The sequence below is a fragment of the Sorex araneus genome, chromosome 4 (assembly GCF_027595985.1).
Source record: "Sorex araneus isolate mSorAra2 chromosome 4, mSorAra2.pri, whole genome shotgun sequence".
Lineage (NCBI taxonomy): Eukaryota > Metazoa > Chordata > Mammalia > Eulipotyphla > Soricidae > Sorex > Sorex araneus.
The window spans coordinates 15,067,794-15,325,293 of record NC_073305.1 but is presented as its reverse complement, the minus strand read 5'-3'; the positions used below and the strand labels follow the sequence as shown (position 1 = coordinate 15,325,293).

The 257,500-nt window shown below is 47.4% G+C and overlaps 4 protein-coding genes across 8 annotated transcripts in view; 2 read left to right on the top strand and 2 right to left on the bottom strand.

Annotated features, from left to right (window-relative positions):
- The window catches only part of EAF1 (ELL associated factor 1), an 11,787-nt gene extending 6,772 nt beyond the window's left edge, over positions 1–5,015 (bottom strand). Inside the window, exons 1-3 of the mRNA XM_055135052.1 lie at positions 4,758–5,015; positions 2,212–2,306; positions 213–349 (exon numbers count right to left, since the gene is read on the bottom strand). Coding sequence (XP_054991027.1) covers positions 213–349; positions 2,212–2,306; positions 4,758–4,860 — 335 coding nt within the window. The 5' untranslated portion in view covers positions 4,861–5,015. The remainder of the gene's footprint in view (positions 1–212; positions 350–2,211; positions 2,307–4,757) is intronic.
- An 87-nt stretch (positions 5,016–5,102) lies between these two features.
- On the top strand, positions 5,103–22,232 carry METTL6 (methyltransferase 6, methylcytidine). 3 transcript variants are annotated; one of them, XM_055135606.1, is made up of 6 exons: positions 5,103–5,283; positions 7,345–7,704; positions 8,574–8,708; positions 13,613–13,780; positions 21,057–21,198; positions 21,879–22,232. In XM_055135606.1, the coding sequence occupies exons 2-6, from the start codon at positions 7,480–7,482 to the stop codon at positions 22,070–22,072; spliced, it is 864 nt and encodes a 287-aa protein (XP_054991581.1). In that variant the 5' UTR covers positions 5,103–5,283; positions 7,345–7,479; the 3' UTR covers positions 22,073–22,232. The 3 variants fall into 3 exon arrangements, with proteins under 3 accessions (XP_054991581.1, XP_004603991.2, XP_054991580.1); XM_004603934.2 differs by having other exon boundaries at positions 5,110–5,283; positions 7,351–7,704; positions 13,610–13,780; XM_055135605.1 differs by having other exon boundaries at positions 5,110–5,283; positions 13,610–13,780.
- A 54,824-nt stretch (positions 22,233–77,056) lies between these two features.
- Positions 77,057–152,012, top strand: SH3BP5 (SH3 domain binding protein 5). The gene is made up of 9 exons (XM_055134764.1): positions 77,057–77,350; positions 79,172–79,234; positions 111,758–111,886; positions 142,383–142,547; positions 147,332–147,462; positions 147,861–147,903; positions 148,407–148,623; positions 150,148–150,408; positions 150,620–152,012. Exons 1-9 carry the CDS (start codon positions 77,174–77,176, stop codon positions 150,826–150,828), a joined length of 1,395 nt encoding a protein of 464 aa, XP_054990739.1. The 5' UTR covers positions 77,057–77,173; the 3' UTR covers positions 150,829–152,012.
- A 751-nt stretch (positions 152,013–152,763) lies between these two features.
- CAPN7 (calpain 7) lies at positions 152,764–195,444 on the bottom strand. 3 transcript variants are annotated; one of them, XM_055134762.1, is made up of 21 exons: positions 195,313–195,444; positions 189,723–189,831; positions 186,922–187,079; positions 185,831–185,898; positions 183,801–184,001; positions 181,555–181,641; positions 177,008–177,134; positions 175,933–176,018; positions 173,936–174,029; positions 172,052–172,198; positions 170,004–170,110; positions 168,768–168,888; positions 166,096–166,240; positions 165,874–165,973; positions 165,479–165,614; positions 164,606–164,681; positions 157,981–158,126; positions 157,205–157,267; positions 156,644–156,774; positions 154,027–154,119; positions 152,764–153,940 (listed from the first exon to the last, which is right to left on the bottom strand). In XM_055134762.1, exons 2-21 carry the CDS (start codon positions 189,799–189,801, stop codon positions 153,796–153,798), a joined length of 2,310 nt encoding a protein of 769 aa, XP_054990737.1. In that variant the 5' UTR covers positions 189,802–189,831; positions 195,313–195,444; the 3' UTR covers positions 152,764–153,795. The 3 variants fall into 3 exon arrangements, with proteins under 3 accessions (XP_054990737.1, XP_054990736.1, XP_054990738.1); XM_055134761.1 differs by lacking the exon at positions 195,313–195,444 and adding an exon at positions 193,251–193,552; XM_055134763.1 differs by lacking the exons at positions 157,981–158,126; positions 165,479–165,614; positions 195,313–195,444 and adding an exon at positions 193,251–193,552.
- Between the last annotated feature and the right edge of the window lie 62,056 nt (positions 195,445–257,500).

Below are 257,500 nucleotides of genomic sequence, written 5' to 3'. Positions count from 1 at the left end.
GATGAACAAACTAGATGTATAAAACACATCTTTGCCCCAATAGCTTGTTCCGTATCATGATTTCTTTTCATACTTGCGGGAAACACAGGGATGTGTCTGGCAGGCTGGCAAAGACCGGGGGTGGACATCAGCATCCTCGGAGGCTCACAGGCAAACACAGAGCTGAGAACAGAGAACCCAGGCACACAGGCACTTCCCTCCGGCCCACGTACCGTGTTTTCTTGACCTGGATGCTGCTACTGAGTTTCTCCAGCACATACTCCCCGGTGTCGTGGTTGATGATAAGCACACAGTCTTTCTGATACGGCCTTTTGTTCCCCTTGAACACGGTCATTGGTGGCGTGGAGCCCTACACATGTCACATACACAAAATGATCACGTTAAAGTTAAGCACACGGGTAATGACTAGCTAAACCGACTCCACAGATGCCTTAAGAACGGAATGAATTAAATGCTACTTGACCCTCTGGTTTCCTGGGCTACAATAAAGCGGAAATAATATAGCAAGCATGCGTGATCTTGTAGTTATTTCTAAGTAATCCAAGAAGACAATATAATTAAAAAAAAATCACTGTTCATCTTTTTAGAAATACAGCAAATATTCTAAGTATTGGTGACATGTGGGTCACAGAGACAGCCCCGTGGGCTAGAGCGCATGCTTTGCATGCATGAGGCCCAGGTTCAATTCCTGACACGGCATGGTCCCCCAAACACTGCCCCGAGCAACTGCTAAGCCCTGAGTCAAGTGTGGCCCTTAACCGAAAAATGGTAACGTCAAGTGTGAACGAAGAAAAATGAATGAACCCGGCTTGTGTTACTCTGCACACAGCTTTCCGTGGGAGAGGCCCACAGGTGAGGTGGAATGGGAGGGTTCGGGCCGCCCCCTCAGGCCCAGTAACTGACAGCGCATCTCCAAGGCAGGTATCAGTGGGCAGCCCAGAATAAGCACACCAGGCCATGCCCCTGCTTAGCTTGAGATGGAAGAATAAAATCATTAAACCACACAGCTGGCCCTCCAGCCTTGCCAGCCCTGAGCTCAGTGCTCGCGGCAGGAGGCAGCTAGCCCTCCTTCCCACCCACTGGCTCTAGTTTATAGGCGTTTACAAGCTTCGCCTCGGCCAGGCGGCCCCTCCCTCTCTTCCAATTACTCAACCTTCAAATCTGCTCAAAGGTCACTTCCTTAGGGAAGCCTTCCCTGATTTTCTAAAACAAGGGCTGTGTTTTCTTAATGTTCCTTTAAAGTTTATGTTCCACAGTGGCAAGAAGTGCAACTATTTTGTTCCCGGCTGTATCCTCTGCCTGGCAACATGCACACTGGGGCCACCGTGTTCGCCAAATCCTCGCCAAATCCTCAGCGTACTCAGAATTCAAAACTGCTTCTTCCTTGACTCCACATTCAGAGAACAAAATTAAAGACTTGGAAGGGACCTCCGGGGCCATTTATCTAACCCCTTTATAGTATACTGGGGAAACTAAGGTCCAAAGGGAGATGATGTAAGCTGCCGAAGGCAATTAAAGAAATAGCAGTTTCGACCCAGACGAGTAAATTTTTCTGCGCGCGGATGTGCGGTTTGCCCTGGATCCGGTGCTGAGCAGACCGCCCGATCACCAGGTCCCTCGGACTCCACTCGGGATGTGCCAGGACAGGACTCAGGCAGACTAAGGCATGTTTTGTAGCCTAAGCGTAAGGGTGTCACAAAGTGTCTCTGCAAGGGTTTGCAACAGCTTCCCACGGGCCTCAGCCCACCCCAGCCCTCAGTGAGTCCAACACGCTGCAACTCTAGTTCCCAGGTGCAACTCTAAGGCCACCCACTGCTCGCCAGCCAGCGTCGCTCACTCCAGCCCGCCCGTCCAGGGTTCGGAAGGCAGTCAGGAACAGCAGCCAGGCGCAGCGGAGGCCTCCCCTCTTCCCAGTCAGGGGCCTGTGGGAACTCCTCAGAGTTCCTAACTCTTTCCCGCTGGAGTTCAGGCTCCAGGCGGCACCTTGTTTACTTGCAGGAGCAAGGAGTTGAGGGGAAATGGCACAGTGGCCTTTTCACCCAAGCACCCCCCCCAGTCTGAATTCCACCTTATCCCTGAAGCTTAAGTCAGCCCTTCAGAATGCAGAAAGATTTCAAGGACATCCACATGGTAACAACAGAGACTCCAAGGCTCCCTGCGACTTGACACTACTTTACCACTTTAAAAACAGCAACAAAGGAATAAACTTACAGGGATGTGTGGCAGCGTGATTGTTACTTCATCTCCCTTGCCCACCTGAAGCTCTCCTTCGCAGGACGTGTCAATAGAGGCTGGTTTGAAGTCATCTAAGGGAAGAGAAAAAAAGTATTTATGCACTTTGCCCTAAAGGTTTCCTGAACGTTGTCACTCTTAAGAACCAAACAAAAAGGTTGTGGGACTGGAGCATAGTACAGCAGCCAGGGCACCTGTCTTGCACGTGGCTGACCTGGGTTCGATCCTCAGCATTCCATACGGTCCCCCAGCACTGCTAGAAGTGATTTCTGAGCAGAGAGCCAGGAGCCACCCCTGAGCATTGCCGGATGTGGCCCCCAAACAAAACAAAAACATAGGTTGCATAGCCAATACATGGGAAATTTTAATAATAGTCACTGTCATCCCGTTGCTTATCGATTTGTTCGAGCGGGTACCAGTAACGTCTCTCATTGAGAGACTTATTGTTACTGTTTTTGGCATATCCAATACGCACGGGTGGCTTGCCAGGCTCTGACGCGTGGGCTCGATATTCTCGGTAGCTTGCCGGGCTCTCCGAGAGGAGCCGAGGAATCGAACTCGGGTCAGCCTCATGAAACGCGAACGCCCAACTGCTGTGTTATTGCTCCAGCCAAAAAAAAATTAAACGATGTCATTGAGGGCTGGGGATATTGCGTAGTGGGCAGAATACTTACTTCTCATCAATAAGGTCTTGTATTTGAACCTCGGCACAGAAACCCATGCAAAAGAATCCCAGAACAGTCTAATGAGCCCCTGGTCCTACTACCAGCCTCAATAATGGCTCCACCCAGGTTCAATCTTGTTTCAAATCTACCTCCACATACTTTCCCTCAGTCCCCAGCTGATACTTTTTATTTATTTATTTATTTATTTATTTATTTATTTATTTGGAGGAAGGTGCTACACTGGCAATTCTCAGGGCTTACTTCTGGCTGTGCACTCTGGGCTGTCTCCAAGAATTCAGGAGACTATATGTGGTGCCAGGGATGGAATCTAGGTCTGCCACATGCAAGGCAAGTGCTCTACCAGCTATATAATCCCTCTGGCCCCACCCAGCTGGATTATTTTAAAGGGGGCGGGGAAAGAAGAGAAGGATAGGGGCTCATCTTTATAGCCCATATTTTTTCTCAAATGACAGATGTAAACCAATGCCTTGATAGCCTAATGTTTTATAAGAGAGTTGTTATGGGGATCTTAAAGTTTGTAATAACGCCCACTGAAAAGAGGGTGATTGTAAAACCCCGGACGGAATAGGAAAGGCCAGGGTGGATCTCCCTTTGCACAGGAACTCTGCCTGCAATTTGAGGCACGCTGTGCTCCAGTTCCAGCGCGTTATAGCAGAGAGGGCCCCCTGAACCGGGCGTTCACTGCAGGAAGGTGGAGGCGTTATCTCTGCAAACGCAGCCCTGCTCCTATTCCCCACGGCGGCCCCGTCTCCCTGCACTTTATCACAAGCCTGCTGCTCCGGGGGGTGGGTGGGTGGGGGGCCCGGAGCGAAGGGTCTCCCTCCGGCGTGCACGTCGGGGGTGGGGTGGGGGGCACAGTCCCAGGCTCGGCCACACTCCCAGCACCCTCTCCCGCGTAATGGGTGGGGAGGGCGGAGGAATGGCACAGGGGCGCGGGCCGGGCGAGTGACCGCGCCGCCACGGCCCTTCATTACGGGACACGCCCTCCGCCACTGGCGTTGAGTCACACGGGCTCAGCCCCGCCGCCGGCGAAAACAAGTCTTCACCCGCGACCGGCGCGCCGGGAAACCAGGACGGGCGGGTGGATGCGGGGAGCGCGGCCGGCACGCGCACCCAGCCCCCGGGCCGCCCCCCGCGGCGACCCCCGAGTCTGTAATGATAATCGACCACGGAGCCGAGAGCCGGTCCCGTGGGCGCCACCCCCCACCCTGGGCATCCCCGCCGCCCGCGCCCCGGGGCGGCTCGTCCTAGGGTCGGGCTCGCTTCCCCGGGCCCCCCAACGGCACTTGAACTCGACTCTTGGCGTGACACGCGCAGCCCAAGCCGGGCAGGGGCCGGGACGGCGGCGGCGCAGCCAGCAGGAAAGAGGGGGAGTGTGTGTGTGCGTGGAGGGGGTTGGGGCGGGTGCAGGGGTCCGGCGAGGGGGGTCCCGGCCCCCCGGGGGCGGCGCTCAGACAGGAACGGGCTCGCGAGGGCGAGCAGAGGCGGCGGGCGCTGGGCGAACCAGAACCGTCTTCCACGGAGGAGGACAAGCCCCTACGGGCAGAAACGGGGCCGAAAGTGGGGGTGGGTTCGAGGGGGGGGCTGGGTGGGCAGGAGGGCTCAGCACTTTGGCAATGAACTGGGGGGCACGGGGCTGTGCAGGTGGGGCCGCAGGGAGGAAGGAGAGAAAAAAGTTCAGGAGTTTCCGAAGCAGCATCTGGGACCACGAGGCAGAGAGAGTGGGCAGGGACGGGGGTGAGCGGGGTGCAAACCGCGGGGTGGGGGAGTCGGGGTCCACAGAACGTTGAAGTCCTGGCGGGGCGGGGGCGGGGGTCCCGGGCGGGGGCGCGCACTCACAGCGAATGGTGTGGAAGGAGGTGCGCGGCCGCTTCTCGAAGCTCTCGCCGAGCCGCAGGCAGTGCTCCTCGCGGTCCAGCAGCGGGTTGGCCGTCCCGTTCATGGCCCCCGCGCGAAGGCGCCGGCGTCCCGGGGCACCAGGCTCCCGGAGGGCCCACCACCGCTTCGGAGCGCACGGGGGGCTGCCCAGCCGGCGCCCAAGCCGGGACCGGAAGCCAGTGCTCGCGGCCGCGGGGTGCAGGGAACCGCCGGGGGCGGGGGTGGGGGGGTGAAGGGGGAAGCCCGGTCGCGCGACTTCCGGCGTGGGGGCGGGGCTTCTCGGAGTGTGGCGGAAGTGTCTGGGGCGGTGCCACAAGCAAACCATTCGGCCTCTGAAGCCTCGCTTCCGGGTGCTCCGCGGCTGGCGCTTCCGGGCTCCGGTGTTCTGGCGGCGGCGGCGGCGGCGGACCTGGCGGACCCGGCCCAGTTCCGTTCCCACGGCATGGACCCGGCTGAGGGTTAAGTGCGGTCGGCCCTGCCCCGCAAGGTGAGGCCCGGAAGGAGCCCGCGACGATGAGCCCGGAGTGCGGCGGACTCGCTGAATGCACGCGGGTCTTAGAGACCCTGGGGCTCTCCGCCGCGCGTCACTGCCGCGCCCCTTGCTCAGTCCCTGGAAGGGGAACCCCCCTCCGGTTCGTGTGACCACGACCACCCTTCACGTGTGCTCTCGGAGACCGGCCACCCGCGCTGAGCATCATCTCCCCGGAAAACTCTCCAGCCCTTGGGGCCGGTGACCCCGCTGTTCGTGCATCCCCCACTTCCCAGCGGGGGCACCTGTGGTGGCGGTGGTTTTTATTTATTTAAAGTTCTGTTTTGGGGGCTGGAGTGATAGCACGGCGGGTAGGGCGTTTGCTTTGCACGCGGTCGACCGGGGTTCGATTCCCTGCATCCTTTATTATATGGTCCCCGAGCACCGCCAGGAGTAATTCCTGAGTGCATGAGCCACGAGTGACCCCTGTGAATCGCCCGGTGTGACCCCAAAAAGGAAAAAAAATAATAAAGTTATATTTTTTTATAAAGTTGTTCGGAGTAATTTATTACATTTGATATTCCAACAACCAATCCCACCACCATTACACCTTCCCACCACCATTATTTCTAATTTTCCCAACTACCACCCAAGCCTGCCCCAATAGCAGGCCTGAAATAATTTATTTTGTATGGCTTATTATTCACTAAAAATGATCAAAAAAGGTTTCTATAGAAGAAAGTGTGTGAAATATTGTATCTCATCCTGGAGCTATTAAGGCCTTGTGTACGAGATTACTAATACGTGGTTGCAAGGTTGAGCCTTGTGTGCTGATATTTTGTTAAGCGAGATTGGTTGCTTTCTACTTCACATCTTGTTCAATGTGATGTGCTACTCCTGGTACATCAGTGGTATAGAGTATGAGATTCAGGAATTCTAAACTTTCGAATGGGGTGTTAACAGCTGGAGTTATTTTTTAAATTTTTTTTTTAAATGTAGGAGTACTGCTGTTTATTCAGCCACTGATTAAGCTGACTGAAGTGGGCATGAACTCCACTGGAGTTAAATTTTTAACTGGATGGAGACTTTGGGGTCTGGAGGCATCTTTGTAGCCTGTTGATCTCTTCTGATATTAATTTTTGAGTCTCTGGATTATGGCTAGTTAATGAGCTTATATGTTGCCACAGGCAATTTGTGGGCATGAGTGCTAGGCTTCTGGAAGAACGGGCAGATGGGAGAGAGGGGGCTGCCCATTCCACTCCATGAGAACTTGGGAAATTTGGGTCACAAAACCCGAGTACCCGAGTGTTTCAACAGATTCATTGTCGTGGATGAGGCTCATCCTGAGCCTGTGGAGATCGGCATATGATCACAGTGGCGATTGGGTTCTGGAGGTTTCCAGGCTCTGTTTGGTCGGATGATGGGCTTACCTGTCCCTCCCTCCCCTCCAGGGTGCCTCAGATGAGATTTTCCTGAGCTCGGAGTCTGGAGGCGTCTGCAGCTTGTTGATCTCTTCCAAGATTTATTTGTGAGTCTCTGGATCATGGCTGGTTAATGGTGGTGATTTTTAAGTCAGGCCATTTGAAAAGGGGGACTGGGAGTGACCTAAGGACAGAGGGCGAGGGCCTTGGGCATTTGGGTGGTGATGAAGGTGCAGTGATTTTGTACATGAAAACCATACACGTTAACACTGTTATAACCACGTTACCGATGCTGCAACAAGAAATAAAAACAAGTCATATCACCCTTTTTACCCAGCACCGAAAATTAACACATTTCTGCAAAGTCTCCTGACCATTTCAGGGAGTGTCTTTTTTTTCTAAGCATATATTTATTGCAATGGTAGGTTTATGCCAGTTTGAGTCAGACTTTGGGGCCTGAAAGCCCTGCCCCCTTTTGTAAGCCCACCCAAAAGAGGCTCCTTTGGGTGGGCTTTGTGACTCTTTGTTAGTAGACAGGGTGAAGCCGCAGCCTCTCCAGTGCTGAATCGAGCTGTTTGGGGCAAGAACTCTTCTACCCAGGATCTTCTAGAACTGTCCTAGAATCTCTAACAGGAATCTCATTCTCTTCCCTGCAAAGCACCAGGTGCCGTATCAGCTACATGCCAACCCTGCCTAAGAACGATCTCCAGGAACACGCTGTCTGCTCTCAGATTGGGAATTCCTTAGTTATGCATCTTCAGTGGTGCTGAATGACTTACCGTCACGTTATAAGATGGTTTCTCTGCAAAGGAAAGAGCTGCAGGCACGGATTCTCAGCTCGGAAGAAGAGGAGAAACTGAAAAGAGACCAGACCGTCGTATCTGATTTTAAACAGCAAAAGTTGGAGAAAGAGGCGCAGAGGAACTGGGATCTTTTTTACAAGAGAAATAGTACTAATTTTTTCAAAGATAGACACTGGACCACCAGAGAGTTTGAGGAGCTAAGATCGTGTAGGGAGGTAAGCTCCTGATGCATCTCAATCGAGAGTCTCTACCTATAAACCGTGAAAAGAGGGGTGCTATCGTGAATTCCCAAGCAGAGTGTGGAGAGCTGAGGGAGCCCGTCAAAATGTATCTTAGATTTAAAAAAAAAAGTAATGTGGAGTTCATGCCTAATTCAATCAGTTTAATCAATGACTGAATAAACAGCAGTATTTATTAAAAATACCTACATTTAAAAAAAATGTATCTTAGAAATAAACTGGTTTTGGGGTGGAGAGATAATACAAAGATTAAGGCACTTTCCTTGCATGCTGCCAGTCCCCAAATCAGTTTGGTCCCTGGAGTCCCACCATGGGTGATTCCTGAGCACCACCAGGTGTGGTCCCAAAATTAGGGACAAAAAGTGGTTTCGGGTATTTTTAGTAGTTCCTTGATTGCATAATTTAGTGGGCATTTACTCTGTCTTTCAAGCTCATCTGTAAACTGTATTAACTTCATTCTGAGTGAATTCAGCGATAGAGTCTCATTTATAGTAACAGTGACGAGCACTTTCCCATGGCCCTATTCTAGAACGTGACATTAATTCTACCATTTAGTCATTCCAGTAACACTGTGAAGCAGACTTTGTCTGAACCCCATTTGCAGATGATACAAATGCAAGGCTGTTGAGGTGGTTTGCCCCAGAAAAGGATGAGGAGGGGGATTCTGCGAGCGTTTTGCTGCAGATCCAATTCTCTGCTCTCTTTTCTCCACATCCAGCATCCCGGTAGTGACTGATACATGAGCTATCGACATTAGCTTGTATATTGTAGCGTTCGTGTTCTGGACCTTTTCGTTTGGTTGATTTCTTCACATGTAAAGGTAGTATAATCTGGATTCTCTTCAGTTTGCAGATCAAAAGTTGATTATCCTCGAAGCCGGCTGTGGTGTTGGAAATTGTTTGTTCCCACTTTTGGAAGAAGATCCGAATATCTTTGCCTATGCCTGTGATTTTTCCCCAAGAGCAGTAGAATACGTCAAGGTTGGTACCCATCCCTGTATTCTGTTCTGCTTCAGTTGTTTTTGTATTTATTAGGCATGTTTTCGTCTGACCACCAAACCCATCTCACCTTTTCCTCTCCGTGAACTTCAGTAACGATGGTCACTTTGAGAGTAGTTTTCTTGCTACATACATAAGATATTTAGAAGCAGGTGGCCTGGAGTGATGGTATATACAGTAGGTAGGGTGCTTGCCTGGCACACTGGGGACCCCCGTTAGATTACCAGCACCCGATATGGTCCCCCAAGATCCACCAGGAGTAATTCTTGTTATTTCTTGAAATCATTTCTAAGATTTGCTTTCATAAATAGGGTTAATGTAATAAACACTGTACATGTGCTCTCCAGAATATGTGTATGCATTTCTCTATGATGAGCAATGGAAGAAGAATTCCTTGGTGAAAGAGCATGCACAGTTAAATTTTCTTTCTTTTGGGGCTGGAGCGATAGCACAGTGGGGAGGGTGTTTGCCTTGCATGCGGCCGACCCAGGTTTGATTCCCAGCATCCCATATGGTCCCCCAAGCACCGCCAGAAATGATTCCTGAGTGCAGAGCCAGGAGTCAGCCCTGAGCATTGCCAGGTGTGACCCAAAAAAAAAAGCAAAAAAAAAAAATTTTTTTTTCTTTTTTTTTTTTTTGGGGGGGGGGATTTTGGGTCACACCCGGCGATGTACAGGAGTTACTCCTGGCTCATGCACTCAGGAATTACTCCTGGCGGTGCTCGGGGGACCATATGGGATGCTGGGAATCAAACCCAGGTCGGCTGCGTGCAAGGCAAACACCCTACCTGCTGTGCTATTGCTCCAGCCCCACACAGTTAAATTTTCTTAATGCCATTTCTTTCAAAGAGAAAAGCCATTCCACATTTGGTATCGGGCACTTTAGTTTTCCCCCAGTCTGTGGACAAAAAAAAAAAAAAAAAAGGGAAAAAAAACCCTTGTATGTCTTATTTTTCTTATTTCTTTTATCCAGTAAGATTAAAGTCACTGTAATATGAAAATAAGCAATTTTTTTCCTAGTTAATAGACATCTGCAGAGAGAGAGAGAGAGAGAGAGCCTAGTGTGTGCCAGTCGTTCCAAGCTCTGGGGCTGAAGGGGGAAGAGAGTAGACAAGTCTCCATGCACGCAGACTGCATTGTGATAGGAACTGTCTATTCAGACTCCCTGCCCATTTCCCCTGTCATTTCTTTTGCTTTTAGCATATGGTCCAGGCATCCTGTTATATTTGTTTCAAACATTTCTTCCAGCTAACTAAACATTATTTTATGGTCTTTTATGACAGGGTTTAAGTTTGGCCAGGTTATTGATTTTTGCCATATTGTAGGTTTTGTCCCGTTTAACTGTTTTCTCTTTGCCTTTTCTGTTTGTGTACATCTTGTCGGTCACCAATTTCTCCCTAGTCAGTAAACATTTATCCCAGTGAGCCTCTTAAAAGCATTCTTCATTTTATTTTTTGGTCTTTGGGCCACACCCAGCTATGCTCTGGGCTTACTCCTGGCTCTGTGCTCAGGGATCACTCCTGGAGGGTTTGGGGGACCACATGGGGTGCCAAGAATTGAATCTGGGTGTGGCCGCATAGAAGGCAAACACCCTACCTGCTGTACTATTGCTCCGGCCCTACATTCTTCACTTGTTAATAATTTCTTTTTTTTTTTGGCATGTCCAGGTGAGTCTGTACTTTCTCTCTGTTGACATCACCTGTCTGACCTCACTTATCTACCCTGATTGCATATTGTTCTTTCAAATATCCTGACTTTTAGTCCCTGCCCAGGTACCACCTCTGAGTCTGGCCCCGATGATTGCTTTGTCTCTTCAGACTCCGCTTTTTCTTCGTGTATGCCTTGTGCTTTTCTGAGCATGGCTTTGTTATACAGGGCCCATGAGTACACGTTGTAGCAGATCACTGAGGCAATAAGCATAATAATCTGGCTGGGAGTTGGACATCTGTGTTGTCATGGTTACCTGTGAGCTTGGTCATCACTGTGTGCACCAGAAGCCTGGACTCCTCCAGTGACTGTATTTTTCCTCTCTCTGCTTGACTTTGGCTCTTCCCTTTGTGCTTTTGTATCGCCCTCCCAGTTGCAGTTCATTTCTATGGGAGGGGAATTGTCCTCTAAAATTCTGAATGTGGAGGCTGGAGTCATAGTATCGCGAGTAGGGATCTTGCCCTGCACCCCATGGACCTGTGTTCTATCCCCAGCATTCCTTACAGACGCCCAAGCACCGCCAGGAGTAATCCCTGAACCCAGAACACCACCGGGTACGGCCCCCAAACCAAAATAATAAAATAAAAATGTGAATTTTAAGTAGTTTTTTTTTGTTTGGTTTTTGATTGTGGGGTTTTGGGTTTTGTTTTGCCAGAGTGTCTGACTCACTATCAGACTCACTATTGGACTGTCACTATCGGACTATCACTCTGGCTCAGTTGTTTTTTTTTTTTAAATAGGGGTCATTCCTGGCGGTGCTCAGGCCCCCTGGTACTAGGGCCTGTCCATTGCTCGGGACCATCGGGACCTCGTAGTGTGCAGGCTGCTTTTTAGGTCTGCACAGTTGGGCCTGCGTCTCAGGGGTTAAGTCTGCACTGGTCTGTCTGCCGCTCCAGGAAGGGCATTTTCTCCCCCACTCTTTCCCCAGCTAGAGGAGGAGGGAAAAACGCTTCCTCCCGAGCTCTAAGGCCATTCTCCCTGAGGTTCTTAGATTCCCTGCAAGGGTGAGAACGGCCAGCGCCAGCCTGGGCATCGTCCTTCCTGAGAGCTCGGGGATTGCTGCCAGAAATGCCAGTGAAAGCATGAGGACAGCCCTCAGCCCTGGACCCCGGGCGCCTCCTGCACACAGCCGCGCCCACACAGCCTCTGAGGGCCCGCTGGCTTTCTGCTCTCTTCCCCCAGCCTCGGTCCCATTTCTCCCAGAATTTGAGATGGCTGTTCTTTGACTTCTGTTTGTTGCTGGGCTCACAAAAGAAGTCCTTCTATACCGTCAGTCCAATTTTTTTTTCCCTTGTTGTAAGGATGGGAACATCTTTCCATACCTTCTTTCCATCTAAACTGAACCCAGATGTCTTTTCATTATGCATTAGCTGCTTGTCTTGCATTACCTTGAATGAAGTGAGTGTTCCAGCACAGTATATTGAGAAATTCATTTTCCTTCCATTGTAATTGTTACTTTTTTTAAAAATCTACCTTTATTATCTTGGACTGGAGTGATAGCACAGTGGGTAGGGTGTTTGCCTTGCATGCAGCTGACCCAGGTTTGATTCCTCTGTCCCTCTCGGTGAGCCCAGCAAGCTACCGAGTATCCCACCCGCACAGCAGAGCTGGCAAGCTACCCGTGGCGTATTCGATATGTCAAAAACAGTAACAACAAGTCTCACAATGAAGACGTTACTGGTGCCCGCTCGAGCAAATTGATGAGCAACGGGATGACAGTGATACAGTGATACAGTGATACCTTTATTATCTCATCTGTATCACTTTTGTTCCATATAATTCTGGGATCTTTTATATGCCCGGGTCTCTTTGGGCTTCTGCTCTGTCTCAATGATCTGTTTGTCCTCATTCTTAAGTTGCATTGTTTTATTACTTCATTCTGTGATTTGTTTTTATGCCTAGTAGTAAAGCCCCTTCATTGGCTTTTACTGCGAAATGAATTAGATTCATCTTGTCAAATTTTAGAAATCTGTTGTGATTTGGTTGAGATTCCACTGGATTTGCAAGTGTAATCATGGGCAAATTTGACGTCTTTTCAATATTGTCTCTTCCCATCTATTAAACTTCCTATTTTCTTCACATCTTCATGTATATGAAAGAGCATTTTACTTATTTTTTTCCTCCATGACACTCTTATACTTGGTCGAGCCCCATCAACCAGAATGGACCCCATACCTTGGCTTCTGTAGCCTGCTGCATTGATGTGGGATACGCACTCCAGAACTCTGGTCATCCTAGTGAGGGCTGCTGGAAGATCTTCTCAGGGGAGTTAGGTCGGTAGTGGGAGAGTGAAAGGAGGATTGACTAAGCTAGGCTGGGTCTGGGTTATCCTTCCTCTGGAAACAAGTGCTTCTCTGACATGTTTAGTTTTGAATGTGTGAAGACCTTGTTCTCTCATCAGTTGAGAATGATTCGTGAAAGGCCAGAGCAATAGCTCGGTGAGCTGGGGCTCATGCTTTGCACCCGGTTAAGCTCCTGGCACCTCATGAACCTCCAAGTACCACCAGGAGGCAACCCCTGAGCTTGGAGCTGGGAGTAACCTCTGTATACCACCAGCGTGACCCAAGACACACACACACACACACACACACACACACACACACACACACACGACAACACAGTTAAAATGAAATGAAATAGACTTGCTCCTCCTGGCAGTATTGGAATATCCTCTGTATACACCAGCGTGGCCCAAGACACACACACACACACACACACACACACACACAACAACACAATTAAAATGAAATAGACTTGTTCCTCCTGGCAGTATTGGAATGTATACCACCAGTGTGGCCCAAGACACACACACACACACACATACACACACACACACACATACACACACACACATACACATACACACTCTCCTGGCAGTATTGGAATAACCTCTGTATACCACCAGTGTGGCCCAAGACACACACACACACACACACACACACACACACCCCGACAACACAGTTGAAATGAAATAGACTTGCCCCTCCTGGCAGTATTGGATATTACCTCCTTCAGCAAACGGTTCATCTCTCACTTTCCCAAGGAATGAAGTGTTGGTTCCTCTCTCTCTGCCGCAGAGCGTAGGTGGAAACTGCATCTCCCTGCGCTGCCGTGTTTTTCTCTCTGTATCAGTGCGGAAGCCAAGTTCAGAGTCTTCCGTGGTTTCCCCTTCTGTAGCAGAATCCGCTCTACAGCGCCGAAAGATGCAGGGCATTCCACTGTGACCTGACGAAAGACGACCTTCTGGAGCACGTGCCCCCGGACTCGGTGGATGTGGTCACGCTGATATTTGTGCTCTCGGCCGTGCACCCGGAGAAGATGCCCCTCGTCCTACAGAACATCCACAAGGTCAGTGACGGAGCCTGCGCGCGAGAGCAGAGCTTCCTGGTCTTGCCTCCCTCCCCCCCGGCCGCCTCACCGGGCTGCGTTGGTTCTCTGGCATCCGGTAACCATGTCAGTTCTGATTCGAGTGGTGGGTGCCACTGCACTTCAGAGCGTGGCCAGAGTGTCCGCTGTCACCGAGTCTGTGGGGCTGCAGTACACTCCGGGCTCAGGAGCTCTGCCGGGAGGGACGGTGGCCGCTGGCCAGGCCAGCTTCCCACATGGCCCAGAGCCTGTTCTGTTCCTTGTAACGTGCTGAGATGCTGGTTCCATGCTGCTAGGATTTGGGGAGGACTCACAGTGCTCCCCCCAGGGCCTCGGAGCAGTCAGTGCTCTCCCATACTCAGCCGCCACTGTTCTTCTTGTCCCCACCTCCACGATCATGTGAATGGGGAACCCAAATGGCTGGGACCCCCTACTCCCCACGCCCCCGGAAGGCTGCTGACAATCCTCAGGAAGTAAAGCTGCCCTTTACATGGCTCAAACATGCACCTTGTTGTCCGTCCCCGAGCCTCAGTTTCCTCATTTACATCATGGGTGTGTCTCAGAAGATCACTGTGGGGTCACTGCTCCGGTAGAAGCTCCTGTCACTGCAAACAATTGGTAAACTGCCTTGATTCATTAAAAAGATCAACTGAAGTAGGCTGAAGGCTTGGTAGAGAGGTCAAGTGCAGGCCTTTCAACCGGGGTTTGATCCCTGACACCGCTTATGGCCCTCCAGACAAAGTCAGGAGCGAGCGTTGTTTCCCACAGGCACCCCCCCCCCCCATCAACTAAATTAAGAAATGGTAAAGAATGGTACTTTGGGGGCTGGAGGAGAGGGGGGAACACTATGGTAATAATAAAAGAAAAAACAACTGGAGAGCACTCAGAAAAGAGCCTTTTATATCTTTACCCCGACTTGCACAGCTAATTAGTTTGTTATTTGCTGTGTTGGGTCTTTCCAAAGTACTTACCTTCGTTTTTATGGAAAATGAATATGTTTCCTGCTTGCTTTCATTTTGCTCGTTTCTATCCTTTCAGACTTATAGTCTTAAGGACAATGGACAAAAGCCAGGCTGGCGACCAATACAGCGCCCTATGGTAGCATGCTACCCACCAAGGGGCCATGGGGTGGAAGGTGGCTGAACTCAAAATCCTGTAGACCTCACCCCTTCAAGTCTGCTTTCCAGAGACAGAGGTCTGCCTCCAGTAGGTTGAAACCAGACACTAGGGGGAGAGCATGGGGGGGAGAGGGGCGAGTTTTGGTACAGTTAGAACTAACCTTAGCATTTAACCCTGGCTTTAATCATTCTAAAACTGAGGTCAGAATTTCAAGACAGTGGAACCTGTTGAGAATAATTATTCACACTGGAAACAGTATTTTTAGAAATTCAGAGTGTTGGGGCTGGAGCAGTAATATAGCAGATAGGGTGCTTTCCGTGAATGTGGCCAACCCAGGTTCAATCCCCTGCACTCCATATGGTCCCCTGAGCACCACCAGGAAGTGATCCCTGAGCTCAAGGCTAGGAGTAAGCTCTGAGCACAGCTGGCTGTGGCCCCCAAAACAAAACTCTGTAGCACTGCCATCCCATTGTTCATCAGTTTGCTCGAGCGAGCACCAGTAACGTCTCCATTGTGAGACTTGTTGTTACTGTTTTTGGCATATCGAATGCACCATGGGTCACTTGCCAGGCTCTGCCATGTGGGCAGGATACCCTTGGTAACTTGCCGTGCTCTTTGAGAGGGACAGAGGAATCGAGCCCGGGTTGGCTGTGTGCAAGGCAGACGCCCTACCCGCTGTGCTATAACACACATCATTTTTTTAAATTATTATTATTGAATCACCATGAAAAAAAGTTACAAAGCTTTCAGGTTCAAGTCTCAGTCACTCAATGATCAGACCCCTCATCCCTTCATCAGTGCACATGTTCCACCACCAAGAACCCAGTATACCTCCCCTCCCACCGCCCCCCCCCCCACGTGTGGCTAATGATCTTCACTTTATTTTCTCTATACTTTGAATACATTCAATATTTCAACAGAAAACTATTATTATTTAGAATTTTCCCCCAACAATCAAACCTGCTGAAAAGGTATCATTTGATAATTTTTTTTTCCATTGCTGAGAATGAAGAATATATGAGCTTTTGGATTTCTGATATTTTAGCCCAGTTCAGTTTCGTGTGCAGCTTCTCTGGATCTTGTCTGGGCGGAGAGCGTGCCGGTAACACCCCCATCCCAAGATCTCCTGCACGCCACATCACTGCAAACTTGTACCTATGGGTAGTGGGTTCTAGAAGATGGTGGTCACCGCCGCCACTCCAGCCGAAAGAAAAGGTCGAGAGAGAAAAACCTTTCCCCACCCAGAGCAGCAAGGGATTGTAGCTCAGTTCACAGTCTAGATGCATTTCTGTAAGAAGCCGCTGGGTACCAAAAGTGGTCAGTAGCCCTCCAGGATCATAGTCTTTAAGGAGCAGAGGAGCTGTTTCATGTGCGGCTGCTCCAGGTCTACACACAGCGTTTTTGTGTGGCCCCCCCAGAACAAAAACAATTCAGAGTATTGCCACACTGGTTTCAGCTTTCTGGTCATCGCTTCCCTTGCCCCGGGGATTTGGGCTGATGAGAACTTAGAGGAAGGCAGCTTGGGTAGAGAGGAAAGTGTGAGGTAAAGAGGTACAGGGCCTGACTTGACAGTCCGGATGAGGATGAAGGATTGTTCCAGAGAGGATTGTTGTTGAAAGGATGGGATGGCAGAGAGTCATCTGTGATGAGTGACTTGGCAGTGGGTGTTAAGGTGTTAGAAGTTTCCAAGGGCAAACTTAGAAACCGGCCTCACATGCTAGGGTAAAAGGCAGCTCAAACAGAGAAGGGAACACCAAGCAAAGGGGCCTGGGAGGACCCACTCAGGTTGGGAGCTGCCAAAAATAGACAATAGACCGAACACGATGGCCACTCAGTACCTCTGTTGCAAAGCACAACACCCAAAAGGAGAGAGAGAACAAAAAGGAATGCCCTGCCACAGAGGCAGGGTAGGGAGGGGAATGGGGTGGGGGTAGGTGGGAGGGATATTGGGATCATTGGTGGTGGAGAGTGGGCACTGGTGGAGGGATGGGTGCACGATCATTGTATGACGGAAACGCAAACACAAAAGTTTGTAAGTATGTAATAGTACCCCACAGTGACTAATAATAACAATAATAATAATAATAATAAAAACTTCCCAAGGAGGGAGTCATTTAGGTGGAGGGGAAGATCTTCAGAAGAGAGAAACTCAACTCTTGAAGAAGTCAATGTATTCGGAAGGATAAGCTCTCTGTGTCCAGTGACCTGCACCCAAACTGAGAATGGCACAGTGAGGGAAAGAGGAACTGTCAGGAAATGACCATGAAACTAAGAGGGAATGGCAGGAGAAGGAGAGTGGTGATATAACCTCTAGATCAGAGGTTCAGAGCTGGAGAATTTAGGGAGGAGCGACGAGAATGCAGGAAAGGGGAAGCAAAGAACCGGGAGCTCAGCTCCAATCGTGGTGATGCCGGGCAAGTAGAGGAAAGAGTTGAACCCTGAAGTTACAGGGGAAGTGCCTTAAGGTATCTTTGAGCACCAGTGGGTGACAGGGACACTCAGAAAAGGCTGTGGACACCAGGATTTCACTGATGGAGTATTTTGGACCTCCGGGCCTCCTGGGAACTTTGGAGATGGGGGTGCTCACTCTCGACACTCGAGTTAGACATTAGCCGCAGTCCTCTGAGCTAGCACAGAAAGACAAAAAAGAAAATAGAAGATTTTCTTTTTCTTTTGGAAGTAGAAGATTTAAGGGTGAGAAAAAAAGCTTGAAGTGGCTGGATTTAAAACTGGGACATCAAAATATCAATATAAATACAATGGGACTTCGAAAAGGAAATGTTTTAAACAGCACTAGTGGAATGTCATGGAGAATTTCCAAGTATATGTGTGCAGACTGGGGAGCAAGATCCCTGGGCTGGCTGGAGCTCAGGCTTTTATGCAGAGCCCCAGGCTTGCACCCTGGCACTTCAGAGACTCCTGAGCACTGCCCGGTGTGACCCAAAAGCCAGGTCCCGACTTCTGTGGACATTTGCTCTGTGACTGGTTTGACATTGCGGGTCACTGAGGAGAGGAGTGTTCAGAGGGGATGGGGACCACTCATCCCTGTGGAAGAGGAAGAGATCGTATTGGTGCTTCACGTCCTGCGCAGAAGTTGTTCAGTGGTGACTGACTTTTTTGGAAAGGCGAAAGTAGAATCTGTAGGAGAAAATCTCGGTAACTTCCGAGTGGGGAACATTTTCTCAAAGAAGACACTTCCTCAGAGTGTCCTAAGCATAATAGGACCAAGAGTTTCTCTTCTTCCAAAGACGATGTAAAGCATTTTTTAAAAAATGGAAGCAGAGGAAGAGGAAGCTTAGAGGAAACATAGAAGGTCATGGACACGTGGAGGGTCTCAGGCATGTGAACCCAGTGAGATATGGTAACTGTCAAAACCGTAAGTGTTAACACGGTTATACACATGTGATCTAACTACAGCAGTTTTAAAAAGTTTAAAGGTGAATTTGAAAAAAAGTAATTTAAAAGTCTTTACAGTTGAGGGGCTGGAGAGATAGTGCGGGTGTTAAGGTGCTTGCCTTGCATGTGGCTGACCCCAGTTCAGTCTCCGATACCACATACGGTCCCCTGAGTGCTGCCAGGAGTGATCCCTGAGCACAGAACCAGGAGTAAGCCCAGAGCACCTCCAGGCATGACCCCCCCCAAAAAAACCAAGAAATCTTCACACCTGACAAAATACCCAAGATATATAAAGAATTCTTCTGTGTCAATAAGAGAAATGAATGAAAAATAGACACAAATAGTCAACATATAGAATTGAACGCATAAAATGAACATATAACTTGTTTTTATTTTTAAAAAAACTCATTAATCTGAGAAATGTAAAGTAGAACTATAATGAGATAGCATTCGACTGAAAGATTAAGTCTGACATAGCCAGGTATTTATGAGAATATACCTGTTTTTCATTTAAATGGAAATTAGAATTGTCTGCTGTTCTCGTATATAAATAAATACATATCTAGCTAGAGAATGTCATACTAAAGACGTGAAAACTTGGTCTACCGTCCTCATCCATACGGGGCTCAGTCTGACCTTCGTTTTGAAACACATTCCCTATCAGCGATGCTTTTGAAAAAAAAATAGGGGTCACATTCCTAGGTGCTGGGAGAGGGTCCCACTCGCAGTGATGTCCAGTCTGGTTGGGTGGCCTGCAACTAGGGTGGCATTTGAGGGTCCATGCAGTGCCAGGAATTGGCCCACCCCTAACATCGCCCCATGCCTGAGCTGTCCCCTTTGAACACTGCAGTAGGATTACCTTGCCTCAGAGGGACTGGCTTGGTCATTTGGATCCTTCCTTTGTCAGGACACGACCAGAGCAGTGAGAACCATCAGGCGGCCCCGGCTGCCTCGCCCGAACCATCGCAGCCCTTAGCCGCGGTTGGTGTAATTACTCAAAGACCACAGAACGTTAGGCCGAAGGGCGGCCTTTGGGTTGAATGCCCTCACTATTTTTGGAACAGAACAGCAACATGAAGAAACCAGTTTACCCCCAGAAATCCTGGACATCAGGCCCCAGGACTGAAGCCCCATATCTGTAAAGTAAGACAGCTAATCCCCACCCCCCCCAGAGAGGAACATAGCCCGGGGAAGTGTCTGCTAGCTGCACCGTGCCCGGCCCAGCAGGCATGCTAGTGTCGCAATGGTTAGTTTACAGATGAGAGGGTGAACTTGTTTGCTCCACGGCTTAATGGAAGAAGCAGGATTGGAGTCTACGCACGGGCTGTCTGCTGGCCTGCAGTGGAAACTAAGCCTCACCCCCAGGAACTCAGGGTCTCAGATCCCCTGTTCCCCACTATTCCCACTTAAAACTCAGCGTTTCTGATCACGGTCAGAATGACTTTCTCCAAGAGACTCTTTGCCGACAGGAGTTACGAGGTCCCCGAAGTTTACCAAGTGGGAAACACACGTCAGACTGAAAAGTATTGGGAATTATCGTTCAGAGTCTGCTCAGGACAGGGAGGAGCTATGTCGGCCTACACGTAAAATATAGGCAACACGTAGCATGTGTCTTAAATTCTACTGATGGGATGATCAGAATAAGATTGAACAGACTTTGGTGGAACGCATGCATCCTTCGAGGGCCACTCCGACTCGGGAGAGTGGGGCGGGTTGAAAGCATTTCCACACGAAAGCAGGAAGATTTCTTTCACTGGTTTTGTTCTGCAGAATTGCTCATACAATTCCGCTTGGCACAGCGGGGTCGGTTAGCCCCTATCCTGCTGGTCTTGAGACATCTCTGTGACGCGTAGTTCTTTTTTTTCTTCTTCTTTTTGGGTCACGCCAGGCAATGCACAGGGGTTACTCCTGGCTCTGCACTCAGGAATCACCCCTGGCGGTGCTCAGGGGACCATATGGGATGCTGGGAATCGAACTCGGGTCGGCCTCGTGCAAGGCAAACGCGCTACCTGCTGTGCTATTGATCCAGCCCCAGTGATGGGTAGTTCTTAAAGGCTTTCTACATGGGGCTCCCCTGGGCCTCCCCCTGCCCCTTTTACCTCCACCACACGGTGCCCCTCCCCTGCCTCTCACGGAGTCCGGATTCCCTTGCATGGATGCCCTTGGCTTGGGTGGGTCCTGGCTTCCTCTCTGACTTTTGTGGGGTCCTGGGCACGTCCCTGACCACGTTTCTCCCCAACTCCCTGGGCAGAGGCGCTTTCCTCCCCTTAGTTTGGACAAGGCCCCGTCGCAAATGCTGGGTGAGCTGCAGAGTGCCAGGCCTGATGGCGGTATGTGTGCCAGCCGGCCACACTGCTCACGGCAGAGTGAGAACGGGAAGGAACTGCAGTCAGAATCAGTGTCCGGGCCACGAGGCCGGGGTTTTCACAGAGGCAGTTGGACCATAGGGTCCTGCGATCCCACAAGGGCCCGTGTTGGGAGACGCCATGTGGACACGGGGTCGGTCTTCCCTGCACGTGCGGGGTGGCACCCCTCCTCTGTTCCGGGTCTGTGCTCATGCAGGATTGCCTGCCGCCTTCCTTGAAAGCCTCAGGGACCAGCTGATGCCCCATGGGGGGCTGCCGGCGTGCCCCTCTCTGGCTCGCACATCCCAGTCTTCTCGTCGAAGATTGTACTGCATGCGACACTTCCTTTCTCTGGATTCCTAGGGTTACGTGGCAATCCGCTTGCTTCTGTCTCGTAGGTATTGAAACCAGGCAAAAGTGTGTTGTTCCGAGACTACGGGCTCAATGACCACGCCATGCTCAGGTTTAAAGCCGGCAGCAAGCTTGGAGAGAACTTCTACGTGCGCCAAGACGGAACCAGATCGTATTTTTTCACCACCGGTAAGGTGACGGCCTTCGAGTGTACCTTGACCTCCCAATAGCACCGAGAGCTAGTGGGTGGGGGCATCTGCTGCCCTTAGCTCCCTGTCCCACACCCCAGGCCCCGGACCTCGGACCCCAGGCCCACTTGCACGGCAGGGGATGACATCTGCTCCTTGGAGCCGAGGGAGCAAATTAGAAACTTCTGGGCTCGGGGCTGGAGTGATAGCACAGCGGATAGGGCGTTTGCCTTGCACGCAGCCGACCCAGGTTTGATTCCCAGCATCCCATATGGTCCCCTGAGCACCGCCAGGAGTAATTCCTGAGTGCAGAGCCAGGAGTAACTCCTGTGCATCTCCGGGTGTGACCCAATAGGCAAAAAAAAAAAAAAAAAGAAACTTCTGGGCTCAACCCAGAGTAAAGCAAATAAAATCCATGTGATGCCCTGAGGTGTCTCCCTGGTCCAAAAGGCCAGAAACCGTTTTCTGTGGAAGCAGCAGGGCTCGGGGGGTCTGAAGAGATTGCTCAGCGGGCTGGAGCATGACGTGCTTTGCAGCACCAGCCCGGGATTCCATCCCGTGGTCCTCTAAGCATCTCCAGGAACAGCCCCCGAGCACAGGACCGGGGAGTAGCTCCTGAGCGCCGCCAGGTGTGGCTCCAAACAAGCAGGTCCTGAGCGTGGCTGACCCTCTGTCTTGCAGAATTCCTGGCGCGGCTCTTCACGGATGCAGGTTATGAAGAAGTGGTGAACGAGTACGTGCTCCGGGAGACCGTGAATAAGAAGGAAGGCCTGTGCGTGCCCAGGGTTTTCCTACAGAGCAAGTTCCAGAAGACGCCGAAGACCCCCTCACCCCCAAGGCCCCCGACTCCCAAGTCTGACCTTTCGCAGGGCTGAGGTGGTGCCTTCCCTTGAGATGTTGAAAGTCACTCACGAGTTGACTATTTTTTTTATATTGTCGTTCTCAAAATGAATGTATATGATTTTTTTATAATTATTAAATATCAAGCAAACGCATCTGTCCCAGAAAGCCAAATAAAATTCTGAGGCCACAGAGGGAAGGAGGTTGAGTGGTGGGGCTCAGGGACGCGCCGTGAGGGTGTTGAGCTGTGAGGAATGTCTGGGTCCCCTGAGGCTGTGCCATTGCAGTTCCCAGAGGAGTTGCAAGGGCGGAGGTGGCAAGAGAATGCCCCCACCTCCCTCCCGCCATCTTTCTGGTCCGCTGTTCTGTATCTTTTCTGCCCTTCTGCAGGGTGGGTGGCGCCATGCTGCTGAGGTTGCACAGAATCTGTCCCGAGCAGGCCTGGACTTGGCTTGGCAGTGTTTTTGTGTTCTGTTTTTTTTTTTTTAATTAAAAAACCATATATATATATGTGTGTGTGTGTGTATATATATATATATTTTATATATATATATACATATATATATATATTGCTTTTCGGTCACACCCAGCAATGCACAGGGGTTGTTCCTGGCTCTGCACTCAGGAATTACCCCTGGCGGTGTTTGGGGGACCATATGGGATGCTGGGAATTGAACCCAGGTTGGCTGCATGCAAGGCAAACGCCCTACCCACTGTGCTATCGCTCCAGCCCCCAAAAAACATATTTTAATTGAATCACTGTGAGACTGTGAGATACGGTTACAAAATTGCTCATGATTAGGTGATTAGGTTTCCTTTACCAGTACACATTTCCCACCACCAAAGTTCCCAGTTTCCCTCCTGCCACTGCCTGACACCCCCGCCACTGCCTCTATGGTAGAATCCTCTCATTCTCTGTCTCTCTGTCTCTCTGTCTCTCTGTCTCTCTGTCTCTCTCTCTCCCCCACCCTGCCTTTTGAGCATACTGAATGGTTATCCAGAATATTCCTTATCTACTCTTAATCCTCAGATCTTGTCCAGTGTGATCATTCCCACTATTATTGTCATACTGGTGTCCTCTCTATCTTACCTTATCATTCCCACACACACTTGTGGTTAGTTCCAACCAGTGACCAGTCCTCCTAACCCCTCTTCTCCCTGGCCGTTGGTATTATTATTCTACTATATATGTGGCTGGAGCAATAGCACAGCGGTTGGGCGTTCGCCTTTCACGAGGCCGACCTGAGTTCGATTCCTCCACCCCTCTCAGAGAGCCCGGCAAGCTACCGAGAGTATGGAACCTGCATGGCAGAACCTGGCAAGCTACCCGTGCGTATTGGATATGCCAAAAACAGTAACAATAAGTTTCTCAATGAGAGACGTTACTGGTGCCCGCTCGAACAAATCGATGAGCCATGGGATGAGAGTGACAGTGACTATATATGTACGTATAATTTTAAAAATATATCACAAATGAATACAGTTGTTCTATCATCTGTCCCATTCCTTCTCATTTCACTCAGCATGATAACTCTCCGTGTCCATCCATTTATAGGAAGATTTTATTATTTTTCCTGACAGATTCGTAGTATTCCATTGTGTAGATGTGCCATAATTTCTTTACCCATTCTTCTGTTCTTGGACACTCAGGTATCCTGATTCTGTCTATGGTGAATAGGGCAACAGTAATAAGTCTTAAACCTAGAGTTGATGGAAGGGGGGGACGTTTGGATGTGGTACCACAAGGTGGCGCTAGATACCTAATGTTCCATCTCTCTGGACGCTCACCTTGGTCGAAGCATCCGCTTTTATTGTCTCGGGAGAGAAAGGAAAATGTTAGGCTTGTGTTTTGGAGTCTCCTTTAGGAACTAAGGGCTCACTTCACCCAGCATCCAGGTTTCTTTGCCAACTGAAGGCGATTTGCTTCCCACTAAATTTGAGTCACGTTTCGGGCAGTATATGCCAGTGCTGGTCTCGGAGCATCTGTGAGATCCCCAGACACGTTCTCTATATTCCGGACTCCGATCATGCCTTGTTTCCATGTGGGCAAATAACATGTTCTGTGGAACTCCCCTGGGCCAGGTGCTCCTGCGGATTCATTGTGTGGCTGCTTGTTTTCCATCGAAGCGGAGCAGGGCCTGTACACCAATCCTTGTCTGCTTCCTACACTCCAGTTTTGACAGCACCTGATGTCCTGTTTCACAGTTGTCAAGGAAGAGAAAATTGTGAGATAAAGCACGTATACCCGGCGTTTTTCAGGTCCATGATTGCTTTTAAAAAGCAACTATTTAATATAAACTTAAATAGGCTTTGCTACTAAGACCAAATGTTCCACTGAAAATAAAATGTCATTTGTTTCACCCTGTTTTTCCTTTCTGCCCAACTGGGTGACATTTCATGAGACAGTGTTTAATACTAGGTTACCCGTGGGCCGAGGTCCTGTGGGATTGTTGTGGCTGGAATACAATTCTGGGGCCCCAGTGGGCCCAGGGAGGTGGGAGTGGGGGGTACATGCTGAGAGGTACAGCCACAACCATAACCTCTGCTGACCCCGGTAAGATAGCTATGAAACCCAGCATCATACCCAGAACACAGGGGACGGAAAGAGGAAGGACGTGATGGAAAACCTGAGTGTGATAAGTGCCATCATCATCCCAGGAGGAACATCTCCACATTGTGTCGGTAGCAGCATCCTATGCTCTGGCTTGAGTTGTCACCATGGAGATGAAAACAAGACCCACAGCTCTTCTAGAATGTTCTACCAAGAACAGCTCGGTCCGCGCAAGGGACACCACGACTTATCAAATGAGACAATTCTCAGAGGCGAGACAAGGGCTAACTAAGCCATTTGCTCTGGAAATAATGACCCAGTCTAATCAGAGCCTCCCCGGGGACTAACTACAAAGTCTCCCACGCAGCACAGCAGCAGTACGGCAAACACAGCAGGGGCTCACCACGCTGCACAGGGGACTTCAACAAATGATGGAAGTTATCACGGAACTGAGCTTACAAGGGAGGGCTGGCAGGGAGGGGCCCTGGGGCACTGGCAGAGGGAATCGGACTCTGGTGATGGGTGTGGTGTTAAAATGATTTAGGCTTGAGAAGTATAATTAGCAGTACTGTAAATCCCCGGCACATCAAGAAAATTGGTTAAAGGACAAATTACAATAAAAGAGAAAAGATAGAAGAAAATGTTGAATTTGAGGCTTGGGAGGTGACGCAGTGATAGAGCATTGGCTTTGCACAGGTGAGGTTCCTGGCTCAGTCTCTGGTTACACACACACACACACACACTGACTTTCCTGAATGCAGACTATAATTGTACAATCTTTTCTGTCTTTCTCGACAAAATTTCTTTTTTTTCCTTTTTCTTTTTAGTGTTATGTGCTTAGGGAGATTTAACTCACCGTTCTTTCATTGAGTTTTACACTTCTGCTTTTCTATTTTTAAATATGAAGAAGACGTTCTTGTTCTTTCTATGTTTATTTTTAATCTTCGTCTCATTTCTTTTTTTGGTGGGGCAGGGTTGGGGCACACCCAGGGTGCTCAGGGCTTCCTCCTGGCTCTGTGCTTGGGGATCACTCCTGGTGGTGCTCGGCGGGACCATAAGTGGGTCAGCCGGACATAAGGCAGGTGCCTTGCCTGCTGTGCTACTTCTCCGGCCCCAACCAAAGTCTCATTTTATGCGGTGTCTTCTCTTTCTAAGGCAGGCTGTTTCACAGGAATAATATGTTCCCCCAAGAGGCAAATGTTTCTTTAGAAGGTGGCAGAAACAACAAACCTAAAACTTAGATATTTATAGTAATGGGTGGCCCTGCAAAACTCTTAATCTGAACTAACAAAACTTTTTCTTTAATATTTAATTTCTCATTATGGAGAAGAAAAATTTAATTCAAGTCGTTTTCTGGGAGTTATGATTTAGTTCTTAATTTTTCTCCTTAGTCTCCATGAGTCTGAGTTCTCTAGAGAAGAAAGTACTAATATACTTTTATGTTGTGGTGCTGGAGTCATAGTATAGCAGGCAAGGGACTTGCCTTGTATGTGGCTGATGTAGGTTTAATTCTTGGCAACATACATGGTCCCCCAAACTGAGAGGAGTGATTCCTGAGCTCAGAACCAGAAGTAAGCCCTGAGCACTGTTGAGTATGGCCCCCCAAAAAACCACCCCCAAAAATTACATATATATATACATATATATATACATATATATATACATATATATATATATATATATAGTGCTTCTGGCAGAGGCTGACTGTGCTGTGTTTCTCCATGGAAAGGGGGTAGCAAGTGGAGCAAGTGGAAAAAGTTTAAGCAGCCTGCCTGCACGGCAGAGCCTGGCAAGCTCCCCTTGGCATATTTGAGATGCCAAAAACAGTAACAACAAATCTCACAATGGAGACGTTACTGGTGCCCGCTCGTGCAAATTGATGAACAACGGGACCACAGTGCTACATGGTGCTATACATACACACACACACACACACATACATATATATATATATATATATATATATATATATATATATATATATAATACAGCAGTGTTAAGAGGGGTGAACAAGGAGAGGCTGATAAAACATATAGTACTTGAAGATATGTATTAGGAAGTTTAATCTGTTACATTTATTGATATTATTTATGTGGGCTGGAGCGATAGCACAGCGGGTAGGGTGTTTGCCTTGCACTGCGGCCGACCCGGGTTTGATTCCTCTGCCCTTCTCGAAGAGCCCGACAAGGTACCAAGAGTATCTCGCCTACATGGCAGAGCCTGGCAAGCTACCCGTGGCATATTCGAGATGTCCAAAACAGTAGCAAATCTCACAATGGAGACGTTACTGGTGCCTGCTCTAGCAAATCAATGAGCAACGGGATGACCGTGCTACAGTGATACCTATACATATGATATCAGTCCATTTACGATGATATGTATTTATATATTCTACAGACTCTCCTATTTACACATATTGCTAATTTCCATCTGGATTAATTTACTCCAAGGAATCAGCTTACATGGAAGCTGAGTAGTCAACAAGCTGAGGCCCAGGAGAGCCGATGGCAGCGTTCTGGTCAGAGCTGAAGGCCTGAGAAGCAGGAGGGCGTCTCTGGAAGCCTGTCTGGGTCAGAGTCTGAAGGCAGAAACTGGGGCGCACGTCACAGACCATCAAGCAGAGATTCTTTCTCACTCAGCCTTGTGAACCTTTTCAGGTGCCCACAAATCACAATTGGCTTTATTCAGAAACTGCAGCTCATTCAGAAACCCCCTCCCAGGCATGCCCCAGGAATGATGTTTAACCAGATACCTGAGGACTCTGGGATCCAGGCCAGTGGACCACGGCATCTCCCTGATACTCTCCTTGTTCCCTGTGTGTTATGAGGTCTCTGGCTGGTTTCCCAGGGACTGTCCTCAGTGAGGGGTCATCCTTGGTTTTCTATTCACATCTGACCCTGGGGAGATAAAAGAGGAGTTGAGGGCTGGAGCGATAGTACAGCGGGTAGGGTGTTTGCCTTGCACGCAGCCGACCCAGGTTCGATTCCCAGCATCCCATATGGTCCCCCGAGCACCGCCAGGAGTAATTCCTGAGTGCATGAGCCAGGAGTAACCCCTGCACATCACTGGGTGTGACTCAAAAAGAAAAAAAAAAGAGGAGTTGAGAGCTCTGAGCACAAGTTGTGCTGTCACTGGCCCTCTGGCAAAGCCATCTCTGTTGGCCACTGCATTGTATCAGCCGCTCTGGCCTGCTTTTAAGTCTCTCCGGAAGATGATCTTCTGTCCCCAGTCTGACGGATACCCTCCAAGCCCTTTGTGATTTGAGAGCCGGCCAACATTTGGCATGGAAATGTCCACTTTGTGTGCTGTGGAAGGTCTTTTTTTTAAAAAGAGTAGTTCTATTTCCCATGTAGTAGCCAGTCTTTAATTTTGGTTGATGTCTCTTAATCCAGCTGCTTGCTGTTTTCAGCCTCTGGTCTTATTCTGGGACTGGGAACATTTGTCATCATCAGAAGCTACATGAAAAGGAGAGAGAACAAAAGGGAATGCCCTGCCACAGAGGCAGGGTGGGGTGGTGGGGGATGGGGTGGAGGTGGTGAGAGGGATACTGAGGGCATTGGTGGAGGTAAATGGGCACTGGTGGAGGGATGGGTATGAGTGAAATGCAAACACCAAAATTCATAAGTTTGTAACTGTACATCACAGTGATTCTCTAATAAAAATATTTTTTAAAAAAAGAAGCTACATGAACTTTCAGAAGGGATATAGGGATATGAGTTCCCTTTGTGTCATTCAGTGCATCTATCTCTCAGTCCCATCTATACCCACACCTATAGAGACAGACAACTGGTATACCCAGTCCTGAGTCACAAATGACTTGGGAGTTCTCAGTGCAAAATGAGTTGCTTTTTTGGATTTCTATCCTTCTTAGCTTTAGATCCTGCTTCTCAAGTTTTCTATATCAATGGTTTGTCATCCTTCTGCTTTCACAGCTCCCAAATTCTATCATCTTTTTAAAGTTTGCCATCAGAAATCCCTTTGCGGTCATTTTAGTGACATTTCCAAAAGGAGCTACAGTAAATGTATGTGCTTTGTCTGCCAACTCTAAGTCATTTTGTTAGGATGAGAAAGGGAGCAAGTGACAGCTGATGGACAGACTTCCTAGGAATGACACTGACGTGTTTGACAAGTATAAACTGGCCAACTAGAGGCAACTCAAGGGAGAAAACTTGGCGGTATGAACTCAGAGTGACATAAAAGTTAGTTCCAAGTGTTTCCACAGGCATAGCCCAAGATGTTGCTGCATCAAAATTCCTGAGAGCTGCTTTAATCTATGTTCAAGAGTGGGTGCCAAGGACTTTAGAAATGGACATTCTCACGCCCTCGGCCCAGATAAGATCCGGAGCTGCTGCTCATGAAACAGACCCTCTGCTCCTAAAGACTATGATCCAAGAGGTCTCCTAATGCATTTTGGAACCCAGAGCGGCTGCTTGCAGAAATGCATCTAGCCCACCGCCGAGATGTGATCCCGGGGGCCGCACGCATGTGCGGCCTCTCCAAAGCTGCACAAGCGTGAATCCAGACCCAGCAAAACCTCTTTCGGCATGGGCAACTCCTCGCAGAATGTCTCCAGCCTGAGAACTAAGCCTCGGCCCCGTGCCCGCCCAGGAGGGGAAAGGTATTTCTCTCTCTCGCCTCTTTCTCTCAGGGGATGAAGGGCGCGGTGCCCGCCATATTAAGACGACCACAGATTGGGTTTTCAAGCCTGCAATTATCTAATATCTGGAAGAAATCTCCCTGGAATTCTTGTTAAAGTACAGAAATTCAAAATAATACCGCGGCCGCGCGACCTTATTTGTCTTCACAGTAGGTCTGAATCTAGTGGGGTACTCCTAACAACAATAGTGAGGTTTGTGTTGAAATATTGAATGTAACCAAAGTAAACAGAATGTAAAATGAAACTTATCAGTTACAAGGTAGGGTGTGGGGGGGCGGGATGGGAGGTGTACTGTGTGGGTTTTTTTTTTTTTTTGGTGGTGGTATATGGGCACTGGTGAAGGGATGGTTGTTTCAGCATTGTATAACTGAGACCTAAGCCCGAAAGCATTGTAATCTTCCACACGGTGATTTAATAAAATAAAATTTAAAAAAATTAAAAAAAAAAGAAAGAAATGCATCTAGACTGTGAGCTGTATTACGACTATGTGCCGCCCAAGGGAGGGATTTTCCCTCTCCACCCTGTTTTTCTGCACAGAAAATGGCGGCGGTGGCATCATCCACATGGCGAGAGCCACCCCCTAAGACTTCTACCCAGAGGTAAGAATTTTGCAATATTGTGGCTCATAGGCGATCATGGGAAGGGGGCGTTACTGGCACACCCTTGGCCCAGATAAGATCCGGAGCTGCTGCTCACGAAACAGACCCTCTGCTCCTAAAGACTATGATCCAAGGTCTTCTAACCCATTTTGGCACCCAGAGCGGCTTCTTAGAGAAATGCATCTAGACTGTGAACTGAACTAAAATATCAGAAAGCCAAAACCGCGCGGCCACAACAGCTGATACAGTCTTCATTCTCAGCAATGAAAAGAAATTATTAAATGATGACTTTTCAGCAGACCTGATTGTTGCAGGAAATTTCCAAAGAATAATAGTGAGTTCTCTATTGAAATATTGGATGTATTCGAAGTATAGAGAGAATAAAATGAAGATCATTAGCTACTTAGGGGGGGCTGTGTGGGAGGGGGGCATATTGGGGTTCTTGGTGGTGGAACATGTGCACTGGTGAAGGGATGGGAGTTCAATCATAAACCTGAAAGCTTTATATTTTTTTTCACGGTGATTCAATATAATAAAATTAAATTAAAAAAAAGAAATGGACATTCTCTTTTTCTCAGTTAACTTTGTTTTTAGGATTCTTGTCCAGGAAAAAAGATAGATGGATTTCTCCACAAAAATATTTATTGATGTTATTATTTATAATGCCAAACATTAGAAAGAATCCAAGCCAGATTAAGTAGTATTGAATCACAGCCAGAGCCCCCATACATGCTGGTGGTTGTGTAACACTATAACAGCAGAGACCATGGCCAGCACAACCTGAACTATTTACTCTCTTGTTCACTAAGTAAGTTTGCTCATTCCTGGTCTAAATCAGGCAGAGCTTCTTAAACTTTAACCATTCACAACCCCTTTTCTTTTTTTTCTTTATGTTTTATTATATATACACATATATGCATATATATATATATATATATACACATATAGCAATAGCACAGCGGGTAGGGTGTTTGCCTTGCATGCGGCCAACCCGCCAACCCGGATTCAATTCCTCCATCCTTCTCGGAGAGCCCGGCAAGCTACCGAGTATCCCGCTCGCACAGCAGAGCCTGACAAGCTACCCGTGGCGTATTTGATATGCCAAAAACAGTAACAACAAGTCTCACAATAGAGATGTTACTGGTACCCGCTCAAGCAAATCGATGAACAGTGGGAAGACAGTGCTACAGTGCTACATTCAATTATCATGAGATAAAGTAACAAAACTGTCGTGATTAAGTTCCAGTCATACAATGATCAAACACTCATCTCTCCACCAGTGGGCATTTTCCACCATCAATGTTCCCAGTACTCCTCCCACCACTCCCACCCTACCCCACCCCCTGCCTCTGTGGCAATTTCCTTCTTACTCTCTCTATACTTTGGGGCATTATGGTTTGCAATGCATATACTGAATGGCCATCATGTTTGATCCTTTATCTACTTTCAGCACACATCTCCCATACCGAGCGATACCTCCAACCATCATTGACTTAGTGATCCCTTCTCTATCCCAGCTGCCTTATCCCCAAGCTCATGAGGCAGTCTTCCAACTGTGGAACAATCTTCCTGGCCCTTGTCTCTACTGTGCTTGGGTGGTAGTCTCATATTATAATATTTTGTATTCCACAAATGAATGCCATCATTCTATGTCTGCCCCTCTTTTTCTGACTCATTTCACTTAGCATAATACTATCCATAACCATCCACTTATAAGCAAATTTCATGACTTCATCTCTCCTAACAGCTGCATAGTATTCCATTGTGTAGATATATCAAAGTTTCTTTAATCAATTGTCTGTTCTTGGGTACTTGGGTTTTTTCTAGGTTCTGGCTATTGTGAACAGTCCTGCAATGAACATAAAGGTGTAGATGTCATTTCTACTGTGCCTTTTTGCACCCCTGGGATATATTCCCAGAAGTGATATTGCTGGGTCATATGGAAGCTCAATTTCTAGCTTTTTGAGGAATGCCCATATTGTTTGGCATTCCCACCAACAATGAAAGAGAATTCCTTTTTCCCCATATCTGTGCCAGCACTGGTTGTTCTTGTTCTTTTTGCTGTAAGTCTCTGTGGTGTGAAATGATATCTCGTTGTTTTAATTTGCATCTCCCTGATGATTAGTGCTGTAGAGCATCTTTTCATGTGCCTTTTGACTATTTGAATTTCTATTTTTGAGGAAGTTTCTGTTCATTTCTTCTCCCCATATTTTGATGGGGTTGGAAGTTTTGTATATGTATATGTATATTTTGTATATGTGTATGTGTATGTAGCCCAGTGGTATCTGCTCACTCCAGGAACATGAAGAGCACCAAGCCATTCGTTCAGGGTCTTGATGCCATTGGGCTACACTAGCACGAGACAGGGAAGAATGGAGACATTACTGGTGGCCGCTCAAGCAAATCAATGAGCAATGGGATGACAAGTGATACAAGGGATACAAGTGATATGTATATGTATATGTCTTATATATACAAGACATCAAACTAATGTCTTGTATATCTTGGATATTAACCCATTATCTGATGGGTATTGGGTAAATAATTTTTCCCATTCAGCGGGCTCTCTGTATTCTGGTCACTGTTTCTTTTGAGGTTCAAGAGCTTCTTAATTTAATGTAGCCCCATTTGTTTATGTTTTGTTCCACTTGCTTGGTCAGTGGTGTTTCATCCTTAAAGATGTTTTTAGCTTCAATGTCATGGAGAGTTCTGCCTACATTTTCTTCCATGTACCTTATGGATTCACATCTGATATCGATGTCTTTAATCCATTTCGATCTTTTGTGCCTCGTGCTAGACAGAGGTCTGAGCTCCTTTTTTGCAAGTAGCTGTCCAGTTTTCCCAGTACCACTTGTTGAGAGTCTTTCCTTTCTCCACCTCACATTTCTTGTTCCTTTATCAAAGATTAAGTGATATTTGAGAGTTTGTGACAGAATATTCAACTCTGTTCCATTGGTCTGCAGGTCTGTTTCTATTCCAATATCACGATGTTTTAATTACTATTGCTTTGTAGTACAGTTTGAGTTGGGGAAGGCGATACCACCCATCTTTCCCCCCAAGGATTGCTTAGGTATTCGTGGGGGTCTATTGTTCCATATGAACTTCAGGACTGTTTTGTCTATTTCTTTAAAGAATGTCATGGGTATCCTTATAGGGACCGCATTGAATCTGTCTAATGCTTTGTGTGGAGGATTGCCATTTTGACAATGTTAATCCTCCCGATCCATGAGCAGGGACTGTGTCTCCATTTCCTAGTGTCCTCTTCTATTTCTTGAAGTAGTGTTTTGTAATTTTTTTTTTTTTTTTGCATAGCTCCTTCACCTCTTTAGTTAAGCTGATTCCGAAGCACTTGATTTTCTGAGGCATGATTTTGAGTGGGATTGTTTTTAAAATATCTCTTTCTTCTCTTTCATTATTTGTATATAGGAAAGCCATGGGCTTTTGGGTGTTGATTTCGTAGCCCGCCACTTTACTATACAAGCCTATTATTTCTAGGAGCTTTTTCATGGTCTTTAGGATTTTCTAAGTATAGTATTCATGTCATCTGCAAATAGTGATAGCTTGATCTCTTCCTTTCCTATCTGCGTGCACTTGATATCTTTTTCTTGCCTAACTGCTATGACAAGAACTTCCAGTACTATACTGAATAGAAGTGGCGAGAGTGGGCAATCTTGTTTTGCCCCCAATCTTAGAGGGAAGGCTTTTAACTTCTCCCCATTGAGAATAATACTTGCTGTGGGCTTGTGGTAGATGTCTTTGACTATGCTGAGGAACACTCCTTCAATTCTCATTTTGTTGACAGTTTTTATCAGGAACATGTCAAAAAGTTTTTATCACGGATCTTGCCAAATCTTTCTCTGCACCTATTGATATAATTATGTATATTTTTTAATCTTTTCTTTTATTGATATGCTATATTATGCCAATTGAATTGCGAGTGTTAAACCATCCTTGCATCGCTGAATGAATCCGACGTGGTCATGGTGTATGATCATTTTGTTGAGTCGTTAAATTCTGTTTGCTAGGATTTTGTTAAGGATCTTTTCATCTGTGTCCATCAGGAACATTGGCCTGTAATTCTCTTACTTTGCGGTATCTTTGTCTGCTTTCACAATCCCTTTTTGTCCAAGAAATGAGAAGTTTCTTTGTATACAACCTCAGGTAAACTGGTATATAAAATAGATATGCAAGTCAAATGTCAATGAATAATCACTAAAATTTTATTTTGAAACAAAAAATTTATTTTTTTTATGTTTGTTCAATTTGCGGCCACATCTGGCGATGCCCCCTGGTTACTCCCAGCTCTGCACTCAGGAATTGCACTCAGGTGGTGCTCAGGGGTCCATGTAGGATGCTAGGGATCAAACCTGTGTCAGACGCATGCAAATGTAAGCACCTACTTGCTGTATAATCTCTCCAGTTGCAAAAAAAAAAAATTGAAGCTATGTAACTTCATATGGGATAGCAACATATTTTTTTGTTAATTAAAATTTTAAAAGTTTCAAGTATCCCACTGCCAGTGTCTACATCCTATTACTTATAACCCCAGCTTTCTTCCACCACCCCCAGGCCCCAGCCTGTCTCCTTGACAAATACATTTTTTATGTTTAATTATTGTAATTTGGGTCTAATATTGCCAGAAGTGTTATATCTAGTAGTTTTTTTACATTAAATTTTTTTTCAAATTTAATTTTATCTTTATAAAGTAGTTCACAGTAATTGATTACATTTATGTCCGAACACATTCCACCACCATTACTCCTTCTACCATCATATTTTGAATGTTTCCATCCCGAAGTCCAACCCCTGCCCCAAAATAATTTATTTTGTATTGTTTGTTATGAATAAACCGCTGAAAGTGATTAAAAAATGTTTCCTTAGAAGAAGGGGTGTGAAGATTGTTGTATTCCATCCAGGGGCTATTAAGCCCTTCTATAAGAGAGTACTATCATTTTGTTAATGATTGAGCCTTGTGTGCTTTTATATATTTATATACACATATTTGTGTATAAATATATTTTCCCCTAAGATTGGTACCTTCTACCTTAAATCCCATCAAATGTGGTGCACTACTCCTGGAATATTAGTGGTGTGAGGTATGAGGAGTTTTGAGGCTGCACATGTAGCCACAAGGTCCAGGAGTAAATTCACTCATGAGTGAATGGGGAGGGGCCTCACCTGCCCCCCTCCAGGTTTCCCTGAATAAAACAGGTTGGCGTGGGATCCAGCGGCATGGCTATGGCGTCTCTAGCAGTTTTGATAGAGATGTTTTGTGTCAGGGCCAGGGAGGTAGTTCAGCAGGTAAGGTTCTTGCCTTGCACTCAGATGACCTAGAGGTGGTCCCGGCACCCCATAGGGTCCTCCTACCTCTGCCAGGAATCACTCTTGAGCACAGAGCCAGGAGTAAGCCCCTGAGCACTGTGGGTTGTGGTCCCAAAATCAAAATAACAATTGAGTAATTAAATAACTTGAGAAGCCAGATATCTTATCTCGACACCACATAAGAGTCCAAGGCCCCTGATGCTTGCCCTTATTTTACCTGCAGACCATCTCTTCTTGCTTCCCCTTCCAATTCTTTATCCTTTCCGGGCAAATTTATTTCTGTACTGTAGGGTCCGGGCTTGCCCACCTTTGATACCTCCCATTCCCTTGTCATATTATTTCATACACCACATATCAGTAGATTAGATTAGTAGGAACTAGGGCCTATATGCCCCAGATTAGTGAGAACAGCAAAACATGGTGTAAGAAGTGGAGGGGCTATAATGACAGGTAAGATATGATTATTACCATAATAAGACCCAAATATAAATTAAAATTTAATGTAAAATACTTTAATGTAAAAATGTTTCCTTTCCCCACTCCTACCACCATCCCCCACTCAGGCTTCTGGTAAAACCCCTGTACTTTCTATTTCTCTGAGTTTGGATTTTTTGAAAAAAGATATCTCATAGAAATGGAATGTGACTGTTTATCTTTTTGTGACTGCTTTCTTTCACTTAGCAAAATGTCCTCAAGGCTCATCCATGTTATGGCAAAAGACATAGTTTTCTTCCTTTTTTAGGCTGAGTAAAATTTCTTTTTATATATCTGACACAATTTGTTTATTTTTTCATCCACTGATGAATATTCGGGCCGCTTCTGCCTTGAGGCAATTGTGAATAGAACTGCTATGATGGTGAATAGACGAACGCCTCAGAGACTGTTTCCAGTCTTTTGGCTAAACACCCAGTTGGATTTCTGGATCAGATGATAGTTCTGCTTTCAAGATTTGAACGACTGCAATCATTTTCCATAGCAGTTGTATCATTTTACACTCCCACCAACTGGAACAAGGGCTCTAAGTTTTCTGTGTCCTCAGAGACTCTTACTATTTTGATGACAGACTCTTAATATTTTTGATGATAGCTCTCCTAATGGCAATGATATCCTAACTGATGTCTCGTTGTGGTTTTGACTTGCTTTTCTCTGATGATATTCTGGTTGGCCATTTATCTCTTTGTTGGAAAAATCTGTGTGTAAATCCTTGGCCCAGGGGCTGGAGCAATAGCACAGCGGGTAGGGCGTTTGCCTTGCACGCAGCCGACCCGGGTTAGATTCCCAGCATCCCATATGGTTCCCTGAGCACTGCCAGAGGTAATTCTTGAGTGCAGAGCCAGGAGTGACCATGACCCCTGTGCATTGCCAGGTGTGACCCAAAAGCAAAAAAAAAAAAAAAATCCTTGGCCCATTTTTAATTGGGTTACTTTGTTTTCAATTGTAGAAATTCTTCATATATTCTATTGCTGCCCTCTTCTCTGGAATCCTTTCTTGATTTTAGTGTGCTCTAGGAGTCTTGGCTACTTAGTGGGTCTCTAAAGTTCTCACGAGTGTATTCTAGTGTTTTGTTGTGGTTACCCCAGAGTCCCTGTGAGAGAAGGAGGTCTCTAGTTTGCCTCCAAGCCTGCTATCTTGCTGATGTCACTCTCCTAGGGAAAAGTTTTCTAGCATTTCACAAAAGTATTCATGTTGTAATGTTAAGGTTAAAAAAAAAAGATGACCCAAATACAAAATTATGCAGTCTGTGCTTAACTATGTAGAAATATTCATAGAAAATATACTGGTAGGAAATTTAGTACCAGACATCATTAATGCTTTTCTGTATCACTGTATCACTGTCATCCCGTTGTTTGTCGATTTACTCGAGCGGGCACCAGTAATGTCTCTATTCCCCCCAGCCCTGAGATTTTAGCAGCCTCTCCTTACTCATCTTTCCCAACAATTGGAGGTTCTTTCAGGGTCAGGGGAATGAGACCTATCATTACTGTTTTGGGCATATCGAATACACCACAGGGAGCTTGCCAGGCTCTGTACACTTGAAATATTTTGTAGTAGATATATAGGTAGACTTTTATAATGAGAAAGTAGAAGGTAATAAATAAAACAACCAGCTCAGGGGCAGATATGGTGGTCAGTTAGGAAAGAAGACTTCTGTATTTATGGGTCCAACAGCAGAGAAATGGTGCTTTGGGGGCATGCAAAATGAGCTAGATAAAAAGAACTGAGTGAAGTGTGGAAGTAAATAAGTAGCAGCCAAGCTAACCTCTTGAGTGCTGTCTGGAGAAATAAGAAATGGCCTTCCTGTGCATGGCTGAATCATCTGGGACACATTGGATGGTGGAAGGTTAGCCCAGTGCTTGCCTAAATAGAGCCCTTGGCAGCTGCTTGTTCCCACAATCTAAAATCACTGCATGCCCCCAGCTAGACTCCACTGTCTTGAGATGGACCTCACTGAGAAATTGACCTGCTGAAAATTCAAGTGTGCGGAACTTGTGACTGAAACTTCCAGATTTTCTCGGAGTCGGGATAGGCTACCTTCTCCACTTCCCTGTACTTCCCAAAGCCCCAGCAGTCACTTCCACACCTCAAAGATACCGCCTAGTTAAAAATCTACTATAGCTGTACCTTTCCGATAAAAATACTGAAATTGCTGCTTCCACCCAGAGATGAACCGGGAGCCGCGGCACGAGAAACAGACCCTCCGCGCCTATTGACTGTGATCCTGAGGTCTCCTAACCCATTTTGGCACCAGAGCGGATTCTTGCAGCCATCCATTTTGACTGTGAACTGAGCTAAAATATTAGAAACCCAAAACCGCGCGGCCGCCATAGCGGCCGCGCGGTCTTAAAGTCTTCACTCTTAGCAATCAAGAGAAATTATTAGATGACGCCTATTCAGCAGGCCTGATTGTTGGGGAAAATTTCCAATCAATAATAGTGAGTTCTGTATGGAAATATGGAATGTACTCAATATATAGAGAGAATAATGGGAATATCATTAGCTACTTGGATGGGGGGTGGGGTGGGAGGGAGGTGTATTGGGGTTCTTGGTGGTGGAACGGGTGCACTGGTGAAGGGATGGTGGTTTAATCAGTATTTGACTGTGACTTAAACCTGAAAGCTTTGTATTTTTTTCCTTTTTTTCACGGTGGTTCAATAAAATATTTCTTTAAAAAAAATACTGAAATTGCTGACATCCCAAATGCTACAACACTGATAAACCAGTAGTAGCATACCAAATGGAAGAAAGCAACCTATCTTGATTAACGAAACATAAACATAGAAGGCTTAATCTATAACAATGTCTTAACAATCCCTAATATAAGGACTTAATATCTCCATGATAAGATACAACAATTTATTGGTCCATGGTTGGAAGCTGCCTCAGGTGCTGGGAAAAAAATGGCAGCTGGGTTAGAGAAGGGAGCACTAGGACAGTGATAGGTAGAAATGCTCACTTTGGATAAGATCTGTGTATTGAAAGTAGACAAAAGAACAAACATATTTGTTTAGTACCTGTATTATAAACCGTAATGCTCAAAAGGAGAGAGAAATAGAGAAAGAAAAAGTGTCTGCCGTAGAGGCAGGCTGGGATGGGCATGGGGTGGGGGGGAGGGACGCTGGGGACACTGGTGGTGGGAAATGTTCACTGATGGAGGGATGGGTGTTGGAACATTATATCACTGAACCCAATTATGAATAGCTTTGTAATGGTATATCTCACGGTGATTCAAAAAATTAAAAATAAATAAATAATTTTAAAAATAAGGAATAAATGACCTTACAGTCAGCTCAGCCCTGAAGCATCCCTGTTAGATGAACACCATGCACAGAAAAACTTTCTCTCCTGTGAACTGCCCTATGCCAGTTAAACATGAGGATCAGCAAGAGGCAATGGAACCATAGGGAGAAAGAAAAGTAAACACCAGGGAGCCTCAGTCCTTCTTGTAATGACAGGCCCAAGTTACCCAACTTGAGGGAATTCCCATTAGTAGAATTCCAGTTGGCCAGCAAAGTCCTAGTTCTAGCTTCAAAGTTCTGCAAACAGGAAATCCTTTCGTGCCAGGAGAACCTGGACATGTTAGGCCATAAGACTGGCTACTCCATGTGCACACATACACACAATCCTACATCCATATTCCACATATTCCCCTCACACAACACCCTACATACAAATACCACACACCCATACCACGCATACTCACACACATACCCATATACACTCATAAATACAGCACTCAAAATTTCTCCCACAGGCACATATATATACCACACACACACACACACACACACACACATCACAGCTACTTACATAAAAACCATGTACTCCCCACATATACTCACACTCACCACACAGCCCCCCCCCCCACACAACATATGCTCACAGTCATATTACACAGCCACCTAACTTGCCTTTGTGAAGTCCCCGAGAGTGGGTTTGTTTGTTGTCTTTGGAGATTCATTTTCAATGGACAGTTTGGAAGGATTCCATTAATGAATGAATGAGTGATTTTATGTAAAAGAAAAAAGGTCCCATGCCGGGCACTGCAGATGGAGCACCGATTGGTGCTGAAGCTTGGTGTGTATGGTGCCTTCTAGCAGACAGTCCCTAGCCAGAGCATGGGACTCACTCACTCACACTCACTCACACACACATTTTCTATTTGGAAAGTGCAAGCCAAAGCCTGAAATTCCTGGTGCCTGGATGAACTGAGATGTGCTAGGTAGCTAGGGAGCTTGATAAACAGAGCTATGGCTCTGTGAAAAACAAATTTAGAGTAATTCTATTTCCCATGTAGTACCCAGTTCTTAATTTTGCTTGATGTCTCCTAATCTAGCTACTAGCTGTTTTCAGCCGCTGGTTCTCCTAGCAGGCACTATTGTGTGGAGCACAAACCTCTTAATTATCACTGGCCAGCCTGCCTGGGACCCCACTATGGGTGAGATCCTGTTCCATAGGTGTCTTTCACATCTGCAGTGCCAGAAAAAGAGAAAAACAAGTCCAGTTCATGGAACTATATATTTTTGCCGAGAGACTCTGCAATGTGTGATATCCAACAGCAACACTAGCTTAGGCATTGCTGGCACATGGGGATCAACAAGGGACAGGGAGAAAAAGCAACAAATGTCATTTAGAAAGGAAATTAGGCAGGCAAGGATGAGCCTTCTGGTTCCTGGAGCAAGAAGCCCAGTAGTGGACACAAACATGGAGATGCCCTTATGGCAGTTTCCTTTCTCAGGCTGTGAGGACAGTCACATATGCAGACAGTCACTGTGCCTCAGTACTATCTGCCCATTCTTTTTCACTCCTTCAGTGATAAGATGTGCCTGAGTATTTTTCATATATTTCCATTTGTAAAAACTTTGTAAAAACTCCAATGCAGCACCATTGGAAATGACGTGTAAAGAGAGGCTTCTAAAATCTCAGGGCTAGGACGAATGGAGATGTTACTGAGACCCCTTGAGAAATTCGACAATCAACAGGATGATGATGATGATGATGATGATGATGATGATGATGATGATGATGATGATGATGAAAAACTTTAAGATGATGATGATGATGATGATGATGATGATTTTGACTTTTGGGGTCTTATCTGGTGATGCTCAGAGATTACTCATGGAGTTGCTCGGGGGACCATATGGGACGCCAGGGATTGAACCTGTGTGCAAGGCAAATGCTCTATCAGCTGTACTATTGTTCCAGCCCTCATATATTTTCTACATCTCCTCTTCCCTTCTGTGTTTTCCATCTTTTTGTCTCATAGAACAACACCAGATAATCTCTTCAGTCCTATCTTCCACTTCTCTAACTTCTTCTTTAACTGCATTTATCTCTGTTGTTAAACTTACCCATTGAGACTGGTATGTGCATTAGTCGTTTGGTATTGCAGAAGTTCTAGTGAATTCTGGGAAGATGTTATCACTTACTAGTGTAGAACAGTTTCCTATACCTGAAAGCATTAGCCCATTCACCTTGTTGAATTATTTGAAGTTATTTATATTGAAGTGACTTTCTATCCTGTAGCCCCCTGGCATTGACCTTTGCTTCTGTGAGGTAGGCAGAGAACTAAACATCTCCAAACCCCTTTCAAAGCTCAAGGTTTGATATTCCCTAACCCAATTAGCCCTGTTTTAACAGAAAAAGAAATAAACCGAGAAAACACACAAACACACACACTCACTCACTCACACACACATTTTCTATTTGGAAAGTGCAAGCCAAAGCCTGAAATTCCTGGTGCCTGGATGAACTGAGATGTGCTAGGTAGCAGCAACAACTGTGTCATCCTGAGAGGGATAACAGCGAAGTCCTAGGAAAATATAGCCATTTAGGAGTTTGTCATAGTGAAGTAAAAACTCTCCCGGATAGGAAGCATAACACTGTCAACAGAGTTATGTTTTTTCTGATGAATCAAAGCTACTCATGATTCCTTTAAAGGCTTTTTGACTAGAAAGATGAGCATCATAATGTGATTAAAAATAAGAGAACACGTAATCCCTGGAAGGAAAGCTGTCTGCGAGCATATGCCAGGAGAGGGAGGCTAACAAAACTTATGTATGGGACTTACTTCCTTCCCGCTGCTGCGACTCCTCTCTGGGCTTTGGTTTCTCCAGCTGTGAAACAACCAGACTGCATTTGATCAGTGTTTTCTCCATTTTAACGTTCACACAGATCTCCTAAGGATCTCGTTACACTGCAGCTCTGAGTTCAGTAATTCCGGATGGATGCTGAGAGTCTAGGACGATCTCAGGCGATTGCAACACACCTGACCTGTGGCCCCAACACTGGGAATAGAAATTTACACGCAAATTTCAGGCTCTTCTCTGACATGAGTTCGGGCAAACAGGGAGCTTTGGAACCTGGATGGATGGTTCCAGCTCAAACCCCAGGTCCAGTCTCCTCTTGGCAGCTGTCCTGGGCATCTCTGTCTACTGTGCTTCCCACCAGTCTTGGGCTGGGTGCCCCTCATGGCCCTGCGCCTCATGCTTGGAACCCAATAAGACTTATCCTATAAATGTCGAGAGAAATTAAATTTCCACGGGAAGGAGATGCTAGATGCTTGAGTCTGTTTCTGATCTGAACTTGAAAGCCCAGGTTCTGCTTATTCTCACATTGCAAACATCCTCCTGACCTGTGTCTTCTAGCTCCCCACACCACAATCATCTCAGCTCATTCACTGTGACCTCAGCCAATACGAGTGCATTGAAGACAGGATCTTTACAAAGGGGACTAAGCCGGGGGGTAGCTCTGCAGTAGAATGTATGCCTTCCCTAAGTTTGATCCCTAACACAAAAATATATTTAAAAGTAAAGAGGCCATAAAAGGGCCCAGGGAGAGAGCTCACAGGGCTGCGGCACATGACTGGCATGTATGAGGCTCCACGTTCAACCTGGAAACATTTCTTGAGCACCATTGGGTGTTGCCCTGATGACGCCCCCAGCACCGTTGAAGATGCCCCCAAGAAACAAGAGAACAGTAGAGGCAATTCCAATGAGACAACAGGATATGGCTGGGGACTTACCCAACAGGCCTAGGGTGTGTAGAAGAAGAGGAAGAGCCAGCAGGGATGTTTAGCACACAAAGAAAGACTCTGTGAGGCTTCAGGAGGTGGTTGTCCAGAAGCCAGAGAGGTGCCTCAGGAGACAGAACATGGCCCACAGCCAACGGGGGTCTTGGCCTTGGCACATCCAGGAAGGTGAGAAAGTGAACACCTGTGTCTAACCGTTCTTGCCATGATACGCAGATGCTTGTAGTCACCTGCGCTCCCTCACCCTTCTCCTGTCCCATTCTGGTTTCTGTGCTCACAGAATGCTCCGCACCCAGCTATGTCCCCCAACACCGGACAGCCACCCCAACAACGGCAGCCAGGAGCAGAAGCTCCCCTGGGCCTGTTGGTTCTGATGGGAGGATTGGAACAGTGAAAATGGCTACAACGGCTGCCTTCTGGGCTTTGGATTCTTGGGGGATGGTGAGTATGAATAACCGCTGATCACTAGGCGTCTCCGTTATTTATAGGCTGCAAGAGGTTCATAGCAACCTCCGTCCTGGAGACCCAGCAGCGACCTCAGCATCTCTCTTCCAACAATAGCGACTCCAGCAGCTTCCCATATGAGCAACTTCCTCCCAGGAACTCTCCACCTTAGTTTCTTGCCAGCAGTTCTCTTCCGGGGACAGATCTCACAGTTGCTTCTTTCTCTCCCAGAACCACTAGGGCAGCAACTCACGGCTTAGGGTCACTACATTACATAGCCCTACCCTTTATCTGATTGGTTATGCCTAAATAGAGGGCGGGGCGGGGTAGTAAAAACCAATCAGTCTGAGTGGTTACATACAATGACCAATCAGATCAGCTCTGTAACAGCCAATCAGATTGGCCTTACAGCATCCACTCGGAAGGTATATATAGGTGCCTCTCCCTCATTCCCACACCAAGATTTGGGTAAAAGTCATACCCAATGGGATTAAGAAGCTCTTAGGCTGCTGATTGCCACTTTGCCTTGGAAGTGAAGACGACTTTCAGATCTGTGTTCTTGCCTCATGGATTTCTCTTGGTAGCTCCATCGGGAAAGTCTTGGTCTGATTCTACTTCCGGCCAGTTCACATTGTCCTCTCTTGCTCAGAAAGACAGCCTGAAAACAACAGTTTTGCAAGTGCCTTGCCTGCTGGGTTCTTTGTTAGGTAGGGGTTGGTAATGCCAGGCGCTTATGTGTGGATGGCTAGAAGGTACTGTTGCCCAAATGTTGGGATTTGGTTGTGGTAACTGGGCAAAAAACAAGTAGTTGGAAGGTGCTTCAGTGTTGGAGCACTAAACTTGTGTATGTGCAGCTCTGGGTTTGATCCTTGGCACCACAAAATAATAAATAAATAAACAACAGTGACAACAGTATTCAAGTCCTTGCTACTTAAAGCTGGTCCACAGAATAGTGGTATCAGCATTATTAGGAGCTTGTTTGAAATGCAGAATCTTTAAATCCACCCAACCAGAACTAATAAATGAGACTCTAGTTTCAATAAGCTCCCTGGGTGATTACAGAGATACATTCATGAGGCAGACTCACTGGACAAAGGCAGTGATCCTCGATTTTCGCTGAACATTGCAATGATCTGAAAAAATTGAACAATAAACACTGATACTTAAGATGATGAATGAATTGATCCGCTCTATGGGTTAAGCACCTGCATTTAAAAATATCCCACAGGGTGGAGAGTTAGTACAGCTAGGGAGGGGCATGTTTGCATGCAGCTAATCTTATTTTGATCCTCAGTACCACATATGGGTCTCTGAACACAGAACATGAGTAGACCCTGAGCACTGCCAAGTGTGCACCCATAATGCTCAGGGTTTACTCCTGGCAGTGCTTGGGGGACTGTATGTAGTAATGGGGATGGAAGTTGGTTAAGTTGTGTGCAAGGTAAGCACCTACGCCATACTAACTCTAAAATATGGAAAATTTTAAGGAATAACTCTGTCAAAGCCTGTACCCTTTTCAAGAACAAAATCAAAACATAGACCAATCTCCCAAGTGCCCGAGAACAGACAACTGGTTAAAGAAATTTTGATACATCTACACAATGGAATACTATGCAGCTGTTAGAAAAGATGAAGTCATGAAATTTGCTTATAAGTGGATGGACATGGAGAGTATCATGCTAAGTGAAATGATTCAGAAAGTGAGGGACAGTCATAGAACGACTGCACTTATTTGTGAAATATAAAATAACAAAATATGAGAGCAACACCCAAGGACAGTAAAGACAAGGGCCAGGAGCATCACTTTGCAGTTTGGAAGCCTGCCTCATGTGCTGGGGGAGAAGGCAGTTGGGATGGAGAAGGGACTGCTAATTCAATGACAGTTGGAGGGATCACTTGGGATGGGAGATGTGTGTTAAAAGTAGATTAAGGCCACAATATGTGATGGCCTCTCAGTATCTACATTGCAAACTATGATGCCTCAAAGTAGAGAGAGTTAGAAGGAAAGTGCCTACCACAGAGGCAGGGGATGGGATGGGGTGGGGTAGCAGGAGGAATACTGGAGACATTGGTGGTGGAAAATGCGCACTGGTGGAGGGATGGGTGTTTGATCGTTATATGACTGAAACTCAATCATGAAAGCTTTATAACTGTATCTCATTGTGATTCAATAGTAGGATAAAAAAACATAGACCAATTTCACTGTTAGTTAAAAATAAAACCCGTGGGAGCTGGAGCGATAGCGCAGCAGGTACAGTGTTTGCCTTGCACGAAGCCGACCCGGGTTCGATTCCCAGCTCCCATATGGTCTCCTGAGCACCGCCAGGAGTAAGCCCTGAGTATTGCCGGGTGTGACCCAAAAAGAAAAAAAAAGTGACATTTTCCCATAATGATCTTAAGAGCATTGTCTGCGTTTGAAAAAGGAAAAAAATAGTAATGATAAAGAGAAAAACAATGCAATGAGATGAAGCTAGTTTATTTCAGACACATTCGCAGTGGTGTGCTGCTGTTATAACCAGACCTCTGGGAAAGAATTGTTTTTTTTAGAGAAGACCTGACTTATAGCATTTGTCAATTGCCATGGTAAAAATACTCCCACCATGACTAATGTCAAGCGTAGTTAATTTTAAGGTAATTTTGCTTCTAGCAGTGAACGAGCTGATTTTAAGCTACCAACATGAAGTTATCAGCTTGGAAATTCCTAAAAAGCAAACAATTGGCTCACAGAGGCTGGTAGGAGCCAAGTGGCCCAGCCCCTCCCTAGAGGGTGATTTTAAATCACCCTGGAATCTGTTGCCTCAGTTATTCAACCCACATTATCCTATCACAAACATGTAGGGGATGTGATGCCTTCACAGGGCATGGCCGTCTCTAAGCTCCAGGCTGTCTCTTGCTCGGCCAGCTCTGGCCTGTCTGAAGCCTGACAGGGCCCTGCAGGCTTGGACGCGGACAGCTGCTCAGCTGCCCAGAGTTGCTGAGAGTTGCTGGGGCCACTCAGGGCTGGGTATAATCAGGTCCTTCTGCAGCAGTCACGGCCAAGTCCCTACCTCTCCACTTTCCAACAGGCAGAGCTGAGTCGGGACGTGGAGGTGCCTGGTCCTTAGCCTGTGGTGTCCTGCTCCAGGCAAGTCTGGCCTTTCCCAGCACTGAGCAGAAAATCAGGGGGGGGAGGGGGAGAGCAACCTAATGAGCTTGGAAAATGGGTGGATTTCCAGCCGGGGGCCCCATCCTTAGCTTGTCTCTACACTCCCACAGCTCTCCCACTCTGCCTTGCCTTGTCTAACTTGCTTGGCCTAATCATGCCAGTCCCTTCCGGAACTATCAAGTATCTTTTTGTTTAACTATGCAAAGTCAAACTTCCCATTTTCCAGGAACTGACAGTTTGGGGCAACCCCTAGCAGTGTTTGTAGCGGGGGGGGGGGGGGGGGGGCGGGGGGCAGGGATCGTCACTCTCTGTGGTGCTAGAGATCAAATAGGGGTCAACCACGTGCAAGGCAAGTACCTTAAACCCTGAACTATCTCTCTGGTCTCTCGGGAGTCAGTTTTTATTGCCACTGAATTATTCTGAGCAGCCCTATTATCCAGTGCAACCGCTCTTTTTAACCAAGAGGGCTGGCTGGCTGGTACAGAGATCCAAACAGGTTTCCCATCAGCTGTGATGAGAATTAGCAAGCAAATTCACTTTCCGGGATTTCTACAGGATTCTGGGGCCGTGGCATAAGTCAGTGGTAGCTTCCGGCTTTGCCAAATCTTCGGGGTAACCAGGGACCCTCAGGGAACAAGTGTGCAGTACAGCGGGGCCTCTTCCCAACTCTCACTCTTGCAGGAACAACGCCTCTCTCTTCTGGCGTCAAAGACGGGCCAGCCTCTGCTCTGTGAGCTGCTTTATTCTTAGTGGAAAGGGTCCTGTTAATCTAGTCATGGAACGAACAATTACTGAGCACCTATTAAAACTACTTTACGCGGGAGGGCTGGATGTACAGCGGCAATGTCAAGTGCTCTGTCCTGTAGAGGGAAACCCTGACATTCCACTGGGGGTGGGGGCAACGTAGGAATAGAAAGAGCCCTACAAACCAATGAATAAGGAGAATTTAGGGGGTGTAGACATGGAGAAAGCCAGTTATAGGGGGACAGCAAGGGGGAGTGGGAGCTACATGAGGTCGGAAAGTCAGGGAAGGGCCTTCTGGAAACAGGAAGTGCGGTGAGGAAGAGCCTTTGAAGAAAAGTTGGGGGTGGGGGCTATGCCCCCGGTCCAGGAGGCAGCCAGGGAGCACAGAGGCGGGTGGGGGATGACCCGGTGTGTCTGAGGAGCCAAACAGAGGCAGGTGTGGCTCGGGCAAGGGGGTGGAGGGATCGGAAAGGTCTGTGAGGCCTGAGAGACCCTGAAGTTCTGATTTCCAGGTCGGGCCAGGTCTTTGCAGTGTATGGAATGGCCTGGGAGGGGCCACTGGGGAAACGGGCCAGGCTGCTCCGGAGGCCAGAGCCAGTGACCTGAGCAAAAAGCATTCAGGGATGCAGAGCTGAGTCATCTGAAGTCGCTCCCCAAAGCCTGTCCCACAGGCAGAACCCATCACTGCAAAACCAGTAACACCGCAATTACCACCCAGAAACACACCCGCTGTGCTTCATGCTGGAGCAACAGTAATAACAGGGAAACTCCTCTGCCTGTCGTCCCTGCTCACCCCCCTCTTCCCCTGCACCCAATGACTAGTTCCTGCAAGGAACTGATTTGCTCAGCCCACCTGCTCTTGCAGTCTGGGAAGTTTGAGATCCTTACACTCTCTGCTCCCCTCTGTGTGGCCTCAAAAGCCAGCAGGCTGGACTTGCCCTACCCACATCATACTGCATACGAGGCAGAGAGATCTGATGACAGGAGACGTTTCACACGGGGCACATGATTTGATCGTTTTGACATTCCCTAATGACCCTATTCCTTTCACCATTGTGGAGGAAAGCACCCACTCATGCCTCTCTCAACACTTGAAGCCATTCCTTCACTCAACCGGTGACGGTTAAATCCTTACGAGATGCCACACGCCCCACTGGGTGGGAGTGGAGACACAGAGGCCCAAGGTTCAGCTTCCGGGTGGGAGTGGGTGGACGTGGTTATCTGCAGGTTTCATTAGACTTTTCAAAATGATCATTGTTGAATATTTACTCCCAGCCAGACTCTTTGAAAGGTGCGTTGACAGGTGTAAGATCCTTTGGTTCTTGCAAAGGATAAGCAGATATGACTGCTCTCAATTTGCCGATGAACACGATTTTAAATGTTTTGATCTTTAATTTTTTTTAATTAAAAGTTTTATTTTAGGCGACGTGGGATGAACAGATTGAGGCTGGGCGAGGCTGCAGTCTGTACACTGCTAGCTAGTTAGCGGCACTGCCAGCTGCCGGAATCAGCCCTACTCAGCTCAGAACGCTCCGTGCTCTTTCCCTTTTGGCTGCCGAGTTGAAGTTTATTAGTTTTTCTTTCTTTTTTTTGGATGGATCACACCCAGTGATGTTCAGGGCTTACTCCTGGCTCTGTGCTCAGGGTCAGTCCTGGCAAGGTTCAGGGAGTGATATAAGGTGCTGGGAACCCTGAGCCCATGGGTACAGGCCCTCCAGTTCAAAGAGGAGAATTTTCATGAAATGACCAGGAGGAAGTCCCATGTCAGGGATGATAAAGTGTCAGCAACAAAAGAACCATGAAAACAACAATAACTCACACGGAGGGACATCACGGAAAAACCCAGCAGTCTGTTTCTTCTCGGAATGACTCATCCCAGGGAGCAAGATTAGAAAATGGATAGACTGTGGAATAATAGCTCCACTAGGCAGGCCCACTAACGCCTGGGCATTAGAAGGGGGATTCTCCTGGGACTTCGGTGACTGTCCACCAAAGAATCTTCTCCTCTCTTGGGGTCCTGTATCTCAGACCTGAACCTGCGCGACTAGAGTTCAGGTAGTTACCCCAGTGAAGCCTACAATATGTCCAGTAGAAGAACTGCTTGCGCAGAGCTTTGTGGAAAGAGTTGGGGGCATGTGGTAAGATGCTTACGTTGCATATGGACCCAGGTTCAATCCCTGACACCCAGATGGTCCCCTGAGCCTACCAGGAGTGATCCCTGAAGCAGAGCCAGAAGTAAACCCTGAGTACCACCAGGTACAGTCCCAAAACACACACACAGGGAGACAGAGAGAGAGAGAGAGAGAGAGAGAGAGAGAGAGAGACAGAGACAGAGACAGAGACAGAGACAGAGAGACAGAGAGAGAGATACAGAGAGACACAGAGAGACACAGAGAAAGAGACACAGAGAGACAGAGAGACACAGAGAAAGAGACACAGAGAGACTGAGAGAGACACAGAGAGACAGAGAGAGACAGAGAGAGATAGAGAGAGAGAGGGAGAGAGAATTGGGGGCACGCAAAGGAGCTGTGATTCATCCTTTCTGGGAGAGAAGACAGTAAAGAAATGTCCCCAGAGTGGGAAGGTGTCCGCACAGGGCCCTCACTCCTTCTAGACAGGGACCCCCCTCCTTCCATCCCTCCCCCCTGTCCCCCAACACAGACTATGTGCCTGGGTCATGCAGAGAAAGAGGGACTTTATGGCGGCTGGAATATGGGGTCAAGGGGAGGTGAAGGTGTTCCCATGATGCAGGCCTTGGGCATGCTCGGCCTTGTTCTGGGAATAGTGAATGCTGAAAGCTTTGGAATCAGCGAGAAACAGTCCAAAGACTGTGTTATAGGGCTGGCGGGAGAGGGAATGGAGGTTAATGCACTTGCCTTGTATGCAGCTGCTGCTGTGACAGTGGTTCACAAACCAGCACCATCTCTAGTCCCCAAGCACCAGCAGGAGTGGCCTGAACTCACAGCCAGGCGTGAGGCAAAAACAAACTGTCTTGTAGCAAGTCAGTGATATGGGAAAAGAGAACTTAGAGTTCGGTTTTCTGGGACCAACCATTTTCTGTATCCTGAAATTGTCCAGCCGTTTGGGCTGCAGTGCCCGTCCTTGTCATAGTGTAATAGCAGAGATCTGACTCCCACAGGCTAAACACCCAACAGAGATTCCTGGTAGCATTTGTTTGTTTCTGTTTTGGGTCACGCCTGGCAGTGTTTCAGACCTTACTTCTGGCTCTGTGCTCAGGGATCACTTCCTGGTGGGGTTTGGATATCCGGCCATATGGACCGGATATGCAGTGCTGGGCAATGAACCCAGGTCAGTGGCACGCAAGGCAAGAGCCTTATCAGCTATACTATCTCTTTGGCCCCTCTGGTAGCATTTTGACGCATGCATTTCAGTACAATTGGCTTCTTTGGACATCCTAGGTGATTTCTTTCATTTCTGTCATGCATTTCAAACAGTGTCCTGGGAAAGACTTCCTGGGCATGAAATATTTCTGAGGGGCAGGGTAAAAAGGACATGGCTTAAGGCCTTCCAACCCCAGGATATCATGGAGACATCTACTCTCCTTTCTCTATCCACTTGAAAGAAGCCTTCCGCAAAACCCTCTCACCCACTGGCATCTGGGGCTGAGGATCTGACGCCAGACCTTCAGGGCAGGAGCCCTGAAGCTGCCTTTCCCAGCTGGAGGATGCTCCTAGCTATAGGCCACACCGTACAGTTTCCTCCTGTAAAATGATCCTCACTTCCTTGGGGCTACTGGGATAATGAAATCAGGGGATGTGCCTGAAGCCTTAGCTTGGTGCTCAAGCCTCCCTGACCCCGTGACTCCAGACCACGGTGGGACAACTGTACTCAAGTTTTGCATTCGGGAGGTCTGAGGATCTTGGGAACCACTCTTTGCTCCCACTCAGATGGATTGCACTTCTGTGGATGACTTTAGAATTGTTGTCCCCAAAGTGATATTAGAATCCCTAAAGGTCCAAGTCATGGATTTGCGAAGTGGAGAAAAGGGAATTTGCGAAGAGGATTTGAGAAAAGCCCCAAAGTGCATTGCAGAGCAGGTTACCCTAGAGGGAGGTTGGGCCCCTGCTCAGAGGTTGTGTGGGCCACATCTCCATGTCCTCCTGGGGCAAGGGGACAGTAAGGTTCCCATCCCATGGTCTTGGGGTCTTGGTCTGGAAGCAGGTCTTGTTTGTGCCCCTAATCCCCAAGCTGAGGATCCAGGAAAAGTTCTGGGACATGGCAGAACGGAAGCTGGGGAGACAGCTATGTGTACCGGAACTCACATCCCTAGCTGTAGGTAGGGGTATGGCCCAGACAAAGATGTCCCCTTCCAGTGGGGAAGGTAAATTGGACACACCTGTTCCCAAAGCACAAACGAGATGGAAAATAGATGGGATTTGTCCTTCATTGAGAACATAACTGAAAGAGGTTGGACCCCTCCCAGCTCCTTCCACCCTGCCCCTACTTGTTGAGTGGGCTATGATTTTCATGGGTGGTTCCTTTGGCAACTCATGTGATTTAGTCTTTCAGGCTGTACTTAGAACTTCCCACCACCCACTCTGAGTACACATGTTATTATGGGGAAACTTTTCAGGGATTCGAGGGGGTTATGAGATATTATTTTGGTACCTGCTTATTAGCAAAACACACACACATACGAAAAAATCTCCAAAGCATAAAAACCCAAACCCAGCAAAACTAAACAAAAAAGAATCACCTCAATACCCAAAGAAGTGAACGCACTGAGTTCTTGAAGTGCTTCTCTTCTGCTGTTGTTTCTTAATTAAACTTCACCACCACAACCAGCTGTGCAAAATCTGCTTGTCTGGGGGCTATTAGATTCATCTGGTTGGGTCTCAATGTAGGGTGAGCTGTAGGAGCTTGTACTTCATTGACTAAGTGAGAGACCAGCATGGTGTTCGGTTCCATAAAAACACTTACATCTGCTCAGTTTCAGGCTGGAGAACTCATCTATGGAATGTCATTCTTCTATCATGCTATCCTTCTAAAAGCATTACTCAGTGGAAGCCAGAAAGATAACTCAATAGACTGAACTCAAATTTTGCACACCGGAGACCCCTATATTATGTTCCATACCACTTGGTCCCACCCCCACCCACAGCACTGCTGAAGGCACAAAATCTCCCCGAAGTGGGAGTAGTCCCCCAGCACCACTGGGTGTGGCCCCTAACAAAGAGACAAACAAAAAGTCTGCAAGGTAAAGGGAAAGCAACGTAGAGCAATACACTAGATCTGCTCTATGGATCTGAATCTATATAAAGCTTGCACGTTTATGGAAAAGAGTTTAGAGCGAGAATGAGGAAATGAATCATGGTTTTCGAATATAATCAATTAAAAAACCCGAGGAGTAAGTACAGGAATTATGGCACTTGCCTTGCATGTAGCAGATCCAGTGTGATCCCTGATACCACATACAGATCCCTAAGCACAGCCAGGGACCACTCTTGAGCTCAGAGTTAGGAACAGACACTGAGTATTGCCAGATGTGGCCCAAGCTCTTGTCCCCTACAAATAAAACAAAAGAAAACAGAAAGAAAAGAGATCAACAGTACCTATAATCAAGTCCTATCTTGACCCCAAACCTTTAGTATTCTCTTCATTATCCTTGGCAGTTTTTCTGGGTCCAGATCAAGTTACCGAGAAATTTTCCCAAATTCCCTCCAATCCCTTTTTGCTTTGTAGGTAACAAAATTGGGACTGGCAAGAAACACTCTCTGGATATGGACATGGGCCTCAAAAACAGTAAGACGGGCCTTGGGAGCCAGACCAAGCAGGTCACGTGGTGTGTGGTCACATGGATGTCAATTTCTTCAAAAACACAAAATTCCAGCTTGCAAAAAGCAGATCAGTAATTTCCCAGTTGTTTTAGGGGAACAAGGGCAGAGTGTGAGTAAGAATTGGGGCACAGGCAACATTTTTTCTGATGAAGGAATAATCTTCAAACTGGATAATGGTGACTTTGCTGTATTCGGATAGAACTCATCGAACACCCACCTTAATGATATGCACAGCAGACAAGAGTGTCCCTCGAGAGCAGCACTGGGAACTGTGCCAGGCCCCACCGTTTGCAATCTGCAACATTGGAAAGCAGCTTCTGGTTCATGTGGGATAGAAATGCTCATCAAGACTGTAAGGGGTGGGGCTGGAGTGATAGCACAGCGGGTAGGACATTTGCCTTGCATGCAGCCGACCTGGGTTCAATTCCCAGCATCCCATATAGTCCCCCGAGCACTGCCAGGAGTAATTCCTGAGTGCAGAGCCAGGAGTAACCCTTGAGCATCGCTGGGTGTGATCCCAAAATAAAAAAAAAATACTGTAAGGGTGCAGCCCTCCACTGGAGAACCATCAGCAGCCTTGACAAATAAGCAACCCCCAAACACTCTAGGGGAAAAGTTGTCCTGCCTTTGACTTTTTTTGACTTGAAACATTAAGACTCACTCTCTGGCCTCTCTTCCAAAGGAGTCCCCAAGGTCCTTCCTGTACCAGGGAGAGCATTGCAGCTACCAAGAAGTGGCAGCTGTATGAACAGAATGTCATGCTTTCTGGTCGATGCATGAAAAATGCAAGGAGAAACAGGTGAGATTAAGTGTAATCATTTTAAGCTGGTATTACCAAAGTCTTGGGCTGGAGCGATAGCACAGTGGTTGGGCGTTTGCCTTGCACACGGCCAACCCGTGTTCGATTCCTCTGCCCCTCTTGGAGAGCCTGGCAAGCCCCTGAGAATATAGAGCCCGCACAGCAGAGCCTGGCAAGCTCCCCGTGCGTATTGGATATGCCAAAAACAGTAACAACAAGTCTCACAATGAGAAACGTTACTGGTGCTCAAACAAATCAATGAGCAACGGGATGACAGTGATATACAGTGATTACCAAAGTCTTATTATTTTGACCCAAAGGCAATATAAAAATGAATGAGATTTTTTTTAATCTTATGTCCTCAAACTGGGATTTATGTCTTAGAGTATCTCTCAGTGCAGATTGCATTGTTGGGCGCTCAAGAACCAAGGGTGGCTAAAGTCTTGGCTGGCATGGGTCAGAGTCTCCTGTTCAGTATCAGAAGGCTTAAAGAGAAATGCTAAGGAGAGAAAGTAAGTCTTCATGCAAATCATTCATTGCTATTTTTTTAAAGTGTTTTAAATTGTATTCGATAAAAAGACACATTATCTTTATCATTCTTGTTTTTTAAAAAATAGGGGTCACAACCGGCAAAGCCTTGGGGCTTTCCAGAGCAACATCCAGTGCCAAACCCAGCAGAGTTGGGGATCAACAGAGCTACACCCACAATCCAGTCTGGTGTTACACCCATGGCGCTTGGAAGGTCAAATTGGGTTGGGGGGACAAACGGCGTCAGGGATCAAACTCAGGACCAGGGTCAAAATCATGGTTAAGCATGTGTTCCTCCACTTGAGCTATTTCCCCAGTCTTGATTTTCTTTTTGTAAAATTAATTTTACACAGTGTCCTGGGACATTCTTTTTTATATGCTCCATGGGCTTCAGTTTTCAATCTTGGTTAAATCCTGATAGTCAGCACATGCCGCAGTATTTGAAATTAACGTTGCCAACCAGCCATGCTGAGACCAGAAATGATGAGGCCAGGATTTCGCTCAGATTAAAGGCTATGACCCTTATCAGGAAATTGAACGCGGTCCCCGCAAAGGAACAATTGTGATGCTCTGCAGTCAAAGGTCTATCTGGTTATCAAAGCTGCCTGGAGTCCTTTAGAAATACAGCTTTAGGCACACAGTGTAACTCTTTGTGGGGGTCTTTGAATGGTTGGATTTGATTGCGGATGGATAAAGTTGGTCCAGATTTGGCTAATATGACCATGTGAAGTCCTGTCACGATTCTCTATAGAGTCTTTTATGGGATATGATTTGCTACCCATTAGAGGGAAAACTAATTTGCTCTATAATATTTGCTGTCCAACCTGGACAATTGCACTTGAAGCTGACCTCCCAACTTTCTGGTGGCATTCAGATTATTCTACAGATGTCTGTAGCACCTGGAAAACATTTCCTCCAGAAACGCTATGACGGCATTGTCTCTGTAAGGAAGCTGGAAAATACAAGAAAAAAAAGCAGCCTCGTCAAATCAGGAAGGAAGGCAGGTGACTGGGTTCCCAATGATTGTGGGTTCCTCTTGGAAATCCCCTTACTAGTCATGGTGAGTGAGAGCTTGTTTTATTAATCCTTATTCTGGTTTAAAATCAAATCCGTGGGATGCAGGTGTCATATTGGTCCCTGCTGCCTTTTGTCCTAGTCTCTCCCTACCTCTCCTTTCCTTCCCAGAAAAAAAGGCCCATGGCTGGGGCGGTATTAGAGTCACTGATGTTGTTAGGGGCAGGTTAACTTGGGGAGCTCCTCACACAAATGCCAGGAAGGAAAAGAAACTTTGTCCTTTGACTGCACCCCCCCACACACCAGTGCCTGCCTTTGGCCTAGACCTCCTGAGATACACAGGCCCGTATTCTCCAGCTCTGGAGCTTCCCCTTGCCCTTCCCATGTCCTCAGGATCTGCAGTGAGCATTGTCTCTGTCTCCACCGGTGGCCTTTCTCTATTCATGTATGTCACATGCATGTCCCTGTATGAGGACATGGTAAGAAATTTGTCACCCCATCCATCCTCAAGAATTTGCTCCTCCCCAATGCCAGTGGCTCAGACCTCTGTCATCCTTCCCCTTCATTCCTGTGTTCAGAACGCTGTTTTTACTGTCCCTGTGTCATGGCTGGTTCCTGTGTGGCAAGGGAGCAACGCTTTATCTGAATGTTAATAATAATATTAATATTAATAATAATAACATAAAGAACAATTTCTGTCATGCTCCTGGGTGCAAATTTCACTCTCGGTTCTTCCCCTCAGGAAAGCCTCAGGTAGAGACTTGGGTATGAGTGGCCTTTTGAGGCAGGGAGGCCTTAGGAGGGAGGGAGTAGGACAAAAAGAGAATGAAGGATGTGGTCATCCACTGGTTACTGTGGTGAGCAACTGGGTTCATTCTGCATTCTGGATGGAGACCACTGAGAAATGGGCTCAAATATATGCCCCCCCAACAAAAAATTCCTTCTCAAGAGCTGGAGATGGGTGCCTTTCCCAACAATTTTTCATCCCCTTAGGGTTGAGGATTGGCCTGGGAGTGTACACACACACACACACACACACACACACACACACACACGCTTCAGATTGCTGGTCTAGAGGACAAATGGACTTTGGTCATTTTAAACCGAGTCTGTGATAGAAGATGGGAAGGACTTCAGGTGTGGGAGGTGGGCACTGAGTGGGCCTGGAGAATGACCACGCTGCCCACCGCCCACACCCTGAGTGGTGAGAGTGGGCCAGATCTGAAATAGCTAAAATGGCTACCTTCTGGTCTCTTGGGCACGCAGAGGGAGAGTAGTAAACACAGACTACCGAATTTCTTCAATGTTACAACTCTTTATGGACAGCTTGCAAGAGGTCTGCAGCAACCTCTGTTCAGGACAGGGGCCCCAGAAGCCCCCTTCCAGCATCAGCTCTCTTCCCATCACACATTCTCACAGTAGTTTCTTTCTCTTCTAGGACCACAAGGCCAGCAACTCTCGACCTGTGCTTTTAATACTTTAGGTCTCTTCACTCCTGTTGTCTCAATGGTTTTACCCAAAATAACTAATCAGTCTGATTGGTTATACTCAATGACCAACAGATCTCCTAGATAACAACCAATCAGATCAACTCTACAACGTCCCCCCCTCATGGTGCATATACGGAGGTGCCTGCCTTCCTCGTGTCCACTGTAATAGACGCGCCAGCAGCTGTTCAGATGTGGCAACTGAAAAGTCCTCCTCCTCATCATCATCTCCTTCAAAGTGTCTGTGGAACTATTTTCAGGACAGGATTCAGCTGCCAGTCACTCTTTCACATAACTCTTGGACACTCAGATATAGTCGTGGGACCTCAGTCAGGTGGGGCATGATGCAGGGACCCCCTTCACTAGAGTTCCTAACTCCTGTAGGTTCCCACGTGAGATGTTTCATGACAAAAGTCAGGTCCTCATTAGGTCATCTCTAGCCTAGTGGGCACGCTGGCCAGCAGCTTCTAGGAGGTAGACCTAAGGGCACATGGGGCATGGGAGAGAACTTGTCCCTTTGTGTGACTGAAACTATGGCAACACTCAGAGCCAACCTACACAAGGGTCCCAAATGGCGACTTCTACAGCAGAGCCCCTGGTGAGGGTTTCCCAGAGAGAGAGGCATGGAAACTGTACCCCTGAGGGTCAAACAAGTCTCTATGACCCGGAGAACTGTGGATGGGGTCAGAGAAAGGGGGGGAGGTGGCAAACCAGGGAGCCCTGAGGTGACACCGATGGGAGATACTGCATGTCACCAGATTTCCTCTGAACACATTCCCAAAGCATTAACATCATTCTTCAGACAGACAGGCAGGCTATCTGAGTTAACTTAGGGGGGCTGGGACCCTTCTTGCTAAGCCATGACAGGATAGTGACGCACTGGCTGTGGCTCAGGTTGTTATTCTGCAGGATGGCTACTACTTACTGTAAACAGAACACAGGCACAGACCTTTACTTAAGTGAATTTGTCTGGTACAGAACTGCTGAGTACATCCATGATCACCCACTGACAAATGAGGACACAGCGTCCCTCACAAAGGGGAAAGACTCAAGCCGGGTTACACTGTTCTATAAGGAGTGAAACTGGGATTCTGGGCAAAGGCAAATAAATGGCTACTGAATGATGACATGTGAACAATATGCTCACACATGCATGCACACACACACCTACACAACTTCTTATAGATCCTGGGCCCAGGCAGATATGAAATTCCTGTATGATCTTACACATACACATGCGTGCATACACACACACACACACACACACACACACACACACACACATACATAAGCGCGCTACATCTTATATCTCTACAGAGCTCAAGACTTGAGGGTCAGATCGTATCTTTTGAGTACCATCCGGGAATAGAATGAGGCACAAAATTATCTCCATGTCTTCCTTCCAGACAGTGATTAAGTATTTTTTAAAAGACAATAGGTTCTGTGTGCAGAATTATACTGTTTTTTTGTCCTAGATGTTTGTCACCAGAAAAGAAATGTTTTCCAGGGGATACAAAATAACAAAAGTGCTAGTTTGTATTCTCCATGATGTGCTGTGTCCTGATTACAGAAATCTTCTGCAGGCTGTTTGGCAACACAGTGAAAAGTTTGCATAAACATGTTTCCCTGGGGAAGCGGGGAAGGAAGGACTTGCGAGGCAGCGCCCAGCAGAAAGGAAACAGCAGACTGATGGGTTGCTGGTTTGCGGGTTTTCCCGGAGTGAGGTGAACCCTGTGAAACGTTTACACTTGTAGCCTAGAGCTGCGCTCCTGTGGGGTTTGATTTTTCCTTGAAGCCACAGGCGTGGGCTTCTCAGAAGGGATTCGTCATCCTCACCGACTAAAAGCTCTTGAGAATTAGAAGGGACATAAATGCCTTAGACCTGCTGCGAATACCTGTGGCTTTGACCCATTCATTAGCCGTCATCCACAAAGAGGTTTCATTATCTTTGCCTTATGCACTCAGCGCCATGGCTCTCCCTGACCCCTCCTGCCAGAGTCCAGCGTCCACTCTTCACTGAAGTTATGCTGGTCCCGGTGTCAGAGAATCGTCTCTTCTCTATTCACCTGTTTCTCCAGCAGCATCCAACTCTGGACCACTCGTTCCTGCTTGAAATAGGGTTTTCGGACTTTCATGAAATCAAGTTTCCCAGCTCCCTTCTGCCCTTGGCCACCCATCCTTTTACCGTCATCTCTTTTATGAACTTCTCTGTTTCGGATGGCCTATTCATTACTGCCCTTCCTCAGGCTCTCTCCACACCATTTTCCTACAGCAATTTCTTCCAGAGTCCCTGCTTTCGATATTCCATGCTGAGTTTTCTCAAATTTTCACCCTGAGCTCTAGACTCAGGTATTTAGCTATTTACATGACTATGCCTTATATTGATGCCTGAAAAACATTCCACATTTAATATGTGCACAGCGGAACACTTGAAGATCTTTTCTTCCAACTTGCTCCTCCCTACATCTTTCTCTTCACAGTTCATGGAACCACCGTCCATGCAGTTGCTCTGGCCAAAAGCTTAGAATTCATGCTCGATTCCTCTCCTTCTCTTATTTCCATGTCTAAGGGTTCTCCCAGAACTTCTTCTCCTCAACACATATGCCCAATAGATCTGCTCTAGGTCTTCTACCCTGACACCTGCTGACTGGATGTCATCTAACTGCCATAGCTTGCTCCTGGTCTCCTGGCCTTACTCTTTTTTTTTTTTTAAGTTTTTATTTTATTGAATCACCATGAAAAAAATTACAAAGCTTTTAGGCTTTAGTCTCAGTGATATACTGATTAAGCCCCCATCCCTTCACCAGTGCACATGTTCCACCACCAAGAACCCCAATATACCCCCCTCCCATCCACCCTCTACCTAAGTAGCTAATGATCTTCACTTTATTCTCTCTATACTTTGAATACATTCAATATTTCAATAGAGAACTCACTATTATTGTTTGGAATTTTCCCCCCAACAATCAGGCCTGCTGAAAAGGCATCATTTATTTATGGTTTTGTTTGCATTTTTATTATTATTAATGATGGTAAGCATTTTTCACATACTCATTGACATTTTCATGTCTCCTTTTTTTTTTTTTTTTTTTTTTTTTTTGCTTTTTGGGTCACACCCAGCGATGCTCAGGGGTTACTCCTGGCTCTGCACTCAGGAATTACTCCTGGCGGTGCTTGGGGGACCATATGGGATGCCGGGGATTGAACCTGGGTTGGCTGCATGCAAGGGGAACGCCCTATCCGCTGTGCTATCGCTCCGGCCCTTTCATGTCTCCTTTGAAGAAATGTTTGTTAGTGCTCTTTTTTTAAATTTTATTCTTTAATTAGTGAATCACCATGAGGGTACAGATACAGATTCACACATGTTAGAACTTGTTTTTCCCTCATACAATGTTCACAAACATATCCCACCACCAGTGCCCGTTCTCCATCACCAATAAACCCAGTATCCCTCCCCCCACCTTCCATCCACCCCCCACCCCACCCTGCCTCTGTGGCAGGGTACTCCCTTTTGATCTCTCTCTCTCCAATTGGGTGTTGTGGTTTGCAATAGGGGTGTTGAGTGGCCATTGTGTTCAGTCTCTAGTCTACTTTCAGCGCACATCTCCCTTCCCGGGTGGGACCGCCAACCACATTTTATTTGGTGTTCCCTTCTCTATCTGAGCAGCCTTGAAAAGGCATCATTTAATAATTTCTTTTCATTGCTGAGAGTGAAGACTCTGAGTTCGCGCAGCCGCGACAGCGGCCCTGGCCTTACTCTTATCCTCCTAGCATCCATTCCCATAGTGGATCTTTGAAATATGGATATCAACATTTGCTGTTGACTCTTTTACTTGTTTAAAACCCTCTAGGGGCTTCTCATCACTTAGCATAAAGCTCAAATCTCTCAGTAAGACTTCCAAACAATCCTGTGATTTAGCACAGTGAACAGTGAACTCTTCTGTAATAGGCCACAGAGTAGTAAATGTTTTAGACTTTGTGAGTCTTTAGATCTCCATGGCAATTACTCTACCTGTAAATGTAGCAAGACTGTAGCCCGTGGGTAGTATGATAAATTAATGTGATTGTGTTTCAGTAAAGGTTTATTTAAAAAATAGACAAGGAGTTGACTGGATTTGGCTTATACAACACAATTTTCTACCCTGGATCTAACCCCTTCCTGCCTTTCCACTCTCATAGCCTCTGGCCCTTACTATGACCCATGACATTTCAAGGCAGACAGCCTTTCACCAGTTTCTTACTAAACCCCTGTACATGAATGTCTCACCCTTTTAATATGTTTACCCGTGATTATTTTGGTCAGAATCTGGCAGAATGGATGTTTAGGACTTCTGAACAGAAACCTTAATTAGATTGGGCCGCTTTGCATTCTCTCTTAGAAGCCAGCCACCATAGTATGAGAAAGCACAGACCATGTGGCAGAGACTTGAATTTGAGCCCTGGTGACAAAGGAGTCCCCAGCCTGCTGTGTGGAAGGCTAGCCTCGTGAGGCAGCTTCTGAGCAGGTTCCAGGTCAACCGGGCCTCCTAATGGCTCCATCAACTGGGTTCCCAGGAGCAAAGAATTCTCTAGCTGGGTCCTGGTATGTCACAGAACCACTAGGAGAGAATGCTTACTTCCATATCACTTTTTTTTTGCTTTTTTGGGGTCACACCCAGCGATGCACAGGGTTACTCCTGGCTATGCACTCAGGAATTACCCCTGGTGGTGCTCAGGGGACCATATGGGATGCTGAGAGTCGAACCTGGGTCAGCTGTGTGCAAGGCAAATGCCCTACCCTCTGTGCTATCGCTCCAGCCCCACTTCCATATCGCTTTAAGCCATTCTCTCTCATGCTTAGCTTTGCAGCATCAGAGAATGGAAGCACTCTTCTCCAAACTCTCCTGTCTCATTCTCCCCTCAGCATCAGCCACTCTTTCCACTGGAGACATTCCACCCCAGTGTTGTGTGAATATTCATGCAACCAAAGGAGCTGAGACAAGGAACGGGGAAGAAATGTATGTCATGGAGGGTCCAGATTCTCTCTGACTCTGTGACAAAAGTAGAGAGCCCTGAAATCTCCTTTTATTACCATCCTACAGTTCACAGGGCTCAATACAGTGAGGTCATCAACAAAGGAGTTACAGGAAGATCGTGCAAAGTTCTTCTGCATACTGAAAACAAGCAAACCATGTAGGGTCTGCATACTGACAATCAACAGGCTGAGTACCAGAGATCCGCATACTGACAACAAACAGGTTAAGTAGAACCAGGGATCTGTGAAAAAAGGAAGACTGACAATTTCGGTATCATTTAGGAAATGATTTACTAAGGCAGCCAAAAGAAGATGTTCAGCCTCATCCAAACCAGTCAGGACACACGAGAAATCTCGCCCATTTTCATGGGTCCCTATGTTCCTGCCCTCATGTGGAGCACTTTACATGGGCTCATTCTGGTAACTCAGTCCAACCCTAGCACCCCAGCTCTACCCTTGGGTTGTGGCTTGGCTGGCTTGTAGCATCTCAGATGCTCTGATTGGTTGTTCAAGGAAAGCTATCCTTTGGCAACACCCCCCCTTTTTTCCTTATCTTTACATCTCTAGATGGTGCGGTAATGCTGGAAGATGGGTAGGAAGTGTTTATGATGTGTCACGTGGCCGGAAGAGCAGCCTAGAGCGTGGAGGCAGTTGTGTAGTGGAGGTCGGCCACTGAGGAATTTCTGCCCCATCTGCCTGTTGTCTGTCGTCTACAAGTTATTCACTTGAGTCATCCTGAATAGGATTGGCAGAACACTAGACGAAGGACAACCATGTGACCAAGCTGGGTTCCGAAAAGCATTCAGCACAATTGACCATATCCACACGGTGACCAAGCTCATTGAGGTTTTGCAAGAGCTCAAGATGCCGTTCTAACGTTCATCGATTTAAAGAAGGCCTTTGATTCTGTTGAGACTGAAGCCCTAGCCAAACAGGGTGTTCAAACTCAATACATCGGGATCCTCCTTGAGCTGTACTACGGATTCACCACCGGGATCTCACCATTCTACAAAGAAGTGATTATCAACGTAAAGAGAGGGGTTCGGCAGGGCGACACAATTTCACCGAAACTCTTCAGTGCCACCTTGAGAACATCATGTGATGACTGGAATGGGAAGGAATGGGAGTGAAGATTGACGGCCAGCAACTACACCACCTCTGCTTCGCTGATGATATCATTCTCATAATACCAAATATCAGCCAAGCGGCATGAATGTTGGCCAACTTCAACCGTGCGTGTGGGAAGGTTGGACTGCGGCTGAATCTCACGATGACAATGTTCATGAGAAACAAACTAGTTCCTGATGTTTCATTTGCCCTCAACGGAACGAACATCTCCAAATGCAGCAGTTATGTGTACCTAGGTCAAGAACTCAACATGACAAACAACCTGGCACCTGAACTGCGCAGGAGGAAGAGAGCAGTGTGGAGCAACTTTAAGAGCATCAAAGGCATGATTAAGAGGGTGAAGAAGCTCTGACTCTGGGCACATCTTTTTGATTCCACTATTCTTCCTGCACTAACATACGCCTCAGAGACCTGGGCCCTACGAAAACAGGATGAGAATGCTATTTGGGAATCCCAAAGAGCAATCGAAAGAGCTATGCTAGGAGTATCACATTTCACTCAAGTGAGAGAAGGAATCTGGAGTTCCGACCTCTATCGACGATCAAGAATCAGGGATGCTCTCTCATTTGCTAAGGTGTCGAAAATCAGAAGGGCCAGACACATAATGCGATTCAGAGACGACCTCTGGACCAGAGCTGTTACCAACTGGATTCCACAGGATGTCAAAAGACCGCATGGCCGCCCACATATGAGATGGTCAGACTTCTTCATCAAAACCCTGAACAAATGGTTTGAGGCTCTTTGTGTTTCTGGATGGAGCAGATGCTATTGGGCTACACTAGCATGCAACAGAGATGAATGGAGATGTTACTGGAGCCTGCTCGAGCAAATCGAAGATCAATAAGATGACAAGTGATACAAGTGACAAGTGATACATCTCTAGTTGGACCCCAGGATTGACTTATAATGGAGCAAAGCCATTTCAGAGCCAGTCTCAAGAATTGTTGATTTGGAGAGACTCTGGAGAAGGGTGTTGAGCAGGCTCAAACTCATCTTAGAGTTGCTGCTTCCCATATGTCCGCCCCAAGCTTCAGGTCTGTCTGGACATAGTCAACACAAAGAAGTGCAGGAAGGAGAGAGGGAATGAGGGCGAGGTAGATGCCTGACTCCAGTCATACTTAGAACTAGCATGGCCTTGGGTTTTTGATTTTTTGATTTTTTTAAATTGAATCACTGTGAGATCATTATATCACTGTCATCCCATTGTTCATCGATTTCCTCAAGTGGGCCCCAGTAATGTCTTCATTTGTCCCTGTTGCGTGTTAGAGTAGCCCAATGGCATCTGCTCGCTCCAGGAACATGAAGAGCTTGCTGTTGTTACTGTTTTTGGCATATTAAATACATCATGGGTAGTTTGTCAGGTTGTGCCGTGCAGGAAAAATAAATAAATATATAAAAATAAAGAGGTAGTGTGGCTGCAAATGTGGCCACGCACTCCAGGAAAAATTGTGTCACTCTCTTCCGGGAACTTTGTTTTATATTTCGTAGTCTCTGGATCTTGGCCGTTGATAAGATTACATGGTGCCAGGGAGGAGTTTGTGGGTTTGACTGCCAAACTACTAGAAAACTTGGGATCTGGGTGGAGGAGGCCCAGTCCTGATCTGAGCAGGCTTGGAGATCTCAGCCACAGGTCCTGCATACCTGGGGGTCCTCTATTGGTTCCTTCATGGGTGAGGCTTATCTGAGCATGTGGAGAGTGGCCTTGAGCATGGCTGCGGCTAGGTTCTGGAGGTTTTCAGCTGCCAGGGCTCTGCTTGGGCAGGGAGGGAAATTCAACTGACCCCTCTCTGAGGGGGCCCTGGTGAAGACAGCCTGGCACGGGAGCAGGAGATTCTGCAACACTCTTCTCCGGGAGCTTTGTTTTATATAGTCTCTGGTGAGATATGACAGTTACAGAGTTGTTTATGATTGGGTTATAGTTATACAATGTTCCATTGCAAACTGTGAGGCCTTGGATTTTTTTTAATAATAAATTTATTTATTTTTAATTAATGAATCACCATGAGGGTACAGTTATGGATTTATACACATCTGTGCTTATGCTTCCCCCATACAAAGTTCGGGAACCCATCCCTTCACCAGTGCCCATACTCCACCACCAGTAAACCCAGCATCCCTCCCATCCTCCCCAATCCCATCTCCCCCCACCCCACCCTGTCACTGTGGCAGGGCATTCCCTTCTGTTCTCTCCCTCTAATTAGCTGTTGTGGTTTGCAAGAGGCCTTGGATTTTTAAATGACACTGGCGAGTATGTCTCTGCTCCACTTTCACCGTTGTTTAAGTTGGTTTACATTTACATGTCATCAACATTATAATAGTCTCACTGGAGGCTAGTAATTACTAGGTTCCCTCTCCTCTATTCCTACCATGAGTTGTGTTGAATGATGTGAATAACAATTCATATGGCTATTCTCTTAGTTCAAAAATTCCTTAATATTAGTAATTCATATGACCCCCAGAACCAGGGGATGCTCTGCTTCAGTTGCAACAGCTCAACTTAAAAGTAAACAGATTTGGGGCTAGAGAGATTCCTGGTTCTGTGCTCAGGGATCATTTCTGGCAGTGCTTGGGAGACCATATGTGGTACCAGTGATGGAACCCAGGTGTACTGTGTGCAAGACAAGTACCCTCCCCTCTGTTCTCTCTCCAGTCCTTTACTGAACTCGTGTTTACTATAGCACCAGACTGAGAAACCCCAGAGGAAGATAATTTTCCTGGTATAGAGAAAAGTGAGATTATTGGGGTGAAGATATAAGAAAAAGTGAGATTATTGGGCCTGACAAGATAAGGTCCTTGCCTTCCCATGACTCTGGTTAAATCCCTGGCACCATCACCAGGGTTATACTCAGGGGTCACCTGTAGGTTTGGACTCAAGGGTCACTCTCAGCAGTGCTTAGGAGGTCAAATGATCAAATTGGTCAACCACATACAAGGCAAGTGCCTTAACTCTTATGCTATCTCTCCAGTTCAACAACTGATCACTTACGCTGTAGCTCTGCTAAGAGCTGGTTGTGGTACTCTTCCTTGGCTTCTGCTCTAAGGTCCAACTTCTTATAAATCTAGAGGTAACCCAGAGCTTTGTCTTGATCCATTTTCCTTTAGAGTCTCTTTCCTATTGATTCTTTGACTTTAAATTGCCCCGATATGCAGTGAGTGACCCTCCCATATCTACGGTTCACTAGACATCTCCACTTGAATATTTCATAGTCTTTCAGACTCAGGGGTCAAAGACACATATTTGGATTTCAAACCCATTCCCCAGGTCTTCCCTGCTTCTCTCTGTGAATGGCTGCACCATCCATCCATTTCTCCAGTCAAAATTTTGAGTCACTCTTTTTTTTTTTAAATATATCACCGTGAGATAGAGAATTACAAAATTGTCCATGATTGCATTTCCATTATACAATGTTCCAATACCCATCCCTCCACCAGTGTAATTTTCCAGCACCAGTGTCCCCAGTTTCCTTCCCACCCCTTCAAATCATCTCCCACCGCAGGCTGCCTCTACAGCAGACACCTCTCTACTCTCTCTACTCTCTCGCTCTCACTCGCTCTCTCTCATTTTAGGCATTATGGTTTGAAATACAGATGCTGAAAGGTTATCATCTATATCCTTTACCTACTTTCAACACTTAATTCTTGTTCGGAATGATCCTTTCCAACTAGTATTGTCATAATGGACCCTCTATCTCCCACACCGTTGACCAACCATTGACTAGTCCTTCTGGCCTGTAAGTTTTCAATTAATAATAATCGTGCCTTGGATAAACTTCATTGGCTATGATACTGCCACTGAACAAAGCTAGGCTCGTACTTTTTAAGTCATTCCTGATGCCTCTGTCTCCGCCCATCCCACATCTCTTGAAGTAACAAGTTTTCTGGGGCTTCCCTTTCAAACAATCCCCCGAATCCACTCTACCCCACACCCTCACTCACACTTAGCTCAGGTGGCCTCATGTCTCTCCGGGACCCATGTGTCAGCCTCCACCTGGTATTCCCACTCTCTCTCTCTAGCCATCCTGGTGACCCCACTCCACAGCATGACCACTGCCATCTTTGATGGTGTCTGTCCTCCAAGGAAAGCCTCACCTCATCTGACTTAGGCCCACCCATTCTCCTCACTCTCGGGCCACCTCACGATGGGGTGGGCTCCTGCGGCCCCTCTTCAGAGTCTCTTCTGTCTGGATCCTTCTTTCCTCCAGAGCACTGGGCTCTCTCTGACACCTCCTCATCATCTGTCATACCCATAGATACGCTTCCTCTGTCTTCCAGTCCCCTTCCCTCAGCCGTCTTCACTTGGTTACTGTGTTTATCCCCTCATCGTGACCATCGTTATCACACGCTGCCACTGTTCCATTTATTTTTAATCCCCCCCATCTTTTCTTAGACTATAACCCCTTGGTAAGGGCAGGGATTGTGTCTAACTTCTTCATGGCTGTATCTTCACTGAAAGAGGCGGTCGCAAAAGAGATGCTCGGTGAACCTGTTCATTTTTTCAAAAAGCAAAGAAAAAAACTAATTTTGGCAGTCTTAACTTTTATTCTGCAGGCTGAGTCCCCTCAATGGCCTCTCCCCATTTTTAATATTAAAGGTCAGTTTCCTTGATAAGTGAATTTATTTAAGTCACCTTTTCCTGTAGCGATTATCTCCGAACAATGAAGAGCTCCCGTGTGGCGCACTTCCTTCCTTGACTGGACAAATAAACACGAGGGCTAAGGAAGCCAGGGCAGGGCTGACATGATTTGTTCTTGGTGAAGCCCAGCTGGGTCACTGTGATCGATTATTTTCCTTCCCAGAGGCACAGAAATGCCCTTTCCTCTATGAAAGCCATTTAGAGTTGCATGTTAGGATCACTGGTCAGCAGAAATGGACCTTCTTCTTTTTCCTGGGACATTTTTAATATCTCTAGCATTCCAGAGCCATCTAATTTTTTAAATTTTTATTTTATTTTTATAAAGTTGTTCATGACAATTTATTACAATAAATATTCCAACTCCAATTCCACCACCATTATACCTTCCCACCACTACTCTATCATTTTTCCCAACCCACCAGCCAAGCCTGCCCCAGTAGCAGGCCCTAACTAATTTACTTTATATTGCTTGTGATGAATAATTCACTAAAAATGATAAAAAAAAAAAAAGACTTCCACGGCTGGAGCAATAGCACAGCGGGTAGGGCGCTTGCCTTGCTCGTGGCCGACCCAGGCTGACCCAGGTTTGATTCCTAGCATCCCATATGGTCCCCTGAGCACCGCCAGGGCTAATTCCTAAGTGCAGAGCCAGGAGTAACCCCTGTGCATCCCTGGGTGTGACCCAAAAAGCAAAAAAAAAAGAGTTCCTTAGAAGAAAGTGTGTGAAGATTATTGTATCTCACGCTGGAGCCATTAAGCTCCTGTATAAAAGATGACTAACATGTTATTACAGGTTGAGCCTTGTGTGTAAATATTTTGTTAATTGAGGTTGGTTGCTTTCTACTTTACGTCCCGTCCAGTGGGGTGTGCTACTTCTGGCATATCAGTGGTGTAGTTTGAGATGCAACCATGTGCTTCAGAACCAGCTTAAAGAACTAAAGGGCCTCCAAGGCCGCAGATAAACATACAAGGTCTCTTTCCTGGGTTGTCTCAGCACTCTGGTCTGTCATTCATCAAGGTCAAGAAAGCCGAGTTCAATTTAAATGACGACACAAAAGTTCTCGTGATGTGTGAGCAACCACAAGGCAAGACAATCTGACGGTAAGCAGAGATCACACAACCTCAGAACTAGCTGCTGCCTCCAGCTTCTCTGGATCCTTGAGTTTCCAGGGGCTGGAGTCCTGTTTTGAGTTCTGTTTTAGAGCCGGGGAGAAAGCTCAACAGGCCGAGTGCACACTTTGCCTGCCAGAATCCTGGATTTGATCCCCAGCGCTATATGCTAGGAGAGACCCCTGAGTCTGGGAGTAACCCCAAGCACTTCCCCCCCAAATGTAAGTAAACAAAGTTCTCTTTGGGGATCCGGATGTGGTTCAAGTGGTAGGGCCACATGCCTGGCAGATGCAAGACCCTGGCTCTATCTACATGTCTTCCCAAGCACAGGCCCCCAAACAGTAAAATTAAAATTTCATTCATCTCACGTCATGTTAAAAATTCCCCAGGGTAGGAATCCCACGGGTCAAGGAGGAGCAGAGGAAGGTAGAGGGGACCAGCTTCCCTTCCCGTTCTCACCTAGCTCCAGGGTGCAGCCTGCTGGCGTGAGAGGCTCACCCACAGAGGCCCAAGGTTGGCCTGAGAACTCGTGTCGTTCCTGAGGGATTGGCCGATCCTCACATGGCCTCCCAGTCTTCGCCCAGAAGAGGAGTCTGGGATTTCATGCTGCCTGGCCCACAGCCTCACGGCAGCCCCGTTTCAGAAGCCTGCGCCAGTCTGCTCATGTGTGATGCCCGTTCTGATCCAGGCAGGAGCTGGGAGCTGTAAGGCTCCAGGGCGCTGCTCTGAGCTTATGGGTGCGTCAAGAGGAGACATGCAGGGCCTGTGTCTTCCGTCATTGCTGCCAGAGCTCATGTGATACGTTTTGTTCTTTTCCTTCCCTTCCTTCCTTCCTTCCTTCCTTCCTTCCTTCCTTCCTTCCTTCCTTCCTTCCTTCCTTCCTTCCTTCCTTCCTTCCTTCCTTCCTTCCTTCCTTCTTTCCTTCCTTCCTTCCTTCCTTCCTTCCTTCCTTCCTTCCTTCCTTCCTTCCTTCTTTTCTCTCTCTCCCTCCCTCCTTCCCCCTTCCCTCCCTCCCTCCTTCCCCCTTCCCTCCCTCCCTCTCTCCCTCCCTCCCTTCCTTTCTTTCTTTCTTTCTTTCTTTCTTTCTTTCTTTCTTTCTTTCTTTCTTTCTTTCTTTCTTTCTTTCTTTCTTTCTTTCTTTCTTTCTTTCTTTCTTTCTTTCTTTCTTTCTTTCTTTCTCTCCTTTCTTTCTTTTCTCTTTCTTTCTTTCTTTCTTTCTTTCTTTCTTTCTTTCTTTCTTTCTTTCTTTCTTTCTTTCTTTCTTTCTTTCTTTCTTTCTTTCTTTCTTTCTTTCTCTCTCTCTTTCTCTCTCTCTTTCTTTCTTTCTCTCTCTCTCTTTCTTTCTCCCTCCCTCCCTCCCTCCCTCCCTCCCTCCCTCCCTCCCTCCCTCCCTCCCTCCCTTCCTTCCTTCCTTCCTTCCTTCCTTCCTTCCTTCCTTCCTTCCTTCCTTCCTTCCTTCCTTCCTTCCTTCCTTCCTTCCTTCCTTCCTTCCTTCCTTCCTTCCTCCCTCCCTGGATTTTTGGGTCACACCCAGCGATGCTCAGGGGTTACTTCTGGCTGTGCACTCAGTAATTACTCCTGACTGTTTTCAGGGCACCATAAGGGATTCTGGGGATAGAACCCGGAGTCGGCCGAATGCAAGGCACACACCCTACGTGCTGTACTATCCTGCTTCAGACCCTAGTTGTTTTTTTTTTAAGCCAGAAGATTCATTTCTATGTTGGAGGGCGGGGGTGGGGGTTAACAAGCAGATGCAAAGCATTTTGGGGGTGGTACTTTGGTGCCACATTCAGTAGGGCTTAGGATTTTCTCTTGGCTCTGTGCTCAGGGATCATACCTGGAAGTAATTGAAGTACTTATCAGTCTCAGACAAAGCGAAGCACCTTACCCCATACTATCTCTCTGGACCCATTTTTTAAAAATGACGTTGGTGGGCTTCTTAATGTAAATAATATTGATTTAACAGGAAGAGCTTCAGCTTGGCAATACTGACTTGTGTAGTTGCTGTGCTGGACTCCCATTTATGTGGGTACTTCCCCAAGTTGGAAGGCTTTGATTTTGCAACCAGGCTCTCTGGGCCCCTGAAACTGATACCTGGAATAGCATAGTTGCAGGCATGTAGAAGGTGCCCACATTTTATTAGATTAATACTGCCAAGCACTTTCAGCTTGTAAATTTCACTTTAAAAAACCTTAACCAGATATCACGTTAAACACTAAACTCTGGTATCCCCCACATTAATAAGGGCAGTCCTGATGGCCCGGCCATTGTGAGCCCAGGGTGACAAGTGTGTCATCTCCGGCACCCCACAACCAAATGTTTGCAACCCTAGATACAGCAACTATGATGATGAGGACAGTAAAACAACCAAGAGAAGGGGAGGGAAAAATGAAGAGAGTGAAGATCTCTTTGGTCTTCTGATGTGATGATATCTACTGGGGTGGGCGCTGTGGAGCAGTTAAATGAAGAAGTGAATTCATCTATAATGAAATAATAATTAATAAACTGATGGTATTCTCATAGCCATATAGTTTTAGGAAAAATAACTAGAGGTCCCAAAATGAAAAACAAAAGTTTCCGAAGCAAAATGAGAAGAAAACAGTCTCACGTTTTGGTGAATGTTTTTCGTGTAAGGCTGATTACTGATTCTCACTTCATCTCACTGATCTCCCTCATAGCATGTGGCTTCTGGAAAACTTGTAAGAGACTGAATGTGAAAAAGACAAATGTGGTTCTGATATTTGTATGAAGTTTTTTTTTCTCCTTTTTATCTCCTAGGAGACCTGCAAGTTCTCAGAGAGCTTCAGGGAGCTCCAGCTTGTTACCTAGGATGGAACATCCTCGACCTACATCCCAGCTACAACGAATGTGAAGATTAATTTGGCTTCCACTCGGCTTCTGTGGCTGGCCTTCTTAGGATGTGCAATCAGCAGAAAGATCAGATGACTGTATGTTGTTCCGTGCTCCCGCAAAACTTTGGAAACCTGTGACAGGGATGGGATAGCCACTTTTATGGCTAGGTCATGTAAGGTCAGAGTTGGGATGGGAGATGAAGGGGCTGGAGAAACAGTGCAGGGGATAAGGTACTTGTCTTGCATGTGGTTCAACCTGGCACCACATGGTTCCTGGAGCACTGCAGGGAAGGACCCTTCTTATCTCCCATCCCAACAAAGAGCCTAGAGTTTGTCCCCCAGAACTAGCAGGTGTGGCAACAAAACAAAACACAAAATAGGTGACTGAGGGGGGGCAGGGAGATAGCTCAAAGAGAGCAGGTTTTCAATGTAGGAGACCCAGGATGAGCTCTGGCACTGTGAGTATCTGGTCCTCTGAGCATTAATAGGGAAACCCTGGAGCAATGAGCTGGGAGTAGCCCCCAGGCCCCAGATGGTGCTTACCTTTTCCCATACTACTCCCCCAACCCTCATCCCCATCATGGGTGACTGTTCTCAGGGGACCTGACATATTGGAAGGGACTGGACTCATCTCGAAGAAGAGATTGAAGGGTGAGATTTTCTGCTGCTGGCCTTGATGCTGGAAGTGGCCAAGCGGATAGACTACCAGTGGCTAAGATTGGCCCCCTGACCAGCAGGCCAGGGAACAGGAAGCTCAGTCCACCAACCCCAGGGAAGAGAATGTAGCTAGTTACCTGATGAGCCTGGGACGCTGGGGAGGTTCTCAGAGCCTCAGGAAAGAACTGCAGACTGAATGCAGGGCCACGCCCTGATCTGAGACCCTGGGCAGAGAATCTGGTCACGCTGGGCTTGGGCGTCAGAGTTTCAGAGCTGGAAGATAGCGAGTGAGGGTTGCTTGTTTGTTTTTCTTTAGTTTTGGACCACACCCGGCAATGCTCAGGGCTTACTCCTAGCTTTAAAGAAATCAGTCTTGCTGTGCCTCGGGGGACTACATGGGATGTCAGGGAGGAAACCTGGTCAGCCGTGTGCAAAGACAAGCACCCCGCCTTCTATCCTATCTCTCTAGCCACCCATGGGTTGCTTGAAGTCATGACATTTGTGATAATTTGTTGCATTCCCGTAAGAAATAGATTCAATATACATTATTTTAAAATTCTGGGTCTCATTCTCCTGACCCTGAAAGAGCCTCTAATGCGGCACCATTGGGAAGGACGAGTAAAGAGAGGCTTCTAAAATCTCAGGGCTAGGACGAATGGAGAGTTACTGAGCCTGCTCGAGCAAGTCGATGATCAACGGAATGATAGTGATAGTGATAGTGATTTTAAAATTGTAAATATATAGCAATCATAAATACCCCCATATTATAAGACAAAAACATTACCAAAAGATTAAAATTTCCTTTTATGGTCCCCTCTTCCCATCATAGTCCATCTTATGTCTCTTCTTGCTCCCTTGCTCCCTTTTTGGCAAAAGTAGCCACTCTCTGTCAGGAATGGCTTCTTTCTTCGAGATATTTTTCAATGCCTTTGTGTACATAGCTATCCTGACATCACAGGGGTTTTTTTTTTTAATTTAATTTTATTTTTTTATTTTTTTTTTACAGTTACAGATTTATACATTTTTGTGCTCATGTTTCTCCCTTACAAAGTTTGATAACCCATCCCTTTTGTGCCCATTCTCCACCACCAGTAAACCCAACATCCCTCCCCTCCCTCCCCAGTCCCGTCTCCCCCCCCACCCCACACTGCCACTATGGCAGGGTATTCCCTTTTGTTCTCTCTCTCTGATTAGGTGTTGTGGTTTGCAATAAAGGTGTTGAGTGGCCATTGTGTTCAGTCTCTAGTCTATATTCGGCCTGCATCATCTTTCCCCCACATGACCTCCAACCACATTTTACTTGGTGTTCCCTTCTCTGAGTTGCCCAGAATGAGAGACCAGCCTCCAAGCCATGGAGACAGCCTCCTGGTACTTATTTCTACTATTCTTGGGTGTTAGTCTTATAGTCTATTATTCTATATTCCACAGATGAGTGCAATCTTTCTATGTCTGTCTCTTTCTGACTCATTTCACTTAGCATAATACTTTCCATGCTGATCCACTTATATGCAAACTTCATGACCTCATTCTTTCTAACAGCTGCATAGTATCCCATTGTATAGATGTACCAGAGTTTCTTCAACCAGTCATCTGTTCTAGGGCACTCGGGTTTCTTCCAGATTCTGGCTATTGTAAACAGTGCTGCGATGAACATATAAGTGCAGATGTCATTTCGATTATACTTTTTGGCTTTTCTGGGATATATTCCCAGGAGTGGTATTGCTGGGTCAAATGGGAGCTCAACCTCTAGTTTTTTGAGAATCGTCCATATTGTTTTCCAAAAGGGCTGAACTAGCCGGCATTCCCACCAGCAGTGTAGAAGGGTCCCTTTCTCCCCACATCCTCTCCAACAGTGGTTGCTTTTGTTCTTTTGGATGTGTGCGTGAGGTGGTATCTCATGGTTGTTTTGATCTGCATCTCTCTGATGATTGGTGATGTAGAGCACTTTTTCATGTGCCTTTTGGCCATTCGTATCTCTTCCTTGGTAAAGTTTCTGTTCATTTCTTCGCTCCATTTTTTGATGGGGTTGGAGGTTTTCTTCTTGTAGAGTTCAACCAGTGCTTTATATACCATTGATATCAACCCCTTATCTGATGGGTATTGTGTAAATATCCTTTCCCATTCTGTAGATAGTCTTTGTATTCTGGTCACTGTATCTTTTGTGGTGCAGAAGCTTTTTAGTTTAATGTAGTCCCATTTGTTGATCTCTGTTTTTACTAGATTGCTTAGTTCTGGATCACAGGGGTTTTGATAGGACCGGTTTTGATAGCTGATATATAATGTGTTTGTATACCAGGATATCACAGTGTGTGTGTGTGTGTGTGTTTGTGTGCAAGCACAAGCACACCAATAGAGGACAGAAGATAAGATATAGAGGAATGCTTAAGTTTATTTTTCTCAATTTCACTTTAGGAAAACACTTGAGATTTATCCTTTAACTGGTCCTGGTTTCTCTGACAATAAGAAAAAAGTCTGAATTGATATATGAGAGCATTTTCTTCATATCGCATGTATCCTTTTAACCACTCTTGCCCTTGGATCAAAGTTAATACAGCACAGTTCTTTTAAAAAAATGTGTTCTGCTTTTATTTTTTAAATTATGGTATCATAGTTTATAATAGTACTGAAGTCATTATAGTTGGCGGCACAGTACTACATCAATCTCTCATCAGTGTTTCCAGATCCCTCATAATGGAAAATGGTTTATTCCATGGACTCCCAGCCCCCACTCTATTGATCAGGTCTCACGATTTGTTTTTATTGCGATAGTTTAATGCCTGTGTGTGTGTGGGGGGGGTTAATTTTTGTACTCTGCATGTGAGGCAAATGATCTGCTATTTATCTTTTTCTTTCTGACTATTCTCTTAGTATTAGCATGACACAATTCAATTCCATACAAGTTGCAGCAAATTGTAAAGTTCCTTCTTTAACTCAGAGTCCAATAGTATTCCTTTGTGAATTTATACAAAAATTATTTGAGTACCAAAAATTTGGGTGTTTTCGTTGTTTCCAGATCTTGGATTTTGTAAATAATGGTGCATTTTAGAAACAATGTTTTGTGTTCTTGGGGCAGATTCTCAAGAATAGAATCGCAGGGTCATGTGGAAATTCTATTCACAATGTCTTGAGAAGTCTCTAAAGTGTTTCCCAGAGAGGCTGAACCATATAGCAAGTCCCATTAACAGTGAATAAGGGTTTTTCACCACATCCCTGCCCAAACTTACTCTGTCTGGTCTTTTCCTTGCACCATTTCCATTCGTGCAAGGTTCAATGACGTTCATAGATGAGATTCGTATGGAGCAGGCACACCCAGAGATGCTCAGGGGTTACTTTTGGCTCTACACTCGGGAACCACTTCTGTCTGGCTCGGGGAACCATGTGGGATGCCAGGGATCGAACCCACGTCAGTTGTGTGCAAGGCAAGGGCTCTACTCGCTGTACTATCTTTCCCCTTGCAGAGTCTTCCTATTCAGCACGGTGAGCACGAATTTCCCAGCTTTTAGAGTCAAGACTTTGGATCTGTTTCCAACCTCTGCCGTTTATTCGTAGATATGATAAACCTGCTCGGTTTCAGGCTCCATTCAAAGCCACAAGGGAAACCTGGGTGGCTCCTTGGACTCTAAGTGACCCTTAATGTCCCTGCTTTAAACAGAAAACAAAAGACCAGGATGCCTTTAGCAAGGCGCTGTGGAACAGCTTTCCAAGAGCTGCAGCTGCTGTCTTGATAGATTTGCTTGTTTTGTTATTTTGGGCCACAGCCAATGGTGCTGAGGGATCACTTCTGGCCGTCCTCAGGGGTTCACACAAAGTGCCAGGGATGGAACCCTGGCCAGCTGCATGCAAGGTAAGTGCCTTACCAGCGCCATGCTTTCTGACCGTTCACTTAGCCTGACATGATCCAATTCCCCGTTCTGCATTTTTACAGTGGAGGACGCATGTGTGGTCAGTGATGTCTTGCTGGCCTGCTTAACCAAGGCCTTCTGCCCTTGACCTGACATCACAGTGGCCCTGTGACCCTGACATTTCCCCTCCCACGCCTGCCCTTTCTTTCTGTGGCCTTTTGTGATATGGAGTGGACCTGGCCAGCTCTGGCTCCCTTCGTGTTGGGGAAAACCGCAACGGTTTATCCATCTTTAGGTTGCAGTATGGCCGTGTACAGGGGTGACGCCAGCCACCACCTCCCTGGAAAGGCGTGTCCACCCCCACACTGTCCTCCATGCCCCAATCCTCTCATCCTGGCCATTCAGGTAGGACCAAACCCCAGTGCGAAATTGGTGGTGTGTGTGTGTGTGTGTGTGTGTGTGTGTGTGTGTGTGTGTGTGTGTGTGTGTGTGTGTGGTGGAGAGTGTCTTCCAGGCAGGTGCTTTGCCCAGGCCAGAAATCCTCTCCTTGCACGCAGGGCCAGGCCCTGGCTCCCTTGGGGTTCTGCTGATTCTCTTTGAGCACGTTTCAATTCCCTTTTCTGGGGCGGGGTGGAGTGGGAGGGGGCGGGAGGGTGTAGGGAGTGGGGACATCTTCAAGTTGATTCAATTCTCCCAAGGCTCAACGTGGGAGACATGTGCCCGGAGCAGGGGATGGGGGTCTCGAGTCTTAAAAGTCACCCAGGGTCCTAGAGAGCCTGCGGGCTTTGGGATGAGGCCATCTCCCAGGAGTGCAAACACCCCCAAACTTTCCTGCCAGGCCCCCCTGCAAGGTGCCGGGGCAGAGGGATGCAGGCGGTGGGTGGTGGGTGGGTGGGATCAGGGGTGTCCCGGGTTGTGGAAGCGGGTGATTCCCGCTCGGTCTGAGCTGCCGAACTCCGAGGGGGGCCGAGAGCGCCCGCGCGGCCGGCGTGCGGGCTCGGAGGGGGGCGCGCGCGGAGGTTTTTGTGACGGCGCCCGGCGCGCGGTGGGGGGGTTGGATGGGGGGGGGCGCGGCCCGGCGGTCGGGGGCGGAGCGCGCGGCGGGTGCGCTGACGGCGGCGGCAGAGAGGGGGCGGCCGCGCCCATTCGCTGCGCTCCGCCTGGGCCGCACGCTCGGTGCCTGCCGGCTTCCCCGGGCGCCGCGGCCGCCGAGAGCCCCTGCCGACGCCCCCCGCGCCCCGCGCCCCGCGCCCCCGCGCCCCCGCGCCCGCGCCCTTCCGCATGGACGCGGCGCCGAAGCGGAGCCGCTCCGAGGAGCCGGCCGAGCTGCTGCCGTCGGCCCGGGACCTGGAGGAGGCGGAGGACGAGGAGGAGGAGGAGGAGGACGGGGAGGAGGAGGACGAGGAGGGGATGGAGCCCGGGCTGGAAGAGGAGGAAGAGGTCGACCCCCGGATCCAGGTGAGGGTGCTGGGGAGGGGGCGCCCGGTCGTTAAGCGGCTCCGCGCGGGCTGCCGCGGGGTGGGCGTCTACATCCCCCACAGGCCACCAGCAGTGCCTGCGGCCGAAGGGGGGGGGATCTGGGGGCCACGGAGGGGCCCCCCCGGCGGGAAGGGAGGCCCCCAAGCCCCCCCGGTTCCCCTTACCCAAGCCGGCAGCGGCTGCAGAGCCCGCGTGGATACGGCCTGATTGTACGGTGGGGGTCCCCCCGCGGGGCCCAGGCAGGAGCCGCGGGGTCGCGGCGTGCCTAGCGCTGTGGCGGTTGTGCAACAAAGAGAAACCGGGTAGGGGGGCGGGCGGGCGGGAGGCTGGGGGCGTCACGCGGGTCTGGGGTCCCCTGGACCAGACCGCCGGCCCCGGAGGAGGGGGCCCGGGCCGCCCGCTGGGGCGCCGGGTACCGCGGCGGGGGGCGTTGCCCGCGGCTGCGGCGTGGGTTGGCACCGCTGCCCCGGCCTGCTCAGCCCTCCCGCACCTGGCAGAGGTGCCGGCCCAGGGCCGTCCTCGCCTCCCCTTTATTGTGAAGAAACGGAAGGGTTGATTGTCATCCAGGCTCCCCCCATCCTTCGCTTGGCCTTTGCCTGGCGTTAAAAGACCCCGCTTTTTTTTTTTTTTTTCTGATTAGGAGGTCGGGTGAACGGGAATCGGGACCCCTGCTCCAGCCTAGGTGGCGAGGGGCCAGGGTTTATTATTATTATGATGATGATGATTTTCGGTGCCTCCATCTCTAAGGGACACGATTAAAAAACAATTTATAAGCCAAGATCTCCGAGTGACAGCTTCACCTCCTCACCCTTCTAAGCCCAAAGCAGAGAGCAGAGCTCTGGTTCCCAGGACCCCTCTGTAGCCTTTCCATAAATCACGGGCGGAGGGTGGGGGGAAGAAATGTTGCTTTTAAACACGACCCGCAATTCTAGAGCGCTAATCGGGTTTGCAGTGCACGGATCAATTAAAAACTCATTTAAGTCAGCGGTTGGAGTTGAAATGAATTGTTTTTGTCAGATTAGCAAGATAAGGATCAGGTGGGAAAACCTTTGCATTAGGGATGATTTCTATTAATTCAAATCATTGGATTGTGTTCTTGGATCAGAATTCTGTTAACAAGATCCTTTGTCTGCCGGGGAAAATGAGTTAACTTCACCTTGGGTGCTTTTCACAAAAAAACGCCAGTTTGTGAGTTTTTGTTTAAAGACTCTGAATTAAGGCTTTTTGTTTGTTTTAAAGAACAAAAACAAAACAGGCAGGCTGAATAATTGACAATCTGATCTTTTCAACTCCTTATAGAGAATATACAACCGATAAATTAATCCCAGCATTCTGTCTGCTCTTGATTTAAATGATTTTTCTGGGTTTTTACTTATAGCTTGGCCTCGCTTATTATCTTGTATTGTCTCTTCTGCAATGTTCTTGCCCAAGGCAGAGGCAAGGGGGTTTTGACTTGGCCCTCCAAAGCCACTTAAAACAGGTGGGTTTCCCTGCAGGCTCATACCTGGAGTAAATATTTGACATTCTAAGAAAAATTCCTGGAACCTTGCAACGTTTTCAAAAGGGATCCCATGAAGAAAAGAATTTCAGAAAATGCTGACACGGATTTGCTGTTCCAGCCAAGATCCAATTATTTATTTCCCTTGAGAATGAATACCTACCTGTCCCTCTTCTGATGATTTGTGCTAGAGTAATTTTTTTTCAGGTCATGGGCTGAGTCACGCTGGAAACAAAGGACCAATTTCTTATACCTTTTTTTTGTTTGTTTGTTTGTCTCTTCCTTGCTCTTTTCTTCCTTAGGGTGAACTGGAGAAGTTAAATCAGTCCACAGATGATATCAACAGACGGGAGACGGAACTTGAGGTAAGGAATGCTGGGTCCCAGTTCTTGGTGATGGGGTTACAGGCCTGCTGACTCAAGGCAGCTTTGACTCGGTCATAGGTTGTGTTATCTGGAGGGTGAGCGCCGACGTCTTCTCTTTGGAGTTAAGCAACAGCCGACTCTTGACAGGATGAAATATGCCACTGGGCCCAGCCTGTGGGAGAAACACATATGGATCCAATTTCACATGGCTTTCTTCATGGAAGCTCCGTGGGGCCAAGACCAAGGGTACCGTAGAACATTGGCCAAACCGGGTTCTGAAGAAAACGTGTCTTTCAACAAGCTGTGAGCACTGACAGGGGGAAAATGAGCCTTTACAGGGAAACTTGTACACGGGCTCACAGAGCCTCTTAAGTACTTCAGGTTGGTTTCTTCTATTTGCGCTTGGAAACACTGTGTGTTCTCTCAAATTCATTCCTCTTTTGCCTGTCCTTCTAATAACTTATCTCATTTTCACTTCTCTGCTCCCTTCTTTGTCTGCCGGAGTATAGAATATAATTATCTTAATGGTAACTAAAAGCTGTTTAGACTGGGCCAGGCTTTCCTGCTGGGAGAAACCTTGGAAGACTGGAACTTGATTTGAATTTCATGAGCATCCTCCAACCTGCCCGTAAACGGATTAGCATTCGTCACGGCTACTGATGAGTCTCGTGCCTTTTCAAGAAGGGGTTGGTTGTACCATCCATCAGCAAATTTGAGCACCACCTCCACCCCCAGCTTCCAGCATGTCAATATGTCCGAGAGCCTGTGAATCACTGTAGAGAGCTGAAGGGATGCCGGGAGGGAGCTGCTAGGAGGTCCTGTTCGTGGAGAAAGAGTGTGGGAGATCAGCTGAGCGGCAGCCAACACCTGGTCCCTAAGAGTGAGCGTTTGGGCGGCAGGAATGTAATTCACTAGGAATTCCCTGGCAACCTTGCCTTGCCTTTGCATTCCTTCCTTCCCTCCGTCCCTCTGTCCCTTCCTCCCTTCCCTTTACATTTTGGACAGCAGGATAGAGGAGCTGGAAACTCACCTGGCTTTCCATGTCACTTGACCCCTGAGAGGCTCTCCCTCCCTCCCTCCCTCCCTCCCTCCCTCCCTCCCTCCCTCCCTCCCTCCCTCCCTCCCTCCCTCCCTCCTTCCTTCCTTCCTTCCTTCCTTCCTTCCTTCCTTCCTTCCTTCCTTCCTTCCTTCCTTCCTTCCTTCCTTCCTTCCTTCCTTCCTTCCTTCCTGTGATTGAACCCAGGGCCTTACACCTGGCAAGGCAATTGCTCCATCCTGGCTCCTGTACACAGCCTTGCCTTCTGACCGCATGGCTAGGTCCTGGAAGTACTGACTCAAAATTGGGGGTTAAAAGCTTGTGGCACTGAGCTCAGCGGTGTGTGAAAGGCTATCCCGATCCTCCTATTCCAGTGGTAGTTGACTATGAGCACTGCTCTTGCCCTCCAGGTGAGGTAAAAATCTGCGTGTTTGTTGAGATTTTTTTTACATTAAGCACCAAGGTCAGAACAGTACTTTTCCTAGGAGTCTTTGAATTTACCAAGTGGTTTTTTTTTTAATATAAGCCTTAACACCTGCTATCCTGTTACAGTGGCAGGGAGAGAGAGAGACAGAGACAGAGACAGACAGAGACACAGAGAGACAGAGACAGTGAGAGAGATAGAGAGAGGAGTGTGTGTGTGTGTGTGTGTGTGTGTGTGTGTGGGAGAGAGAGGGAGAGAGTGAGAGAGAGAGAGAAAGAGAGAGGGATACTCAGGAGAAAGCACAGGTTTTGCCTGAGCGAGGTGGGGGAGCTGGAGGGGGAGCGAGGTGGGGAAGGCTGAAGTTGAGGTGCCGGTGACCCCCAGGATGGAAAAATTTTCCATAGAATTTAAAAAGATTGAGATCCCAGTTCTTCAGCCACAGTAGCCACACTTCAGAGCTCGCTACCATGATTAGAGAATACTTTCATCCTTGTGGAAAATCCGACCATGACCCCACGAACCAGGAAGGTGGGCAGAGGAGTTTGGGCACCTCGGGACTCAAGTGACATGGAGAGCCAAGTGAGTTTCCTGTGAGAGACCCAAGTGAGTCTCCCCTATCCTGCTGTCCAAAACGTAAATAAATATGTTTGAAAATAGTCATTTCGGAGGTAGGGGATTAATTGAGCAAATATTTGCTTCCCTGTGTGCCGTCAGGTTCTAGGTAATGAACAAGAGGGCCCTTCATCTTGGCCCTCGTAGAGTTTACCTTCAGAAGCCAGAATGTAGCCGTTCAACTCTTTTTAGCCTTAATTTCCAAATCTCTCCGAGAATACACTCAGGAATTTGTGTCGCAGGAAGCCACTGGACAGGTGTTTCCTGCCTTGCTGTGGTCCATGCCCGGTAGCATTGAGAAGAGGCAGTCAGAACTGGCTTGCATGTGAGGCTGACCTTTCCATGCAGCTCGAGCCACAGCGGGTGCATAGAAGTGCAGCAGGAACTCCATAGGTCACCGACGCTTGCCTGCTAGCCGTGACAAAATGTGAGAAGACGACAGCTGGGATTAATTATAGTCTATGGTATCCATCTTCCAGATATCTAAAACAACAGCATTTCAACATGGAGTCAGTGTTACAAATACAAACTCAACAGCTGTTTTTACATATGTTCTTGTACTGTAGCCCTGTAGCCCTGTCGTCCCATTGTTCATTGATTTGCTTGAGCAGGCACCGGTAACGTCTCCATGGTGAGACTTGCTGCTACTGTTTTTGGCATATCAGATACACCATGGGTAGCTTGCCAGGCTCTGCCGTGCGGGCAGGATACTCTTGGTAGCTTGCCGGGCTCTCCGAGAGGGATGGAGGAATTGAACCCGGGTCTGCTGCGTGCAAGGCAAACGCCTTACCCGTTATGCTATCACTCCAGTCAATGTTCTTGTATTAGATGTTAAAAAACTTGTGCCTTTTTTTCACCTCAGGTGTATATTTGCTTCTCGGGGCAGCCCAGCTCACCGCATAGGCCATTGCAGCTCTCTGAGCCTTGTCTCACTGTGGGGGCAGGAATCCGAGGGTGGGATGTGTGTGTGTCTGTGTGTGTGTCTGTGTGTGTGTGTCTGTGTCTGTGCCCATCCATGGTGGCCTTCAGTCAACACTGGCCACCATGACCTTGCGTCTGGGACTCTGGCGACCATCCCAGAGTGAGTTCAGAAGGCAGCAGAGGCTGGCCCCTAGGGAGTTCATGTTGGAGCAGAGGGTGAGGAGGGGGAAGATAATGACCAGTTGGAGCAGCTATATCACAGGAACCGTGTGACAGCCCCCTGAGAGCCCCCTGACAGGTAAGGGGCTGCGAGGGGCGAAAGCAGCAGATGGGGCGACAGTGGCACTGAGGAGCTGTGGGACAGGAAAGAGCCGTTTCAGCGGCTGTTAGCGATGGTGGTGTTTGAGGTAGCTGTTTCCTCTGCAGCTGTGGTGACTGCTGCAGGGGCAGTTGTTGGGTCAAACCCTGTTTTCCGGTTCCTCTCGCCCTGTATCCACTTCCCGTCAGCCTCTGGTCCTCCTGCCCTTGCCAGCGCCTCCATCCAGAGCCGTGTTTCGGGCATTTTTGTTCATGCACACCTTGAATACGCATTGTTGGTTCTGCACAGGGCCCTTGACATCTGCTCAGGTGAGTTTCTCTCCTGGCCTGTGGCATTAAGGGCCTCCGACGGCAGCGCAGTCCTCAGAAGGTCATTTCTTTTTTTTTTTTTCTTTTTGGGTCACACCCGGTGATGCACAGGGGTTACTCCTGGTTCTGCACTCAGAAATTACCCCTGGCGGTGCTCAGGGGACCATATGGGATGCTGGGAATCGAACCCGGGTCGGCTGCATGCAAGGCAAACGCCCTACCCGCTGTGCTATTGCTCCAGCCCCTCAGAAGACCATTTCTGCCCCCACCTCTCCCCCACACACCACCTCCAAGCTCCCCGCTTACACTTTTTTTAAAAATTGGGATTAGGAGTCAATTTATTATAGGAAATTCATTTAAACGCCTGACCTGCAGATTGCAAAACACTGGCCCTGAGTGGACGCATTCTCTATAGGAAACCGCTAGAGAGGACAGGTGTCCTTACTCTCTGTAGGTGGTCTACGGATGCATACATGTGTGTGTACTGTGTGTTCTCAGCTACATACGTATACGTGTGCATATTCTGTATTCTCAGCTACATATGTATACGTGTGTGTACTTAGTGCTCTCAGCTACATATGTATACATGCATGTGTACTATGTGTTCTAAGCTACGTATGTATACATGTGTGTACTGTGTGTTCTCGGCTCTGTATGTAGACGTGTGTACTGTGTGTTCTCAGCTACGTCTGTATACCTGTGTGTATACTGCATGTTCTCAGCCTCCAGTGGGTCCCTGCTCCACACCCCCAGGGCTCCGTGTTGACTCAGTACTGAAGATTGACAGGATGTCCGTCTGGGGCATCTCAGGGAGTAGGGTGTTGCGGGGTGCTTTTCCTTTCCAGGTGGGGAGCCCAGGCCTACTCGTGACGTGGTCTGAGGCTGGTTGAACTGTCTGCTGAGTGCACTTATTAGTGGCCCTTAAATCTCCCGTCGAAATGGACCCAGGCAGCCAGAGGCTGGGCTAGGCTCGGGCTTCACCTTTCGTTCCCTTCCTTGTCTGGCCTGTTGGAGTCGGAAGTTCCCAGAAGGCCCCTGGCTGCCGGCCACCAGCCGTGTCATCATTTGGCTCACTGCCACCTCCTGCCACCCATCCGTGCCTCTGGCCTGGGCTGACCGCGTCAGGTCCCCTGGCCCTCTTGATTTCCCTCCCAGCCTCCTCACTCGGCCCGAAGGGGGTCCCTGGAGACAGGTGAATTGCCCCGGACTCAATTTTCCTTAGTGCTGGTGCATTTTTTGAGCACCTACTGTGTGCTGAGGACAGTTTGAGGGGATAGAGAGAGTGGACAGGGAGCCCCCTAAGGCCTGTGTTAAGGAGAGGGAGGGAATGCAGTAAGCAATGAAAACACAAGTGGGGGAGTGGGGAGGTAATTTAGCTGGGACCTGAGTTCAAACCCTGGCCCCCTCGGTCCCCCAACCCAGCACAGGGAGGTGGGGGTAGCCGGGCTGTTCCCAGCACCTTACGGCTTCACATTAAACCCTAAGGCCCCTATTGGTGAGCACTACCAGCTTGGGACACAGCCTCTCTCACCCACCCCCCCCACACACACACATAGGGTCAGGGTGCTAGAGAGAAAAACAGCGCCAGCAGGGGGGTCTGGACAGTGTGGCTATGTGGGGATGGGGTCGGGGAGGGGAACTGTGTGACCTAGTGTGAAACCCTGAGAGCATGGCTGAAAACAGTGCCGCACGCATGAGAGGAAAGAACCTTCCAGATTCCAGACAGAGGGAGTAGCCAGCGTTAAGGTAGGAGCAGGGAGAGAACTAGCAGAGGGTGGCTGAGCGTGGGGAGACGGGGCGGGGGCCACTCGTGGCGGAACAGCCCCGCCCGGCGAGGTGAGTGGCAGGTGGGCTTTTCACACACACTCGGTGGGCGCCGTCGTTTCCTGAGTGTTGGCTGAAGCTGCACACGGCGCAGGGTTTCTGAGTATCACTGCAATCACGGTTTGCGGCGTTCCGTGCCAGTGAGTTTTATTTCACCTTGACGTGTGCTGCTCTCGTCGATTCCTGGCTCGTCTAGGGCGAGAACCGGTCAAGGGAAGCAGGAAGGACGAAGGGAACAGAGTCCTGTTACCCGCACAGCTTTTCTGGCTCCAGGCCGTCCGCAGCCGACTCGCCTTCCTCCTGTCCTTCCCCACGCAGGGCAAAAGCAGGGAACGGGGAATATTCCTGCCCGTTGCCTCCCTGCTTGGGGGGGCACGGGTGGCGGGGGGGGGAGGCTTCCCGAGCAGACTTGGAAGAAGCCCTTGATTCTGGACATCTGTGTTCCTTCTGCCTGCAGCGCGCCTCCCCCTGGAGTCTGCCGAATCCTCTCCCTGCCAGAAACCAGGGAACATTTCCCCTTGGGGGGGGGTGGGGGGTGGGGGAAAACTTTCGCACTAGGAAACTTGGGGGTGAGTTGAAAGCAGCCTGGCCAGCTCTCTTGAAGGCATTAGTGCCCCAAGTCAGGGAGAGGAAACGTCTTTACTGACAGGACAGACTTACCTTCTGGCACTTCTGCCTTCAAGGCCTATGTGGGAGCCTGTGTGGTGGTTGTGTGTCTCTTTGTGCTGTGTGTGAGCGTTCTAGGCCGTCAAAACTGCAGTTGTGTGTGTGTGTGTGTGTGTGTGTGTGTGGTTGGTTTGGGTTTCCTTTTGGCCCATAGCCGGCAGTGCTCAGGGCCTATCCGTGGCTCTGCGCTCTGGCATCACTCCCGATAGTGCATGCTGGGGTTCCAGCCAGGGTCAGTTGCCCGCAAGACAGGAGCCTTTGCCCTGTGCCCTTTCCGGCCTGTTGATTGTGTTTTGAAGAAAGTGCTCTGGAATGTTTGAAGTACCCTGCAGAGGGGTGGGGAAAGCCAGGAAAACTTGTTTCTGGAAGCTGGCACCCACTTCCCACCCTGGCCAGGAGAGGCCCTTAGCTCTCCGGTGCCTGGTAGGATCTGGTTCCAGTAGCCTTTGGGCTGGAGAGGATTCATGCGCCCACCCCCCTGTGTGGGTGCTCAGCAAAACCTCAGACTCAGTCCCTGCCTTCCTAGACTGGGGGCCTTCTGTCAGGGAGTCGGCTTTGGGGAGCCAGAGTGGGGGTGATGGGATGGGGGCAAGTCATTAGGGAGGGACAGCTCAGAGCCTGACAGTGGAGGGGGAGAGCCAGCCCACAGATGGCACCAGCGGCTGGGGCGGTGTTGCGGGGCAGTGTTGATCCCGAGCTTTGGCCGTGGCTGGTAGTGAAGTGAAGATTCTTGAGGTCTCAGTGGTTCTGGGGGACCTGGGCGAGAGCTACTTCTGCCCCCACAGCTCTGACCTAGAGTTAGACCATGAGAGTGGTTGGACTTCCGGGTTCCTGTCTCTACCCCTCCCCCCAAAACACATTCTCTCTCTCTCTCCTCTCTACCTCTTTCTCCCTTCCTCCACCCCCTCACAGTAACTTTTTTTTGGGGGGGGTCACACCTGGAGATGCTCAGGGGATACTCCTGGCTCTGCACTCAGGAATTACTCCTGGCAGTGCTCGGGAGACCATATGAAATGCTGGGAATTGAACCTGGGTCAGCCGCATGCAAGGCAAATGCCCTACCCACAATGCTATCACTCCAGCCCCATCACAGTAACTTTTTTTAAAAATTAAATCACTGTGATATACAGTTACAAAAGCTTTCATGATTGAGTTTCAGTCATACAATGATTGAACACCCATCCTCCACCAGTGTGCATTTTCCACCACCAGTGTCCCCAGTATCCCTCCCATCTCCCACCCACTCCCTCCCCATCCCACCTCCTGCCTCTGTGGCAGGCACCTTCCTTCTTACTCTCTCCCTCTATTTTTCAGTATCATGGTTTGCAATACAGATACTCTCACAGTAATTTTTGACCCAGCAATTACGTTTGTAAAATTTATCCTAGGAGAGCCAGAGAGAGAATGCAGGAGTTAAGCACTTACCCTGCATGCAACTTAACCAAAGTTTGAGTTCTGGCACTGGGGCACTACCAGAAGTGCTCCCTGAGCACAGAGCCAGGAGTGAGCCCTGAGCACTGCCAAAGGCATGGTCCAGACAACCAATTTTCTTTTAGCCGGGGCTGGGGCAGGGTGTACTTGGTGGTGCTCAGGGGTTCCTTCTGGCTCTGTGTCAGGGTTCACTTCCGGTGGCTCAGAGCACCCTATGGAATGCTGGGGATCAAACCTGGGTTGGCTACGTGCAAGGCAAGTGCCTTATCTGCTATACTATCTCTTGGGCCCCAAAGCCAAAAAAATATTTATCGTAAGGGACTAGTCAATACAGGGATACAGGTCAAATGATAATCATCTCAGCGTGGTTAAAATTGTTGATCTGAATGATTATTCATTGGACATTGGGTCAGTGAATGCAATGCCGAAGCAGAGACTGAGAGAATTTAGCCTTTAAGTTGCTGACAGTTTATTGCTGACATAACAAAGACGTGTAAATGTGCAGAGACAGGTTCCAAGCAGCATGTGTGGATACTATGAAAAACTGGTTTTATGTATTGAAAAAAAAAAAACCTGGAAAAGATGACTTACCAGATTTTAGACCTGGTGAGAACTCAACAATAGCTGTTGGCCTTTACATTTTCTAAAGTAATTTGCTTTGGAGTCATATTCCTTTATGGTCTGTCTATAGAGACGAAAAAAAAAAAGCGCCATCACAATTCCAACCCCAGGAGGGAGTAGACATCAGGGGACACGGGTTTGAATCGGAGGTTTGGGGCGTGGTGGCCAGTGGCCAAGCACTTGCAAGCAGTGCATGAGTTTGGTCTCTCCAGTTGCCTCTGTGTGCCGGGCCTGGTCTACGCAGAGCTGCCACCTGGGCACCCCCAGCCCTCAGCCAAGTGTGGGGTCTCCGGGGCCCCACGGCTCAGGGGTTGCAGTGCAACCAGTACCGGGGCCGGGTATGTGAGCCCCGGTGCACCCTGCACCCGTTAATGTGCAGGGAGCCACAGCTGGATAGTTTGACCTCTGGTGAGTCGTACAGCCAAGCGTGTGTGACCCTTGGTCATTGCGGCACAAAAGATAGTGCAGGGAAATGAAGACATCCCTGAGACGTGCTGGCTTTGAGGGGCCGCTGGCCCTTTGGAGCCTGATTCTTATGGTCTGTGATTTGGGGTTGGGATTCTGGCCCACAGCCCCAGGGGTCCGAGAGGACTGAAGAAGATGCTGCATGGGGGAGTACTTTGAGAGCTACTGGCCCCTTGCATGGGATGTGATGTGGGCGTGCTGGTATGGAGAAGGCTCTAGGAAGTGTCCTCTGGGGCCTGGATGTGCCTCTCTGCTCTCTTACCCCAGGCCCCAATTTTTTTTTTTTTTTGCCAAGACTGAGTGTGGACAAGGGGAGAGAGAGAGAGAGAGAGAGAGAGAGGGTGGGGGGTACTGTTGAGAGAGAGAGAGAGAGAGGTACTGTTGAGAGAGAGAGAGAGAGAGCTTGGTACTGTTGAGGGTTCCTGAGCCAACCCTTGCTTTGTTCTACCCCTGGCATATAATGGGTGCTGAAGGGCTCCAGTCTTGGGTCCGGAATGCAGGTCTGTACCCTCAGAACTGCTTCACTAGGTGATTTTTCTGTCTCTGCAAATGTCACGGAGGGTGTGTGCACATAGTCGGATGGTGTAGCCAGCACAAACGTGGGCTGTGGGGTATGGTCTGTGGGGAATATGAAGTCCTTTGAGGCCGGAAGACTCATTCAGCCACGAGACTGTGTTTGAATGGACAAGCAGCGACCAGTTGGGTGGTGGCCTTGGACAAATGAAAGTCCCCAGCGTCCCATTTCCGTCTCCCCGTGAGATGTACAGCCGTGCAGCGCTGTGGAGCGGCGAAGGCTGCCGTGCACAGGGCACTAGCGGGAAAGGCTGGGGATGATTCTGGAATGTTCCTTCCTGCTTTTGTGCCCGCTGAGCCTTCTCTCCCCACAACCTTAGGGACTAGGTATTCACATATCCCTAATTTCACAGGACAAAGGAGCTCAGGGTTGGGGGGAGGGGCTGTTCTGAAGTGGCCGCTCAGCTTTGGCTCCATTCATAGGAGGGCAGGAGCGCTCTCAGCGGGAGGGGGCTGCGTGTTCAAGGCCAAGGCCGCTGAGCCGCCCCTACTCTTTAGATTCTAGGAGCTGCTTGCCCCTCCCCCCTCCCCCTGCCTTCCAAGTGTCCCCTGTTAACGAGCGTCTTCACAGAGCAGTGTCATCAAAGCTGGCAGCGTTCTCAGTGTGGCACAGACGGGGCCTTGTTCAACATGCAGGATCTTAGGCCTCACCCAGGCTGGCTGAATCACAGCGTCGGGGAGATTGTCCCTCGCCCTACCTGTCTCCCCTCTCTAAGGTTAGGTACCGCTTTTCTGGGTCATTGTGGGGCTCCTCTGCGGGTCTGGCTCCCCCAGTAGAACTTGGCCCCGGGAAAGTCTTGTTTGTGTGTTTCTCTAGCGTGTGCTTGAGTCAGCAGGTTCTCAGGAGCCTGCCCTGGAATTGACTTTTCTTAGGCAGGACCTACCCTGGGGACAATTGTGACATAGGTGAGGCACTGCCTCCATTGTCCTGCCCCTTCCCAAGACTTCCTTCATGGTCACTCACTGTCATTGTCATTTGTTGCTTATTGATTTGCTCAAGCGGGCACCAGTAACGTCTCCATTGTGAGACTTGCTGTTACTGTTTTTGGCATATCTGAATACGCCATGGGGAGCTTGCCAGGCTCTGCCGTGCGGGCGAGATACTCTTGGTAGCTTGCCCAGCTCTCCGAGAGGGGCGAAGGAATCAAACCCAGGTCGGCCTCGTGCAAGGCGAAAGCCCTATCCGCTGCACTATCGCTCCAGCCCCAGACTTCCTTACTTGCTGAAAACTTTGCTCCTGAAGATGGAAGATCTTGCCTGCTTGGAGGCTTTTGTTTTCAGATGATCTTCCATGGCTGTGGGCTCAAGACCCTGATCTGTTTTGTGAGGAAAAATTAGGTGGTGAAACTAATAAAGTACTTGTGTATGTATCTGTGCTCGTGCATGTAAACACACACACACACACACACACACACACACACATATACATAGGGACACACAGTCTGTGGTTTGTGCATCAGAGAGAGAAAAGGTTGAAAACAGTCATCAAAGTGAGTCGTGGTCGGGTACACACTCTGATCTCCTTATTGCCAAGGACGGTGAACGCAGATGCAGAAAGGGAGAGTAAGACTGTAGGAAACACTTTCTAAATTAGCAACTTGACTGCAGCTGTAACATCCAAGTAGCATTTCATGTTTTGAGCTACTTTGTTTTGCCTCAGGGCCACACCCAGCTGGGGATGGAACCCAGGTCTGTGCTTGAGAGGCAGCTGTCCTGTCCCTCCAGCCCGCCAGCGTCTTAGGGTGTTTTTGGTGATAATCAGTTACAATGCCCATATTTGATCATTGTCATAGGTGAGGGATGGGGAGAATGAAGCACTGTTATAAGACAGTGTCTTTGTGTGTGTGTGTGTGTGTGTGTGTGTGTGTGTGTGTGGAGCAATATTACAGGGTAGTTGCCTTGAGTGCAACCAACCCAAGTTCAATCCCTGGCTCCCATGTGGTCCCCTTGAGCATCGCCAGGAGTAATTCCTGAGTGTAGAGCCAGGAGGAACCCCTGAGCATCACCAGGTTGGACCCAAAAAGAAAAAGTGTCTTTGAGTCAAATAAATGAATTTCTAAGGAAAGAATTTTAGGAACTGTGAGGAAGGCTGCCTGGGGGTGGGAAGGGGGGTGGGGAGTGTTCAGATCAGTAGATCCTGCCTTGTTGTAGGTCACCCCCAATGTTGGTGGGCTTGTGTGATGAATCACCCGATTGTGGCATGCTCCTTGTGTCACTCATGGAAGAAAGCAAAGAGCCATCAATTAATCTGAGGCTTATCAACATCAATAGCCACGAAATCCTCATGTAGAAAATTCTAAAAAAAAAACAACCCCAAAACAAAACCACCCAGTGATAATGACACTATTAACATTCCAAACACCAAGACTAGATGTTCAGGTTTAACTACTGTATTTATGTGAGTACTAACATCACTTCTAAAAGGATGAAGACTGTAGTGGGTACATGGAGTCTCTTTTGCTCTGTAGCCAACCCGGCTAGCATAGAAATAGCTCTACAACCTCTACAACGCAGAAGTGGATTCTGTTGCAGTAAACTCAGAGCTGTCATCATTTTTTTTATTTTTTACCCCCATGGAAAAAGCAACAAGATAAGACAACACTGAAACTTTTATGGGCCCTCCTCTGGAGCCCTTGCTGGCAGAGCGGGTGCCTGCTGTGGTAGTACAGCCGACTTGTCTCTGCTGACATGACCGCACCCCCCAAATGACCTAAGATAGCTGCCCTCTGATTCTGAGGTGTTCACGTTCCCGCAGTTCTAAAGAAGACAGGTGTGGGGCTTGCTGGGCCTGTTGCTGTCTCTTCGGCCCCCTGGGGACTGCAGCCTTTTAGTACTATTGAGCTGTTGTGTTTCCTTGTGTGTTTTGGCTGGATGAATTAAGCATCTATTGAATCTCATCCCTTGGCAGACATCCCAGTTATCTTTGCCCAGCCCTCCTCTTGGAGAGTTGCTTGATCGGCCTGTGGCATAGGCTAGATGTTGAGGCAGATAAACACATAGATGCTTTTAATAATATGGACGCTTTCACTTCTCTGCAGCATATTTAACCAGGGGTCTTACGGCCATTTGTGAAGCAGTTCTTAAGAGTTCAGAGTATCAGCTGCTTGCATTTCCTTAGAGGAAGATGGCAAGTTTGTTTGTTTGTTTGTGTGTTTTTAATTCTATACTTGCCAATTTACTTTGCTGGATAACCTAAGCAATAGCTATATATGCTTAGATAGAAAGACATTGCGTTGAACCACAACACCTAATCAGAGAGAGAGAACAAAAGGGAATTCCCTGCCATAGTGGCAGGGTGGGGTGGGGGGAGACGGGACTGGGGAGGGGGGGAGGGATGTTGGGTTTACTGGTGGTGGAGAATGGGCACTGGTAAAGGGATGGGTTATCGAACTTTGTATGGGGGAAACATGAGCACAAAGATGTATGGATCTGTAACTGTACCCTCATGATGACTCTAATTAAAAATAGACTAATAAAAAATTTTTTTTAAAAATAAAATAAAATAAATTTAACAAAAAAAAAAAGAAAGACATTGCGTTGGGGAGACAGTGAGAGGAAATAGAGCCACAACCAAGCCCTCTTGGTATAAACTCTGCTGCCTGGCATCAACGCAACCAAAGAACTATGAATGGATTTCGTTGTCTTCCCTGTCCTTCCGTTGCCAGAAAGGGAAAGTGAATCTTTTTCTATTTTGGTCACTGTGAAGTCATAGAATGTTGGCATCTCTCAGGTTTGGGCTTTTTTTTTCTTCCTCCCCCCGCAGAGGCAACACATTGGGGGTTGAGGGGCGGCATCATTTGGTCTTATCAGTTTGGTTACTATTTCTACCTAACAAGTCACCCTAGAATTGCATAGCTTTGAGCAACTGTGTTATTTTAGCCACAGTTTGTGGGTCAAGACTGTGGAGAGGGCCTAGTCAGACAGTTGTCACCTGAGGGCAGAAGGGAGAGTGTGTGTGTGTGTGTGTGTGTGTGTGTGTGTGTGTGTGTGTGTGTGTCGGGGGGTGTCTCGTGGTTGTAATCAGGAGGAACTGTGACATCTGAAGACTTGACTGAGTTGGTCATCTGAGGAGGGTCATGGACACTGGTTTCTGACTGGAAGCTCATCCCGAGATGCCAGCCAGACTGCTGGCCCCCAGCATGGTGGCCTCAGGCCCGCTGACCTCCTCTGGGGCCTGGTGCGCCCCACAGTGGGCACCCCAAGATAGCTGGTGGGACACTTGTGCCGGAGAAATTCCTGAGCATATTTTTATTGTATTCTTTGGTCCCAAGTAGTTCTGAGTCCCCCCAGCCCCCCTAATTCAAGAGTAGGTGAGAGACTCGAGAGAGGGGGGAGAGACAGACAGAGACACAGACACAGAGACACACAGAGAGACAGACAGACACAGAGAGACACAGAGAGAGAAAGAGAGACAGACAGAGACACAGAGACACACAGAGAGACATACAGACAGAGACATACAGAGAGAGAGAGAAAGAGAGAGGAGTGTGTGTTGTATAGGGGGTACAGGGAAGACAGAACCACAGAATTTTGTCTTTTTTTGTTTGTTTGTTTTTGGGGTCACACCCGACGATGCACAGGGGTTATTCCTGGCTCATGCACTCAGGAATCACTCCTGGCGGTGCTCGGGGGACCATATGGGATGCTGGGATTTGAACCTGGGTCGGCCGTGTGCAAGGCAAACGCCCTACCCGCTATGCTATTGCTCCAACCCCAGAACCACAGAATTTTGAACCACAGTTTTAGAACCACCATACTCTTCGTGGTGACATGTTTTGAGGCCTCAGAACTTGCATTTTCTTTATTTTGGTGATGATGGCGGGGGGGGGGTGACATCCGAAAGAGACGGGCTAGTTCTGGCCATAGTTGGCCACTGGGCCAGTGGGTCAGGGGGCCACCAGAGGCCCCATACCTGACAGTGCTGAGGGGCCCATGTGGTACTGGAGGTTGAATCTAGGGTCTTGCATGTGCTAAGCATGTGCTCTGACCCCTGAGCTGCCTGCCGTCTCCTGGCCCCGGCCGTGCTCATTCACTCCTGAAAGCAGCCACATTTCACGATGGCAAACCCACCAGCAGAGCAAGGACTTTGGCACGCTTGTGTGTTCCTTAACCCAGTAACTGTGAAAGCAGCTGGGAGTCTTCTGCGAGTCTGCTTGCCGCTCACTCCGTCCATTTCTCCAGCCTTTTGTCTGAGAGAAGGGAGACTGGGGTGGTAAAGCCTCTTTAGGAAAAATGAGTGACGCCTCCAGCCAAAAATATGATAGCTGGGCACGTGTTTTATTCACTCCAGGGAAAGGTTCTGCAGCTGCTAACGTGTTGCTTTCATTCCCTGCTACTGGGTTTGCTAGCAGTTTCCCCCGGGAGATAGAATCCTGGTATCGTCATTTGCATTTGCTAGAAACTAGATCTCCTCCCCAAGCTGGAACCTCACGAAACAATTCACACTATTATAATATGAAATGCTGGCTCAAAATGGCAGGAAGAAGGCTTGTGTTGGAGCCAAGAAACTCAAACTACCCAGCCTCTGATAGGATGGAGATGGGGGTTCAGGAGAGCTGGGTTTGAAGCTGCCTCTTAAACTCTGCAGTCTTGGCAAGGACTTTTTGAAAATTTCTCTAACTCTAAACACCGTGGTTTACAAAGTTGTTCATAATACAGTTTTCTCCGGCATTCAGTGTTCAACACCAATGCCATCACTCAGTGTGACCTTCCCTTCCTACTTCCCACCCCCAAGCCTGCCCTCTTAGCTGGCACAAAATCACTGTCACTGTATCGCTGTCATCCTGTTGGTCATCGATTTACTCGAGCAGGCACCAGTAATGTCTCCATTGTGAGACTTGTTGTTACTGTTTTTGGCATATCGAATATGCCATGGGTAGCTTGCCAGACTCCGCCGTGAGGGTGAGATAACTCTCTGTAACTTGCTGGGCTCTCCGAGAGGGGCAGAGGAATCGAACCCGGATCAGCTGCGTGCAAGGCAAATGCCCTACTTGCTGTGCTGTCGCTCCAGACCTGGCACAAAATAATTTATTTCATATTGCTTGTTCCAACAGAATAGTAAGTGAAATTACACACATAATTTATGAAAGTTCAGTAAAAGAGAATCTGTGAAAATTGTTATATCTCACAGCGGTGTTATCATAGTCATTGAGAATTTACTGAGCTGTTTGTTGCTAGTTGAATCTTCTGAGTTATTTCCCCTTACTGAGCTTAGTAGGCTTCTATGCTACTTTTCCATCTCATTTGCTGTACCCCTCGTGGGCTGTCAGCATTGTGGAATTTGGAAGTGTTGTGTGACGGCATATATAGTCACACGTTTTTGGGGCTCCAGGATGAGTAGAATTGAGATGAAGCCTGGCCCTCTACGGAAGAGGCCTCAGAGCTTTGGGGTTCCTGTGAGTTTTATCGGCTTGGCCTTGGCGTGAAGCTGAGCAGCCGGGCTGTGTACATGCAGGGATACAGGTGAGCCTGTTGGGGCTTCTGGCAGTACGGGTTGGGTTGGGGAGGTTGCCCGTCCCCGCTCCCAGTAGGCCCCAGAAATTTCAGCTGGAAGACCAGTGTACCTGGGAGTTTCGAAGCACTGTTGTTATTTTATAGCTTGCCCCTCTCTGCCTGTATTTTATTTTAAATTTCTTTTAACTTTTTGCTTTTTGGGTCACACCTGGCGATGCTTAGGGGTAACTCCTGGCTCATGCACTCAGGAATCACCCCTGGCAGTGCTCGGGGACCATATGGGATTCTGGGAATCGAACCCCAGTCGGCCTCGTGCAAGGCAAATGCCCTACCCGCTGTTCTGCCTGTATTTTTATCTCCTTCACTCTGAAACGAGAAGGGCTACACTTCACTTGCTGGGACTGTGAAGGATTGAATAAGGCCAGGTTTGTCAAATGACTGGAACAAATGACACTTCGCAAATCATATTCAATGGTTCCTTCTTTCCTACCCTTTGCTATTTATTGCGTAACCTACACAGACATCACCATCGGAAGCTTATGATGTGGTAAGTCGTGTGCACACTGCTTGGTCGTTGTTCCTAATGCAGATGAGATGGGGCGTGGGAAAGTTGAGTCTCCTTCCGTGTAGCGGGGCAAATGCTAGAGGAGCCATGGTTTGATAATAATGAGTCTGAGGCCCTCGCCGCTCAGTGTGACACAGGTGCTTGTGAGAGTGGAGATGCATGTTCCAGGGCCGGTGAGAGGGAAGAATGCAGGCGTAGCACTCGAGGAATCAGGTTTTCCCTCTTTGCCTGGACGTTCGCATCGTGGGGAGGGGAACCTGACGTTCTGAGGCTGTGCGTCCCTTCTCTGGGCACTGGCAGCATCTAAATCAGATGACAGGGTGATGTTTTCTAGCCCTGATGTTGTGTGGGCTTTTGATTTTTCTTTGCTCTCCTACGGAATGAGTCGCAAGTCACCCTCGAGTCTCGGTGATAGAAGTACCAAAACCCGTGGTCGGTCTGTGCCGCAGTAGATCTTAGGTTTTGTTTTTATCGAAGCAATGTTTGCCCATAGATGTTTTTATTTAAAAAAATATTTTTTTCATTAAAGAACCATGATTTACCAAGTTATTGATTATTGAGTTTTAGGCATATAATGTTCTAGAACAGATCCCACCAACCAGTGCCGACTTCCACCCACCAGTCTCACGCTCCCTCCTGCCCTGCCCAGCCTGCCATCTCGACAGGCACATTTTAAAGTGTGGTGGTTGTAGTTTGTTGTCTTTAGTGTTGTTGAGTCTGTGGTTTGTATCAGCGGCTCTACCACTCCCCGGCAATACCAGTATCATTGAGGCCCCTGACCACTGTCTCCCACTACTCCCCTTTCTCATTTTCTTCCTTCCCCCCTCGATTTCTTTCCTTTTCTGTCCTCCCTAACCCCTCCCCCCACCCCCCCCCCCCCCCCCCCCCGCCCAAGGGGTACCTAGACATTCCCCCTCTACTGCGTTTGCACGTGGTTTTGGAACGCTAGTAGAGCAGGTGAAGTGCTAGCCTTGCACGCAGCCAGCGTGGGTGCAACCTTCAGCGTCCCGTATGGTTCCCTGAGCCCCACCAGGCCCCACCAGGAGTGACCTCTTGGGTGCAGAGCCAGAAGTGAGCCCTGAGCATTGCTGTGTGTGCCACCCCCCCCTCCCCTGCCCCTCAACAACAAACAAACAAAAAGTTCCAGGTGCATTTCAAGAGAAGATGCAAGATCTCCTTTTCATTCCCTGCCACCCCAGTTCTACCCCGGGAAGCTGCTGCTTTTCTCGCTTCTCGGTTGCCTTCTGCTCAGTGCTCCCACGCCTCTAAAGCTAGAGCGGTGGGGTTTGATTCAGGTTGTTTTGTGCTCTCCGCCTTCCCCTCGCTGCCTGTCGAGGGAGGGCAGGATGGGAGAGGCAGCGGGAGCAGACGGCGCTTGCCTGCGCTCGCCTGGAATGCGGTGGGGGCGGAGAGGGCGGCTGGCTTCCTCCCGGGCTGTGCCTGGAACTCGGGAGCTTTCCAAGACGGGGCCGTGACCTTACCATGCTGTCCTGATGCTAGGACCCGAGTTAATTATAAAAAGAACCCGTGTTGCGTAACAGCCGGGGTGGTGGTTGAAACGCGACCCCTGATAAACACGCGTTATCAGTTATGTAATCCACCTCGCGGAGCATTTGTGAGTTTTTGACCTGTGCATGTTTATTTGGGGTAACAATAGGCTTAGGGCGTTGTATCCGTTTCTCCTGTCCAGCTTTTACACCTTGGCATCTGTGTACACGTCACCGAAGGCCTCGTTGCCACATGCATTGGCCACCGGCCCCCTCCCCCATCCCACTCACCTCAGCCTGCCCCCCCTCCCCCACTGGTAGCCTGCATTCTGTTGGCAGAATCCAGGGGCTCTTCGGGTGTGTTTGCTCTGTTTCTTTATTTTCCACATTCGAGGGAAATACTGATGTCACTTAGCATAATTCCCTCCAGGTCCATCCGTGTTGTTGCCAAAGGCAAGATTTTTGTCTTTTGAGAAAAAAAAAAATGGGTGTTGAAGCTGAGGAAAATATGTTCAGCCTCTTGGAGTAAATCTGGAAAGAGATCAGTTTGTAGTTGAACTGAGTTAAGTGCTGTGGTTTGGAGCCGTTCGGCTTCCTCTTGCATAAAGAACCCTATGGGCTTAAAAACACGTGTTCCTGACTATAAATGATAAAGCATTGGGTCCTGTGTTGGAGGTCTGTGTGTGTTTGTGTGTGTTTGTGTGTGTGTGTGTGTATGTGTGCTTGTGCGTGCTCGTGAGCATGTGTGAGATAACTTCAGCTCTTCCTCCAGGGCCTCTCACCTCTTGGACTGACCCCTGCCCAGAAGTGGACTTAATGGATATTTTTCCTCTTGTGAAACACACTTTGGACCTTGGGCTATTTAAATTTTATTTAGTTGGTCAAATTCCATTTGTGTCTCATGCTTAGGTGCTACTGAAAAAAAAAAAAAAAAGACTTTAAAGTGAATCTCTACTAGGTTGACAGACATTTTACCAAAGAACTGACTTAGTATTTTATTTTATTTTATTTTTTGGGGGTTTTGTTTTTGCTTTTTGGGTCATACCTGGTGATGCACAGGAATTACTCCTGGCTCTGCACTCAGGAATTACTCCTGGTGGTGCTCAGAGGACCATATGGGATGCCGGGGATTGAACCCAGGTTGGCCACGTGCAAGGCAAATGCCCTACCCACTGTGCTATTGCTCCAGCCCCCGACTCAATATTTAAAAAGAAACCTTAGAGCTCATGCCTCGAGTGTATGCCACCTTCATTACAGGTCCTATGCTTGGGGGGAAAAAATGTTTTTTTGTTTTGTTTTGTTTTCTGTTGGAATGGAGCGATAGCACAGTTGGTAAGGCGTTTGCCTTGCATGCGGCCAACCTGGGTTTGATTCCTCTGTTCCTCTCAGAGAGCCCAGCAAGCTACCAAGAGTATCCCACTCGCATAGTAGAGATTGACAAGCAGGGCCTGGCAAGCTACCCGTGTTGTATTCGATATGCCAAAAACAGTAACAACATGTTCACAATGGAGACGTTACTGGTGCCTGCTCAAGCAAATCGATGAAAAATGGGAAGACAGTGCTACAGTGCTACAGTGTTTCTGTTGCCCTTGGAATTGAAACCAGGCACCATGTTCCTTTCCCCCAAATCTATTTCTTTTGTTTGTTTCTGTTTGGGAGCCACACCCTGCGATGTTCAGGGGTTCCTTCTGGCTGTGCAATCAGGAATACTCCTGGTGGTGCTCAGGAGACTGTATGGGGTGCTGGGGATTGAAGCTTGGTTGGCCGCATGCAAGGCAGGTGCCTCACCCTCAGTACTGTCTCTCAGACAAAATCCCTGTCTTGTGATCTACACATGTGAAGGTTATGAATAAAGGCCATGAAGGGCAAAGACACTCGCAGGTTAGAGGAACTGAGAGCAAGGTGTCAACTAAAGTGTAAAGTGTGACTCCTGGGTCGGGAGAGTCGATACAGCTTGAAGGCAGTTTATCACCTGACGAATAACACCGCATCCACGTTAGTTTGATGATTCTCGTCACTGTTGTCTGGTTATATAAAAGAGCATCGTGTTTTGGGAATGCGTGCTGAAATGTGTCAAATGTATTTAGTTTGATGTTGTCTCTTGTGCATTTTACTCATTTCTCCACTGAAATTATTTTAAATTAAGTGTGAGTGTGTGAGTGTGTGTGTCCTCATGCCTCCCCCCCCACCCCCCGCCCCGCCGCCTGCCCCAAGGCACCTTGTTCTCATTCTTAGTCCTGCCAACTGTCTTAACTCTGTGTCCAGGTTGCGGTCCCCCCGTAGGCTGTGGGGTCTTGACATGGCCACATGGCCTGCTACAGTGGCCTGCCATTTCCTGGGATATGGGACTAGGGGTGCACCTGTTTGTTTGGCCTTTTTTTTGGACAAATCTGAATTGCAGTGCCTACTGTCTAAGAGAAGCATGGTTCGCTTACACCTAATAACGTTCCAAGACCTTTGTTCCCCTGGGAGAGTGAAACTGGCTGGTGGAAGCCATGTTGGCCACCGTCTTTGCTTACTGTGTCTGTTCCTTCTCAGTGGAGGGGACTTCTTGGCGCTTTAGATCGAGGATGGAAGAGGAAGGAGGAGATAAGAACTGGCTTTGTCACTGGAGCTGAGGAGCCACGTCAAGCCTGCCCTGAGTCTGGAGCTTGGGCCTGGCCCCAGCTGGGGTTCGACCCTAGGCTCTGCCCCGCAGCCACTTTAGAGAAAGAAAGGATTTTCCGAGAGGTTCTAGGAGTCTTTCCTGGAACCCAAGGGAGAGAAGTGTTGGAGCCTTGAGCATGTGGAGACCACACATCCATTTTGCCCTGACAGTCTGGATTGGTGCCTTTTGTCCCCGTATAATTACTAACAGCAACCCCAGTCATACGCCAAAAAAGCCTTGGCGGAGTTTCAGGAATCCCGACCATCTCCCCAAGCCCCCTCTGCGGCCTCTCCCATCCTCTCCTTGGCTTCTTTCTCACTATCTCTCTTCTCCCTCCTCTGGTCTCTGCAGCTTTCCTCCTCCCTGAGAAAAGAGGATCCTTTTTTCCTCCATTTCCCTTTAAAGATTTAATTAAATTTAAATGTTTAGTTTTTAAATTTAGTTTTTTTTTTTATTAAAGTACGTGCTGTGATTTACAAAGTTATTCATAGTTAGGTTTCAGGCACACAATGTTCCAAAACCAGTCGCATTACTAGTGCCAACTTCTGTCCAACTAATGACCCCAGGTTCCCCCCCACCCTCTTAGCGTGCCTCCTTGACAGGCATTTGGGTTGTTGTCCTTTTGATCTCCTGTTTTCAGTGTTGGCTCTGTGGCATATGTAGCTCCGTATCTATAGACCTCACACTTCTTTTTTTTTTCTTTTTGGGTCACACCTGGTGATGCACAGGGGTTACTCCTGGCTCTTCACTCAGGAATTACTACTGGGGACCATATGGGATGCTGGGATTCGAACCTGGGTCGGCCGCATGCAAGGCAAATGCCCTACCTGCTGTGCTATTGCTCCAGCCCCTAGATCTCACACTTCTAATACCTCCTGTCCACTTCTTCTTACTTTCCTCCTCAATTTATTTTCTTCTCTGTTCTTCTCATTTCTGTAATCTAGGATCAAGGATAACACAGGAATCTCCCCTTTTGATACCTTGTATTCCGTCATCCTACTACTCCGTATACCACAAATAAGTCAGATCATTGATACATGTCCTTCTTATGACTTTACTTCATAGGATATCCTCCAGTTCCATCCAAGTTGCAGTGAACTGCATGGTTTCATCATTTCCTTGCAGCTGCATAGTATTCCATCATGTCTTGGTACCACACCTCCATTATACACTCATTATCCACTTCATTATCCACTCAGCCTAGATTGATTCCATATCCTAGTTATTATGCAAAGCACTGTGGTGGATAATAATATTCATATGTCCTTTTGGATGAATGTCTTTGTGTCCTGGGGGTAGATAGAAATGTAATTGCTGGGTCATATGACAGCTGTGTTCTTACATTTCTGAGAATGTTTTCCAGACAATATTCCCACCAGCACTGGGTGTGAGTTCCTTTCTCACCACATCCCTACCAACACAAATTTTTCTGAGTTTTTTTTTTTTGTATGTGCCATTCTCACTGGTGTAAGATATCTCCTTGTCATCTTGATTTGGATTTCCCTGATAATAGGTGATGGATGAGCACTTTTTAAATTTATTTGTTGTCCATCAATCTGTCTTCCTTGGCAAAATGTTCATTTTCCTCTTCCCATTTTTTGATAGGGTTTTTGCATTAAAAAAAACTGAGTTCTTCATATATTTTAGATATTAACCCTTTATCTGATGGGTTCAGTACAAATATTTTGTCCCATTCAGTTGGATATCTTTCAGTATTTCTTTTGCCATGTAGAAACTTTCTGATTTGATATTGTGCCATTTGCTTATTTTTTGTTTCTGTTGCCTTTCCCGGTGACATCGTGTCATTGAAAACACCTTTGAGGTTCTCATCTTGGAATGCTCTGCCTATATTTTCCTCAGTGTATTTTCTGAATTTTGGTTACCAGTTTGGCAGCCATTAGCTGCCAATGGTTATTTCAATGATAAGTGTTTTGGGGAGGGGCTTTGGCTTACACCCCGTGGCGCTCAGTCTGCTTAGGGATCATTTCTGGAGCCACTTGGGGGGCCATATGCAGAGCCAGGGACCAAGCCTGGGTCAGACCTATGCAAGGCAGTGCCTTAACTCCTGGGCCATCTCTCCATCCCCCTCCAGTGAAAATTTTAATGAATTTCCTCCTCCTCCTCCTCCTCCTCCTCCTCCTGCTCCTCCTCCTCCTCCTCCTCCTCCTCCTCCTCCTGCTCCTCCTCCTCCTCCTCCTCCTCTTCCTCCTCCTCCTCCTTCTCTCCTCCTGCTTGTCCTGTTTCAAGTGTTAAGTTAGTCACTTTCGGCCAGTTGGTCTCTGTATGAATTGATACATTTTCACAATTGTAGGAAGTTCTGTCACTGTAGAAAGTTCTGTCACAGGACACTGAAGAGCACTTGCTCCCTTTTCATCTAGCACAAATTAAAGTGGTTTGTGTGTATGTGTTTTAGTAGTGACAAGTGCTCGTCAAGGGTAGGTTGGCTGGGTTGGAAAAATGATTTCTAGTATACTTGTAAATGTTTTAGGCCTTTCTTTCTTTCTTTCTTTCTTTCTTTCTTTCTTTCTTTCTTTCTTTCTTTCTTTCTTTCTTTCTTTCTTTCTTTCTTTCTTTCTTTTCTTTCTTTTTCTCTCTCCCTCCCTCCTTTCTTTCTTTCTCTTTCTTTCTTTCTTTCTTTCTTTCTTTCTTTCTTTCTTTCTTTCTTTCTTTCTTTTCTTTCTCTCTTTCTCTCTCTTTTCCTTCCTTCCTTCCTTCCTTCCTTCCTTCCTTTCTTTCTTTCTTTCTTTCTTTCTTTCTTTCTTTCTTTCTTTCTTTCTTTCTTTCTTTCTTTCTTTCTTTCTTTCTTTCTTTCTTTCTTTCTTTCTTTCTTCTTTCTTTTCTCCAGCAGTAAGCCATATTTAGGACTTACTCCTGGCTCTTCACTCAGGATCTCTCCTGGTCCTGAGGATCAAATCTCACTTGGCTGCTTGCAAGGCAAACACCCTACACACTCTGCTATCACTCTGGCCCCCAGTCAGAATGTCTCTGGTCGTACCTTTCATACTCTAGAATGTTCATGCTAAAAGGCACAGCACCATCCTAGTTCTAGTGAATAAAGAGATGTGCTGAACTGTGCTGTGAAGACAGAGTAGCTGGACAGTTCGGAAGGGCTAACCTTCCTTCTCAGGAGTAGTCACTGTGCCAATTCCTGAGAACACACAGTCTTGCTGTCAGAAGGGTCATCGAGGGGCGGGCCTGAGAGGTGGGGGTGTGACCTGTGTGAGCAGGGAGGCCTGAGGAAGCCTTTGACCTCAGATTTCTTTATGCCCTTGAAATCATCGAGGGCCAGAGAGGTGGAGTGTAGGCGGGCTGTAGCCATCAATATTGGCCTTGTTAGAAAAGGCAACTCGGAAGTTGAAAACACTTAAACACTTCATTAGAAATGAAAAGATGAGAAACCTGTTACACATGGCAGCATAATCTGTTTTAGGGGAAAAAATTGTTTTCCTCACCTCTCCACTCCCCTGTAAATTCAAGGCAAGAGAGTGCTGTTTTGCTTTGTACGACTCTCATGTCTGGCTTAATAGAACGGGGCTCTCACAGCTGCTTCTTCCTGCCTTCTCTTGTGAGGCCGCTATCAAGGAGTCTCTGAAAATGCCTCTGAACACTCATGGGAGAAGGAATGTGAAAAGGCAAATAGTTTGGAGCTGGCACACTTCCTGGAGAGGCCACTGGGACCCTCCCCACCCCGAGGCCTCTGGACCGCATCTTGAGAGCCCTTGATCAGTGAGACTCAGACTTGGAAGCCTGAGCCTATGCTGGAAGTGTGAGTCCTGTAGCATGACCTCAGCCAGAATGAGCACTTCCCTTCTCTTACCGAGAGTCCGGGATAAACATTGGTCCCTTGTGATCATTCTTTTGTTGTTGTTGTTGTTTTGTGTTTTGGGCCTCACTCAGTGTTGCTTAGGAGTTACTCCCGGCTCTGCACTCAGGAATGGCTCCAGGTGGTACTCCAGGGATAATATGGGATGCCAGGGATTGAACCCTGGCTGGCTGACCATGTGCAAGGCACACGCCCTCCTCACTGCATTATCACGCTGGCCCTATCCAGGTCATTCTTGTCAAGCTGATCTTACAGGGTTCTGAGAGCAGATCCTGTTACATGACAAAAGTCTGTATTTATGAATGACACCATGAAAGAATCCTGTAATGCTTGTTGTCATCTTTTCATTTGCAGGGAAGTTATTTTCAAAAACTGAGGTTCCATCTTGGACTGGAGTGGTAGCACAGCGGTTAGGGCATTTGCCTTGCACACGGCCGACCCGGGTTCAGTTCCTCCGCCCCTCTCGGAGAGCCCGGCAAGTTACTGAGAGTATCTTGCCCACACAGCAGAGCCTGGCAAGCTCCCCGTGGCATATTCAATATGCCAAAAACAGTACCAACAAGTCTTACAATGGAGATGTTACTGGTGCCCGCTCGAGCAAATCGATGAACAACAGGATGACAGTGCTACAGTGCTATAGATGTTCTGTCTTAATTTCACTTGTGCTTTTGGTGGATGCCATGGCTAGGGGGAAAGGCCATTTTTCTCTACTTACAGGCAAGAGCACAGAGGCATAAATTAGTGGGCCAATTGGCCTGAAAGGTGGCATAGTCTCTGCACACAACTTGGCAGGCCCTTTCCGAGGGTGCCTCTGGGTTTGCCTTACCTGGGGGTTTTCTGATTGGGCTGTATTTTTTTTAAAAAAAAAACCTTATTTAAACACCATGGTTTACAAAGTTGTTCATAATACAGTTGTTGCAGGTCTTGGATGCTTCAACACCGCCCTCACCGCCTGAGTGACCTTCCCTCCACCACTGTCCCTATTTTCTCAGTCACCACCCCAGCCCCCCTTAGCAGGCACACAATAATTTGTCTCCTATCACTTGATGCAGTCAGATGTCTAAAGAAATTATCGAACATATTTCAGTAAAAGAAAATGTGTGAAAATTATTGTATCCCACTGTGGGGTTATCAAGTCTATGGCCGAGGATTTACTAGGCTGTTTATTGCTCGTTGAGCCTCTTGTGTTAGTGGTTTTTTTTTTGCTTCTTGGGTTCAGTTGACGTCTACCTGACTTGCTCATCGACTGTGGTGCACTCCGACTGGAATTTCGGTACCGTGGAATCTGGCGGTGTCCCACAGATGCAGCTGTGCTACCTGGTCCAGACACTTGAGAGGCTGTAGAGCCCGGGATGACTCTGCAGAGATTTTTGGTGAAGTCGTGGAGTTGGGCCATTTGCCCAGTGACAGTAGCGAGGTGTGCGTGCAGCCGTCAGGGCTTGGCAGAGTGGGGGGGACGCGGCTTCCCCGTCCCCACCCAAGGGTGCTCCAGAACTTTCAACTGGCGGGGGGACTGGTGTGTCCGTGAGTCTCAGCAGCTTGGCCTGCATGTCCTTGGAGGGTTAGGTCGTGAATCTGCAGAGCAGGGCTGGTGGGTGGCAGTTGTGAGAGGTGGGCAAGGCTGCCAGACCTTCTGAAGTCGGGGGCGGGGGGACGGGAGGAGGCTGCCAGAGCCTACCGCAAGAAGACCCCAGAGTTGGAAGCCCAGCACTGGGGTCCCTGGGAGTTACAGGGTTTGGTGTCCCTGCAGGGATTCTCCGTGGAGTTAGGCCGGGGGCTGTCGGCGTGGCGGCAGCAGTGGCGTGTGGGCGTGGCTGCCGGGGCCCCGGCAGGGCAGGCACTGGGCTCGCCTCACTGCCCGAGGGCACCCCAGAGTTTTCATGGGGCTGTCTTCCTGACACACTGACACATTCCGGCCGGGCAACCGTGCCACCCTCAGCGCTTCTGTGCCTGCATGACTTGTCCCCCGTGTGAGTCATCTAATGGATGGGGCACTGTTTTCAGAGTTGAAGATCAGATCTGAAGCTTCTGTGGGCTGAGAGCCCTTTAGAACTCCTGCAAGTGCTGATCGAAACAGCTGCTAACAGCTGCGGCAGCGCGTGGCTTGTTGTTCTGCAGGGGAGAGAACTGCCAGCTCTCCTGGGGCGAGTGTGTACTTCTGAACACCTGATCACATGGTGTGTGTGTGTGTGTGTGTGTGTGTGTGTGTGTGTGTGTGTGTGTGTGTGTGTGTGTGTAGGGGGATGGAGTACATAAGGGAGCCAGACAAAAGAATCACGGTCATGTGGTCAAGTCTTTTCTCAAACTAGGAAATAAGGCAAGAAGCACCAGTTTGACAGATGGAAGCTGACTTCAGTGTTATACACAGACCGTCAGGAGGATCTGAAGAAGAGCTTTAAGTGGGTGATGCCGAGAGCTTTTGCATAGTCTCTGCTCTATGCAAACCCTTCTTTCTTGTCAGGGGCAGAAACTATACTTAATGCCAGTGCTTGCTGGAAGTGGACTCTGAAATGGACTCTTTAGCTTCCTGAATATAATTTCCTTAACACTTTAATTTAAAAAAAATTTTTTAAAAAGGGAGAATTCAGTTGCACAGGACAAGAATATAATCATAGCTAGGCAAGAAGCAAATTTTGAAGAACCATGGTGACCTGAGGGGAGGGAGCACTGTTCTGACTCTGGAGAAGTGTGGTAGATAAACTGTGGAGCATGCTAGGCCCAGAAGCTCAAGGTGTTGCAGGACTACCTCTCTTGCTCCCTGTCTCATTCTCTCTTTCCTTCTGTTCTCCATCCCTCTCAGCCAGACCTTTCCTTATGGTGCCATGGTGGCTGCCTCTGGTCTGCACTTTCATTCTGTCCTTTCAGCCATTTCAGTGGAGGAAGGTTTATTTTTCACAGATGTGAGGCTTTGACTTTGACCTGTAGCACTGCAAAAATAAACAGAGTTCCTCTTTCTAGTAGTTTCAGAATCAAGTTTTTGTTGGTTTACAATGGTCATTGAGATTACAAGGAACCGTATCTGATGGACCAGGCTTTGGGTTATGGGATCACTTCTCAGATCAGACTGAGAGCCAAGAAAATTTGGGGCAGCTCTTATGTCAGACACGGAGAAAAGATTTTGATTTCCCACACCCCAATATTTGTAGGAAATTATTCCTCTAGTGGCTGTGGTCCCTGGTGGAGGAGTGAAAAAGCTGGGCTCTCCTTCTCTCCTCAGAGAGAACACTGGCTTTGCTCTCTGCTTGCAGTTTGTTCGGGTGAATGGGCGTGATAAGCGTTGGCCAGGCACACATCATTGTCCCCGGAAACAGCCCACTTATAAAGATGCTGACGCCAGCTCAATTCTCTTAAATTTAATACCCCTTGATGGTCACAGGCCCTTGGTCACCAAATCTGTTTATCAGAATTGCTGGGCTAGCCTCTTCACTCTTTGGTAAATCCCAATTTGCAGCAGGTCCCACCTGCTTCAAAGCCCACTGAAATACTTTACCACAAGTGAAAAGTAGAAGAAAAAAAAAGTCCTGCCTTGCGTTGTCTCTTGTATCCCATCCTCACATCCCATAAATTTTCTATCTGTACATCACTTTAATATACCTTAGCTGATTAGCTATTTATTTTTGTGCTTCCAAATTGTATAAATGTTCACAAATACATTGTAAATTATGGAACTATTTGGACTGGAGCCATAGCACAGTGGGTAGGGCGTTTGCCTTGTGCCCGGCTGACCCGGGTTTGATTCCTCCGTCCCTCTCGGAGAGCCCGGCAAGCTACCGAGAGTATCCCACCCACACGGCAGAGCCTGGCAAGCTACCTGTGGCATATTCGATATGCCAAAAACAGTAACAACAAGTCTCACAATGGAGACGTTACTGGTGCTTGTTTGAGCAAATCGATGAACAACGGGACGACTAAGTGCTACAGTGATTTGAAAAGATAATATTTTGGTTTGGCAAATGCTCAGGGGTTGCTCCTGGCTCTGTGTTCAGGTTTCACTCCTGATGGTGCTCAGGGGACAGAATTGCAACACCAGGGATTAAACTGGAGTCAGCCATATGCAGAAAGCTGCCCGAACCCCCATACAACTTCTCCAGCCCCTGAATCAGTGGTTTGAATGTCACATGACTAACATACTACTGTGAGATTTAAAAAATGTTATAATTTATTAAAAAAAAACCCAACAACATGCCTTGATTATATTTTGGTTCAAAATAGGCATCTGGAACCACGACTGATTGATTTGGTTTCTGTTGCTCTGGGGACTTGTTTTGTTGTTGTGCTTTATTTTCGGGCCTCGGCAGTGCTTAGGGCTTACCCCTACCTCTATACTCAGGAACTGTTCCTGCTTGGGGGACCATATGGGACGCCGGGGATCACACCCAGGTCAGGCAATGCGACGCAAGCACCTCACCCGTTGTACCATCACTCTAGCCCGTCGAAATATAAATAGCTTTGTGTAACTGCTTTCTGGTTTTTGGGGGGCTGTGCCCAAGCAGTGCTCAAGAGGCCCTGGGGATCCCACCTGATGGTACTCTGAGCACTGTCCAATGCTCAGACCCAGTGGTGAGGCAGTGCTCCGACTCGGCGGTGCCAGGGGTCACCAGGCCACCCTGGCCACACTGGTGAGTCACACAGTGCTAAGGACCACACTTGAGTCTCTGTGCACGCTGGTCATCCTCCCCTGACCTCTGAACTGTCTTCTCTGCTTCCTGGCTTTCCAGCATCCCACCGAGAAGAAGCGTGGTGTGGTTAGTCTTCTTCCGCCCCCTCTCCCAACCTCACAATCCCTTTTTTTTCAGCAGAATTATGTTGTGGTGGGAGAACACGCATTTCTGCCGAAGGGGGCAGGGGGAGAGAGTTGAGATTTATCCTGGAAAAACTCCCCCGTGTGTCCCCCTTGGAGGGCCAAGTTCGAGTGTCTGTGCCCTCGCTCCCGCCCCCGCCCTCACGGCCATGGCACCCTGACTAGTTCTCAGCCTGAAAGGCCGGCCGGTTCCGGCCACTCTCTCTGGTGGCCTTTCTGTGTGTGTGTGTCTTCGCACTGGTCACACGCCATCGCCCTTCCTGCGGGAGTTGAGTCTCGCCTCTGCGTTTCCCGGCGCTGTGATCTCAGGTGGATGACCTGTTGGGCCTTTGTTTGTAAAACTCCGATGGCAGCCCTGGCACTGACTCAGCGTGCCTGTGGGTGGCCATGCCAGCTGCTGAATAGAGCGTTTCCAACGCGTGGCGCGGGCGGTTGGTCGCCAGTGTGCGCATCGTCCTTCCTCCCTGCTCTCTCTCCCTCAAGGCGGGGCCAGTGGGTTCTTGACACCGGTGCCCAGCACAGATCTGGTCATGCTGGAATCACCGGGGGCTGGTGGGAAAGAGGGAGAAGGAGAGGGGGAGGGGGAGGGGGAGGGCAAGGGGAAGGGGGAGAGGGGAGGGGAAATGATTTGGGTGTAGAGAAAAACCTAAAAAAGTTTTTTTTTTTTTTTGCATTTTGGGTCACACCTAGCGATGCACAGGGGTTACTCCTGGCTCATGCACTCAGGAATTACTCCTGGTGGTGCTCGGGGGACCCTATGGGATGCTGGGCACCGAACCCGGGTCGGCCATGTGCAAGGCAAACACCCTTCCCGCTGTGCTATCGCTCCCGCCTCCAAAGAGGATTTTCTTGAGAAACGAAAGCAACACATGAGCCAAAGGGACCAGTAAGCCTTGTTGGCCACTGGCTCGAGGCCCCGTTCTTGCTGTGGCCTCCGTGGGTCACATGTTGACCATCTGGCCCTCTGAGTCCTTTTTTTGTTTCTTTTCAGGGTGTGTGTGTGTGTGTGTGTGTGTGTGTGTGTGTGTTTATACCTGGCATTTCTCAGGGCTTACTCCTGACTCTGTGCTCAGGGACCACTCCTGGCGGGGCTGGGGGCCCATTATGGGGTGTCGGGGATCAAACCTCGGTGCAGGGCAAGTGCCCTACCCACTGTACTGTCTTTCTGGTTCCACCTTTCTGTGGTCTGGATGTGGGCAAAACCAGGGTTGCTCCACCACCAGGCCCATGACGTCAAGGAACTGGTCACGCATGTGAGTGCATGTACAAAACACCAGCTACACGGTGCTGTGGGTCCTCCATCTAGCATGTCAGTCCCCTCCACATGGGGAGTTTAGTTGCAGGATTTCGGGGTCTCTGTTAACCCCACCTCCCTGCTAGCACCCCGGGACCTGGTAGATGTTTCCTATTCTGCATTCTCCATCCTGCCTCCCCGTTGTGAAATGCAAAGTAATGATAGATCCTAGAAGTGACTCTTGGAGAGTTAGCTAGACGTGGGCTTACGAAAAAGAGCTTTAGCCAGGATCTGTTTGTTTTGTTTCATTCCTCTTTTCAATTCCCAGCTTCAGGCCACATGCCTCCCCCCTCCAGTCCCCCCACATTCACAGAAGTCACGTGGGAAGGAAGCTCAGAGGGGCTGTACTGGTCCCTGCAGGCCAGTGTGTATGTGGCACTTGCTCCAGAGGGCGAGCTCGGTCTTGTCACTCATCAGAAGCTGAAGCAGGTGACGGTGGCTTGGGCTCCTAGGCTAGAGAGCCGAGATGGTAGTGATTCGGGACTGGGGGAGGGGTTGGTGTCTGAATGGAGTCGCGTTCGGGATCAGGGAGACCCCAGTGGAAGGCAGAGACCCCGTCTTGTGGGCTACAATGCTAGCATTGTCTTTTGTTGTTTTGTTGAGGGGGGGGGCGCGCGCACACCTGGTGATGCTCAGGGGTTACTCCCGGCTCTGCACTCGGGAATCACTCCTGGCGGTGCTCCGGGGATCATATAAGGGGATTGACCTGGGCTGACCACATGCTAAGCAAGTGTCCTACTCACAGTTCTGTCCCTCCTGCCCCTGGAGGGCTGGCTGGCCTTGCCACCAAACCCAGCCAGTAGGCCGAAGGCCTGAGACGAGACCAGAGCCTCCTTCACCCCACCCAGGGCCGTCGGCTCCGTTTGGTGTTTAGACCTTCCTGTAGGCAGTCACCCTGAGGCAGGCCCTCTGGGTTTTCCCAGTGGGCGGGGGCGTTTGGTCTCAGGGGAAGCCCCGAGGCTGGGCGTGTGAGTTGTTCCTCCTTCTGAATTTATTTCCCCTTTCCGAGACAGGCCTCGTGACTGCCATGCACACGTACGCCTGCAGAGTTGACAGCGTACGTGCCAAGTGCTGGCAGGGACAGGAGAGGGGAGGGACGCCCGGCCGGCCCTCCGGTCTGACTTTCTAGGTCTGGGGTTTCGCTTCTTTGAAATTGTTTTCCCAAGGCCTCAAGGTGTCTGGTTTCTTACTTTCAGAATTTGGGCCACATCCAGTGGTGCTCAGGTCTTCCTTCTGAGCTCAGGGGTCACTGCTGGTGGGATGCTTAAGCTCCAACCCGGTCAGCCGCATGCAAGGCCAGCGCCAGGCGCTCTGCCCGCCCTACTGTGGCTTCAGCCCTGGGTGTGGTTTCTTGGTTTCACTCTGCCGGTTATGCTGGCCGCGCTCAAGTCGATTCCTTGTTCTTCCTCCCAAATTCTTAGCAAGACCCAAGATGCGAGTGGCTGTTCCCGGGTAGCTGTGTCCCTTCTGCGCATCTCTTGCAGACAGGCTGCACTTCCCTCCCGGCCGAGTGTGGCTCTGTCATTCCCCTCCCCCCAGCACCTGCCGCCAGACACCTCAGATGGCTTCAGATTCTTCGGGAACTGTTCTGGGAAGTCTCTTTACGGGCCCCTGCCTCGCTGGGCGGCTGCCCCATTGCTGGGCCCTGTGACCTCCAGATTCTTCATATATGACCTTGACTTTCAGGAATGGGCTCCCGGGGCCTGCCTTCCCCGCCAGAGGTGGGAACGAGATGCCGTAGGTCAGCCCAGGGTCCGTCACACTGAACTGAAGCTGTGGGTCGTGGGGGCTGGCGTGACCATGGTCCCCCAAGGCAGAGACTTTGAATGAGTAGCCACTGGCTGAAAACAGTGCTCGGGAGCCTCCAAGACTGTCCCTAGCAATGCGGGAAGGATCGGGTGGCGCTGGGCATTCATCCAGTGTCTGCTGTGTGCAAGGCACACACCTTAAGGCCTGTGCTAGCGCCTGCCTCTAGCCGCCTACAGCTTTAATGTATTTCCTTAAAGTCGGGTGTCTTAGAAATGTATTCCATGTCACACCAGCCAGTGGCAGGTGCCCCGTGGCCTTGTGTGGCTTACGACCACCACAGCAGATGGAGCAGTTAGGAGAACCCATGAGCATCACAGAAAGTTCCACTGGTGGGGCTGGCAGGCCGGGTGGAGGCCCTGCTGGGTGGCCCTGGGTGGCCGAGGTGGGCCGGGACCGGCTTCCCTTGGAGCCTGAGCGCTTGCTCCCTCTGTCCCCCCGCTGCAGGATGCACGGCAAAAGTTCCGCTCCGTGCTGGTGGAGGCCACGTTGAAGCTGGACGAACTGTTGAAGAGAATCGGCAAGGCCGTGGAGGACTCGAAGCCCTACTGGGAGGCACGGAGGGTGGCACGGCAGGTAAGTGTCCCCCCTGCCCCTCCCGGCACGGTCCCCTGCCTTGGCGACCCCCTCCCTCTGGGTTGGGGGCGTGTGTCTCACTCTGTGCTTAGCTGCGTGGGAAGTGGGCCTCGTGTCTCCCTGTCCCCACAGCCGCCTTCGTTTCTGTTCTGACCCTGCACAGAAGGGAGGGGGTGGCCTGTGCACGGGGCCACCCGGTGTCCTCCCCTGGCAGCTGGGCTGCTGCCGCCGCCTCCCCTGCTCACCACAGCCTGTCTGGCTCCTTCCTGTGCATCCTCTCAGCTGGGCTGGGAGCGTTTGGCCATTGGCTTCCCCTGCCACCTCCGCTCTGTGTCCTGGGAGCCCCCAGCGGCAGCCGAGGAATCGGGGGGCATCAGGCAAGGAGAACCTTGGCCTGGCTGGGGCAGGGTGGAGAGAAGGGCTCCACGTTCAGAGCCTGCCACCTCTGATGGCCTCCGATGGGATGCCGGGTGCCACTTCTGTCCCCTCCCCAGCAAGACCTCATGACCTGGAAGGACAAAAAAGCCCCCCCCCCCCAAGACTTCTGGTGCCTGCTGTGCGGGTTAGGGGCTCTCCGTGGGTGCGTCTGCAAAGCATCTGTGCCACCGCAGGCCCGTGTGTGCTGTTGGGTCAGGCTCTGTGAGTGGAGGGGACAGAGGAGAAGACGCATGTAAGCGACAGTATCTGCGTGTACGAGCGTGCAGCTGGGGAGCTGATGTGGGCTGAACCCCGGGGAACTGAGAAGTGGGGGCGCCCAGGGTTAGGGACTTGAGCCGACCCCCATCTGCTCGGTTTCTAGGCCTCTCTCCCTGTCTCCCAGCTGCCTGTGCTGCTTTGGCAGGTCCCCGGGATCCTGGCTATGCCACTGGGTTTCCCAGCCTGACCCCCGAACCGGGCTCTCGGGCCGCAGTGCACCAGGCTTCTATTCCTGGCAAGAACGGCAGCCTGGAGTCCTTCCCCCTTCCCTGGCCTGCGAGCCGGGCTGTCCAGCGGCACAGAACCAGTCCCTGTCTGCAGGGACCCCTTGGGGCCGCTCCTGTCCCTCCTCCCTCTGCACCCCACCGGGGCTTCTGGATTTCCAGGGAGAAGAAATCCTGTGCCCTCTTACCTCCCCTGCACATGGACTTATTTCGTTTGTTTTGTGCGAGGTGCGGGCCATACCCGCCGTTACTGTGTGTGGTCTGTGTTTGCTGCTTCTCCCAAGCGTGCCCCTCGCCGTCTGCCTTGTTACTGTTTACATCAGCGAAGCCCCCCTCAAGGACAGGGAATTGGGTCTGTTTGGTTCATCACCCTGCCCGCAATGCCAGGGGGTTCCAACGTGGAACAAAGGGATCAACAGAGCAGTGATCGGGTAATGAGGTTGGCACGCCGTCAGGGCACAGGTTTCCCCCAGGCCCTCCCTTGGCATTCCAAGCGTTCCCTCTCCATTGCTCCCGTCTCCCAGTTTCACCCCTGCCGTGTGGCTGGCTAAATGGAAGCACGGGATCACCACTGGCGGATCCAGCTTCTTTGGGGTGGGCGTCCATTCAAATCCAGTAAGTGGGGTGTGAACACCTATACAGTGGACTTCACACCACTCTGTCTTCTGCACCCCGAATCCTCTTTGAAGGGACTTGTGGGCAGGAGTGGTGGGCAGTATCACTGCTTCCTCTCCCCTCTCGGCCAGCGAGCAGGCTGGTCAGGAGGACAGTGATTATGACAATTACCGAGTCTCGTGGACGGCCACTGAGTCATCAGGACTAATCAGATAGACTCCGGTGTGAGGGATGACTCACTCCGAGCCGGCAGATCCCTTGCATGTTAGGAGAAGCGTATGTGCCTTGTGTCTGCAAGTGCGCCCCCTAAATCATGCTTTCTTGCAGGTGGGGCCGGAAGGAAGGTGGAGAAGGCTTGGAGCCAGCCCTGCCCCTGCACCCCAGGAGGCTTGGTGGGGCTGTAGCGGGGGAAGTGGAAGGAATGTGCACGGGGTGGTGCTGGGCCTGATCCCGAGCACGGTGGGCCCTCTGGGTGTGGGCCAGGGCCGGGCCTGTTTGTGCACTGGCCTCTCTGTCCTTCCTGAGGAAGGGGGCCGGGGCCGTGCCAGCTGCTGCCCGGCGGGGCTTCCTGTTTTCCAGCTCTGCTCTGCTCCCCTTCCTCTCGATGTTTACACGCCACGCAGAGCAGGGATGGTCGCTGCGTGACACCTTCCGAACATCATCGCCGAGGACATGTTTGTGGGCCACTGGTTCCTGGTCCATGGGACAGGGACAGGCAGGGGACGGGGACGGACGCAGGATGGGTTTCTCATTAGGCCTAGCTCAGATACGAGTAGATGAGATATAACAGGTATGATAGCAGAAGTCCTCACCAGATTAGGCTGGGGCTTCATTAAAAACATTTTGTCGGGGGCTGGAGCGAGAGCACAGTGGGGAGGGCATTTGCCTTGCACATGGCCGACCCGGGTTTGGTTCCCAGCATCCTATATGGTCCCTCAGCACAGCCAGGAGTAATTCCTGAGTGTGACCCAGGTTCGATTCCCAGCATCCCATATGGTCCCCTGAGCACTGCCAGGAGTAATTCCTGAGTGCAGAGCCAGGAGTAACCCCTGTACACCGCCAGGTATGACCCAAAAAAACAAAAACAACAACAACAAAACCCCCAAGCAAACATTTTGTCACTTAAAATGGAGAAAATAGACCAAAAAATTTTTAAAAGAAGAATGTGTATGTTCTGTAGTGTTCTATGTCTGTCTCTTGGCTTTTATTTACTAAAATTAAGATATAGTTCAGGTACATGCTTACAACAGTATTAGCATTTATGATTTTTTCTTGCTTTTTTTTCTTATGGTGTGTGTATGCTATGCTGTACAGTACTCCTGGCTGTACCCTCAGTCTTGGGGGACCCTGTGGGGCTCTGGGGATTAAATAAGGGTCAGCCACATGCAAGGCAAGCCCCCTGCCTGCTCTACTATTGCTGTGGCCCCAGCTTTTCTGATCTTTACATTTTGTCACTGGCAAAGTGCCCAAGGCCTTCCACTGATGCTCTAATGTTCTGGTCCACCGTATCCTCTCCTGATGCTCTCTGCCCCTGATTTGGTCATCCTGAGTCTTGTAATTCAAAGCCAAGGGTTATTGTCATTCAGAAGTACCTGTCACTGTCATCCCGTTGCTCATCAATTTGTTTGAACGGGCACCAGTAATGTCTCTCATTGTAAGACTTATGTACCTATTCCTTTATTATTTCTCTCTATAGCACAGGTGAGTAAAAACACCTGGTATTTGTCTTCTGACTTATTTCACACGATGCCTTCCAGTTCCACCCCAGTTTGCAGCAAACTGCGTGATTTCATGTTAGAGACATGGCTTCTCTACCTGTTCATCTGCGTGGATGTTTGGGTCATTTGTTTTCTGTTTCTGGGTATTGTACTGGGCATTGCAGTGGACACAAGTGTGCATCTTTTTGGGTGTCCTTGTGCTCTGGGGGTGGGTGCCACGAAGTGGGGTCCTGGGTCCAGTGGAAGCTCTATGTGGCTCTTGTGTTTTGAACTGAGAGTTGCATCCTGTGTGGTGACCTGATCACTCTCAGCCCATGTCCGTGCCTCCAGGGGCCAGACAGTGTAGCCAGATTCAGAGTGGGAGCCTCGCCCAGAGCGTAGCCTTCCACTGCGATGACAGGACTGTAAAGTCGTGGGACCAGGAGAAGTCGTAGCTGCCCATCAGAAATGAATGTGAAATGATGTTCCTGATGGTCAACTCATTTTTCCTTTGAATGAGTCACATCCAGTCCTGAAGTCTGCAAAACCCCATTCAAATTTTGTCACGAGTTGGTACAATGGAGCTTGCTTTTTAACTTTGTCTCTTGGCCAGGTTGGGGGTGGGGAACCGTCTCTGATTGATTCAGGCTTTCGTCCTCGAGTCATCTTATTCCGAGGCCCTCTTTGACACACCTGTTTGTCCACATGTGGCAGAGGAACTGACCGAGAACAGAGCTGTGTGACCCGCGTGTATGGGTGTGTGTATGTGGGTGTGGGGGGTATCTCTTGCTTTGCTCCCCGAGATCTGACCAGAAACTCCAGGTCTCTTGTTTTATCACAGCCAGTCCTAGCCCTTGTCATCATTTTCCTTTATAGCATATAAGGCACATATATGTGTGCCAGCCTAGATTCAATCCCTGGCATCACATAGGGTCCCCAGAGACCTGCCAGGAGTTATCCCTGAGCAGAGTGTCAGGAGTCTGCCCTGAGCACTGTCGGGTGTGACTCCAAAACTCTGTGTGTGTGTGTGTGTGTGTGTGTGTGTGTGTGTGTGTATCAAACGGCTGTATGAAACAGAAGGCCACTGTCTCCGCTAAAGTAGAGTGGGTGATTCTGCACGTTGAGCACAGACATGAGGTTTTGTCGCCCACCCCACTGCTGTGCGCACACTCGGGGCTGCCTCCCCGAGCCGCCTGTGTGCGAGGCTCCCCTGGGTATGGGCCTGGGGTAGGATTTCTTCTTTCCCAGCTAAGAACCATTCCACAGTTCGACCATGACATTCTCTCTGTCCCTCCCTCTCCTTCCATGGAGGCATGGGCAGCCCCCGTTTGTGTCTGTGACTGGGGTGGCTCAGAAGACTTGGCGGAGCTGACGGGCAGCCTGCGTGTGACGTGCTGAGGGGCTGACTAAGTCCTCTGAGCTGACTCTTCTGGGGGGATTGGGGTGTGGAAGCCTGTGTCCTTTTTTTTTTTTTTTTTTTTGCTTTTTGGGTCACACCCAGCGATGCACAGGGGTTATTCCTGGCTCTGCACTCAGGATTTATTCCTGGTGGTGCTTGGGGGACCATGTGGGATGCTGGGGATTGAACCTGGGTCAGCTGCATGCAAGGCAAATGCCCTATCCGCTATGCCCCAAGCCCGTGTCCTTTTGCTGTGATCATCCTGGAGGAAGCGGGGAGTGGGGGCAGCGAGGCGGGGAAGTGTTTGACTCAGCAGGGCAGGGGGACTTCGCTGGAGGACTGTAGCTGAGCTGGGCCAAGCTGCCTGACTTTTTCCCAGTCTATGCCTCAGTTTTCTTCACTTAGGAAATTATATTGCAATTATAGCACAGTGGTAGGGTGTTCGCCTTTCATGTAGCCAACCCGTGTTCAATTCCTCCGCCCCTCTCAGAGAGCCCGGCAAGCTACTGAGAGTATTGCACCTGCATGGCAGAGCCTGGCAAGCTGCCCGTGGATGTGCCAAAGACAGTAACAAATAAGTCTCACAATTGAGAGACGTTACTGGTGCCCGCTTGAGCAAATCGATGACAGTGACAGTGATCTTCAACTACCTGGAACCCAGAGGCTGCCAGCCCTCATTCAGCTCCTGACTCTGATCTCAGGCCTGGCTTGAGCTGCCGTATCTCCTGCATACACAGTTATTGGTGGCTGGCCAGTTCGGGATATGACTCTTATCTGTCAGGTATTTGGCTGGTTGTCAGCAGAGTGTCAGCGTGGCCGGGCCACAGATGTCTTGCCCACTGGGTTTGCGTGGGCTCCTTCACAGGGTGTGGGGATCCCAGGGACAGGAAAGGGAAAGTCCTTTTCAAGCCTGCGCTGGCATCCCAGTGTCAGTGAGCAAGTCACCTGGCCCCCTCTTTTTCTGCCACTCATTAGAGTGATTTAATTAGTGCTCCCCCCCTTTTTTTCCCCTGTCATACCCCATTGTGCTCAGGGGTTATTCCTGGCTCTGTGCTCAGGAATTGCTCCTGGCGGTGCTCAGGGGACCATATGGGATGTTGTAGATTAAACCCGAGTCAGCCACGTGCCAGGCAAGTGCCCTCCCTGATGTACTAGTACTGCGACCCATAATTGGTGCATGTTGGGGCTGGAGGGAAGGTAAGGCTGCATGCATTCACCTTGTTTGTGCCCGACCCAGCAACTGCTTATGGGAAAATTCCTGAGCACAGAATCAGGAGTAGACCCCGAGCACCCCTGGGTGGGGATCCATCCCTGCAAAGTAGTTTGGGTTGGAAGTTCAAATACAACAGAATGTAAATTATGCTAGATTTTTTTTCTTTAATCGAATATTATAACTTTGTCTGACAACTGAAAGGGCTGTCTTCAGTCCCCCTGCTGACGCCTGTGGGTAGAAGAACAGACCTCTGCGGGGTAGGAGGGTGTCTGTCAGGTGGAGACCGGGGGTCAGCAGGGTGAAGGCATACCGGGTTGCTTGTGAGGAGAGATGCCGTCAGAGAATCAAAGGCCAGGAGGAGGTTGGCCACTGGCGATGGCTGACCAGGTCACATGGCGACGGTCCTGGATGGGGAATTGTGGGTTCCAGGCGGTGAAGCAGAACAAGTGCTTGAAATAATCCCCCTGGATTCTGGTTTTATTTGTATTATCTTTGTTCTTTTGGGGGGCTGGCACACCCAGCCATGCTCAGGGGGCACTCCTAGCTCTGAACTCAGGAATCATTCCCAGTGGTGCTTGGCGGGGGGCGGGGGTGGTGGTGGCATATGGGATGTCAGGGATCGAACTCAGGTCAGCCACATGCAAGGGCGAATGCCTTAACCTACTGTACTGTTGCTCTGGCCCCAGTAATCCCCCTGAGTCCTTACGTTCGCTCTAGAGGAGCCGACGGTCTGTCTGTAGCACCATCTGACTGTGGCTCTTACTGTGGTGTTTGCGGAGGACGTTTGCTAAGTGGAGAATGAGGGCCCAGGCCAGAGTTCATCCAGGGCTAAATGCTCTAGGCTTGGCCTGGAATCTTCTTCCTTCTGGTTTATTTTCTTCTTTCATTCCACAGGTAAGTGCTGGCTCCTGACTAAGTGTCAGTCACTCCTCTTCCCTCTGCAGGACGGAACGGAGACCCCTCCCGGGCTCCCCGCTCTCCCCTTACAGCACTTTGGTGGGTGGGACGCCTTGGACAGACTGCTTCTGGTTACTTCCCAGGCTGCTCTTGGTTACTCACCAGGCTCAGGGCCTGTTGTTCCCCTCCCCTTGAGACGTGGTGGGGGACTCTGGGAGGGCCAAGGTGAGGCAGCAGATAGACACATAGAAGTGGGCCTTGGCGTGAGGCTTCTGTGCCCGCCGGCCTCCAGCCGCCCCGTCTGCGCACACCAGCCGGTGGCTTTCTGGCGTGGGTCGTTACAGCCCATTGTCGTTGTGTGCGACGTTTCTGCACTCATCCCTGCCCCCTTGAGGGAGGTCAAGGGGAGGTCCAGTGAGGTCCACGGGGGAGGTCCACTGAGCTCTGGTCCCCAGGGGAAATAGAGGGTCAGGTTCCTGAGAGCTGGGGCGGGGTGGGCACAGTTCCAGCTTCCAATCCACGAGTAACCTTGTTTCCTGTTTCTGTTGGTTTATTTGCTTTTCGGGCCACACCCACAGTGCTCAGGGGCTCCTCCTGACTCTGTGCCCAAGGGCTGCTCCCCGCAGTGCTCGGGGGACCCTGGAGTGCCAGGGAGCGAAGAAAGTCACTTTATTTAATATGTATTATTTTATTACAAACAGTGAATCCTACACACTACACAGTCTATATTGAACAAGGTGGGGCAAACGGTTCCCTGGTTTGGGGTGATGTGGTTCACATTTCTTTAAATTTCAAACTCACACTCAGACGTTCTTATGTTTTGGGTTCTCTTTTTTTGGGGGGATTATGGTGAAATTCGAAGCCAGGGCTTTAATGCTTTATGCTGAGCCACATTCCCAGCACTCCCCTGCCCCCCCCCCCCCGCCCCCATTTCTCCTAATCATGTTCTTTGTCATGCATCTGGCCCCAAACCCCTCAAATCCCAGTTTTCCCTTCTGCCCTTCTGCAGGGATACTTGTTGAGCATGGACCCTCACACGTGGCCTTGTGGGCTGACCCTTGGGCTTCCTGAATGGTCCGATGGGTGCCCGCTGTCTCTGTGGGAGGACGTCAGTGAGGAGGGGGAGCAGGCCAGGGAGTCGGGAGGTGACTGTGGAGAACTGAGAGGCGGCCCAAGACGGGCCGAAGTGGGGGCTTTGCTCTGTTTCACCTGGGTTGGTTTGGTTTGCGCCCCGCCCCCTCCTGCCCCTCAGCCGATCTGTGGGCTCTTGTCTCTGTGCTCAGGGATAGCCCCTGGCAGTGCTCGGGGACCCATTCTTTGGGATGCTGCAGAAGAGGGACTGGGTTTGTTGCATCAGCTCCGTGTACACAGGCTGTGCTGGGGGTGGGAGTTGGGGGTCTCTTCCACACATGCTCTTGCCTGGCCCTGCAGCGGGGGGCAGTGAAGAGCTCGGGCATGGCTTAGAGAAGCGGCTGGCCTGGGGGGCTCCTGGGGGAGGGGGTGCTGCTTGGCACACTCAGGCCTCCGCCTTTCCTTCCTGGGGCCCTTCGTCGCGGCTTCCCCTGACCCTGTCCTTGGGCCTCCTGGGACTTGGGTGAGGAGGTCGAGGTCAGTGACGTGTGTCCCCGGGCCCTGGGGTCAGGCCATTTGCTGGGAACAGCCGTCATCATCCGTGGGGCCCAGGGCCAGGGCACCTGTCTCCGAGCAGAGTTCCCGGGATTAACGGCCGAAATGGGGGTGGACTGTTAACCCTCCCATGCCCGGAGGCCGCTGCCTCTGTGCTGCAGCCCAGGGTGGAGGTTTTGGGGGCAGGACGGTGCCTTTGGGATTCATACCCTTGTGCTTGCGTCGGCCACCTTTGGTGCCCAGGAGCCTCTCCTGGCAGGACTCGGGGACCATGTACTAGGGAGTCATACCAGGGCTCCTTCCTGCAAAGCCCCCCCCCCCCCCGCCATCCTCCCCCCCCATCACCACTGCGCCATCTTCCCAGCCCTGCGGTTACATTTGGGAGCCGGCTCTTGGGTGGAGGTGGAAGGGCAGGAGGGGAAGAGAGCCAGCTGCAGTTCCTGCCGACTCGGGGGGTCCGGAGGCCTGTCAGAAGTCTCCGTCCCCTCGCTGGTGCCCGGCTCCCCCTGCCCCAATGCCTCTGCCATCCGCTGCCGTCACCAGCAGGGGGTGGCCCGCCTGGGCCTCGGGCTGGCTGAACCGTCAGTGGGAGCGGTTCCCCTCCGGCCTGGTCTGCAGGTAGCTTTGTCAGGGCCAGCTTCCTTGTCCCTTTGGCTGTCAGGACGGGTGACCAGGTCCCCGTGGCGCCTCTGGGCAGGTGGCCCCTGGCCCAGCGCTGACTCACGCGCTCTGTCTCTGTTGGGGGGTGAGAGGGCGCCTGAGGGTCCCGGCGTCTCACGAGCATCGCTCTGTTCTCTGTGGCTCCTTCAGCCCAGCCCCCGCGGGGGAACCTGACACACGGACACAGAATCTCCGTGCTCAGACACGGGCCAGCACCCGCTCGCCCTTCCCCGGGGTAGGCGAAGGACTCCGCTGAGGAACATCGGAGTGTTTGTCGCGGGAGCACGTTTGCATCGTCCCGTCGACACAGACAGCGGCCTGTCCATGCAGCCCACAGCGAGCTTAGTCCCTGACCCAGTGGTGACATCACTGTCCTCCCCGGCCCACTCTGCTTCTCTTTTCCCTCCTCACAGTGTGACTTCTGAGTGCCCCCCCACCCCCGCCTCTTCCTTTCTGAGCAAACCTGTCCTGGTGCAGAGGACTGAGCACAGACCTTGCATGTGGGAACCCCAGGGTCGATCCTGAGCACTGCCAGAGGAGCTCCTGAGCACCCCAGTCGTGTCCCCTGCCCCCCATCCCTCAGAAAAAAATAAACTGTAGGTCCCACGCTTAGATCTTGATGACTGGCGGTGATGTTCCACGGTTTGAGATCTGCTCGGCCGGGATCTTGGATCTACAGGGCCATGGAGGAAACAGAGTCCCCAGCAAGCGGGGAATCCTAGGAGTGCAGGTGGTTATATTTCCGGGGACTGGATGGCTTTATGTCATCTCCGCCCAAGTTCACTGTCACTGTCACTGTCATCCCATTGCTTATGGATTTGTTCGAGCGGGCACAGTAACGTCTCTCATTGAGAGACTTATTGTTACTGTTTTTGGCATATCCAATATGCCACGGGGAGCTTGCCAGGCTCTGCCGTGCGGGCACGATACTCTTGGTAGCTTGCCGGGCTCTCCGAGAGGGGCGGAGGAATCGAACACTGATTGGCTGCGTGAAAGGCGAATGCCCTACCGCTGTGCTATCGCTCCAGCCCAAGTTAGGGTTGGCAGATCGAATGCCGGACACCTGGGTACATTTGTGTTTTATTTTTACCCTGCAGTGTCCTGTGTGCTATTTGGGACATGCTGAATTAAAAAAGTATTTGTGCGCATTTGACCAGGAGCCCTGTGTTGGTATTCGCAGAGGTGGGAAGTTGTGGGATCACCATCAAAATCCTTCTGGACTCTCTGCTGCCTGGCCCAGGCCAGCAGGGGTGGAACCTGCATTGCACCTGTTTAAGGTCTGTGGGAGCTGCCTTTGGGGCTCGACCCATTTTAGCATTAGCCAGGTCGGGTCCGCAGGCGTAAATAAGCTTGGTGCTCCCGCTAAGCTCCCGATGCCTGCACCTGCTTCTTGGTCAGGTAGCATTCGCATGCAGTCGTCACGGGTCGGTCACTAATGGGGCTCCGTCTGGGAAGCATCTCATTAGGTGACCTTCTCCATGTCTGTGGCCCAGAGCTGACCGAGACGTGGCCAAGGCAGCTCGTGGCTGGTGGACATACGCATCCTGCAAGTTCTGTGTGTCCCCAGCTCCCATCTCGTTGGCTCCTTCTGCAGCCTCCCCACCCCGGGCTCTGGGCCCTGTTCCCACGAGGCCACGTATACCATGAGGTGTCTGAGCCCTTCAGTGTGTGCCTCAGGGTGTATTCAGGTCTCTGCCTCCTCTAGGGTGGTCACTCCGGAGTGCTCACCCAGCAGGAGTCGTGAGCCCAGCCGGGTGCAAGGAAACAGCTTCTGCCCCTCCGCCTTCCAAGCCACGCCTGGCCCAGGCCCACATGGGACAGTTCAGGGAGGGAGCCTTCAGCCACGCCGGGAGTCACCCACCGTGCACACGTGCCACTTGTGCCACACTGAAAGTGAAGGGCAGGTCAGAGGAACTTTCCGGTGCTTTGCTCAGCGTGCCTCAGCCGTGGGTGAATAGTAGAGTGGGTCAGGGGCCCCCGCGGCTAGCCTGGGCTCCATCCCCTGAGCACTGCCAGGAGCAGTTCCCTAGTCATATCCAGGAGCACAGTTGGGTGTGACACTCCCCTTGAGAACTTGGTGGAAGTCCTGGCTGTCCTCCGCTGGAAGCACCCTTGAGCCTGGGTGCCTGCCGGATAAACAACTCCGGACTTCCCCGTAAAGGTTGTTCATGCCCAGGGGCTGAATGTCCGAGAGCTAAGGTCACGGCTAGGTGAGAGAATCCTGCTCTGCATGTTTGTGAGGCCCGGGGTTGGATCAGAGCCCGAGGCCCAAAAGTAAACCAACACAGGGTTGTAACTAAGACTATGGGGAAAAAAAAGAAAAAGCAGGGGGCCCCCAGAGCGATAGTAACAGTGGGGAGGGCATTTGCCTTGCACGTGGCCAACCCAGGTTCGATCCCTGGCATCTCATACGGTCTCCTGAGCACTGCCAGGAGTAATTCCTGAGTGCAGAGCCAGGAGTAACCCCTGTGCATTGCTGGGTGTGACCCCAAAAGCCATAAATAAATAAATAAATAAATAAATAAATAAATAAATAAATCACTCTATCACTGTCATCCCATTGCTCATCGATTTGTTCGAGCGGGTACCAGTAACGTCTCCATTGTGAGACTTGTTACTGTTTTTGGCATATCGAGTACACCATGGGGAACTTTCTAGTCTCTGCCGTGCAGGTCGGATACTCTCAGTAGCTTGCTGGGCTCTCCGAGAGGAATGGGGGAATTGAACCCTGGCTGGCTGCGTGCAATAAACAAATAAATAAATAAATAAATAAATTCAGGGGTTGAATGATAGTGAGCGGATAGAGTTTAGTGTTTAAAAGAAAAGGAGCCCGAAGTGACACTTTGTCACTCACTGTCTGGTGCCAGTCTGAGTTCTTCTCTGCACCAACACATTTGAGTGTCCTCAGCAGCCCCACAAGGGAGCTTCTGATGTTATCTCCACGAAGGCAGCTGGAGAAACTGAGGCACAGAGAACTCAAAGCCAGGGTGCAGGGGCGCCTAGCTGGTTAATGACTGCCAGGATTTGGCGCCTGCCGTCAGAGCTCTTGTGTGGCATCCGCGCGGGTGACAGGGATCAGCGGAGCGAGCGGCGCCCCCTTTCTCCCTCCCGCCGACTAACACTGTCTTTGAGAGCTGGGAGGCACGCAGAGGCCCTCAGACTGCCTTTCCTGGGCGAGCCAGCTGGGAAGAAGGGGGTGACTGCTGTGCCCGCCTTGGCTCCCTCAGGCTGGCAGCTCTCCTCACACTGTCATGCATCTGATCCTGTCTTCCCCTCCCTCCCCCCCCCATACAGAGCCCTGGGGCCCTGGGGTGCCCCGAGGTGGCGTAGGGTCCCGGGATGCCCCAGGGCGTGTGGTTTTGGGGGTTCCTGCTCTGTTTGGGCCTGCCAGCTGCACCCACAGTGACATCTGTCCCTTGCATGGCACCTTCCTCTGCTTTTCCAGCCTCGGTGAGAAGCAGAGAGGGGGTGTGCTGGTTCCCGGAAGTATGTGGATTAAGCTTGCATTTTCCTCCTCAGTCCCCCTGACTTCTGGAGAGGTCCTCGGGTCGGGGAGGGGGGCAGAGAAGACCGAGCCGAGTCTGACTGCCCCGAGGCAGGGGCAAGCTGGAGGGGAGGAGGTTTGACATTTCAGTGACTCAGCCGCTCCTTTGGCTCCGTAGTAGCCGGCAGCACAGGTGCCAAGAGGCCAGGGAAGCCTGTGACCTGGAGAAAAGGGACAGGGGCAGCCGAGGTCCCCAGGCTGGGAATAGGCTAACAGCTCCCCGCCACTGGGACACCGCTGGCCTCCAGGAGGAGCACCAGCCATGTCAAGAGGACCCCAGCGACCGTGAGGTCCAAGAATCGTGCCCGTCTGTGTGTCTGTTTAATTTTTTTTTTTTCTTTTTGGGTCACACGCGGTGATGCTCAGGGGTTACTCCTGGCTCTGCAACTCAGGAATCACTCATAGCAGTGCTTGGGGGACCATATGGGATTCTGGGGATCGAACCCGAGTTGGCTGCGTGCAAGGCAGACGCCCTACCTGCTGTGCTATCGCTCCAACCCAGTTTATTTAATTTTTATGTGTGTTTTCTCTGCTTTGGCAGTTTGGGAAAATTGAACATGCAAGACAAGTGCTCTGCCATGAGCTCCACATCCACTCGTCCCCACATCTGTGTGTGTGTTGTGTAGAGCGGGCTCGCCCGGCTCTTGTTCACTTACCCGATCTTGGCCCCTGGTGGGCTGGGGAAGTCACAGTGGGAGGCTTGCTCCACCGCACATATCCAGAGAGGCTGAAGTTGCACCATGGAAGAGACTGTCCCCAAGCCCCACCGGGGCCTGATCACTGCTCCTTCTGCTTGCAGGAGGCGAGGTAGAGTGGGAGGAGAGTGATCTCCCAGGGAAGGGCATTCACGCACCATGATTTAGGGGATGCAATTAGGCCATTCTTCAGGGGAGTTTTCACATCACATAAATGGGCCTTTCCCAGGATTAATGTGCCCAGGGAGACGTTGATCTGATTGTGGGAACCACAGAAGGAGGAAAAGACTCACGAGGTCCATTAAAATGATGGACCGCTGGGGAGTTGGCGGCGGCTTATCACTCGTACCCAGTTTAATACTTTAATTAAATTAATATCTCTTCAGCATCTGTAGGGAATGGGCTGCTTTGAGAAATGCGATCTGGTGACTCCGTCCCTGTTCTGCGCAGGCTCCCAGCCCTCTCGGGGGCACGGTGGGGGGGGGGTTCTGAGTTGCTGTGAAGACAGGAAGATGTTCCCACAGGAGAGGGTCTAAACTGCAAAGCTTCTCCCTAGCCCTCCACTACCAAGTTGCTGAATGAATTTTTTTGTGTCCCTCTTTATTCTGTATGTTTGTGTTTTTGAGCGACCCCTGGCAGCCCTCCAGGCCTACCCCTGACTCTGCACCCAGGAATCACTCCCCACAGTGCCCAGGGAACATTACAGGGTAATGGGGCTGGGACCGGCCTTGGGCAAGGCAAGTGCTCTCCCCACGGGACTATCTCTCCAGCCCTCAGAGTCACTTTGATGTTCCTTGGAGTCACTTTGTTTCGAAAGGGCTGCGCTCTGTCGGTGGTGGCCCTTTGGGAGTGACCCAGTCACTGTGAGGTGGTGGTGGTGGGTCACGAGCACTGGGAGGAGACCGTCCAAAGGAGCAGCTTGGAAACTTCAGCTTGCAGGGAAGGAGCCTTTGACCCAAACTCATTTCCTCTGAGAATCTTCTAGTCTCTGGGGTACTGGAAATGTGAATGACTTTTGAACCCATTGATACTTTAAAAAAAAAATTTTTTTTTTGAGATGTAACTGACAGGGGTTGGAGCGATAGCACAGCAGCAATGCGTTTGCTTTGCACTCGGCCAACCTGGGTTTGATTGCTCCACCCCTCTCAGAGAGCCCAGCAAGCTACCGAGAGTATCTCGCCCGCAGGGCAGAGCCTGGTAAGCTCCCCGTGGCGTATTCGATATGCCAAAAACAGTAACAAGTCTCACAATGGAGACGTTACTGGTGCCTGCTGAACAAATCGATGAGCAATGGGATGACAGTGACAGTGACAGTGAACTGACTGAGACCATGTTAGTATCCCGTGTTCAGTGATCAGATGCCCTGTTTGTTTCTGCTGTCAAGAGACTTGTGTGCTCTTCTGGCTCACACCTCCCTACACAAGAGCCATACAGAGCGTTTTCCCCTTGTACAGAGATCTGTGGTCTGTGTGCTCACAGGGACGCTACTCTGCCATTTAACGTGATGACATCGTGTCTCCGGGGCCAAAGTGGATAGAAGTTGAGGTGATGGCGCAAAGGGAAGGGAGTGAGGGACAGTTATGAGGTGGTTTTGCGCAGCTGCGGAACGTAAGTCACTGAAGTCAGGAGTGGCAGTAACTGAAATGAACTCCCTGACTCTGTGGAAACTCTCGTGGGTACTGCAAGGGAAGGGGTGTCTCTTGGGTGGCAGGAGGGTGCTGGACTCTTGGTGGTGGGTGTGCTGAGGGTTTCACACACAGAGGTGTCCAGCTGCACCCCTGAAAATCACAGGATACTGTAAATGATGATGAGTCAGCAAGAAAGGGAGCAAGTTAAAACCATATACATATGTATATATATTTTTTCTTTTTGCTTTTTGGGTCACACCTGGCGATGCACAGGGGTCACTCCTGGCTCTGCACTCAGGAATTACTCCTGGCAGTGCTCAGGGGACCATATGGGATGCTGGGAATCGAACCCGGGTCGGCCGCGTGCAAGGCAAACGCCCTACCCACTGTACTATCGCTCCAGCCCAAAAACCATATTTTTCACATTAGGAGAATAGGAATTTCTCAGCACCTTCCACGGCTGTTCTGACGGTCACTAGACTCCCGGGGCTGAGCTCGCCTGCCAGGGTTGTGTTATTTTAGAGCTGGACCTTTGTCCCTGTATCCTCCTTCCGTGAGTAAACAGCCTCCAGATGGGCTGAGTCCGGCGTTGGTTTAGCTTTTCGGCCTGTGGCAGGTCCTGCTGAGCGGGCAGGTGGTGGGTCGGACGTGCCGGCCTGCCCAGAGATTTACCCTCCCGGCCGCGCGCTCAGTAATAGATGGCATTGGTCAATTCGGACTGTTTCTTATGCACCTAAGTGATGTCCAGAAGGAGTTGGGGGTCAGTCATTATTTGGGACGAGGGGGTGTGCAGGTGGCTTGGGGGTTGGCCAGCCCCAGACTGTTAGTTTTGCTGAGTCAGCGAAGCATGGCCCTGCCCTTCCTCAGCAATGGGGTCTCCAGGGGCTGGGGACGGGGCTGCTACCAATCCTGGGGAAGAGGCTCAGGGTGGAGTCTGGGCTCTGTGGAGAGGAAGTCCAGAGCACGCGTCCTGCCCGCCAGGGACTTTTGACGTGCTGCCAGCACTCACGGGCAGAAAGGCAGTGGGGCGGTACAAGAGGGTCTTGGAGTGGACCCTGTTGCGTCCCGGAGAAGGAAATCTTGACTGGAGTTCAGAGAGCGGGGGAAGATACTGGACTAGGACTGTTCAAAGAGGCTAAAGGGTGGCAGCTGTTTTTGTTTTTAATCCTATAACATGTTACAAGAATAAAGTCAATACAGTGAGTTCCCACATGTAGACAAGGAATTCACAGATGTTGGGCTCTTTGAGATGGGTCTTGAAGGATGAATAGGAGTTCCCTAGGTAGCAAGGAGGGAGTGCTGGCGGGGCAAAGAGTGTTGAAAGTCTGGGCGCGGCTGGGTCTCAGAGGTGGATGGGAAATGAGAGCCTGTGCTGGGGCCCCAAGGATTGTTCGGGGTGCGGGGGGCGGTGTTATGACCATGTGGAAGAGGCACAGCCAGAAGATTACCAGTGCATACCCTCAGTGCACTCATTTGAGAGTCAGCTCGAGCCACGTGGGGTCTAACTTGGCCGTGGGCGCTGTCAGAAAGCACCCAAGATGATCCAGGTAGGAACCACGGCTGCAGATGGGCACTGAACTGGTCTCCCTTGCATTCATGTTTTCCCCCTTGGCCCAGAGCTGGGCCTGGGAGAGGCCGGGCCGGGCTGGTCATGCCCTCTGCAGGGGGCACATTTGTTGGGCAGTGGGAGCTGTGTGGGTTCTCCTGTGGTGTGTCTCAGTCCTGGGAATAGGCCACCAGGGAAGCGGGGTGGCCCGGCACCTGGTGTATGGGGGTCCCTCCTGGGGGTCGCGGGCCCTGGGCTGACACTTCTCTCCCTCCCTGGGGCTTGGGACCGGTTCATTGATGCCATCTATTTGGGTGCAAGGCCACAGACACGGGCCCTCCCTCAGGGTGGTTGGTAGGAGTGGGGGTGAGGGGTGGAGGGGCAGGGGTGGCCCTGCTTTCCCAGGTGCAGACGGTGCGGTTGATCTTCTGTGGTGATAAAGCGCGTCTCCTCTCTACGTGGGCGTCTTTTTTTCTCTCCTGCTCTGCCAGGGACAGCGGGCTGAGGGCTTGCAGTCAGAGCGGAAGAGATGAGATTAGAGATGGGTGCTTCCTGCCAGCTGGCCACCAGTGGGCCTGGGTTGGCGGGGGTGGGGGGTGGCGGAACAGTGTCCAATCCTCACAGTAGGAACAAAATTACCAAAGTAATGTGTGCTTGTATCAACAGACAAGTTCAGGGACTGCCCAGTGACATCCATGTAAACCAGACGTCCTTGAACATATATGGCCTTCCACCCCTTTTCAAAAAGAGACTACCTAGTACCCCTGCCCCCCCAAAAAAAATCTCCCTTCTTTAGGATGCACCCGAGGCTTCTCCCACTCAGTGTGGATTCTCCCTGCGCCCCTCCTGGGACAGGGTTACCCCCTTCGGCAGAGATTGGAGTAGATGGTATTACGTTTGCACCGAAGTCTGCTGCTCTCCCCACCAGACGGTGGGCTCCTGTGTCCCAGCTCCCCCCTGGCAGTCCCAGTTTGGGTCTTAGTGGCTGAGAGTTTGCCTTTCTGGCACATCTGACTTAACGATCACGTACCACCGGTGGCTCACGCTTGGGTGTCCCAGCGGACTGACTGTACTAACAGAAATGGTCATTCTTCCCAAAATTTCATAGTTAAGCTTTTCTTCGTTGCTGTGTGACCCAGAGGGACACTGTCCATGCAGCGACCAGAGGTGCGAAGAATCAGGCACCGGTGTGAGCATGTTCATAGGCCGCGTGGGCACGCTGGTGGGAAGGACGGGCACCCTCTTCCTGTCGGCGAGGCTGGTCTCTTTGGGGTAACAGCCTGGCTCACTCTCCCCCTCATTCTTGCCTCTGCTTTAGGTCTGTGTATTGGGGGAGCATAACTTTCGCCTTTCTTGAGGTCAACCTTTGCCACACATTTTGGGTTTCCGAGCTTGAGAGCGAGTCAGCACTTTCTTGAGTTTTGTGATTATGAGATAGAAAAATAGCAGAAGTGACGGCCGGGGAGCCTCTCAGGCGCTGAAAGCCATTCCTGTATGACTTCCTGTTGTGGAATATTTCCAGCCTTGGGGGAAGGAGAGGGAAAGCTCAGTGAGCAAGGCCCCAAGGAAGCATGGCGATGCCGTGGCCATTTCCCACCAATCCGGTTTGTTCTTACAACTGTTCACAGATAACTTCTCTCAGAAGCATTGAACTTGCAAACTTGTTCTTTGTGTGTGTGTGTGTGGATGGCAGTGGAGGGGGGGTGGAGGGGAGGGCTCCCAATCAGTGCTCAGGAGGCCTGAGGGTCCCTCCTGGTGGTTCAGTGTGAGGGCCCGAGGACGTGGTGCTGCTTGACCCTACGGTGCTGGAGACTCCTGGGACCACCCCAGCAGTGGGGCCTTTGGTGTCTTTCCGGGCTAGACCCAGAGATGGTTGGGTCCTGCGTGGAGCTGGGGCTGGAGTTGGGGGTGTCTGCCTGCAGGGCATGCACCTTAGCCCCAGTCCTGCACCTCCGGCCCCCACCTGAGTTTGCACTGTAACGGGAAAGAGCTTTAGGAAGCTCACGCTTTCGCGCTCAGCAACACCATGAGTAGTAGTTCTCTCTTCTGTGTGTTTTGTCCTTAATCAGGAGTGCGCAGGGGGGTGTTCTTGGCTCAGTGTTTGGAGGTTGCTTCCAGCAGTCCTGGGGGCCACGTAGTGCCGGGAATCGAACCCAGGACTTCTTAGTTGGCACTCGGCCCATTGAACTGTCCGTGTGGCCTAGGAATAGTCCTCTCCGTGTCCTCGAGGATCTGGCCTCTTTCTCGTTTCCCCCAGTGATTTTGAAAATGTTTTGTTTGTTTGTTTGTTTGTTTGTTTGCTGTTTGAGGGCCATATCTGGTGGTGCTCAAGGCTGACTCCTGGCTCCGTGCTCAGGAATCACTCCAAGCAGGGCTCAGGGGACCATACGGGGTGCAGAGGATGGAGCTGGGGTAGGCTGCATGCAAGGCAAGTGTCCCGCCCACTATGCTGTCTTTCTGGCCCCCGATATCATGTGTTTCTTTTTTTTTTTTTTTTTGGGTCAGACCCGGCGATGCACAGGCCTTACTCCTGGCTCATGCACTCAGGAATTACTCCTGGCAGTGCTCGGGGGACCCTATGGGATGCTGGGAATAGAACCCATCTCGGCCGTATGAAAGGCAAATGCCCTCCCCGCTGTGCTATTGCTCCAGCCCCATCATGTGTTTCTGAGGGTTGCCATAAGGCACTGACCGGAAGCAGAGGCCGGGTCACGTTTTGCCCCGATGGTTGCTGCTGTCCGCCTTTCCCCGCATGCATCATTTCCAGTTAGAGGAAGACCGTGTGGGAGGCTCACGGCAGAGCGGCGCCTGGGGAAGCAAGCGCGTGCACTTCCTGTCGGAGGGGAGAACGTGAGCCCATTCAGCAGGATGGGAGAAGTGAAAGAGCTGGGGTGGGGTCCGCGTTGCACGGCCCCCAGGCCACCCCGCTTTTTCAGGAAGTGCCTCCGGCTGTGATCTTTGTACCTGTAGCTCCAGGCCCCCAGGCCTCGGCGTTCCAACTTGAGTCATTCTGTGGCCTGTTCAGGGCCTTGCGCGCAGACAATGGGACCCAGTTCCGGCCATTGTGGGTGTCAGGACTGTGTGCCCATTGTTCCCCATTCTCCGGGTGCTGCCTCACAGAAGCCTGCTTGTCCCGGACGGTCAATGGCAGCTCTGTGCCCAGCGAGGGAACGTTTCCTTTGTTGGCACGATAGTGTCTTGTGAGCCGGGCCCTGGTGGTTGCAGAGCTGCTTACAGGAGTCCTGGGTTCTAGTGGGTGCTCGGGGGGGTGACACCTTGCTACATAGGGGACAGATCCTGGAAATGTTACAGTTTCCATGTAGAAGGGGGCAGGTCTGGGGGGCTGTAGGAAGATAGCAAGGGGCACTAAGCTCCCCAACACTCAGGCTCAGGGCTTCTGGGTGCCCCGTTCCCAGGACTGACCTCCCTTCTGTGTCCTTCCACCTCTCTGCCCCCAGCCTGGCCTCTTCGTGGCAAACCCATGGTTGTATGCACTTGTTAGGGGGTTGGTGGTGACACATGGGTCCCTGTACCCTGTGCCCAGAGCAGCTATCCCCATGGTGTCAACCCCTGTTGGACCAAGTGACAGCCGGGCCACTGTGTCTCAGGGAGGGATCAGAGGCTCCACTGCCCCACATCTTCCTGACATGAAGATGCTGGAGCAAGCATGGCATTTGTTCCCTTGGTGGGCCAAAGGAGCCCAGGCTGCCAGGAGGTGACACTGGGCCAGTCAGGGAGGAAAGAATAGCCCTGCGGGGCGTGGGGAGGGCCACTGGGCAGAGATCCGCCATGTCAGCAGCCAGCGAAGGAATTGATTTATGTATTATTGAATCACCATGAGATACAAAGGTTTCATGTTTGAGTTTCAGTCATATAGTGATGGAACACCCTTCCCTCCACCAATGTACATTTTCCACCACCAATGTCCCCAGTAGCTCTCCCACTACCCCCACTCCATCCCACCCCCTGCCTCTCTGGCAGACAATTTCTCTCTTACTCTCTCTACTCATGGGCATTATGGTTTGCAATAGGTACTGATAGATACATCACTTTTGGTCCTTTATCTACTTTCAGCACACATCTCCCATCTCGAGTGATCCCTCCATCCATCATTGACTTAGTGATCCCTTCTCTATCCCAGCTGCCTTCTCTCCCAGCTCATAAGGCAGGCTTCCAACTGTGGGGCAATCTTTCTGGCCCTGTCTCAACTGTCCTTGGGTGTTAGTCTCATATTATGATATTTTATATTCCACAGATGAGAGCAGTCATTCTCTGTCCACCCCCCTCTTTTTGACTCATTTCACTTAGCATGATACTCTCCAAGATCATCCACTTATAAGAAAATTTTATGACTTCATCTTTCTTAACAGATGCATAGTATTCCATTGTGTAGATGTACCAAAGTTTCTTTAACCAGTCATCTGTTCTCGGCACTTGGGTTGTTTCCAGATTCTGGCTACTGTGAACAGTGCTGCAATGAACATAAAAGTGCAGATGTCATTTCTACTGTGCTTTTTTGCACCCTCAGGTTATATTCCCAGAAGTGGTATTACAGAGTCATATGGAAGCTCAATTTCTAGTTTTTTAAGCAATTCCCATATTATTTTCAAGAAAGAGTGGACTGGTTAGCATCCCTACCAACAAGAGTTCCTTTCTCCCTACATCTGCGCCAGCACTGGTTGTTCTTGTTCGTTTTGATGTGTGCCAGTCTCTGTGGTGTAAGATGATATCTCATTGTTGTTTTGATTTGCATCTCCCTGATGATTAGTGATATAGAGCATTTTTTCATGTGCCTTTTAGTCATATGTATTTCTTTTCTAAGGAAGCTTCTGTTCATGTCTTCTCCCCATTTTTTGATAGGGTTGGAGGTTTATTTTCCTTGTACAATTCTACTAGTGTCTTGTATATCCTGAATATTAAGCCCTTATCAGATGGGTATTGGGCAAATATTCTTTCCGATTCCGTGGGCTCTCTGTTTATTTTGGTCACTGTTTCTTTTGAGGTGCAGAGGCTTCTTAGTTTAATGTAGTCTGTTTTGTTTATGTTTGCTTCCACTTGCTTGCTCAGTGGTGTTTCATCTTTAAAGATGCTTTTAGCTTCAGTGTCATGGAGGCTTCTGTCTACCTTTTCCTCTATGTACCTTATGGATTCAGGTCTGATATTGAGGTCTTTAATCCACTTTGATTTGACTTTTGTGCCTGGCGTTAGACAGAGGTCTGAGTTCAGTTTTTGCAAGTAGCTGTCCAGTTTTCCTAGTAGCACTTGTTGAAAAGGCTTTCCTGGTTCCACTTCACATTTCTTGCTCCTTCATCAAAGACTAAGTGGTCATATATTTGAGAGTCTGTGACAGAATATTGGTCTGCGGGTCTGTTTCTTACCCAGTACCATGCTGTTTTAATTACTACTGCCTTGCAGTACAGTTTGAAGTTGGGGAAGGTGACGCCACCCATCTTCTTTTCCCAAGGATTGCTTTGGCTATTTGTGGGGGTTTATCATTCCGTATGAATTTCAGTAGTATTTTGTCTATTTCTTTGAAGAATGTCAGGGGTATCCTTCTAGGGACCATATTAAATCCTTATAACAACCAAGGAATTTAGAGGTGGGGTCTGTGGCACGTGGCATGGGTGGTGGGCACAGAGGGACAGCAGGCGTCCACTCAGAGAAGCTGTGTGGAATGTGGCTGGAATTGGGGTGCCCAGACTCCCCCAGAGCTGATCATATGGTTCTTAAATTTTTTTTTCCTTTTCATTTTGGGATTTGGGGGTTCTGCCTGCTGGTGCCCTGGGGCTGTTCCTGGCCCTGTTCTCTCCCGGCTGTACTGGGTCGGGGGGACCAGGTGGCGTCAGGGATCAAGTGAGGGTTAGGTGCAGCGAGGCCAGTGCCTTGACCCCTGCACGGTCTCTCCAGCCCTCAGTTTGTCATGAGAGTGCTTTCATTGTGTTTTCCTTTGCAGGTATGTGGTTGCTCTGAGCTGCCGCTGCCACGTCCTTTGAACCCAGAGACTGAGATTAGATACCCCTGGTCTAGGTTTTACGGGGTGTTGCGGGGTCACTTGGGTCTGGACCTGGGTTATACTGTAGTCCCTGTCCCAGCGCCACGCCCCCCCATCTGCCCCGACCTCAGCCCTGGCCTCAGCCTCCCGCCAGCCTGCGTGTGAGCAAGCGGAAGCCGTCGGGGGAGTGGTGTCGCGCCTCTGCCTGGGGCGGGTGCCTGTGCTGCAGTGGCAACAGGAAGGATCAGATTTGGGGGCTCCCAGGAAGTGCTACCAGGGAAGGTGCAGAGATGGGGGCCGGGGGGTGTGAAGGGGTCTGGCCTCAGGACCAGCCTGGCCATGCCGGTTTGGGCTGAGAGGTGCCAGGGATGAACGTGGGCCAGCAGCTCTGGGCAGGACTGAGGAAATGCTGCCAGGGGCACATGGTTCCCAGCAGGGCAGAGGGACAGGGGACCCTGAGTGGACCACGATGCCCTTGGTGCAGTGGGGTGCGTGTATCTGCACCCAGGGGGGTGCGCCCTGCCCCAGAGACATCCAAGGTGGATCTCTGCCTGAATGGGCATCTCCCCGGCCCCCTGGTCCCCACCCACCGGACTGTAAGACACCTCGCGTGGCCCCGTGCAGTGTGGAGGGTCCTGCCGGAGATGAGTCCCCCACCCCAATGGGTGGCTGGGCTTCCCCTTGTGTACAGGTCCCCGAGTCCCCTCTACTTCCTCTGCAGTTTTTTTTTTCTTTTTTCCTGTGTGGTTATTTACAGCCCCAAACCGGAAGGCCTCTGCCGGTCTGCCGAGTGCAGGTTAGAGATTAGCGCTGGCACCCAACACCTTCCATCTCCCTCCTTGACTCTGCATTCACAAGGAGGACATGGAGTTCCCTGAGCACTGTCAGGAATGACCCCTGAGCACAGCGCCGGGAGTAAGCTCTGAGCACAGCCAGGTGTGCCCCTAAAACAAGACAAACAAACAAATCAGTCTCCGGCTTCCAAATCATACAGTGAACTGGCTGGAGTGGAGGGAGAACAAGGCTGGGCGGGCTCTGGGAAGCCCAAGCCGGGAGAGGGAGAGATGCGGCTCTTCCAGCTTTCTCTCCTGCGGAAGAGGCAGCGGGCCGACTCCGCAGCGTCCTTCTCAGCTGCCCTGGCACTGCAGTCTCGTCTGCCATCACTGTTGATGCTGAGGTCCCTCAGCCCGCAGCTGGCCAAGGGGCACAGCACAGCACGGCTGACTGTGACATTTCCAGCACAACAGAAAGTTCCCCAGGACTTTGGCAGACCTGAGCCGGGGATCGAACCCGGGTCGGGTGCTTGCCAGACAAGCTCCTTACCCTCTACTTTCTCTCCAGTCTCTGGTTTTTAACTTTTTCTCTGACAAAACTCACCCTTTTCTTTTTGGTTTTGGGTCACACCTGGTGGCATTCAGTGGGGGTTACGCCTGGCTCAGGGGTCACTCTTGGTGCTGGTTGGGGGACCTTATGGGGTGCTAGGGATCAGACTGAGGCTGGTGCGTACAAGGTGAGCACTTTCATTCCTGGACTGTCCAGCTCTCTAAGTGGCTCATGTATTTTATTTTTGGTCATTATTTATAAAAGTTATATACTTAAAAAAAACTTTATTGAATCACTGTGAGATAGACCATTACAAAGCTGTTCATGATTGAATTTCAGTCATACAGTATTCCAACACCCATCCCTCCCCTAGTGTACATTTCCCAGCACCAGTGTCCCCAAGTTCCCTCCCATTGCCCCCCACCCCCGACCTCCTGCCTGCCTCTATGGCCGGAGCTTTTCTTCTTTTTCTCCTCTCGGTCTCTGTCTCTGTCTCTGTCTCTGTCTCTGTCTCTGTCTCTGTCTCTGTCTCTCTCTCTCTCTCTCTCTCTCTCTCTCTCTCTCTCTCACCTTTTGGGCATTGTGGTTTGTAGTATTGATATTAAAAGGTTATCAAGAATAACCCTTACCTACTTTTAACCCTCAGATCTTGTCCAGTGTGTCGGGGGCTGAGGGCAGGGAAGATACAGAAGAGACCGGTATGACAATAATAGCTGGAAATGGCTCATCTTTGACCTCAGTAGAGAGCAGAAACTTTGACGTTGGCTTTTTGAGTTCCTAGAATCCCTTGAACCCATGATGTTCTGAGGAGCTTTGGAGCCTGGCTGCTGACAGACACAGACACTTCTTCAGACTCTGCAGTTTTCTCGTAGATACACACCAGGGCTTCCTTATTTATAACTTGTTTTGTCTAATGCGCTGTACAGCTGAGCACCAACTGGTAATGACTGAAACCATACATTACGGGCTGAGTGAAAAAGGCATCCTGTATGTTTAATGTATTTTCAGAGCTGCAAAAAGAATCGATCATTGATCAGGTGTGTGTGGGGGGGAGGGGGTGAAGGAATTAAATTCAGTAGAAATAACCCCAGACTCCTTGGCACAAGAATGTAAGATTTGATCTGGATGAAGCAGGTCAGTGGATCAATCCGTTGATTTGAAAGAGTAGAGAGCTGATCTTAATGGGAATAATGTGACTCAAAATAATTTGACTAAAAACAATTAGGAGTCCTGGATATGAAAAAAATGATTCAGGAGCTAAATAGATTTCATGGAACTCCTCCTAGAGCATGCTTTCAAATGTGAATGTACCTACTCTGGGCTAATGCTGATTAAAATGTGTATATCCCATGGGGCTGGAAGGATAGTACAGCGGGGAGGGTGTTTGCCTTGCGCATGGTGGACCCAGGTTCCATCCCCAGCACCTCATATGGTCCCAGAGCACCATAAGTAATGATGGAGTAATTCCTGAGTGCAGAGCCAGGAGATATCCCAGAGCACCTCCAGGTGTCCCCCTGCTGCCCCCCGAATGTGTTTATCTCAGTACTCACCTGCCCACGCTCTAGTGGTCCTTGGACTGCACCACTAAAAGGGGCCGGAAGGATGGGGACATTTCCAGGATAGAAAGACTCCACTTCGCTCAAGTGCCGGCGCCTCACGTGACCCAGAACAGGCACAGGCAGCTTGGGCCTGAACAGAGCCAGGAGCGGGTGTGTCCAACCCGAATGTCCCTCCCCAACCCGAGGCCCACAGGGTGCTGAGCTGCTTTCCGAGCTTTTGGTCTTCCTCAGTGGTCAGAAAGGGCCAGACCTCCTGAGCTGGGGGGGCTCAGTTCTTGCCAGCCGCTTACACGACACTCGCCAGAAGAGGCCAGGGACAGTCGGGCGCCGGGTGTTTAAAACAGAAAAGTCAAGAGGAAGGAGCAGGACTGGCTGGACGCCGGTCATTGCTCAGTGCAGGGGAGAAGCCGGTCATTGCTCAGTGCGGGGCTGACCGTGCCCTGACCTCGTGGGTGGGCGAAGCCCAGGCCTCTGGCTGGGGCTCAGGGGTGCGTCCCTCGCTTTGGCTGCCCCTGCGTGGGGACCGAGACTATTGCCCTGCCTACTGGCACCTCTCCCTTCCTCTTCGAAGAAGGGGCCCTCGCCTCTTCCTTTTGCGCCCCCATGGCCAGGGTTTCCCTGCAGCCACCTCATCCGTGCAGTGTGGGGATGGAGCCAGCACCTTCCTGAGTGGACCCCAGGGAGTGTGTGTGAGGGCTGTCCAGGGTCTCCTGGTAGCAGGTGATGAGAAGGGAGGAGGGAAGCGACCGGGGTGCCAGCCTGCGCTCCTCTCTGGTCACACTCCGGGCGTGAGGGCAGCCCCGTGCCATGGGTGCTCTCTCTGACCAGGAGCAGCTCTGGCAGCCACGTGACCCCCACTCCATCCTGTTGGCACTTCTGGAGCAGAGCAGCCGTGCGAGGACCACCCAGCTGAGCAAGGGGCCACATAGCAGCCTCCCTGCATGGGCTCTACCCCAGCACCCGACTGTGCTCCACCGGCCTATCAGCCCTCACCCTTGCCAACATTCCTGAATGCACAGGCCGCCTTGGCAGGGCAGAAATAGCCCTGGGGGTCAGAGGCGCTGGGCCTCTGGTGCTGGCCAGCTGGCCACAAGACAGCCATGTGGCATCCAACTAGTTGCTCTGTTCCCCTGGGTCCTCCCTGGGAAGAGGCAGGAAGGACTTGCTCCCAGCGGTCAGTAAACTTCCTTGACCCCGAACTTTGACTATAACCACCGAAGATGCCCGGACGCTTTTTGTTTGTTTGTTTGTTTTTTGTTTTTTTTTTAAGAAATACTTTATTGAACCACCGTGAAAAAAAGAAAAAAAATACAAAGCTTTCAGGTTTAAGTCACAGTCAAATACTGATTAATCCACCATCCCTTCACCAGTGCACCCATTCCACCACCAAGAACCCCAATACACCCCCCTCCCACCCCACCCCCCATCTAAGTAGCTAATGATATTCCCATTATTTTCTATATATATTGAGTACATTCCATATTTCCATACAGAACTCACTATTATTGATTGGAAATTTTCCCCAACAATCAGGCCTGCTGAATAGGCATCATCTAATAATTTCTCTTCATTGCTAAGAGTGAAGACTTTAAGTCCGCGCGGCCGCTATTGCGGCCGCGCAGTTTTGGGTTTCTAATATTTTAGCTCAGTTCACAGGCCCGGACGCTTTTGTTCCTTCCTGCGGCCCATGATGGGCTGGACTGGAAGCCGGGTCAGAGGGTGGTGAGTGCAGCCCGGACAGCGGCGCGCCCGTCCCCTGCGACACTGGGGGACACGCAGGTGTTTCCGAGCGCTGAGCTGCGCAGCCGACCCTGCCCAGCGGCTGGAGGTCCCAGGAAGGCCGCTGGACACCCCTGAGTCATGGAAGCCCTTGAGCTTCGCTCTGGGCTGTCTCCTTCGGCCCCGAGCAAGCAGGCCAACCCCTCATGAACGGTTCTGCTCGGGTCCCCCTGTGCCAGCGCCTCACAGGGTCTGTGTGAAGGCTGGTCCAGGAGCGAGCCACCGCCTGCGGGTGGGGCCTGGTGCTGGGAAGTAATTCCTCATCCCTGATCCTGGCCTGACTGGAGCGAGAGCTTTGTGGGGTTTCACACGCGGGCGAGAACTCGAGCAACCGGGCTGGCTCTGGGATGACTCAGTTGGCTTCTGAAGTACCTTATGAAGAGGAGCTTTCAGAGACGCTCACAACGTTTAGTAGTAAAATGAGACGGTGGGGGTGCAGCCCACAGAGCTTTAACTGGGTGAGATTTTCAAAGGTGACGCGGCTTAGAATCAGAATCGGTCTATACTGGCCTGCTATTAGATTTTAAAAAATACAGTCGAGCTTTTGAAGAGGAAAAGATATTAGTTATTTAAGTTTATATTGTGCTATGTATAACTCTCACCCCGCCCCCACCCCAATTCTCAAATAATACTGGCTGAAACACTGTCATCCCGTTGCTCATCGATTTGTTTGAGTGGACACCAGTAACTTCTCTCATTGAGAGACTCATTGTTACTGTTTTTGGCATATCCAATATGCACGGGTAGCTTGCCAGGCTCTGCCTTGAGGGCTCTATACTCTTGGTAGCTTGCCGGGCTCTCCAAGAGGGGCGGAGGAATTGAACTTGGGTCGGCCGAGTGAAAGGTGAATGCCCAACTGTTCTGCTATCACTCCAGCCCAACAAGGCTTAATTTTTTTTCCTATAAAAAGTTGGGAGGTTGGTAGTTCAATGCAAGAACCTAACTTCCCATTTCTCCGTCCTTAGAACATTGCCTCCTGATCCAAAATGGTGCCTCACTATTATAGATGGAAAGACAAAGGAACTTGACTGTGAGTTTCACTCAGTACCTGTCTACAACCAGCTTGAGCTTAGTCTTTTTGAGTACTTGCCGTGGTGGAGGCTGGGAAGATGAGTCCTTAATGGGAACCATGTGTCTTCCAAGGCATAAGGGGTCTTCTTTCAGGAAAGAGGAAGGAAATGGACAACATGTAGAGCTGCCCAACACTTTCTTGAATAAGCAAATGGATGGATGATGGATGGATGGATGGATGAATGGATGGTGGATGGATGATGGATGGATGGATGGATAGATGGATGATGGATAGGTGGATGGATGATGGATGAATGATGGATGGATGGATAATGGATGGGTGGATGGATCTGGGATGCAAAGAGACCATCTGATTTCTGTGGACTCAGTTTAGATAGAATCCTCCTTTTAGTAGCATCTGTGATAATGCTCAAGGAAACATGTTTCTGAACCCAGGAGAGGAAGTTCAGTAACTTGGCCCAAGAACCTATTCTGAAAGTCCATGTCGGCTTCAGAAGGGCCCCACGAGATGACTGACTGAGGAAGGAAAGGTTGATGTGCCCAGCAGGCTGTCTGGGGAAAGGAATGTCCCCTTAAACATTGCCAAATGCTCACAGTTCGCATCCTGGGGGGTAACTGTTGCCGGCGAGTGTTGCTTGGAACTTCTGAGCAGTCTTGCTTGGGGGGCAGCTCTGAGGGGCCAGCTGTCCACTCTTTCCTTCAGCCCCTCTGGTTGGACGGAGGGTTCCTGGAGCGAGCTCTGTATTACCGTGGGGAGCCGTGTGGGCCTGTGGGCTCGGGATGGGAAGAGATAACAGCCCACGCTGTGTCTTCCTGTTCTCTCTCGGTGGCCCCTCTGTCCCCACCATGCTGCAGAGCCCAGGTGGGCCACATGCCACCCTGATCAGGCAGGTCCTTTGGCCACTCTAAAACTTTTCGTTTGAGGCCGGTTTGCTGAATTTTTTCCCTTAAAGCTTTGACCGTAGTTCTCGTGGAGTCTCCTACAGGGTGTGTTTCAAACGCTGCTTCCTCCCAGCCCTGTCAGCTCCAATTCTTCCCTCTTCCCCTCTCCTGACCTTTGTTGAGCCTCTTCCGAGAAGTCCTCCTGGATTCTTCTGCCGGTAGTGACTTTCCTCCTTCCCAGGACTCGGTGTCATGGGCAGCTGTTTCACGGAACCTCCCCCTCACTGTCCATTTCAGTTTTTTGATCTGGTGGCCAGTGCTCATCCAGTTGGGGTACAGTGAGTTCTTTGAATGAGGAGGGGGCTGGTGTCCCCAGGGGTCACAGAGCCGTTCTTGCCCTGGGGACGGGGGCTTCAGGTCCGAGTCTGCTCCCCAATCGATGCTGACCATCTTTACCAAGTGTCAGCACTCTGTGGTTGCCCAGGGGAAGTCCTTCCTCTCGGTCGTGTGAGTCTGGCTCGGGGTGGGGGGGTGGGGGGGTGGGTGTGTCCCCTTCCGCCTGAGGCCCCTGTGGGCTCCCTGCCGGGGATCCCCGGGAAGTACCTAACTGACCTGCGAGGGAGGAGCACTGGTCTTGGGGAAGGGAGGGAATTTGGTTAAGGGGCAGCGGCCACTCCGGAGGCCTCGTGGCTGTTGTGGACCACAGGAGGGGGTGGCCTGTCTGCTGTCCCACGACTGGGATACGGGCCCACTGGGTAACTGTGAGCTCTCTTGTCATCGTCATCACGGGGACAAAGTGAAAAACTGGTAAAGGTGATTTAAATAGGGTTCACCTTGGATAGTCCAAACACCCTTTCACCATGGATCAATGGCAAAGCCATGAATTATCAAGCTCGAAACGTTCTTTCTTCGTGCCAGGTCTTGACTATTTAGGGTGACTCATGCCCTGTCGGCATCGGCACCAACTCTGTTGCCCCGAAGCACGAGGGGCTGGTGACAGGGTCACAGCTCTGCCCTTCCTCGGGGCTGGTGTGGGCGAGGGGGAACTGGGCTGGGGGCTGTGGGGCTGTGGGGCCGTGAGCCGGATGGTGGGTGGGACTCGCTGATCCAGGAGTGGGGACCCTGTTCTGTGTCCCTCCATCTCTGCAGCCCATGGACAGCCTCGTGGGGGCTGTTTGCCCCCACTGGGTTCAGGTTCACACGCTGAGAACTGGGCCAGGGGTCTGGGCGGGAACAGCGCTGGGGACCACTTGGCCCCGTCCGTGAAGGGGATTTTCCCACCCCTGTGCCGAGAGGAGGCCGTCTGCCCACTCTGGGTGTGCATCTGGCCGCGGGGCTCCCCGAGGGGAGGTCGCCCATCTGCCTGTCAGCTGCCTGTTCGCATGCATCGGGGACCCGGGTGCCTCTTCCCGGAATGGGGTATCTGTGAGGGACCACCTGGGTGCCCCCTGCCTTCTCTGAGTCCTCACAAGGGCTCCTTCTCACCCAGGCTCAGCTGGAAGCGCAGAAAGCCACGCAGGACTTCCAGAGGGCCACCGAGGTGCTCCGGGCCGCCAAGGAGACCATCTCGCTGGCCGAGCAGCGGCTGCTGGAGGACGACAAGCGGCAGTTCGACTCGGCCTGGCAGGAGATGCTGAACCATGCCACCCAGAGAGTGAGCAGCGCCCCGGCCCCGGTGGTGGTGGGGTGATGGGGAGGGCGGGGCAGCGGGGGTCGGGCACGACTATCACGTCTGTGTGCCTGGGCGTGGGGGCATGGCTGTCACGTCTGTGTGCCTGGGTGCGGGGGTGCCCTTCATAACTGGCGAATGGGGACTTTGTGCTCCTGCCCACGCAGTGAGGCAGGTCTGGTGCTGGGGGTGGACTTGCCAGGGCGGGCGCGGTGCCCGGGCTCATCCCACTGAGTCCTGGGGGTGGGGGTGGGGGGTTCCCCGTGGTGATCATAGGTGCTGGGAGAGATGAGAATCTGGGGGCCAGGACTTCTGGGCTGGGCTGGGACTGGGGGAGCCAGCATGGGAGCAGGGCCGGGACCCTGTGGGGGTCCCTCTCTCCTGCTCCATTGTCATTGGGCTCTTGGCCAGTCCCTCCCTGTCCTGCGCTCTGGCCACTGCTGCCCAGAAACAGCAGCAGCGCTGGGCCAACCGCTGGTTCCACTGGACTCGGTGCTTCTAGCTGACGCCTGGGTTTTGTAGGAGGTGAATGGAATGTTCTGGAAGCCTCTCCTTCTTGCAGGCCTGGTGGGTCACCTGCAGTGGGAAGGGGCTCAACCAGGCTGGATTCGAAATGCCAGCATCCCTGCCAGCAGCCCCTCTCTCCCCAGCGTCCCCTTCCAGGGGCGCCTGGCTCCCCCAGCCCTGGCTTGGTCCTGCCTTGGCTTCTTCCTGCTCTGCGAGGCTTCTCGTCCCCTGCAGGGCTGGAAGAGCCCAGCCAGGAGGGTGGACAGCGACAAGCCCAGCAGCAGCTAGATAGTAAAGGAGCAGTAGGAACTCCCTCCAGGAACTCAGTAGACCTGCCAGTGTGGTCCCCAATGGGAATCCAGGTCAGAGGCTAAGAAAAACCCGGGAAGCACAGAACAGGTCTCTCTTCCTGTCCCTGCTGTTGTCCTTCCAGGTCACAAGCCCTATCGGGTGGTGACTGTAGGCCAAGGAGAGAGGGACGTCCTAGGATTCCTTTGCGGGACAATGTGGGAAGCCCTGTTCAGAGTCCTCTTGCGCGGCCTGGAGGGATGTGCAGGGCATAATGTGTGGGCCTTCCGCCCTTCTGGAAAGCTCCATTATGTGTATATATAACCACATCTGCATGGTCCATGCGTCTGTCATTGGACACATGGGTTGACTCCAGCTCTGAGCTGTTGTGCTAAGTGTGGCAACGAATAACGGTGTGCATTGTGTCCTTTTCAATATGTCCTTTCAATATGTCCTTTTCAATACATGTTTTTGTGTCCTGGGGGTAGACACCCGGAAGTGGAATTGCTGGGTTACGAGGCCGTGCAATTCTTAGTTTGCTGAGAAATCTCCAAACTGTTTTCCATAAAGATCGAACCAGGCAACGTTTCCACCTTCCTTCTCACCACATTCCTGCCAACATAGAGTTCCCAGCATTTTTTAAATATATTTTTGATATATTTTGAGAATGTCCCATTGTCGTCTTGATTTGGATTTCTCTGATAATAAGTGATGCTGAGCACTTTTCCAAGTGCCTGCTGGCCACCGCCTGCCTTCCTCTGAGAAGTGTCTGTTCATTTCCTCTCATTTTTTGATAGTGACGTCAGTGGGCCCCCATGGGTGGCTTACGTGAGGTGGAAAGGAGAGAGACTGTCACTTTCTCCTGATCCACCTCTGCCACCCTGGCCAGGAGTGACTGGGAAGGCCAGTATGCAGTGTGTGGGTGAGCCCCTGCACAGCGCGGGCCACAGCCCCGCCAGCTCTGCCAGGTGGCCAACAAACCACACCTTGACGTCTGCTTGGTCTTCTGGGCGTGGGAGTTAATCCCCAGCATCCAATCGCTGCGAGCTGTGGACTCAGGCTGGAGCGAAGAGTTGCTCTTTGCAGGAAAGGAAAGGCAGTGCTAGGCCTTACCCAGGCCTTCCAGACCTTTGTCCTTCCCACAGGAAAGAGTTTCTGGAGAAGACGAGCAGTGAAGTAAAAACAGATTTTATTTGGAGGTTTTGAAGAAGGAGGGAGAGAAGAGTGAGAGTAACACATTCAAGAGGGAATGCGAGCTTCTCCAAAGGCAGAGAGAGAGAGAGAGAGCCCCAGTCCGCATCTCAAAAGGGGAGGTGTGGGTGACCCGGGTGCTTGGACACCACATGTGCTCAGCCACGTGGGCACAAGGGGCACATGGACTTGGGCAGTATATGTGTGCACCTCCTTTGTTCAAGGTTGCTTTTATAGGTTTTGCCCAAGCTTCCCCACATGGGGCTTCTAGCTAGGTAAAGGTCCGTTGCTAGGGTGGTTGCCAAGGGGGTAATTGGGAGTGGTGAACCTGTTTGAAATTCCTTTCCTTGGCCTTTGTTCCTGCTGGAGCTTCTCTGGGAAGGGGTCCAACCTTCTCTGGTTTCTTGGAGCCAGGTCAAAGTCTTATGAGGCCTCAGTTCCTTTATCTTCAAGGTGGGCTTTTTGCAGCATTGGGACGGTTGGTTTTATTACTTCCTAGGAATTCCACTGCTATGGGCCTTTCCCATTTACCTGCCTACATCAATAGGGTTTTAGATTTATTTTGTTCATCTTTGTGAGTGTTTTATAGATCCTAGATATTACCCCTTTATCTGATGTATTGAGTGTGGATATTTTTTCTCATTTAATTGGCTGTCTTTTAGTTTTAGCCCATGCTTCTTTTGCCATGCTAGAAGCTCTTTAATTTGATGTAGTTTCATTTGCTTAATTTTTATTCTGTTGCCTTTGCCAACAGCATCGGATCCTTGAAAACCCCCTTGAGGTCCAAATCTTGGAGTGTTCTGCTTGTATTTTCCTCAGTGTGTTTTATAGATTCTGGTCTGATCTCAGGGTATTTGATTCACTTTGAATTGGCTTTCATATAAGGTGTGAAATAGGGATCCATCTTTAGTTTTATTTTCTTTTTTTTTGTGGGGGGTCACACCCGGCGATGCACAGGGGTTACTCCTGGCTTTGCACTCAGGAATTACTCCTGGCGGTGCTCAGGGGACCATATGGGATGCTGGGAATCAAGCCCAGGTCAGCCACATGCAAGGCAAATGCCCTACTCGCTGTGCTATCACTCAAGCCCCCCATCTTTAGTTTTTGCACGTGGTTAGCCAGTTTTTCATTTCTCGAAGAGGCTATCTTTACTCTCTTTCATATTGCCAGCTCATTCATCACAAATTAGCTGCCATCCATATGAGAATTTGTTCTTGGATCTTTGATTCTGACACATTAATCAGAGTTTATAATTACACTATGTTGTTTTGATCACTGTAGCTTTATAGTATAGCTTCTTGTTAGGTAATGAGATGCCTCCCAGTTTCCCAGTTTCTTGTTTTGCAGTATGACTTTGGCTGCTTTTATGGTTCCATAAAACTTGGTTATTGGTTATTCTAAGTCCTTGAAGAATATTACTTTAATTTGAATGGGGATTCCATTGAGACTATGTAGTAGTTTGGGTAAAATGGTCATTTTGACAATATTCTTCCAATCCATAAGCATGGAATGTTTTTTCATTCCATAAAGTTTTGGAAATGGTGTTTCCTACAGCTCACAAGATTTCAATAGTGCCAAGACAGTTGGAGCCATAGAAACCCACCGATTTTTAATGGTAATTTCAGGGTCTGTTGTAGTTTTCCCAGATTCTTAGTGCCTTCTTTGCCGTGAAGTGAATGAAACCATTGCCCCAGACTGACTTGCTGTTGCCTTGGTGGGGAAGATAGCACCGTGACCCCTCCCGTGCCCAGGTTAAGGACTTAGCACTCCCCATCCACCGCTCCACCTTTCTCCCCACCAGCCCATTTAGAACACTGCTGTTCGTCACGATGGGAGAGAAATTCTGAGCCATTCATGGGACCTGATCTGCGGTTTGTTTCCTTCCTCATTTCTCCTCTGGGAAACCTGGATCTCACACATCAGGGACAGAAGGAGGAAGGACAAGTGTGGCCCAGATTCCTGGGATGTGCCTGTGAGCTGCCTTGTTTGGGGTCATCAAGGGCTCTTGATTGTCAATTTTTTTCAGGAGGGGGGAGACTTTGGAGAGCCTGGACCACACGTGGCGGTGCTCAGGGGCTGGTGCTGGCCCTGTGCTCACGGTGACCCCTCATGGTGCTCTGGGGACCCTATGTAGTACTGAGGATATCGAGCCAGCCTTGACCAATGTGCAGGACAAACCCCTTAAGCCCTAAACTATCTCTCTCACAACTGCATCTTTTTTAAAAACTCATTTTTTATCCATCATCTTAATGAAAATGTTCCATCAGTGTTTCCCTCCAGAATGTGTGTCTCCAGCTTATTTCCCTTTATGGAGGCCTCTGGATCTGTTGTGAGTGCCTTGACTTGTTTCACTGTCAAGTGTGGCCCTTCTGAGTTCTGGATTGGGGAAAGGACAGACAGTAGAGACCCCCTGCTGTGGTGGGTCGGCCTGCCTGGTTTTGCTCATGCTCCCAAGCCGCCGTGCCTGCCCTCTCCTGCCCCTCCTCTGTGGCCCGTGGGAGCCTGAGCAGGAAGGGACAGCCACTGACTCGACGTGCCCCATCTTTCTGATGTTTGTTTCCCAGTGTTCTTTCCCGATCTTTGTCACCGCCCACTTGGCGATTTCTTCTTAGTTCACTCTTCCGGACTAAATGAACGGGGGGCAGGTCATGGCATTCACCAGGGAGGTTCATTCAGCCTTGGCTCACTACTGTCTCAAAGGATCTTTGTCCATGACATAAGTCACACTTTGGCACAGGGGCCGGTCCAGGCTGGGCCATGCTGACCTCTGCTGTTGCTTGAAGGTCATGGAGGCCGAGCAGACCAAGACACGGAGCGAGCTGGTACACAAGGAGACAGCGGCCAGATACAACGCGGCCATGGGCCGCATGCGGCAGCTGGAGAAGAAACTCAAGCGCGCCATCAACAAGTCCAAGTGAGTCTGGCCTCCTACTTCTCTACTGCTCTTTCCCGTCTTCTCCCTCTGAGTCCCAAGACCTAGGGAACCCCCAGAGGCAGGGGGTGGAGAGGAGAGCTGGGGCTGGGGTGCTCCAGCGGAACTGACCAGGGAGCAAATCACATGCATGGCAAGCGCCCTACCCACTGTACTCTCTTTCCGGCCCTGGTTTCCCGTCCTTGGACATGAGGGTCACTCGGGGCTCTGACTGCCCTCTTGAGTCCACCCAGCCCTGGAGTTGGACACGTTGGAGTCTCGTGTTGACTCAGTCGTAGAAAGGGGCCAGTCTGACTCCCTCCCTCCCACACCTGTGGACTTCACTGTAGCCACCGAGTTTCCCAGCTAGCTCTGACGCTTTTCCTTCCTCTCTCCTTCAGGCCTTATTTCGAACTCAAGGCAAAGTACTACGTGCAGCTGGAGGTATGTGTGTGTGGGTCCTGGGCTTTGTGGCTGGTGACACCAGAGCCCCACTTTTCAGTAGTAGGCTTCCAGGTCTTTTTTTGCAGGGGGTGGAGAGAAAGGGGTGGGTGGAAGAGGGAGGGAGAGAGGAGAGAGGAGAGACAGAGACAGAGAGAGGACAGGCTGCATGATGTCTATCCCATCTTGACCCAGGACCTGACCACAGAATTTTGTGGCTCTCGGACTATCAGGTTCTGTATCTCACGGGGAATAGTCTCCTCGGGGCACTTCTAGGATCTGCCGAGGCCACGCGCCCGGGAGCTCAGAAGTGCCACCTCTCAGGTTCCACCCCCGACCACCTGCGTTTCTCCAGCCCTCCCCCCGGGGGGAGAATCACAGTCCAGGGCCCCCTCACGTGCGGTGTGGCTTCCTGCCAGCTGAGCCCGGGGTCTGTGCCCTGGACGGGGGCAGGAAGGACGGTGGTGGCCCTCCCTGACCCGCCTCCCTGTCGTTCTCCCGGCCAGCAACTGAAGAAGAGTGTGGACGAGCTGCAGGCCAAGCTGGCCCTGGCGAAGGGCGAGTACAAGACGGCCCTCAAGAACCTGGAGATGATCTCCGACGAGATCCACGAGCGCCGGCGCTCCAGCGCCATGGGGCCCCGGGGCTGCGGCGTCGGCGCCGAGGGCAGCTTGGCCGTCGAGGGTCTGTCGGTGGGCAAGCCTGAGCCGGATGCTGTTTCTGGTGAGTCGGCGGCTGGCCGTGTGCCCACAGGGAGGTGGCAGAGCCGGTGGCATCTTCTCCCCCGCCACCACAGAAGGGCGTCCCTGGGACTGGCTGGGGGGCCGTGTCTCCTGGCTTCCTGCCTTTGGGGGCTGCGTGCCCCCTGAAGCCAGAGACCCAGGGTGAAAGGCTTCGGGCAAGTGATGCATTTTCACATTCCTGGTTCTGAGAAGTCCCGGGAGTAAAGTTAACTCTGGGTAGAGGGGCTTTGGAATTGGATCTGATTCTGATCCTGGCCTGACCATCCCGAGGGTCACGTGGTGCGGGCAAAGGGCTTGTGATCTCTCTTCCTTGCTTCCCGGGTGAGCTGGGACATGAGAGTATCATCTGCGGTAACTGGGCAGAGCGGTCCCGAGGACTCCGATCACCCGGCACCCAGCCAGTCCTCAGCAAATGGGGCCTGGCTGGGGTCTGACCCTGGACCATTTCCCCGCACATCCCACCCCGGGCAAAATGGCAGTACTCTCTCCTGCAACCCTCTGGCTGATCAGGAACACCCACTAGGGCCCAGAGGCCGCACAGGGGTGACTTGTCTGTTTTGCTTTTGCTTTTTGGACCACATCTGGCGATGCTCAGGGCACACTCCTGGCTCTGCACTCAGGATTACTCCTGGTGGTGGGAATTACTTTGGCAGTGCTCGGGGGAACATGTGGGATGCCGGTGATTGAACCTGGTTGGCTGAGAGCATGGCGACCACCCGGCCCACCGTGCCCTCTCCATCCCCAGGGGTTACTTGTCTTACAAACTGCTGGCCACGGGCTCAGTTGGCTGGGAGTTGCTGTTGGGGGAGGATTCCTGGATATCTAAGAAGCCCCCAAAGCCCTGAAGACAAGACAAACTCGCCCCTCTGGGTACTGTCTTCACACCCCTGCCCCTTCTTCCTTTTCTGTGAGATAGAGAAACTTTTATGGGTTCTTTCCCATGTGCTCGCCTTGGGAATTCAGTGTCAGTAGACAGGAGTTTGTTTCTGCCTGAGATAAAGGAAGCGGACATTGAGCCTCCCTGGTGCATCAGGCACTTTCGCTTGTGTCCCGCTAGCGAGAGGAACACGGGGCTTGGGTGGGCTCCACGCATGCCCCTCGGGGGATCATGTCACCTGGAAGCAAAGGGGTCCCAGTCGGCATTCCATGCAGTGTTCCAGAAGCTTCTGCTTTGGGAGAACAGTGCCCCATGGTCTGCCTTTGGGATGGTTCGGGGTCCATTTTTGGCCCTGCCTGTGGGGCCGTGCTGGAGAAAAGCGTCTGGGTTTGGCTCAGTCATCGGCCATGTCTGGGCAGTCTGGCGACATCGGCTCTGAGGCCAGGGCTGGGGAGCTGTGGCAGGGACAGGCACCTCAGGGGACTCAGTTGTGGCAGTCTGGCCCTGCTGGGGGTGGTCAGGCCCCAGGTGGCCCGGCCGCTCTCACTGCCAAAGGCGTCAGGTACACAGCTGCCGACGGGCCTGTCTGACGGGGCTTCTGTCTCTACCCCCTCCCCCACCCCGCAGTGGCCTCCGAGGCTTTCGAGGATGATGCCTGCAGCAACTTCTTGTCCGAAGACGACTCGGAAACCCAATCCGTGTCCAGCTTCAGCTCAGGACCCACGAGCCCCTCGGAGATACCAGAGCAGTTCCCCGCGGCGGTCAGGCCGGGCAGCCTGGACCTGCCCAGCCCCGTGTCCCTGTCCGAGTTCGGCCTGATGTTCCCCGTGCTGGGGCCCCGCAGCCAGTGCAGCGGGGCCTCCTCTCCCGAGTGCGAGGTCGAGCGAGGTATGTGCAGCGCCGGGTGCCAAGGGCCCCGGGAGGGTGGCGAGAGGGTCTCCGGCTGCTGCATCTCGTCCCTGCTCAGGAAGGGGTTTCCTGGGTGCTTGGCGGGGGTGGGGGTGGTTCCCCCTCCAAGGAGAAGCCAGGCCAGGGCCAGTTACAGGGGTGAGGCGGGGCCCGAGGGGAGCTAACTCCACTCATCTTTGCGTGTCCCTAGGAGACCGGGCAGAGGGGGCAGAGAATAAAAGGAGCGACAAAGCCAACAACAACCGTGGGCTCGGCAGCCACACGGACGGAGGCAAGAGCGAAGGCGGCGCGTCCCCGGAGGGCCAGGCCCTGGAGAAGCGGATGACGCAGCTGTCCCTGCAGTGCATCAAGGGAAGAGAGGCCATCGAGGCCGACAGAGACGCGGTGCAGATTGGCTGACCCCACGCCGAGGCCCGAGTGCGTACCGCCCGTTTATACGCCAGACTGTGTGGAGAACATTGTGCCAATAATCATTTTAACGTATGCCAAATCATAAGCGCTGACCTCTCTCGACTGCCCCCACGGCGTTGCGGTGACCTTGGAGGGCTGAGGAGTTATCTCCCGGGTACGCTGGTAGCTTTTCCCGAGCAGAGGTGCTGCAGGCAGACAGTGGCCGGGGCCACGCCCTGTGTGCCCCCCAGCCCTGCCACGAGGTATGGAAGCAATAACTAGGTCCGACGCCAAGAACCCGGGCCGGCAAAAGGGGCTGGGAAACTGAGGCAAACTGGAGCCAGCAGCTTGCTCCTCTTCCCCTTCTCCTGCCCACCCTCACCTCGTTTGGGAATCGGGAGGGGTGCGCCCCTTTCTGTACCACCCCGAGGGAGGGACTGAGATGAAATACTCTCGATGGTCCGAGTGGTTTCTAAAACGTGTATGCTGGGATACTCGTTAAAGGCATTTTCCTAGGTTTCCATGAAATGCACTTTGGGGGACGGGAACGATGAATGCCAGTGGGGGAAGCAGGGGTGGGGTGGGGTGGGGGACAAGGGCAGCAGACACTTAACCTGGAAGGGGATTTGTGGCGGTGGGAGAGAAGGTTCTGTAGCGTCGACCCTGTCCTGCTAGCCGAGGGGACTTCATCTAAGAAGTGCATGTGGAGAATGGTTGCTGTTGTTCTGTCTAGATTGACAAGGCGTTCATTTCTCTGTAGGTTGTCATTTTTTTTTTAAATAAAGGCTATTATTTAAGGGTTATGCCGCACTAGTATTTCTTAGAGAAAGTTGTACCTTAAAGCTAGGAGAGGGAGTAGGCATGTATTGGCAGAGGCTGCTAAACAGAGGCAATGGGTCTGTTATGCTAATAGTAGAGCTAAGGCTGCTTTTCTTTACTGTTTTTAATGTTACACCTACGTAGAGCTCAGTATTGTTCATTTTTTTTGGGGGGGTGGTGTTAGCATTTCTAAAAGGAAGAAAAGCAACCCCCATTTCAAGTTGTTGGTTAAATTCTGTATGTGGAAGTCATTTGGAAACTGTCATATTGTAGTGTAATGCTCCTTTTTTAACGACTGAGACATGTATTCTAATTACATGGTTATTTTGTACTTGTCTTAATACCTTGAGTGTAATAAAAATGGCTTAAGAAGATGTCTGACTTTTCTGTGATTTCAGACAAATCCTGACGTTACCAGAATCTCTCAGGCAGTCTTCTTGCGATCAGGAAGAACATGGAACCCAGTAGTCAGTCAGCTGTTGTCACTGTCACTAAAAATGTTGGATCCCAGTCATTTCAGACCCTGTTACCAAGGTTTGAATTCAAATTCCACTTTTGCTATTCCCGAAGCCAAAGAGTGAGTCTCAGAGAAATAAAGACAAGACTGTTTACCCATCAGCTGGAGAAGCTGTCTTCAACCTCTGCTGCACCTGGGAAGCTTAAAAATCCTTCCCATTGCCCGAGAATTTGAATTATTGGCGGGGGGGGGGGGGGGTAGTCTTGGGTACTGAACTTTAAAAAGCTCCCCGGATGTTCTAATGTGCCAAGAAGCACCCTTTCTATCTTGGTCCAACCAAAATGAATCTTCCCCTTACTCAAAACAGCTGCAGCACTTCCTGTGGCGCGGTCAGTATCCGGCGTGTGACTGCTCATAGACAGTCGTCAGAATTAAGCTTAGTTTCATCTTAAATAATTTGAGTTTTTTCATTGACCTCTTGTGCTTTTAGATTTTTTTCTGACAAGCTATAGGAAATTAGAACACTTAGCATTAATACACTCAAGTTGCAAGTACTAAATATGCACCTAAGTGAAATCTCAAATCTCACTGACAACCTATTACTATGCAAAAAAAAATTTTTTTTTTGTTGAATTGTAAATTTTCATGCAAATGAGTTATTTCCAATGGAACACAAAAGATGAAAGTCCTTTAATAGCCAGTTTCTCTTGGTTTCAATGATGAAGTTTCCATTAAAGTATAAACATTTTATTTCAATTAAAGGTAGTAGAAATTAAAAATACATTTAATAATTATAAAGTAGAGATGATGAAAAATTCCCACTTATTTTCTGATCTTTAAAGTCTGGAGCATCACGCTGCTCTGTTGGGTTCTGATGCACACTGGTTATAGCTCGACAATTTTTTCCGAATACAACCCCAATTACTATATATTTCTCATTCATATTTTTTTTAAACACAGAATTGTAGAACTATTAAAATGATGAAACCGTGGTGTCTTCGATGTTGCAGATTACTACTTTCACTAAGCCAATGAAGAAAAATTGCAATAATGAAGATATCTGAATTTTCTTTACATGGATGGGAGACAACTAATTTCAGCTCTCATTCTTGAGTACCTTCATACTAAATTAGTATTTCTTAAAGCTTTATTCTTTCAAAACACCTGGACAACAATAAACATTTAAAATCATAAGTAATGCAGGGTTAAGTGTAATGGTAAAATGATTCATTTGATAATTGGTTGCCCGAGATGTACAGAAGAATCATGATACAAGCAGGTTCAACAGACAACATGCTTTCTGCCCGACAGACAATCTACTTTGGACTATTGCACCAGCCTACAGCTTGCTGCAGACAGAGTCTGTGCTCTTCATTTTCCTAAGGGGGCCTCAGTCCCTCTCGCAGGTTCATCTAACTGTGTTGACTGAGTCCAGTCCTTTATCACCAACTTTTTTATACAGTGGGGCCCCTAAGTCCAAACCAGCTCCATATATACAAAGCCATGTGTCAGTGGCACTCCTGTGTGACTTAGAGTAATTCCAACGAAGTACAATTCTCACTAAACACCCTGATGTGAGCACCAGGCACCCACTGTCAGTTTTCAGAGCTCTAATTCTCTTGCTGCATTTAGTTTAGCCCTCATCTGAAGACCTGATGCTTGGTGAGCATAAAAATCCGGTCAGTGCTAACCTTTCTCCATCACTGAAGCTGCGTCATCTTGATGGGAATAATACTATTAAAGTCCAAGAAAAAAGGCCCTTCTTGTTTAGGCAAAAAAGTACTGGGAATGATATTGTAGATTCCAGCAGGTATAGTCTCTAATTCCAGGTAACAGAACCCACACCTGTATTCAGGGGAAAATGAGAACAAGGTTTACTGAAGATGCCACAGGAAAGGAGGAATGAGATGCAATGGAACCACCCACATTACCTGTAGTCGCCGCTGGATTTCCTCTGAAAGCCATGGGGCCCGGGGTCTCCCGCCACAGACACGGTGACAATCTCAAAGCCAACACTATATTGCCTACCAGGAGAAAACAACAACGAAAAACCAGGATCACTGCAGGCTCTTAGGGGCTTCGATAATGTGATTTAAAAATTAGACTTTGGTGCAAATGTGTTATTAGACCAAGTGCTATGCTTTGAAAGCTTCAGGAGGAGGAAGCGGCCCGGTCAGCACATGGGCGCTATTTTCACTCTCAATCATACAAAATGCCATTTACATCTATATATTTATTATTATTATTATTATTATTTTATTTTATCACCATGTGGAAAGTTACAAAGTTCTCAGGTTTATGTCTCAGTTATACCGTATTCAAACACCATCCATTCACCAGTGCCCATATTCCACCACCAAAATCCCCAGTATACCCTCCACCCCCGCCCCCCACCCCAACTGTATAACTGATGAATTTCACTTCATTGCCATGTATATTTTTAAACTGAAGCCATAGCTGTATTAAACTGACTTTAGAAGAGAAGACTATATTTAAATGGTAAAATACTGCCAGGGCATGAGGCAGAAAAAGTGGCACCTGACGGAGACAGTCCTGATGAAACTCTGGAGTCAAAAGTAATCAGCCGGGGGGGGGGGGGACCCATGCCACATCACTGAGGCAGGGGCTTGGCAGTGACAAGGCCACAGAAACATCACCAAGTTCTATCTCACATCAAATAAAACAAGAAAATATAAAGAATTTAATATTGGGGCTGAGATTTCTTGGTTACAACAAATAAACCGGAATTCACGTCTGTGGCAAAAAGCTGACGCGCAGGGAAAAACTGTCACGGAGGAGTGGAGTTCATCTCTGTCCTTCTTCATGCTTAAAATTGAGGACCCCTACGTGGGGGTGGGCAGAGAGTTCAGTGGTCAGAGCTGCGCACTCTGCGTGTGTGGGGACCTGCGTTGGAACCCTGAGCACGTGCTTCTCCCGGCTCCCACACCCTGGGTCTGGCAGTCCCCTGCGGCCTCGGGCTCTAGCTCTGAGCTGGCCAGCTGGTTGGCCCAGTTGTCTGCAGTGGCCAGCAGGCTCCCCGAGCACTGTGTGCAAGTTTCAAACAAACAAACCCAAAAAACAAAACACTTAAGTCAGAGGGATATGGGAAAAAGACACAAATAGGCCGGGAGGGGAAAATAATACACAGCCACTGTTTTTCCACTTCCAGTCTCCCGATAAGTTAACTACAAAGGCTCAGTTCCAGACACCTTGTTTTACCTGTTAAACTGGTAAAGATTTTACATGGTTTAACAATGTTCACTTAACAAAGTGAACAAATAGTTGCCTTTTCAATCAAGATTAAAAAAAAAAACAACCCTCTGAGCCCCCAGAATTCCTTTCTGATAACTCCCATCTCCCCAGAACTAAGCCTGGATAATCAAGTCTCTGTATGTCGTGCTTTGCAGCAAACTCATGGCCCACGTGAGCACCCTCATGCAATGCACAATAGCTTTGTCTGTTTTCAGTTCCCATACGTAGAGTCAAGCAGTACACAGTCTGCTCGGGGTCCTTTCTATTGCTTGGCACTGCTTGAAAGGCTTAGCATGCTGTAATTGATTTTTTAAAAAAAATATCATTGTTAATGCCACTAGGGAATATTTAGATAGCTCTTTGTGGCTCTTACACTAACCATTTGGGTTTTTTTTTTTTTACTTTTTGAAAACCAGGCATTTTTCTTACTCATATAGATCATTTGTAGATCTCTCTCTCTTTTTTTTTGTTTTTTGCTTTTTGGGTCACACCCGGTGATGCACAGGGGTTATTCCTGGCTCTGCACTCAGGAATTACTCCTGGTGGTGCTCAGGGGACCATATGGGATGCTGGGATCGAACCCAGGTTGGCCGCATGCAAGGCAAACGCCCTACCTGCTGTGCTATTGCTCCAGCCCCAATCTTTTTATGTGATCTTTGTGTCTTAAGCTCTCTTTCCCTACTTTGAGGTTATTTAATTACTTTACTTTATTAGGACTGGAGCAAGAGTGCAGCGGATAGGGTGTTTGCCTTGCACACGGCCGACCTGGGTTCGATTCTCGGTTCCTCTGTCCCTCTTGGAGAGTCTGCCAAGCTACCGAGAGTATCCCGCCTGCATGGCAGAGCCTGGCAAGCTACCTGTGGCATATCTGATATGCCAAAATCAGTAACAAGTCTCACAATGGAGACGTTACTGGTGCCCGCTAGAGCAAATTGATGAATAACAGAATGACAGTATTACAGTGTTACTTTATTGGTAATTCTCCCAGAATTGGTTTTTAGATTTGGTATAAGACGGGTATAATTACTTTTCAGAGACATGAACACAATGATTTCAGCACTATTTTAATGGAGAGACAATTCTAAGTCCTCTGTAATACCATCTTTTTTATACGTCAAGTGCCTATATATATATATATATATATAAAATACACAGGTCTATTTTATTCCTTTAAATTCAGTTTCACTACAATTTTTATTTTGGTCGCCTGGGTTTTCTAAGGCAGATCAAAGTCCTCTACCTCTGAGCATCTTTCCTGCCCCGAACAACGACTGAACGAAGTTACTTATCACAAACCTTGGTCCTCTTAGCTCGATCAATAATGGCCCGGTCTTTTCTACATGGAATTGGTAAATGGGATTATTTTTGTGGGTCTCTTGGAAATTTCCACATCCTCCAGCAGTATGACCACTCCACTTTCCATTAATCTAACAAAAGAGAAATGTTTTTATTAAAAAGACGTTCACATTCTTCAACTTTAAAACTAAAAACCCCTCTGCAACTTAAAATCAAGTCAAGCAATTGTCCCATCGCCCTCCTCCTCTCTCTGGTCTGTCACTGATAATTCAGGGACCCACAAGGTCAGACTGCTCTGCGACACGGAGCCCCCCATCTTCCAGTCTTTCCTTACACTATTCTCCCCCCCACAAGGCCCCCCCAGTCTCTTCCCCAGACTCACTGAACAATGCCCACTGAAGACCAATCATTCCAACTCAGATTGGAGGCTATTTGGCATTTTCTGTTAAGTGCCGGAATGTTTTCATTTTTCGCAAAGTTGTTAAAGGTGAAGAATAAAAGGATAAAGCTACAAGGGAATTCTCAGATGTCTGAGATGCCCAGAGTAATAAATTCTTTTACCTGTTTTGATAAGGTATACGGTGAAGGAATCTTAGAAAAAGTAAAGCTGCATGCCGAATATACCTAGGTTAAAAAACAATAATAATATATGGATAAAGCTCACTCTCAGACAAATACTGAAGTCATAGAAAAAAATAAACAGAAAACTAAAATCCTAGTTGGCATATTCAAGTCTTTCTGTAGGCAACATGGCAGCAAGGCAGGTTTACTGGACAAGATTTTAGTCCAGACTCCTGCTGACTGGGGCGCTCAGGAGAAACCAACACCCCTCCAGGTCTTGGTCTGCAGAGAAGCAGCTCCCCAATGGCCTTTTTCATTACTAAAAATCTATTGGAATTGAGCTTCTTTACTGATTGCTGGCAAACAAATGTATCCACAACAAACCCACAATGGTCTCCCAGCTATGGGAAAATAGCAGTTTCTTAGCCATTGGTTCCTTTCTACTAAATTCGATGTTATTTATTTTTTTTTAACTCAATGAAAGTACTAGGAGTTTTTATTTCTGGCTCTAATATTGAATTAATTACCTAGCCCTGAAGTAATATGGCATGTTAAAATATGAATCTGAAAACTGAACTGCAAATTCAAAATAAAACATTTTTCTACAGGAAGCACTGTAATCACTTAATGTAGTATTGTGATATATGGCTGAGTACACATATAAAAATATTCACAAGTCAAACTTCCAGACATAACTTTCTGCACATAAATCCACATAGAAGAGCACATTAAGTACTTTGTATTACTGACATCACTGTAGGTTGGGTTTTACTTACCCGGACTGTGTAGTGGATTGTGTTCTGTTTTTCATACTGAGAAACCACTAGTGTAAACGTGTGGGTCCCCGGTGTGGTCAGTTTTATCTTAGTCAAATAATGAGGGCTGTTAATGCGTATCCCATCAATATACGGAGCTGGGTCAGCTGCAAGCAAACAGGTTGACAGGATAGGAGACTTTTATGGCTGGCAGGAAAAGTGATTAAGACTCACAAATCTCAGAAGAGATCAACAAGCTACAGAGATGCCCCCAGGCCCCATGCCAGGCGTTATCTCATATCCGGGACACCCTGGAGGGGGTGGGTGAGTCCCCCCACCTGCCCCAACAGAATCTTGACAGCTGAAAATCTCCAGTACCCAATCGACACCATGCTCACTGCCAACCTCCACAGGCTCTGACAAGCCTCATCCATGAGTGAATCTGTTGGAAAACTCAGGTATGCGGGGTTTGTGACAAATTCCCAGGCGCTCAAGTTATTGGGGAAGATGATCTGTTTTTCCGGGACCCTGGCAGTCACGCCCACAAACTGCCTCTGGTGCCATATAAGCTCATTAAATGACCATGATCCAGAGACTAATAAATCTCAGAAGAGGGCAACAAGCTGCAGGGATGCCTCCAGACCCCAAAGTCACCACTGTAGCACTGTATCACTGTCATCCCATCACTCATCGATTTGCTCGAGCAGGCACCAGTAATGTCTCCATTGTGAGACTTGTTGTTACTGTTTTTGGCATATCGAATACTCCACGGGTAGCTTGCCAGGTTCTGCCGTATGGGCAGGATACTCTCGGTAGCTTGCCGGGCTCTCTGGGAGGGACTTAGTCACCATCCAGTTAAAAATTTAACTTCAGCTGTATAACCTTATTTAAAATTTTAGAATTCCTGGAATGACATCTCATACTTTATACCAACGATGTACCAGGATCCAACACATTGGATGGGATGTAGTGTAGAAGGCAACCAATCTCTATTTAAAAAATATCAGCACACAAGGCTTAACCTGTAACAACCTGTTAGTAATCTCTTACACAAGGGCTAAATGGCTCCAGGGTGAGATGCAACAATCTTCACACACTTTCTTCTAAGGAACTCTTTTCTGATCATTTCTAGCAAATTATCCAGAACAAGCAACACTAATTATTTAGGTCCTGCTATCGGGGCAGGCTTGGATGGTGGTTAGAAAAATTCAAAAATAGTGGTGGTAGAAAGGTGTTCCACCTGGTGGTGGAACTGGTGTTGGAATATTGAATGTAATAAATTATTGTGAACAACTTTATAAAAATAATTTTTTTTTAAAAAGTGCTTAAAGTGGATGGACATACCTTAATTTTATTTTATCTTTAAAATACAATGGTCCTAAAGAATTACCATTTTAATTCAGAACTTTGTAATGGCACAATTTAAATATTTAAAATGAAATATATTCAAATAGGCAGCAAAAGCAATCTTTTGAAATATACTCTCTGTCAATTCTGACTCTTTGCTGTATATTTTTTCCTAGTATAGGATTATTTTTTGATGGGTTTAGGGGGCACACACCCAGCCATGTTCAGGGGCTACTCCTGGCTCTACAATCAGGAACCATTCCTGGTGGTGCTGGGGGGACCATATGGGATCCCAGGGATCAAACCCAGGCCTTTATGTAGTGTACTATCGCTCTGGTCACTCTCTAGTATAGGATTTTATTTTATTTAAGTAAATTTTTATTAAAAAACATGAATTTATAAAGTTGTTCTTTATACAGTTGTTTCTAGCATTTCGTGTTCCAACACCACCAGTGTGACCTTCCCTCCCCTAATATCCCCCCCCTCCCATTTTCCCTCCCAATCCCAACCTGCCCCTTTGGGCACATAACAAATTTACATTATATTGCTTATTTCAACAAAACTTTAAGAAATGGCAAATAGAATGATCAGAAAATGAATCAGTAAGGGCCAATGAGTGATTACAATATGATTCCGACCTATGTAAATAAAATTAAAACCTATATAAAAGCCTATGTAAAAACACCTATTCTCATTTACATATATATGTTTCAAATCTAGAATCTAAAATATATTACATTGAATTTAATTTTATGCTTGCATCTTATTATGGTAATAATCATGTAATTCTGTGTTAATATAGTTTGGGGTTTACATGGAATATGTTAAGCCTACATATGTAAAATTTCCCCTTACACTTTATATAAACACTGGTTTACAAAGTTGTTCATGGTGATTTGCTACAGGCATTCAATATTCCAACACCAATCCCACACCATTAGCGCTTCCCTCCACCACTGTTAGTAAAGGATTTTAAAATCATGATTTAATCTTTATTTATTTATTTGTTTTGGAGCCACACCCCACAGGTGCTCAAATCTCACTCCTGGCTCTGTGCTCAGGAATCACTCTTGGTGGGGGTTAGGAGACCATGTGGGATGCCAGGGATCAAACCCGTGACAGTCACCTGCAAGGCAAGTGCCTTACCTGTTACTATAACTCTAACAAAAAAACTGCAAAGCTACAAGGCATACAAAAATATAGTCCCTATTCTCAGAATCACAATAACATCCGGGGGAGGGTCAGACCAGCTTTTTTATTAAACAAATTTCCTTTATCCATCACCCTTACATACATATATCCTCCCAAATAAATGAATGAATGGCATTTCTGTGAGCATGTATCCCTTTAAAAAATATAATCTTAGCTTCTACCTTAACATATTTCTAAGATTCAAGTTGTTCTATATAGATCTAGATTATTCCTTGTAAAGTTGCCTATGTAATGTTTTAATACATGAGTATGATGCATTATACTACCATTTAGCTATTCAATTTGGAAATTAGATTATTTCCCATAATTTGCAATTAAGACAATGCTAACATACTCTTCAACAGTCTTCACAATCATCACTGTCCATTTCTTTGGACAGTTTTCTTGCAACAAACTGACAACCGCTTCCCGTACAGTTTCTTTGGAACCACTCCTCATTGGCTTCGAAGCCCACCCTTCCACCCATCCAGGTGCTACAGTCTCTTCTCTAGCCAGATCTGACCTGGGCTCCACCACAGCAGTGGACACAGGGTCTGCCCCTTCCCTCAGGAACTATTTCCTTCCCTTTCTCCGCTTTCCCTGCTACTCTCTTCGGACTCTCCCCTGGCACGTTCCTGCTGCTCATCCTTCAGAGGCCAAAGTGCAAGGGGCAGGTGCAGGTAGTACCTCTCTTTACCTCCTACTCTGTAAACAGTCTATAACTAAACAGTTTGATGATGTCACCTTTCTACACCCCCAACTTCTTAACCTGTACCTTCCGTTTTAACCCTACTGCCGCCTCAAAAGTTCAACAGCTTACTTGGCACCTGCACAGACAGCTACTAGCTATCTCAAAGGCACCAAACCAAACATTTCTTTCCACTGTACTCCACATCTGCTCCCTCCAATGCCCCCACCCTCTCTGACCAGTTCCACCCCTTTCCTTCACTCCACATGCAGAACAACAACACAGCAATCAACCCAGTCACTCTTGTCTCCTGTACCAAGTATCCTACCCACACTCTAGCCTGTTCTCTTAACTCCATTCCTACCAATCAAACCACTACCATTTCTGGCCTAAATGCACCTAACTGGTTTCTCTGCTTCCATTTTTTTCTCTAATATTTTCTACAAAGAATGCTCTTTGAAAATAAAACTTCAGAGCTGGGGCTGGAGCGATAGCGCAGCGGGTAGGGCATTTGCCTTGCATGCAGCCAACCTGGGTTCGAATCCCAGCATCCCATATGGTCCCCTGAGCACCGCCAGGAGTAATTCCTGAGTGCAGAGCCAGGAGTAACCCCTGTGCATCGCCAGGTGTGACACAAAAAGCAAAAAAAAACACGAAACTTCAGAGCTGTAGAGATGGCGCAGTGGGTAGGGGGCTTGCTTGTCTGGCTTAATCCCTGGCACCCCATATGATCTCCTGAGCCTCTCCAGGAGCGATTTCTGAGTGCAGAGCGAGGAGTAAGCCCTGAGCACCACCAGGTGTGGCCCCCAAAGAAACCCAAAATATACCATGTCATTTTTCCAACTAAGATTTTCCAAAGCTGGGGGCCAGAGCCATCGTACAGTAGGGAGGGCGTTTGCCTTGTACGCGGCTAACCCGGATTCAATCCCCGGCATCCCATGTGGTCCCTCAAGCACCATCAGGAGTAATTCCTAAGTGCAGAGCCAGGAGTAACCCCTGAGCATTGCTGGGTGTGACCCAAAAAGAAAAAAAAATTATCCAAAGTTTTCCCATCACTTAGCACAAAATTCCACCTGCCTCTGGTGGCCGAGAACCCTTGTTTGGCCTGAGTCTGCTCCTGTGTCACCTCTTCCGATGCTCGCTGCTTCTCCCCTGGTCTCCTGGCTCCAGTTCTGTTCTTAAGAAACATCAAGCTTTTTCTCGTTTTCCAGGCTGGCTTGCCATCTGCTGTTCCCTTCTGACCTGTAAAGCTCCCTCATCCCTATTTCTCTGGGTGACAACTCTGTTCACCAGCGTGCCTCTTACTCTGCGGAGCATGGCAACAGGCACCAGAGCAGATAAGACCTGTCCCTGCAGAGCACCCAGTAGGGAGTGTCTGGATATATTTTACAGGGTATCCGGCAGAGAGTCTCTTGCCTGGCTGTCTTCCCTGGGGCCCCTCGGAGGGGATGGGCTCCAGCTTCCCTCCCCACCCCAAGCAGAGCTCCCGGTGGCCGAAGACCACCGGAACCTAGCTGCAGCCATGCTGGAGGCTCCTCTCTACACGTTCGGACAGGCCTCATGCATGAAGGTACCAGCAGAGGAACCCAGGTGTGTGTAATCCCATCAACGGTCAACATCCAGAGACTTAAAAGCAAGCTCTCAGAAGTGATATCTTTAGCCTGCTTCTCCCTTTGGGAGAAATTGGCAGTCTTCTGAGAGTTTCCTGCCCACATGGGACAGCCTTGCAAGCTTCCCATGGTGTATTTATATGCAAAATCCAGTAACAAGCTGGATCTCATTCCCGTGACCCTGAAGAGCCCCCAGTGCAACATCGTTGGGAGGGCCAAGTCCAGATGGACTTCTAAGATCTCAGGGAAAGGACGAAATGAGATGTTACTGGGCCCGCCTGAGAAATCGGTGTTTAACGGGCTATCGTGATCGTGATCTAGCCCTGAGTCTCACTCAAGCTCCCAAGAATTGTCACCTCCCCCTCAAGAATCATTCCTAACTGCAGCACCTAGTCCTAACTGGGATTAGGGCAAAGCAGAGCTGGAAGGGTGACAGGTCAATAATGCTAAACTTTATGTGATTGGACCATCCTCTTAAGCCGAGACCCTCTATAAAATAAATATGTGTGTACTTGGCAATAAAGTGAACGGCCAACAGCTGTCTCCCGGAGTGGTTTCTCTGAGAACCCGTCATCCTTCGCCCCATGTCTGCCTGGATCTGGTGCGCAACGTGTCTGGGCACGCTGGGGAAAAACTATTCCCCAACATTACTCCTTCTCAAAAACTGTCTCCATGGCCGCCCAAAGCAAGCAAAGCTTTCATGAACACGGAGCCTGACTTCTTTATACACACAGGTCACTAGTCTTTGTCTTATGACCTGCATCCCCAATGGGAACATAAGCTGAGTCACTGCCATCTGGTGATAGATTTTTTTTTTTTTTTGTCTTCCTTTTCCTTTCGCATCTGCAATCACTGTGGTTTCACATAGGATCTTAAACGCCTCAGGAGCTCCTTGCTCGGGGAACAAATCTCCAGCAGAAAAGGTCACCGCAGTGGAAATAACATAAGCTGGATATTAACCATATCCACTACATATAATAGGATAAAAGGAAGGTGTGGGCGGCGGACACGGAGGACAGAGATTCCTGGGAAGCAAGGTCAGCCCGGCAGAACCTGCAGGAGAACGCTGAGAAAGGAAAGGCGGGAGACAGCGGCTGAGAGGGAGGCACTGGCCACGCAGACGAAGACTTACAGGCTGTCGGAAAAGCTGGACTTTATCCAAGAATCCATGGAAAATCAGAGGTTTTTACTAGAGGAAAAGATATGCCCTAAAGTTTTACAAATAGGGGCCAAAGCAACAGTACCGTGGGTTGGGCATTTGCCTTGCACGCAGCGGGGTGGGGGTTCGATCGCTTTACCCTTATGCCCCCCCACCCAGTGCTGCCAAGAGTGATCCCTGAGTGCAGAGCCAGAAGTAACCTCTGAGCATTGTTGGGTGTGACCCAAAATAAAAAAGACCAAAATTTTAGAAATATCACTCGACAGCAATGTGCAAGAATACAGAAACCCCAAATTCCTGAGTCTCTAAACTAAAAACCAATCAAAACAGATAAAAGCACACAATTCGCTTCAGTATCTCCCTACCTTTTGGTTTCTGTTCAGTCTAGCCGTTCTTTCTATTTATTGACTACATAAAATTTGTCATTTTCAACTGAACCACATAAATAAAATGTACGTGTTTAAGCGTCTGTCCTTTGTAGGGCCAGAGAGGAGGGCAGTGGGTAAAGCACCGGCCTTGCACACGGCCAGCCTGAGTTCGGTCCCTGCAATAAAGTTTCCTGAGCACTGCCAGGAGCAAGCCCTGAGCACAGAGTCAAGCACTGCCAAAACATCAAAAAAGAGAAAAAAATAGTCTGTCTTTTAAACATACCTGGATAATAAACTTTTTTCCCATCGGTCTTATATACAACCATTGTGATAAATTCTCGATTATTTGCAAAATCATCCTAGAAGGAAAAAAAAATGCAATTATGAATAAGGGCTTAAACAGGCTCTTCTGTGAAATAAAGCTAATTCTGATTTGAAGAGAATTTTATAGCTACGCAGTCCTGTGAAACATTTTCCCCCCAATTAAACTCATCTCAACAGCGGAATACATCATAGGAAGTAACGCATTAAATGGCACTCAGAGGCTATTATGATTGTCACAGAATCTGGACCAACAGCTTAACATTTCTGAAACCTTTTCAGCATATTTTAATGAAAATATCCTTAGGCTCTAAAGAATATTTAACATCCAAACGCTCATGAGAAAGGGATGTGGCTCAGTGTGAGGTCCTGGGCTTGATTCTTGGCACTGAAAAAGATTAAATTTAGCGGGCCAGAGCAATACCACAGCGGGTAGGGCATTTGTCTTGCATGTGGTCGACCCAGGTTCAATCCCTAGCATCGCATATGGTCCCTCGAGCACTGTCAGGACTAATTCCTGAGTGCAGAGCCAAGAGTAACCCCTGTGCATCGCCGGGTTGACCCAAAAAGAAAAAAAAAAGATTAAATTTAACTTCATAAGCTTTCTCCTGTTTTTCTTGAGATGATTTTGAACAAGATGATCTTATAACATTCCAATTGTATGGTCACAAATTATAAATTTCCTTAAGGGAAAATATTCATTTAGTTAAGAAAACACTATTTTCAAGTAACATGTAAACAATCAGCTGACGGTCAAATTATGTATCTCATCCACATTGGTCTAATTATAGTTAAAGAATTTCTGAATGGAGTACCACGGAAGGGGTAACAGTACCTTGTCTGTAATGTGTCTACTAAGCAAAACCCAGACTGCAGCGCCCCCTTGTGGGCATTGCACCTCTAGTTTGTACTGGGGGTTGTTGGCCAGGCTATAGGCGTCTTTCACAGGTCCTTGCTTAGCGTCCCAAGTACTAAAAAATAAAGTCAACAGAGAAGAGAGCCGTTACATTTTCCATAAAACCAAAATAGAATACCATTAAATATGGGTTGTATTTTAAATGAAAATGCTCTCGATTTTTTTTTGTCATAACCAAGAGGTATACAAATAAACTTAACAACAGTCATCAGTGGGCATGAACAAAGGACTTGTTTTCCCAAATTAACTATTTCACTTTGCATGAGAAAAGCAGGGTCCACAATAAAGCATACCGTAGATGTGCAAGAAATTACCTGTGAATACAAGTTGATTCTTTAAAAAGACCTGGATTCCAACTCAAATAAATTACATCATAATACTGGCAGAGATCATCCCATGAAATCCAGAAAATCCCTAAAAATTACAGTTCTTTGTTAATATACAAAGGACCCTAATGATACATGAAAAACATAAGTTATTTCACATTGATAAAACATTAAAGATTCAGTGGCGATAAATTAGAAACAGAAATTTACCGTTGTCTATTTTCTGTGCTGTTCGAGGATCAAAGTTTAAATATTTTTGTAACTCTGGAGTCCAATTTTTTACATCATTCTCACTATACCTCCCTTTCCAACGTAAATGACTCCAAGGATTTTTCAACTGGATAAATCGCAGTCCCTAATTTAAAAGAAATAAAAGTTGAAAAGAGAGGCATCCGAGTTGTAAAACAGCTTTACCATTATTTTATTATTATTTTCTCTTATAAAGGGCTGCATCAAAACTCTTCTTTCCACATCAACTTGATTTCCAAATCAAATTACTATTCTTTACAGTGCTTTTCTCCAGGCTGGTCTAATATAACGATTTTAATTGGGGAGGGCAGAGGTTCAGGAGACGGCTTGGAGGGCTGGAGCTCATTATTTCCATGTGGGGAGACCTGGGTTTTACCCCCAGCACCAAATGGCCCCCCAAGCATGGCAGGGCACAGTTTGAGCATCACACTGGAAACAGCCTGGTGCGGCCCCAAAACAAAGAAAATAAAATAAACTGCTATGCTGCTCATGAAGAAGTCGTTAAGTAAGATCACCCCAAAGAGTTCATGGAAACAAGTGAAAGTAGGGTGAGTCCACAGCAAGCAATATTGTTCTGATCAGTTACTATCCTATAATTATGATGCGAACATGTCCTGTGAATAGATCCACACTTACTCCCCCTACAGTGCTCTAGACAGCCTTACTCTTTATAGAATAGCTGCCGTGAAGAATAATTTCATGGGAATAATGCTGGTTTTTTGTAGGCTATTATTTGAAGTTCTGATGTTACCGCCATTCTGTACATTGTATTATTGGGGGCTGGGGTGCTCAGGGCTTATTTCTGGTCCTGTGCTCAGGGATCACTTCTGACAGTGCTCAGGGGACCATATGAAATATGAGCAATCAAATGTGGGTTGTCTGCATGCAATGCAAGTGCTTTATCCAATGTACTATCTCTCTTGCCTTAGCAATTAAAAACATTTTTATTTCAAGTTTTGGTTCACACCACAGGTAATGGAGGTGGGGATGTGAGTTGGTGGAAAAGTGCAGACCTGAGATCCTAACCTGAGTATATGGCATCATAAAAATCATAAAATAAAATGGAGAGTTATATATTACCTCAACAAAAACAAAGCAAACACTGGTGCTTTGTCTCATAAGCATGCTTTTTGTCCAATTTCTCTTGAACAATCAGATCAGAGTATTATGCAAATATGCTGTATGAAGAATTTTTCCTCAAATTTAAGCTTGCTTTCCCATGATATTATTTAACTTCGTCATTACTTCACTTGTGCATTAATATTGGCCCCACAGGATGTTCTAACAACATATACATAGCATTGTCGTCCTGTTGCTCATCGATTTGCTCAAGCGGGCACCAGTAATGTCTCCACTGTGAGACCTGTTGTTACTGTTTTTGGCATATTGAATACGCCACGGGTAGCTTGCCAGGCTCTGCCGTGCGGACGGGATACTCTCAGTAGCTTGCGGACTCTCCAAGAGGTATGGAGGAATCGAACCTGGGTCGGCTGTGTGCAAGGCAAATGCCTTACCTGCTGTGCTATTGCTCCAGCCCAACATATACATAGACAAGTAATAAGTTATGTTTTGCTACTGATGTTTCTGGCAACTTAAATTTCTTTTCTTTTTTTTTTTTCTTTTTGGGTCACACCTGGCGATGCACAGGGGTTACTCCTGGCTCATGAACTCAGGAATCACTCCTGGCGGTGCTCAGGGGACCATATGGAATGCTGGGAATAAAACCCGGGTCAGCCACGTGCAAGGCAAACGCCCTACCCGCTGTGCTATCGCTCCAGCCCATGGCAACTTAAATTTCTAATAAAAACTATCAGCTTATTCGATTTCACACTTCTGCTTGATGTAATCACTTTTATTCTAGGAAAACAAATTCCCTATATGTATCACTGGGGGGTACACCAGTGGCTGATCTGGAAGCCTTTCACGTGCTATGCAGGTCCACATTGCCTTGACGGAACTCCATGGACCACACATTAAAATTCAGTCTAATTCCAGCTGGTCCCCGGCTGCTGCTGAATCTGACTGATCACCGCTTCCTTCTATAAACGAAAGCAGAAGCAAATGGTGCACACCGGGAAACTTCCCTGTGACTCGGGAGTGTAGGTAATATATCGTCAGCGAAAAGGAATTTCCCCCTTAATTCCTGGTCTTCTCAAATCATAGAACAAATACACTTTTCAGTGATAAATCACTAACCCCTGACCTGAGAAGTAATGACGCCGATGGTTCTGGTAACTGAGCACAGAGGAAGGGCACGCCCGAGATAGCTCTGGGGCTCCCTGGAAGAGCAGCACCTGCAGCTCCACTGTTTGTCGTGGGCAGCATCCTCTGCATTCCCACAGACATCTAGGCCAGGCCCCTCCCAGCCAGAGCAGCTCTGTACGTTCACCACAACCCAAGGCCTCATGCAAAAGAGATGAACAGCATTCCCCGCAACAGCTGTGGTATCACTCGTTATGTTTCCCATCCTTTCAGATTTTCTATCAGTAGAGGTCAATGTGCTTAATTTATCAGGTGGAATGACTTTTAAACTTCGCCTAGACCTCAAGTTGCCAGTGTTAAAGCATCCCCAACTGAACTTGGGGCTCTTGCAATGTTAGTATCAAATAAGAGAGGAAAGATGAAGGCGAGACCTTGAACTCTCGAATATCCAGCACAGCGTACGCGTGTGTGGGAACCAGACCCCACTTCTCTCCTTCCGCCTCAGTCATCATTCCGGTGGAGGCAGTGATGAGCACGTCCCCTTTGTGAAACCTGCAACAGCCCCAAGGACAAATTATCAAAGAAAAGCACTTTTGTCACCTCATGCCACGTCACCTCTCATCTAATGTGCTGACACAAAAACTGCCACAAAACTGCAATTTTTTTTCTAAAATGGGGTTCATTTCTATTTTCTACATGTCAGAAAAATCATATCACTTCTCACATCTCACTTCAGACAGTTTAATACTAATATAAATCTACAATGAAGGAAAACAAACATGACATTTTCAAATGGCTTATAAAGATAAGGTTGATGTGAAATGCCAAATGCACACCCCCTAAAGCAATGCTGATTTATAAAATTTCTGAATTTTCTAGCTTCACTACTGAATGTATATTACTGTATAGATAATTTTCCATTCCTACATGTGCCTTATCCATTTAAGACTTAAGCTACCTTCTTCTTTATGGCTGTCCTTGTCTCATCTTCCCTGAAATTGGTAAATACTCACGAAGTGCGAAACAACAGAAAATATTACAAACTGGAACATCCTGATTCAAACGTTTTAGAATCTTTACAAGCTGGATTAACTGCAGCCATCAGTAGGCATAACTGAGGGCTGATTCAGGGAGTAACTAACGTGAAATCCATTTTACAAATCCCGTTTCCTGGTGGTATATTTACATACCAGAAGACTACTCAGCTACAGAGAAGATGAAATACTGCCTTTTGCTACGACCTGTTTGGAACTGGAGTGGGTGACACTAACCGAAATCAATCTAAGGGAGGACAAACACCAGATGACTCGTTCAGGTGCTGTGTAGAAAGAAATGAAGAGAGGCAAACCATAAAAACACACCCTTGGACTTTGACCACAGACTTGAGGTTACCATGCTGGGGGGAGGGGGCTGGGCAGGGGGAAGATAAGAAGCAAGGGCTTTGGCACTCTGATGGTGATGGAGGGACAGTAACTTTGTACAGGAGCATAAACACTAACTGCAACCATGTGACCTCAACTCTAGTAAGTACTGAAGTAATATAAATAAAAACACAGGTTTCCTAATAACTGAAAAATGACAATTTTTACAATATCCACTGTGAAGAAAGCATGGAGTGTGAAAATGGTCCCTTACAAAAGGAGGAAGAGGAGGAGAAGGGCACTTGCCTCTGGTAGAGCATCCGGAAGGAGCTGTCCTTACTGAAGGTCTGGCTATCCGAGTGCATGGCTATCCTCTCTGGGATCCACCCAGTCAGGGCGTGAAGGTCGATGTTCTACAACAGAACCACACGTCAAGGTTGTCACGTTGTTCTCCAGCTCACAAATAAACCCCATGAGGAGTGAATACACCTTAGCGGCTTGATAAAATGATGGAGGCGGAGGGTTGCTGAGGGTCCCTCGAGCAGTGCTCCGGGGGTCCTGCGGTAACTCCTAGTATGACTTGATCAACTGGGCAGGTGGTTTAATGTGAGGGTTGAGGATATGGGACTGTGTGTTGGCCCTGCGGGGACCACAGGTGGAGCTCAGAGGGTTCCAGAACATGCAGAGCCTGTGAGCCTGACCACTGAGCCATCTTCTCAGCCTCTGATAGAATGATTTTGAAAGAATAAATCAGAAGATGATCCAGGTTCGATCCATGGCTTTCTACTAGAAATAAATCTTATGGATTTAAACATTAGCTAAAAATTTTCTGACTATCTGTGCTGTTTTTCTTGAATATAACAAGACCATTTTTTCCCTGATAAGTACGATGAAAACTGAAAAAGCCTAAATGAAAAAAAATGCTGAAATGCTGATGTAAAAATAATGACAAGCCATCATTAGTGAATTCTTATAATTTAGTTTCTTTTCTAGTACTTAACATATACATTCATTCTTTCTTTAAACTATGATGAATAAGTTAACAGAAAATGGATTAGAAGGCTAAACTAAAAATTTTTCAAGGATGGAGCAATGGAGCATGCAGACTTGGACGAAATTTTAATGTCTTGTTACATATGCCCGTGAGTTAACACTGTCTAGCATTATAAAAGCCAGAAGAGGAAAAGCTGCCTGGTTCTAAGGTTGGGAAACTAACCAGGGATGAATAAAGAATGGTTTTCATATACCACTTCATTTATTACAATTTTGAGAACTAGGTTTTAAAGTATAATACATAATATATATTATGTATATATTTAATATGTATATGCCATCTCGGGCTGGAGCAATAGCTCATCTGGTAGGGCATTTGCCTTGCATGCAGCTGACCCGGGTTCGATTCCTCCGCCCCTCTCAGAGAGCCCGGCAAGCTACCAAGAGTATCTTGCCTGCACAGCAGAGTCTGGCAAGCTACCTGTGTCATATTCAAAATGCCAAAAACAGTAACAAGTCTCACAATGGAGACGTTACTGGTGCCCGCTTGAGCAAATTGATGAGCAACGGGAAACAGTGATACAGTGACAGTGATACATGTCTTATAAGACATGCACAGACTAAAAATGATTAAATGTCTTTTCTAAGGCCATAGGCTGGTGAGTGTTAGAATTCAAAGATGTGCTGCTATTTAATTTCTGGTATAAGCCAGTATTTTACCCATTAAAACTAAAGAACTTTAGTAGAGAAGTCAGTTTTAAAATTGGGTTAAAGGTGGGGAAAACTAACATGGAAAAAATTCCTTGAACCTGAATTTATCCTTTTGGGTCACACCTGGTGATGCACAGGGGTTACTCCTGGCTTTACACTCAGGAATTACTCCTGGTGGTGCTCAGGGGACCATATGGGATGCTGGGAATCGAACCTGGGTCGGCCGCATGTAGGCAAATGCCCTACCCGCTGTGCTGAATTCAGCAAACTTGAATTTATCAAGAAAAAAAATGTATATAAAAAATGACAATAATATATGACACCTTTAATCTGAAGATTCTTCAGAAAGAGTAAATATTTACATGCAATGTACAGTAAACAATACTATGATTAACAGGATATTTAATTGACCTTGTATCCTAATCTCGTAGCAGATAAACATTTTAGGCTTTCCTAATATGAAAGCCTAAAATGAATACAATGCAAAACCCTTATAAAAGAAAATGTGTGCTCCCATAATAAAAGAACTGAAGGAAATATTTCAGGGTTGACCGTCTGCTTTCTTTTCCATGAAAAAATATCATTCAAGCTATTTCACACTTAAAACAATCACGTTAGACAGCCAAAGGCTGGATCACCGCGCTACTTACTGAATTGGATCCTGGGAAATCATACCCTCCCATCACTTTCATGTACGCTTTCTCGATGAGAGAAACCCACAGTTCGCTTTTGTTGTTAGAGTAAGAACAGAGCAATTCTCCCTTATGATCAACAGGCAACTGGTCATCAATGATCACCTGGAGAAAGAGAAGATCATTTCCAGAAGTGGCACAAAAGAGCGTAAGGCCCTTCCTATCAACAAGAGGCGCAGTGTAGAGAATCTGCCCTGAGTGTGTGCTGGAGTGTCCCATCCACACCGCCTCACACTCAGAGGGGGTCCCAGCGACCCACAGCAGAGTGGGGGAGGGAGCACACAGCACCCACGGGTGCGGATGACCCCTCCCCCCATGCATGCAGCCTCTGATACAACAGTGACAAAAATAAAGGGGAAAAATATTTTGTTCTGATAAAAAAACACAATATGCCTTTTCTGAAGGCAACAACAGCTTCATGTTTCTAAAATCTGACCAATTATAAAATGTAATAGGATGTCTCTTTTATAATCTATTCTCACTACCTTACTTCATCTAACTGATCAAAAGTGACTGGACTAATGTTAATGGACCTCCCAAGGAAATAAATCCTAGAAATATATATTATATCTAAGCCTTTAAACTTGCATTTCCTTAAGGAAGGACTCTGACCTATGTTCTATGGACGCTGCCTTGTTTGAATTCCCTAGCTTCATCTACTTAGAGGCCAGAGTCCTTAAAGAAATGAAAGCAGTGTGATGATATGTATAACATAACACACACATTTCAATTTTATGTGTATATTTCACAAAATAACACAACTCTAAAGTCTTTTTATAACTCAAGTTATGACATATGTAAGCTCTTGTAGACCAACAGACTTAGTCTGATATCCTATTAATAAAACAACTGAGAGCTATCATACTGAAATTTATTTTAGGCATTAGCAATCACTAGGTTCAACATTACATTTTTGGGACTTTTGTGTTTTAAGTGAAGAAAGATAGTTTTTATTTAACAAAACTTGCTTAGAAAGATCTGAGAGGAGAGAGAGAAAGAGGAAATACAGGTTCAAAAGAGAACACGGGCTTCTCCAGAGTGGAAAAAAGCAAAGAGGTGCAGAGATAAGCAAGTGTGATCCATACTCAGCCTGGACTTGAAGAGCAAGTCTGCATTCTATAAATGTTTTCAAAACCGTTTTAAGATAGATAATACTAGTTTTGATTTTGACTAACATGTCATTTTTACTAACATGTCATTGGCAGTAATATACACAATACCACAGATTCAAAATCAAATAAACTGATGTTTAAAATGTTTACACAAATAAAATTCCTTAAAAATTTCACTTCAGGGGCTGGAGTGGTAGCACAGCAGGTAGGGCATTTGCCTTGCATGCGGTCTACCCATGTTTGATTCCCAGCATCCCATATGGTCCCCGGAGCACCACCAGGAGTAATTGCTGAGTGCAGAGCCAGGAGTAACCCCTGTGCATTGCCAGGTGTGACCCAAAAAGAAAAAAAAAAAAAAGAATTCCACTCCAGCAAGAAGGAAAGTGCCTCCCATAGAGGGAGGCTGAGGTGGGGGACCGGGGGTGGGGGATGGTGGTGGGGAAGCAGGGGACACTGGTGGTGGGAAATGTACACTGGTGGAGGGATGGGTGCTGGATCACTGTATGACAGAAACCCAATTATGAACAACTTTGTAATGGTCTATCATGGATATCCAATTTAAAAAAATGTAAAAAAAAGTAATGTGGAGTTCATGCCCAATTCAATCAGCTTAATCAATGGCTGAATAGAGTACTCCTACATTAAGAAAAGAACAAAAGAATTCCACTCCAGATTCAAGGACAGGGAGGGAGAAAGAGAAAAGGCTGTGATGGGAAGAAGCAGTATTTACCTTTCTTGGGACACCATTGAGGTGAAGTTTTACCATATACTTTCCACAAGGATTGTACTCTGGCTCACCGTCCTTATTCTGAGGGTAAATTATGCTTTTGTAAGAAAAATAGATATTGAATTAACAACATTAATATTCAAAGATACACTACTACGTAAGCCAGAGAAGCATTTTATTTAGACAAGCTACTTCTTGCAATTTTATAAAAAATCAAATCTAAGTGCCCTGTAATAGACCTAGTGAAAGAACATACATCTACAGTAAAGAATGCAAGTTTGTGGTAGACCATGTGCCTCCCTTGCATGTGTGAGGCCCTGAGTTTGGTTCTCAACATGAAACACACACAGCACAACACAGACACGGCAAAACACACGCATGGCATAACACCCACACACACACGAGATTTATTCTAATCAAGGTATCATGGTGCTTATTTGATATAAATGAAAGTGTCTTACAAGAACAATCTCAGTTTTCTGAAAAGGTGCCGAATTTTTCATTATATACTGAAACACTCTATTACATGGATTTTTTTTTAAGTCAGTTAAAATGATCTTTTACAGGTCCCAAGGAGTAAAAAAAAGATACTGTTTTAACTACTGAGCACAATGAAAGTGAAGAACTGCAACTCTGACAGAAGCAAAAATAGCAAGATTCTAATAAAGCCATACACAGCTATTCACTAAGAACTTGCAAAACTATCAGTACCAATTTTCTTTCAATAATATATATTAGTTACTTAACAGTCTGTTTATCTAATAGCTTGAAATTAAGATCTGTAAGTATCTAATTCATCTCAGTACCCCTAGAACTTAACACAGGAAAGACATTCAGGAAATGTTTTATGAAAACTGGTAACGCTTAATTTGAATTATACACATTTTAAAAATTGAAACAGTATCTTAAGGTAACCTTTCAGTCTATTCTAAAGCAGTTCTTAGCAGAAACTTAATTCATATTTTCCAATGAGCATATTAAAAATTTTTAAAAAGGTAATACTAACTTTACTAGTATATACAAAACATTATTTTAACATAAAATGAGATATTTTCTAATTTATTTGTGATCAATTTTCAAAATCCAATGTCCTACTTTTAGTTTTTTGGATCATACACAGTATTGCTTAGGGACCACTCTGGCAACTTGCTCAAGGGTCGCCCCGGGTGGGACAGGCTGTGGCAGGGGGTGGGTGGAGGCGAAACACACATGAGGCACTGGGGCTGAAAGCGGGCCTCCTGCAGTGAAGCATGCACCTCAGCACTTGGGGCTCTCTCCAGCCCCCAAATTTCATACTTACCACACCCATTTCAATTCACACTAGTTTAAGTGTTCAATATCCATACATGTACCATGACATATAGTATATGACATCTTACTCTAACCAATTCACTTCAAAATACTTATTATACATATATCAACTACATGTGCACGTTCTTAAGAATATTTCAGAAAATCTTTTCATACTGACAGACACTGCCCCGGTGCTGTGTAATCCCATCAACGGCCAACATCCAGAGACTATAAAACCAAGGTTCCAGAAGCATCTTATAGCCTAGTTCTCCCTCTTGGAGAACCTGGCAAGCTACCGAGAGTTTCCTGCCCGCATGGGAGAGCCTGGCAAGCTCCCCGTGGTGTATTTGTATGCCAAAACTATTAACAATGATGGGTCTCATTCCCCTGACCCTGAAAGAGCCTCCAATGCGGCACCTTTGGGAAGGACGAGTAAAGAGAGGCTGCTAAAATCTCAGGGCTAGAACGAATGGAGATGTTACTGAGACCGCTCGAGAAAATTGATGATCAATGGGATAATGATGATGATGATGATGATGATGATGATGATGATGATGACTGACAAATCATCTACTTAGTACACAAGGGTGAGCATATACTGAGAGACAAACCAGCTTCCCTCTTTATACAGATATAGGCTAAATTCTTAATTTCTAGTCATTAAACAATTACATGAAAGGGCTATCAGGATAAATATAAAAATTTACCTGGTAATCAACTTCTTATTAAACCGTCTCTCATAAGCTGCGCTGATAGCCAGTGAGGCCACGAAGGAACAATCTGACACTATTGTCTGTTAATAAAATTTAGTAATATAGTCATTCACCCAGTCACGTAATTTCAACTTTACAATATTCAGGTATCGCAACCTAATACCTGACATTTTACACTAACGATCCTGACTGTTACTTATTATCTAGGAAAACAACAGAAATGCTACACTGCCAACTCACACATATTTTGTTTAAATCCTAAAAATAAATAAATAATTTCAATTAAATTGATAATTTAGCATTACAAAATGAATAGTGAGCTCCTTACATGGATAATAGAAACTCAATGCATCACATTTTAAGGAAAAAAAAAATCAAAGGCATTTTTAAAAAAAGTTTGTCTGATTTACTGTACATCAAGTACATCAATGTACATCAATTCTTGTATCACTGCATTCCAGGAGTCTTACTTTTACACTAAGTTGGAAGATACCTGTGCCTTCATTTAGTTTTCTCTTTTCAGGTTTTTGGGACACACACAGCTCAGGGGAGACTCCTGGCAGTGCTCAGGCGACCATTTGCAGAGACCATCTGCAGTGCCAGACAATGACCTGGAGTCGGACGCATGCAGGGGAAGCACCTTATTCACTTTTTTTAGTAGATTATAGGTAACCCTTTCATATCTGTATAGTATCATATTTCTCTGGCCCCCAATTTGCCTTTCAGTGTAAAACTAAAGTTTGAAATAAAGTCGCATTGTTGCTTTATCACATAAGTATTTCAAATAAGCCCAGAGGCTTTCACTTATATTTATGTTTATACCAGTTGCAAAGGTGAAATTCAAATCCTTCCTCACTCATCTGTAAGCACATATTGATAAACAGGGATCTATAGAGTCTGCAATCCTCATAATCTTTACTCATTCCTATATTATTTCAGTATGTCGAAGTCAAAGTGTGCAGAATATGTTATTTTTCAATTACACTTAAGCAACTGAACAAAAATTGTAAAAAGTAAAACTTACATTAAAATTATCTTTCATATAAAATTAGACAAAAAAAGTGTTTACCTGTTTTATGCTAAAACTGGACACAGTATAAATCATTGTAGGATTATTGCTGAGGTCCTCTGGCCGTACCCATTTGGAAAATGTAGTTTTTTGTTTAGGTGATAATGGTAGTTTGCCCCAGGTATCACTGAGATGATAACAGAAAAAAAAACCAGTCATTCTAAAATCTTAAAAGATGATTCAAAACCAAAATGAAAATTCCTAGAGAATTTTTTGATGATTCAGTATAGTACCATACATACAACTACATCATCCTAAAATAACTGGGCATATCTGGCTTTTTTTACACTTACCCATGGAAACAGTCATCCTATATATACCACACAGAAAATGAGAACAGAGGAGCAATCTAAATTTATTTTTACTTACTTTAAGAATATCATCTAAAAGCTTGATTTAGCACAGCTACATTCAAGAAATTCAGTTTCAGTGAAAGGAAGCCAGTAACAATTAAAATGGATTCATTCAATGGGGCTGGAGAGAGAGTAAGCAGGGAAGGCAGTTGCCTTGCACCGCATCTGATCTGGGTTCAATCCCCACTCCCCAGCAGAGCCGGGAGCAAGCTCCGAGTACTGTCGGGTGGGACCCCCAAACAAAACAAACAAACAAGAAAAAGACCAGGAGGTTTCAGACTCTTAGACAGTCTTCTGATAAATCCATACAAGGCAAATAGACAATTACTAGAGTATAATATATGTATATGTTATTAATTAGTATAATTACTGAGCAATAAACAGGTGTAGGCATCATGCGCAAGTATTTTATGTGTGCCATTCATTAAATCCTCAAAATACTATTAAAGCAAGTATTTTTGGAAAAGACTTAAAGTGATAAAACAACTTGCGGAGATCATTTTGGACGCTCATCTCACAGACTTCATAGAACCACTAAAACTCTACATATGCTTTAAACTCTAGGTCAGACTTGCTTAAACTTTTTTCATTTTGCAACCCCTTTATGCTGGAGAAATTTTTTTTAAAAATTTTATTGAATTACTGTGAGACAGTTACAAGCTTTCATGTTTGGGTTACAACCACACAATGATCAAACACCCATCCCTCCACCAGTGCACATTCCCCACCACCAATATCCCCAGTATACCCCCCTCTCCCACCCTCCCCCTGCTTCCATGGCAGATAATATTCCCCATACTCTCTCTCTACTTTTGGGCATTTTGGCTTGCAACACAGACACTGAGAGGTCATCATGTTTGGTCCATTATCTACTATCGGCACACATTTCCCATCCTGACTGGTTCCTCCTGCCATCATTTTCTTAATGACCCTTTTTCTATTTCATCTGCCTTCTCCCCTCCGTTCATGAAGCAGGCTTCCAGCTATGGGGCAATCCTCCTGGTCCTTGTATCTACTGTCCTTGGGTATCAGCCTCATGTGATGTTATTCTATACTCCACAAATGAGTGCAATCCTTCTATGTCTGTCCTTCTCTTTCTGACTCATTTCACTTAGCATGATATTCACACTGGAGAAATTTTATGCAATCTGGGTATATGAAATAACCATACATATCAAACATTTACTGATATTGTAAATCATGAACATGTCTTCTAATCTTAAAACAAATTTTCTGCCACTAGCACACTGAATTATACGATTGTGGTCACAGTTCAAGAAGGTAGACTACAGGTAACACTTTCATATCTGTATAGTATCTATGAGCTGACTCTAAACAGAAAGTGAACTAAGTGGATTAAGAACTTAAAGAACAGTCATCACAATTTGAAGGGGAAAAATGTGGCTAATTCAAAACTGTGATTAATATTATTAAACTGCCATATGAAACCATTAAAACCAAGATTTCTTAAAATCTTGAAAAGCAAACTTTCTTAACTTACCACTAAAGTTTCAGATTCAATATTATTTCCTAAAAACTGTAAAGACAACATAAAAATATAATATATGAGCTTATATATATATATATATTTTTTGGGGGGTCACACCCGGCGATGCACAGGGGTTACTCCTGGCTCTGCACTCAGGAATCACCCCTGGCGCTGCTCAGGGGACCATGGGATGCTGGGAATCGAACCCCGGGTCGGCCGTGTGCAAGGCAAATGCCCTACCCGCTGTGCTATCGCTCCAGCCCCTGAGCTTATATATTTTTTAAAGTAAAAAAGTGCCAGAATATAAAAATACCTAAAATTATTAGAGATAGTAGAGTGGAATAGGGTGCTTGCCTTGCATGCAGCTAACCTGGGTTCAATCCCCAACACTCCTTATGGTTCCATGAGTCCACCAGGCGTGAACCTTGAGCACAGAGTCAGGAGTAAGTTCTGAGCACCACCAGGGCTTGTGTATGATCTATGCATACATACAACAGTCTAAGGACCCATTTCCCAGAACACATCCCCATTATTAAGGGACAGGTGACTATGTATATTGATTGACTTTCATATAAATCTTTGACTGTGCTGACATCTTATGTATTTCTTAAATTTATTTATTTAGGTTTGGGGGCCATACCTGGAGATGCTCAGGGGACTATATGGGATGCGAGAGATTGAACCTAGGTCAGCCACATGCAAGGCAAGCACCCTAACCACTGTCCTGTCGCTCTGGCCCCTATAATAACATTTTAGAATTGGTTTCTTGAAGTGAAATCACTGGTCCAAGAGGTGTAAATCTTTAAAAAGTACCAGCAGCTACTGTAACACTGAGAAGTAGTCATAAATATTTTCTAATAATCCCCTCTTATTACAGAGTTTGTATAAAAAATAACAGCATAAGTAATTTGCTTTATTAACTAACTTATCAGAGAAATACTGAGATAGATGCTATTATTATCTTAAAATGAGAAAGATGTTAAAACCTGCCCAATGTCACACGGGATATGAAAATGAACAGGTTTGCTCCAGAATCAATGCCCTTAATTCAATGCCACAAAGTTTTTCACATACAAAACTAGTGTCACATGGCTGCTGAGGGGAAAAATTAGTTGACTTGTTTTGAGATGTCTAATTTTTGCTCACCCACAGGCAGAAAAAAATACTAGAAAATGAGAACGAAGCTCTTTGTTTTTACAGTCTTTTATGTAGTATTTAAATATAAAAACAAAAACTGTATGTGCTAGAAGCTGGTGATTTTTTTCTGACGGTAAATATAACACACTCATTGTAGAAATCTTTTTTTAAATTTTTTTTTTTTTAATGTATCACTGTGAGGCACAGTTACAGACTTAAAAACTTTCGTTATGTTTCAGTCATACAATGGCCGACTCATTATAGAAATTTTTTTTTTCCTTTTTGGGTCACACCCAGTGATGCTCAGAGATTACTCCTGGCTCTGCACTCAGGAATTACTCCTGGAGATGTGGTGGTGCTTGGGGGACCAGATGGGATGCTGGGGATCAAACCCAGTTCGGTCACGTGCAAGGCAAACACCCTACCCACTGTACTAACACTTTGGGCCCTCATTGTAGAAATCTTTGAAAAATAAAAATATTTAAAACTCCCAATGCTGCTAGAAATAACCAATACAAACATTTCATGTTACTTTTATATCATTTTTTCCTTACATATCTATAAAAATATGAAAAGAAAAAATCAAATGTTTATGCTATAAGCATAATTATATATATAGACACACACACATATGTTTGTTTTGGGGCCATACCCAGTTGTACTCAGGTTTGCTCCTGGCTCTGCACTCAGGGATCACTCATGCGAGGGTTGGGAGGCCATATGGGTGCCGAGGAATCCCAATGAGCCAGCTGTGTGCAAAGTGCCCTATCCACTGTACTATCTCTCTGGTGCTGTATAATTATATTTAAAAATTTTATTATGCTGCATACACTTTACCAAGGCTTATTTTACAAGTGGCAGAATATTTGAGTGATAATAAGGATATGCCCTTGCTCAGTCAGCCCCATACTGTTGGACATTTAGTTAAATCTAGTTATACCCATAACCTTTTGCTGTCACACAGGCTTTGATGGATGTGCTAATTAAATACGTATTTGACCATTTTTGTGGTAGCTGCTTGTTCTCTGGGGTCACACCTGGCAGAGCTCAGAGTACATGTGGTGCCTGGGATTGAACTGGTGATTTCATTAGTATGATAGAAGCTGGGAGGCTTGAACCAAACAAGAATTTTTGTCTCCTGACATAATCTGCCGCCATCGTGGACGTTGCTAACTCTTGATAACATTTTCTTGAATTGGATCTTCCTAGTAAGTGATACTGTCATTAGAATATGCTTTCCTATTCCTTTACTGACTTGCATTTCTATTGTGATTTAACAAATATTTCCTGAGCATTGACTTAATGCCAGACACTCTGCTAGGTATTAGGAGTATGCTGGGGAAAAGAGAGAAACATATGCCCACTGCAAGGCAAAATGCTTACAAAGGCATTCGTGGTGCACTGCCCAACCTCCTTCCCTCTGCCATACCCCTCTTCCCATCACTTTTCTAAACTACAAATTTTAGTTTAGTTCAATGCTATGAATTAAACTGAGCTTCAAAGTGTAGAAAATGCACTGAAAATTTAAAATGGTCTTTGAAGAAAAAGCTGCAACCATGCTTACTTACCAGAAAGGCATTGGATAGGCAAAACGTTCTCTCAGATCAATATTCATGAAGGGAACATATTCTATACCATTTATTTTTGAGGTTGTCCTATAAAACACAGGAAAATATTATGAAGTAAACATTCAAGTCTACTTGAATCAACAATCTTAAACTCCTTAAAACGTAAGTGGCAAGGAAAACTACTTTTGTTTGTTTTGTCTTTGGGGGCCACCCCTGGTGGTGCTCAGGGCTTACTCCTGGCGCTGTGCTCAGGCATCACTCCTGGGTGGGCTCAGAGGACTGCATGTCGTGCCAGGGATCAAAGCCTGACAGGCTGTGTGCAAGACAGATGTTCATCTGCTGCACTATGCTCTGACCCCAAGGTATACCCCTTTTATATAATTAAACTGACAATCACGTGGGCAATATCTTATACAACAGTTTCATAAGATGGCTGACTACCAGAAAAATTATTGAATTCGATTCCCTAAGAGTGACTCTTTAGGACAAACATCTGATCGCATCAAAGCAACTGTCCCAAGACAGGCTTACAATAGACAGACAGTGCTGCAGAGTGGCTTCACAATTCGCAGCTTAATAACAATACTCAGTGAGATGGACACAATCTGAGGGCTCATTAATAGAGCCAGGGAGGAAGCCAAGTGAGTACGCTTATCTGCATCCTGAAAGGATGAGAACTCTTCATTTATTTTTATAAGCTCTGAGGGAGCTGCAGTTCTGTAATTCAGAAAAGTAACGTTGCTTTGTTGTATTACAAATTTCAGAAGTGTGTAAAGGAAGAATATGGGTCTGGGTGACAAAGGAGCTGGAAAGTTACAATTTCTCAGCTCTAAAAGTAACTTATTTTGCAATGGATGAGCAACAGCAGAGCGAGTAGGGTGTTTGCCTTGCATGCAGCCGACCCAGGTTTGATTCCTCCGCCCCTCTCGGAGAGCCCGGCAAGCTACCGAGAGTATCCCGCCCGCACGGCAGAGTCTGGCAAGCTACCTGTGGCATAGTCAATATGCCAAAAACAGTAACAAGTCTCACAATGGAGACATTACTGGTGCCTGCTCGAGCAAATCGATAAATAACAGGATGACAGTGCTACAGTGCTACAGGCTCATAAGCAACTTTCCTAGGCAAAGAGAGCCCCTTTCGACAACTTCAAATGGTCAGCAGGAAAAGAGAAATGCTGTCAGGTAGTTGCTACATGGGGAAAAAAAGTCATTTCAGCTCAAGTTTAGTGAATTAAAAATGAGCAACTAGAGTCAGAGCTATAGTACAGTGGGTAAGGCACTTGCCTTGCATGCCGCCAACCTGTGTTTGATCCCTGAGCCTGCCAGGAGTGATCAAGAGGAAGTGCAGATACAGTGCAGGAGGAAACCCTAAGCACCACTGGGTGTGGCCCAAAAACAAACCAAAAAATGAGTAAGTACATACCTTCTTGCACAGCTCTAAGCAGGCTGGACTGCCTTTGGAGCCCAACTGAAAAGCAGTCACACTGGCTCCAAGTACAGTTAAGGACTTCCCTATCACTCTGCTCTGCATCTTTAGTATCCTGCCGTCCCTTCCACACACTGAGCTGACTTCCCAGCTGCCCAGGGCAGGGCTTGTCAAGGGCCAGAAGACGAAGCCTTAAGGTTTTGCAGGGAGGTCTTGGTCATATACCCTGTTTTGCTTTTTTCTTTCTCCTATCTCTTTAAAATGTGAAAACCAAACCATAAGGCTTCTTTTTGCTGGCCCCCTGGTCTAGACTACTGAAACAGTCTTCAAAGATTGTATTTCTCCCCCCCCCTTAGGGCTCTGGTTACAAAAGCTGCATTGATTATGAATGGCATATTGCCTTAGTACCCATTTTGAAGGCTAGGATTTTCAGTAAAACAATTACCTAGGAAAAATGCTCATAGTAGGGCTGAAGAGATAGTACAAGGCTTTAGGAGCTTGCCTGGAAACACCCTAGTCTGCCCCTCCCCCCAGTATCACAGAGTCCCGTGAACAACTCTGACCACAGAGTTCAAACTGCCCCTTCACACACTGCTGGGTGTGAAGCCCCCTCACCCCCCAAGAGAAATGCTCTTAATAAAATACATTAGAACAAACTTCAATTATTTCAATTTGTGAACATATGACGATGAATTATTATAGCATAATGACAGCACAAAACACAGTAACAAAAATCTGAATGGAACTCGGTAAACCTAATGCAAATACAACTACTTGTGTTATGAGAAGTGCTCCTTACACTGAATCATGAACTCACTTACCTGAGAACTTCTATTTCTTCTGCTGTGTATCTCTGTCCTTGTGAATCACATGACTGTGGGCTAATAAATGGCTGAGGTTTTTCAAGGAAGGGATTAGCTCCCAAGGGAAAATGTGTTCTCGTTGGAGGTGCCTTTGGCTTAGTATTTGTTGACTTGATTTTGCATATTGGCTTTGTTAAAGGCTCACTCAACGCTTCTGCTCTGAAATACAGAAGTTCAGGAAGTTTCTTTCATATTTAAGCTATCCAGAAAAAAAAACAAAACCTTACTTCACGAACCAGTGAAGCAATCCTAACATAAAACATGGGACAGAACATTCTTTAATACCAGGAAACATATCACTAGTTAATCTACTTCTATGGGTAAGTATTTTTTGCAAATGATGCTCTATTGGCAACATTAATTGAGCGTGTCAGATAGCACACGAGGTGGAGGGTGGGGATACAGAGAAGTATAAAACACAATCTCTACTCTTAAGGTGCTCATAGTTCCATAGGGAAAGACAACTGCACCCAAAGCAACAGGTGCTAGGAGAATGACATGCAGATGAATGCAAAGTAGGACACGTTAATGGAATGACTGGCAGACAGAGAGCTAGGGAGGGGGGTGTCTCTAAGCTGATCTTAGAGCTGCAGAGGTTCCCCTGGGGAGAGAGGAGGTACTCCATGTTAGGTACAGCAAGTGCAAATGTGTGGCATTATGAGCAGCAAAGTGAGGGAAGATGATTTCAAAAGGAAGGATGGAGTCCCTTTGAAAAGTGCACAGGACAGGGAAAGGAGATGGGACCAGAGGCAGGGGAAGGAGCATGGAAGGCCTCTGATGATAGGCAATGGAATTTGGACCCAGTTCTGTCAAAGAACAAGCTAAAACAGAAATTCTTAACCTCAGGTCCATAAGTGAGTTTGAGGAGTTTAGTGTTCTTGTGAACACTTAAGTTATATACAAAAAAGTTTTATGTACATTTTTCTAGAGAGTAGAGCCATAGTTTTGTGCAGACCCTCAAAAGAAGCCATGTCTGACCCACCCCTGTGTTCAGGATGGATTCAGAAAATACCTGGACAAGTTTTCCACTTTGGTAATCAAACAATTATGCCCTGACTTGTGAGAGATGTCAAAATGGAGAAGATAAATATACACCAAGTCCCCACTCTCTGTGCACTTCGAGAAACAAGCTAAAGCTTAGATGAGAGTAATAAAAAGGAGAGATAATGGTTTGCCTCAATAAAAATGGGCCAAGGGAAGTAAGGCTACCCAGCCAGAAACTCAAAAGGGTGCAGTTAATTCATACTATAACAATAAATGTAATTCCAATCTTTTTCTGACGTCTAATATTCTTCAAGAGGTGTATTTCTCTAAGGAGGTATAAATCCATTCATGCTTCAAACAAATACCAACTGAAGACACATACTATGCTAAATGTGTAGCTGTAATATTGAACAAAACAGTCAATATTTTTGCCCTCAGAGCTTACACTCAGAGGATGGGGTTGGCAGTGACAAAGACAATAATAAACCTGAGAAATTAAAGTTACATATACCTTAGAAAGTGCTAAGAGTTACAGGAAAGCACACCACAACAGTAAGAAGAAGAAAATAGGAAAGATTAAACCTTAAACAGGTTAGGCCTTACTGAAAAGCTGATACTGAGCAGAGCTGAGGGAGCTACACAATGTAACTGGGTTACACATATGGCTGTCAGCAAGCTCATACTCCATTTTTCTATTTTTTCATAGTAACTGAAAGTTTCCTGGGAAATTCTCTTTGGAAGACTAATCCTACATCCAGAAGGGAGGTCTACTTGAAACAATCATTTTTATTTAATGCAAAGCAAAAACTAAAGTATGTCTTGAACGGTTATTTCTTGTAGTTAAAAAAGGAAAGTTGTATGAGTACAACTGGACACAACTAGACATGTTTGGCATGATGGACCTAATACAAGCTCTGCCACATATTCAGATGAATCTGTTCAGTGAAGTAATGCAGTCAGTACACAATCACCCACAGAGGAGAACTTGAGTAAGCCACACTTACCTATCTAGTGCCTGTCGAGCCAGCTGTTTCAGTTTGTTCTGCAGGGTTTTATCCGCAGTTTCAGCAGACTTAAGAGAAAGAGAGACAGACATTCTGACGCATAAATATTTTTTAATTTGCTTGATCCATGACATTTCTAAGCAAAACAAATTTACAATGCATATTACACACCTTGGTACTATGAGAGAATAAAGAAGACGTTTTATTTTCATCCTTAAGGGTACCATTTACAACATTGTTAAAAAGTTTGTCACTGAGGCAAAACTTAAGGTCATTTAATGAGGACAAGTGGCAACTGGACCCAAACCATCCTGAAACTCATCGGCCCACCCACATAGGGCCCTGCAGGAAGCAGCAAAAGTTATTCACCATAAACATTTCATTTTACAAAATAACATAAAATCTCCTAAACCATAACCTTACTTTCCATTGTGTGAAGATGTTTTTATTAAAGTGGAAGTTTATTATAAATTAATGGATTTGTGATTAATTCTTAAATATGACAGAAACAGGATTCTTCCTATAAGCTAATTTTAGTTATGAGTATAAAAAGGAATTTTTTTGAAAAAAGAGTACCTGTTATTTAGAAAATAATTGCCTAATAACTCCGTATTGTCAAACTTTTAATAGGAAAAAACCTTTCATTAATTTTCGGCTCATCTTTTAACAAAGAGGAACTAAGTTAAATTTATGACAATATTTTTTATCTTTAAAGGATGAAGATAAAAATTATCCTCAGGGGGCAGGGAGATAGCTCAGTGGTCAGGGAAGCACGCAAAGAACGCTGAGTGTCACCGGGGTGGCCGTGGCAGCTGACCGTGCCCCAGGGCCTGGCCAGCTCTCTGCCCTCAAGCTGAGGACTGAACTTTCGGGCCCGACTGGCTCAGTTTTCCAGGCAGAGGCCCCAGGACCCCTGAGCACTTGCTGTGTGAAAATCACTTAATAAGGGAAAATATAACAGTAAATTTATTGAATAGCATTGCAACATTATAAATAACATTCTAAACATTGCTAGTACTTATAAATTTGTAAATAACAGATATAACACTAAATTACTGAGCTACCAGTTTCACTTGTTGCTATAAACATACAGTTTTCAGGCAGAGATCTACGGCTTCTGTATATAATTCTATTGCATCTTCCACATTCCCTTTTCCATCTTCATCAAATGCTTGTGTAACAAGAAAATGGGCACGTTCTAAATCCAACTGTTGTTTAGATTTCAAAGGATCAGTACTCTTTGGCTGAACTAAAAACAGGGGAAAAAAAGTGAGAGTATTGTAGATATACATGTACCCATTTTGACAGACATTTTAAAGTGAAATTCCATAATTCTTCATTTAAAAAGCTTAGCAATGTAAAAGAAAACAACTAGTTGCCTGCCTTTAATTTTAAGACCTAAGAAAACCTTATGAACAAGATTTTTATCAACAGGACTCTTCAGCTGAAAATAATAACTAAGGATACCTTAATTGTCTACAGATTTGACTCTCTGTTGAGCCAATAAGCCCAAAGCTTGCAAAACAATTAAGCCATGTTACATTTGAAAAGTTCTTTTTGAACTTCACTCCTTTTTCACTGACAATTCTTTATTCTTAAGAAATTAGGGCTGTGCAACACAAAAGTAGTTGGAGGCTTACACGCTACTCTCAGTGCTGGACAGGTCAGCTAGGCAAAACCTCAACAAGGAAACACTTGAAAGAAGAAATGGAAGACACAGGCCGAGCAGACATATATACAGGCCCTTCATCCCCAAAACTGAGTACGTATTTTTTTCCAGTGCACACAGGGAATTCTCCCAGCTTGACCACATGTTGGGTCACAGAGCAAATCTCCATGAAATTAAGAAGACAGAAGTTGTGTCAACTATCTCTCACAACATGAAACTTCACAACTGGAAATTAATCACAGAAAGAAATGGGTGCCGGGAGAGAAACTCCAACACTTGGAAATGAAACAAAATAAAGAATTTTGAGTCAAACAAAAAAAAAAAAACTAAGCCAAAACAAACGAAAGAAAGAAATCAGGGCTATTTCATTCTGTGCTTGACTATCACATTCATGAATTTCATATTTACAAACTTAAGAACTTCATTTACTTCGCTGGGAAAATGAAGTTTCTTTGAATTATATGGTATTCTAAATATATACAATGTTTTGCAGCCTTCAAAGATAACTTTATTTTAGAACACAGTTTCTGCAATAAGGCTCCTGATTACTAGGAAATTAAATTCAAGAACTTCATTTATTTAGCAGGGAAAATGAACTTCCTTTGAATTACATGGTATATTGAATACATGAATTACTAAAACTTTCTATGGAGTGAGGCTCTTAGTTCACCTCTAATACATGCAACTTCTAAGCACCACATTTAAGAGGATTTGTTAATAGTAAGAAATCACTATTAACAAAATAGTAATTTGTTAATTATTGGAGCAATAGCACAGCGGGTAGGGCATTTGCCTTGCACGTGGCTGACCCAGGTTCGATTCCCAGCATCCCATATGGTCCCCTGAGCACCGCCAGAGGTGATTCCTGAGTGCAGAGCCAAGAGTAACCCCTGTGCATTGCTGGGTATGATCCAAAAAGCAAAAAAAAAAAAAAAAAGGTAAGAAATTCAGTATTCTAATCAACTTTAGCCTAGCCTACATTTTAACTTTTAAGTATCTACTCTGACTAAGCAGAGAAAACTACAATAAGTAAAAATTCTTTTAAGTTGTTTGTGGCTTTGTTCTATTAGCCACAGATATAAAAAGTTAAAAGAGTCCTTCTTGGCAAGGGTTTTTGCACTGCTGGTGGGTGAGGAGTCCGCACTCTATATGCCTGAAGCTCTGTCATTAGCAGTATAAATCATGATGTCTGCAAAAACTTGGAAGGGAAAAAAGTCCTTAGTGAGAGAGATGCATTTCTGAAACAAAATATCAGCAGGCAATGATTTTCTTTTCTACCCATGCATACTGGAGACTTGGGCTGGACCTATTTACCTTTAACTAACAGAACTGTGACCATCGAACCTCCATGTACTTGTATTATAGCATCTGTCACATTGTTTACAGAAATAAATTCAAGCTGTTCCAGCTCGCTGCTTCCTTGTCAGCTTTCCAGTTCAGATATGGTTTTACAAAAGAGCTCAGACAAGGTTTTGAGGAGGGGAAGACAGTTACATTTAAGACCATGAAGCTGCTGCTAAAGCCTTTGTCTTTCTGTTTTTTTTTGGGGGGGGGGAGCCTCAACCAGGTGTGTTCGGGGCTTCTGGTTCTGAGCTCAGGGATAACCCACTGGCAGGGTTCCCGGGACCGTAAGGGGATGCGAAGGATATGGCACCTGATTCTGCATGTGGAAAACAAGCACCTTAAGCCTAAACCCTGGAAGTGTAGTTATTTAATCCCAGTGTCCAGAGGGGCACATGAGATACATGGCGGAGACTTTATGACTGGTCCGGTCCGACTCTCAGCCAAGCAAATGACATGCTCTTAATATGGCCTTAGCTAATGTACCACATCTGTGCCTCCCAGAAATCAGGAGTTGAACTCTGTTAATCTCTAGGGTTCCTTTGCAAAGGTCTATCACTTCCACTTTCTGAGTTTTTATTTAGGAATGAGGAGATACAATGTTGTTCATATGGATGTTTCAAGATACAATGTTGCCACACCACACCCACGGCCAGACTCTGAGCCTCTCTCCATCCATCCACCACTCTCTTCCGTCCCCACTCCCCTTCCCTTCATCCCCTTTGTGGACATTTCAAGAAAGTGCCTCCCAAAAGAGAAATGGACTTTCCTTCCCAAAAGAGAAAGTGAGGATCAATATCCAAAAGTTTAAAAAAGAAATACATGGGGGTCGATGACGGGAAAGGAAACAAAGGAATACAAGCTTAGTGGTTCTCTACTAACCTGCAGAATGTAAAGCTTGAACTCGTTCCAGATACTCATTTATTTTTTCTTGAATATGTTCTAGGCCTGATCCTGCCATTTCAGCATAAATTAAAGCTTGTGCAGCTTCCTAAAACAAACAAAACAACAAATTGAAAGGAATCTAAAAGATGAGTTACAATCTGAGTCTTCTTTGCTACTTCTAAACTAGTACTTTGTGAGTGATCAAAGTCCTTACAATATTAGTTTTTCCCCCTCATGAAATAGTTGTGATAAAATCTTCCAGCCTTTTCCTTGTTCTGCATACTCTCAAATTTCTCTTATGCTGAAAACTCAGAAATTTAAACAGTAAGAATTGATTATAAATATTTTTATTAGAACAGTTGTGATGCATGTTTTGTTTCTTTTTTTTCTTTGTGCAGTGGTTCAGACTTAAAAATTACTCAGCTTGTAAGGGTGAACCAAAACCCGAAAACATCAGTACAGAAAACAACCAATGCAGAATTAAAAAAAAATGGCAATAAATTATAAAGATGAAGATTAAATATCATGGCAGGGGCTGGAGCGATAGTACAGTGGGTAGGGCATTTGCCTCACACACAGCTGACCTGGGTTCAATCCCCAGCATCCCATATGGTCCCCCAAGCACCCCCAGGCGTAATTCCTGAGTGCGGAGCCAGGAGTAACCCCTGAGCATTGCTGGGTGTGACCCAAGAAGAAAAAAATCACATGGCAGAAAGGAAATATTTTCCCCCACGGAATACACTGTCCAAAAGTGTATCAAAAACAGAATTTCAGTGGTATGAAATAAGCTTATCTGAATTAAGAGAACTTTACTTTGTCATCCCACTCCTGGCTCTGGAAACAGCTAAGCTGTTAAGCTGTGGCTCGGATGCAGAGACTGCATTCTCCCCATCACCGTTATGGGAAGGACCAGAGATTTCTCTGAAGCAGCAGTGATACCTTCTCTACAGTAACGAATCACGCACTTCTTGGAGTGCTGTGCCTAACCCGTGTCTGGATGTAGGGAAGTCATCTATGGAGCATCACTTTCTGTTTGTTTGGGGTCCCCACTTTGCCTGGCGGTACCCAGCTCTTACTCCCAGCTCTGGGCCCAAGGATCACTCATGGTGGGTGTGGGGGACCGAATGGGGTGCCAGGATTGAAGCTGGGTCTGCTGCATGCAAGGCAAGGGCCTTACACACTGCACTCTCTCTTTCCCTGGTTTTTGAAGCATCACTTTTAAAATCCAGTCACTGAACCCAGATTTTTTCCACAGAATGCAACAAACTCAGTGAGAGTATAGTTTTCATCCAAATGGAAACTCTAAGGCTATGGGGGTGGAGAGATAATTTCTTCCGAATCTGTCAGTTGTCTTGGGGGAAGCAAACAAAATTTTACATGTGAACATAAATACTGTATTTTAGGGACTAGAGAGTACAGTCAGTTTAGGCACTTGTCTTGAATGAAGCTGGTCTGGATTCTATCCCTGGCACGGCAGGTGGTCCCCGGAGCATTAGAATGAAGTCAGTTCATTCTAACTTGAATGAACTGATACGGGTATGTGTATTTCACCCCTTCAATTACCTTGCATGTAAATATCAATCTTTAAATGACCTTGCTCAAACGAAATATAGCCAAACTTTAAAACGTTGACATTAATTTTACTTATTTTTCATATTTGAGTGTGAATGAAAAGGAATCTCTCTTGGAAAATGGCAGATGACACTAAATATGTTAAAATTTTTTATGTAAATAGTTCCTAAAAGCACACATACTGACATTCTCAAGGATTAAAAACTCTTTATAATGAAATGTTTTTAATCCTATGTCTGTGTATTAATATTACTATATTACCATATTATATCTTTAGAGCAAGTACTATAGCAAAGTAATATTACAACAGTATAGTAATTATTCTGTAGTTATTTCTTTTGCTTCAGTTATTTCTTTATTTTATGTGGCACCTATTTTACCATGTAAATAGCTGTCAGTTCCTTCACTAAACTATACACCTACAGAACTTCAGAGAAACATAAACCATGACATTTCCCCCCCATGAAATCACAAGGAATGTTTCTGAAATACACAAAATGTCTAAGTATAGGTTATAAAATTAAGGCAATATTGGCCCGAGAAAAGCAAGCCACACTGCTGACAACATATACTTTTCCCAAATAGAAATGATCGCCACTGTATGCATTATGGAAGTCGAACATTCTGTCTTCAAAGAAAAGTTGACAATATCATAGAGAGCTACCTCCACAAGAAGGCAGTGGGTCTAGGTAAGTTGGACAAGTGTGCCTCAAATTCTACGGACTGATGAGGAAATGCACATTCTGGGATTTAATACTTGTACTCCCAGTGAGTTAAGAGAGGACCATGTAAAATATCGGCTATTAGGACACTCACCACACAGCTTACATCGAAAACCCAGAACAGACCAAAAAGCCCAGCAGCGTTTGTGAATCAATTATAGTACAGCAACATAACAGAATACTAACCATCTATTATTCAGATGCCATTACAAAACATCGGTTTAATGCTTTCTTAGAAATACAAGTAATTTTTTCGCAACTATAAATGTAGGGCACATTTTGAAAATTGCACAAAGAATACCATCCGAGTTTGTCTTTAAATAGGGATGGTCCCCCCTCGGATAAACAAGGGCAAAGATAAACGTTAAATGAGACGTTTCAACCTTTTCCAATTTACTTTTTAACATTTCCTTGATTGAAAATTCCTTTAGGCGAAGCGTTTCTCAACGGGGGGGGGGGGGGGGGAGGGCACTGGGCCCTCAGGTTATTCCTGGAGGGAAGGGAAGGCGTAAATCGCATAAAGGAGATGTGTATGTGTGTGTTGGGGGAGAAGGGGGCGTTATGGCAGGATAGGGGTAGGGCAGGGGTCTCGGAGCGCTGGGACTCGGCACGGAAACCAGGTGGGAAAGGGGGCCCGCGGTGGGGAAAAACGTGGAGACACACTGTTTGGGGGCAGAATAGCTGGGACCACTGAATTAATCGAGCGTCAAGTGACGGCAATGGCTGGGTGCGACCACTCCAGCCACGGTCATCAGCAGTCCCCAGGGAGCAGGTGCCAGGCTGGGCTGTGGGCGCAGCGAGGCCGCCGCTGTCCAGCCGAGGGCCGGGCGCGGTGGGGGCGGGATGGCGCGACCTCGGGCCCCGACAGCTGGCGGGATGGGGCGACCCCGGGACCCGACAGCGGGAGGGATGGGACGACCCCGGGACCCCGGGGCAGCGGGCGGGATGGGGCGACCCGGGGGCAGCGGGCGGGATGGGGCGACCCCCGAGCAGCGGGCGGGATGGGGCGACCCGGGGGCAGCGGGCGGGATGGGGCGACCCCGGGGCAGCGGGCGGGATGGGGCGACCCCGGGGCAGCGGGCGGGATGGGGCGACCCCGGGGCAGCGGGCGGGATGGGGCGACCCCGGGACAGTGGGCGGGATGCGGCGGCTCCCGGAGGTGGGCCTCGCCTCGCCGCCCCGGGCCCGCCCCCGGGGCCCCTCCGACGGCGGCCGCGGCGCCGGGCCCCACCTTGTAGTAGAACACGGCCTCGGAGTAGCGCCCTGCGTGGTCGCGCTGCACCGCCAGCCGCGCGAACTGCACCGCGTCCCGCTCCAGCGCCGACGCGTCCATGGCGCCCGCGCTCCGCACCGGGGCCGGCGCCCGCTGCGCGCAGCCGGCAGCCGGACCGCGGGCTCCGGAGCGCCGCCGAGGGAGCCGCCAAGTCTCCGCCGGCCGACGGCAGCAGCAGGAGGAGGAGAGCGCGGCCTTCCGGGCTCCAGCCCGCCGCCACGCCGCGCCCCCTCGGCGAGGCGCCCACACGCCGCCGCCCCGCCCGCCCCGCGCGCTGTCAGCCCGGCCCCGCCCACCAGCCGCGCTGCGCAGGCGCGGACCGCCCCGGGGCGGTGCTCCGAGAGGGCGGGTCTGGGAGGGTTGCTCCGTGGGCGGTGGGCCTGGCGTCCACGTGATCTATCCGGCTCCCGCGATTGGACGGGCGGAGGCCGCTGTCGGAACCGAGCCCCGCCCCGCTGCCTGCGCGGTGACACCGCGGCGAAGCAGCGCCTGCGCATTACGGAGTCTTTGCCTCCCCTGGCCGTGCAGCCGAGAATCTGCTCCAACATCTTGTGGCTTGATTTTTAGAACGTTAATTAAGAACGTAAGGTCACAGGATCCCTTTTGAGATACTTTTCAATGGCCTTCATTTTCCAAAAGTCCGGCCATGGTCCTGAATATATTTTGTCCCCTAAGGATGGTGTGTTGATTGTCAGCGAGCAGGGACGTATGTCTTCACGCGCCCTTTAGGTTAATTTCTACAGTCGTAACGACTTGATTCGGTGATTATTGATCTGTTTTGTAGGTAATTAGTGTCTTTTTCTCTCCCTTTCAAAGACTAAATGCAACAATCATAAAAATACGCCGTGAGGGGGCTCTCCTGTGGACGAGACTCGGAATCCAGAGCTGGATCAGAGAAACAAGATCCAGAGCATAAACTACACGATTCTCTATCAGAAGCCCCGGGAGGGCGTGGGGGAGTAGGAGGAGGGTAGCGTGAACGGAGAGCAAGGGCGGCTACCAAGTGCACTTGCACTACATTCGCAGCCTCAGCTTTTCTTTTTCTTTCTTTCTTTCTTTTTCTTTCTTTCTTTCTTTCTTTCTTTCTTTCTTTCTTTCTTTCTTTCTTTCTTTCTTTCTTTCTTTCTTTCTTTCTTTCTTTCTTTCTTTCTTTCTTTCTTTCTTTCTTTCTTTCTTTCTTTCTTTCTTTCTTTCTTTCTTTCTTTCTTTCTTTCTTTCTTTCTTTTCCCGGCGATGTTCAGGGCTTAACCTCTGGCTCTGCACTCAGAAATCACACCGAGCGTGCCCCCCCCCCCCCCCGGGAATGCTGGGGATCGAACCCGGGTCTGCCGTGTGCAAATCAAACGCCTTACCCACGGTACTATCACTCAGCTCCAAGCCCCCCCCACTTTTCTTAATTGTACCTTTAGTAGATTATTTTGGAGGCAGGGTGGGGTCACACCCAGGGTGCACCTGGGCCCATTAAGTGGTGTTGGGGATCAACCTGGCCTGGGCCCTTAACCCCTGCACAATCTCCCTAGGTTTAATAGACTCTTATTAACCAGTTGACCCGAGGAAAGGAACTGTCATTTCTTCGTTTTTGAAAAACGCTGCTTATTTACCCGAAAGTTGCAAAGATGGTGCTTGTCCTTAGAGACTTCGTTCTTACACCCAAGCCTTAGGTGGCTTGTTTCTTTACTGGTTTTATCCCAGCACTGAGCGAAAGCTTCTACAGCAGGTGTTTCCAAAGAGCACTTCTGGGTGTTGGATGAACATACTCCGCTGTCAATGTGCAATGTGTCCTCTCCCGCAATCGAACCCTATCCCTCCCCTACGCCCCTCCAGATACTGCAGAACATGAGCTCAGGACTAAGCCCCACGGCGCTTGCTGTCTCACTTGAACACAAACTGAATCCCAAACTCCAATGCAAACACCCTTCCACTTCTGCCCAGCGCACTGCTGTCTCTCATATGTGTCCCCCCTCCCCCCTCCCCCCCCCAGGGCTCCCACCCATCACAGCGAATAGAATTTGTAGCTCACCTCCAGAGAAGTGCGACCGAGGATTTGCAGGTAGTTGTGATCATGCCATGAATGGGTTCGTTTATTCCCTAGGCATTTAAATGCTCGTTTGTAAACACGCAGTAAAAGTACCCTTACACCCCCTCCAGAGTCCCAGGCCCTGACGGTTAGAAATCGCCAATGTTCCCTGGTCTCCTTTTCCTCCCCTCCTTTGATATGGGAATCGTTCCCTATTCCACTCCGTGTTCCCTGGCTTCCCACTTGGGAAGGGCAGAAACAACTATTGGTTCGTGCTTCCTTGTCTGAGCTGCTCACGCTCACAGCAGGGACCAGCTTTCAAATCAGTGACAGATGGATGGGAGACAATGGGAATAGAAAGGGAACAGAAGTTTCTAGGGAAAAGGTACAGATTGAGCTTTGTTTTTTGAAAGATATCACTGGATCCATTTGGAATATCAGACCCAACCATATGAATCTTCCATCGAACAAGGATTTTATATCTGCTGCAATCTGCAACTTTCTACGAACCAGATTATTATAAATATAATCAAATTATATGTAATACAAGTCTGTATATTACAATTATATTAATGTAGTTTATTACATATGCTACAAGAAATATATTTCATGACTTTAATGGTATTGTAAATTATGATACCTCAGCAAAAGTACTGTAGCACTGTAGTACTGTCATCCCATTGTTCATCGATTTGCTCGAGCAGACACAGTAACGTCTCCATTGTGAGACTTGTTGTTACTGTTTTTGACATATTGAATATGCCACGGGTAGCTTGCCAGGCACTGCCGTGCAGGCAGGATACTTTCAGTAGCTTGCAGGGCTCTCTGAGAGGGACGGAGGAATCAAACCCAGTTGACCGTGTGCAAGGCTAATGCCCTACCTGCTGTGTTATTGCTCCAGTCCACCTCAGCAACAATTAATCAAAAAGGAATATATTTCAAAATATATGCACACATATTGCTCAGCTGCTATTAGCAGAATGTAGTGTATTTTGAGATTTTTAATGTTTTTTTGGGACGTATGAGTGATATATTCATGGAAGAGCCTGGCAAATTCCCTGTGGCGTGTTCGATATGCCAAATACAGTAACAATAGCAGGTCTCATTCCCCTGACCCTAATCATTGGGAAAGATGAGTAAGGAGAGGCTGCTAAAATCTCAGGGCTGGGACAAATAGAGACGTTACTGGTGCCCACTGGAGCAAATCAATGAACAATAGGATGACAGTGATACAGATATACAGTGATTTTTATTATCTAGCAATATAGAAAAATAATCATATTAATTATGCTACATAAAATTACATAGACATTGCCTGTTATATAATTTATCAAAATTCTAATAAAATGTATACATAAATTGAAGTAAGTATATAATTAGAAGATATCTGCTATATATATAAGTATATATATAATTAGCAGATATCTTCTAATTATATCTGCTAATTATAAAGATATCTGCTAATTATATATATACTTATATATATAGCAGATATCTTCTAATTATATATATATAATGTGAATATATATGTGAAATCAGAATATGTATGAATATATATATATCATTCCAAAGTTACACTATGTAACTGTCCAAAATTTTTAGATCTTAATTTTTACTTTTTGATTAATTTCTTAAGCATTTGGAAGAGGGTTAAGTTAGGGGCCATGTAGGCATTTCTGGCGATTCTCCGGCAACCCTGGCCAGGCAGACATTCAATGTGACAGTCCAAGGATGGGTGCAGTTCCTGCTATACAAGGCTGCGATTACCTGGCCTCTCCTAATGGTGCTAAGGGGCCTCCAAGCCCACATGTAGTGGGGCTCAGGGGACCACATGGTATGGGGATGAAACAATGGTGGCTGAGTACAAGGCATGCACCTCACCCTCTGTACTATGTTTCTGGCTTATTATTATTATTATTATATTTTTGAGCCACACCTGGCAGTACTCAGGGCTTACTCGTGGCTCTGTGCTCAGGGTTCACTCCTGGTGGGGTTTGGGGGACTGTATGTGGATTGAACCAGGGCATCTGTTCACAAGACAAGTGCCCTGTCTGCTGTGCCATATCTCAGGCCCCATCCTTAATATTTTTTTATCAGGACCCCCCTCAACTGATTTTCAAGGGCCCAGGGAATAGTTCATGCGATACTTAGTCCTTTAGAGAATTCCTGAAGGTTTGGTGTTTGGGCCAGAGATGCGCATGTGCATGCTGGTGCTGGGGGCTACTAAGGCCACACCTGGTAGTGTTCGTGGGTTCATGCCACGCCAAGGGCAGAACCCTATGCTTAATGCATGCCAGTCATGGGTACTATTGTTTGCGCTAGATTCCTAGTCCAGTGTATTTCCTAATTATGAAATACAACTTAACTGTGCACACATATCCTCATAGTCTCTATAAAATATCCATTTATCTCTATTGTATCACACAAGTTATTTAGACTTAATCTTGGAATATATTATTTTAGGAACCACTTAACTTCATAAGCCTAATAATTACTTAGTCACTTATGTGGTTCCTGAAATCAAAATCTGGTAATAAAAATTGAGAAAGGGCTTGTTAGACTGAGAACTGTCTTGCTGTTGATCGTTTGTAGTCATCATCTCACTGAGGGAAACAAAATTTAGAAAATCCAAAGAAAACACCCAAAAGGGTTCCTGTGACAATTTGTTCTGTTGACTATAAGCGTCACCTTCCCCACCAGACTTAGGGGAATTTATGAGAGCACATTGCCACCTGGTGCTTATGTGTGGCACTACACCGAATGCTTACTGGAGGTGTACTGACGTAGCTCGCCTGTTACTGTACTTTCAATTTACAGTTGGTCATTGTTAGGATTTAGAACACTCTCCGTAGATTGATTTTATGTCTTATAACATTTTTCACCCACTAATGAGTTCCAGTAGTTTTATTGTGGATTCTCTGGAACTTTTTCCTTAATGGAATGACGTCAGGTATGAATAGAGTTGTATTTCTTCTGTTCCATAGTGTATGTCTATTATTTCTTCCCTTTGCTTTATTCTTTCCCCTGCACGGGTGAGGGTCTCCAGGATAGTATTTATTAGGAATGGTGAGAATGGGCCCTTGACATAATGGGGAGGGGGAGAAAAATGGAGCTATCAGGTCCCTAAACCATACTTTGCTTAGGTGTTGACAGGTTTCTTTCTGAGTGAACTTAGACAGTTTGTACCTCTGGGGAATTATATTATCTAGGCCGGCACATTTTTGAACATAGAGTTGTCCTTTGTATTTCTTTGCTTGTAACTAATGTTTTCTCTCTTGGTTAGTCTTCAAGGAGCGAGAAGACTCAAATTACAGCCCTTAGGCCCTTTCCAGTCCAAATCAGGACCTGATTTAAATTTTTTTCTTTATAAACAAAACACAAAGAGAGTATATAATATGGTCCATAATAAGCTATGATATGTATGTGGTCAGGGAAGCCTAATATGTTATTTCTGACCATTTACAGAAAAAGTTTTGATCCGGGATCTATAGGTTTTTCTATTTCATGTGACCGATTTGATTTTAATAGCTTTCTGTTGTTTACCTACTTGTCTTGTCTTTGATTTCCACTATTATTTCCTTGACTTGGATTAAATGTTTATAATTTGATAGGGTTAAATCTTGAGACCTTTCACATTTTCTAATAAAAGCATTTGTTGCTTTATGTGCCCCAGATGCCCTCTCTTAAGCTGTATCTCAATGATTTTGAAGCAATGTTTCCATTTAGAATACTTTTGGGTTTCCCTTGTGATTTTCTTCTTGCCCCTGTATATTTGGAAGGGACACGAAGTTCTAGTTTACTTATTGCTAAGGTTTATTTTATGATCCAGGATAAGATCTTGGCACATTGCAGTCCCATATATACCTCTATCCCCCAATTGTCCTTCCTGCTATCTCCATCTCTATTCATTATTCTTCTCTTTTATTTGTTTCTCCATCTAAATCATCTATTCATTGCTAACCTCTCCATTGGTCACTCATTGTTATCAGTCATAACCATATGTTCATTGATTATCCTATTTCCACTTATTTGTCCTTCCCTCTATAGGTCATCCATCAATATTTTCATTCTTCTAACACATCAAGACACTATAGGTACATAAATAGTAACAACTCTGGGCCCAACATGCTGACTTGAGCACATCAGTTCTGATTGGCCAGGAAGGACCATGTCCTCACCTTGGAACATGTGGGCTCTATCTACACAAGCTTCACATGAGAATGTAGGGGTGGAGGAATATTAGCAAAGGAAAATGGTCAGAATATAGTGACCAAAAGTCACGGAATGGATACTTGTCATGCAAAACAAATGCATGTCTGAATAGGCAAGCAAGGAAGGGAACCCAGAGGTCGTTCCACTTCAAATCCTAAAAGATGAATTTGCTGACAAGGAGGACACATTAAAAGGCAAAGAAAATGACTGAAAATGACAGTGTCTGAGTCAGAAAACACAAGGATGAGGAGAAAAATGCATTCCAGCACATCAGTGTTTATTGAAATCCTGTTATATTACTATAGTGAACAGGCAGAAGTCACACTCTGGTGGTGGATATGGAAAACCACAGGTTAGCAAATAAGACATAGTCCCAGATTAAAATTGTGAATTGCTGGTCAAAAGACCTGTGTGCTGAGTCCTGACATCTTGAAACCCTTCCCTGGGACCCCTTTGCTGAGTGGAAGAGGGCAGGACTGTCATGACCGAGACAACATGGTGGTAAAAAATCGTCAAGACTTTGAACACCAACATATGCCTCCTGGACGTGCACATTACAAAGGCCTTGAACCATCCCAGGACTGGAAGTTTCCAGGTGACTGATAGGTTCCTACATCATGGAGGCTGCGGAGGCAGTGGATGTGTTCCAGTGTCCCCCACACCATATCCACATGTCAGAACAAGACCTTAGCCAACTAAGGTGCCGTCAGGCGCCATGACCAACAGAAGGACTGGACACAGGCTCCTGGGGCAAAGAACCTCTCTCAACACTGAAGCTTTAGAAAAGCTTCCAGACTTTGGCATTGAATGTCAAGGTGATAAGCTGATCCCCTACCATGGCAGCCCCGACAGGTGTCACAGACATCCTCAAGGGCCAGAGGTTTGTGGCCCTACAGTGGACACTGGGAGCCGGCGAGTGACTTTATAAAGAATGGTCACTGGGTCTCTGCTTTAGGTGGCACAGGATTTGGGGCATGTAAACTTCTTAAAACTACTCCTGTCGATCCTCCGAAAACATAGGTGACACGTGGCCCCAGGAAGAGAGCAACAACAGGGGGTAATCATGAGAACATGGGGAGCATGAGGAGGAGGAGGAAAAGAAACTCAAGCTTTGCAGGGAGCTGCTCCATGACAACAAGCAGCCCAGGCAACAGGGGTGATAAAAATGGGCTTCCAGTGGGGACAGCTCCAGTAGCCATGATCTGACAGGAGCTAGGATGGCATGCAGCCACATGCCTCATCTGAGCACCTGCCAAGGGGTGTGGGTGGGGTAGGCGCAAAGGTCTGAGTCATCACTATAAGGACCGTTCCTTCCCTAGACCTGGGCAGCTGCTGCCCTGGCCCGACAAGGCGTGTGTCCAGGGATCCGAGGGGGTTGCTCCTCCCCGAGTCTGCACAGTCGGGGTGGAGGCCAGCAGCGAAGGCTTTGCTTCTGCCTGTCTCCCACCCAGCCTGGAAGGGAGGCCGCTCACCCCAGATCAGCTCTCAGGGGGTTCCTGGGACTTCAAAGTTGACCCTCACCATCAGAAGCAGTGTTGTACCTTGGGAAAAATCCAACCATACCAAACCAACCTCTATACTCTTCAGTAAACTAGTGTAGCCCCAGGATCTCTGTCTTCCCACAGGCCAAGTGGGAAAGGAGAGGGACGGGATTGGGGACGGTCTCAAGGCTCCTCAGAAGACTTCTTTGTCTATTGCAGGACCCTGGATCCAGGGAACGGCCCCGGGACGTGCGTGAAGCACAGCTTCAGGCTCTGCACGGGACCCACCTTGGAGTCCCTGCATATCTTTGCTTCAGAAGCAACGGATCCAAACTTCTGGGTGGGCTGCCTGCTGCCTCCTGGACACGATACAAGGTCACCTGCCACAGGGGAGGCCCTCTGACAGCCCTCCAGCCCAGTGACACTTCAGACACCAGACTTTTTGCATAGACACGCTGCCACCCTCTCTTTCCTTTATTCCACATCCTTTAAGCTCAGGGGAAGTACCCGGGCCCCGGTGGGCCGCGTCCTCCAGAGTCTGCTACACAGGGTGAGGTGTTTTGAGGCGGTAGCCATGGACTCACTCAATGGGAAACGACTGAGGAGAATCTTCTCACGAATGCAAAATATGGGTGTTTTTTTTTGGGGGGGGGGAAGCCTGAGAGTCACATTACAACACACAGAGCAGATATGGGTGGGTGACGATCCCACAGCAGGCAGGGCTGAGGGGGGATGTTTAGGGCCAAGGGGTAGGGCGGAGGCATGGAGGCCGTCAAGCAGCCCTGTGGGGCGCCCTCGGAGTGGCTGGTTAGGCCCCATTCCTGACTCATCAGCAGAGGTTCCTCTATGTGGCAGCTCGGGGCTGCCCCCAGGAGAGTGAATGAGGGGCAGAGCTTTCCCTCATACACTCAGCAGTGTTGTAAGCTCACAAAAGAGAGGCAGGGGACTGGAGACAGCCCCCCTGTGTCCAAACTTCTCTTCTGCTCTGTTACCCCACATTCAACAGCCCCTATTCAGGGGGGGATGAATGATCAAGGAATGGTCATTGAGCTGTGAGGAATGATCAATCAGCTGTGAAGACCAAACACTCTGCCCAGGAGACTTTCTCCTCCTCCTCCTCCTCCTTTGTGACCTTTGTACCTCAACAGGCCAGGTCAGTGGCTACTTTCCCCATGGAGTAGCCAGGGGCTCCTGTGACTGCACAGGACGGGGAGTAAGGGGTGAGCTGACGTCTTCCAACTCGCCCCGGGACCTCAGAGGGCAGGGAGCACCCACCCCACCAGACACGCCCACGCCCGGGGCCTCCATCTGATCCTGGTTATGAAAAACAGTTGCTTGTATCTGATGGACAAACCTCTTGGGAAATGGGAACGCTGGGGAGGGACTCAAGTGACAAGACCGTGACTTGGTGGGTAGCTACTTGCGGTAGCTCCAAGCGCTGTCCACTTTTTTCGTCATAGACCCAGAGTGGAGTCCCAGCTCTCCAGGTAGACGCTAGGTGGCTGATGGCCTCCAAAAGCGACAAAACCATTTATAGCTTCCTTGTCATCTACGGAGCGCTTTTTTTTCTTTGCTTTCCTCTTTTCCCTGTAGGTTCAGGCTGTGATCCTGGAGTCCATTGGGTTTCATCTTCTTGGGTCGACAGAGCACCAAGGGAGGGAGCTGCCTGGGCAGCAGCTGGGCCGGAGCAGCCTGGGTTGCCTGTGTCCAACCACAGAGGAAGGAGGAGCTTGTCACACACTCTGTGCCAGGCCCTCACTGCAGGGGCCGCCGCCGCCTGGTTCTAACCAGGATTGCAGCTGCAGTGGCACTTTTGTGGCTGCCCTGGGTCATGGGGTTTCAGGACCCCCGTTATCTGACCTGCTTAGCTCTCCCTTTCATGGGGTGAGAGTCAAGCTCCCCCCTCATCCCATGTTGCCCCCTTCCCCGGCCCCCCTTCATGTACTTCCCTGCAATGAAACCCATGGACACAGGTGCTCCCGGCTGAGCTCGTACTGCTCGGGACACCGTCTCCTTCCTCCCTTCCACGTGGTGCCACCCAGTTCCCCGGCTCTGTGCCAGTCTTACCTGGGTTTGAGATCCACTGGGTTTGGGATCCACTGCACAGTGCTGCCCCTTTGCTAGTCAGACCTGCAGGTTCTGGCACAATCTCTCGGGACGTGGCTATTTCTTCTGGTGGTTGGGCAAGAGAGAACAGTTTGAAAATGGCAGGTGCCTGCTAAAAGGTAAAGCTTTAAAGCTTCATTTGACTGTCCAGCCAGATTTCAGGAGGAAGGGAAATCAGAAGTGTTGCAACAATGTTGCAATTTTACCGGACAGTCAGAGGCACTTTACTCCCAGAAGAAATATACATTTTTGGGGGAGGATCACAGGACTGCCTCCTGAGGTTTTGTGTTATGGCCTCCCCGAGAGCAGCCTGTTCAACCTCCTTTTATTTAACAATGTTGCAATTTTACCTGACAGTCAGAGGCACTTTACTCGCAGAAGAAATATACATTTTTGGGGGAGGATCACAGGACTGCCTCCGGAGGTTTTGTGGCCTACCCTAGAGCAGCCTGTTCAACCTCCTTTTATTTATTAAATTAACATACAAACCAATCATATTCAGCCACATAGGCGAATATGCAAATCGACCAACGGAAACAGTAACCGCCATTTAAAGTTACAGTAACCAAAACATAAACCGTTTACATCCAGGCCTAGCTAGGCCTGAGATTATGGGATGTTGTATACCAACACAGAAGGACCCGTCAGTTCCTGCAGGGGCTTGGGGGGAGCAGTCAGGCCAGGCAAGGGTGTCCCCAGGTGAGAGCAGAGCCACGATAAGAGCCCTGGGGCACCCCGGCAGCCTGCTGGGGAGTCAGACCCCAGGGAGCAGTTGAGATGGGCTCCATGGGGAATTTTGTTTTCTCTGGAATCTTTCGCTCTCACTTTTCCAGCAAAGTCTAGTCTACAATGTATTGAGTGAGAGAAGTCCTACTCCAGCAATTTCAAGTGGAAATGATGACTCGGGGTCCCCACAGCAGGAGTCTGAGGAGAGGCCTTCTGGAGCCCTACCCTGTCAGGCACCTAGAAGCTGGAACATGCACAGGATGCCTGGGCCCTGTCTCCTCCCCCACCCAACACTGCTGCTGAAATGCCTTGCTGGCCTCAGACCTGCCCATCTCACATCGATCCTGATCTTCAGCACCTTGCCCCCTAGTCAATCTCCTCTTGGCCATCTCCCTTCTGCTGTCTGGGACTTCTCCAACTCAGTGGAGTCCAAAGGGGCTTCAGTCCTGCCCCTCCCCATGAACTTGTCCCCTTCTCTTCTACTCTCCATGCACAGGGGAGTTGGTGTCTCTCCATGAGCTCACTCCTCTTAGGGAACTCATTGTAAGCTTGATCCTAGTCTCCAGCCTGGATCCTATCCTACCCCATCTGTTGCTTTCCCCCCTTGGCTCTTTTCTTCTGAATCTTGGTCTACAGACTGACTTTCTCCTCTTCTCACCAAGATGTGAGTCCAGCATCATTTAGGAACACTGAGATCACATAGTGGTTGTTGCTGAGTAGAAAAAACAGGAGGAGGAGTAGGGGGGAGGAGGAGGGGGTAAGAGGAGGCAGTGGAGGGGTAGAGGAGAAGGAGAGAAGGGAGGAGGAGGAAGAGGGAAGGAGGAGAGAGATGAAGAGTAAAAGGGAGAGGGAGAGGGAGAAGGAAAGGAAGGGGGAGAAAGACAGAGAGAGACAGAGACAGAGAGATGGTCAGAATACAGGTGACTATCGTAGCAAGAAGAGTGTAATGAGTTGTGGCAACTTCACACTGCCGTGCTCCAGATGCTGACTTGGCCGGGTTACTTTACCTGTCATCTGTGAGGAAGATCCATCAATTCATTTGTTCATTCATTCATTCATTCATTCATTCATTCAAAATCTAGTCCTGAAGAGTTCACTGGGAGCCATTTCATGAATCTTGCCTCCATTCTTCCTGTCAGAGTTCCAGGAATCCAGCTGGAACAAACAGTCAGAACTGTTTTGAGAGTGAGTGAGAAAATGGATCCCAAAGTGGCAAACCATCCAAACAGAAAAAGCAGGCTTTGGGGTTTCTATCCTTATGTTTAAGGGAAGAGAGTGTTGAAGTAGGAGTTAGAAATAACCAGGACCCTTAGTAGGGAAAGCCGAAAATGGATAACCCAAAAGATCTTACACACATTTGTGTTCATAAAAACAAAAATATTTAGTGAAGTAACACTCAGATTGAGAAGAGCATCAAAGAATTTCAGATATCTAAGCACGTGATAAGGGGTTAGAGTCAAGGATCTTAAAGAGGGAATCTAGAAGAATTTATGCCTCATGGAGGCTTGAGCACAAAAGGTTCAAGAGCAAGTTTTGGACAGAAAATCCCAACGATTATAAATACATTAACTTGATTTACTCTGCTCATTAAAATCACCCAAACTTGAGAAGATTCCCCCTCTAATCTTGCACGTTCCTCACCCCTGTACGAATTTCCACTGCATTGCTTGCCTGATATTGACAAAAAGAGTGAAACATTTTCTTTTATGAAGGAACGCTCATTGCTTAAGAGAACAGACATCTGTTCTGTTCTCTTGGGAAAGAGACTGTTTCCTGATCACTTCCCCAAAGAAAGGACTTCTGCCCTGTCTCTGCTCTCAGCTGGGGGAACTCTGGCCTGGTCTGGTTACTCCCCAAACACCATTTCCCATCAGAAAAGCAAATCTTTAAGAATTAAGGCATCTGACTTCCACCTCTAGGCAACGTTTGCAACTGCAAGTGCCCAGGAGCAGGAGCAAGACTCCTCCCCGCCTCCCCCCCCTCCCCAACGTCCGAGTTCAAATTTATAATCCTGGGCAAGGAGGACAATGGGATCTTTACTCCTTTGAGAGTAAAGATCTATTTTGGTAACAAATTTACATTCTGTTCACCGATTTCTGATCTCATTATAAAAAACTGTTGTGATTTCAATACCTTAACTGCCTTTAGGATGAATTCTTTATCATTACTACTATTACTAATTGTTTTCTTTGGGCTATGCAATCCAGCCTGTGTCAGCTGCGTGTGGAGGAGTGCCCTGCCTGATGTACTGTCTCTCTGTCCCTAAGATGAATTCTTTAGTGGCAGAAGCGGGAATGGAGATATCCCAAGGAGACAGGCTTCTCTCTCCCTTCTCCCAGCTATTAGCATCAGATAAGCTGTACCTGGGGGATAGCAGGGCTCAGGGTTAGTCTTCTCTGCTGACCTTCCAGCTTTGCCTATTTCTCTGTGTGCTGGTGCCCTTCTCAGGAGGGTTTTCTTTTAAACGGCCACCAACTGCCAGTGGTTGATGACCTCCCCCACCCGCGTCTCCCTTCCCCAGTACCCCAACGGTAATAGAACTTTCCTTCCTCCGAGAGAGCCAGCTGGAAGGCTCCACCATGGAATTTGATTGGTTACAGACCGATGGGAGGCTCCACCCCTGGAACTTGATTGGTTCAGACCCCAGCCCTGAGCCAATCAGAGTGCTGGGAGGTAAAGCATGCTGATGGACAAGGAGTAGGTCAGGTGACCTTTCTCCAAGGACAGGAGTGAGTTGTTTAGCCTGTTTCCAGTTGGGAATTCACTGAGTGATGCTAGGTGGTTAGGGTTGATTACCTAGCTACTGAAAGACACGGAAGTGTTTGAAACCTGGACTGTGATCCATACCCATCTCAACGCCAGTTTTTGACACCAAAACAATCTATTCCACCATTAAATGTCCACGGGACACTTGCTATGTACCTCTGGGAGCTTGTGGGACTGTGAATTACCCAGGTAGTGAACCTCACTCAGTAGCTTCCACAGAAATTGAGGTTTGTATGTGCAGAAATGTGAACAGCTCCTTATACCATTCTGGTACTTAGAATACAGGGGAATGAGACCTGGGAACTCCAGGACAGCTCTGAGCTAGCCTGAGCATCGGGCTCCTTGCATGGCGTGGCTATAGAGGTGTATCTCACACTTGTGTATCTAAATTCTCCCCCTTTGGTTGCTGAAGGTACTTGTGGATGCAGGAGGGGGGGAACCTAAGTCTCATGTGTCTCTAAGGTGGTTCCCTCACTTGAGCTACTGTTCTTGTTTGCTGCTGCTTTTTACAAACAGTCTTTGGGTAGGGTTGTTTGTGAACTCTTAGCTGCCACATTTTGGAAAGTCAAGTTTGGGAGTCTGAATAGAAGTACAGAGTATGACATGGAGGGGAGGTCCCATGGTGCCCATCTATTACTGTACCTCCAACTCCTTACCATTTCTTTTCCACCATCTTTTTTCTCTATCACAGCTGGAGTTGCTCATGCCTGCCTGGAATAATAGACACTGTGAGGTAGGGGAGGGAAAGTAGGGATCCCTCTGAAGCATACTCATTATGACATCTTTCCTCTTCTTCGATTTTCGTTTAGTATTTTTCCTCTCCTTGGGCTTTTGGGACATACTTTTCTGGTCATTTATCCATTCACGCAGCCCCTCTTTGCCACCATAGATCATCCTTTGTGGTTGCACTGCAGTCATGTGAATTTTAGTTATCCCCACCTTGTTCCTTGTGGACAGTTGTGGATATGACAGCACACTCACTGCTCTAGGAGAGACCGGTTCTTCATTTATTCATCTAATGTAGAATAAATACCTACTTCCCGCCTCCTGTAAGATATAAAGTATACTGATTTTCTGTTGGAACCCTCTGAAATACTTCAGAACACATCAGGTCCGATCCCTGTCCCCTCAGGCAATGTCTGTGTGAGAATCAGTCTTGTGGGAAGACCAGTTGGAGAGAACATGTTCCATGTAGTGGGGCAATCACTGCTCAGCTCTAGACTGTTGCTCCAAGGAGTTATAGACCTTGTATTTTTCAGGAGAAATGGGAATTTCAATGTTGGTGTGAAAATTGTTTCTTTGAAAACAATATTTAGTTATAAATATTTAAATCTTTTATGAAGAGTTTTTATTGAGACCCTGCAGTTTACAATGCTATTACTAGTAGTTTCTCCTGTACATAATTCTAACACCACACCTTAATTATAAGTATTTTTAAATCGTGAGAGCCAACTTTTCCCATAGCAGCCTATTTTCGGATACTTTCTGGTGAGATTGACTCCATGATAGAATTTCTTTCTCCCTTTCCATCTCTCTGGTGGGCACTTATGATCAATACGAGGTATATGCTTACCATAAAGGCATTTTTGTTTTTGTTTCTTGAGTTGTCCCATACAGGTCCTGGGTCCTTTTTTATTCGCTTGCAGATACTTGGTGGAGGAGATTCCTTGGCTGGCTCCCTCCAGAGCCTCTCCTTGTGTACCTCAACCGGAAGCATTTGGGACAATGGGAGCTCTCCAGCATGAGAACCAGCATGTTTAGTGTCCCCTGAACTGAGTAGGGCGACCACATCCAGTCACCCCTCACTACTCATAAAACAGGGTCAGAGACCATTCCTGTTCTGACCTATGGTCCTACTTGCCACCTCAGAGCATCTCTGTGGGAAGGCCACTCCCTTCCTGTCTGCACCATGTCCTGCAACACAGCTCCTAGAATCTCCCCCCGTGAAGCATGTTGGTTTTTTCCTGAGGTTCTGAGGTGGGTCTTCTCAGTCATTTTCTAGAGAGAATCTGATTGAGTCCAAATCATCCACTACCAGATGTGTCTCGCTCAAGGTCAAAGAGCAGGATTGTAGGTGGAAGGAACTCAGCTGCATCTAGGAAATTTCTTAGTTTAGGTTTATTTTAAGTTTCAGAAGATGGGGGGAAAGGGTGTCTAGTACACTCTTTGGGCTGTACCTTATTCTTTGAGAAGTATCTATGGTTTTTTTAGGGTCAACAAAAGGAATGAGCTTTGTTGTCCTCACAGCCATGTTGGTTAAGGCAGTTGGGCTCATGTGAGTTGCCATGACACTATCAAACCAGTTCAATGACTGAGACTCCTGGATCTGCACCTTTATACCAACCAACCCTCCTTACACCAATTTTAAAATTTCACCCATGATTCCTTGTCCTGGGCTACTCACTAGCAGTGAGCATTCTTAGTTACCAAGGCTGATCCATGGATAGCTCATAATGTTGACTATGGTCAAGAATTGTTGTTACTTTTTGAAATGTCATCTGCACTTCTATATTCATTGTAGCACTATTCCCAATAGCCAGAACCTGGAAACAATCAGAATGCCCAAGAACAGACAACTGGATAAAAAGACTATGGTACATCTACACAGTGAAATACTATGCTGCTGTTTGGAAAAATGAAGTCATGAAATTTGTTTATGGATATGGAAAGTTTCATGCTGTGAATTGAGTCAGAAGAAGACATAGAATAATTGCACTTATTTGTGGGATATAAAAATTGCAGTATGAGACTATTACTCATGGGCAATAGAAATGAAGGGCCAGGAGGACTGGCCCATGTTTGAAAGCTTGTCACAAGTGGGGGTAAGAGGAACAGGGCAACTAGGATAGAGAAGTTACCACTATGACAATGACAGTTGGAAATGATCACTCTGGACAAAAACTGAGAGCTGAACGTAGGTAAAGAGATATTCTTGACACCTTATATTACCTGTACCGCAAACCATAATGACTGAAAGGAAGCAGAGAGAGAGAGAGACAGAGAGATAGATAAAGAGACAGAGAGAGACAGAGAAAGAAACAGAGACAGAGAGAGAAGAGAAGAGAGAAAAAAAGTGTCTGCCATAGAGGCAGACTTGGTGTGGGAGGTGAAAGGAGGGAAATTAGGGACATTGGTGATGGGAAATGTCCACTGATAAAGGGATGGGTTTTGGAATATTGTATGACTGAAACCCAATTATGGACAACTTTGTAAATGTTTATCTCATGGTGATTTAATATTTTTTAAAAAAATAGGTGGAAACTTTTTATTTTATATTTTAAAAATTGTTACTGTTACTGTTACAATACAAGTGATACAAGTGATTTTTAAAATTAATTTTTTTTTAGGGCTAGAGCAAGAGCACAGCAGTAGGGCTTTTGCCTTGCATGTGGCTGACCTGGGTTTGATTCCTCTGTTCCTCTCAGAGAGACTGGCAAGCTACTGAGAGTATCCTGCCCGCACTGCAGAGCCTGGTAAGCTACCCGTGGCGTATTCGATATGCCAAAAGCAGTAAAAAGTCTCACAATGGAGACTTTACCGGTGCCCACTCGAGCAAATCGATGAACAGTGGGACGACAGTGCTACAGTGCTAAATTTTATTTTGTTAATACACTGTGATTTACAAAATTATTCATAATTTAATTTTAGACATACTATATTCAAGAACCAACCCCACCACCAGTGTCAATTTCCCTCCATCAGTGTCCCCAGGTTCCCTCTCATTCCACCTCACCTGCCTCCTTGAGTTTGGTTGTTGTGGTTTGGATCTCCTGCTCTCAGTGCTGCTGACGCTGTGGTTTGTGTGTACAGCTATACGCCTCCTCTACATCACTAATGTACAAACCTGAGGCCCTTTATCACTGTCCCCTATTACTTTTTGTCCACTTCTGCTTGCTACCCACCTCAATATCTTTCCCTCTCAGCCTTCTACTTCCTATGTCCTGGGGTTGAGGGTGATCAAATTAATCCCCCATTTAATACCTTGCCTTCCCTTGCCCTGGAGGTCTCAGAAATGATTCTCCCCACAAGACAGTCTTGCCAACTCTGGTTTGTACAGTAGCACCTCAGGTTCCAAATGTCTGCTTCGAGGCTGTTCTAATATGGCCCCTGAAGATTGTGGGAACCTCCTAATTGGGGGTGATAATTCTAGGGCCCTACTAACTGGGGCTGCCCCAGGTGGTAGCCTCTTTCTTCCCTTGTCATTGGCTGCTTAAACCAAAGTTCAGTCTTGCTTACACGGGCTTCACTGGCCTCAGAAATCCATGGAGGTCACTTTTCAGGTGGCAGCGCGCAGCCAAGTTGATGTAACTGAATGTGCAATCCTTGTAAGGCAGACAGAGGCCCTGCAGAAGGTACCGGAATATAGCCCGTGGCCTCGTGTTTTCTGGCATAGAACATCGTCTCTGTCAATCACCTCCAGCAGTTTTACTTATATGTGGGTGGTCAAGGTCTTCGCACTGTTCACTGGCTTCACTCTTATCTGGAGCCTGGAGGACATCAGCTTCTGCTTCTACATCGTTTGCATGGATACATCTGTCCCAGAGAGGATGGGAGGGGATAGCTTCACTGTCTAGCACGCCTGATCAAGGGTTCTCAGAATTTTTCTACTGGGTTCCCTGGAGAGCAGAGGTGGTCCCTGCTTCAAGGTGACCGGCCAAATACACTAACTACCAATGCTGACAGTGGTAACTAAGCTTCCTCTGTTCACAACAGCACTAACCATGCTCCCAGGACTACCTGCTGCTGATACTTCTTCACAATGCTCTACTATAGGAATAACTAGTGCCAGAAACAGTTATACAAGCTCCAGAATTAAGTTCATAAAATGAAAATCAACTAACAACTAATTAAGTTAAAAATAAAACATTGTGACTAGATAGGAAGTACAGTGGGTAGGGTGCTTGCCTTGCATTCAGCTGACCTGGGTTCAATCCCCGGCACCCCCTATGTTTTCCCCCAAGCACCACCAGGAATAATTTCTTGAGTGCAGAGTCAGGAGTTATCTGTGAGCATTGCTGGATGTGGCCCCAAACAAAAAAATTAAAAAATTAGAAACAGATAATTTAATAATAATATATTTAAGAAGATTAAGCAAAACAGAGAAATGCATAGAGAAACAGCAAAGAGAGATAAATGGAAAATTGAGAAAATAAAAATGAGAGTAGAGAATTAGATGGAGACAAATAAAAATCAATCAAAATAAAAATAGGATGTATTTTATAGAAGAATGTGTCTAGGTAGGTAGGTAGCAAAATAAAAGAAAAACACGGGCCCTAGATTACAGAAGCAAAAAATGTCAAGGAAAGAGAGAAATGGAAGGGGAAGCAAGAAGAGGAGGTGTGGAAATAAATAGGGGCGAGGGTCATACTGACCTTTCATGAGACAGAGCAGGTAGGAAACCCTCCCAGCAGGGACAAATTACAGTGGCATTTTTTCCCCCTTATTTGCTCTCACTTCTGGCTCCCTTTATGATCTCCATGGTGACCTAGAGGGCAGAGAAGCAGTGCTGGAACCCCAACTAGGGGTGGTCCCAGCAAGGGTCCCATCTGAATGGTCTGGGGTCTGGAGCTGGGAAGGGCAGGTCTCTGCAGTAAACTGATCCTCTGGTGAGTGAACGGTTTCCTGAGTTCCATGAGCTGCCCTGGGGAGTCTCCTCACCCCAGGCAGAGTCCTGGGACCCCCTGCTGTGTTGCCTGTGGGTGACAAGCTCGGGGGACAGCCTGGATGCTGTGCTGTGTGAAAGGGATGGGGGCCATCTGGGGGCTCTGCTGTCAGTGCTGTGAGGACGATGCCTGACTCACTAGTTGCATTGCACGACCCCCAGGCTGTACTGAGCATTGCTGGGTAGTGTGGGAACCCCCAGCCCTCTGCTTCAGTCACAAGGTTAGATCCCCTTTTCAGTGCGTGTGCAGTTGTTTCAGTGATAGAAAGCCAACATGGAAGGAGAGAGGATGAGAAAAGATTGGCCATGACTGACACTTATGACACTTATGGATGCTGGGTACACTTTCAGGGTATGGTGGGGGGCAGGGGTGACTCACTAACATGGCCCATCCTAGAATATGTTGAATTCACTACACAAGAGCCTGCAAACATACAACCCAAGAGCAGGTACACTGGAGAGGGGTATAACTGGATTTTGGCTGAGCAACGAGATGAACCAGGAGCATAACATCTGGCTTCTCTGAAGAGCCAGGGCATCCCGGGAATCCAGTGCAGCCAGGAGTGGGGCTTTGGGAACACCAATCAACCAATCAAAACCAGGCACAGAGGACCCTGTGCTCCCCTTCAGCAAAGGAGAAAAAAGAAACAGAGTGATTTGGGGGAGAGCTGGCCCCAAATTTCACAATGTTGGGTGATCCACTCTTTTCCTTAATGCTAGGATTTGTGCAGGTGTTGTAGGAGATGACTAATAGGCATGCCTAACACAGGTAATGTACAACCCCCACCCCTTCTGTTTGACTAAATGTCTCTGCCTCCTTCCCTCCCTTTCCTTCCTCCCATCATTGAGTCTTAATCTGCAGTGTGGCTCTCTGAAACCGGGGTCTGTAGGAAGGTTCTTTGGGAGGAAATCGTAGGTCTTGTTGCCGGACCATCTAGAGAGTTCTGGGGCTGTGTTCAAACCTCTCAGGCAAGTGAGGGCACAGGGAGTAGGCAACCGACTGCCAGCCAGGCGGGGAGGCCAGAAACTTGACTGGCTGACTCTTCTGAGCTGGGCTCCTGCTTCTGAACAGTGGAGGGGCAACTTGTAGTGTTGGAGGCATTCAGCTCGTGCCTATTTGTCATGGCAGGTGAGACCTTTTTGTGTCCTCCAGGCTCCGGTAAGGCCCCAATTCCTGCTCCTGTGGGCAGGCTTTCCCTGGTTGATGCCAGCCAGCGTGGGACTGGAAGAGCTGCTCTCAGGTTCCTGCTTAGGGCACACTTAGATCACAGAGGCTACGAAGGGGTGTCTACCACCAGATCATTTTCCTGAAACCACAGGGACAAAAAAGCAGGTACTCTGTGTTCATTTATTTATTGACGGAATAAACATTTCTGATACCCCAAACAGGTCTGGGATAGGAGGGATAGGGAGGGGATCCCACTCCTGGCTTCAAATTGAAGTCTTCCTCTTCTTGTAGCACAGGGCTAGAAGAGGGGCCGGAAACGGAAAACACCACTACAAACCCATTTGGAACAAAGTGGAGGATCAGGGAAGAGGACAGGAACTGACGTCCTCCACGAAATACCCAGTGACTGGCTACCAAGTGTACTAGTTCTTAACAGTTTTCTAACATGACACAAAGCAACGGGGTCACAGGTTTCCAAGGCGAGAGTGGTCGGTCACCTGACCTGCTTCTGACCAATCATCCCTTTCCACATGCCAGACCTTGTAATTGGCTGTGGGCTAGGACGGGGCCCAATCAGGTTCTTCAAGGAGGCGCTTAGCCGTTGGAGCCCCGTGGATGGAAATTCTCTTTCCGTTAAATCGCTGGGGTGGCGTGGTGCCCTGTGGCAGTTAGAGTTGATCTTCTTGCCTATCAGAGGACATGCTGGGACATAGTGAATCGTGTAAGTGAGGGGAAATTCAAGCTCTTCCGCAAGCGGGAACAAAGAAAAGAACCTCGAATAATAGGGACAATATCCATGGATTGCACCGGAAAAAATTCCCAGCATCCCCTAGCAGAAAGGAGGGACAGCCTGATGACCACCTCATCAGGGGCCGTCTGCACTGACACTGTCAGGAACTCCTTCCCTCCCACCGAAGGGGGCCTTAGCGACACCCATGAGAACGATCAATAGAAGCAAGGTAAAACCTCCAGACCCTGGGGACTTTTCTACCAAGTAAATAACAAGTGAAGTTCTCTAACTACCCACTCGAAATGGATGGTGTGACCGGCAACAAGTTGGACTTCACAATGCTTGTGAGGTCATAGGATATTTCCCAGTGCCTTCTGCAAAGAGCCACGGATGCGCAAGGAAGGACAGAGCACATTTAGGTAGATTACCTTTGTCTGGAGAGACTGCAAAGAGAATCTGACCCCCGTAGAGTCCTGAAGTTAGGGAAGCTCCTTGTCAGTAGTCAGGTGAAAGGAAATCTGTACTTGCGGTACAGCAGGTGATGGGGATTGAAGATTGGACACTTTCGATAGGAGCCCTGCTAATGTGTCCCCCTCCCGCCAAATCTTTAGGGGCCATAAGTGCAATGGCCTCACAGCAGATATTTGGAGTCTTGGATGCTATTGTATCATATGGTGATGATACAACTTTTGTTGTGAGGTTTTGGGGGATCTCGATAATTGCTGTTGGTACATTGTCGGTTTTTATCTCCTCTCATAACTGTTCTTTGGTATCAAATCACTATCACTGTATCACTGTCATCCCGTTGTTCACTGATTTGTTCTTTGGTGTCAAATAGCCACTAAAAAATGGCAAACCTTGAACCCAGAATCAGGGAACTATCCATGGTTGATAGTGTTCTACAGGCTGTCTAGGTAAGGAAGAATTCCTGAGCTACACTGAGTACTCTCAGGAGGACAGGAGCCCAAGAGTGATGACAAAAAATGTCCCACATGGGCTTCGTTGGAGCAGACCCGGGGATCTGTCACTGAGCATGCTTGATGGTGTCATAGTTGCCTACATGAGACTTAAGCGCCCTGATAGATATGCAGGTGAAGACGCACAGGCAGACCTTCCCTCTAGCTAACTCCTCAGCTGCATCCCTTCACTAAGGAGTTGGACACCCCCATGCATCTCCCAAGTCAGAAGGAGCCTGTTCTCTCACCCACTCTGTAAGGACCAACAGCCTGAGGCCTCAACCCTCCTACACACTATCAGCGAATCCACTTCAAAAGGATCATCAGAACTTAGCAAATGCCTCTCCCGTGAGGCGGGCTGGCAAGAGGAGTACTGGGTCTGTGGACATAGACAATGATGAAGAGTTACGGAGACCTGGGAGAGTTTAATTCCCACCAAAACTTTGCTGTAGGCCCCTGAAGTTGCTGTGGGCCCCTGCACCCCAAATGCAGCCCAATCAAAATGTCACTGAAGCTCCTAGTGGTTAAAAGAGTTAGAGCAGGAGTTGGACCAATGAGCCCAGTACAAGAATCCAGTGTACCAGATGCCTGGGAAGAATACTAGACCCAGGGACAAAGAGAGAATGTAAAGTGCATTGCATTCTCTTCACAGATTTACCTCAAGGGTTCCCTGCACCCCCACGGCCTCAGAAGCATCAGATCCGTAGTTCCTGTTGAGCTGAGAAGACGCTGCTCCCCTGGGAGACAAGGAAAGGACTACCTGCTGAGGGCCCCCGCACCCCCAGGGCAACATTCCAAGTTGGACCTTTCTGGACGTACTTCTTTGTTACCCAGCTGTTCCTTTCCTGCCACATCCTTTGAATCTCCAAGAGACTTGAAGCCCAGAGGAAGTATCCAGGCCCCTGGGGGCTGCCTCCTCCAGAGTCTGCTACACAGAATGAGGCAACTACGAGCAAAGGTGGTGGACTCACCCAGACTCCTTCAGCGGGAAATGACTGAGGAGAATCAGCTCATGAACCTTAGAATCAAATAAATGTGGGTTTGGGTGGGGGGGGGGCAGCTGAGAGAGGCACGTGCTGTACAGTTATGTAAATTTTGTACAGACATAATTGTGAGGATCCCACAGAAGGACTGAGGGTGAGGTTCAGACGCAGCAGAAGAGAAGTAGCATGGAGGCCCTCATCTAGTCCTGTGGGGAGTTTTGGAGTGTCTGAGTGAGTCTCCTCTTTGTCCCTAAGGGCCTGGTTATCTATGATGTGGGAGCTGGACCTTACCTGTTCCTCCTCATCCCCCATCACACCCGACTACCACCCACAGGTATCCTAGCTTGCTTTGACCCCAGGGAGGAAAAGAAGGAACTCCGCCATCCTCACAGAAGGAAGCTGTGGGGAGAGCTCACAGGGCAGAGACAGAACTGGGGGGGGGGGGCGGGGTGAGGGGCCTGGCTCAGTACCTCCACTTTGTTCTGTTACTCCAAATTCAACACCCCCCCTCCCCCCCGCTCCATTCAAAAGACTGAGGAGCAGTCAGCTCTGAAGACCAAGCACTCTGCTGAGGAGACTTTGTCCTCTTCATCCATGAACTTTGCACCTTGGCTTGTCAGGCCAATGGCTACTTCTCCCTCAGTAGCCAGAAGCTTTGGGGGTTGCGCATGCGGGGTATAGGGGTTGGGTTCCTCTGGTCCAGATGCTCAGTGGACCCTGAAGGGAGCTGTGTTAGAGCGCCATCCCCTGCCAGGTTCCTGCCTAGCTGTGGCGAAGCACCCACAACCCGGATGGCGTGTCATGAACTAGCAATACTGGGGAGAAACCATCAGATGGTCATGATTCAAGTTTTTCTAAGCCTTTTCACACATCACTGCAAATACATTGGTGGGGCACAGGGAGCAGAGTCCCCACCTGTTCTGTTCTTTGGGTGCAGGTGAGACTGAGCTCTCCCAGGAGGAAAAGGGGCAGTTATTGCCACTTACAGGTGATTTCCAGGCGAGAGATGCAGGCCCTTCTCTTTTGCTGCTTCTTTCCTATGGCAGGATCTGAAAGTGCAACTGCACCCGAGAATTCTTTGGGATGACAGAGCACCCAGGCAGGAAGGTGACTTCTCCTGGGTTATCTACTCCAACTCAAGGGACAAGAAGCTTATCACACTCTCTTCTGGGGCCTTAGAGACAGGGATGAAGCTGTTTCTATCCAGGACTGCAGTTGGAGTAGAATTTCCTTTTTTTTTTTTTTTTTAAGAATATGCTGTCACATAGACCTGGATTATTTTATTTTGGTGTGTGTGAAGGAGGGGGCTTTTAGTCACATCCGGTGAGGTTCAAGCTTACTCCTGAGTCTCCTTAATTCAGGGATCAGTCCTGATGGTGCTTGGGAGACCATCGATGGGGCCAGGGACCACATTCATGTTGGTCATCCTCAAGGCAAGTGCCCTGCTTTAATGTTATGGCTTTATTGCGGGAAGGAATAATCTGTGTGTTGCTCTGTGTTAGGCTGTTTGCAACTCTCTAGGTGTCTGATGTGCTCGGCGCTCTCTTCCGTGGAATGATGTCAAGCTTCCCGCCACCCTCAATTCCGCTATCCCAGGAACTTCTCTGGAAATGAAAGTCATGGAGAAAGATGCTCCCAGCAGAGCTCCTGCTGCTCAGAGCCTAGTCTTTTTTTTTTTTTTCCTTCTGAGCTTAGGTTATTCGAGTCCCCTCTCTGACAGTCTTTCCTGAGCTTAGGTTATTCCAGAGTCCCCTCTCTGACAGTCTTTCCTGAATTTAGGTTATTCCAGAGTCCCCTCTCTGACAGTCTTTCCTGAGACTAGAATACAGCATACTGCCCCTCCCCTCTGCAGGCCGGCAGGTTCCTATGCTAATTACTCCAGAATTGACCACCTCTCTTGGATTGTATCTTGATTGTTCCAAGAGGTTGAATCAGACCAGTTCCCTGCTGAGCTGTCCTCTTTCAATGCTTCACTGGATAAAAGCAGACCGCACTCTTGGTTGTCTGTGACAGGGGCTTGTTCAAAGCTTAGCCTGAGGTCTGAGTTTGGGGACACAGTACTTTCAAAGGGTCGGTCTCACCTATAGGCTCACCTAAATTTCCTCCTCATTATGCCTGGAAATCTTCCTTCTGATTGTAGGAAAGAAGTTTTAATGGGTGTTAGTTGAGGAAGAAAGTAAGAGGTGAATGAGAGGTAATGGGTATAGATCAGGAGCCTCAGACATGTGGAAGTGTGCCATGTGTATATATCTAGCCCACAAAGCCAACACTAAGCATGAGACCCAATGCACAATAAGCTATCTTTAAAATGGGCTGTTAGGGTTGAAAGCCGCAGAGTTGGATGGAACCTGGGGTTAAGGGGAATTGACCCTGGTGATGGTATTATTTGGACAGTGTATGCTTAAAACTGTATACTATTACAAACTCTGTAATAAAGAATAAAGTAAAATTCACAAATAGAATGTGTTGAGTTCAGTCATCTTGACAGATGTGAGATGTAACCACTGTTGTGAACATTCAAAGTTCCCCAAATGGGACCTACAACACAGAGGCCAATCAGGGGGCAGTGTTGGTCCAAGCTAAACAACATTTCCTGTGATAAGGGTTTGAGTCTGGATTTCCAGTCTGCTATCTGAAAAATAGGTTTTAGTAAGCTTTGTTCCTGGGGTCTAGGGAGCTATAATGAGGAAGGTAGCAGGCCAAAAGGAGGTGAATCCTAGAAATAGGTGCTTTGCTCATGCATAAGGGTCACACAGTCCACTTGACAAAACTTTAAGTCATTTAGGGCAGGGCCACATCAGTTCTCAGCTGGGGATGGCCACTCACTGGGCACCCAGGCTCTGATGATCTGGATCTCTGATTTGTCCCACCACTGTCCTGATCTCTCCTTCAATTCAACCTATAGCCTTGTAATCGTCACCCCTCAGACTTCCCTGTGCTCAGGTGCCGGGCTTGATGTCTCCTCCTGTAGCTCAGCTCCTGGAAAGCAGGAGAATTTGTCTCAAGTTGACACCATGAAGATCCATTTCAGGCACAGAGCCGAACTCAGTCAACGTGAGTGAGCCACCTCTCGCTCCTGACATGTTTCTGTGTGGGGTCCCTTGGGTTCCTTCATCCAGCTCATAGTCACCGAGAACCCACGGAGCCTGGGCAGTTATTGGGCACCCAGAAGCCCAGTGGAAGAGAAATAGAAAAAAAGCACAACATTCACCAAGTTGTATTGGATGCACAACCGGGAGAGGAGAAAATCCGGGGAACTTGAGATGTTTAGTGAACAAGTCATGCAGGCCAATAGAGTTCGGGGCTAAGAGCAGAGTCCGTTACATTCAGTCCTGGGGAAATTCATAACCCGTCTACATTGTGCCCTACAGTATGACTCTCACCTTTTCTCCTTCCAAGAACTTGTTACTCTGTGTGGTTCTGTCAGTTCCCATGGAGTTATTTTGATCAAATCCAAGTAATCTATAATGAGATACATCTCACACTGGGACAAGTGTCAGGACTGTGTGAGGGAGGGTTCAGTTGCATCTAGTCCCATCCAGCTCAGCTGCATCTTTTGGAATTTATAAGTCTCAGAAGATGTGGGAAAAACCAGAAGGGAGGTGGTGAAGTCTATTTGGGCTGTACTAAATAAAAACTTTTTATTGAAGTTGTTACTTAAAATATTGTAAATGGTTTCCTGTGCACGTAATTTCAGTACCCTATCCCTCACCAGTGTACCCACTGCCCTCCCCCAAGGACCCCAAACTCCCTCCCTCTGAAAGTCCTCCAGCAAACTCAGTTGGGTGGATCAGTTCTCCTATTGTGCTGCCTTGGTTCTTTGTTGTTAATTTCTTGCATATGTTTAAGTTCCAAATATGAGGGATATTCTGTATCTATATCTCTTTCTTTCTGATTGATTTTACTCAGCATAATATCCTTTAGTTCCATCCACACGATGGAAAATTGCATGATTTTGTTCTTAGAGATGCATAGTTTTCCATTGTGTATATATGTTGCAACTTCTTTAATTTTTTTAAATACAGGATACAGCTATTTAGCCATTGATTAAGCTGATTGAATTGGGCGTAACTCCACATTATTATTTTTTTAATGCTTCACCATAAGATACATTTACAAAGCTATCATGTTTGATATTCAGTCATACAATGATCGAAAACCCATCCCTCCACCAGTGTGCACTTTACACCACCAGTGTCCCTAGTATATCTCCACTGCCCCCCCACCCCGTCCTCACCCTGTCCCCATGGCAGATAATTTTCCCCAATTCTCTCTTATTTTTGGGCATTACGTCTTGCTCAAATTTTCTCACCACCATTCAAGTCTGCCTGTCAGGGGCAGATGTTAGATCATTTATTGTCCTTTGCTCATCTTGAATATCATGGGTGCTGTAGCCTTACACTTCTGAAATCCTAGATTATAGATGGTTGAGTTCCAGAGACATCTCTATAGGCACTAATCCATTTTGGGATTCAGTCTGGACCAGGGCTGTTGGTGTGCTAAGATGGCACCCAGAGGCACATGTGGGTGTGACAACCAGGCTGATGAATGGGTGGGGAGGGACAGCCTGGCGCCTCTGCAGCCATGCAGCATGAAGATTTAGTCCTAGAACCTGCATACCTGGGTCTTGCTGGTGGAAGCTCTTGGTCACCAGGATTCTACCTGGAATAGGTGGGGAGACTGCATCTGGTCCATCTGGATGCCCCGGTGAAATTGGCTTGGTATGGGGCCTGAAGAGATCTCCAGCTCGGTGGTGTCTTCTGGGACTCACTGCTGTGTCTCTGGACCAGGGCTGTTGATGCACTAAGATGGCGTCCAGAGGTGCCATTGAGGGGGTGACAACCAGGCCAACGAGCAGAGTGATGCAACTTCTTGATCCAGTCACCTGTAGTTGCTCATTTGAGTTGTTTCCGTATCTTGGTTATCATACTAAGTGCTGAGATGGACAAAGATATTCAAAACACCCATGTGTTTTGGGGAGAGATGCCAAGAAGTATCACTGGATCATTTGGGATTCTTATTCCTATCTTTGTAAGAGATCAGTTATCTTTGTGGATCAATCAGAAGACATTTCCAACATAGAGAATGAGGATTCTTCTCTGACCAGAGCCTCAGCAATCCTGAATCTTTCCAGACTTTTCGATACATCCCATTCTCACTGGCATAATTTCTGAGTGTTGTTTTGATTTGCATCTCGCTAATCACGAATGATAATGAGCACTTTTTCATATTCCTATTGACTATCCTTATGTCTTTATTTGGGAAAGTGTCTGTTCATCTTTTCAACCCATTTGTAAAAGGGGTCATCGGATTTTTCATTGTTGAGTTTTGTGAGTGCTTTATAAATCTTGGATATAAGCCCTCTATCTAATGTATTGTGTGAAAATATCCTCTTCCATTCAATAGGATGTCTTTTTGTGGTAGCTTGCATATTGTTTTTTGTGAAGATAATTTTTAATTTGATATAGTTCCATTAAATTTTTGTTGTTGTTGTCTGCCACTGTGGTCATCTTGTTGATGACACCTCTGGTCAACTTCCTGGAGAATTCTGCTGATAACTCTCTTTTATGGCCTCTAGTCTAATCTGGGGATCTTTAATCTATTCTGAGTTTACTTTTGTAATGGTCTGAGGTATGGCTCTAATTTCATTTCTTCACACAATACTATCCAGTTTTCCCAACAGCAAATATTCAAGAGATTTTGTTTGTTCTTTGTTGCACGTTGTATACTTAGCTCCTTTGTTAAAGACTAACTGAACATAATTATCTTAGGACTCTCAATTCTGTTCCACTGCTGCAAGTCTATCTTTATTCCAGTGCTATCGTGTTTTTTTTATTGTTACAGATTGTAGTATAGTTTCAAAGTTGGGAAATGCAATGCCTCCCATATGTTTTTGCTTTTCTTTTAGAATTGCTCTGGCTATTTGGGAATTTAATGGTTACATGCAAATTTTAGTAGAATTTGTTCCAAGTCTTTGAAAAATGTTATTGGAATTTTAATGGGCATGTGGCGATGGTCATTTTGACATGGTTTCCCAATCCATGAGCACTTTCATTTCCTAGGATCTTCCTCAATTTCTCTTAGCAGTGATTCATTGTTTTTACTGTATAAGTTTTTCAGATACTTCATTAATTCCTAGTTACTTGATGTTTTGGGGCACTATTTTGAAAGGGATAATCTTTTAACTTTATTTTTATTCTACTTCATTATTTGTGTACAGGAATGCTGTGGATTTTTGTGCACTAATTTTGTAATCTGTTACTTTATTGAAATGGTTTATTATTTTTAAGAGGTTTTGTGGTGGTCGCTTTAGGATTTGCAATGCATAGTATTATACCATCTACAAATAGTGATAGCTTGGCTTCTTTGTTTCCAATTTGGATTCTTTTGACATCTTTTTTTTTTGTCTGATTGCTGTAGTGAGGACTTCCAAAACTACCTTAATATAGTGAACATCTTTACCTTGTGTCTAATCTCAAGGGAGAAATACTTTCAATTTTTATTACCATTGACTATGATATTGGCTGTGACTTTGTTGTAGATGGTCATTAATATCTTGAGATATGTTTCTTCTGTCCATATATATATTTTTTAGCTTTTTAAATCACATGTTGGATCTTGTCAGAATCATTCTCTTTATCAAGTTATGTATGTTACCATGTGATTTTTATATTTCTTTTTGTTGATGTGGTATATTACATTAATTAATTTGAATTTATTGGGTCATCCTTGTATCCCTGGGATGAACCCTACTTGATCATTGTGTATAATCCTTTTGGTATATTGCTGGATTCAGTTTGTCAAGATTTTGTTGAGGATCTTTGCATTGAGGTTATCAGGGCATTAGTCTAAAATTTTCTTTTTTTGAGGGGGCACACCCAATAATGCTCCAGGATCACTCCTGGCCCTACATTCAGGAATTAGTCCTGGTGGTGCTCAGGCGACCAGATGGGAGTTTGTGATCAAACCTGGGGTTGGCCTCATATAAGGTAAATGCCATATCTGCTGTACTATCGCTCCAGTCCCTATAGTTTTCTTTCTAAGGGTTGTGTCTGTTTAAGGTATCAGTGTGATACTGGCTTCACAGAAGCTATTAGGGAGGATTTATGTCTCCTCCATATTTTAGAAAAGCTCGAGGAGTATAGGAACTATGCTTTTGAAATTTTGGTAGGACACATTAGTGAGTTCTTCTGTACTTGGGTTTTGTTGCTGTTATTGTTGTTTTTGTTTTGTTTTACCTGCTCAGATCTTACTCCTGGTTCTGCACTCAGGGGTCAATTTTGGAGATACTCAGGGGACCATGTGGGATGTGAGGGATCAAATTCAGCCCAGCTGCATGTAAGTCAAGAGTCTTGCCTGCTCTACTCTCTCTTTGGCTCCTGTTCTCTTCTTGTCTTGCTTGTAGAGTTTCTCTAGAGAAATCTATAAATCTGATATTTTTATCCTGTATATGAATGAAGTTTTGCATCTGTGTTCTGAATGTAAGGACTCTGTCTCTGTCTTTGGCTCTAGCTATTTTGGTTAGAAGATGTCTTGGTATGGTTTGGCTCAGGTTTTACTCTGGTTGGTCCTCTTTGGGTCTCTTTCATTTGTGCTCCCACCTCACTAGTAAGATTGGAGAAATTCTCATGCCACTTAGAGATGGTATTAGGGCTTGTTAAGGTGGGCAGAGCTGGCAGTTGTAGCTTCATACCAGAGAAGGTCTGTGTCTCATTTCTTAGAGAATGTTTGTCATGTTCAGAGTTAGCAAAAGGTACTGGCTCAGTTTGCCAACTGCTATATTGATCAGGTGGTTAGGCTTATATTTGTCACCAAGATACCATCAAACCAGTTCAAATGACTGACTCCTGATCTGTTCTTGACCAAAGTCTATGACATTTTTTTGGTCACCCATAAGTCCCTGTGCTCCTATGGAAGCTTGCTTCAAATATAGATCTTTTTTTTTTTCTCACAAGGCTGGCTGACACATGGTGGTTCATAATGTTCTTAGAGCTTTCCTTACTCATGGATCATAATTTATCACCTTGAAATAGAGCTATTTGACATAATGGAAATTAAAGTGGAAAGATTAATATCTCTGCTAAGAAATGGCTTCTGCTGCTTCTGCAAATTGCTCCCCCCACACGCAGTCTCCCCTTCCCTGTTTGATGTGAAGTGACCCAAGGCCCCAAATCAGTGCTGTGAAAGGCAGTTGTAGTTAGTAACCCTGAAGATTTTGGGAGCCATATGTGCATGACTTCCATAGGAGGTATTCAGCTTATTCCTTTGCCATTGGCTGTTGCACCCAAAGCCCAGTTTTATGATCTCCTGACTGGTGATACGGAGCTTTTTTGGCTATAGGAGTCCATGGAGGATACCTTGGTGGCCCTAGGTGTTTAAACACATCAGTGAAATACACAAGAGTCATCATAATTCTTACACAAGCTACATTATTGTGGAGACATTAAAATAAATGTAAGCCAATAAAATAGATACACAATTGAATCTGGTGTGTTGTGAATTGCTGCCAAGGGGACCCATAGGGGAAATGATGACTTCTAGAGGGTTTCATGGTTGGAAGACCTTACTTAGATGAGCTTGGTGTATCATGTGCTGATATGGACACCCGTGGCCGTGAAAATCATTAGAAAATATGAACTGAGGTTCTCAAGGCTCCAGAAACCTTTCATAGGAAGTTCACATTATGAAGACCTTGAACCAGCCCCAAACTGTCAAATTTTCCAGGATACTGATGTGAATGATGCCTGAATTCCCACTACTGAATATGTGAGGGGAAGGAATGTATTACCGTATGTCCTACACCATGCCTGCATGTTACAAAATGAGGCTCAAGGCCCATGTAGACAGCCCATCTCAGATGCAGTCCTGACACCGGAGAGACAGCAGACGCAGGCCCCTTGGGGAGGGAATCTCTTTGTCAACACTGAGGAGGAAAGCTCCCAGAGTTTGGTTTCAGCATTAGAATGTCAAATAAAACAGTCTGACCCTCCTTTCCATGGGCCTCCTCTTCCATGTCCCACAGAAAGCCTTAAAAGTCAAAATGTCAGTCCTGCATTGGATATTTAGGACCTGGGAATCATTTATAGAGAATGATCATCAGGTCCTTATTTAACTTTATGGGGAAAGTTCTTAAGGCTGTTCTATATTCTGTATTTCTATTTAGTGTCTATCGCTTAAAGATACGGATGAGCTGTGACCTAGGGAATCGATACCATGAGACATTGGGAGGAGAAAGAGGAATTCAAGCTTTGCAGGGAGCCATCACATGACAACATCGACCCCAAGGGATGCTGGACACAGGGCTCCATTAGAACAGTCTCAGCCCTCAGTTTTTGACAAAAGACAGGACAGGGTAATGGTCACATGCCACCAGAGAAGCAGCAAATGCAGGTCCCTAAATTAGAGAACTTCTTTGTCAATGCTTGAGGGGAAAGGCTCCCAGAGTTTGGTTTCAGTACCGGAGAGTCAAATAAAAAAATCCTCATTCTGAGCAACCTTGCCCAAGGAGTGCAATCATTGTAAAGACAGTGGCCCTAGGTGACCACTGAGGAGGCCATGACAATGACTTACAAGTTTAAACTGCCATCTCACAAGCTCCGGGGACTTAGCCAGTAAGTGAACGCTATGAAGGATTAGAAAGACCATCTACACAAAGATCTTGGATGTGATAACAAAGAGGATGTTTTAACTATTACCACTGAGTACATGAGGGAAGGGAATATATTCCAGAACCTTCTGTGATCCTCCCATCTACCTAAAATCCAGATTGGATGCTTGTTCAGACAATTAAATCTCTGTACTAAAACTCATCCTCCATAGAGATCTGAAGCCAGAGAAGCTCCTTGTTATCAGATGGTGAAAAACCACATTTTTATTATATAGTAAATTAAGGTACAAATCTTATTAAAATTCTTATGAAACATTGTGTTCATAAGTCTGTCAAATACTAATAGTGACATTATATACATTTACTGAAGTTAATAAGAAACAGAACAAAGTACTTAACTTTGATGATAAATGAATTCCAGAAATCAAACATTTTAACGTTTTGCAACTATGAAGTAGTGATCTGCACAGAAAGGTATTTGCAGATGAAAAATTGTAAGCAAATAAATGGAATAATACAAACAGTCCTGCCCTGTGTGTTAGTAAGTAGATCTCCTCATTCTTTAAGACTCATTTTAACGGAAACTAAAGTGCACAAAAACCACCAGGAATATTTGATTTAGTTATGCCAAATATATATTATAGCCAAATGTGTTGTCATATTGAGGGTTTCAGTTCTTTGTACTGTTCCTGAGGGTTGAGAAATTAATTCTGAGTGTATTTAAGGGAAGAGAAACCAAAACTTTCTAAATTGCACCAAAAGGGCTCAAAGTGTAAAATAAGCAAAGCTTAAAAAATTAAATTTGGGGATAGACTCAAGAAAATTATTCCTTCTTATTTTTCCCTGGGAATAAAATTAGAATAATAACCTAGTTTTACCTCTTAAAATGCTTAATAAAAATCTGCTTTAATAATAAAAATCAGATAGGTAGAGCAAGCATCACAATACTCTCAGTGACCGTTCACCACTTACTGTATCATAAATAGCACTGTAGCACTGTCACCCCATTGTTCATCGATTTGCTCGAGCGGGCACCAGTAATGTCTCCAATGTGAGACTTGTTACTGTGTTTGGCATATCGAATACGCCGAGGGTAGCCTGCCAGGCTCTGCTGTGTGGGCGGGATACACTTGGTAGCTTGCCGGGCTCTCTGAGCGGGATGGAGGAATCAAACCCAGGTTGGCTATGTGCAAGGAAAATGCCCTACCCGCTGTGCTATTGCTCCAGTCCACTGCATCATAAATACCAGGCTTAAATTCTTGCCTTCTGAAAGTCACAGGAAATACAAGTAGATGCATGTTGTTACCTGATACCTATTTTACTAATTAACCTTACATATAATTTGTAAAAATAGGTCACCACCCATACAATCAAAGAAGAAGAAAGGGAAAGCTGCTGTTCTACAAAAGTGATCCTTTTAGCTTTAAAATCCAGCACCTTGATTTGGGGTAAAACAAGATTGTAAGATGAGGTCATCAGTTCTAAACAAGCTGATGATGCCATATGTACATACTCACATATATGTTTAATTTTCAATTCTGATTTAATGTCAATAAACTAGTACAAACCATTTAGAGAAAACATTTTTATCAGGCTATTTACAGATACTTTATAAGTGACAAAGATATGGAAAATTAAAAATATTGCAGCTAGCACTCATTTTTGGAGTATAAAATAACATCACATGAGGCTGACACCCAAGGACAGTAGATACAAGGGCCAGAGGGATTGCCCCATAGCTGGAAGACTGCTTCATGAGCAGAGGGGAGAAGACAGATGGAATAGAGAAGGGATCACTAAGCAAATGATGGCTGGAGGAACCAGTTAGGATGGGAGATGCATGCTGAAAGTAGATAATGGACCAAACATGATGATATCTCAGTGTCTGTGTTGCAAACCATAATGCCCAAAAGTAGAGAGAGAGTATGGGGAATATTGTCTGCCATAGAGGCAGGAGGAGGGTGGGAAAGGGGGTGGTGTACCGGGGATATTGGTGGTGGGGAATGTGCACTGGTGGAGGGATGGGTGTTTGATCATTGTGAGATTGTAACCCAAACATGAAAGCTCGTAACTATCTCATGGTGATTCAATAAAATTAAAAAAAATTAAAAAATATATTGCAGCTAAACGTAACCATTTAGCAACATAGCTCACTAAGGATAAAGGAGTTACATCATGTTTTTAAAATCCAAAGAAAACATTTAATGAAAAAAGCAATACCACATATATATCTATTGCCACTGAACCTAATGGTAAATAAAAGTATATTCCTGATTTAAGTTTTATTATCATATCTTCTACTAACATACCAATATTAGATTTACCTCAAGTACTACCTACAAATGCACAGTCTCTCATGACTTGATGGGAATATTAAGTTACTGAATACATTTTTTACTCCCAAGGCACATCATACTTGATAGGTTTAGATAACACTTCAATCATGATTAAGAATGTTTGAGTATTTTCCTTTCTGTAAGTGTGAAATGTAAAGCTTAGATTTGCTTTCATCAGATCTCTCTCTCTCTCTTTTTTTTCTTTTTGGGCCATACCCGGCAATGCACAGGGTTACCCCTGGCTCTGCATTCAGGAATTACCCCTGGTGGTGCTCAGGGGACCATATGGGATGCTGGGGATCGAACCCGGTTGGCTGCGTGCAAGGCAAATGCCCTACCCGCTGTGCTATTGCTCCAGCCCCCTCATCAAATCTCTTAAACCAAACTTCATCATGGTTAATTGTAATTACAGCACTTGTAGGACATACATTGTTTGTCCACGTATATAGCATTACCATCATAATAGTATTTAGATTTTTACTATTTTTCTCCTTTTGCTTACTTTGCCTTCTCTTTATTATGTTTTTAAGTTCTTGAGGTTTGAGACTAAGTTAATTATTTGTGCTTATTCCTGTTTTCTGATGAAAGTCTATAGTGCTATGAACTTTACTCTAAACACAGGTTTTGCTGTCACTCCTAAGTTCTTGTAGCCCATGTATTCAATCCTATTTGTATCTAGGAACAAATTTTGATTTCTTGATTTCCTCTTTTCCTCTTTACGTGGTGATTAAATAGTGTGTGATTCAAATTCCAGGTGTTTTGAGTTTCCCCCCTCTTTCCTATTTGTGATTGATTTCCATTGTGAGCTGAGAGAATAGTTGATATGATTTTGATTTTATTTTTGCAGGCTTAAGAGTTAGTCAGCATGTGGTCAAACCTAGAGAATGACCCATATGCACTAGAAAATAATATTTAGACAATTTTTGGTGAAGGGTGGAAAGCTCTGTAAAATGTCTAATCCAGTCCTTCCATTTCTTTCTTTAGTGCCTGTATCCTTACTGTTATTTTATATAGTTGATCTATATATTGGCAAGAGGGTGGTGTCAAAATATCTTATCAAAATTGGTAATAGTTACTTTATGTTGAAGTTCCTTCCTTTGTTGCTTATATGTTAATAGTGTTTTTTCTTGATGTGTATATTTCCTTTGATCATTACATAATAACCTTCACAATTTTTTTATTACTTTAATTTGGTTTTTGGGCCACACCTGGCTGTTCTCCGGACTTACTTCTGACTTTGCTCAGAGATCACTCCTGGCAAGGCTCAAGGAACCATATGTGCTGGGAAAATTAAATCTGGCTGAGTAGCATTTTTTTTTAGCTTGAAATATGTTTCATTTGATATGTGTGACTGTTTAAGCCTTTTGAACTCTACCACTTGCCATTACAATTATTTTCTATCCTTTTATTTTGAGTTTATGTTTATCACAAAGATTCAAATGATTCATAAGAAGCAGACATGGGATTAAATGTTCTGATCTATCCAGCCACTTGTTTTCATTTGATTGGTGAGTTCAGGCCACAGATATTTTTTTCCTTTTTTGATTTTAGTTCATCCTATCATTTATTTTTTTTCTTGCTCTATCATTTATTTTTAACATTTAGTGGAATGATTGAAATATAGTTGTTAGCATTTTAATGTGTGAAGTCTGTATGTTAATTTAATCTTTATTTGTCCTTATATCTCTCAGGGGAAAGTAAGACTGGGCTTTGATACAGCAGCCAATGGTAAGGAGAGAGGCAGTCTTGGGCTAGCTGAACTCCAATTTTTCTATTTATGAGTTCTGTTTTAAGTCAGCTTATGAGATAAACCACAGACCTAGTAAACAATAAAGAAAAACGGTCTTATTATAAAACCACCTGCAAGTTTAATACTTTAATATCAGGATCTCTTCCCTGTATTATGGAAAGAAAAGGTGACATAAATATAAGCTGTAGATCACCCCCTGGAAAGTCGTTATGGCTATCTCCCTAAACTAAGACCTCAGATCAGACTTGACAAATTCCCTGACTCTGTCTTTCACCTGAAAATGGAACCTGGTTGGTTCTAGCTGGTTGGTCAAATGGAATTTGAATAGTCAAATGAAGCTTTGGAGATGACAGTGGGTATCTGGTCCATTTCAAAATCTTTTTTTTTTTTTTTTTTGCTTTTTGGGTCACACCCAGCGATGCATAGGGGGAACTCCTGGCTCTGCACTCAGGAATTACTCCTGGCGGTGCTCGGGGGACCATATGGGAGCTGGGAGTCGAACCTGGGTTGGTCGTGTGTAAGGCAAATGCCCTACCCACTGTGCTACCGCTCCAGCCCCATCAAAATCTTTCTTGCGATATATCAAGGTACAACCTGGGAGAGGGAGCTAGCTCTTGAGTAGTTATGCTGGAACCTGGAGGTTTGAGAGGGAAAGGAGTGCTATGTTGTGTGCCTATCTCGGATAAGACTGGCAGAGTGTGAAGTCTGTATGTTAATTTAATCTTTGATCTTCAGAGCTGATCACTCCTCAGGTGCAGGGTGCCCTTGAGGTAAATTTTAAATAGGGGGGATGTTTGAATTTGGAGGAATAGAGCAAGTGGAGTTCCTGATCTAGGTCCCTCACTCCCTAGTTCTACCTCTGCCCTATGACCTGTCCCTACAGTTTCCTTGTGTGTGGGTGGGGGCGATCCTCCCCTCCCTCTTTGAGGTTATGCCACACTTGGGTACCTCGTGGGCAGTGGGAGAAGGTAAGGTCCAGCTCCCTTATCATAAACAACTAGGTCCCTGGGTCCCCTCACTCAGACCCTCCAGGACTCCCCACAGGGCTGGTTGAGGGCTTCATGCTCCTGCGCTCCCCCTTCTGTGGTATCCTCACAACTGTGTTGGTACCAAGTCTGCAAATGTGTTTCTCAGCCTCCCCACCCAGACCCACATTTCTTTGATCCCGAGTTTCATGAGACGATTCTCCTCAGTCATTTCCCGCTGAAGGAGTCTGGGTGAGTCCACCACCTTTGCTTGCAGTTGCCTCATTCTGTGTAGCAGACTCTGGAGGAGGCAGCCCCCAGGGGCCTGGATACTTCCTCTGGGCTTCAAGTCTCTTGGAGATTTAAATGATGTGGCAGGAAAGGAGCAGCTGGGTAACAAAGAAGTACGTCCAGGAAGGCCCAACTTGGAATGTTGCTTTGAGGGGTGGGGGGCCTCAGCAGGTAGCCTTTTCCCAGTCTCCCAGGGGAGCAGCGTTTTCTCAGCTCAACAGGAACTACGGATCCGATGCTTCTGAGGCCGTGGGGGTGCAGGGAACCCTTGAGGTAAATCTGTGAAGAGAATGCAATGCACTTTACATTCTCTTTTTGTCCCTGGGTCTAGTATTCTTCCCAGGCATCTGGTACACTGGATTCTTGTACTGGGCTCATTGGTCCAACTCCTGCTCTAACTCTTTTAACCACTAGGAGCTTCAGTGACATTTTGATTGGGCTGCATTTGGGGTGCAGGGGCCCACAGCAACTTCAGGGGCCTACAGCAAAGTTTTGGTGGGAATTAAACTCTCCCAGGTCTCCGTAACTCTTCATCATTGTCTATGTCCACAGACCCAGGACTCCTCTTGCCAGCCCGCCTCACGGGAGAGGCATTTGCTAAGTTCTGATGATCCTTTTGAAGTGGATTCGCTGATAGTGTGTAGGAGGGTTGAGGCCTCAGGCTGTTGGTCCTTACAGAGTGGGTGAGAGAACAGGCTCCTTCTGATTTGGGAGATGCATGGGGGTGTCCAAGTCCTTAGTGAAGGGATGCAGCTGAGGGGTTAGCTAGAGGGAAGGTCTGCCTGTGCGTCTTCACCTGCATATCTATCAGGGCGCTTAATTCTCATGTAGGCAACTATGACACCATCAAACATGCTCAGTGACAGATCCCTGGGTCTGCTCCAACGAAGCCCATGTGGGACATTTTTTGTCATCACTCTTGGGCTCCTGTCCTCCTGAGAGTACTCAGTGTAGCTCAGGAATTCTTCCTTACCTAGACAGCCTGTAGAACACTATCATCCATGGATAGTTCCCTGATTCTGGGATCAAGGTTTGCCATCTTTTTAATGGCTATTTGATATATATATATATATATATACATACATACACACATATATGTATATATGTATATATATATATATATATATATACATACTTCTCGAAGAGTCCGGCAAGCTACCGAGAGTATCCTGCCTGCACGAAAGAACCTGGCAAGCTCCCCGTGGCATATTTGATATGCCAAATACAGTAACAATAACAGGTCCCATTCTCCTGACCCTGAAAAGAGCCTCCAATCATTGGGGAAAATGAGTAAGGAGAGGCAGCTAAAATCTCAGGGCTAGGACGAATGGAGACATTACTAGCACCCACTTGAGTAAATTGATGAACAACGCGATGACAGTGATACAGTGATACAGTGATTTGACACCAAAGAACAGTTATGAGATAAAAACTGACAACCTACTATCACCTGTTATCAAGGTCTCCCAAAGTCTCACAACAAAAGTTGTATCATCACTATATGATACAATAATAACCAAGACTCCAAATGTCTGCTGTGAGGCCATTGCGCTTATGGCCCCTAAAAATTTGGGAGGACACATTAGCGCTCCTATAAAAGGTGCCAATCTGCAATCCTCATTGGCTTCTGTACCGGAAGTACAGATTTCCTTTCGCCTGACTGCTGACAAGGAGCTTCCCTGACTTCAGGATTTTATGGGTGTCAGATTCTCATTGCAGTAGCTCAGACAGAGAGGCTTCATTTGACTGTGTATCTGTCCTTCCTTACTCACCAGTTGGCTCTTTGCAGAAGGCACTGGGAACTATTCTATGCCCTCAGGAAGGCAATGTGAAGTCCAACTTACCACCAGTCACAATCATCCATTTCAGAGTGGGTGGTTAGAGAATTTTACTTGCTAGAGAACTTCACTTGTTATTTCCCTGATAGAAAAGTCATTGGAGCTGGAGATATTACCATCCTTAAATATAAGTTTTAAAAAATAGTAAGACTATAAAAGTAAGATAATTTGCTCATTGATTGCTTTCATGGGTACCGCTGGGTGGGTTAAAGGAATCCTAGAGCGATTTAGCCAATTTAAATTTAAATTTAAATTAAGCCAATTTAACCCTAGGGTAGTTAAAGGAATCCCTTACAGTGACGGTGCAGACCTCCACTTTGGTCAAGGAGGTTATGTGCTCACAGGTCAGGCCGTCCTGACACCTTTCTGCCCTGGGATGCTGGAGTTATTCCTGGTGCAATTCATGGATATCATCTTTGTTCCCCAAAGTTCTTCATCACTGTGTGCTGGCTTGTTGAAAGCTTTACTCTGTTCCCAGACAAATGATCCACTATAGCTCATAATGGGCAAAATAAACTGTAAACGCTGCTTCACACAATAGCACCTCAGCCCCCCCTAGTGGAGTACATCAACTGAAAAAAAAACAAACCACCTTTTCCTTCAGCAACTGCCAAAGGTAAGACTCCACCCACAGACCCAGATTCTTTTCAGTTCCAGCCCAGAGCCAATAGGAGGCCTGGAACATGGAGTATGCTGATTGGACAGGGCAGGTCCACACTCCTCTCCATGGAAACTTATGAGCCGTTTATCTTGTTTCGGTTGGGAAGTTCCTTCGCCCTAGTGTTGGAGGGGTATAACGTTCAGTCACAAGGCTCTTCTCTTTCCTTTCTTGTCCAGCACCAGCTCAAGTGCTTTCGCGATAATTAATTGTCTGTTACAAATGAGTTCATGGTGGCCCTTCACTTCTTCGCTACCTCCTTCCCAAGCCCCATTTCACCTACACCAAGGAGACTTCAATTTGAAGCCAGCATTGGGATTCACTCTAAGCCCCAGGACTGTCTTGGGTGTCAAATATTAACATGCATGCAATAAATGCCCACTATTTATTTCTTGGAGGTTTCAGAACCAAATTATTGAGGTGGTAGACATTTCTCAAAGTACTCCATGACTTGAGATTTACCTGAGCAGGAATCTAGAGGAGCTTTCAGACCCACGCTGTTATACATCCTGTGGTCCTGAGGGACCGAATCAGGAGCAATTTTTTGAAAAAGGATTGTGAGACCTGGCCTGAGCCTGGAGGCGTTTAAGGTAGCAGCTGCCATGACACAGTGGACAAGCTCAGTACCTTCAGCAACAGAAGTCTCTTGCAGTTCAGGAGCAGGAGACTCAGCTTGGTACCAGCAGGCCAAGTTTCAGGTGAGTCCTCCCTTCCTGACTGGCACCTTGGTGGCTGCCTGCTCCCCTGGTCTTCACTAGGCTGGACAGGTCAAGACAAGGCACCTCCTCTGTTTTGGGTGGTGCAGCCCCAGTCTAGTGATTTCCCCAAAGAGACTCTCCATAGATCTCAGTTTCAGATACAGCCACACCAGGTTTTATGACTCAACATGAATTGAGGGACTCAGAAAACTGGACTGTGTCTTATCATACCCACCGGTATCTGTAAGACACAAAGTGGAGGGGAGCCCTCAGACCACACACATCTTCAGAGCAACCACAGGGGTGGTCTGTGGACGTGATGAGGGAATGATTAAATAAATGACCAGGAAATTATGTCCCTAAAGTTTAAGAAAAGGAAAGACACGGTTTAAACCAAAGATCAGGAAAAGCATTTTCAAAGACATCACTCAGAGAACCCCTGCTTTCTTTTTTTCCCCTTATATCATGGTCTCTATTCTCCCGGCTGGGCATGGACAACACCAATTGTGGTAGAAAAAGAGGATGGTGGGACAGGGAATGGTAAGGAATGGGAGGAATTTTGGGTGAGCACCATGGGACTCTCCACCACCCTCCCCTCCGTGTCCCAAACAGCTCTTCAATTCCCAAACTTGACTTTCAAGATAGGGCAGTTAGGAATTCACAAAAAATTCCCCCCAAGTACTGTAATAATAGTGGCAGAAGAGAACAGGAGATTGAAATTGGGTCACCTCACAGTCATAGAAGCCCCAAACTCCCCTTTCCTGTGTGCTTTTAGCAGCCAAAGGGGGAAGATTTAGACACACAGGTGTGAGACACGCATCATGGCATTCATTCCTTCACATCTCTTTGTGCTCAGATGAAAAGCTAGAAGCAAAGAGCAGAGAAATAAATACCCAGGGAATAAAAACACTTTCAAAAGGGCATATGCACACAACTCTTCATTGCTGCACTCAGTGTAATAGCTGAGTGGAAAAGACATAGAATCAACCTAGGTGTCCAACAACAAATGAATGGATTATGAAGATATGATATATATGTATATATAAATATATATATATACACAATGGACTATTCTATGCAGCTGCAAGGAATGATGAAATCATGCAATTTGCTGCACCCTGGTTGGAACAGGAAGCTCTTATATTGAGTGAAGTAAACCAGAAGAAGAAAGACAAACACAGGATGATCTCACTTATCTGTGACATACAGAATACTGGATGAGGAAATTTAGTAGAAGGTGGATGCCTAGATCACCCTTTCCCCTAGTATTTAGAAAGGATAGAGAAGGAAAAAAGCCAAAGGGGAAGAAAAGATAGGGAAGTAATGGGTAACAGGCATCAGGACTTCAGTTATACTGGTAATATGGGTGAGTAGTATAGTCATATATCCAAAATATAGATTTAATAAAGCCGAAAACGAGATCTGTAACCACTGAAACTCTGTAATGTGCCTGTCAAGTTGACAGGTGGAGATGGGGTGGGGAAGGAATACAGGAATACTGGTGGAGAGAAGTTGACCCTGGTGGTGGATTAATTGGCATCGAAATATTATATGCCTAAAACTCAGTTATCAATATTTTTGTGAATCACAGTTCCTTAACTTAAAAACAATGCCCAGGGATTCCACTGAGTACCATTTCATACCTGTGCTGACAAACACAATTCATGGAGGTTAACTGAGGTCTGTGACCTGAGTCACAGATCTGAAAGCTCCCACAGACAATGAACACATATAGAGTGAAAGTTTATGGTAGAATGTTTATTGTAATCAAATGTAAGCATTGAGAGAAAGGGGGTTGATCCTACTACTGGCCTCACACAGGAAGTCACCCTCCTCTTGGTGGGGGTGAAATGGTACCTGGGGAAAAAGGCGGTGAGGAAAGGAAAGCTCTTCTGTTAACTGATTTGCTACCGAGGCAATGGGGTTCTGGGAGTAGACAGAAGAAGGTGCCTGCCAGGCAAAGAAGGAACCCAGTGGCTGCCCCTTAATCCTTCTCTACTAGCACGAACCAATTTCCAAACTGGAAACAGATGAAGTGGATCACAAGTTGTCATGGAAAGAGCAGTCACATGACCATTTCTGACCAATCAGCATATTCTATCTCCCAGGCCTCTGTGATTGGCTGAGGGCAGGGTATGAACCAATCAGGTTCCTTGTTTCGATCTCTACTTTTGGATCTCGTTGGATAAAAGTTCTATTACCGTTGAGGTCTTGGTAGGGTGACAGTTGGTGCCCATTTTGCTTCATAAACGGAAAGCCCTCCTGAGCAGGGCACCCACACGGAGAGAAGGGAAGAAAGAGGACCCCTCACTGAATCCCACAGCCCCCAGGACAGCTGCGTATGACACGATTTTAGACGTAAGCACATCAATCTTTCAGCCTATTCTCCAGATTTTGTATTACTGACTCCCAAAACTACTCTGACTCTTTCTTGCAGCTGGCTACTGGAGTCCGGGAGTGCGGCAATGTGGATGAAGGAAGACTTACGGAAGGACTTGCAGATAATTGCACAACGATATGGATGGTTGAATTGATTGATCCTTCCCACAGGGACAGTTGATTGGGTAAAGGTGCTACATCAGCATGAAAATGGGACCTGCGGGTTATTGGAAAGGAGCTGCAGTGTGAAGTTTCACTCCCCTACAGTAGCCTGGCTTCTGACCAGGTTAGAAGACACGCTTATCTGTCTGCTTCTCTGAGCACTGCTGGTCTGCCCCGCATCAGTCATCTGTTGGCCTTAGTAGGCCCAAGAGGCTCTCTGTTCATTCTTGGAGGTCTGAAAAAATAAGTAGTGGGAATATAGGGTTGAAAAGAAAAAGGCAGATATGAGGCAGATATGACGGGGTGCCTATGAGCAGAGGGAGTTTGGTGTGAAAAGGGGAAGATAGGAAGGGGGAAGGTCCCATGAAGGAGCTTGATATTGAGCTTGCTGAGAGGTGCAAGTTCTTGGAGAAGTGTCCAGTACCACTGGGCATGGCCAGGAAGGCCAAATTCATTCAGAGGGGCATGCCTAGACTTTCTCTTTGTTCTACATCCACTTAGAGAAGCTCGCAGGATATTACAGGGAGATGTCATAAAAGAATGTGAAGGTTCATTTGAAGGCATAACAGAGGGTCAGAGTTCAAGTTTAGGACCAAAGTGGTGAAGGATGAAATATTCAATATTTTTTATTTTATTAAAGAACTATGGTTTATAACGCTATTGATAGTTGAGTTTTAGACACATATTGTTCTAGCACTAATCCTGCCACTATCCAGTGTCAACTGTCTTCCACCAGTGTTTCCAAGTTCTGTCCTGTTCTTCCACAACCCCCTCCTTGCCACCTTTATGGGCACATTTTAAAATTTGATGATTGTGTGTGTTTTTTTATTAATTTTTTAAATTTTTTAAATTTTAAAAAACTTTATTGAATCACTGTGGGATAGTTACAAGCTTTCATGTTTGGGTTATAATCACACAATGATCAAACACCCATCCCTCCACTAGTGCACATTCCCCACCACCAATTTCCCCGGTATATCCCCCTTTCCCACCCTCCCCTGAGACCACGTGTGGGAGTACGTGAGAGAGTGAAGTGGCGCCGTTGTGTTGACTGAGCCCTGCTCTGTGCCCGTAGCTCCCTGCAGCAGGCAGACGAGGAGGAGATGAGGCCTGTGCTCCCCAGAGCTGACACGTTGGAGGGAGACAGTGACGAGTGCCGCAAGTGAGCAGGAGAACACTGACGCACAGAGCAGAACAAGAAGAAGTTGACGTAACAGCAGGACCTGGTGAACATGACAGGTGAGGGCTGGAGCAGGAGCACAGGGGGACAGCAGGGGACAGAGATCAGGAAATGCAGGGTCAGGAGACCTGCTTCTCTGTGAGGGCTGAGCACCCAGCAGAGCACTGAATGCTCCTGGTCCTGATGCTCATGAAGAATGAGCTGTGTTTTGGGAGGGAGACAGGTGAACCAGGCTGCCACTTTAGATAAATTCGGCAGGAAGACTTCTCCAGGGAGGTGGCTTCAAACCACTGTTTTGCAAGGTAGCATGATTTTAAGTTTCCATATTATTTTTTATATATATACATATAAAATTGGGGCCTTCCCCAATCACCCTGGGCTCTGGACTAGTCAGCTCAGTCCATCTCCCCTGTTCCAGCTTCCCGTTTGTATTGACAAGACCCAAATCCTCAGCCTATTCTGATCCTCCCTGCAGAAACTACAAGCAAAGGCTCCTGTGCAGAGCTTGCTCCCTTTCGGCCTCTAGTCACTCTGGTGCCTCCCCCAGTGGCGCTGTGTGATGTGGCCTCATCCTTCCCTGGGAGCTATGAGCAATAACTATCTTTCTCATGATGGTCACCTCCTACTGAAGCAGGCCCACTGAATGCAAACCAGTCCGAGGAGAGACGTCACCGACATGGAAACAAATGAGAACCAATGATCTCTTTTTAGACAGTCCTAACCATGAATAGTGCTTTCCCCCACCAAATGTCTGGCTCCATCACAGTGGAGGCCTATGGGTCATTACCAAAGAAGGAACCTGCTGGCTAGGAGATCCTATCGTAAACTGGGCATACATTGGAGTCTATGCAAGGAGGAGATCAGCAGTGTTCTTGGGTTAGTTTCTTTCTGAGCTTAATTTTAAGTACAAGATTTGAAAGAGGTGGAAAGAAAGGAGGAGGCGGAAGGGAAGGACCTCCAGGAAATGCCGTGTCTCTGAATGTCACAGGGTTGGCTCAGGGCTGAATCTGCAGCAGGTGACCTGTCTTCTTCTCTCCAGGTGGTAGTGGCTGTCCTCTCAGCACACCAGGAATTTTGGATCCAGTGCCACAGAGGTCACGGATGTATGTGGATGCCTTGGGATGAATTGGGTGCAGAGTACCTAATGGCACTCTGCACGCCTCCATTGACCCTTCGGCTCAGGGATTGCACTTGGTCATTTGGAAGCCATCCTGGACTCTACCCAGGCTATCGGTGCCAGCCCGTAGCCCATCTCCCTAACTCACGTTTCACCCTTGGATGCTCTTGTTCTCCATTGATTATAGCGAGTCTAGGGTGGCTTTATATAGAATGGTCATTGAGCCTATATCCTTTTGTGAGAGAGCGTTTATCTGAATTGGGGAAATAGATTTTAAATAATTATTTTTATAAAATTTGGTGATGCTAGGTTTTTAGGACCAACAACAGAATCGTCTGTGGATTTTCAAAACAATAACACTAACCACACATTTTGTTTCATGACTAGACGATGAAGTGATGGGTGTGTGATCAGGTCTTGATAGATCCTATCCTGGAAATAAAGCATTCTGGGTATAATTGCATCTCTCTGGAGGCAAAACACTGTTGCTGATAGTGAGAGTCAAGGGGGAAGCCCCAGGCATCCTGGGAGCTGATCTGGGGTGAGCGGCCTCTCTTCTAGACTTGGTGGGAGACAGGCAGAAGCGAAGCCTTCGCTGCCGGCCTCCACCCCGACTGTGCAGACATGGGGAGGAGCAGCCCCCTCGGATCCCTGGACACACGACTTGTTGGGCCAGGGCAGCAGCTGCCCAGGTCCAGGGAAGGAACAGTCCTTATAGTGATGACTCAGACCTTTGCATCTACCCCCCCCCCACCCCCCTTGGCAGGTGCTCAGATGAGGCATGTGGCTGGCACGCTATCCTGCCTCCTTTTCCGTACTTGGTTACGGGAGCTGACCATACTGAAAGCTCATTTTCATCACCCCTGTTGCCTGGGCTGCTTGCTGTCACGGAGTTGCTCTCTGCAAAGCTTGAACAACAACTCCCTGTGCTCCCCAGGGTCTCATGATTATCCCCTGAGGTTCCTCTCTTCCCCGGGTCACATGCCACCTGTCCATTTTAGCAGATGGATAGATGTCTTTTAAAGACATTCAAATCCCCCAAATCCTGTCCCACAAAAGGCAGAGACCCAGTGACCATTCTTTATAAAGTCACTCCAGGCTCCCAGTGTCCACTGTAGGGCCGCAAATCTCTGGCCCTTGAGGATGTCTGCGGTACATGTGGGGGCTGCCATGGTAGGGGATCAGCTTGTCACCTTGACATTCAATGCTGAAACCAAAGTCTGGAAGCTTTTCTCTTCAGGGTTGCTGGAAAGTTCTCTACTCAAAGTGCCTGGGGCGTAGCAGGGCTACACCTGAGACCAGTTGTCTGAATTGGCCTTGAATCTCATTTTCTGACATACAGGTGTGGTGTAGGAGATACTGGAGTACATATATTCCCCTTGACTATTTCATGAGAAGGATTCTGACATCTTGCAGATTGCCTGGAATAATATGATAGCATAGGGATGGTTCAAGGCATTCTTAATGTGAGCTTTCTGGGAAAAGGTTTCAGAGCCCTGAGCACCTGAAGTACTTGCATTTCAGGTATGACCTTAGAGGCCAAGTTCACTTGGACAAAATTTCCCCAGCTAAGTGTGTCCAGGATATGATCAATTTTTGCCATGTATCTCCTTGGCAGCAATTCACAAACATATTATTTCCAATGGGAAGCTTATTTTGTTGGCTGCCGAATTTATTTTACATGTATCCCATGAGAATGCAACTTCCAAGGAAAGAGTCACGGCTCCGATGTATTTCACTGATGTACTCAAGAAGCTGGACCATTGTTTAGCACACAGTAATGTCTCAATAAACATGGATATGACAAAGGAATCATTTATCTTCTCATTCTTTGTGGTTTCTCATCCAAATATTATAATTTTCAGTCATTTTCATAGGATTTGAACTTGACAAGTCTACCTCCAGAAAATCTATTTCAGGACTTACGTAGAATTCAAAATTAGTCATCACGATTTTTATTTACACGTCTACTCAAGAACGTGAGTTGGCTTTTTCCTGAAAGAATACATTTCCAATTTCTCACATCTGATAATCATATATCTATCACTGTATCACTGTTGTCCTGTTACTCATTGATTTGCTCGAGCGAGCACCAGTAACATCTCCATTGTGAGACTTGTTACTGTTTTTGGCATATCGAATACGCCACGGGTAGCTTGCCAGGCTTTGCTGTGTGGGCGGGATACTCTCAGTAGCTTACTGGCTCTCCTATATATATATATAACAAATTTGCCTCCAGATTCTTGTGAGGTTGAGCCCACTTATGTTTTCAAAACGTGGATATATAACCCTTTCCTGTCAAAACTTAACCTTTTTTCATGACCAATATGGTAGGTCCACGAAAATGTGTGGTTATTTTTAATTGGTGGAAGGATTTATGATGGATGATGGATGATAAATAGTTGGGAGAATGCTTAGTGGAAATGGGAGAATCAATGGACACACGATTATGATAAAGCACAGTTAAATAGGTGATACAGACAGATGAATCCAATGGACTTATTGTTGAATGAACTAAAACAAATTGATGTATAAATAAAAAATGGAGAAGTGGATAGATGGACGATTGGATGCATGGCAACGCATATCAACAAAGATCCTATTCTTGATCCATAAGAGAAAATAACATTTTAAAGAACTTGATGTTATTCAATTACACCCACATCACACCAGGCTCAAAAGAAAATCACAGGAGCCTCCAAATAGTTTGAATGAATGACTTAGCCAGTGTCATTAAGCAAGGAGAACACAAGGCATATGCATAAAAGTGGCAGAAGTGGAATTACATTCAAGCATGATGTAAATGTGAAAGGAAAAATACTCCAAAGACTTTATAGACAATCTAGAACTAAAATGTTTCACTAGGCCACAGGATACAAGAGGAATAAACAAAGTCAACTTTTTCTGTATATGGTCAGTGAAATAAAACAGAAACTGAAAGCAATAATCAACCAACAATCTAGAATTTGGAGCATCTGGGCCATGGGGAGGTGGGACAGGATGGAGAAACACAGAGACCATGTCATGTCTGATCACCTCACATGCTTCAGCTGCTGTGCGGAGTATCAGTGTCTCAGTGGTTCAGAGTTCGAGACACGCAAACTGATGAGTACAATCAAAACAGGTTGTTAGCCTCCCTAGATTTGAGTTATGGACGTGGATTCGTGGAGCTTCAGATGGGTGGGTTGGGTGAAGGGTCAGCATTTCCATGAATCTGGAACACCAGGCCACAGGGTAGTTCTAGGCCATGGGTTCTGGCCCTTGTCCAGCTCTGTCCTGACCTTAGCCAGAGACCTGGCTCCAGAGGCCACCCAGCAGCCAACTAGGTAGGAGAGAAAGTGTCCTCTTCCCGTCGACTTTGTAGTGTCCTTTAATGCCTTTATTTGACCAGAAACTAACATTGAGTCAACAAGAGAGCAAGATATAAAGGCACAATTCAATTACCACAGCAGAACCAAGGAGAGCAGATTTTCCGCTGAAAACCCAGCTTTGGCCCAAGCCTTTGATTTAGCAACTATGTCCGTCCTTTACACACAGTTGAATTCCACAGAGCAGTAGATTAACCCTATATTACCCCTCATGAAGCAGTTAAATACTCCTGCTTTCCCCCAGATGAAAACAGAATTCTCTAGTTATGGCATCCATCACTGATGCTTGGTATTCCACATAGTCCACTGCATTCCACAACATGTTCTAGAACCTGAGCCTACAGTATAAAGTTGGTGTCATAGCGATGAGCCTCATCTTTTATCCAAGGTCGTCCAAAGAGCCAAGAGGAAATGGCAAACTCATCCATCAGAAGATTCCGCCCACCCCACACAACTTGAAAATAGGTCATGAGGAATTCTGAAATGGTAGCAGACCAAGGACCAGATTGTCTATCTAACACCAATTCTATCCTGACAGTGCATCGAATGATGGGTTTTGAATGCTTGTAGTGGTCCCCGGGTGACTTACACGAAGCGGGGTGGAGAGAAGCAGTAGCCTAGAGAAGGGGACCTACCACTTTCTCTCTACCTTCATCTGCCACCCTGGGCACAGCTGGGGAAAACCCTGGGGCTGATGGGAGTTGGCTGTGAGCCTTACCCTTTCCAAGAAATTCAGTCCTAGACCTAACCCAGGCTTTTAGGGTCTATCACCTTCCTCTCAGAAAAGAATTTCAGGAGGAAACAAGCCGTGAAGTAAAACAGATTTTATTTGGAAGTTTTGAGGAAGTAGGGAGGGGGGAGAAAGAGAGAAGGAGAGTAAAATGTTCGAGAGAGAACATAGGCTTGGTGGGGGGAGGCGGGAGAGAGAAAGAGAGAGAGAGACAGAGAGAGAGAACCCCAATACACACCCCAGCATGAAAGCAGACAAGTATGAAAGTGCACATCTCAAGAGGGGGGATGTTGTGTAGATGTACCAAACTGGTGGTGGAGAATGTGCACTGGTGGAGGATGGGTGTTTGATCATTGTATGACTGAAACCCGCTGTGTGAGGTAGGGCGTTTGCCTTGCACTCGGCTGACCCAGGTTCGATTCCTCCATCCCTCTCAGAGAGACTGGCAAGCTACTGAGAGTATGTTGTCTGCACAGGAGAACCTGAAAAGCTATCTGTGGCATATTTGATATGCCAAAAACAATAACAACAAGTCTCACTTGGAGATGTTACTGGTACCCGCTTGAGCAAATCGATGAGCAACGGGATGACAGTGACAGTGACAGTGTTGACTGAAACCCAAACATGAGAGCTTTGCAACTATTTCATGGTGATTCAATAAAAAAAGTCATAACAAAGTAAAAAAAAGAGGGGAGATGTGAGTGACACGTGAGTGGCACTATGTACCTGGGCAACACGTGCACGGGGGCAGCACAGGTACGTGCTTCCTTTGTTTCAAGTCAGCCTTTATTGTTCTTTTTCTCCAAGCTTCCCTGTGTGAGGGCTGGAGCGATAGCACAGTGGATAGGGTGTTTGCCTTGCATGAGGCTGACCCAGGTTCGATTCCTCCGTCCCTCTCAGAGAGCCTGGCAAGCTACCAAGCGTATCCCGCCTGCACGGCAGAGCCTGGTAAGCTACCTGTGGCATATTTGATATGCCAAAAACAGCAACAAGTCTCACAATGGAAATGTTACTGGTGCCCACTTGAGCAAATCAATGAACAATGGGACGACAGTGCTACAGTGCTACAGCGCCCTATGTGGGGCTTTCTATTGAGGTAAGAGCCCTTTGTTAGGGTGGCTGCCAGGGAAGACTTGAGAGCAGTTGATGGTCTTTGACATTCCTTTTCTGGCCTTCACTCCTTCTGGAGCTTCAGTGTTCTCTGGGTCTGTACTGGTACCAGGTAAAGGTCTTATCAGGCCGTAGATCTGTGCCCATCAGGTGCGTCTGGGCAGCCTTAGGTTTTATTACTCCCAAGAACTCATTGCCATGGGGCTCCCCTAACTTCCGGCCTGGCCTGCTACTTTAGTATGAAGACACCAGGTAACAAGAGAATGGTGATCCTCAGGATAGGAAACAATCAAGAGAAATCCTCTGATTGATGAATTTACCATTTCCTCTTGGCTCTTTGGAAGACCTTGGATAAAGGGTGAAGGTCGTTGCTATGACACCAGTTCCTATGATAAGTTCCAAGTCCTTTATGAGGTAGCTTAGGAAGTGCAATGGATATTGTGGTCCATGGCAGTGCTGAGATTATAGAAGCTAGAACTGGGTCTTTCGCAAGTCCCCGAGATCCTGCAGGCTCCCCGCTGAGCCATCTGCCTTGAAGGGCTCCATGCATCTGGCCTGCCTTCCTGGCTGGCCTTCCCCATTCCTTCTCTGTCCTGTCACACCCAGAAACCAGGGGCCAGCGGGCCTCTCCATGTGGAAGGAAGTCTTCAGTGGCTCCTGGTGAGGGTCGTTTTTATTTTTATAAGTTGCTCCAGAATGGAACCGCTTTCCTTTGGAATGCTGAAATACGCATGTCTGGAACTAGTCTTTAGGGAGGTCTGTGTCTTCCCGAGAAGACCTGTGAAGTTGGGAGGCTGCTTCTGTTCTCACTTCTTACACATGTACAACATCAGCCTCACCCCTACTCCCCGCCCCTTCTTCCCAAGGTCCCTGAGAACCACAAAAGGTAAAATACAAAGCAGAATATCATGATGGCAGGACGTGGGCCCGAGGAGACCCATAGAACTTAGAAGCTCATGTGACTTGGAGCAGGAGAACTTGGAACGGAGAGCAGGAGGAGTCTGTGGCTTCCGTGACAGACACCCTCACCCCTCCGAGCTGTCCAGAACAAGCAGGGACCACCTCAGCCTCTTCTCTCCACCTTCTCTTCCATTCCCGGCCGGCTCCTGTTTCTCCTCTGTCTCCGGGTTGACGCACTTAGCCCCCAGAGTCTCAGGGGTGGCTTGCGCTGGGAATCCTGGTGTCCTCAGGGTCATGGCAAATGTTCAGCAGAAACGTTTGTTGAAGAATGTTTACAGGGATCATAAGAGGCACCTTCGAGGTGCTAGATGAGTGCTCCCTGGGTGAACATCTGGTGTAGTGCCACAGATAAACGCAAGGGGGCAGTGTGCTCTCATAAATTTCCATAAATCTGGCGGGGAACTTGAGGCTTGTACTAAAACAGGATGAATTGTTGCAAAGCCGTTCTTTTGAGTTTGTTTTTATTTTCTTGTTGAGATGCTAAGACAAGCTCAGTCTTATGTCTAATGACCTTGATTTTTTTTTTGGTGGGGGGAGATTTGTGTGTGTGTGTGTGTGTGTGTGTGTGTGTGTGTATGTGTGTGTGTGGGGGGGAGTTGGGCCACATCCGATGGTGCTCAGGGGTTACTCCTGACTCTGTGCACAGAGATTACTCCTGGAGGGGTTCCAGGCACCACATAGGGTGCTAGGGATCCAACCTGGGTTGGCTGTGCACAAGGCAAGTGCCTTACTCCCCTGGTCGATCTCCTTGTCCCCTTTCTTGATATTTAATATACCAGATTTTAAATGGGGACCATGTGACAGAAGAATAAATAGGTATCTAAAATTAAGAGCTACATAAAATTGAGATATGCAATGAGGGTTGTCAAGTTTATCCGGTAAAGAGGTTGTCAAGCTGAATAAATTTATTTACTTATTAACTAAACCAGGAGTAACCAAACTTATTCAGCTTAACAGCCTCTTTTCAGAAAAATGATTTGTGTAGCAAGTGTCCCTGGATACTTCAAGCATTCTGGAAAGAGGGAAGGGGAGGCGATGTCTCCCACTGGGAACAGCAAGTGTAGGGGAGTGTGAAGGACTCTCGAACACTTGAATCTGTCAATAAATGCAATGACTGTGGGACTCTCTGTCCTCATTTTGGGGGGAGGAGTGTGCAATAGGTAAAATTCTAATTGCCTCAAGTGAAGGTATAGCACAGAGTTGTTTGGTTGTTGCATGGCAGTTCAAATGTGCGTAGAAAGAGGGATGTAGCTGCTATGTCAAAGGCTCGGGCTGCAGCTGATTGCTTTCTGCTTCAAACCCTGCTGTCCTTCATTCTTCTGATACTCAAACTGAGCCCTTTCAATCTGGCTGACTCCAGATCAGGTTTGGACAAAGGTGATCAGAGGAGGGCACTAGTTTTTAGTTTGTTTTTATTTTCTTGTTGAGATGGCAATTACAAAGGACCAGAAGAGCTCAGTCTTGCGTCTAATGACCTTGACTTTCTTTTTTTTGGGGGGGTAGTGGTGATGTTTGGTGGGGGTTGGGCCACGTCAGATGGTGCTCAAGGGTTATTCCTGACTCTGTGCTCAGAGGTCACTCCTGGAAAGGTTCTCTGGTGTTCCCTAGAGCTTCTCCATTTCAGTGTAGAACAGAAAGAGTCCAATCTTGTACGTTACCCCCCTTCCCCTTCCCCTCCTAGTTACTTTCCCCTCCACTTTTCCACGAACAGGGCATGGCCCTCCCCCATGGACTTGCTTCCCTTTGTGGGAAACCAACAGGCTGGATCTTAGGGTCTCCTGCAGATGTGCCTGTATACTGCCCACCCCCTTCCTTTTGCCCCATAGACCCACAGCTGAGGGTCTGTTTCATCTTCTGCAGTTTTTCTTTTCAGCACCGGGCTGAACACCAGCTTCTCTCTTTATAGACCTGAGAGATGACTGTTGAGGACAGAGACAATACAAGTGGTCATTATTGGGTCAAACAGCTTTTTACAGACCAATCCCAGAGTGGGATTGGTCGGAAAACAGTGAGGGGTCAGGGGAATAGCGAAGAGGCCAAGGGCACATTTCTGTGTACTCATGGACCTGAGTTCAATGTCTGGCACCACATGGTTCCCTGAAAATAATCAGGCCTGGATCTGGAGCTCCCTGGCACTGCTGGCATGGGCAGTGCCACATCCAAGGACATGTACATTGAATCATCTGGCCTGGGTGGCCCAAAGTGAGCCTCAGATTTCCCAAGTACTGCCTGGAAGTCTCTTTCACATAACTCCCCCCGCAAAAGGTGACTTTGGTATCAAAAAGGCCAGCTGTCCTCAAATGCCTGTTTTTATGCTGGTATGACTTCTCTTGCTCCTACCTGCTATCTGTTTGGGAAAGCCTGACCATCCATCCCATTCATCCCATCTGTCCATCTACATACCCATCCATCCATCCATCCATCCATCCATCCATCCATCCATCCATCCATCCATCTATCCACCAGTCCATCCACACATTGACCCATCCATCCACCTGTCTGTCCAACTATCCACACATTCACCTACCCACCCATCCACCCATCCATCCATCCATCCATCCATCCATCCATCCATCCATCCATCCATCCATCCATCCATCCACCAGTCCATCCACACATTCGCCCATCCATCCACCTGTCTGTCCAACTATCCACACATTCACCCACCCATCCACCCACCCATCCACCCACCCACCCATCCACCCATCCATCCATCCATCCATCCATCCATACCTCATACATCCATACATCCATATATCCATACATCCATCGACCCACCAGTCTACCCACACATCCACCCATCCATCCACCTGCCTGTCCAACTATCCACACATTCACCCACCCATCCACCCACCCATCCACCCACCCACCCATCCATCCATCCATCCATCCATCCATCCATCCATCCATCCATCCATCCATGAGGAGTTTCCTGTAAGTTTTTCTCTGTAATGTGCCTTTGTTCATATTTTCAGCCCATATCTCCATGTAGTTGGTTGGAAGGAACAGAAAGAATGGTGAGCACTCTGAGATGCTGAGCTTAAAACCCAGCACTGGAAAATCATACAAACTATAAACAGACTGCAGGATTTATATTCAACTTTCCAAAATCAGAATCAAGCAAGGCTGTATCCAGGGCTGCAGGACTTTTCAATCTCCTGGATTTCCTCCTTTCCTTCTGCTCTGCTGCCCTTATCAAGTGGGCTTTCTGTATATGAAGCCAAAATGATCACCAACTGCCACTGCTCAACAGCTCCCAACTGTCCAATGGCAATAAAATTTTATTTTTACCAAATTCCAATTATATAGCTCGACCTTTGGAACCTGATTGGTCTCAAGTCTAGCCCTGAACCAATCATAGAGGCCTGGGAGATGGAATATACTGATTGGCTAGATGGACGTCAGGTGATAATCTACTTCAAGTTAAACTGAGAACCATTTTCTCTACTTCCGGTTTGGAAATTGGTTAATACTAGTAGAAGAGGATCAAGTGTCTAGTCACTGGCTTCCTTTCTGCTGGCTTTCCTGGGGTTCCGCTCCCATGCCCGCTCCACACTCCACTGTGTCCATTTTAAAATTTTTACTAAATGTTTACTACAAGACAGGCACTGGGTTAACTTTGGTGACCAGTGGTTGGTGACACATTTATCTTAGAGGTTATTCTGAGTAGTTTATTCTTGGAAATGCTAGTTTGTTTAGTCTTTGAACACTGATTTCCATATAATGTGATTTCAAACGTAAGAGTCTCCTGAGCCAAGATATTTATCTGGGAGGCAGCAACAACTAAGGACCTGCCTATCTTTGTTTGGAGTTGAGGGAAGAATGTAGTTTATGAATATACACCAGATAGAAAATCACACATACTTATTCTCATGCCTGCTCATGACTTTGTTCTGCGTCACCAAGAGGTATGTGGGGAAACGCTGTAAAGTTCATCTTAGTGCCACTCAAACCTGAGAGTGTCTCAAAGTTCCTGGTGGATAGACTCTTCCAGAAAATTAGGTACTTATAAATAAAAGCACTTCCTCTTTCACTGAAGAGGAAAACATTACCTCTTTTGCGAAAAATTTCTCTTTTAACCTATCTTCTCAGGAAAAAAGTTATTACAAGGGACAGCATTTATATAACAAAACAGAGTCCTGGTTATTATGTGATAAGAACTCATTCCTGGAAGAAAATATTTGTGAATAACCTATTTGTTGAAGGATTGCTGTTAAAATATATGAAGCATGCTATAAACTAAACAACTAAGCCAATTAAAAAGTGGGTAAAAGATATGAACAAAGATGGGATTTGAATAGGATGTGGTTCAAGTGGCACAGCACTTGCTTTTGATGTGGGAATGCCTGGGTTTGGCTCTGCATGACCTCCTAAGCACCACGGGATGCAGCCACTGTGAAAAACAAAACAATTTGTACCACTCATGTGATTAAGGATTAATATTCATGATATTAATCACTTAGAACTTTATTTTTTATCTATTTTATTCTTAAAAAGATTTGATTTATTATAGTTTAGGTGCTAGAATATTGTTAAAGGTGTTAAAATAGTGTTAAAGTTGGAATTTGGGCACAAAATTATTGTGCCTGATTACCACCACAGTGCTCAGGACCCTCCACCACTGTCCCACTGTCACTTTAAGTCTGGTCTTCTTTGTTCCAGTCTCCCCACTGACAGCTTGGTAATTGTAATTGTAATTGTAATTTTGTATTCCAAGGCTAAGGATTTGTCATTGCTTGGTACTGTCACTTCTCTTGCTTTGTCTCTACAATCCATAGACAAAAGAGATAATCTGGTATTTGTCCTCTCATTTAATTTGCTCAACATTATGCCCTCCAGTTCCACCCATGTTTAAATGAATTGCATGATTTTACCTTTTATTACATTTGCATCATATTCAATTGTGTTTATACATCACAACTTGTTTATCCATAAATCTGTTGTTGGACATTTGGGTTGCTTTCATATCCAGCTATTGTACTGAGAACTATAATGAACATACAATCATTAAACACACCTCCCTTCACCAGTGCACACTTTCCACCACCAAAACCCCCAGTATGCTCCCTCCCACCCCTTTCTCCAACCCTTCCCCTGCTTGTGTGGCAGACAATTTCCCCCATACTCTCTCTCTACTTTGGTTACATTTGATATTTCGACACCAGTCTCACCACCACTCAAACCTGCCGAAAAGGCAATGCTAGACGATTTGTTTTGTATTGCTTGTTATGGATAGAATATGATGTCCAGGAAATTCTGTGTCATTCTCTTCTGGGAGCTTTAGTTTATAGTCTCTGGGTCTTGGCCATTGATGCAATTACATGGTGTCAGGAGCAGTTTGTGGGTGTGACTGCCAAGCTTCTGGAAAACTGGGGATCTGGGGGGAGGAGGCCCAGTCCCCATCCAAGGGGGTTTGGAGATCTCAGTCATGGGTTCCCACACATCTGGGGTTTCCTGCTGGTCCACTCTTTGGTGAGGTTCATCCCATTTTGGGTGAGGCTCATCCAGGCATCTGGAGAGTAGCCTTGGGCATGGTGGTGGTTGGATTCTGGAGATTTTCTGCTGCCAAGGCTCTGCTTGGGGAAGAGAGGGAAACTACAGCCCCCCACCCCCCACTGAGGTGGCCTGGTGAAGACAGCCTGGTATGGAGTCAGGGAATTCTGTGGCGCTCTCTTCTGGGAGCCTTGGTTTATAGTCTCTGGGTCTTGGTCATTGACAAGATTACATGGCACCAGGGGCAGTTTGTGGGTGTGACTGCCAAGCTACTGGAAAATTGGGGACCTGGGAGGAGGAGGCTGAGTCCTGATCCAAGTGATCCTGGGGCTCTCAGTCATGGGTTCCCACCTACCTCTGTGCTACAGGCCCTAACTGCATCTTTTGATCTCTTCTGAGATTTATGGGTCTCTGAATAAGGCCAATAAATGAGCTTATGTAGCTGAGCTAGAGCTGGTTTGTGGGTGTGTCACCCACATACTTAACTTTTGGCTGTTTAATTCTTGGTAAACTTGACACCAAGTTGTTGGGGTTTGTCCAAAGGCACAGCAGCAATTTTGGGTTACCTGAAAGTCTGAAGGCATCATCAAGCTGCTGGTACAGATTTACCTGCTGGTGGCACCATAACCCCTACGAGGCCCTCTTTGAAGTTTTGATAGAACTTACTAGTGAATCTAACTGGACCTCTGTTTTTGTTTTTGAGAAGATTTTAGATCACTGTTTCAAGTTTTTCATTTGAGATTGGTCTATTCATTCATGTTTTCTGTTTCTTCTTGGTTCAGTCTTCAGATTTGTACAATTCTAAGAATTCATTCATTCCTTTTAGATTCTTGAGTTTGGTGGACTCTTAGAAATTTACAAGAAAAAATATCAACCCATTCAGATGTTGACTCAGGGGAAGGATTAATAGAAACTTTCTTAAAGAGAGAATCTGGTCAAAAGCTATATGAAAAAATGCACTCTATAACTATTATTGGGAAATGAAAATCAAAACAACAATGAAATATCATCTCACACTAGTGAGACTGACAAGCATCACAAAGAACAAAAAGAACAAGTACTGACATCGATGTGGGAAAAAAGGTACTTACACACTGCTGGTGGGAATATCAACTGGTCTGGCTTTTTGTTTGGAAAACAATATGGACACTTCTTAAAAAACTAAAAATTGAGCTTCTTTATGACTCAGCAATTTCACTTATTGGCATCTACTCTAAGCACCTTAAAACTATATTCAGAAAAGACATCTGCACTCTCATGATCATTGCAGAACTATTCCCTATAGCCAAAATCTGGAAACAATCTGAGTATCCAAGAACAGATGACTGGATAAGGTACATAACCATGGTACGCAATCACATGGAATAATAATAAGCTATAAAAAAGGATACAATCATGGTTTTTGTTGCTATGCGGATGAATCTGGAGATCATCATGCTGACCGAAGCTAGTCAGAAAGAGGACAGACACAGAGTGATCTCCCTCACATGTAGGATACAAATAAACAGTTGGAGAATAGCAAATACCAGAAGCAACAGAAACAAAGAGCTAGTCTTCATCAGAAGCTCACCACAGTGAAGGGAGGAGGGGACAATCTATAGTGGAGGGAAATAGACACTGGTGAGTAGTGTGATGCTGAAACCCACCATTAACAGTATTGTAAACCATAGTGCCTAAACAATCCAAAACAAAGATCTGAGTAGTACATTACCAAAGAAGAGAGAGAGCTGACAAACAAGGACATGGATACATGGATGCACAATAATGCATATCATTAAGAAATTAAAAATCAAACAGCACTGAGATCCTACTGCACCATTCACATTAGAGCGGTGAAAATTCAAAACATTGACAGCACAAAATTCTGGCAAGGGTATGGAACAGCAAGTAGCTTTATTTACAACTGTCAAAACTTGGAAGCATCCGAGACATCCTTCAGTAGGTGAATGGTAGACAGTGTTACATTTAAGCACTGGAAAATGACTTTTAATTAAAAAGAAATGAGCAATTAAGTCATGAAAGGTCATGGAAGAATCCTATTTGCAATTTCTAAATGAAAGAAGTCTTTCTGAAGAGGCAATCTTCTGAGCCAATCTTTATGACTTCCTGGAATATGTGAATCTAGAGAGACAGTGACAAGATCAGTGACTGCCAAGGGTGAATGGAGAGAGCGGGGGAATAAGAGCACAGGGATTTTTAGAGCTTTGAAATTCTTCTGCCTGGTACTATAATGATGGGTGAATGCCATTGTGCATTTTCCAAACCCATTAAAGTCTTAACCTAGAATAAGACTATGCACTGTGCTTGGTAATGATTTGTCAATGTTGGCTCATCTACTGCACAAATATACCATTTTGATATGGGATGTTGATAGCAAGGCAGACTGTTCATGTGGGCGAAGAAGCATATGGAAATTCTGTACTTCCTGCTCAATTTTTTTTGTTGATCTAAACTATTCTAAAAGTTTATTTTAAAAAACGAGTCCATATGAGTTGAGCGATTTTGCTGGAGACTTCCATTACCCTCTTCTTGCATCCTGACTCCAAGAATGCAACAAATGTATTGCAGATACATGTTATAGCCAAATTGTAGCTATGGCAAGATTTTAATTAGATAAAAACTTTGTCAAGAAGAGCTGAAAATGTTGGCCCAGCTGATGTTTAGATTTTACTAAGACAGATATAACAGAGACACTCCAAGTATTTTTTTTTGTGTGTGTGTGTGGAGGGGGGTTGTTCATGGGTCCTAAGCAGTGCTCAAGAGGACCCTGGAGACCTTGGATATTCTTGGCAAAACTGATGGTTCAACTGAATAATGCAGTGCTGTTTGGACCCTGTGGTGTTATTACCAGGGCCATCCTGGCAGTATTGGGAGTCTCCAGAGCCACACCAAGCAATGCTTAGGGGACCATGTGTGAGATCAAACTGAATTAATACTATGCAAGATGTGTGCCTTAGTTCCTGGACTCTCTCCCCAAATCCCAAGTAGAATGTTTTCTATGAGCTGGAGTTTTGACCAACCATCGGTTAGGGAAATACTGTTCAATGATGGCAAGAATGGAGGAGAAGTGATGGTGGTAATGGTGGAGGTGCTGGAGATGATGGTGGTGGTATGAGAACTTATGGGTAAAGGGTGATAGTGATACTAGTGATGGATCAGAGAGCAGTGGGGATGGTGTTGGTAGTGATGGCAGCAATTTGAGATGTGTGACATGATTTATGGATGGGAGTGATGGTGGAGGTAGTTACGGTAGTGCAGCTGGTAAAGGTGATAGTGATGGTAGTGGTGTTGGCAGTAATAGTGCTCATGGTGTAGTAGCATAGAGGGGGATAGAGTTGATCTCAGTAATGATGATAGGGTAGGTGGTGCTGATGAATGTGATGCTAGTAATGAAGATGCTAGCCCTGTATCATCATCCTTTTCTTTTAGAAAAGAACTGCTCCATCAAGAAATCACCAGAGAGTGGAAATAGACCTAGGAAATGGGATTCTATCTGGATCAAATGCTTTAACAGTGCTCCTTTAAAAGGATTTCACTTAATTTTTGCAACATCCTTGCATACTACATTAAACTCAAATATTGCATGTTACAGTGATCTTATACAGCAGTGAAGAAAACTAAGGGTCATGGAAGAGAAGAGGATTGATTAAAATGACACTGTTTCAGCCTGAGTTCCCCGAGAAAGCAGGGCATTAGAGATACTGTGGAGGTAATCTATTTGGGCAAGTGTCTTAGAGGCAGTGAATGGAAGGAGGAAAACACTAACACAAGGGGGAATTTTCTGAACTGATCAAGTAACTGGGATTTCCGCTGATTCCTCCTGAAATCTTCTGAGATGCCAGGTAGAATATTCCTCAGAATCCTCTTCCCGGAAGACAAAACAAAGAATCTTTTATGGGCTTTGCATTAGTGTGTGTGAGGTTACCCCGGAAGCTTACGTGCTTGTATGAATGACTGATAGGTCCCCACCGCTGTCTCAAGCACCCCCTGCTTTAGAGAAACCTCAGGGAAGAGAGCAGACACAGAGAAGATACTCTGTGTGGCTGAGCCAAGCCATTGTCATTTCACACTTGCATCAAGCTGGTGAGCTGAAATGTGAGGCACAAAATGTGTGCCGTGGATTTTTAGGAGTCAGAGCAGTTCCAAAGGCCATGTTACTTGTAGTCTCTTAATAAGGAAAGACACACAGAAATTCTCATGACTATTTAAGGCTAAAAAATTAGGTGAAAACCACGGGGTGTTCCCCAAGTTCAGTTTCTTACCTGACACAGGACTCCTCCTGTATGACATCTTCCTTTTCCCTTAGCGTACAGTGCTCTCCGTGGCCTCTAGGTGGCGCAGGAGCATCTTAGACTTCTCGGAGCAGGCCAAGGTGTGCGGGCGGTTGGAGGCGTCGGAGTGAAAGATGCAATTTGGCAACCATCAAGATCTTTATTAATAGAGTCAGTAACATTTATGAACCCTTGATAAATAGAATTCTAAAATAACCTTTAGAACACCACGCTAAAATAAATAGCAGATTTTAATTCGCCCTCCCCGCCGCCTTTCTACAACGATGTTCTCTGATGTTTCTTTAATGAAAATAACCTGGTGTCGGTCACCTGCTTTAGCAGACGCGGAGTTTGCAAGTTGACTCTAAGAGGCCTCTAAGACGTCTTTCCTGAAATGTGGGCGTTTGGCTCCTCGGTGTGATAATCACTTTGGGTGTTGGTTGAAATGCAGATTCTGGGATTCTTCCCAGCGCTGTAGTGCCTCGACTCCTGACGGATTTTTAGATTGTGCAGCTGATTTCCACTTGCAGCTTATATTCTTCACGTTGCTCTGTAGGGGTAACTCCCCAAGGACCTCTCCTTTCTGTTTCCTCACGAGCATGGCAGCCCTCGGGAATGTTCTGTTTTTTTTTTTTTTTTTTTTTGCTTTTATTGGGTCACACCTGGCGATGCACAGGGGTTACTCCTGGCTCTGCACTCAAAAATTATCCCTGGTGATGCTCAGGGGACCATATGGAATGCTGGGGATCGAGCCCGGATGGGCCGCGTGCAAGGCAAATGCCCTACCCGCTGTGCTATTGCTCCAGCCCCAGGGAATGGGTCCCCAGAACCGTTTCTAAAAATTAAATGTGACTTCTGGTTCCCCATTACTCAGACTTGGGCACCTCTGCATTGGAGCCAGGCGGTGCCCCACTGTGAGAATCCGACCAGGGGTTCCTGAGCCCAGGGCGTCTCAGCCACCCAGGAACTGCAGTGGATTGTCTTGGCCTCATGTCACCTGAGGAGGATGACACTTTCCTGAGTTGGGACCCCCTGTTCACTCAGTACAACTATTGGAAGGTGGAAATGACTGGCAGCTGTGCGGCCTCCTGTCTTGGAAGACCCTGGGGACATGTGGCTTGGCTGGCTCTGGTGTGGCTCATCCTCTGTCCCAGCTGGTCCATGTGGGCTCTGGCTGCGCACACGGCCACCCCAACACACTCATATCTCTGTGGGTTTTGTTTTCTCCCAGGTGTGCTAAGTGTGTGTTTTCCTTCATGACAGCTGTCCTGTGGGTCACTTGCCTCACTGCAGCTGGAGACGGGGTGGGGGGGGGTTGGGGGAGGAGGAATGGTGATGTTGTTACGAGTCCATCCACCCTTGTGCTTTTCTAGAATGTTCCAGCTTGTCCCCCACACTCCCCTCTCTGAGGTTTCATGACCTAAGCTGACTCTATCCCCATACTGGATGTGCAAAGCACAGTGTAAACCATTTCCTCAGCTCTTAGGATTGTGGAAATTCGAATCCCCTTGATAAAACCTGGAATATTTTATTTTTCATAGTGGGGCTGCTTCTTTGAGCAAATCCTGGCTGTAATAGGATAGGGAAAAACCTAAAAAGAAAATGAAATGATTCGGCAACTTGAATGCCTTTATGCTCACTGGTTTCTCAATATTAAAACGGGCTCCTGAATAGTCCACGGCCCTCCAGAGCACCACTATCACCACAGAGAAAGACCCATTCAACACTGACTTTGTTGAACGACCTGATTGATTATCCAGAGTTTCTTGAAGCACCTGTCACACTGTAAGTGCTGTTTGGAGAGCAAAGGTCAAAGGCGAAGGCACGAGGGATCAGTCTAGAACTGTGGGGAGTCTGTGAGGTAAGGGTCTGGGACTTCTGTGGGGTCAGTTCTCATGGACCTCTGGTTTTGCGCTGTCATTTCTGTCCTGCGTTTGCTGGTTCTCAGGAGGTCCAGGTTTGACACTCTGTTGACCACACGCAGGATCTTGGAATCAGGAAACAGTACATGGTTCTCTGTGACAGGTGGGGCAGGGTCTGACTATACTGGATGCCAAGCCTGTCTTCTTTGGTTTCCCTTCCCTTTTCCTGTGGGATTAGGCTATTCAGAAGTGACATCTTTCAAGTCTGGGAGTCTGCAAAAGTCTAGCATTATTTCTTGATGTTGTGATATATTCTTGCCTACAAAGGTAGTAGAAATATTTTTGTAATTGTGATTCATTCCCCAAGTTTTTCTTCATAGACTAACTTCTCTTCCCACTCTGGGCCCAATTTTCCTGATGAACAACCAAGACAAGACAATTTGGGACAACTTGAGGCTATCTTCCTTCCTTCCTTCCTTCCTTCCTTCCTTCCTTCCTTCCTTCCTTCCTTCCTTCCTTCCTTCCTTCCTTCCTTCCTTCCTTCCTTCCTTCCTTCCTCCTTCCTTCCTTCCTTCCTCCTTCCTTCCTTCCTTCCTTCCTTCCTTCCTTCCTTTCCTTCCTTCCTT

Excerpts from the sequence above, each read along its gene's own strand:
- METTL6 (XM_004603934.2), top strand. The coding sequence starts at position 7,480 with ATGGTTTCTCTGCAAAGGAAAGAGCTGCAGGCACGGATTCTCAGCTCG. Across the intron at positions 7,705-8,573 it reads AGCTAAGATCGTGTAGGGAG|TTTGCAGATCAAAAGTTGAT; the intron begins GTAAGCTCCTGA and ends GATTCTCTTCAG. Across the intron at positions 8,709-13,609 it reads GAGCAGTAGAATACGTCAAG|CAGAATCCGCTCTACAGCGC; the intron begins GTTGGTACCCAT and ends CCCCTTCTGTAG.
- SH3BP5 (XM_055134764.1), top strand. The coding sequence starts at position 77,174 with ATGGACGCGGCGCCGAAGCGGAGCCGCTCCGAGGAGCCGGCCGAGCTG. Across the intron at positions 77,351-79,171 it reads AGGTCGACCCCCGGATCCAG|GGTGAACTGGAGAAGTTAAA; the intron begins GTGAGGGTGCTG and ends TTTCTTCCTTAG. Across the intron at positions 150,409-150,619 it reads CGAGTGCGAGGTCGAGCGAG|GAGACCGGGCAGAGGGGGCA; the intron begins GTATGTGCAGCG and ends GCGTGTCCCTAG.
- CAPN7 (XM_055134761.1), bottom strand. The coding sequence starts at position 193,352 with ATGGACGCGTCGGCGCTGGAGCGGGACGCGGTGCAGTTCGCGCGGCTG. Across the intron at positions 165,615-165,873 it reads GAATCAACTTGTATTCACAG|TACTTGGGACGCTAAGCAAG; the intron begins GTAATTTCTTGC and ends TTTATTTTTTAG. Across the intron at positions 158,127-164,605 it reads GAAAAAAGTTTATTATCCAG|CTGACCCAGCTCCGTATATT; the intron begins GTATGTTTAAAA and ends GTTTGCTTGCAG.